The following is a 283867-nucleotide window of genomic DNA, read 5'->3' as shown; positions in this document are numbered from 1 at the left end:
CAGGTTGCTTTTCACTGGGGTGTTTCCTAAGCTGCCAAATGTGCCCTTGAGTGGAGATGGGAATCAGTGTTCTCTTCTCCAGGGATCCTGATTCTACTCCAGGCTGGCAGGAGACATTGTGGTCCTGACATGACAGCCAACCAGATAGCAATGATCTTGGCACCCCCAAAGCTTACTGGGAGTAGGACATTCCATAGTTGAAGATGAGGGGAACATCTTCAACAGCTGAAACCACACCTTGGCCTGACTGTACCTGCTCTGTCTTGAGGCCAGAATAGGAGGGAGCATGGAAAAATATGATGGGATAGATTTGTGTGCACGTGACACCAGTGAGGTGCTAGAATGGGCCAAGAGAGTCTTCAGTGAGAATATGTTGGCTCATGTTTTGAAAACCTTTGAAAATTGTCCTGTGGTAAGGGAATGAAAACAGTACCTCTCTCTTTGTGCTGTTGACGGGATGAGTTCATGTCTATCAGGTGTTTTAGAACAGTGACGCCCATAGTGCTCAGTAAGTGCTTCCTAGCTAGCAGCTCTGGCTCAGCAATTCCAGTTTGTACATGTACCTCAAGGAAATGACTAAGTATGTACAGAAGGCATTCTTTGTAACAGGGTTAGAATTGGAAACAACCTAAATTTCCAACAAAAGGCAAGATTGGCTGATTCATTCATGGGATGGAATAGTATGTGATCATTAAATAAGTCATTTTAAGACAGAAAAATTAATGATAAAATTTATTAGGTGAATAAACAAAAGTTTTAAAACAATAAAGCATGGAATTTCCCTCGTAGAGACAGAAGCTCCATATATTGCCCAGGCTGGTCTTGTGTATCACCATGTCTGGGGAAATAATGGGTCTATTTTTAAAAGAAAACCTTTTATTTTGGAGTAATTTTAGGTTTACAGAAAAGTTCTAAAGATAGTATAGAGAGTTTCTGTATATACTTCATCTACTTCCCCTAATGTTAACATTTTATGTAAGTATGATACGTTTGTCAAAACTTAAGGTTAACATTGGTATATTACTAGACTGACTATACTTGGTTTTCACTAGTTTTTCCACTAATGTCTTTTCTATGCCAGGCTCCAACCCTTTATACCACATTGCATTTAATATTTTTTTTAATTTAAAAGTTTATGTACACAGAAAAGCATCCAGGTGCATATAGATGAAAATAATAACAATGATCATAGCTCAGATTTGATGGGCTGCTTTAAGCCCAGCCCATGTGCCGCTGAGGGAGTGGCAGAACTAAGGGAAATTTTTGTTTTAAATTTTTTAGTGTGTCTTCTAATTTTTCTATGTTTAATATGTCACATAATTTTAAAACACAAAACTAACAACTCAGGCTGAATTGCTGCCCTCTGATTACCCCTTATATGGTCATACCGTGTATGTTTAGCTGAGTCCTTTCGAGACCCAGCTAAAGAGGGCAAATGAGTAAGTCTGCCTCATCCTTCTTTCCCCATTATGTAGCCCAGGGCCAGGCACGGGAGGAGGTAATGATAATATCTGGTTGAGAAGTCAGAGAAGTTTATAGCTACCAACTTTCAGAGATTAACTAGCCTTAGCATTCTTTTTCTGCTTAAGGAAACCCAGGCTTATGTTTCCCCAGTTTCGTGACCCCAGCAGGACAGGACCTGTTTTTAAAGTTTGCAGTCTCAGGGCTGAATTTTATGCCCATCACTGAATTACTTGCTGTAGCCAGGAGCATGGAATATGCCACTTGGCCTGGCTTGGGTCCACTGACCAGGCCTTTAGATGACTTCCCAAAGAAAAGTCAGGGTTCTGCTATCCAAAGGAGGTAAGATGGCTACTGAGGAAGTTAAATACATCAGAGCCACCCCCAAACACAGGCATCTTAATCCTTAGTTCTTTTTTTTTTTTTTTTTTTTTTTTTTGAGACAGAGTCTTGCTCTGTGGCCAAGCTGAAGCACAGTAGTGCAGTTTCGGCTCATTGCAACCTCAGCCTCCCAGGTTCAAACGTTTCTTCCACCTCAGCCTCCCAAAGTGCTGGGATTACAGGTGTGAGCCACTGTGCCCGACCAAATTCTTTTTGCTATACTATATGCCATGCTTGTGCTCCCTGATGAGAATAGTACCACATTAATGCTATTCATCATTAAATCCTAGCATCCAATATAGTACTTGTATGCAGCAGGGACCTAATCAACATATAAGTGAATAAATACATCTCTTGGTGACCTAAATAGAATCATTTAACTAGATGTTTAAATCCGAATGCTTTGAGTTGTAAATAACAGAAAACTGGCTTAATAAAGGACATTTGTTGACTCATGCAACTGAAAAGTCCAGTGGAGCCCAGCAGTCAGGCATGGTGTGGTCAGGACTTCACTTTTGTGCCAGTCTCCTGACTGCTCCCTTGGTATCATCCTCAGGCTTGTCTCTCTGTGGTAGCAAAATGACTCCAGTAGTTCCAGACATTACATCTGTATTCCACAACATCCAGAACAAGAGAGAATACAGAGAATCTGTATCACAGAAGTCCCAGCAAAAGTCCTAAGAGTCACTGTGAACTGAATAAGGTTACATGCTCACCTCTGAATCAGTGGGCATGTGGCAAGGGTTATTTACTACTGGTTTCTGTGACAAGAGGATGAGTCTAGGTTTAGTGGCAAGGATTGTTTACTGGCTTAGCCTAGATCATGTGCCTCACCCTTAGAAATTGGGGGGATAGGAGAGGAGGAGAGTAGAATCAGCTTTCCTGAGACTACATGAATTCCTGATAGGAATTGAGACTTTGGGGAAGGGGAAAGCAGTCCGGATCCTGAGGATGTAATCAACAGGAATCCAGCTCAATTGAATACCCTGAATTGTGTGGCATAAACAAGGACTGCAAGAGTTAGAGGGCAATGAGTGAAGGTTGAGGCAGTCAGAGTGGGAGGCTTCATGGAGGAGGATGAGAGACTGAGTCAAACCCTGAAGAGATAAAAGATTTGGTCTGGGCATTGTAATCCTAGCACTTTGGGAAGCCGAGGTGGGTGGATCACCTGAGGTCAGGAGTTCAAGACCAGCCTGGCCAACATGGTAAAACACCATTTCTACTAAAAATACAAAAATTAGCCAGGTGTGGTGGCACATACTTGTAATCCCAGCTACTCGGGAGGCTGAGGAAGGAGAATTGCTTAAACCTGGGAGGTGGAGGTTACAGTGAGCCGAGATTGCACCACTGCACCCCAGCCTATGCAACGAGAGTGAGACTCCATCTCAATCAAACAAACAAAAAAATTTGGGCAATGGGGTAGGGAGGTAGAAAGGAAGGAGCATTTCCCATGTGGCAGACATCATGCTAAATAAACCATCTGTATGCCAGGTATAGTGGCTCACGTCTGTAATCCCAACACTCTGAGAGGCTGAGGCAGATGGATCACCTGAGGTCAGGAGTTTGAGACAAGGTTGGCCAACATGGCGAAACCCCTTAACTACAAAAATATAAAAATTAGCCAGGTGTGATAGTGCAGTCCTGTAGTCCCAGCCACTCAGGAGACTGAGGCGGGGGAATTGCTTGAACCCAGGAGGCAGAGGTTGCAGTGAACCGATATTGTGCCATTGTACTCTAACCTGGGTGCTAAAGCAAAACTCCATCTCAAAAATAAAAAGAAAAGAAAAGAAAAAAACACCTCTATACATTATCTCATTTAACACTTACAATGACCTATAAGTTTGCGATCATCATTATCCCCATTTTACAGATAAGAAACTGAAACCCAGGGGTCACACAGTAAGTGTTGAGGTTGGGACTTGGACTCAGCTTGTCTGGCTGAGAAGCTTGTGCCTGGAGCTATGACACTGGTGAGTAAAGTAGACCATGGTCACCTGGGAAGTTTGCATTACTGAAGTGTGTGGACTGAACTCAGGTCATCACAGAGGTAGTGCAGAATATGAAGTTCTTCTCTCAACTGTGCTGTTTTCAGGGCAGCAGGGATCAAAACCAAAGCACAATTTCTTTGAAAATTAACCAAACTCTGACCTTAATCATGTGAGACCTTGTGCCTTCCCTTCCTACCAGATGGATTCTTCAGACCTGGCCTAGGTCCTGGTTCTGCTCCTAAGTGGCCTTGAATGTATCACTCACACTCTTTGAGCCTCAGTTTCCCCATTTGCAAAATAGACACGTAATACCTACCACATTTACTGATTCAACAGATTTACTCCTGCCTTATCTTTGCTGGACCTGGGAGACCAAGAAACAAAGATGAATGAAACAGTGCCTGCCTCCAAGGACCTCCCAGTCTAGCAGAGGAGACGGATATAAAAGCAGAGAGACTTATAGAGAGCAGTGGAAAACACAGATCAGGGAGTGATCAACTTAGCTTAAGTGGATCTGGGAAGGCCTCAAAGTAGGGGACATCTGAGCCACACCTTGAAGAGTTAGTAAGAGTTTGCCAGGCAGGCACCTGGGGCAGAGTTTTGTGAGTCATATAAGCTGTGTCAAATCAATGTGTTTTATAAATTGGGCTCCCTTTCCCTGCTAGGCTTATACCTCAGCTTGCATTGCTGCTGTGGGAAACAAAGAAATGCCCTAGAAATCCCTGCCTGGGCCAAGAGTTCCTAGATTAGGGGCCGGGGAAGAGTTTTGCCTGCAGGTCAAAGTCTAGGCTCATCATCTTGCCACACAAGGCCTGTTTGACTTCATCTTTCTCTTAATTTTACCCTCATGCAAAACAACCACCTTGAGTTCCATGAAATCGGTACCTCCCTGTTTCTCCTCCTGTGTCTCCTTCCTCTCCACACCCACCTGGCAACCTTTAATTTGTCTCCTGGAAATGTGATTGGCCCATACCCACTCTTGCAGCCTCAGCACCCTTTTATTTATAAATACATGGACTCCTCCTACTTCTCCAGAGGACTGGGGTTCCTTCGAAGACAGAGTAGGTCTCAGTCTCTGCTGTACCATGCCTAGCACCAGCTGATGAAAGCTGCATCTCTGGATGGGTGGTTAGGAGTCTCACTTCTTCCATAAACACTGAGCTTCTGCCACAGGCCTGCTGGCATTGAGTCAGGCAAAAAGGATTTAGGAAGCAAATGGTACAATCCAACTGTGGAAGCACTCACAGTCCAGAGAGAAACTCATATGTAAACAGTCCATTGTAATATTGGGTGATACATGCTGGGATGAAAGGATATCTGAAGCATGAAAGGGATACAGGAGAAATCAACTACTTGGGGCACATGGGAAATTGAGCAGGAATCTGCTGGGTGGTGACAGCAGAAAGACACTAGAGCTTGTACAAGACATGAAAGCGTGAACGGCCGGGCACGGTGGCTCAAGCCTGTAATCCCAGCACTTTGGGAGGCCGAGGCGAGTGGATCACGAGGTCAAAGATCGAGACCATCCTGGTCAACATGGTGAAACCCCGTCTCTGCTAAAGATACAAAAAATTAGCTGGGCATGGTGGCGCGTGCCTGTAATCCCAGCTACTCGGGAGGCTGAGGCAGGAGAATTGCCTGAACCCAGGAGGCGGAGGTTGCGGTGAGCCGAGATCGCGCCATTGCACTCCAGCCTGGGTAACAAGAGCGAAACTCCATCTCAAAAAAAAAAAAGAAAGCATGAACAAGTACAGCAGGCTTCAGGGTCAGTAAATATGTGTATGACTGAAGGAACATGGGAGGAATGGAAGGGTGCTGGGAGAAGCAGCTAGGGAAGCAGGCAAAGGACAAGGAAGAGCAGACCTTACCCTCATGCCAACGGTTTAGACACATTTTAGAGCCAGTTATTAAAGCCTTTCAAGCAGGGAAGGGATGATGTGGTAAGTTTGTATATTAATGTTGAACAGGGAGGCCAGGGGTGTTCTATTAGCCCAAGGCTTTTGGCCACTTAATAGTATTAACAGTCAACAGCTTACCCTGATTACCCTCTGCAGGCCCTATTCTAACTATCTTTTGCATTTTATTTTATTTTGAGGCAGAACCTCACTCTGTCACCCAGCCTGAAGTGCAGTGGCACAATCTCTGCTCACTGCAACTGCGCTTCCAAGGTTCAAGCAATTCTCATGCCTCAGCTTCCCAAGTAGCTGGGATTATAGGTGCGCACCACCACACCTGGCTAATTTTTATATTTTTAGTAAAGACGGGATTTCTCCATGTGGGCCAGGCTGGTCTCAAACTCCTGGCCTCAAGCAATCTGCCCACCTCAGTCTCCCAAAGTGTTGGGATTACAAGCTTGAGCCACTGTACCCAGCCATCTTATGCGTTTCAAATGATTTGATTTTCCTAGGGCCCTATGAGACATACATTTTAAGGTTCAAAAACTGAGGCATAAAGAAATTAAATAACTTGCATAACTTGGTAAATGGCAGGCCTGACTGCACTCTGGCTGGCACACTTGAGGGCCTGTGCTGTTACTGTGCTAGATAGGATCTCGTCGTCTTCACAGTAATGATATGCCAACGAACATTTGTTGAGCACATATTCCATACTGTGCTTTACTCTGTGGGCTTCAGATTGTTACCTTGGGTTTAACCAGGTTCTAATCAGGTTGGCAAGGACACTGTCTGCCTGGGAGACCAGCCCCAGAGTCCAATAGAGACATTTCCCGGTCTTACTGTGTCTGAGCTGCCTATAGGGAAGTGGCCTGGCCACCTCCCCAAATTGCTGATGCTGTGACCTATGGCAGGGGCAGCCAGAACCTTGTGCTGCCTTTGGCTGAGAGCCCGGCCAGAGGGGCTGAGCCAGACTGGAGTGAGCAGCTGCATGGGCTGGGCCCCTGGGGCCTCCAGACACCCTGGCTCAATGCCTGGACACTGTTGAAGGCTTCTACAGCCAGAGCTGGGGACCAAGCACCAGGACCCCTGAGTTCCAGTCCCAGCTTGGTGGCTGATGTACTGCAGGACCTTAGGCAAATCCCTACCCCTCCATTGGCCCCAGTTTCCTGGAAGGCAATTGAATAAGATTACTCCTGTCCTTGACCTTCCTCCCTAGTATCATCTATGGACATTCGGGATACCACAAAGTAGTCCCTCCTCCCTAGAACCCAGGCCCCAGGTTATTTAGGATCTCTCCTTGGTACCAAGGCCTACTGGGCACTGGGGCCACAGAGAGGAGCTGAGCTGATCCCTGCCTTCAAGTAGCTCCCAGTTGGTTGTCAGGTGGTGACAGGGTGGGGGGATGGGGGGGCAAGTGAGACAGACAGGAAACCAGCCATCAACCCAATGTGCTAAGTACTGCAGTGCATAAAGAGAAGAAAATGCTGCATTGCATAGACAGAAGGATGCCCAAGGAGCTGCAGGGCTCCATAGAGAGAGCAACTGACTCCCTGCAGTGGTCTGGAAGGCTTCCCAATTGGAAGGACATGGAGCTACTGCATCTTCCAGGTAGAGAAGGGTATGTGCTTTCCTATTGAGGGAACACCCTACACAATGATCTGGAGACAGAAAAGACCAGGTGTGTTGAGGAAAGAGTGAGCTCCATGTGGCAGATGGTGGGGAGGAGAGTGTGTGTGAGTGCAGGGAGATGGGGCTGCAGGGCAGGTGGGAGGCAGCAGGGACTGAATTGAGTGCCAAGTTCCTGAGCCACAGCTCAAGGCTGGAAGGAGCAAAGCCCACACACAGGCTTCACAGGCACTGGGAAGGGCCTCAAGCCTCGATTCCCAGCTTGGTAACACTCTTCCTCCTGCTACTTGCATTTCCCCTTGTGTCTCACATGCTTCTTCCCTTCCCTGGAGGCCAAAGGCCACCCTGTGCCTTTCTGTTCAGGGCTCTCTGCCCCCTTCCAATCTCAAGTAAAGTTCTTCACAGGGCAGGCCATGCATTCCAAATGCCTCATGCTTGGTGGACCTCATTGTCTACCTTCTGGTTTACTGTCTTTCCCAGCTTTGCCTTGAGCCAGGTCACCCCTAAATGACAGACACACATTCCCAGTTGTTTCCCAGGGACTTTCCCTAGCGAGACAGCTGAGACTAAAAGAACTTGTAGGTGGCCAGGCACAGTGGCTCAAGCCTGTAATCCCAGCACTTTGGGAGTCTGAGGTGGGTGGATCACGAGGTCAAGAGATCGAGACCATCCTGGTCAACATGGTGAAACCCCGTCTCTACTAAAAATACAAAAAAAATTAGCTGGGCATGGTGGCGCGTGCCTGTAATCCCAGCTACTCAGGAGGCTGAGGCAGGAGAATTGCCTGAACCCAGGAGGCAGAGGTTGCGGTGAGCCAAGATCATGCCATTGCACTCCAGCCTGGGTAACAAGAGCAAAATTCCGTCTCAAAAAAAAAAAAAAAAAACTTGTAGGTGATATAGAAACAGGGAGCATCTATGTAGGCCTCTGTTAGGCCAGACGTTTCTTGCTGGGAGCCCTCAGTCTGGCTGGGAAGACAGATGCTAAAGATGTGATCATGTCAATAATTACTTAAAATTGTAACAGGGAGCTGACCTCCCTGTACAGACAGGGAAGGTATCTCTGAGTTGCAGTTTGAACCTGAGATTCTAGAGGACTGGCTTCCTGAAGCAGTATGGGAAGAGTGTTACTAAATACGAGATGACTTGTTTCAGGTCATCTGGCCAGTAAGGGAGATCTGGGGCCAAAACTCTGATCTGTCTGACTCAAGGCTCACTAATTTGCAGTTCTCTTGCACTGCTATTTTTCTCCCATTAATCAAATGTCAACAGCAAATAATTTTCATATCTTCGATATTGCTGGATCCCCTGTGAGGTAGGGCCCACCCTCCCTATTCAGAGTCATACAGACCTGGGAAGTCTAAGTGATTCATCCGTGGTCACAACAAGGTCAGAACTAGGACAAGAACCACATCTGGGCTCCAGGATAACCTGGTGAGATCATGGAGGAAAATTGTTGCTCTTTCCCAGCTTTGCCTTGAACCAGGCTATCCCTGAATAACAGACACATTCCCAGTTGTTTCCCAGGGACTTTCCTGGGAAACAGCTTCCTAGAGGAATACCAGAATGGCCTGAGAGATACTGTTTGACTTGGGAACAACCCTCTCCTGAGCCTGAGGGTGCGCATGGTCCCCAGAGCTGAGGGCAGAGATTCAGAGCAAATTATGGTCTTTCTGCCCTTGAGATTGCAAACAGAACTGCTTTTGGATGAAATAGAGCATGTGCCCCATGCTGGGCAAGCAGTACAGGACCCTCAAATCTCTCTAGAGGATGCGGGTGCCACCGGAGACCTGTAAGCTAAAGGAAGCTCCAAGCCCTTGAACACTGAGCCCTCAAGCCCTGAAGTGGGAGGGAGTATCTTTGGGCCATAAGAGGGTCTTGATCCTATTCAAGAGCTTTTGAGTGGTACTGGGAGGGCCTCTAGACCCTTAGGGAAAAGACCTGGGTTCTGGTGATGAGTTTTGAGAGGACCTGGGGTAGGGATTTCTAACAATAGCAGATCACTTGTCAGTGAGATGTGAGCAGTTGAGGTGTTCGAATTAATTTTGGGCATGTATTTACCATGTTTGTAGTTTCTTCAGTCCCTTTCATTTCCAGAGCATTCACACTTTGATTATCTTATACATTCCACTTTGACCCTCAGAGCTGCCTTTTATGGAGTTAAAAACTATTCAAGATATGGAAGATTAAGAAATGAAGAGTGCAGGACGGGCACCATGGCTCACACTTGTAATCTCAGCACTTTGGGAGGCCAAGGCAGGAGGATTGCTTGAGCCCAAGAGATGGAGACCAACCTGGGCAGCATAGTGGGACCTCGTGTCTACAAAAAAGTAAAATACCAGCCAGGCATGGTGGCATATACTTGTAGTCCTAGCTACTTGAGAGACTGAGGTGGGATGATTGCTTGAGCCCTGAAGGTCAAGGTTGCAATGAGCTGATATTGTGCCACTGCACTCCAGTCTGAGTGAAAGAGCAAGACTGTCTCAAAAAAATAAGAAGTTGGGTGTGGTGGCTCACACATGTAGTCCCAGCACTTTGGGAGGCCAAGGTGGGTGGATCACTTGAGGTCAGGAATTTGAGACCAGACTGGCCAACGTGGTGAAACACCATCTCTACTAAAAATACAAAAATTACCTTGGCGTGATGATGAGTGCCTGTAATCCCAGCTACTTGGGAGACTGAGGCAGGAGAATTGCCTGATCTTGAGAAGAAATGAAGAGTAGGAAGAGTAGAAGGAAGAAGAAGAAAGAAAGGAGGAAGGAAGGGAGAAAGGGGGAGGAAAGGAAGAAGGAGGAGAAAGAGAGAAGAAAAGTACAGAAGAAATGAGTGCTGCCTCAGGCCCCACAGAGAGGTGCACATCCGAAATCAGATCTAACCCTTTCCTGCCTACTCTAGACCTGACCTTTTCCTGTGGCCTCCAACTGCTCTTGCATCCTCTGCCAACCTGCAGGCCCCAACCTCCCTAACTCCTGCTGAGCTGGAAGCCTTAGATACCAAAGAACCAACCCTTCTCCCCACTGGACATCTCCTTTCTGAAAAAGCCCTGGCCAGGAAGGTGGGATGAACCGGGGGCTTTAATCTTGTCTCTGTCTCCTTCCCTGAGTTGCAGTGAGTTTAAATGAGATCGTGGATCTTAAAGTGCTCCAGAAACTAAAAAATATTGAATGAACACAAGAAAGGGGAAACTACCACTCTGTTGTTTTCTATAGAGATGAGTGGTTTGGAGCCAGGCCTTCAAAAGGGTCACACTTAGGAGGAAGGCAGACATACAGACCCCAAGCCCTTTGTTATGTGGATAATGCAATAGCCAAAGGATGTGCCAGGCATTGCAAGGGCACAGACAACTCCTAGGGGAGTCAGGGAAAGCCTTAGCATGAGCACGCATTGGAGATGGGCCCTGAGGATGTATGAAAGTTTACCAGGTAGACAAAAGAAAATATATGTATTTCAAGGGAGGGAACAGTTTGTACAAAGGTACGGAGGCTGGAAAGGGAATGGTGTCTGGCAAAAGTGTTCCTCAGTGATGGACAAAATGAGTCTTGGCAAAGTGAGCCAGTGCAGAGCAGAGCATAGCCTTGAAACACTTGAAAAGAAAGTGTATTTCTTTTTGGTAAATAATGGGAATTCTAAAGCAGGGAAGTGGTCCTTGTGCTAGGAATTATTATTTACAATTTTTGCAGATTTCAAAACAGAGACTCAGAATAAGCAAGCAAATTGCCCAAGGCCTCTGTACCAGTCAGGAAAACAGAGCCAATAGGATCTATATATAATCACATTAGGCCAGCAAGTCCGAAGATCCGCAGAGTGAGTCTGCAAGCTGGAGACCCAGGACAGCCAACAGTATAGTTCCAGTCCAAGTCCAAAGTTATCTGGGCATCACATGGTGCAGTCGGACTGACACCACCAAATTGTCAAATGGCTAAAACTACTCATCACAGCTCAGCTAAAAAGTGGCAGAGCTGAGGTTCAAACCTAGGTCTGTCTGACTGGAAAACCCTTTGCTGCTGAAGCCACTGGGCAGAGACCTAGGCCTCTTCTCTCCTAGCCTGGACTTCAGGGCTGTGCCAGCTAAAGAGAAGCAGCCAATCACCAGCCAGGTTAGGCTATGGGCCTGTCAGATAACACAGCAGGGCTTGAGGAAAGAGTTAACCAGAGTGGGGAAGGAGGAAATACCCATTGGACAGATGGAGAAACCAAGATGCAGAGAGGTGAAAGTGAAGTGACTTGCCCAACATCACAGCTGAGAAGCAGAATCACAGGGCCCAGGACCCTTGAAGCTCACCCCCTCCTATTTTACAGAGAAAGAAGGAGAGGCCTAAAGAGGACTGTCCCAGCCAGGCAGAGTGGCTCATGCCTGTAATCTCAGCACTTTGGGAGATTACACTTCAGCCCAGGAGTTCAAGACCAGCCTGGGCAATATGGTGAAACTCCATCTATATTAAAACAAAAATTAGCCCGACATGGTGGTGCGTGCATGTGGTCCCAGCTACTTGGGAGGCACAGATTGGAGGATCACTTGAGCCCAGGAAATGGAAGCTGCAGTAAGCCGTGATCATGCCACTGTACTCCAGCCTGGATGACAGAGCGAGACTTGTCTCAAACAACAAAAAGAATGTCCCTGTTCTGCTGATGAGGAAGTGGAATCACAGAAGGTTGGATCTCCTTCAAGCTGCTCAGTGAATTTTCAAGCCCTCCAATTGTCCTGGATGTTTTCTTCATTCCTCCACAGTACTTGCCTTTCTACTGTCCAATAGCCCAGAGTTTACAAAATACTTGGCATGGCCACAATATCTTGGGTTCAAGATCATGCCACTGCCGAGCCAGATACAACTTCGCTCTCAGCCAGAACCAAGGTCCAAAGAGGGGAAAGGACATCCATGTCACCTGCAAATCAGGAGCTAACTCCAAAGGCTATTTTCCTGGCTCATCCCCTGGAGTAGTAGAATAGAGGCGTGGCTGTAGGACCAGCCTCCAGTGACCCTAGTAATTGCTTGTGGGGAGGGAGGTTCTGAGGCCCAGAAATTGTAAGTCTGAGGTTTCACATTAAAACCTGTTGCTGGCCGGGTGCGATGGCTCACACCTATAATCCCAGCACTTTGGGAGGCCGAGGCGGGTGGATCACGAGGTCAAGAAATCGAGACCATCCTGGTCAACATGGTGAAACCCCGTCTCTACTAAAAATACAAAAAATTAGCTGGGCACGGTGGCACGTGCCTGTAATCCCAGCTACTCAGGAGGCTGAGGCAGGAGAATTGCCTGAACCCAGAAGGCGGAGGTTGCAGTGAGCCGAGATGGTGCCATTGCACTCCAGCCTGGGTAACAAGAGCGAAACTCCGTCTCAAAAATAAATAAATAAACAAACAAACAAATAAATAAATAAATAAAACCTGTTGCTGCTCTAGCCCAGCAGTTGGTGAACACCAGGTACTTTCTGATGGTGATTGAGGTTGATGCAGGGCTGCATTATCTGTCCCACATCCCATCATGAAAACACACTGGGAGTAAGGGGCTTTCCACCCAGATCCCCTAGAAGTTGCTCCATCATTCTGTCTCACCACAACCATTTCCTTCTCTAAAAACTCCCTTCCCTACAAGCCCTGAGACCAGTCAGGCTCTCACCACAGAATATATGCAGATTGGCTTCTTTAGCTGTGGCCACACCAGGCTCAGGAATGTCCCAGGAGGCCCTCCCTTCTCTGCTGCTACCACAAGCTGAGGGCGTGGGGGTGCTGGCCTCAGGAAGGGTTGGGCCTGAAACTACTGCCTCTCTGAGAGTAAGAATAATGCTCCCAACCTCTGCAGAGCAGTTTACATCCAATAGCTCACTTGATCCTCACAGCTATCCTCTGGGGGTGGAAATAGTCATTATCAATGGCTGTTTTACAGGAAAGGAAACTGAAAGGAGGGAAGTAACTTAGGGTAACACAGCTTTTCAGCCTGACTCTGAGCTCTCCGCCTCTTAAGGGGCTGCCCAGTGGACTCAAAAAAGATATTTTGTATCAGATTTTGGTTTTTGTTCTGCTATCAGAAGATTTTTTGAAGGTTACCTGGGAGAGGGGTAAGACTTCTAGTGGTACCCAAGCAGGAAGAGTCAGTCCCCCAGGATGGGAAACTGAGGCGGGGTGAGGAGACATTTCTTAGCTAAGATTACACAGCAGGTGAACTGGCTGGCATTGGAGCAGGTGGAGGGAAGCACCTGCCAAGCTTGGACCTGGACTCATCAGCTAGCCAGGCTGCTACCCCTCATCCCAAAGCCTCTGTTTCTCTATTCTGTAGGCCAGGCCCTCCTGGAGGTCACACCTCAGTCATCAGTGATGGAGTCACAGAGACTGTGGGAGCCAGAGTGCAGCTGCAGTAGGAAACCAGTTTGGTTGCATCAGTACTCGGGTTCCAGCCCCGCCAAATTAGGCAGGGGCGTCCCCCTTACCTGGGCTACAAGTATCCCACCACTCCAGCCCCACCCTGCCCCCTCCTCCCTTCACCTCTGACCCAGATGGCTCTGCCCCTAGTGACACTCTCACTGTGAGGGGCAGAGCCTCTCATCCCAGCCTGGGACAGACAGGAGCCCTGCTCCCACACATGACAGGACCCACCTTAGGAGGTGGAGGATTTTCTCCCTAGGAGAAAGAGGATTCTGCTGGTGGATGGCACCTGCTATTACTGGCTCACTCATGCATTCATCCATTCACTCATTCAGTCTCTTCTAAGTTTATTCATTCCATAAACATTCTTTGTTTTTGTGTTTTTGTTTTTGTTTTTTTTGAGACAGTCTCACTCTGTTGCCTAGGCTGGAGTGCAGTGGCACAGTCTCAGCTCACTGCAGCCTCCAACCTCCCAGGTTCAAGTGATTGTCCTGCCTCAGCCTCCCAAGTGGTTGGGATTACAGGCATGCACCACCATGCCCAGCTAATTTATTTTTTTTTTTAGACTGGGTTTCGCTTTGTTGGCCAGGCTGGTCTCAAATTCCTGACCTCAGGTAATCCACCTGCCTCAGCCTCCCAAAGTGCTGGGATTACAGGCATGAGCCACAATGCCCATCCTCCATTAATAAATTCTTATCCGGCCCCTTCTAACCTGACAGCCACACTGGGTCATGCCTTCTGGACCCTGGGGACACAGAAATTAATAAGGTGGACACAGTTCTGCTCTGGAGGAGCTTAGAGGATAGAGGACCACTGTGTCATGTAACTGATGCTATAATACAAAGATGGATGTGGGACAGCAACAAGACAGATGGGGTGTGATGTGTGAGAGCAGCCAGGCAGGGAAAGATACAAAGGGGAACAGCATCTGCCCTGGAGGAAGAAGGGAGTAGTAGTTGGCCAGACAAAAAGTTAATAGTAGCAAGTCCAATACAAACTCTGCAGGCATCTTCTGTGTGCCAGAAGCTATATTCTCATTAATTTTTTTTTTTGTGTGATGAACTCTCACTCTGTTGTCCAGCCTAGAGTGCAGTGGTGCAATCTCCACTCACTGCATCCTCTGCCTCTTAAGTTCAAGTGATTCTCCTGCCTCAGCCACCTGAGTAGCTGGGATTACAGGCACACGCCACCACACCCAGCTAATTTTTGTAATTTTAGTAGAGATGGGGTGTCACCATGTTGGTCAGGCTGGTCTCGAACTGCTGACCTTGGGTCATCTGCTCATCTCAGCCTCCCCAAAGTGCTGGGATTACAGGTGTGAGCCATCGTGCCTGGCCCTCATTAATTTCCATCTTTACAGGCCGGCACAGTGGCTCACGCTTGTAATCCCAGCACTTTGGGAGGCCGAGGTGGGTGGATCACGAGGTCAGGAGTTCAGGACCAGCCTGGCCATGATGGTTAAACCTTGTCTCTACTAAAACTACAAAAATTAGCCATGCCCAGTGGCTGGGGCCTGTAATCCCAGCTACTCAGGAGTCTGAAGCAGGAAAACAGCTTGAACCTGGGCAGCAGAGGTTGCAGTGAATCAAAACCCTGCCACTGCACTCCAGCCTGGGCCACAGAGCAAGAATCCATCTCAAAAAAAAAAGAAAAAAAAATCCATCTTTACAACAAACCTGGGAAACATATTTTCAGCCTCCATTTACAGATAAGGAAACTGAGGCTCCAAGAGGTTAAATGAATTTCCAACTTACATGCGTTTATAACTTATGGTATAAATCGTAAGTACAAAAGCCAGAATTTGAACCAGGTTTGTCTATCTCCAAATTCAGTGCTAAATTGAGACCTAGAGTTAAGTTTAAAAGTACAGGATGGTAGGCTGGGCATGGCAGCTCATGCCTGTAATCCCAGCACTTTGGGAGGCCAAGGTGGGCGGATCACGAGGTCAGGAGTTCGAGATCAGCCTGGCCAACAGGGTGAAATCCTGTCTCTACTAAAAATAAAATTAGCTGGACGTGGTAGCAGACACCTGTAATCCCAGCTACTCAGGAGGCTGAGGCAGGAGAATTGTTTGAACTCAGAAGGTGGAGGTTGCAGTGAGCTGAGATTGTGCCAGTGCACTTCAGCTTGGGTGAGACAGCGAGACTCTGTCTCAGAAAAAAAAAAGTACAGGATGGTAACTGCAAAGGACTGGAGGCTACACCCAAAAGATGAGCAATGGTAGTCTCTGGGGAGATGAGTTTACATTGTTATGCATTGATGTATATTTGAATTATGAGACAAGAGCTATCCATATATGCTGGAATTCACAATGATTCCTATGGTACATTAGTTTCATTTTCTCTGATTCTTTTTTTCCCCAGAAATGGAAATTGCTTAAGTGTGGTTTTTTTTTTCTTGAATACAAAAATATGGGATCATTTTTTTGAACATCAGATGTCAATTTTAGGATGACCATTACCAGTGAGGTTTTTTTCCCCTTTGTGTTATCCTAACTTACTATATCAAGCATGTCTTTCATAATTTGAAAGTAATGTTTTGTTTTTTGAGGCAGAGTCTTGCTCTTGTTGCCCAGGCTGGAGTGCAATGGCACGATCTCAGCTCACCGCAACTTCTGCCTCCCGGGTTCAAGTGATTCCCCTGCCTCAGCCTCCCGAGTAGCTGGGATTACAGGCGCCCACCAACACGCCCGGCTAATTTTCTGTATTTTTAGTAGACATGAGGTTTCTCTGTGTTGATCAGACTAGTCTGGAACTCCTGACCTCAGGCCATCCACCCACCTCGGCCTCCCAAAGTGCTGGGATTACAGGTGTGAGCCACCACGCCCGGCCGAAAGTGATGTTATTTTTAAGAAATGAATTGCACACATCAAGGACTGGAGTAACCCAACCAACGCAAGTGTCTGCAATTCCTGAGAAAAAGGCTTGGGGGTTTTGGGTGACCTCAGACCAGAGTGAGTCAGCGGGGTGAAGTGGCTGTCAAAACACCAGACAAGCAAGTAGAAACACAGTCCTAGATTTGAGAAGGAAACCTCCCCTGCTCCTCAGGGCTGATCAGGCCTCATTTGAGGCTCAGGCATACGGGAGAGCTACCCTAAAGCTGGGGAGAGACCTAAACACAGATGAGGGACCTTGGAGAAGAGGCCTTTAGGGGAAGGTTTTTACAGTACATAGACAGTTGACATGCATGTATGAACAGGGCTTGACCAGGGGATTTATCCTTCCCAGATAGACAATGAGCTACTATTCCTGGAAGTATGCAAGGAAAGACCAGAAGACTACCTTATATTAAAAGGCAGCTGTGTGGGTGATCTATTGCATTAGCAGACAACCCAAATATTAAGACAGTATTTGTAGGACATGAGGGGGAAAAGATACGTACCCAACTCAACATCCCTGAGGGAATATGCTAGAACTATCAAGAGTAAACAATAGTGGTGACAATGAGAATGATTTGTTGAGTGCCAGTTGGGAACCAGGCACATTACGTATATATCACTGGTTTTCAAACTTGAACTACACCAAAATTCCCTGGAGGGTGTGTTGTAACAGATTGCTGGGCCGCATGCCCTGTGTTTCTGATTCAGTATGTCAGAGGTGGGGCTACTTCATAGGTGATGTTAATGCAGCTGGTCTGGCGACCACACTGATATATATCATCTTATTTATTTGTCACAGCCACCTTATAATGGAAGTTCTGTCACCTCCATTTTCCAAGTCAAAAAAACAAAACCAAACAAAAACATCATCCGAGGCTTCTCAGAGTTAAAATTACTATTTATAGCTAATAAGTGGCAGAACCAAGATCTTTGAATCCAGATTTTTTTTTTTTTTTTTTGAGACGGAGTCTTGTTTTGTCACCAGGCGCCCAGCTGGAGTGCAGTGGCACGATCTCGGCTCACTGCATCCTCCGCCTCCCGGGTTCAAGCAATTCTCCTACCTCAGCCTCCCGAGTAGCTGGGACTACAGGCAGGCGCCACCACGCCCAGCTAATTTTTGTATTTTTAGTAGAGACGGAGTTTCACCATGTTGGCCAGAATGATCTCGATCTCTTGACCTCGTGATCCGTCCACCTCGACCTCCCACAGTGCTGGGATTACAGGCGTGAGCCACCACACCCAGCCCAGATCTTTTTTTTTTTTCAAATGAGGCTTAATTCGTTTTGTTTTTTCTTGTATAAAAACTCTGGCCAGGCGCGGTGGCTCAAGTAGAGACGGGTGAAACCCCGTGTCTACTAAAAATACAAAAAAAATTAGCTGGGCATGGTGGCACGTGCCTGTAATCCCAGCTACTCAGGAGGCTGAGGCAGGAGAATTGCCTGAACCCAGGAGGCGGAGGTTGCGGTGAGCCAAGATCGCGCCATTGCACTCCAGCCTGGGTAACAAGAGCGAAACTCCGTCTCAAAAAAAAAAACAAAAAAAACTCTGTTGACCAGGCGCAGTGGCTCACACCTGTAATCCTAGCATTTTGGGAGGCTGACACCAGTGGATCACCTGAGGTCAGGAGTTCAAGACCAGCCTGTCCAACATGATGAAACCCTGTCTCTACTAAAAATACAAAAATTAGCCAGGTGTGTTGGTGGGCGCCTGCAATCCCAGCTACTCGGGAGGCTGAGGCAGGAAAATTGCTTAAACCCGGGAGGTAGAGGCTACAGTGCAGTGAGCTGAGATCACACCACTGCACACTCCAGCCTGGCCAACAGAGTGAGACTCTGTCTTCAAAAAAAAAAAAAAAAAAAGATTCAAATTGTTTAGTAACAATAACACATGCAAATTGCTGGCCGGACGTGGTGGCTCACGCTTATAATCCTAGCACTTCGGGAGGCGAGGCGGGTGGATCACGAGGTCAAGAGATCAAGACCATCCTGGTCAACAAGGTGAAACTCCGCCTCTACTAAAAGTACAAAAATTAGCTGGGCATGGTGGTGTGTGCCTGTAGTCCCAGCTACTCAGGAGGCTGACGCAGGAGAATTGCTTGAACCCAGGAGGCGGAGGTTTCGGTGAGCCGAGATTGTGCCATTGCACTCCAGTCTGGGTAACAACAGCGAAACTCCGTCTCGGAAAAAAAAAAAAAAAAAACACATGCAAACTGCTTCTTTTTTTTTTTTTTGAAGGAGTCTTGCTGTGTCTCCAGGGCTGGAGTGCAGTGGCGTGATCTCAGCTCACTGCAACTTCCGCCTCCCAGGCTCAAGCGATTCTCCTGCCTCAGCCTCCCAAGTAGGTGGGATTACAGGCACCTGCCACTATGACCAGCTAATTTTTGGTAACTTTAGTAGAGATTGGGTTTCACCATGTTGGCCAGGCTGGTCTGGAACTCCTGACCTCGTGATTCACCTGCCTGGGCCTCCCAAAGTGCTGGGAGCCACCTCACCTGGCCGTTATTTCTTCGGGATATAAAATAAGCACAAAAATGTTGATCCCTGTAAGAGATTCGAGCAGGAGTGACCAGTGTCCTGGGGAAAGAGAAATAGCAATGCCCTGAGTGTTGGGTTAGTGATTCAGTTCCCACCCGCTATGTTGGGAGGAGCTTTGAGTTATGCTATGTCCATGATTTCTCAGCTCTTACAGCTCCAGGGTACTCAGGTTGTGGACCCTCTGCTGGGGCAGTACTTTTTCTTTCTGTTATAATGCAATTCACCAAATATGATATCCTATAGTAGGCTGAATTAATGACCACCTAAAAATATCAGGTCCTAGGCAGGGCACCGTGGTTCATGCCTGTAATCCCAGCACTTTGGGAGGCTGAGGTGGTGGATCACCTGAGGTTAGGAGTTCAAGATCAGCCTGGGCAACATGGTGAAACCCCATCTCTACTAAAAATATAAAATTATCCAGGTGTGATAGCGCATGACTGTGATCCCAGCTACTCAGGAGGCGGAGGCAGGAGAATCACTTGAACCTGGGAGGCGAAGGTTATAGTTAGCCAAGATCGTGCCATTGCACTCCAGCCTGAGCAACGAGAGGAAAACTCATCTGAAAAAAAAAGGATACCAGGTCCTAATCTTGAGAACAAGTGAAGGTTACCTCAGATGATAAAAGAGATTTTGCAGATATGATTACATTAAGGATCTTAAAATGTAGCGAGATTATCCTGGATTATTATCTTAGTGGGCCTGATGTAATCACAAGGGCCCTTATAAAAGAGAAAATAATTTATGAAGACAAAACAGGGAGAGATTTAAAGATGCTGTGTTGCAGGCTTTGAAGATGGAAGAGGGGACTGCCAGCCAAGGAATGCAGCCCAAGAAGCTGGAAAAGTTATGAAAACCGATTTTCCCCTAGAGGCTCCAGAAGGAATGCAGCCCTGCTCACACCTTGGTTTTAGCCTCCATAAGACCCATTTTGGACTTCTGACTTCCAGAACTGTAAGACAATAAAAATCATCTTGTTTTAAGCCACAAATTTGTGGTAATTTGTGAAACTGATACAGATATTATTGCCAAAAATATTATAGAAAACTGACTCCAGTTTTCACGTAGCATGGAGTGAGTAAACACACAAACCCACATTCCCATTCACTCTGCCTCTGGCTTGGTGTACCTGGGGGAGCAAATGCACAGTGGTGCGTATGTGGCTTCTTGTCTTGAAGAGTGAGAGCACCTGTAGTCACCTAGACCCACACAAACCACTTCTGGTCTTATTTTCACAAGTAAGCATGTTTGATTTGTTCCTTCAATAAACATTTACTGAGTACCTGCTTTGTGCCCAGTGTGGTGCTAGGTGTGGCTACAGAGAGATGAGCCAAACAAATTATCACAGGACTTGGGTCTGTGGAAAGATGTATGTGTAGAAATTCAATACTCTTTTATATTTATAATCATAATGAAGTGTCTCTGAATGGGATTCCATTTTAAAGTCAGCAGTCAGGTGGAAATGACATACTGAAAACTACATTTAAAGCCCTTAGGGCTGGGCACAGTGGCTCACACCTGTAATCCCAGCACTTTGGGAGGCCAACGCAGGTGGATCACCTGAGGTCAGGAGTCTGAGACCGACCTGGTCAACACGGTGAAACCCTGTCTCTATTAAAAATACAAAAATTACCTGGGCTTGGTGGTGGGCACCTGTAATCTCAACTGCTCAGGAGGCTGAGGCAAGAGAATCACTTGAACCCAGGAAGCAGAGGTTACAGTGAGCCAAGATCGTGCCATTGCACTCCAGCCTGGGTGACAGAGTGAGACTCTGTCTCAAAAATATATATCAATAAATAAATAATTTAAAATAAAGCCCTTAAATTACCTGGACTGCACAATAATTCTTTTATGTGCTCAATTCATTTGTATGCTCAATGAGAGTTGGTGTTCATAACTTTTCCAGCTTCTTGGGCTGCATTCCTTGGCTGATGGTCCCCTCTTCCATCTTTAAGTTCTTTTGTATGCTAAAATAAGTAACTAAAGGAAAGGCTATCTTGAGATACCTGGACATTGAAGCCTCTCTGCCTTTAAGAGAATGACTCCATCTCAGGATACATTGAAGTTGAGAGGAGGTATTTTCTTTTTTTTTTTTTTTTTTTTGAGATGGAGTTTTACTCTTGTTACCCAGGCTGGAGTGCAATGGCACAATCTCGGCTTGCTGCAACCTCCGCCTCCTGGGTTCAAGCAATTCTCCTGCCTCAGCCTCCCAAGTAGCTGGGACTACAGGCGTGCGCCACCGTGCCCAGCTAATTTTTTGTATTTTTAGTAGAGATGGGTTTTCACCGTGTTGACCAGGATGATCTCGATCTCTTGACCTTGTGATCCACCCACCTTGGCCTCCCAAAGTGCTGGGATTACAGGCGTGAGCCACCGCGCCCAGCCCGAGAAAGGAGAATTGATTTGCCCAAGGTCCCGGGTAAATGGTGCAGGCAGGACTCCCACTCAGGGCCACAGCTTGGGGTTCTTTTGTATGCTAAAATAAGTAACTAAAGGAAAGTAAACTAAACACCCACTACAGGGCACTGCTTCCTCACAGTCCCATCAGAGAGAATCAGAGCTGGAAGGGTTCCACCTGCTCCCAACTTTACAGATGGACAAATCAAGGCCCAGAGGGAAGAAGTAACTGGCCCACGGCCATGTAACAAGTCAATGCTAGAGCAGATTCTAGGACTGCTCTCCCCAAAGGCTCACCACACCATTCCAGAAAACAAAAAGTGCCCAAGGCAGAAGCAGTGGATAAACAAGAATTCTCATTTTAAGAAATCCATAGCTTTCTTAGGAAGTCAAACAGTGCATGGGGATTACAAGACAAGGATCTTGCAGAAGTTCTTTAGGTCAGAGCAGAATCCCAGCATTCCTCTAGGCAGTAAGGGGTCTGTGGGTGTCACTCTTTTGGTCCTACAGATGAGGCTACAACTTCAGCTACTGGCAGAGGTGATACGTATGTCCATTTCTTCATCTGTACAATAGGACCTTCTTTCCCTGGATTGTATGAGGATTAGATGAGATTACAGACATAAAGCATTTGAGGCTGTGCCAGGCCCAGGAAATGGCAGCTGCTATCATATTTTGTAATGGATGTGAAACAGAAAATGTTAACTGCTGATTGCTGCGGAACACACCACTCTCAAGGTTTACCATCAATGCAATCTCTGCAAACTGTCAGAAGGTCCTCTGATGGGTGTCGAGGGAAACACCCAAAGCTGAGTAGCTTCACTTCAGTAGGAACTGAGGAAACTCCCCATGGGGAAAAGTTGGCTGAGTAGGTGGTGGCTGTGCTAATTTGCGGGTATGAAGACAATTCCTAGACTAGTTGCAAGAGTGAGCCTGGGTTGGAGTCTGGGTGGTCTGAATTAGCTCAGGGTGGGAAAGGAAATGTCCCTTGCCCCTAGCTAGTAACCAGAGTCAGGATAGCCTAGGGCAGGATGGAAGGGAGAATGAGTTTTCCCTCACCCATGACCTGCCCTGGTCCTCTGCCTGTGCCAAACTTTCACTTTACTTCCGACCATCTGTTGCCTGCTCATCTTGCCACTTCTAAGTCTGACTGCTCTCTACATAAAAGATAGGAAAGAGAGGCTCAGAGAAAGGCAGGGACTTGCCCAAGACCACACAGCAAATCAGAACCAAAATCTAGGTCTCCAGACCAGCTCAGATCCAGCTATCTCTGTCAGCAAAAGACAGCCTCCTCTATTCTGGCAAGACAGTGAGTGGCTGGTTGTTGCCTGGCAACCACAGCCACCCCAGATGTTTTTTATCTCCACATTTCCATGAAAATCAGGCCCTCCAGCAATAGTTGGGCTCGGATCTCATAGAGAAAATGTCTCTGGTCTTAGGGGCAGTAGGGAGGAGGACTCTTCATGCTGAAGCACTGACCCGGGCAAGGCACAGTCAGTTCCCCTCCAGGAACTAGAACACTCCCAGGCTGCCCGACCTATTTCTCTTTCTTGCTTAGGGACCAGATTCTCGCGATTTCCTCCCTTCTGGCTGAGCTGAGCTGTGCTCTGTCACCGCAGACAGCAAGTGCTGGAGGAGAAAATCCTGCTGGGGACTTTAATCACATTGAGAAAGCAATTCAGGAGTCACCCTGGCCTTGAACCCTGGCTCTACCAGTCGTTGGCTACATGACCTTGGTCAAGTTACTACACCTCTCTGAGCTGGTTCCTTCATCTGTAAAATGAGGCTAATATCTGTCTCTCGGGTCTGTGCAAAGAGTTAATGAAATAATGAATGTAAGGTATCAGGCATAGAAATAGGTATTCAGGGCCAGGCACGGTGGCTCACACCTGTAATCCCAGCACTTTGGGAGGCCGAGGCAGGTGGATCACCTGAGGTCAGGAGTTCGAGACTAGCCTGGCCAACATGATGAAACTCCATCTCTATAAAAACAAAAACTAGCCAGGCATGATGGCAGGTGCCTGTAATCCCAGCTACTTGGGAGGCTGAGGCAGGAGAATTGCTTGAACCCGGGAGGTGGAGATTGCAGTGAGCTGAGATCGCACCATTGCACTCCAGCTTGGGTGACAGAGCCATACTTTGTCTCAAAATAAAATAAAATAAAATAAAAAGAAATACGTATTCAGTGTTAATATCTGTATCAGTCAATTTTCTCAATTGGAAGAACAAGACTCCACTAAAGATTGTCTACCAGAAAAAGGCCAGAGGATCAGAATGGGGGGGCTCCACAGCAAGAAAAGTATCCCCAGAGCACCACTTCAGTGAAGACCCTAGGACCACCCCCAGCTGCTAACACACAGCACAGATGTGGCAGCACGCACCAGGGATGCTCTGTAGCCTCACTTCTATCATGGCAACCCTTGCCCACATCTCTGCCTTTTTGGCATCTAATATAGGAGGAAAGACGTGGAGTTGTCACTCTCATGGCTAGACTGCATAGGGAAAACATGTATAAGCACTATACCCCTGGTGCTGTTTATACTGCTTACAACCCTCTCTTAGAGAAGGATACTACTATTTTGTCAGTTGATAGGTATGGAAACTGATGCACAGAGGGGTTTTCCTAACTTGCCTGAGAATACACAACTAGTAAGCAGTGGAACCAGAACTGGAACCCATGCAATTTAACTTCACTACCTCTGTTGCTTAAGTCCTGAACTAGAACTCTCAGAGTAACCAGAGTTACCCTGAGAAATAGTATTCTACAGGACTATGGTGGCTCATGCCTGTAATCCTAGCACTTTGGGGTGGCTGAGGTGGGTGGATCACCTGAAGTCAGGAGTTCAAGACCAGCCTGGCCAATATGGTGAAAACCCTGTCTCTACTAAAAATACAAAAATGAACAGGTGTGGTGGTGCATGCCTGTAGTCCCAGCTACTCGGGAGGCTGAGGAAAGAGAATCACTTGAACTCAGGAGGTGGAGGTTGCAGTGAGCAGAGATCATGCCACCACACTCCAGCCTACGTGACAGGAGTGAGGCTTCATCTCAAAAAAAAAAAAAAGAAAAACAGATAGTATTCTACATGATGGGAAGATTCTATCATAAATGTGACTAGATGGATAGATGGATGGATGGATGACTTATTCATTAATTCAACTTTAAGTGCTTTCTATGTCCTAGGCTCTGTGGTCAACACCAAGTAAAGTTAACACGGCTCTGACTTTAAGGAGCTTAGGGCTAGTGGAGGAAACAAACAAGAAATAAGCAAATGCTCAAGTAAATTAAACTTGGAAATTACGAGAAAAGCAAGGAAGGAAGCACAGAACAAGGTATAAGAAAGAACGACTGGGCTGGGCACCATGGCTCACGTCTGTAATACCAGCACTCTAGGAGGCCGAGGTAGGCAGATTACCTGAGGTCAGGAGTTCAAGACCAGCTTGACCAATATGAAGAAACCCTGTCTCTACTAAAAATACAAAAAAATTAGCCACGTGTTGTGGCACATGCCTGTAATCCCAGCTACTCGGGAGACTGAGGCAGGAGAATCACTTGAACCTGGGAGGCGGAGGTTGCAGTGAGCCAAGTCCACGCCCTTGAGTGCACTTCAGCCTGGGCAACAAGAGCAAAACTGTCTCAAAAGACAGAAAGAAAGAAATAATGACTGGGGCAACATTGCAGGTAAGGAGGACTCTCTTCCTGGCTCACTGTTCAGTCATACTGTCCTCCTGGCTGCTCTTTGCAGTGGCACAATATTGGCACACTGCAACCTCCGCTTCCAGAGTTCAAGCAATTCTCCTGCCTCAGCCTCCCAAGTAGCTGGGACTACAGGCGTGCACCACCACGCCCAGCTAATTTTTGTATTTTTAGTAGACACAGGGTTTCACCATGTTGGCCAGGATGGTCTCAATCTCTTGACCTCATGATCCACCTGCCTCAGGCTCCCAAAGTGCTGGGATTACAGGCATGAGCCACGGTGCCAGGCCCAGGCTGCTCTTTAAAACCACCGAGCACATTTAGGGCTTTTGCTTTGGGTGTTCCTTCTGCTTAAAAGGGTTTCCCCGGTTACCTGAATGGCTAACTCCCTCACCTCCTTAAGGTTTTGTATGCATAGCACCTTCTCAGCAAGACCTTCCTTGACATGACTATCTAACAACTCATCCTGCCTCTTCCCCCAGGCTGATGCTGCATCAGCACTCCCTATCTCCTCCCTGCTCTACTGTATCTTCTCCTTACCATTTTGTAATACCGTTTATTTATACATATTTAGAATTTATTATATGTGTTATGTTTACAATTTGCTTTACTTTGTAGAATGTAAACATCATAAGAGAGCAGGGATCTTTGTTCTGTTCACTGAAATGTGGCATATTGTAAGTGCTCAAAAGTTTTACTGAATGAATGTAAATAATGTCCCTGATGTTACACAGCTGGAAAGTGGCATTTCTGTGATTTGTGTCTAGTGTTATTTGGCTCCAAAGCTATAGGGGCTATTATGGAGCTCAAATGGGTTCACGTGTCAGCCACTTAGCACGGTGCCTGGTAGGAAGGTTAATGTACTATAAACATGAAATAATAGTAAGTTGTTATTAATTATTGAGAGGGCCCCTCCCTCTTGGGCTCATTTTTCTAGTACAGGCTCTTTCGGATGAGACGTCAAGCCTGAGTTGACAGACACACTGACATGACCCTCAGGAAGGAAAAATGCAGCTGTGCCAGCCCTGGTAGCCTGGAGCTCTGCCCCAGCAGGATCCAATCCTCTATGTGGCCCAGCCTACTTTGTAACTGAGCTGAAATTGTTCAGCCACAGGGATTGCAAACAACACAGACTTCCTGTGTTTAGAGAAAGGGGAAGTCCAACCAGTGATTTACCTTGAGTCATTTGTTTCGAGAAGGAAGCCTTAGCAGTTGGCAGAAGATAGCGGAAGGAGGAAGGCTGTCTGAGGTGAGAAAGAAGACCTGGATTCTAGAAGGAATGTCACTACTCTAGCCTTAGTTTTTCATCTGGAAAATGGGGCAATGATCTTTACCTCACTGGCTTCTCTAGGCAGTGCTAATATCGATGAGTGCCTGTGTGTGAAGAGCTGGGAATACAGGAATTCGTCAGCATCTTGCAACTGGAATGGCAAAGTTCAGAGGTTAAAAATTTACAAACTGAAGTCACTCAGATCTGGATCCAAATCCTGCCTCCACCACTTTCTAGCTGTGTGTCCCTGGGCAAGGGATGGAATCTCTCCAAGTCTCGGGATCTTTGGTTTCCTTAGCTGTGAAATAATAGTTTTTCTCCTAAACCTGATTTTGAGGATTAACAGAGATACACATATCAATGGCTATGAAGGAACAGGGAACTGGGCTCAGAGGAATCCCTCAGGAATGGCAATCCTTGATGAGCTCTCACTTCTGTACCTTCTTTCTGTGTGCTGCCAGTGCCCAGGACAAACCCCTTCTGAAAATATTTCTTTCTTTTTATTTTTTGAGATGGAGTCTTGCTCTGTCACCCAAGCTGGTGACAGAGCTTAGGTGACACAGCGAGACTTGGGTGACAGTGCAATGGTGTGATCTCGGCTCATTGCAACCTCTGCCTCCTAGGTTCAGGTGATTCTCCTGCCTCAGCCTCCCGAGTAGCTGGGATTACAGGCATCTGCCACCATGCCTGGCTAATTTTTTTTTCCTACTGGAGCATTCCTGAGTTTATTTGGGGCACACCTGGGTGAGGGCCCTGTTCCTAGAAGAAGGTGTTGGGCCTCTTGGTGGTGAAATATGCCTTGTGCTGATGGCGCAGGACCCGATGGGGTAGTGGGAACTTGATCTTGGAGTTGTGGAACTGCTTGATGTCCGGCCAGCAACGCTTGCTGGCCGTGAGATCTCCTCCACCTTCCTGATCTGGATGAAGTGGGCTCTGGGCATGGTGCCAGGCACCCATGTCTCGGTAGCACTGGGTGACAGCGCCCGTGGTGGTCAGGTCTGGTATTCCCGGTACATGTTGTGGGTTCTGCTACAGGAGTCATAGCACAGCTAGATGCTGAAGTTCTTCACCTGCTAGGGGGACTTCTCAACACCTGCCCACAGCAGACAATCTCCCCTGAAGACATCATCTACTTTAATTGAGATACGAAGTGCCAGAAGCGGGACTTGGCGATGACATGATTAGTCACAAAGATTCCCATGTGGCAGAGGGGCAGTGTGTGGCATTTGGGAGAGGGCAAGCAGCAACCCATCACCTGTACTCTTGTAGTGTGCCCGAGGCCTTCATGGCTTCCTCTCTGCCTTCGCCACCACTTGAAAAAGGAAAAGGCTAATTTTTATATTTTTAGTAGAGACAGGGTTTTACCATCTTGGCCAGGCTGGTCTTGAACTCCTGACCTCAAGTGATCCTTCTGTCTTGGCTTCCCAAAGTGCTGGGATTACAGGTGTGAGCCACTGCACCCAGCCCCCTTCTGAGTATTTCTAATAGAAACGCCCCCATCTGCAGGACCACAAATAATTATTAAAATAGATAATAATTTTATGTATTTATTTTTACTTATTACAAAAGTTAATAAATTCATGGCAGAAAAAACCCTAAGCAAATAAATAAAAATAAGAAAACAAAGGTTACATATGACTTCACCACCTAGAAATAATCACTATTAACAGTTGGGTTAACTCTACTGGATTTCTTTTTAATGCATATGTAACAAGATGTTACATGCAAGTTTTTTGTCATTTTGGCTTTGGGGCAGAGGCAAGGACCACTACATCCAGGCTTGCTGAAAGATGGAGAAAACAGTTCTACCAGCATTAATCCCATCACCCTCAGGGTGTGTGTGTGTGTGAGACAGAGAGAGAGAGAGAGAGAGACAGAGTGTGTGTGTGTATGTGTGTGTGTGTGCATGCGCACGCACACATGTGTGTGACAGAGAGAGAAGACCGAAAAGAGAAGAGGGGCTAGTTGAGAGAGATCTCTTTTAAAGGCAGTTGTGTTTTTTTGCTGTGTTTTTGAGTCATGGTCTCACTCTGTCACCCAGGCTGGAGTGTGGTGGTGCAATCGCTGCTCACTGCAACCTTGAACTCCTGGGCTCAAGTGATCCTTCCACCTAGCCTCTCAATTAGCTAGGACTACAGGTGAATGCTACCATGCCCATTCGTTTTTTTTTACTTTCTTGTAGAGATGGGGGTCTTGGCATGTTGGCCAGGCTGGTCTCGAACTCCTGGCCTTAAGCAATCATCCCCACTAGGCCTCCCAAAGTGCTGGGATTACAGGCATGAGCCACGGCACCAGGCCTCTTTTGGACAGAATTGGTTGTTTTTTTTTTGAGACGGTGTTTTGCTCTTGTTACCCAGGCTGGAGTGCAATGGCGCAATCTCGGCTCACTGCAACCTCCGCCTCCTGGGTTCAAGCAATTCTTCTGCCTCAGCCTCCCGAGTAGCTGGGACTACAAGCGTGTGCCACCATGCCCAGCTAATTTTTGCATTTTTTGTAGAGACGGGGTTTCACCATGTTGACCAGGATGGTCTCGATCTCTTGACCTTGTGATCCACCGGCCTCGGCCTCCCAAAGTGCTGGGATTATAGGCATGAGCCACCGTGCCTGACCCAGAATTGGTTTTTGTGGGTTTTTTTTTTTTTTTTTTGACAGAGTTTGACTCTTGTTGCCCAGGCTGGAGTGCAATGGCACAATCTCAGCTCACCACAACCTCTGCCTCCCAGGTTCAAGTGATTCTCCTGCCTCAGCCTCCCAAGTAGTTGGGATTACAGGCATGTACCACCATACCTAGCGAATTTTGTATTTTTAGTAGAGACAGGGTTTCTTCAAGTTGGTCAGGCTGGTCTCAAACTCCCAACCTCAGGTGATCTGCCTGCTTCAGCCTCCCAAAGTGCTGGGATTATAGGCGTGAGCCCCCAAGCCTGGCCTAGGACAGAACTGTTGATTGCTATGTGTTCCCCACTGTATCACCCACCCGCCTCCACCCCCAGACAGGAGGGGTGAGCATGTGTTTTACCAGAGGGGAACTCGTGAAAGGAACCATTTGGAAAGTGTGAGCTGTGCCTTAGGGGTCTGTGGACCAAGGAGAAAAGGAAGTCTGAAAGCAGTGGGCCACTCCTCTATCACCCACACTATCCTACACCTTCTACAGGCAGCAGAAAGAGCTTATCATTCCGAATTGTAAATATCCATTGAGTTATCTACCTCCCCAACTAAACCAGAAACCAGAGTCTGGGGCTTGTATCTCTTGGCCCTGCAAAAGGCTTCTCACTTAGTTGATGCTTGATAAATGTTCTGATGAATGAAGGGAAGACTGAAAAAGCTGTGGAGTAGAAAACAGAAAGAACAAGGATTTAGAATCCATAGATCTGAGTTCAAATCCTGCCTCTGCCACTTTCTAGCTGTGTTCCCTTGGGGAAGTCATATCATCTCTCTAACCTTCTATTTCTCACTTGGAAAATGAGAATAATTTGAATATCTGTTTTGCAGAGTTTTGAATGAAATGAGATCAAGTAGGTGTTCCATTAATGAAGAATGAATAAAAATATGGGCTGGGTCTTCTGAGAATTTCCTGTCTGAGCTGATACAGTTCTGGGATTTCTAGATCCTGGTTACCTTCCCTGCTCCGTCCTCAGTCCCCATTATCCTTGTCATCTTTATAGAAGCAACAACAGCTGCCATTTGTAGGGCAATTTAAAGAAATTCCATGACCTGGTCTCATTTAAATATTGCAATAACCCTGTGAGGTCCATATTATAATCCCCATTTCACAGATAAGAGAATTGAGACCCAGAATAACTTGCCCAAGGACACAAAAATCTAAGACTCGAGGGTACCTCTATTGGCTTTTCTAAAGGGATTTATTTTACATGTACTCTGCACCCACTGGTATGCTGGGCACTTGTAATTAGCAGCTCCGGTCCCCTTATATGGTAGTGGAGAGAGCAGACATCCAAATCAAAACATCATCTATATCTCTTCATCGTAAGATGGTAAGTGCTGTCCTTGAGTGGGCAGAAATGCCAAACAAGATGGCAACTTCTGCTGAGGACAGTTGTCTGGAGAGCAGATCCAATCCACTCTTTGCTATCTCTGTGGTCTTGGATAAGTCACTTCACCTCTTCAGGCCTTAACTTCATCTGTAAAATTGGAATTATCATAATAGTACTTCCCTCATAAATCACGGTGTGGGGCTGAGCAAGGTAGCTCACACCTGTAATCCCAGCACTTTGGGAGGCCAAAGCAGGCGGATCACCTGAGGCCAGGAATTCAAGACCCACCTGGCCGACACGGTGAAACCCTGTCTCTACAAACATAAAAATTAGCCTGGTGTGATGGCAGGTGCCTGTAATCCCAGCTATTCAGGGGGCTGAGGTGGAAGAATCGCTTGAATCCAGGAGGCAGAGGTTGCAGGGAGCCGAGATCGTGCCACTGCACTCTAGCCTGGGTGACAGAGCGAGACTCCGTCTTGGGGGGAAGAAAATCACTGTGGGTATATCAGATATAATGTAACACAGCATTTAACACAGTGTTTTGCACAAGAATAACTTCTCAACTTTTTTTTTTTTGAGATGGAGTCTCTCTCTGCCACCCAGGCTGGAGTGCAGTGGCACGATCTTGGCTCACTGCAACCTCTGCCTCCCGGGAGTTCAACTGATTCTCCTGTCTCAGCCACCTGAGTAGCTGGGATTGCAGGCGCCCACCACCATGCCTGGCTAATTTTTGTATTTTCAGTAGAGACGGGGGTTTCGCCATGTTGGCCAGGCTGGTGTCGAACTCCTGAACTCAAGTGATCCACCCACCTCAGCCTCCCAAAGTGTTGGGATTACAGGCGTGAGCCACCACGCTCAGCCACATTTCTCAACTTATGTCCCGATAAACCCATCATATATTGAAAATATTGTAAGCAGCTGGGCATGGTGGCTCACGCCTGTAATCCCAGCACTTTGGGAGGCTGAGGCAGGCAGATCACAAGGTCATGAGTTCAAGACAAGCCTGACCAACATGGTAAAACCCCATCTTTATTAAAAATACAAAAAAAAAAAAAAAAATTAGCAAGGCTTGGTAGCATGTGCCTGTAGTCCCAGCTACTCAGGAGGCTGAGGCAGGAGAATTGCTTGAACCTGCGAGGTGGAGGTTGCAGTGAGCCAAGAACACGCCACTGCCCTCCAGCCTAGGTGACAGAGTGAAACTCTGTCTCAAAACAGAAAAGCAAATATTGTAAGCAGAAAATGCATTTGATACACTCAACCTACTAAACATCATAGCTTAGCCTAGCCTACCTTAAACATGCTCAGAACACTTGCACTAGCCTACAGTTAGGCAAAATTATATAACACGAAGCCTATTTTTAATTAAAGTGTTGAATATCTCGTGTATATTGAAAACTGCACTGAAAGTGAAAAACAGAATGGTTGTTTGGGTAATAAAAGTATGGTTTCCACTGAATGCATGTTGCTTTCATACATGCATTCAGTAGAAACCAAAGTCAAAAAATCGTAAGGTGGGGACCGTCTCAGTTGGTCTTTTATTACTGTAGCCTAGATGTCAGCCAGGGCCTTCTGACCCCTTGAAACCTTCGAAGGATGGGCCCTAGCACCTATTCCAAAACCCCTCTCCAAGATTACTGTAAATTTCCGGGAGGCTTTATTTCTCCTGCTCCAGTTCCTACTCTAGCCTGTGCTATCTTTGGTCAGCACTATACCAAAGCAGATATAAAAGCTGGCCCCAGGCCGGGCGCAGTGGCTCAAGCCTGTAATCCCAGCACTTTGGGAGGCCAAGGCGGGTGGATCACGAGGTCAAGAGATCGAGACCATCCTGGTCAATATGGTGAAACCCGTCTCTACTAAAAATACAAAAAATTAGCTGGGCACGGTGGCGCGTGCCTGTAATCCCAGCTACTCAGGAGGCGGAGGCAGGAGAATTGTCTGAACCCAGGAGGCGATCCTGGCTGTGAGCCGAGATCGCGCCATTGCACTCCAACCTGGGTAACAAGAGCGAAACTCCATCTCAAAATAAATAAATAAATAAAAGCTGGCCCCTTCCGCTGTTTCCACAAACACCCCAGTCAGGGCAGCCTCCATGAATATAGAAGACCTTTCTTGAATATTCCCAGGGATAGGAGGCAGAGACATTCACATCATAGCTACAAACCTCAGGGTGAACTAAAACAACTCCTGGTTTCCAAGACAGCCCCTTCTACTTTCCTCTATAGCCGCAAGCCTCAGCCTCAAGCCAGCTCTTGTCTCCTGGTAAAGGACATCTGCCTTTGGCTATTCATTCCACCCTCTCTTCCTAAGGACCTCTCAGATTTCTCTTCCAGGCATTATGCCACTGTGTGAAGCCTCAAGGTTGGAGGGTTGAGGGTGGGGGGATTGACTTTCTCTCCTATCTCCTCACCACCACCATCATCAAGTGAAAGCCCTACAAGGCTCCTCTCTCACCTTCATGTAGTCCCCACAAGGATAGGAGGAAACATTTTCTGTCATTCTGGCCCTCTCTGGCTTCCTGCTGCCCACCCCTTCCCAGAGCCCTCGGGTCTTGCCCATATCCCAAATCCAGTCCTCCAGATTCTGGTAGAATCTCTGAGCCCTCAGTAGCGTCTCAGTATATGACCTCTTGCTTAAAACATCCAGAGCCATTGGGGAACAGATCCAAATCTAAGTCTTCTCCTTTGTTGCCCCCACAACAGCTGCCTCTCAGACATTCAAGACTACACCTTTACCCTAGTTTAACAAAGTATTTTCCTAATGAAAGCCATCCTCTTTTCTAAGGGTGGAGGTCATGCACTGAGGGTTTATGACATGCATCTGGCCCACCATGGCACATGTACACATATGCAACAAACCTGCACAATCTGCACATGTACCTCAGAACTTAAAGTATAATAAAAATTTTTAAAGGGTGCACCTTATTGTCTATATATTCCACTTCAATAAATTAATTTTAAAAATCAAATCAACATTTAAAAATTGATGGATTACAAATAAAAGTCCAGATTTGTGGCTTTTCTTATAAATTTTAGAAAATCTGGCATCATAAGACTTATGTTTGTCCCAAGGAGCATATTGGCCTGAATGAAGAACGGACTCCCTGACCTTTAGAGAGGTTTTTCCTTTCTTTTTTCTTTCTAAATACCGTACTTCGTGCCGTAAGATAGGTTTTTCTTATGCCACTGATGCACCAGCCGTATTTCTCTCTCCTGCTTGACTCCTGCAGGCTTCACCTTTGTGACCTTTGCTAAGGGGCATTTTAGTGCCAGTTTCTGCCCTCTGTTGCCTTATTATAAGTAAGTTGGGTCTAGGAATTCGCTCGGCTCACAAAGGAGGAAGGGGCCGACGCACAGCAAGAGCAACCACAAGTATGCAAGTGATGGCTATCCCTGGAATGGCCAGTGGTCCAGAGGGATGAGGTCTCCGGTGCAAGGAGGCGGTGGGATTGGTGATGGTGAAGGTGAGTCTTGGTTATGAAGGATCTAAATGCTGTCTCATCGGGCGCGGGGAGCCAGCTGGGGCTTAAGGCAGGGAGACACAACACGGCCTGTGCGTACGAGAAAGGTGGCTGGGAAGCTCGCGGGGCAGAATCTATTGAAACCCTCCCATCTCCCGCTGTGCCTGCCGGAAGCTCAGTGAGAGTCAGGGGCAGTGGTCCGAGTAAGGCTGCCGCTGGAGGAGTGAAAAAGGCGGTGGGGATGGCTGGGAGGCCTGCAAGGGAAGGATTTCGAGGCAGCCTTGTCGAAGAGTGGGTATGCATGACCTTGACGGAAAATACTGCGGGAGCTGGTGTAGCAACTCGCTCGCCTCCGCTCCCCTCCAGTCCCTGTGCCGCAGCGGACTGCGGCGGAATCCCGGCCCCTCACCGAGCGCCCTCCCGCGCGGCCGCGGCACGCGAGGGGCGGGGGCGGGATGGCGTGAGTGGCGGGACGACGGGGATGCCGGTGTTCCCTGGAAGGCAGGGGAGGGAAGGAGAGGCTGGTCACATGGCACTGCCACCGTGCGCAGCCGGATTGGCGGGTTGCGCAGCCAAGCGAGCCAAGGCTGCTCGGATTTCAGGCACTAAGCGGACCCCTCCCCTCGTTGGAGCGCCAGAGGAAAGCGTTGGCCATGCCTGGGGCAAGGGAAGGCGTAAGTCGTGCTTGTTCCACAGTGTGAAACGCACAGTTAGATCCTGACCGATCGCCGCAGTCCTAGAGGCACCTTGGGAGGTCTGATTGTTGTCTCCATGAACACCTCTCGTCCCCATTCCCTTCTCTGTTTCTCTCCTGCCTTCCTCCACTGCCCCTCTTTCTACCTTACCTAACTGGAGGCCAGCTCTATTTGCAGGTTCCCATTAATTGCACTAATTTTTCAGCTTTGAGTAAATCAGCCTGCTGAAGTGGCAAAGATTAAAAGAGAAATCCCACAGATGCCTCAAATCCCACACATCCAGCCGGACCTCACTATCTCCCCAAACTGCTCTTCTCTGTTTCAAACAAAAACCCGAGAACCATCTCCATCTCGCTCTCCCCAATCAAATCTATGACCAAAACCTATTAAATTTACCTCCAAAATATTTCTTACACCTCATACGAAACATTTTTCCGTCTTAGGATTTATCTTGATTTGTAACTGTATGTTTATTTGTATGGTTGTTTTTGTAAAGGTTTTTCCCACTGGATTGTAAGCTTCATGTGAGCAGAGACCTCCTCTGTTGCTCACTGCAGTATCACCAACACTGTACCAGGCACATAGCAGGTACTCAATAAATGTTAATTGAATGAGTGAATGAATCCATGTATAACAAGTCCTGGGGAGGGGCACAGATTTCAGGATAAAACACACAGTTTTTTTCTTTCTTTCTTTTTTTAAGATGTAGTCTTGCTCTCTTCACCCAGGCTAGAGTGCAGCGGTGTGATCTCGGCTCACTGCAACCTTTGCCTCCCGGGTTCAAACGATTCTTCTGCCTCAGCCTCCTGAGTAGCTGGGATTATAGGCGCCTGCCACTACACTCAGCTAATTTTTGTACTTTTAGTAGAGACGGGGTTTTGCCATGTTGGCAAAGCTAGTCTAGAACTCCTGACCTCAGGTGATCCACCCACCTCAGTCTCCTAAAATGCTGGGATTACAGGGGTGAGCCACCATGCCTGGCAAAATGCAGTTTCTATCCCCAAGAAGTCACCCATCTGATGGGTTTGGTGTCATGAAGCTTGTAGTCCCAGCTACTTGGAAGACTGAGGCAGGAGGATTGCTTGAGCCCAGGAGTTTGAACTTGTATGATTTTGCCTGTGAATAGACACTACACTCCAGCCTGGGCAATATGGCATGACCCTGTCTCTAAACAAAACCAAAAAAGAAGTCATCTATCCAACAAACATGTCCTGAGGTCTTTGCTACACAAGGCCCTGGGCAGAGACCAGTGCATGCAATGAGTAAGATTCCATTTCTACCTTCCCTCTTTGTCTTAAGAGTTCACATGTCACTATAACTCAGACAAGACCCTGTGGTATTGGAGGGGCTAAGGGTGGAGTCAGAGTGCAGGATTTAGAATCTGATGATCTGGCTGTGTGACAAGTCTCCTCTCTCTGAGGCTCCATCTGCTCATCCTGAAAAACAGGGATAGCAATACCAAGCTCACAGGGCTGTTAAGAGTGATAAATGAGATAAATGAAAGCACCACCTGCAGGTTTTACAGAGATGATGGGTGTAGATGGTTTGCCTGGAACAGATCAATTGACACCTGTTAAACCAGAGCAAATTAATATCATTCCCTTTCATCCCCACAAAGTCCTGCTTTGGACAGTAAAGTATGTGGATACCCTAGTAATACATGTAACTCTAGAGTTATCTGCACTGTACCCTGGGGACACAAAGGATGGAGGGAGCTGGGTCTGACTGTAGAAAGGTGGATGGTAACCATGGAAATGAGCCTGTAATATGCAAAGGATTACACCAAGTAGAGAGGGATAGGAACCACAGAAGAAGCAGAGGGACCAGCATTTGCAAAAAAGCAAGGCTTAACAATCCTAGGCATATTTAGATAACTTAAAGAAGGCCAGATGGCTTGAGTCCAGAAGGCATGCAAGAAGATGAGGCTTTCTGCAGTGGCAAGTGAGTAGGGGTAGACAGGAGCCAATGGCTTCACAAAAGAGACCAATTGAGGAGCTGGAGCCAAAATTGAAGCAGAAGAGATAATGAGGCTTGAATAGGGCAGTGCCTGTGAGCCCAGGGAGAAAGGGTGAGATTCCATAAGCATTTTGGGGATAAAACAGATGGGACTTGGATGTGAGCATCAGAGGACAGGTCAAAAGCAGGAAGACTTCCAGATGGATAAAGAGGCCACTCCCTGAGGCAGGTGGAGAAAAGGACAGGCCAGGAGACCCAGAAAATAGGAGGTGACCCAGATCAGGCTGACTAGGCACAGAAGCTCATGATCCAGAGGGAAAAATGGAGATCACAACAGGTACAGGTGACTCCCAAGGCCAGAGGAAGGAGCTAGGATCCTCAATATTCATGTGACATCTAATTAAGATTAGCTTTCAAAGCAACCTTGAAGCTGGGCGCAGTGGCTCATTCCTGTAATCCCAGTACTTTGGGAGGCTGAGGCAGGTGGATCACCTGAGATCAGGAGTTTAAGACCAGCCTTGTCAACATGGTGAAACCCTGTCTCTACTAAAAATACAAAAATTATCTAGGCATGGTGGTGCGCACCTGTAGTCCCAGCTACTTGGAAGGCTGAAGCAGGAGAATAGCTTGAACCTGGGAGGCAGAGGTTGCAGTGAGCCAGATAGCACCACTGTACTCTGTCAAGAGTGGAAAAAGTGAAACTTTGTTTCAAAAAAAAAAAAAAGAGGCCGGGCATGGTGGCTCACACCTGTGATCCCAGAACTTTGGGAGGTCGAAGCGGGCAGATCACTTGAGGTCAAGAGTTTGAAACCAGCCTGGCCAACATGGTGAAACAATGTCTCTACTAAAAATACAAAAAAAAAAAAAAATCAGCTGGCCCTGATGGTGAGCACCTGCAGTTCCAGCTACTTGGGAGGCTGAGACATGAGAATCACTTGAACCCAGGAGGCAGAGGTTGCAGTGAGCCAAGATCACACCACTGCACTCCAACCTGGGTAACAGAGCGAGACTCTATCTCAACAACAACAACAACAAAAAAGCAACCTTGAAAAAGGCAAGAGAAAACTCAAAAATAGAGCCTCAAGTAAGAAAATAGCAGGTTTTGTAGTCCAACTTCATTGTATGTATGGCTCTCCTTGATTTAAACTGTCCCATAATACCTCCTAGACTAAAGGCTTAGCTCCTCAGCCTGGCACTTAAGGCTTCCTGTAGCTGGGTCTCAACCTATCTCTGATGAACATTTCATATTTTGTCTGCTCATGTTTGGCCCCTCCCTCCTTCCTTTTAAAGAATTGCTCCTCCTTTTGGTCCAGCCATATGGTTCAGGTACAGCCTATCAACCATAGCATTCCATCCCACATCACCACAGATGTGAGTATGCGGCCAAACCTCGTCAATCGGTGTTGTTCTGAAGAATTTTGAGAATCTGAAACAAAGGGAAGATAATTACTTCTCTCTGGTGAGGAAGCTAGGACACATAAGCCAGGGATTCCTACAGTTCCATCATGAGAGAAGAGTAGACTAAAAGAATAAAGTGGGGAGAAGAGGGAGTTAATGCTTAATGGCTATGGAATTGCAGGTTGGGAAAATCAAAAAGTTCTGGAAATTGATGGTGGTGATGGTCGCACAACAATATGAATTTATTTAATGTTACTGAACTGTACACTTACAATTGGTTAAAATGGTAGATTTTATGTTTTGTATATTTTAGACAATAAAAAAAGAAGAAGCTGGCATGCAGAGAAGCAAAGATGAATGATGGAGTGCAGGATCTGATGGAGTGCAAGATCTGTACTTCCTGGATGCAGTTGCTGTGTACAAAGGATTCAAAAGTTTATAAAAGCCAAAAAATCACTCCTTTGGCCTAGCCTCATTCATGTTAGGCTTCTGGTCCTTGCATCCAATGGAGCCATAATACAGAACCTGTCCATTTTCTTTTTCTTTTCTTTTTCTTTTTTCTTTTTTTTTTTGAGACGCAGTCTCATGCTGTTGCCCAGGCTTGGCATGCAGTGGGGTGATCTCGGCTCATTGCAACCTCTGCCTCCCAGGTTCAAGTGATTCTCGTCTGCCTCCCAAGTAGCTGGAACTACAGATGAGCACCACCTCACCCAACTAATTTTTGTATTTTTAGTAGTGACAGGGTTTCTGCATATTGGCCAGGCTGTTTCAAACTCCTGACCTCAAGTATCTGCCCAAAGTGCTGGCATTATGGCGTGAGCCACCATGCCTGGCCAGAACCTTTCCATTTTCACTTCTCACTCATTTCCTTTCAAACATTCTCTACTCCTGTCAACCTTGATGCTCATACTTCCTCAGACTTATCCTGTATTTATACACAGTATGTCTTTCCTCCTTGCTCCCCAAGCTTGGAATGTCCTTTCCCCGTCTTATGACTTTGTCAACATATTCATCATTTGAGATCCAGCTCAAAGGGTTCCTCCTCAGGAAAGCCATCCCTGACCACCCGAAGCAGAGCTTGCCATGCCCTCTGTTGGTCTGTGATTCCTTTTTTCTACATGTCCTCATCACCTCGTATCCCAGTGATCTACCATCTTGTCTGTAACCCCCAGTATATGATGTTTTTCATCTCCATGACCCTGGCAGCTGGCAAAGAGCCTAGCACAAAGTAAGTATAATAAATTTTTACTGAATGACTGAATAGATGAGTGAGAATCTTTTTCTTCCTCACGCCATCTCTGAGTCACTACTCAGTTTCTATCAAGAAAAGACACAGAAGGAAACGTGGGAGGAATTGCTTTAGTTCTTTTATTCAAGGGTGATAGTTTCAGGAGAGAAGAAAACCCAATCAAATTGGGGTCATTGCAAAGTCCAGTGGCATTTAAGAGAAATTATTTTCCTCCAAACCACTGATGGTGGCAGCTTTGAGCTGAGGCCAAATTTGTTTGGAAGCCAGAGCCAAGACAAGTAAACATTTGGTGGTGTTGAGCCTTCCAGCAGGCTGGGATTCTGACAGCTCTTTCTGTCAGCTGCACAACAGGGAGAAGCATCTAAAAGGCATCTGGGTCTACCTGGAATTGGGGATTCCCCATCTCTTTTAGCACAATCTGACCCAAGGAACAAAGCAGCCCTCTCTCCTAACCTCTGTTCCCACCATAAGCATATCCCTCCTCTGAGGGGGCTCTGCAATTGATCAGGACATTGGGCACGGTTCTCCGTCTAAAATAACTATAGGGAGCTGTGGCAGAAATGATACTACTGCTTACTAAGTGGCTTATGGTTTCTCCCTGTATTTCCCAGCCTCCCTTGCAGTTAAGATTGGACTCATGTGACAAGTTCTGGCCAATGGTATGTGAATGAAAGTAATGTGTGTCATTTTCAGTCTGAAATATTTAATTGTTGGTGTGCAATACTCCGGCTCGCTCTCTCTCTCTCTCTTTTTTTTTTTTTTTTTTTTTAGGCGGAGTCTCACTCTGTCTCGCAGGTAGGAGTGCAGTGGTGCAATCTCCACTCACTGCAACCTCCGTCTCCCAGGTTCAAGCGATTGTCATGCCTTCTCCTCCAGAATAGCTGGGATTACAGGCACCCCTACCACACCCGGCTAAATTTTGTATTTTTAGTAAAGACAGGGTTTCACCAGGTTGGCCAGTCTGGTCTCAAACTCCTGATAGGTGATCTGCCTGCCTCGGCCTCCCAAAGTGCTGGGGTTACAGAAGTGAGCCACCATGCCTAGCTTGGAGCTTTCTTTTTGAGGCAATACTGAGGGCTTTGCATTGAGATGGTGGAGCCCAAGAAAGAAGTAGTCTGGATCTTTGAGTTACACAGAAGAGTTGAGGAGAGCTGTCCTGGAGAGTGCCCTTAACCCATAGCAGGCTTTGCATGAGTGGAAAAGATATACTATTGTTGTGTTAAGCCGTTGAGATATTTGTCTAGCCTGTTCTGCCAGATAAATATAGACATTAATTGTTTTAGCCATCCAGCATCAAACTGCCTTCCTATTTGAAGATTAAACCCTCCCCTTCCTTTAGGACTCTTTGGTGTTGCCAAATCCAGTGGTCACCTCTCTGCTGTTAACTTGCTGTTTTTTGTTTTGTTTCATTTTGTTTTTGAGATAGAGTCTTGCTCTGTCACCCAGGCTGGAGTGCAGTGGCATGATCTCAGCCCACTGCAACCTCTGCCTCCTGGGTTCAAGCAATTCTTCTGCCTCAGCCTCCTGAGTAGCTGGGATTACAGGCGCACACCACCATGTCTGGATAATTCTCCTCAGTTTGAGGGCCGGGCGCAGTGGCTCACACCTGTAATTCCAGCACTTTGGGAGGCCGAGATGGGTGGATTACCTGAGGGCAAGAGTTTGGGACCAGCCTGGCCAGCATGGTGAAACCTCGTCTCTACTAAAAATATAAAAATTAGCCAGGTGTGGTGGTGTGTGCCTGTAATCCCAGCTACTTGGGAGGCTGAGGCATGAGAATAGCTTGAGCCCAGAAGACAGAGTTTGCAGTGAGCCAAGATCGCGCCACTGCACTCCAGCCTGGATGATAGAGTGAAACTGTCACCAAAAACAAGGAGTTTGAGACCAGGCTGGCCATCCTGGTGAAACTCTGTCCTTACTAAAAATACAAAAATTAGCCGGGCATGGTAGGGGGCACCTGTAAGAGATGTAGTTTCACCATGTTGGTCAGGCTGGTCTCAAACCCCTGACCTCATGATCTGCCCAACTTGGCCTCCCAAAGTGCTGGGATTACAGGCATGAGCCACCAATCTGGGCCCATCTTTCTTGATTTCTCGGCAGCATTGGTCACAATTTACCACTCTCCCTTCTGGGAACATATGTTGGTGTCTACGACATCATGTCTGCTTAGTTTTTCTGTTAAGTCACTGGCCCCTGCTTTTTAGTTATCTTTGTTGGCTCCCCTTGTTTTATGTCAAAAGCTTAACATTCTAGGGACCTGGTTTTAAATATCACAGCTGGTTTCCACCTTTTGAGACAGTGTCTTTTTGTGTTACCCAGGCTGGAGTGCAGTGGTATGATCATGGCTCACTGCAGTCTCGACCTCCCAGGTTTAAACATTCCTTCCACCTCAGCCTCCCAAGCTACAGGTGCACTCCATCACTCCCAGGTAATTTTTGTATTTTTTTGTAGAGATGGGGTTTTGCCATGTTGCCCAGGCTGGTCTCAAACTCCTGGGCTTCAGAGATTCACCTGTCTAGGCCTCCCAACGTGTTGGAATTAAGGTGTGAGCCACAGCACCGGGTCCATTTATCATTCCTTATTAATAACAGAGCACCCATTTTTAGCTGGGCACATTGTACACAGTTAAGAGAATATGTTTCCCAGGTTTCCTTGCAGCTGAATTTAGGGTCATGTGAGTATGTTTCAGCCAATGAGATGTAATCAGAATTGTGTGGAACTTCCAAGGCAGTCTTCGTAAAAGGAAGAAGTTGCATCTTTCTTCCCTTTTTCCTTCCCACTGTTTGGACTATGGACCATAGTGAGGTGACCTTAAGACTGAAAGCCAAATACTGAGGATGGATGAACAGGCCTGAACTGCCTACTGTTGGACTCACATTTCACAGAGACAGAAATTTCTGGCTGGGTGCAGTGGCTCATGCCTATAATCCTAGCACTTTGAGAGACCAAGGTAGGAGGATCACAGGAGCCCAGGAGTTTGAGACCAGCCTGGGCAACACAGAGGGCCCTCATCTTCATGAAAAAATAAAACTAATAGCCTGGTGACACACCTGTGCTCCCAGCCCCTTGGGAGGCTGGGGTGGGAGGATTGCTTAAGCTTGGGGGGTCGAGGCTGCAGTGAGCTGTGATCACACCACTGCACTCCAACCTGGGTGACAGAGCAAAACTGTCTCAGAAAAGAAAAAGATAAATTTCAATCGTAAGTCATTTTTTTCTTTTGTTATTTGCAACTGAATGTAATCCTAACTGATACATTCCCGTTGCGGTTGAAGCTGTTTGCCTGCCTCCCACTAGGAAGCCTAAGGGTCCAGATCCTCCCCGCCAGTCAGAGGAGTAGGGAACTAGAAAAAGGCAAAGGCACTGCCAGGCAAGAAAACGCTGGGTCTTCTTCCACAAGTCTGGTAAGTAAGCAAGACACCAGAATGGAATGGTAGGTGAGCCTAGAAATGGTTTATTAAATACAAAGACTTTATTAAATACTGAATGCTAGACTAAGAAATTTGGACTTTATTCTGTAAATCTCTTGCAATGGGGGACTTTGTTTTATCTAGTAATGCCTCGCACTTTGTAGAAGCTCAATGAATGAATATATTCTTTATTAATTAATGATGTCTGCTTAATAAACAGAAATGTTGGAAGGCAGACCAGTTGGGAGTCACCATCTGTCCACCCTTGTCTGCTTTTTATAAATAACGTAACTGATCCATAATTTACTGGAAGTGGCAATCAACCTGTGAGGAACGGCGAACCAAAAAGTCCACCTTGGGGATGACGGGAGTGGGGTGATGGAATTGGGGGCGGAGACCAGGGACAGCAGATGGGCTAAGCTCGCTCAGCCTCCACAATATGGCGGCCTTGGAACCACCTGACCAGCAGGAGGCGGAGCTCCGCCCCAGCTCTCCCGGCCCCACCCCGCTCGGCCCCACCCAGCGCACCCCTCGACCGGAGCGCTGGGGTTGTGAGGTGTCTGAGCGAAGCGCCTGCGCAGTAGGCAGCGCAGGGCGCGCGGGGCGGAGGCTTTATAACCACTTCGTTTCTGCTGCTCGGCTTCTATCTTCGGGAGGGCTGCTGAGGCTCTGGTGGCGGCGGCTGCCGGGCGCCGGCTGAGGGGCACTGAGGCGGGAGCTGTGGCGGCGCTGGGCGCCCCTGGCCCTTTGGCCTCCCCGGGCCATGGGATCCGAGAAGGACTCCGAGTCGCCGCGCTCCACATCCCTACATGCGGCCGCGCCCGACCCCAAGTGCCGCAGCGGCGGCCGGCGCCGGCGCCTCACCTTCCACAGCGTCTTCTCCGCCTCGGCCCGCGGCCGCCGCGCCCGGGCCAAGCCGCAGGCCGAACCGCCGCCCCCGGCCGCGCCGCCGCCAGCAGCCCCGGCCCCTTCCGCGGCCCAGGCCTCGCCGCCCAAGACACTGCCTGCCGAGCCGGCCGCCGAGGCCGAGACGGAGGCCGCGGCGGCGGCGGAGCCCGAGTTCGACGATGAGGAGGCGGCGGAGGGCGGCGGCTCGGGCTCGGAGGAGGTCGAGTGCCCGCTGTGCCTGATGCGGCTACCGCCGGAGCAGGCTCCGCGCCTCCTCAGCTGTCCTCACCGCTCGTGCCGGGACTGCCTCCGCCACTACCTGCGCCTGGAGATCAGCGAGAGCAGGGTGCCCATCAGCTGCCCCGAGTGCAGCGAGCGACTCAACCCGCACGACATCCGCTTGCTGCTAGCCGACCCGCCGCTCATGCACAAGTACGAGGAGTTCATGCTACGCCGCTACCTGGCCTCTGACCCGGACTGCCGCTGGTGCCCGGCCCCGGACTGCGGGTGAGCGCGGGGGCGTGGCGCGGGGGGCCGCGGGCTGCGGCGGAGGGGCGTGGCTGGGGGCTGCGGGGACCCCGGCATGGGGCTGGCCGCCGGGGGCGATTCTCTGCACTGCGTGTGTGTCCCAAGCAGGGAAACCTGCAAGGCGGCAGTTGTGGCGGGGTGGTAACCGGTAACTAACCGTCAGGCAAGCCCATACAAGTGGGGTGAAGGCACCTGAAACCCCGCCCCTGCCCCAGAGCTCGAGGTGATTGCTAAGCAGTCGGTGACGGGAAGGGAGCTGTACCTCAAGTTAGGAGACAGGGAGAGGCGGGTTTTTTTGTCGAGGGAATGCCCTCTCCAGAGGTGGGGGGAGTATCTTTTTTTACTTTTATTTTTATTTTTTGAGACTCACCCAGGCTGGAGTGCAATGGCGCGATCTCGGCTCACTGCAACCTCCGCTCCCGGGTTCAAGCGATTCTTCTGCCTCAGCTTCCCGAGTAGCTGGGATTACAGGTGCCAGCCACTATGCCCGGCTAATTTTTGTATTTTTAGTAGCGGCGGAGTTTCACCATGTTAGTCAGGCTCGTCTCGAACTCCTGACATCAGTGATTCGCTTGCCTCGGCCTCCCAAAGTGCTGGGATTACAGGCATTAGCCACCGTTTCTGGCCAACGCAGGGAGTATCTTTTAATGAAAGCGGGAAGGGATATTTGGCAAAGGAGTGAATGAGAATATTCTGAGAGGGCAGCGTCGGAGGGGTGTGTCCATTTTGCTAGGGGCAGACTTAGCAGCATTGCAGAAGAAGGCGTGTTCTTCCTGACCACCACTGGTGAAAGTTGGGATGGAGGTGACAGGCGAATAGGCTCTAGGGTACTCGGAGCACTCTGTGCTCTGTGCTTACGCTATTGGAAGGCACTCTGTCGTTCTTACCCTGCTGCCTTGGGTAGGGGGAAGGACGGACAGACATGTTCTTTGTCCAGAGACTCAATGGGGCACTGAGAAGAAGAATGCCCAGAGATTGGTATGGTAAGAGAAATTGTGTTTCCGATCCCCTTTGATTTTGATTTCTTGATGACAGTCTTTTTAATGCACCATATATGCTGAATTTTAAAGGGCAGTGAATTAAAATATGCAATATCTGCAGAGACATAATACACCAGATTTAACTATCTGAAGGATTCAGTAGAGACCCTCCTCGCCCCCTCTGCCTTTAGAAGTCTGATTGATTGTTACTGTCAGTATATCCCATGAATGGTTGCACGCAGGAAGAGGGGCTCATTTAGTAGTTGGGAGTCCAGACAGTCATTATTTGCTCTGTGACCTTGGGCAGATGATTTTATTCTTGTGTGTCATGTTTTGGCGACAAAAAGATGTTAGGGACTCCTTGCAGTGTATAAATTTAATGCTAGTAAACAGTTGTGTGATCTTTAGCTTCAAAGGAGTTAAGGACTTTTAATTGTAGCCTATATATCAGGGTTGTTTTGAGATCTCCATGGTGCTGCTGGTTGTCTCCTTTCAAAAGGAGGTATCTTGGAGTGTCTAGGAGAGTAAGAAAAGTTAACTTCTGTTTTTAATTCTGACAAACTTGTTTAGAAATGGGTGTGTTATTTAACCTCACTGAGATGGGGTTTCTAAATTACTTTGAAGTGTTGTGGTCAAAGGAGTGGTGTTTATGTTGGCTCACTTTCACTTTCAGTTAATAAGTATCAGGAAAGACCTTTTAGGTTCATGGAACTGTTTATGTCTGGTGATCTTACTGGTTCTCTGAAGTTAATTTATATGATATTAAAGTTTTACAAATACTGTTGATCTATTTTCTTAACCAAACGAATATTAAGAGAGCATGGGCCAGGTGTGGTGGTTCATGCCTGTAGTCCTAGCAGTCTGGGAGGCCAAGGCGGGCAGATTACCTAAGGTCAGGAGTTTGAGATCAGCTTGGCCAAAATTGTGAAATCCCATCTCTACTAAAAATATAAAAACTAGCCAGGCATGGTGGTGTACCCCTGTAGTCCTAGTTACCCAGGAAGCTGAGGCAGGAGAATCGCTTGAATCCGGGAGGCAGAGGTTGCAGTGAGCCAAGATCAGGCCATTGTACTCCAGCCTGGGCGACAGATCGAGATTCTGTCTCAAAAAAAAAAAAAAAGAAAAGAAAAGAAAAGAAAAAAAAGAGAGAGAACACTGAATAGTTAATTTTGGAGTAGTACATTAACTCCTTTCTGAGATGTGAGTTTCCTTGAGTTCTAAGAATGTGGCATCACTGATCATCTTTCTGGAGAAGCTCCTATTTTGTTTTTTATTTTTCTAAAGTCAGTTTCTGTCCTTGAACATATCAATAAAAATGTACTTCAAGCTTGGTGACAACTCTCAACTATTTGGAAAAGAATGATAATAATATATATATATAGTCATATGTATAAACTATGATTTTTTATATCAATCATCTATGGACTTAAGGTGGCATTTGGGGAAAGAAAACTGACCTCTCAATACCTGTGTGCCAGGCATATGTAATTTAATTTGATCCTCACAACTTTGTGAGATAGGTTTGATATAGTTTTACAAGTGAGGAAACTAATTTTTTTTATTGGGGGGGAGGGAGAGGGAGGGATGGAGGGAGGGGGCGCCGAGGAAACTAAAATTTAAAGAAATTGAAGGCCAGTCACGGTGGCTCATGCCTATAATCTCAGCACTTTGGGAGGCCAAGGCGGGTGGATCACGAGGTCAAGAGATCAAGACCATCCTGGTCAACAAGGTGAAACCCCGTCTCTACTAAAAATACAAAAATTAGCTGGGCATGGTGGTGTGCGCCTGTAGTCCCAGCTACTCGGGAGGCTGAGGCAGGAGAATTGCTTGAACCCAGGAGGCAGAGGTTGCAGTGAGCCGAGATCGTGCCAGTGCACTCTCCAGTCTGCGTAACAACAGCGAAACTCCGTCTCAAAAAAAAAAAAAAAAAAAGAAAGAAATTGAGTGACTTGTTCAGGGTCATGTAACTAGTAAGTGGTGGAACCAGGCTTAGAACAGGGGTCTTAATTCCAACCAAGGCCAATATTCTTTCCACTCAGCCTCTATTTTAAAAAGCTTTGACTTGTCAACATAGCCCCATTATTGAGGACGCTGCTGCTTGGGTGCATTTCATTAAGTGTAGCCTGAGGACAACATTGAGAAATCCAAAGATACTAGAGTCTACTTAGTTTCCTTTCTGATTCCTGTTGTTAACAGCCTCCTACCTACCTTATTTTTCTTGTCTGAAATAGGCCTAATTCTTTCCTGATTTGAGAGGTTTAATTAATGTTTACACGGTGTTTTGAAATAAATTTAGTTGAATGTGGTTACAGGGAGTAACTTTAAAATTCTATCAGTTGCCAGATAGACGTCTGAGTTCCCTCTTGGGATGTGGCTAGTGGCTTTGCACCTCTTTTTTTTGAGACAGGGTTTCACTCTGTCACCCAAGCTGGAGTGCAGCAGTGGTGCAATCACTGCTCACTGCAGCCTCAACCTCCTGGGCTCAGGCAATCCTCCTGCCTCAGCATCTCAAGTAGCTGGGACCAGAGATGCATGCCACCAAGCCCAGCTAATTGTTATTATTAATATTATTGTTATTATTTGTAGAAACAGGGTCTCCCTATGTTGCCTAGACTGGTCTCGAACTCCTGGGCTGAAGTTGTTTTCCCACCTTGGCCTCCGAAAGTGCTGTGATTATTGCTGCCTCTTTTTAATGCCAGGAAAAAAAATAGCTTCCATGTTCTTACTGGATGTCGTGGTTCCCTTGTTTTGTTTTAGAGATGAGTCTCTCTTCGCTCTGTGCCCAGGCTAGAGTGCAGTAGCATGATAGTAGCTTACTATAACCTCGAACTCCGGGGCTAAAGCAGTACTCCCATCTCAGCCTCCTGATAATGCCTGGGATTATAGGCATTATCGACTGTACGCAGCTCTTTTGTTTTATTTTTTAAACAAACTGTTGTATTCTTCTGGGGCTGGTAAAGGTCATGGATAAATACTAGAAGTCCAAGTCCCAGTTATGTCCTATTCCCATACCTGACCATCCTTACTTTACTGCCCACAGATAAAGTTCTTGCCAGCCACATTTATCAAGTCTTCCCTCTACCTTGTTTGTATGTGCATTTGGTAGGGTGAGGGGGGCATGTGAGCAGTCTTACAGGTTCTGATCATTAGTTTTACTGTAATTACTCATAATAACAAGAACACCATACATTCAGAGATTCATGATTTGTTTACAGAATATTTGCAGGATAGAGCAAAGGGTTTTGGATTTTTCTTTTCTTACACTCAAATATGATTTTATTTTATTCATAAATAAGGGAACCAATTTTAGAGGGAAAGCATTCACATGATTTATACTAAGAATAATATTGCCAATTGTTATCTTAAAACAAGCTGTCAAATGAGATAAAATTATTTCAAAATACAAATAACTGATTTTTTATAGTTTTTTTTAGTCTTCAGACTATAATGTCATTCAGACATAATTTCATTTTAGTCTCATCTAGGTAGATACTGACAAATAGATTTTATAAAGGAGAAATCAATTCAGAGAAGTGTAAATATAGCATCTAGTGTTTCATAGCTAATAACTGGTACAGTTGATCTTTTACCGTTAGAGTCTCTGTCCAAGCATGTCTTTTCAGAAACCTCCAAATCATGTAACTGTAATGTTTTCCTCTCAAGTGCCCTGTTGCCAATCTTGCCAATCTTTAAACCCTTTCAGAATCTCTAGGAGACTGAGGGGTGAGCAAAGTAGGCAACAGAAAATTTCCTGGTGTACAGGGGCAGATGTTCTATACAGATGAATAAGAAGAGATAAGGCTGTCTTGACCTGAATTCTTTGTGCAGATCCACCTCTTCAGCCTCTCATTGCTTCCCCTGTCCCCTGTAGAATCCTTCCTCCCACCTGATCCCAGGAGATAGTATCAGCTATTGGCCTTCCTAGACAACTAGACTGGACCATCCCATAAACAGGAAGCTTCTGTTCTTCCCTAGCACATTTATGAGGGAAGAGCAAGCTCTTTGAGCAAGACAAATTGCAGCCAGTGAAGGAGGATTTTTCCCTTCTGAAGCCTCCCTGGACCTTTTCTTTTGATTTGGCTCCATGCCTCCTGTTCCACAACTTTTCCCTGCATTTCCCCACTCCATACCACCCCCTCCTCTTGTGCGTGTATACCATCTTCCAGCCCAATATGTCTTTCTCAGATTTGCCAAAGTACTTGTACTAAAGGAGAACATCTGTATCACTCCCCTGCTTAAAACTGTTCATTGACTACCTAATTTATGACTTCCCATTATGTCTTTGAGAACTTATTTGATCTATTTGTATCATTTAAGCTCCTTTATAGTCTCCAACCATCTTTTGATTTTATTTTCTATTTTTCACTTACATCACTATTTCCTTAGGTATGTCATGGGCACTGCTTGAAATAAAAATGTTTTGTGAGGAAATAAGCTTGGAAAATACTGGGTTAAACAAAACAAGTTTATGAGTTTCTTAGAGTCTTTAAATATGCTAATATGCTTATATGTAGTATAAATCTTGAATATACTATAACTTCTCCAACTTAGATCACGAGGAAACGTTTTTGTTTTTTTCTGTAGCATTTTTAAGGCTTAACTCAAACTTTCCCTGAACTCCTTTAATAGTTATCATGCTAGCCTGCCTTTGGTTAGTGTCCTTATTTAACAATAAACCTTATGCTCTGAATAGATTGAGACCTCCCACCTCTAGACTAGGATATCTATATTCCAACATTTCTACAACTGTGTGTACAAAGTCTTTCAATCAGGTCCTAGAAGAGTGTGGTACATAGGTGATTTTTGATGAGAAAGATAAGAAAAATGAGAAGCATAGTTCTCAGAGGAAGAAAAGAGGTGAGAGGGGTAAGCAAGAATAGAATAGACAGGTGATCATTCCAATCAACAGACACTTTTTTTTTCTTGTCGTCCAGGCTGGAGTGCAGTGGCATGATCTCAGCTCACTGCAACCTCCGCCTCTCGGGTTCAAGTGATTCTCCTGCCTCAGCCTCCCGACTAGCTGGGATTATAGGCATGTGCCACAATGCCTGGCTAATTTTGTATTTTCAGTAGAGACAGGGTTTCACCATGTTGGCCAAGCTGGTCTTGAACTCCTGACTTCAAGTGATCCACCTGCCTCAGCCTCCCAAAGTGTTGGGATTACAGATGTGAGCCACTACACCCGGCCTTAACAGATACTTTTGGAATGATATAATGTTGAACCCTGGGTGAGTACTGGGTATTACAAAAAGAAATTAGACATGGTCTTCTTGATAGGAAGTTTTACCTGGTAGAGGAGACAGATGATTGATACATACATATCACATGACACAAAAATGTCATGTGATGAATACTAAAGAAAATATAAGTGCTCCTAGATGAACAATAGATTTTGCGTGATGGTTTCAAGAAAGATTTCACAGAGGAGCAGGCATGGTGGTGTGTACCTGTGGTCCCAGCTACTCAGGAGGCTGCGGTGGGAGGATTAGTTGAGCCCAGAAGTTTGAGACCAGCCTGGGTAACATAGCAAGACCCCATCCCTGGGAAGTGACTGGAAATCAACCTGAAAAGGTGGACTGCATTAAGGTTGATAGGCCTGTGTAAGCCATGCAAGTAAGTTTTGGATTGAAGCACTTTTTCTCTCTCTCTCTCTTTTTTTTTTTTGAAGCATTTTAAGCAAAAGAGTAACCTCATGATAGATAATCTTACAGAATGGAATTTGGGTGGAGTGGGGAATAGAGAGACAAGATAAGGAGACTCTTGGAGTTGTCTAGCCTAGAGATGGGTCTTAAATAGGGCAGGAAAAATGAAGATGGTAAGCTTGGCCCATGTCTACCATCCTGATGCCTACTAGGGGTCTATTTGGAAATGGGTAACCTAGTTATGTTACATGACTTGGGGATGGAAAGTACAGTTATAATATAGGAACACATTTCTTTAACCACCACAGTCTGTTGGAGCATAATCAAATTTATACTAATGGAAATCTTTTTTTCCAGGGCTGAAGCTAGGTAATGCTTTGGTCCAGCTTGTCACTTTATGATGTTTCTGAAAATTTAGGAAATTAATAAAATGAGTACAAATTGTATGAACATAAGCAGTGGGGTGGTCTGTATTCTCTTTCTTTTTTATTACTTTTTAACTTTTTGAGATAGGGTCTAACTCTGTAACTCTGTTGCCTGTGCTGAAGTGCAGGGGTGCAATTTCAGCTCACTGCAACCTTGACCTTCCAGGCTCAGGTGATCCTCCCACCTTAGCCTCCTAACTGGGACTACAGGCATGTGCCACCACATGCCAATGCACCCCACCACACTTAGCTAATTTTTTGTTCTTGTTGTTATTTGAAGACAGAGTCTCACTCTGTCACCCAGGCTGGAGTGCAGTGGCGCAATCTTGGCTCACAGCAACCTCTGCCTCCTGGATTCAAGTGATTCTCCTGCCTCAGCCTCCTGAATAGCTGGGAGTAGCTGAGACTACAAACGTGTGCCACCATGCTGGCTAATTTTTTTGTATTTTTAATAGAGACAGGGTTTTGTCATGTTGGCCACGCTGTTCTAGAACTCCTGACCTAAGGCGATATACCCACCTCGCCTTACAAGCTTGTAATCCCAGCACTTTGGGAGGCATTTATAGAATAATTATCTATAAATATATTTATATTTTTAGACTATAAAATTATAAAATTTAGTCTATAAAATTAGACCATGCCTGGCCTAATTTTTGTATCTTTTGTAGAGATGGGATTTCACCATGTTGCCCTGGCTGGTCTTGAACTCCTGGGTTCAAGTGATCCTCCCGGCTTTGCCTCACAAAGTGCTGGGATTATAGGCATGAGCCACTGCACCCAGCTGTGTCTGTATTCTTCACAGCATGTAATTTTCTGCACCTTTCTTTTACCTTCTAATTAGCAAGACTGAATGCTTGGTTAAGTTAATAGAGCAGGAGAGATGCATCAGCATGGGACATGGAAGAGAAGGAACAAGGTGGACAGGGCATTTGGTTCTTAAGAAGATGAGGTTGTTTTTCTCTTTTCTTTTCTTTTTTTTTTGGGGGGGACAAAGTCTGGCCCTGTCACTCAGGCTGGAGTGTACTGGCACAATCTCAGCTCACTGCAACCTCCACCTCCTGGACTGAAGCCATCCTCCCACCTCAGCCTCCTGAGTAGTTGGGACTACATGCATGCACCACCATGCCTGGCTAATTTTTGTATTTTTTTTTTTGTAGGGATGAGTTTCTGCCATGTTGCGCAGACTGATCTCTAACTCCTGAGCTTAAGTAATCCACCCACCTCAGCCTCCCAAAGTGCTGGAATTACAGGTGTGATCCACTGTGCCCAGGCGAGGTTTTTTCCAACTATTGGGGAAGAAGATTACCCTATTCAGAACTTAGGGGGTTACTGCTAAAATGGGTTTATATGAAATTTTAGGATTAGGTTACAGTACCTGGCATATAATAAGCCAATAAATAAATAGATACATTGCAAAGACTGCTTTAGAGCAGAGTGATAGCCTAGGAGAAGACCTAGAATGCCCTGGGGAAAGTCAGACAACCAAAACAAGAGAGAGTCTCTGTCCTTCATGCAATACAGATATTTTGAGCATGAACCAGTATACTAGACTGAGATTAAAAAGTGGATGATATGGCTGGGCACAGTGGCTCACGCCTGTAATCCCAACACTTTGGAAGGCGGGTGGATCACTAGGTCAGGAGCTCAAGACCAGCCTGGCCAAGATGGTGAAACCCCATCTCTACTAAAAAATAAAAATTTAAAAAATTAGCCAGGCGTGGTGGCGGACGCCTGTAATCCTAGCTACTCAGGAGGCTGAGGCAGAGGGTTGCTTAAACCTGGGAGGTGGAAGTTGCAGTGAGCTGATATCATGCCACTGCACTTCAGCCTGGGTGACAGAACGAGACTCTGTCTCAAAAAAAAAAAAAAAGTGAATGCTACGTCTCCTTAAGTCCAGTGTGGTTTGGGAGGCAAGCATGGAAACAGTTACAATATAATGTGATAAGGGTTATAAAATAATTGTGTACACCCACAACTTAGGCAACCAGCTGCCTAGAGAGGTTAAGTATATTTTACAGAGAAGATGACACTTGTGTTGGTTCTTAAATGGGTACTTGTCAGGGCATGAAGTAAGGACAAGACATTTCTAGGTAGAAGGAATAGCATATGTAAAGGCCAGGAAGGCCGGGCGCGGTGGCTCAAGCCTGTAGTCCCAGCACTTTGGGAGGCCAAGGCGGGTGGATCACGAGGTCAAGAGATCGAGACCATCCTGGTCAACATGGTGAAACCCCGTCTCTACTAAAAATACAAAAAAATTAGCTGGGCATGGTGGCATGTGCCTGTAATCCCAGCTACTAAGGAGGCTGAGGCAGGAGAATTGCCTGAACCCAGGAGGCGGAGGTTGCGGTGAGCCAAGATTGCTCCATTGCACTCCAGCCTGGGTAACAAGAGCAAAACTCTGTCTTAAAAAAAAAAAAAAAAAGGCCAGGAAGTAGGACAGACTATGCGATGTTTTTATACCATGCATCTTTCAGGAAAAGATCTCACATGCAGTTTTAGAACATGTTTAGCTACATTTTATTGTGGCAAGTACCTATACCTCCATTTGGTGGAATAGAAGCTAAGGTTTGGATATATATTTTTTTTTTTGAGACAGAGTTTGTCTCTTGTCCAGGTTGGAGTGCCATGGCACAATCTTGGCTCACTGCAACCTCTGCCTCCCCAGTTCAAGCAGTTCTCCTGCCTCAGCCTCCCGAGTAGCTGGGATTACAGGCATGCGTCACCACACCTGGCTAATTTTTGCATTTTTAGTAGAGGCAGGATTTCACCATGTTGGCCATGCTGGTCTTGAACTCCTGACCTCAGGTGATCCACCTGCCTCAGCCTCCCAAAGTGCTGGGATTACGGGCATGCGCCACCATGCCCAGCTGGTTTGGAGATTTTAATAGCTCCGTGTCATGAAGCATGAGTCAGAGGCAAGAGCTCATCAGACCAGGTACCCACAAACAGGAATGCCAAATCTTATGCCCTAAGTAGTTCTGTGCCATAGTAATTAATAGATTGCTGTGGAATCATGAGTATTTGAGGGGGTTATTTTCCTTCCTTGGGCACCAGATTACACACTCAAAATTGACATCGTCAGTCCTATCAAATACTCTTCTTTTTTAAAAATAAAAAATGGGCCAGCGGCATAGTGGCTCACACTTGTAATCCCAGCACTTTGGGAGGCGGAGGCAGGTGGATCACTTGAGGCCAGGAGTTCAAGACCAGGCTGGCCAACATGGTGAAACCCCCTCTCTACTAAAAATACAGAAAAATTAGCTGGCCGTGATGGCAGGTGCCTTTAAGCCCAGTACTTAAGAGGCTGAGGCAGGAGAATCGCCTAAATCTGGGAGGCAGAGGTTGCAGTGAGCCGAGATCGTGCCATTGCACTCCAGCCTGGGCAACAAGAGCAAAACTCCATCTCAAAAAAAAAAAAGAAGTAGTAGTAGGGTCTGGGAGGAATGTTAATAAACATCTACTTTTGCCATTTGAGGTAGGAATGGATGATGAAGTGTTCAGGGCTCCCTATTGGCTGTCCACTTAATTTGTTAACTTTAGAAGTTAACTTAATTCTTCTCTGAGGTCATCCAGTAACTTTCCAATTTAATGCAAAATAAGAAGTAAATCAGTTTCTCGAGGAGACTTGTTTATCTTTAGTAGTTATTTTGCAGCTAGGTGGGGTAAATTTGCTCAGAACTCCTACAGGATATGAATCATTTACATTCATAGGTTGACCCATTCTCACTTTGTTATTTCTAAGAAGAGTTTTAATACAGCTGCATTATATAACATAGGGGTTATGTTATCATTTATATTTTCAGCATCAGTCTCAGATCAATTTGCAGAATCTATGGTAAATGTTAGAACTTGAGTTGCCATGATTAACATCGAATATACCTTCAAATAAACAAGCAAACTGTAGAATAAATCCCAGAAATGTTATGAGTGTTTTGCACAAGTTATTTGAGATCTTTGAATATTGGGTTAGAGTGTGGAATAGAGGACAGAATGCAGATGGCAACACAGAAACCTGCAGTTACTGATCTTTTTAAAAACTGTGTGATAGACCAAGCTTGGTGGCTCACATCTGTAATCCCAGTGCTTTGGGAGGCCAAGGTGAGAGGGTTGCTTGAAGACAGGAGTTTCAGACCTGCCTGGGCAACAAAGCAAGACTGACCCCATTTCTACACAAAAAATAAAAATGAAAAAGTAGACTGGGCATGGTGGTATGCACTGCTACCTGGGAGAGTGAGGTGGGATCATTTACGTCCAGGAGTTTCAGGTTGCAGCAGTGAGCTATCATCATCACACCACTGTCCACAAGCTGAGAGACAGAGTAAGACCTTGTCTCCTTTAAAAAAAAAAAAAAAATTATGTGATGAAACTTTCATAATTTTCCATTTGTTTCCATTTATTTATTTATTTTCAGACAGGATCTTGCTCTGTCACCCAGGCTAGAGTGCAGTGGTACAAACATAGCTCACTGGAGCCTCAACCTCCTGGCCTCAAGCAATCCTTCCATCTCAGTCTCCCAAGCAGCTGTGACTGCAGGCATGTGCTGCCACCATTTTTTTTTTTTGGCAGAATTTTGCTCTAGTTGCCCAGGCTGGAGTGCAGTAGGCACCATCTCCGCTCACTGCAACCTCCACCTCCCGGGTTCAAACGATTCTCCTGCCTAAGCCTCCCAAGTAGCTGGGACTACAGGCGTGCATCAATATGTCCAGCTAATTTTTGTGTTTTTAGTAGAGACAGGGTTTCACTATGTTGGCCAAGCTGGTCTCGAACTCCTGCCCTTGTGATCCACCCGCCTCAGCCTCCCCAAAGTGCTGAGATTACAGGCGTGAGCCACTGTACCTGGACTTTTGTTTGTTTTTTTAAGAGAAAAGGTCTCGTTGCTATGTTGCCCAGGCTGGCCTCAAAATCTGGCCTGAGCGATATTCATGCCTCAGTGTCCCAAAGCGCTGAGATTATGGGCATGAGCCACCTCACCTGACTAAAATTTTATTTTATTCAAGTATTATATTGTCTTGTTAGAGTAATCTGAGCATTTAATTGACATATTTGGAATTAATCAGAAAGGCTAATAGTTACATAAATCTATTGGATTTTTTGTGTGTGTGAGACTAATTCTTGGTAAATGAACATGAACTACAAGAGATGGTTGACATTAGTGCTGATAAAGTCTGAATCTTCACATAAAGAATATGTATCACAGCTGAGCCCAGTGGCCTGTAATCCCAGCACTTTGGGAGGCTAAAGCAGGCGAATCACCAAAGGTCAGGAGTTCGAGACCAGCCTTGCCAACATGGTGAAGCCCCATCTCTACTAAAAATACAAAAAAAAAATTAGCCAGGCATGATGGCAGGCACCTATAGTCCCAACTACTCTGGAGGCTGAGGCAGGAGAATCACAAACCCGGGAGGCAGAGATTGTAGTGAGCCAAGATCACACCGCTACACTCCATCATGGGTGACAGAGCGAGACTTTGTCTCAAAAAAAAAAAAAAAAAAAAATGTGTCAGAAGAGAGGAAGGGAGATGTGGACTTAATGCTATTAATTTATAAGATAGAGGCATGGTATTCTTGTATTCTGGAGCCTATCAAGACATTTCAAAGTATAGATTTGAATAGGAAAAGCATGGAAAGATAAGATGAACTTTCAAGAGGAGATGCTGATCATAAGTCCATTTAGGGTTATTGTCTTTGTGACTACGGTCAGACGAGCTTTGCTGTGGAACTTAAGAATGAAAAAGTAGCATGGTGGCTCTCACCTGTAATTCCAGCGCTTTGGGAGGCTGAGGTAGGCTGATTGCTTGAGCCCGGGAGCTTGAGACCAGCCTGGGCAAAATGGCAAAACCCCATCTCTACACAAATTACAAAAATTAGCCAAGTGTGGTGGTGCACACCTGTAGTCCCAGCTACTCTGGAGGCTGAGGCAAGAGGATCGCTTGAGCCTGGGATTCAGAAGTTGCAGTGAGCCAAAATTGTACCACTTCATTCCAGCCTGGGTGACAGAGTGAAACCCCATCTCAAAAAAAAAAAAAAGAGAAAAAAGAAATTTGAAACTTGCTTTAGTTTTTGTGATAGCTCTTTATTTAACTAATATTCTGTTTCTTCATATAAACAAATACTAATCTCTCTACATATAGCAAACTATCAAAAGGAAATAGTTTTGCACCTTGTTATTTATGATACTTGCTATGACAAACTACTCCTAAAGCAGTTTCAGCTATGACTAAATAAATGCTAGAAATCCAGGATAAATATAATACTCCACTTCCATTTTTTTCTTCTTCATCCACTTCCATGTTTTAAAGGAAATAAATGATTTGTGTTTTTGGAATCTCACGAAACTTACGGCCGGGCATGGTGGTTTGTGCCTGTAATCCCAGCACTTTGTGAGGCTGAGGCAGGTGGATCACCTGAAGTCAGGAGTTTGAGACCAGCCTGGACAACATGGTGAAACCCGTCTCTACTAAAATACAAAAGCATTAGCAGGACGTGGTGGCTTGTGCCTGTAATCCCAGCTACTAGGGAGCCTGAGGCAGGAGAATCTCTTAAACCCAGGAGGTGGAGGTTGCAGTGACTCGAGATTGTGCCACTGCACTCCAGCCTGGGTGACAGAGCAAGACTCTGAAAAAAAGAAAAAAAATGAAATTTACTTTCTTACATGGGTTATATTTTACAGTTGGTCAAATGTGCTTATGTGTATGTGTGTGTATTCTTTCCTCTGTATCATATGTGATAGTGGGGTAGTACCAGTGTTAACAGTGATAAATACTCTGTTTTGGTTAGATCGTTCTTACCTTACTGGTATCTCTTCCTGTTTCCTTACCTAGTTATGCTGTTATTGCCTATGGCTGTGCCAGCTGCCCGAAGCTAACTTGTGAGAGGGAAGGCTGCCAGACCGAGTTCTGCTACCACTGCAAGCAGATATGGCATCCAAATCAAACATGCGATATGGCCCGTCAACAGAGGGCCCAGAGTTTACGAGTTCGGACCAAACACACTTCAGGTCTCAGTTATGGGCAAGAATCTGGACCAGGTATAAGTTGGCATTATCTAATTGTCTCTTTATTTGGTATTTCATGATGTGAGCCCAAATCTGAAAGAGATTATCTTATTGTATAACCCAAGTACTCCAAAGGATCAGAAAGCAGAAAATATCATTTGGTAATACTTTCAATATTATAATAGAGATAGAGTAGGTTATCCAACCCATATAAAATTGAAATGCAACAAAATTGAATTGTGTAGTTCCTACTTTCTTAGTAATATGTCTCAGATTGGAGAGCAATTAGTTCGTTTTGTTTTGCCAAGGGCTTTTTCAAAACTTTGATTGTGAACAGAAAGACATTTAATTAGTATTAAACCTATACTGTTTGCCTTCAAGCTGTAAGTGCATCACTGCCTTTGGAAGTAGAGTACAGATGGAATAAAAGGAAACAATATTAGTATAGATTAATGATTAACTTTGAAAGGAGGAATGTCACACGTTCGGCTCCAACCTTGACAAGTCAGAGTAAACCTATTTTAAAATGTCAGTGGATTTATTACTTTGTACTTTATTTTACTGATGTCATTTGGGAGAGGCTGGTAGGAAAGATTTTTGCCATTTACTTTTTCCTGACACAGCATAATTTCCTAAATTGTCATTTTTTTAGGATAGTTCATAGCTTGCTGTGAAGATTATCAAGTATATGCTACATAGTATACCTAGTTGTTTTTAGGTTTTGAATTTGAAAGTATTATGGGAAGGGATTGTGGGCTATGTTAACGGCAAATCACTGATACGTGTTGAATCTGAAAAATAAATTTTCCAAAATTAAGTCTTTCAAAATGTAAAGCTGGCTGTGCCCGGTGGCTCATGCCTATAATCCTAGCACTTTGGGAGGCCGAGGCAGTTGGATCACAAGGTCAGGACATCACAACCATCCTGGCTAACACAGTAAAACGGGGTCTCTACTAAAAATACAAAAAATTAGCTGACATGGTGGCACGCGCCTATAGTCCCAGCTACTCAGGAGGCTGAGGCAGAATAATCGCTTGAATCCAGGAGGTGGAGGTTGCAGTGACTCGAGATTGTGCCACTGCACTCCAGCCTGGTGACAGAGCAAGACTCAGTATCCAAAAAAAAAAAAATAGTAAAGCTAATTCTAGGCTGCAGGCTATTAGGATTCTTCTTTTAAAAATCTGCCAGCCTATTAACTGGTAGAAATTTATTTTTCTTGGAAACATCTTTCTTCCTAAGGAAGTCTCCTTGCTAGAGTTGGTTTAAGTGCTGTGTAAGATGCCAGTTGTTGGGATAGGCAGCTCAATATGAGACAGGATTCATTTTATGAAAATTCCTGAGGTCTAGACATAGCCAGTTTTCCAGTAAAGTGGGTTGTACAGTTTGGAGTGTTCAGTGAAGAGTTCTTGACTGCTGCCTCATTTCTTACATATACTCCTTGGAATAATTAAATCAAACTGGGTTTAACTGGGGATGTTTTACTACCCATTCTTCCTCCCTGGCTCATAGCAGATGACATCAAGCCATGCCCACGATGCAGTGCTTACATTATCAAGATGAATGATGGAAGCTGTAATCACATGACTTGTGCAGTGTGTGGCTGCGAATTCTGCTGGCTTTGTATGAAAGAGATCTCAGACTTGCATTACCTCAGGTAAGATGGGAAATGCATCTGTTGCTTTAGTAGTCTTATTTTCTTACTGATTTAGGGAAAAGGATTTCAAAGAGACTCAGCCATTCTCTCGTTACAGATTTTTTTTTTTGAGACGGAGTTTCGCTGTTGTTACCCAGACTGGAGTACAATGGCACGATCTTGGCTCACTGCAACCTCCGCCTCCTGGATTCAAGCAATTCTCCTGCCTCAGCTTTCCAAGTAGCTGGGACTACAGGCGCGCACCACCATGCCCAGCTAATTTTTGTATTTTTAGTAGAGACAGGGTTTCACCTTGTTGACCAGGATGGTCTCGATCTCTTGGACCTCGTGATCCACCTGCCTCGGCCTCCCAAAGTGCTGGGATTATAGGCGTGAGCCACCGCGCCCAGCCTCTCGTTACAGATTAAGGAAGCTGTGAAAAGTTCTTCTGACAGTTTTCTCTTATATTTACACCAGCTGCTATTCTAGATCTTTCTACCTTTCTTTGCTTTGCTTTTTTTTTTTATTAGTTGGAGAATCCCTCTGGTTATACCCAGGCTGGAGTGTAGTGGTGTGATCTTGGCTCACTGCTACCTCTGCCTCCCAGGTTCAAGCAATTTTCCTGCCCCAGCCTCCCAAATAGCTGGGATTACAAGCGCCCACCACCATGCCTGGCTAATTTTTGTATTTTTAGTAGAGATGGGGTTTCATGTTGGCCAGGCTGGTCTTCAACTCCTGACCTCAGGTGATCCACCCGCCTCAGCCTCCCAAAGTGCTGGAATTATAAGTGTGAGCCACCATGCTCAGCCTCTTTCTTTGCTTTTATACATGCCATATTCTAGGTAGTCTGGACTTGCTCTTCCCTTTTTGCTGTCTTGCCTCTATACGTGTTCATGTTCTTTCCTTTGCCTAGAATGCTTTCTGCCCACCTTCCAGTATCCTCCTTTTATCTCAACTTGTGCAGTTCTTATCCTTTAAGAACCACTTAAATGCCATTTCATCCATGATGCCTCTCCTTTTTCTCCCTCATTCTTTGACTTTCTTTTATCTTTTGTCATAAGTATTATCAGTACTTTATGTGTGATACCCTGCTTTTTGCCAGCTAAAACTAACTCTCCTTTTCCCTGACTAAAAGCTGTTCAGGCTTTATGTTAGCCTTTTTTAAGCTGAGCAGACTTCATCTTGGCTTCTTCATTTTTGTAACCTTCTCCCCATTAGTATATAACTATAGTAAAACAAGGTCAGACTGACTCTGGGCACCCAGAAATGCCTTTGTTGATAAGAGGCCGAGTAAAGTGGTATCAGCAGAGCCTGGATATGCAGCTGCAGTGAGTGCCTAGAGCCTGCCTTATCTATAAGTTTATGTCTTTCATGACAGCTGTACTCCTCACACCTGGCACTGTTTTCTTATATATCAGTTTTTCTTTTTAACTTTTTGCTTGCTCTGCCTTTGTGAAAACTTTGTTTCAGCTAGGTCCCCCCCTTCCTGTTAAAACTAGTATATAAAAGACCACCTAACTTTTTCTTTGGGGCTGAGAGAATTTTGGGCGTTAGCCACTCTCAGTCGCTGGCTTAATAAAGGACTCATAATTCATTCTCAGAGCGTGGCGCACTCCTTGACTCGCTCGGGTACAACATATGCTTCACGCACATGTCTTATCTTACTAAATTGTAAGTATCTTGAGGCTAGAGTTGTGACCTTTTTTTTTTTTTTTTTGAGACGGAGTTTCGCTCTTGTTACCCAGGCTGGAGTGCAATGGCGCAATCTTGGCTCACTGTAACCTCTGCCTCCTGGGTTCAGGCAATTCTTCTGCCTCAGCCTCCTGAGTAGCTGGGATTACAGGCACGCGCCACCACGCCCAGCTAATTTTTTTTGTATTTTTAGTAGAGACGGGGTTTCACCATGTTGACCAGGATGGTCTCGATCTCTTGACCTTGTGATCCACCCACCTCGGCCTCCCAAAGTGCTGGGATTACAGGCATGAGCCACCGCGCCCAGCAGAGTTGTGACCTTTTTATAGCTTTTTGCATTTAGTGAATTTTCAAGGAATTCATTGAGTGATTTTTTTTTTTTAAGACAAGAGTTTTGCTCTGTTGCCCAGGCTGGAGTGCAGTGGCTCAATCTCAGCTCACTGCAGCTATCACCTCCTGAGTTCAAGTGATTCTCCTGCCTCAGCCTCCTGAGTAGCTGAGATTACAGGTGCCCGCCACCACACTGGCTAATTTTTGTATTTTTATATTTTTAGTAGAGACAGGGTTTCACCATGTTGGCCAGGCTGGTCTCGAACTCCTAACCTCAGGTGATCCACCCACCTCGGCCTCCCAAAGGATTACAGGCATGAGCCACTGTGCCCAGACTCATTGAACAAATATTAAAATATTGTTCTGGAGGAGTTGGTATTTACAAACAAAATGTTATTATTTACAAGCGCTCATTGTGTAAATGAAACAACACCTTCATTTCCAATTTGTCAAACATTTGAGTGCTTATATGTACTAGTCATTGGGGACATAGAGGTGAATAAGATATGATCCCTATTTTCTTTTTTTTTTTTTTTTTTTTTTTGAGACAGAGTCTCACTTTGTTGTCAGGCTGGAGTGCAGTGGCATGATCTCGGTTCACTGCAACCTCTGCCATCTGGGTTGAAGCAATTCTCTTACCTCAGCCTCCCGAGTAGCTGGGACTACTTGTGGCCTACCACACCCAGCTAATTTTTATATTTTTAGAGATGGGGTTTCACATGTCGGCCAGGATGGTCTCCCTCTCTTGACCCTGTGATCCGCCCACCTCAGCCTCCCAAAGTGCTGAGATTACAGGCGTGAGCCACCACATCTGGCCATGATCCCTATTTTCAAAATTGCTTATCCCATCTAGTAGAGAAGACAGCACAAAGAGAATGGGCAAAAATGGTTGGGCTCAGAAGGACTGATTATAAAAGTAGCCAAACTCAGAATACCAAGCTGATACAAAGGGTATGATGAGATATTTTTATATCCTTTCCCAGAAACATGGTTTGCAGTATCTATTAGGTGTGGTAGGACATATGCTAAGAAAACTACACAAATCAGAAAACTACGTTAGCTGCATGGTGCAGTGTGTCTGGATGGGATGGCAAGTGCATGAGACTATACAGAATCCCAAGTATTGTCACTCATGGAAGCTAGATAAGTTTTGGTAGGTTCGGGAAGATAGAATTCAGCAGAGAAGAATAGAAAAGGAGTCTCAAGTCTGGAAGCCTGTCTTTATAACAACAACCAAAAAAGTTAAAGAGTGCAGAGCTCTAATAGTCTGGCCTTGTCCTTTGCTCTCCCTTGTGTAATATATTCATTTCTTCTAACCTATTCTGTTAATCACTCTTGTTGAAAAGAAGGCTGTTGCTGTTATCAAGCCCTCTGATAACAATAGCTGAATTTGTAATGTTGACATTAACTTCAGTCTGTTTCCCCTGCAGCCCCTCTGGCTGTACATTCTGGGGCAAAAAGCCATGGAGCCGTAAGAAGAAAATTCTTTGGCAACTGGGCACGTTGATTGGTGCTCCAGTGGGGATTTCTCTCATTGCTGGCATTGCCATTCCTGCCATGGTCATCGGCATTCCTGTTTATGTTGGAAGGAAGGTAAGAAAGACATGTTGGTTTCTGTGCTTGTTTCATAGGTTTGTTGGTAAAGGTTTGAGAGAAGTGGGAAGGAGCTACATTTCAGAGCTGCCTGAAAACCAACTGGTTCTTAGATAAAAATAACCTTAATTTCTTAAATGGATTTTCATAAACCCCCATGAGATCTGAAAGTTCTTATTAACATCCTGGGCCTGGCTTGTCTCAGGGACTTAAAGGTAGAATTCTGGGCTGGGCATGGTGGCTCACATCTGTAATATGTGGCCTAGCACTTTGGGAGGCCAAGGCGGGTAGATCAGTTGAACCCAGGAGTTTGAGACCAGCCTGGGCAACAAGGCAAAAAACCCGTCTCTACCAAAAAAAATAGAAAAATTAGCTGGGTATGGTAGTGTGTGCCTGTAGTCCCAGCTACTAGGAAGGCTGAAGTGAGAGGATTGCTTGAACCCAAGGAGACAGAGGTTGCAGTGAGCAAAGATCGCACCACTGCACTCCAGCCTGCGTGACAGACTCCAAAAAAAAAAAAAAAAAAAGAAGAAGGTAAAACGCTTATTTCATTCCCCTGAGTTATTTTGTCTCTTTTTGGATTAACTTTGTCTGTATTAGTTTATATTTTCCAGGTCTGAGTTAGGTTGTGAAAAATGCCTATTTGGGGTGGAGGATATATTTTAATATAGGTAACTTACAAGTGAATATTCACCTGTCCTTTTTTCCTCTGGCAAAAGATTGATGTCCTAACCTGCTAACCTGGATTTTCTTTTTTTATTCTTAGATTCATAGCAGGTATGAGGGAAGGAAAACCTCCAAACACAAGAGAAATTTGGCTATCACAGGAGGAGTGACTCTGTCGGTCATTGCATCCCCAGTTATTGCTGCAGTTAGTGTTGGTAAGCCACTCAGGACCACACCTCTTCTCTCTCAGCTTTCTGATGATAGCAGTTTAGCCAGATGGCCAGATGTTTCTCAAAGACGCCTGCATTTAATGCCAATCTACCTTGATAGTTAACTCCGTTAGGTACCATGATTATGATTATTTTTTAGTTTTTCAGCCACGCCAAATTATATTAGAGTGTGTGATCTTTTGTTCTTAAGTTAGTGCCTAGAACTCCATTTGGCACATAGAAAAGGCTGAATTAAAGAAACTTATTTTAAGCCCTAGTTTTCACCTTTCATCTTCCTTCTCCTCTACTTGCCATGAAATTCACAAAACAAAATTACTTTTGTAATGTAATTACAAAAGGTTTGTTTAATGCCTCACATTATTTTGGGAGGCATAAGAGTTTGTTTTAGAATAATAATAGTGTAACTGACACTTAATATGGCTCTTCATGTGCCAGGAGTGGTTCTGAGACTTTTGCATATATTTAATCCTCACAATCCTTCACAAAAGGAAGGACAATTTTAATAGAAAGGTGCAGTAATTTTCCCAAGGTCACTTAGCTGGGACATGAGTCAAGGCAATCTGCCTTCAGATCCTGTGCTCTTAACAGCTAAGCCATTCTACTTCACACAGCGATACGATGTTGGAATTAGCATCCTGTGGAGATCCTAAACTCCAGACAGTAGTCACTTATTTAATATTTGATTTCTGATTGGCTCAATTGGGTTAGCATTTCAGCAGTGATTAGAAGAGGAGAAAATGAAAGCAACATATATTTACTGTGGAAGGCCCAGTACTTACATTCTCATTTGATTATTGATAACCCTGGGAAGATAGGTCCAAGGTTGTACAGCTAGTAAATGGAGCCAAGAATCTAATCCAGACCTTTGATTTCTAGTCTGGTCATCATTCTGTTACATCAAGCAGCCTTTTTGGGATAGCCATTTTTCTGTCCGTCTGTATTTATAAAGTGATTTGTCCATGCCAAGGCTGGGAAGAATTCAGGGCACTTGCAACCTAATGGCCCACTGACATGTTTCCTTCTCTTCCCCCAGGTATTGGTGTCCCCATTATGCTGGCATATGTTTATGGGGTTGTGCCCATTTCTCTTTGTCGTGGAGGTGGCTGTGGAGTTAGCACAGCCAACGGAAAAGGAGTGAAAATTGAATTTGATGAAGATGATGGTCCAATCACAGGTAAAAAGCAGGGTGGTTATTTCCATTTGAACTTATGATACACAAGATAAAAATCAGTAAAATTCAGCACATTTTATAGGGAGATTGTCATTGGATTACTTTGGATAATGAGCTTTGTAAGGAGTAAAGTATTTTTAGCTTTTCATTTCTTTGTTCTAAAGTTATTAGGTTAATTCCCCTGGTACTTTCCTCTGTGTGGCAGGTACAAACTAGTAGGATTCCAAGTAACTCCAAGTATGCTGGTAGTAGTGGTGATTATAGTAAAGTCTTTATATCTACACAGTACTTCATTATTTCCAGAGTATTTTACACAGTTATCTCACTTGCTTTTTACAACAAACAGCTCCCTGATGAAGGAGGATGGGGCTCCTTCATCCGTATTCCCCATTTAAATGGGAATTTCTTTCTTTCTTTCTTTCTTTTTTTTTTTTGACCAGTCAAGTACAGTAGTAAAAAAAGAGGGGAAAGAGTAAAACAAGGAGTTCACTCTGTAACTGTGAACAATTTTAAATGGGAATTTCTGTAAGCTTTTGTCTCACTATCTGTTAAGAGCCTCACAGAGCTGAGGCTAAAGCAAGTCTTCTGACTTCTACTTTAATGTGGTTTCTCTTTTACCATAGTAACTAACATAGGGCACAGAGATCCCCAAAAGATTTTCTAGCTTTCTACCAGAAGCTTCCTATTTAAAATCAACACATGACTGGGTGTGGTGGTTCATGCCTATAGTCCCAGCACTTTGGGAGGCCGAGGTGGGCAGATCACCTGAGGTCAGGAGTTCGAGACCAGCCTGACCAACATGGAGAAACCCTGTCTCTACTAAAAATAGAAAATTAGCTGGGCATGTTGGCACATGCCTGTGATCTGAGCTACTCTGGAGGCTGAGACAGAAGAATTGCTTGAACCTGGGAGGCAGAGGTTGCGGTGAGCTGAGATCATGCCATTGCACTCCAGCCTGGGCAACAAGAGCGAAACTACATTTCAAAAAAAAAAAATTAGCATGTGACCTAAACATATTTTTTTAAAATCATGTTTGGTTACATGGAAGCAACAGTGTATTGGAAAGAATAGTGGACTTGGAATCAGAGGACCTTAGACAAGTCATTTAGTTTTAAATTCCAGTTTTCTCATCTAAAATTGAGGCTATTAATGCTTCAAATTTAATACTCAAATAAGTATTAATTACTTATTTGGAGGATTAAATGTGAACAGAATGTTAAAATACCTGATATGTGGTGACTGCACACGGTACCTGTTCATTAAGTGAATACATTAGTATCCTGAAGAGTCATTGCAGGAAAATGCCCTACTGACTGTTTTGATACTCTGCTGTCTTGAATTGAGATGTTTGGTTCTGTCCCCAGTGGCAGATGCCTGGCGAGCCCTCAAGAATCCCAGCATTGGGGAAAGCAGCATCGAAGGCCTGACTAGTGTATTGAGCACTAGTGGAAGCCCTACAGATGGACTGAGTGTTATGCAAGGTCCTTACAGCGAAACAGCCAGCTTTGCAGCCCTCTCAGGGGGCACACTGAGTGGCGGCATTCTCTCCAGTGGCAAGGGAAAATACAGCAGGTAAACAAATAGATAATTTCTGACAGAAATGGTTAGAATTATAAGAAGTAACACATTGAGCCATTTCTCTGTGCCAGGCTTGTGACATATATCATCTTTCTTTGATTTAATTGTTGCTGTTTTTGTTTGTTTTACTTTTACAAATAGGAAAAAAGCTTAGAAAAAAGGTTACATCAGTTATGCAAAATTCAGTGTTCTTTCCACTGCACCATCGCTGCCTCTATGTAAAGAATAATCCTGACTTCAGATTCTCCCTTGACTACCTGAGGCTGCCTGCTTCAGGAAGGGAGAGCAGGCATTTTTATAGAAATTCTAAAGCTATGTTCTCCATTAGGCTTGTCATTGGCTTTCAGTAGCATTTATACTGTACCATGGCTTATTGATGTTGGGCTTTGGGGGCGGTTTTTTGTTTTTTTTTTTTTTACTCTGTTATCCAAGCTGGAGTGCAGTGGCACAATCATGGCCACCTGCAGCCTCAACCTCCTGGGCTCAAGCAGTCCTATCACCTCAGCCTCCTGAGTAGCTGGGACTACAAGTGCACACACTACACCCAGCTAACTTTTCTAATTTTTTATAGAGATGGGGTCTTGCTCTGTTGCCCAGGCTGGTCTTGAACTCCTGGCCTCAAGCCATCCTCCCAACTCGGCCTCCCGGGGTGCTGGGATTATAGGTATGAGCAATTGCCCCTAGCTGGTTTGTTGATATTGCGATCCTTATTACCTTTCTATTTCCATTTGATAGATAAGGAAAATCAGTTCTATGTACTTGTGTTGAAAATAAGTAAAACTTTGTAACTAAAAAGATTGTGACTTGCTTGGTCATTTCACTAGTTAGGCAGACCAGAGCATATATTTTCAGAGGAGCATCCCATGTTGCCTGAGAAGCAGTTAGTTGAACGCACTGGAGAAGAAAGGCCTACCGAGAGGTAAAGGTGGAACAAAGCAGGATAGGAAAGTAAGGGAGATGGTTGCCTTCAGTTGTCTGAAGGACCATCAACTGAAAAGGATTAGACTTTTATGCCTCATACCAAGAGGTAGATTAAGATGACTTGGCAGAAGCTACAGGGAAACTAATTTTGGTTCAGTATAAAGAATATAGGGAAAAGCGGCAGGGAAGCCCAAAGAGGAAAAAGGATACCTTAGTAGATACTGAGCTGCCTATCCCTGGAAATGTTTACAGTGAGACCAGATGGCCATTTGGCTATTAGAAGGATTCAAGCAACAGATGGCAGGTGGACTGAAACTCACACCTGAGTGCCTGTCAGTCACCTGGGAGCCTCTTAAAAATAGATTTCAGGGCCCTATCCCAGAATGAATAACTTAAAATTTCCCGGAGTGGAACCTAGGGGGTGGTTTGTGTTTTGAAAAACTCGCTGGGTGATTCTAGCACAGCCATTGCATGACCCAGCATCCACCTAAGCAGGTGGCCTTTCTGAAAGACTCTTCCAACTCAGAGTGATTCTTTGGCAGACCTGAAACTAGAACTCAGGTCTCTGACACTATGCACTTTCCATTGAACTCCCTCATTTCCCTGGGCCTTGGCACATTTTTGAAGGGCACCTGAGCAAAGGCTCAGGCAGTAGGATGGAGGCTGCTTGAATGTGCAGCTGCAGGCTGCTATTGACCTGTCTGCGCATCTCATGACTCTGGTTGTGTCTTGTCAGGGGATCCCGCCCCCACATGCTGGCATATTCACTGCTGTGCTTTCTTAAAACCAACACCCCTGTAAATAAGCAGACAGACATAATTGGAGACTGACTTGCTGAAACTGCAGCTTAGCCAGTCCAGCTGTTCTAGTTCTGTGTAAGCCTTTCTTTTATAGGAAGTGAATGAGTCAGATGGGTTTGACTGTGAAACCCATTAAGAGGAAATACTTAAGTGTGCAACAAAGTGATGTTGAAGCCAAGGAAGGAAATAGTTATGAGCTCTGAGACACCATTTGGAAAGTTTCCTGCTCCAAGAGGAGGGAAGAGGTTGGCTCATTTATGTCCTTCAGTCTCATGATGCCCTGGAGGTAATTTGATTGTTAAATGTTTGATTTCCTATTAGGTGCCAGGCAGGGAAGGTAAAGTGTGAATGAGTTGTGGTCTCTTCTTTTGTGGAGTTAACAGAGGAGTGAGAGATGCATAAATTGATAAAATAAGTAGGCAGGGCCCGAGTGATGGCTCCTGCCTGTAATCCCAACCTCAGAGGCAGAGGCAGGCAGATCACCTGAGGACAGGAGTTTGAGACCAGCCTGGCCAACATGATGAAACCCTGTCTCTACTAAAAATACAAAAATTACCTGGGTGTGGTGGTGGGCACCTGTAATCCCAGCTACTTGGGAGGCTGAAGCAGGACAATCGCCTGAACCTAAGGGGCAGAGGTTGAGATTGTGCCACTGCACTCCAGCCTGGGCGAGTAAGTAGGCAGGTGCTGTGGGAGCACTTAGCAAGAAATGAATGGTTTGCTGGGATAATGAGGGGAAGTGATATTTCCTTTGTTGTTAAGGACTGAGTGTAATTTTGGTAGACAATTTCTAGAGAGACAGAATAGCATGTACAAAGTCATGGAAGTATAAAATGTATAGGTATTTAAAGAAAAAAATTCAGAGTGACTATGATTTCAGATCTATAGTGAGTGATGGAACTGGACAGAGTCTCCTGGCAGATCAGGAAAACCTTAAATGCCTGTTGGCAGTAGGGAGCCAAGAGTTAGAGAATTATTAAAGTGATTGGGTCTTTGTTCACACTGGCACTGTACTAGAGGTTGTTTGACTTGGACTTAAGGGCTACTGGAGAGGGAGCCCAATGTAGTCATTCAGGCAGGAGATGATGAGAACCTGAAGTTAAGCAGTAGCTATGGGGATAGAAAGGAGGGGATGATTTCAATAGATGTTTAAGAGAAAAAATGTCTGAGCATCTATTTGCGCTGTTTGACAATTGGAGAAGATCAGACAGATAACCGCAATTTGCAAGAGAATAATGGACGAGATGTGTGCCAGGAAGTAGACTGTCATGGAATACCCAGGTCTCATATTAACTTGAACGTCCCCTCTTTACACAGGTTAGAAGTTCAAGCCGATGTCCAAAAGGAAATTTTCCCCAAAGACACAGCCAGTCTTGGTGCAATTAGTGACAACGCAAGCACTCGTGCTATGGCCGGTTCCATAATCAGTTCCTACAACCCACAGGACAGGTATGTGAACAGTCAGATGTCCAGGAGAGGTTGCATTTTTTGGTTGGGTACTAGGTCTTCAGAAGTTGAGTGCCTCATGGTAGGGCTCTATGTACTACTTTGTGGGATATATAGTGTAACCTGTGAATTCATTTGAGCAAGTTCTTGGTACTAGAGTGTTTGACATCTCTTGATTCTTCTTGTTAGCACTTGATTTTTAGAGATGTCTTTTCTTTCTTCCTTTTAGATATTTTTTTCATTTTTTTCTCTTTTTTTTTTCTTTTAGTCTTTCTTGGCTATTACAACAGTGTATAATAGCATGGAATTTAAAGAGCTAGATTGGTGTTCATTGATGTCTGTGAGTCTAGGTTTTCTGTTTGCCCTTTGTTTGATAGGGTTCTCATAGTCTCTTTCTCTTTCATTTTGAGAAACTAGTATATCTGGGATGGTGTGATGGTGGTACTCCCACTGTAGGTATTCTGGCTTCTTCTACTTGTGGTATAGTAGTAAAACGCTTTTACTTTTATATTTTGAGTAAGCTAGTGTGGGGCTCTGACCCTTAGTTGGATTTTGGAAGCTCTTTCTATATGTTTAAAGAGATTGGCTGAGGTATATGTGTGTGTACATATGTAGTTAAATCAGCAAAAAGGATCTAATTACTCTTCTCCATCTCATTTATTTTTATTTTTATTTTTTAGAGACAGGGTGTTGCTCTGTCAACCAGGCTGGAGTGCAGTGACACAATCATAACTCACTGCAGCCTTGAACTCCTGGGCTCAAGCAGTCTTCCCATCTCAGCTTCCCGAGTAGCTGGAAGTACAGGCATGTGCATCCATGCTCAGTTAATTTTTTTATTTTAGAAACAGGATCTCACTTTGTTGCCCAGGCTGGTCTCAAACTCCTGGGCTCAAGGGATCCTCCCACCTCGACCTCCCAAAGTACTGGGGTTATAGGCATGAGCCATCGCATCCAGTCTCCATCTCATTTGAGTGTTAAATTAAAATTTTATTTTTGTAAAATGTGAGCTCAGTTCACTGTTTATCTATCTTTTTGAAATTCCTAATCCTGAACCCACAAACTGCTTTTACCAACAGGTTTAGCATGACCCATGCATGACTCAGCAAAGTGGATTTTGTCTCCACAGAGAATGCAACAATATGGAAATCCAAGTGGACATTGAAGCCAAACCAAGCCACTATCAGCTGGTGAGTGGAAGCAGCACGGAGGACTCACTCCATGTTCATGCTCAGATGGCAGAGAATGAAGAAGAAGGTACTGGTGGTGGAGGCAGTGAAGAAGATCCCCCCTGCAGACACCAAAGCTGTGAACAGAAAGACTGCCTGGCCAGCAAACCTTGGGACATCAGCCTGGCCCAGCCTGAAAGCATCCGCAGTGACCTAGAGAGCTCTGATACACAGTCAGATGATGTTCCAGACATCACCTCAGATGAGTGTGGCTCCCCCCGCTCCCATACCGCAGCCTGCCCCTCGACCCCCAGAGCCCAAGGGGTACCGAGCCCAAGTGCCCATATGAACCTCTCTGCCCTAGCTGAGGGACAGACTGTCTTGAAACCAGAAGGTACAGAAGCCAGAGTATGAAATGGAATGAATGCTCCTGTTCTGAGAAGCACACTTGCTACTGCATCTTTTTGATTTTTTTTTTTTTTTTTTTTTTTGCAAGGGGTAGGGATTTATGTATTTTATTTCAGAGATTCTCTGGTCACCGGTTTTCTCCAGGGAAATTCTGAGAAATTCACAGCTTCTTACCAGATAAAACATGAAAAGTTTGCCGTTAGTCCCCCTCTCCCCTCCCTCTTTTTAGTTTTAATTTATTGGTTAAACTGATGACGGCAATCTGTGAGGTGTGTCAAAGAGTGTACATATGTATGTGTGTATATTGAATGCTAAGCATATTACTGAAAGACACATTTTAATAAAGATTTCTGTCATAATTCAACTTACCTCATTTTCTTGGCTTGGATAGTCCTACAGAGCCAAGTGTTTGATTGAAATAGAGCACCATCTTTGACAGTCTCTAGACCTGAATTTTTCTAATCCCAGGGAAAGATTGTATTCAAATCCAACCACAGTAGTCATCTATAAACCTATGACTCCTCATGACAGGAAGCAAATCTAGGCTTGTTTTGGACTTGGTAGTCAGACTGAAGAATTATTAGCTGAGTCAGCTGAATAGGGAAGCAGTAGATTAAAACTAACCTTGTTTGCCCTCTAGCGGCAGCTGTGCAGTTTACTCTAAAAGTTTTATCTACCCTTTACTGCATTATAGTCACTATTAGTTATATGCTTCAGAGGAGGGAAGGAATGGCAGTCCCAGGTAGCTCTTAAGAGAATTCTCAGTGGCCAGGCACGGTGGCTCACCAAAATACAATCCCGGCATTTTGGGAGGCTGAGGCAGGTAGATCATTCGAGGTCAGGATGAGACCTGCCAGGCCAACACGGTGAAAGCCTGCCTCTATTAAAAGTACAAAACTTAGCCAGGTAGTGGTTACACACGTCTAATCCAAGCTACTCAGGAGGCTGCGGCAGGAGAATTGCTTGAGCCTGGGTGACAGAGACCCTGTCTCAGAAAAAAAAAAAAGTTCTCAGTGAATGTTGCATGGTTACAAGTTGGAGAATAGAATATTCTGTTATTGGAGGAAGAAATGTAGTGATCTGCGTAACCACAAAGCAATAACATAGGTGTTTGCTATGCCCTCAAGTATACCACTCTATGTTATAAAGTTCTGTTTTGCTAGTCTGGTTTAAATAAAAGGGACTAGGAATCTGAGATTTGTAATGAAAGGAGAGAGTGGGATATGACCTCAAAACCTCTGAACATATTTATCTAGTCTTACAAATTTGTCAAAATTGAGCTGACTTTGTACTACTTGGAGTTTTGACTCTGTCTAAAATAATGTCCTGGCAAGGCATGGTGGCTCACACCTGTAATCCCAGCACTTTGGGAGGCCACAGCAGGCGGATCACCTGAGGTCAGGAGTTCAAGATCAGCCTGGCCAACATGGTGAAACCCCCATCTCTGCTAACAATACAAAAGTTAGCCAGGCCTGCTGATGCGCACCTTTAATTCCAGCTACTCTGGAGGCTGAGGCAGGAGAATCGCTTGAACCCAGGAGGCAGTGGTTGCAGTGAGCTGAGATCGCTCACTATACTCCAGCTTGGGTAGCAGAGTGAAACTCCATCTCAGAAATAAAGTAAAAATAAAAAATAAAATAATGGGCCAGGCTCAGTGGCTCACCCCTGTCAATCCCAGCACTTTGGGAGGCCAAGGTGGGCAGACCACAAGGTCAGGAGATCAAGTTCATTCTGGCCAACATGGTGAAACCCAATCTCTACTAAAAATACAAAAATTAGCTAGGCATGGTGGCACACCCCTGTAGTTACAGCTACTTGGGAGGCTGAGGCAGGAGAATCACTTGAACCCAGGAGGCAAATGGGTTGAAGTGAGCCGAGATCATGCCATTGCACTCCAGCCTGGGCAACAGAGTGAGACTCTCTCTGTCTCAAAAATAAAATAAAATGTCCTAAGAAATGAAAGCTTATATACAGTATAGCAAGAAAATTAGAAAACTTATGAAACCTGATGTAAGATTCTAAATCTTGCAGTGGCTTACTTGGACTGTATGGGTCAGTTTCATGCCCCTAATTTCCACAACTTTCAGATCTTATCTATGTTTTTAGAGACAGAGTCTGGCTCTGTCCCCCAGGCTGGAGTACAGTGGCTTGATTTCGGCTCACTGCAACCTTTGCTTTCCAGGTTTAAGTGATTCTCATGTCTCAGACTTCCAAGTAGCTGGGATTACAGATGCACGCCATCACACCCAGCTAATTTTTGTATTTTTGGTAGAGACGAGGTTTTGCCATGTTGGCCAGTCTGGTCTAGAACCTGTGACCTCAAGTGATTCACTCACCTCTGCCTCCTAAAGTGCTGGAATCATAGGCATGAGCCACCTTGCCAGGTCCTAGGATTGTATTTAAAGAGCTTACAATGTCAAACTTCTATCACCTTAGCCCTGGGCCCAGAGGAAGAATTGAAATCCTCCTTTCCCTGAGGACCAGGTGGCTTTCTGTTTCCTTTCACAGATGCACTTTTGTCTTCCTGGCCAGTGTTTTACTACAATGAGGATGACAAGTCTGGATAACAGCCAGCTTGGATGATGCTTATCTCTTGGACACTGCAGCCAGACTTAGCACATTTCCCTGCACCTAGGACAGAAAATGCTGTTAGTAAACTTTGGATCTCTGGAAAAACATTCCCTGAAGAGGGGGTATACTTGTGTGAAAAATAGAGCTTGTTGGAAAAAGACACAGCCTGGAGATCTCTTGAAATGCAAATTATCGACTCAAAACTTGGAATTCTCTTGAAGCCTCAAGAGAAAAATTAACGTGGATAAAATCAAAGAAGTCTGTTGGAGGGGCAGTGGTTTATGGCCAAACCTATATTTCTTGTCTGGGTTACAGTGGTGAGATTTGGGCAGCTTTACTCTCTGATTCTGTTTTCACTTAGCCAAAACAGATGATGATCCTAGTTATGGGGTTGTGAAGACTGAGAGGGTATACCAAAAATGTTTTTGGTAAGGGCCCATGTTTTTTCCTCCTGCAAGAATAAGAAGAAGTGAGTTAAAGGAGATTTTAGATATATGAGAAAGGAAGCCTATTTATTCTCATCCTTAGCAACACATTAGCAGATGAAAAGGCCCATCATCGCCACCTAAAGGCGAACACAAGTAATGCATTAGAAAAGTTAAAATAGCTTAGAAAATTAGGAAAGTTTAATTTCGTCTTCATACAGCCTTCGTTCATTCTGAAATACCTACCGCATTTCAGGTATGAGATGTAGCAATGACTAAAATAGAAAATTCCTGTCCCCATGGAACGTAGACTCTAGTGGGGGAAGGCAATCAGATATAATCTGGATTGAGGATAACTACTCTGAAGAAAAACAGGGAAGACAGAGTGGTAGATACTGCTACTTTACATGACCAGGCTGGGCCTCCTTGATAAGGTTCCATTTTATTAGAGACCTTAATGGAGCAAGGAAGAGAACTATGTGAATATCTAGGGGAAGCACATAACAGACATGAGGAATAATACAAAGGCCCTTTCGTAGAGCATCCTTGGTCTGTTACCATAAAAGCGCAGTATAGAGGCCTATATGGCTGAAACAAAGTGACCACGGTGGGAGAGTAGTGGATTAGGTCAAAGCAGTAGCTGGGGCAAGATTGTGTAGATTAGCAAAACAACGATGAAGACAAAATTTTCTATTTTTCTGGGCCAGGAAGAGGTAATCCTCAAAGCCAGACAGATGCAGTGCTTGTGGCCAGCTTTCAAAGGGGCTGAAACTGGGAGGGGGCACATCTGATCACTAGTACTATTTGGACAGGTCAACATGAAGAAGCTCGTGGATATAGTAAATGAATACTCATCATTTATTCTGACCTAAGGTACCTTCTTATACTGCAAAGTCTGGAAAACTAAAAACTTAATGTCTTGGATTTCCCTGAAACCAAGGTTCTGAACATAACCTAAGGTTAAGTTTTGCCAATTCAATGCACAAACAAGATGTGGAAGGAGAAGTGATTCAGAGGTTATCTTCAGCTACTTTGGCTATTGCTCCTGCAAGATGGAGAGACTTTAGGTTTCTTTAATTGCATTGTAATATCCATTAGTAGCTTGTGGGTATTGAAGGGTGTCTGGATGCATAGATAGCAGTTTGTGATATTTTTTCTTGTAGTCAGCCTGTAGTGGCCTCCTAATTCTTCATCTCCCCTGTGGTGGCAGAGGTAGCAGCTTACATGGAAGTCTAATTCCAGGTCTGGGAATCCCCTGGAGGCCCAGCCTACAGCCACGTTACCCAGGCTTTGCAACACTTTTGTAAGCACCTAATTTACCTGTATTGAATCCTTGTCTACTTAAAATTGGTAGAGGGGTATTGTTTTCTGCAGTTACTGAATCCTGACGAATACAGTGTTTGGTTCCAAAAGTGGTTACTGGCAACAGGCCCTCAAAGATGGGCCACTTAGATTAGTTATGACCAAGCTACATTTGAAGGAAATACTGTAGATCTAGTTACCATTGGAAAATGATAAAATGGTAGGCTTCACTGAACTATGATCATGCCACTGCACCCCATGTTTCCCAGGCTAGGCCCCATCTAGCACCCCATCCCACTGCTAGATGGGGTCTAGTCTGGGCAGCAGAGCTAGACCTCATCTCAAAAAAGAATCAGCCGGGCATGGTGACTTAAGCCTGTAATCCTAGAACATTGGGAGGTCAAGGCAGGTGTATCACTTGAGGCCAGGAGTTTCAGAACAGCCTGGCCAATATGGTGAAGCCCTGTCTCTACTAAAAATACAAAAACTAGCCGGGCATGGTGGTGCGCACCTGCAGTCTCAGCTACTCAGGAGGCTGAGGCATGAGAATCTCTTGAACCTGGGAGGTGGAGGTTGCAGTGAGCCAAGATCAGAGCAACACTCTGTCGCAGTCAATCAGTAAAATAACGATGCTAGAAATATTGACTTGTAGATTTGTTATATGTGTGACATACTTACCTCCAAATTTTGCCCTGTGAAATTGCCAAGAGGTTATTCCTTTCAGCAAGGAATTGAAAAGTACATAAATAAGGGAAACACCTTATCTTGAAAAGTGTGTAGTGTGTACCTCCCCTAGGCTGGAAATGAAGCTAAGAGATGCTGCCATCATAAAGGGATAATGGGACCTGCAGTGCCAGGGGCCAAGGAGTAGTACTAAGACAACAGAGCTGGAGTGATGAAATATATGGGTTACCTACCAAGGTCTTACTTGGCTTGTAGAACACAAAACAAAGCTTCAGGTCTGGCAAATAGAGGCCTGTTTTGAGTCACCAAAATGGAGATATACCTAAACTCAATTCTCAGAGCTGAAGTCCTTGAAAATAGGGGTATAGGGTATCCTGGAGGAAGCACCTAGCAATACCACCGTAACTATATCATTAATCTTCTAGTTTTCCCCAAAGGGGAAAGCCTTTTAGCTATGCGCCTGTACTTAGGGAATACCCAGGCCTTTAGGGATTGTTTAGAGACTGGCCCTAAGCCAGCACAAATCCTGAGACCTAAAAAGCCTTTGTGGTCCACTAGTTAGAAGCTTTTGTGATGGTATCGGTCGAATCCTGTCCCCTCCACCAAAAATCATATGTTGAAGTCCTAGCCCCTGATACCTCAAAATGTGCCTTTATTTGGAAAATGGGGTTGCTGCAGGATCATATTGGAGTAGTGTGGCCTCCTAATCCAGTAGAGATTGTTGTATATATAAAAAGGGGAAATCTAGGCAGGGCGCGGTGGCTCATTCTGGCCTGTAATCCCAGAATTTTGGGAGGCCAAGGCGGGCAGATCACGAGGTCAGGAGATTGAGACCATTCTGGCTAACATGGTAAAACCCCATCTGTACTAAAAATACAAAAAATTAGCTGGGTGTAGTGGCACGCACCCTGTAGTCCCAGTTACTCAGGAGGCTGAGGCAGGAGAATCGTTTGAACCCAGGAGGCGGAGGTTGCAGTGAGCTGAGACACTCCACCCTGGGCGACAGAGAAAGACTTCATCTCAAAAAAAAAAGAAAAGAAAAGAAAAGAAAAAACGGAGGCAGGGGGTGAATCTGAATACAAAGACATGCACAGAGGCCAAGCATCGTGAAGATGAAGGCAGAGATTGGGGTGATGCAGTAGAAGCCAAGGGACACCAAGAATTGCCAGCAGACCACCAGAACCTGGGAGTGGCATGGAACAGATTCTTCCCTCCAGCCCACAGAAGTAACCAACTCTGCACAATATAGAACTTCTAGCTTCTTGAACTGTGAAACAAATATCTGTTTGTTAAGTCACCCAGTTTGTGGTATTTTGCTATGGGAGCCCTAGCAAACTAATATATGGGGGCCAGACGATAGAAAGGAGTTCTCGCCTGCATCAATCTCACATACTCATTCTGTTGTTATTTCCCAGTTCCTGTAGGCACAGTTATAATAGACATACTCGACGACTCGTAGAATCTGCACATTGACTGACTCATGGAGTGAAAGCTACTGTGGTAAGACAAGCAAAGGGAACCCTTGGAATTGCCCTTCCCCACCAAAATCATAAACCAAAAGCAATAGTGCATCCCTAAGGGAATGATGGATATTAATGTCCACATCAAAGACTGAGAAATTTCAGGAATGATGGTTCCTATCATATCCACATTTAATTTACTTGTTTGGCCTATACAGGACTTGATTTGTAGCTAATATTTTAGATATAATCTCTTTTTCTTTTTTTGAGATGGAGTTTCGCTCTTGTTACCCAGGCTGGAGTGCAATGGTGCGATCTCGGCTCACCACAACCTCCGCCTCCTGGGTTCAGGCAATTCTCCTGCCTCAGCCTCCCGAATGGCTGGGACTACAGGCATGCGCCACCGTGCCCAGCTAATTTTTTTTGTATTTTTAGTAGAGACGGGGTTTCACTATGTTGCCCAGGATGGTCTCAATCTCTTTACCTCGTGATCCACCCGCCTTGGCCTCCCAAAGTGGTGGCATTACAGGCGTGAGCCACCGCACCCAGCCTAGATATAATCTCTTTAAGAAGCAAATCAACACCTGTCCCTGGCACCTGCAGTCATGCAACTATGAGTACTGACCTGGAATATGCTTTTTTCTCTAGCCCGCATAGCAGAAAACATCAAAAGCAGATTACTTTCACCTTTCAGGGTCAATGGTACATTACACTGTCCTGCATCTGGGTAATATCATCCTTCCAGCTCTGTTGAAATCTAATCTGCAGGCACTTTAATCATCTCACATCTCCCAGAACGTTGTTCTACATGTTCTTGACCCTCATAAGAAAGATGTAGCAGGTATCTAAATGCCCTGGTAAAACACATGTTCTAAGGATAGGAGATAATCCCTGTGGAAATTAAGAGAATGTTTACCTCTGTGATTTGGGTCACCCCACCAGATAAAGAACTTAATCCAGTTCATATTACTGGAAGAAAGATCGTGGAATGGATAATGGAGAAAAATATATAAATATAAACAACTAACATGAAAAGCTGAGAAATGGGCACTAGATTAGCATTTCATGTTTTCTACCTTGCTCTATTGTGGTAATTTATATCTATTGTGGTAATTCATTTTCTCCTCCCATATTTTCCGTAGAATAGTAAGATGTATTATTGTTGCTAACTTGTTAATTTAGTGTTTAGATTATATACTGTTGAGGTAGAATTGTAACTGAACAAGAATGATAATCACCCAGGGTGGATCAGCAATGTGACTGATGGGATTTGGGGTCTCTCATTTTAAGGAAGGGATTTAGGTCCCTAAAAGTCCAAAAACATAGACTGGTGTAGACCTGGTGAATTGACTTTCAGCATCCATTCCAAACACTTCCTCATATTGCATAGACTGCAAAGATAAACACTCTATTCCCCAGACTCCCATGCAGCTAATATTCTACATACAAATTGGAAGCTAACCCATCAGCAGATGAAGAAATAAAGAAAATATATCTATAAACAATGGAATACTATTCAGCCTTGAAAAAGAAAGAAATTCTGTTATTTGCAACAACATGGGTGAAGCTGGGGAACATTATGCTAAGTGAAATAAGCCAGGCACCAACAAATACCACGTTATCACTTGCATGTAGACTCTAAAACAGTTGAATCCATAGAAGCAGAAAGTAGAACGGTGGTTACCAGAGGCCGAGGGCTGAGGGGAATAGGGAAAATGATGGTCAAAGGGTACAAAGCCTCAGAAGGAATATGTTTCTTTGTTTGTTTGTTTGTTTGCTCGCTTGCTTGTTTGGAGCTCTATTGCACAGCATGGTGACTATAGTTAATAACAGTTGGTAGAGTTTGGATATTTGTCCCTACCCAAATCTTAGGTTGAATTGTAATCCCCAGTGCTAGAAGATGGGACCTGGTAGGAAGTGATTGGATCATGGGGTGGATCCTACATGCATTCATGCTGTCCTCACAATAATGAGTCTGGAGATCTGGTTAATTGAAAGTGTGTGGCACCTCCCCGACCTGTCTACTGCTCCTGTTTTCACAGTATTAACAGCCTGCTCCCACTCTGCCTTCTGCTATGGATAAAAGTTTCCTGAGGCCCCCCCAGAAGTCAAGCAGATGCCAGGTACCATGCTTGCACAGCCCACAGAACCATGAGCCAATTAAACCTGTTTTCTTTATAAATTATCCAGTCTCAGGTATTCCTTTATAGCAATTCAAGAATGGCCTAATACAATAGTATATGATTGTACATTTCAAAATCACTGAGAGTAAATTTCAAATGTTCTCACCACAAAAAATAAGTAGTTGATGATATATTGATCAGCTTGATTTAGTTTTTCCACATCGTATTCCAAATCATAGCATCATTTTTTTCCATAAATATATACCACTGTAATTTGTCTATACACAATAAAAATTTTAAATAATTATTTCTTGAGATAGTGTCTCATTCTGTTGCCAGGACAGAGAGCCAGGATTGCAAACTCAGCTTACAGACTCAAGTGATCCTCCCACCTCAGCCTTCTAAGTAGCTGGGACTACAGGCACATGCCACCACACCTGGCTAATTTTTTTCTTTTTTTGTATTTTTTGTAGAGACAGGGTTTTGCCATGTTGCCTAGGTTGGTCTTGAACTCCTGAGCTCAAGCAATCTGCCTGCCTCAGCTTTCCAAAGTGCTGGGATTATAGGTGTAAGCCACTACACCTGACCTAATTAATTAATTTAATTTAACCTAAAAAAATTAAGCTTGACCAACTACATCAATGTATATAAAAATTTGGAGGAGAAAGTGAGACCAAAGACATCTCTCAGCTGTGTGGTTGTTGCTGCAGGTCTGTGACAGCCTTGGGTTACTCTTCAGCAGCAGCAGTCGAGCTATGAGTTCTAGCACCCATTGACTAGTTTCATGGAGGCTGAAAAGCAGGGCTGGCAGCAGCAGGGGTGGTTTTTCAATCCTTAGATTGCAGCCTCAATGGGGTATATGGTTCAAGTGATCCTCCTGCCTCAGCCTCTTGAGTAGCTGGGACTATAGTAGTTGCAGCAGCAGGGGTGGCTTTTGCATGTGTATTTAGCCAAACTAGTTTTTAAAATAGAGATAAGATTTGTAAACAGGCCAGATGAGGTGGTTCACACCCATAATCCCAGCACTTTGGGAGGTTGAGGTGGGAGTTCTATTACTTGAGGCCAAGAGCTTGAAACCATCCTGGGCAACATAGTGAGACCTTGTCTCTACTAAATTTTTTTAAAAATTAGCTGTGTGTGGTGGTGTGTGCCTGTAGTCCCAGCTACTCAGGAGGCTGAGGCAGGAGGATCACTTGAACCCAGTAGTTCAAGGCTACAATGAGCTGTGATAGCACCACTGCACTCTGGCTGGGGTGACAGAGCGAGACCCTGTCTCTAAAGGAAAAAAAAAAATTGTGGGAAGGGAGTAAGTTACAGGAAAGGGCTCAAAGTTTTATCTGTTTGTGGAACTAGTGCTAGACACAGTGACTCTGGATTTGTTTGTTTATTCAGAGTGAGACTGTCTCAAAAAGAAAAAATAGTACAATAGAAAATTTACCATTTTAAACTGTAAAATTTAGTAGATTTTAGTTATTCATAAAGTTGTACAACTGTCACCACTATCTAATTCCAGAACACTTCCATCACTCCAATAAGAGACCTATTAGCAATCAGTCCCAACTACTCCTTCCCCCAGCCTCAGAACTACTAATCTAATACTTTCTGTCTGAATCTCCCTATTCTAGACATTTTGTATAAATGGAATCATACCATGTGTAGCCTTTTGTGTCTGATTTCTACTTGGCAAATGCTTTTCAAAGTTCATCCATGTTGTAGCATGTATCAGTACTTCCTTTTGTGGCTGAATAATATTTTACTGTTTTCTTGGTTTTTGAGACTGAGTCTCGCGCTGTTGCCCAGCCTGGAGTGCAGTGGCGCCATCTCTACTCTCTGCAACCTCATCCTCCCCGGTTCAAGTGATGCCCCTGCCTTAGCTTCCTGAGTAGCTGGGACTACAGGTGCATGCCACCACGCCCAGCTAATATTTGTATTTTTAGTAGACACAGGGTTTCACCATGTTGGCCAGCTTTGTCTCAAACAACGACCTCAAGTGATCTACCTGCTTCAGCCTCCCAAGTGCTGGGATTATAGATGTGAGCCACTGCACCTGGCCTGAATAATATTTCACTGTATATTGCATGGATATTGTATAGATTTAGCACACTTTGTTTATCCCTCAGTTCAAGGACATTTAGGATGTTTCCACTTTTTGGCTGTTGTGCATAATGCTGCTATAAATATTGGTGTTCAAATCCTTGTTTTCAATTCTTTTGGGAATATATGCAGAAGTGGCGTTGCTGGATCCTGTGTTAATTCTATGTTTAGCTTTTTGAAGAGTTTCCACACTGTTTTCTACAGTGGCTGTACCATTTTATCTACCAGCAATATACAAGGGTTCCAATTTCTCCACATCCTTACCAATATTTTTTTTGTCTGTTTTATTATAGCCATTCCAATAGGTATGAATTGATATTTCATTGTGGAGGTTTTGATTAATGTTTCCCTAATAACATGTCGGTGCACATTTTTTCTGTGTTCATTGGCCATTATATGTCTTCTTAGAAGGAATGTCTCTTTAAATCCTTTCCCCACTTTTTAACTGGGTTATTTGTCTTTGTTGTTGAGTTGTAAGACTTCTTTATATATTCTGGATATAAGTCCCTTAACAGACATATAATTTGCAAATATTTTCTCCCATCTGTGGGCCGTCTTTTCACCGGTATGTTCTTCAGTGCAACAATTCTAGTAGTCACTTCTTGACTCATCACCTTCCCAATTGTGCCAGAGTTAGTAGCTATTCTGGGGCGTAAATTTGTCTTATTTTGGGAGTTATTTCTGGAAATATCCTAAAGCCCACTCCTCCAGCCCTTTCAACTACTCTTTTTTTTTTTTTTTTTTGAGGTGGAGTCTCTGTCACTCAGGCTGGAATGCAGTGGCATGTTCTCAGCTCACTGCAACCTCTGCCTCCAGGATTCAAGCCATTCTCCTGCCTCAGCCTCCCAAGTAGCTCAGGCAACAGGTGCACACTATCATACCAGGCTAATTTTTGTATTTGTAATAGAGACAGGGTTTCAGCATTTGGCCAGGCTGGTCTCAAGTGGCCTGCCCGCCTCGGGATCCCGAGTGCTGGAATTACAGTTGTGAACCACCACGCCCAGCCCAACTATTTTTTTTCTTGTCATCCCCGACTTTTTTCTTTTTTTTGAGATGGAGTCTCGCTCTGTTGTCCAGGATGGAGTGCAATGGCGCGATCTCAATCTCGGGTCACTGCAATCTCTGCCTTCCAGGTTCAAGCGGTTCTCCTGCCTCAGCCTCCCGAGTAGCTGGGGTTATAGGAAACTGCCATCATGCCCAGCTAATTTTTGTATTTTTGTAAAGATGGAGTTTCACCATGTTGGCCAGGCTGGTCTTGAACTCCTGACCTCAAATGATCTGCCTGCCTCAGCCTCTCAAAGTGCTGGGATTACAGGCATGAGCCATTGCACCCAGGGTTCCAATTTCTCTACATCCTCACCAATATTTTTTTTGTCTTTTTTATTATAGCCATCCTAGTAGATATGAAGTGATATTTCATTGCAGTTTTGATTCACCTCAGTGTCCCAAAGTGTTGGGATTACAGGTGTGAGCCACCCCACCCGACCCCAACTATCTTTTTTTTTTTAGATGGAGTTTTGCTCTTGTTGCCCAGGCTGGAGTGCAATGGCACAATCTCAGCCCACTGCAAACTCCACCTCCCGGGTTCAAGCAATTCTCCAGCCTCAGCCTCCCAAGTAGCTGGGACTACAGGCATGGCCACCACACCCAGCTAATTTTGTATATTTAATAGAGAGGGGGTTTCTCCATGTTGGTCAGGCTGGTCTCGAATTCCCAGCCTCAGGTGATCCGCCCACCTCGGCCTCCCAAAGTGTTGGGATTACGGGTGTGAGCCACTGTGCCTGGCCCCAACTATTTTTTTAACTATCCAGTTCCCTGTATTAAATCCCTTTCTGCTTGGTTATAGTGACTTCTGTTTCCTGTGACTGATCCCTGATGATGAACAGCACCATGTGATACAGTGTCCTCAAAGAGAGGCTATGGCACATCATTCTGCTAGAGTTGATGTGCAGCCAAACTGTAATAATAATATACTCCTAGAAAGCCAGAACTGAAAGCACATTTGAGATTGACCAGTCCAATGCCGTCATTCGACAAAGAAGGAAACGAAGGCACAAGGAGGAAGACACAGAAACCATGAGGCCAAGTGCCTACAGCTCCCTCAGCCTCCTCCTGAGGCCAGTGGACCTTAGCTGACCTTGCTTCATGAAATCACTGTGATCTAGGTCATGTAAATCCAATGGGGCCAGCCCTGCCAACCTCACTATAGCTGATTGGACACAGGATTTGGACCTGAGCCATTTGCTGCAGTGGACAAGCTGGATATGATGGAGGCCAGCGCCTGTGTGAGACTGTCTGGTATGGGAGACATCATTGCTGGGAACGTGCCCAGAGGGCATGGCACCAGAGCACAAGCCTATCCCAGTTCCTGTTCTCCAGGGACCTGCTGGGTGCTGCTGAGAGGGCTTCCCCAATAACCTCACTTCCTCTGTGTCTTTATCATAGCCCCCATTACTCAAAGGCCCCCCAAGCCTGGCTCTTCCCTGCATACCTAAAGGAGCTCAAGAACACACCCAAACATGGTCCTTGATTTTTCTGGGGATCACATAACTAGATCAAAAAAAGAAGCAGCTGGTGTGGTTGCCCATGCCTGTATTCCCAGCACTTTGGGAGGCCAAGGCAGTGCATGCCTGTAATCTCAGCAACTCGGGAGGCTGAGGCAAGAGAATCATTTGAACCCAGAAGTTGCAGTGAGCTGAGATTGAGGCACCATACTCCAGCCTGGGCGACAGAGTGAGACTCTGTCTCAAACAAACAAACAACAACAAAATGAGTTTATTTTTCAAAAAGGAATGGCCTTCACGATGAGAAGATATAAAATGCCTGTTCCAAAACAGATGGTTGATAAATATCAGTCTTCTCCTCCCCTTCCTTGCTGTGCGGTTTCAGCCCTCTGAGTCCACATGTGACGTCACTCTGAGATGTTACAAGGCTGAAGAACACAACCAAAGCAAACCTGAATTTTCTGGAATTCCAAGGGAGTAAAGGCTGCTTTTTCCCAGGGTTCCTAAGCTGAGAAGATGTAAGCATGGATCTTCCAGAGGCTACTACGTGAACAGAGATTACCTAATATTGCAACTCACAGAGGAAGGCGGAGCTGAGAAATCAAAAGAGAGAGAGAAAACACCATTTGATTATACCAGATGACATCATTTTAATACCAGGATCTAATCAGGCCTAAAGCCCTGAACTTTTCAGTAACGTAATCCAACAAATGTCTTCCCCTTATCCAAAACCCATTTCAGTTAGGATTCTGTTGTCTGTAACTTAAGAAGTGCTGACTAATACAGGAAGTGGGATAGTCCTAGTGCTCGCCCCTCACACTTGAGGTGCGTTGCAGAATGGCAAAGCTTTTCCAATCCCATGCTGGGAGGCAAGTGTACCTGGGATGCAGCTGCACAGCCAGAGAGTCCTGAAACTCAGATCATGCACCGAGCAGAGGTGGGAACTTTAGGGGACTTAATAGAAGTATGTCAGTGCACTGGCTATTTTCCCAAATCTTCAATTCAGAGTCCAGAAAGAGACAAATTTTGCAGAGAAAATAATGAATAATAAAACCTAACATTTATAAGACACTATGTACCAGGCACTACATTAAGAGCTTTACAGTCCATGTGCAGTGGCTCATGCCTGTAATCCCAGCACTTTGGGAGGTTGAGGTGGGCAGATCACGAAGTCAGAATATCGAGACCATCCTGGCCAACATGGTAAAACCCTATCTCTACTAAAAATACAGAAATTATCTGGGCATGGTGATGCGCACTTGTAATCCCAGCTACTTGGGAGGCTGAGGTAGGAGACTTACTTGAACCCAGGAGGCGGAGGTTGCAGTGAGCTGAAATCGTGCCACTGCACTCCAGCGTGGTGACAGAGTGAGACTCAGTCTCAAACAAAAAAAAAAAAAAAGAAGAAGAAAAAAAGAGCTTTACATATACTAATTCATTTCTTATTTTTATTTTTTTAAAAATAAAATGAGATGGGGTCTCCCTATGTTGGCCAGGCTGGTCTCAAACTCCTGAGCTCAAGTGATCCTCCCACTTCAGCCTCCCAAAGTGCTGGAATTACAGGTGTGAGCCACTATACCAGGCCCATTTCATCTTTAAAATAACATAAATGAATGGGTACCATTTTATTTCCCATTTTACATTTGAGGTACTGAGGCACAGAATAACTGCCCGAAGTCTTACAGCTAGTAGATGGCAGTTGAGCTACGAACTTGATCCAGGCAGCCTGGCCCCTGAGCTTGCGCTCCCACAGCTCTGCTCAGAGAGGCTGCCCATAGCCAACGATCCAAGCTGATTCAGTGTCAGATGGTCATGTGCTTTGTAGGATTGAAAATTTTCATCTCGGCAGGGCAATGTGGCTCATGCCTGTAATCTCAGCACTTTGGGAGGCTGAGGCGGGCAGACCATGAGGACAGAGGCCAGCCTGGCCAATATGGTGAAACCCAGTCTCTACTAAAACTACAAAAATTAGCCGGGCGTGATGGTGCACTCCTGTAATCTCAGCTACTTGGGAGGCTGAGGCAGGAGAATTGCTTGAACCTGGGAGGTGGAGGTTGCAGTGAGCCGAGATTGCGCCACTGTACTCCAGCCTGGGTGACAGAGCAAGACTCTGTCAAAAAAATAAAAAAAGAAAGAGAGAGAGAAAGAAAAAAAAAGCAAGAAAGGAGGGAGGGAGGGGAGGAGGGGGGAGCGGAGAGGAGAGGAAAGGAGGAAAGAAAGAAAGAGAAGGAAAGAGAAAGAAAAAGAAGGAAAGAGAAAGAAGAAAGAAATCGAGAAAGAGGAAGGAAGGAAGGAAGGAAGGAGGGAGGGAGGCAACGAAGGAGGGAAGGAAGAAAGGAAAAGAAAATGCTCATCTCTTTATGTCAAAGCTAAAGTGAGTGGGAGCAAAGGCCGGGAGACAGGAAACACACCCCTCCCAACCCCTTCTGACTTGTCCCATTAAGAGAACAATGACCCTTATGTAAATAAAGAGCCTTCCACTTAGAGCTGGCCAGCTGTTCCCCCACCCCCAGGCCTGGTGTTCACATTGCTCTGAGGCAAAGGTGAAGACAGAGGCCTTGATCTGAGTACTGGGAGGCTTCTGTTGCTAAGAGAGACATCTTCCCCTAGCAAATCAAGATCAAAGTCTAGATTCAGGGACCATAATTTACAGTTCTTCTGACTCAGTTATTAGCCTCACGTCTTATCCAAATGAAAGTAAGTCAGAAACTGTACACATCTTTTTATTTTATTATTCTTTTATTTAAAAATTTTTTTTAGAGACAGGGTCTTGCTCTGCCACCCAGGCTGGGTGCAGTGGTACAATCATGGCTCACTGCAGCATTGACTTCCTAGGTTTAAGCAATCCTCCTGCCTTGACCTCTTATCTAGGACTACAGGTGTGTGCCACCACGCCAGATAATTGTTTTACTCTTCGCAGAGACAGGGTCTCACTACATTGCCCAGGCTGGTCTTCAACTCCTGGCCTCAAGCAATCTTCCTGTGTTGGCCTCCTAAAGTGTTAGGATTACAAGTGTGATCCACTGCACCAGGCTAAACTTCTCTTAACAGAGTGGTTTTGCCAGAGAAACTCCAATCCTGACAAGTGGAAGGCTGTGACTGATCAATCTCTAAGACAATGTCTTTGCCCCAAACAGTACCCACAGGAAATCCTCAAAACCTTGCTAAGGTGTGGCCACAGAGTTACAATGGGTAGGGGAGACCCTCCACCAAGGTAGAGCAGCCAGATTGGCCCTGCTCTATTGAGGCAGGGAATCCTTGCTATTCTTCATGTAATGCACACCATGGTCCACTGAGTGTTCTCCTTCTCCCCTTTTCCAAATGGGGCTGCTTATTTATAATTATCTTGTTTTCCCTCCACTAATGCACCAAGGTATTTTAAGCTGATTAACTTCAGTATTTATCTATAGCAGTGTCTCCCAAACTTCTTGATCTCAGGACCCTATTATGCTGTTAAAAATTACTGAAGGCCAGGAGCTGTGGTTCATGCCTATAATCCTAGCATTTTGGGAGACCGAGGCGAGTGGATCACTTGAGTTGAGGAGTTTTGAGGCCAGCGTGGCCAACGTGGTGAAATCCCATCTCTACTAAAAATAGAGTGGCAGGTGCCAGTAAGCCCAGGTACTCAGGAGGCTGAGACAGGAAAATTGCTTGAACCCCAGAGGCGGAGGTTACAGTGAGCCGAGATCACACCATTGCACTCCAGCATGGGCAGTAAGAGAGAAACTCCATCTCAAGAAAAAAAAAAATTGAAGACCTAAAAGAGCTTTTGTTCATGTGAGTTATATTATTGATATTTGCCATATTATAAATTAAAATTGGCCAGGCATAGTGACTCACACCTGTAGTCCCAGCACTTTGGGAGGCTGAGGCGGGCAGATCACTTGAGCCTAGGAGTTTGAGACCAGCTTGGGCAACATGATGAAACCCTCTCTCTACAAAAAAATATAAAGATTAGCTGGGCATGGTTGTGCACTCCTATAGTCCCAGCTACTTAGGAGGCTGAGGTGGGAGGATCTCTTGAGTCCAGGAGGTCAAGGCTGCAGTGAGCCGAGATTGCACCACTGCATTCCAGTGTGGGCAACAGAGTGAGATCCTGTCTTAAAAAGAAAAAAATTAAAATTAAGAATTAAAAAAAATATTTATTTGAAAATCAAAAGACTCATTAATGTTAACATAAATAAAACATTGTTAAATTTTTAAAACTACATTTCCAAGCAAAATAATGAGAAAAATGGCATTATTTTAACATTTTGCAAATCTCTTTAATTATGGGTTAATGAAATGCAGCTAAATTTCCGTATCTGTTTCTTCATTTGATCTGTTGAAATATGGTGTTTTGGCTGAAGTGTTTGAAGAAAATTCAGTCTCACACAGATAACTGGAAAAGGTGGGCGTACAAGCAAATGTCCTTTTATTGCACTCCACTTTATTCTTTTATTTACGGACACTGCACTTCTTACAAACTGAAGGTTTGTGGCGACGCTTCATCAAGCATATCTAACGAAGCCACATTTCTAACAGCACATGCTCACTTCATGTCTCTGTGTCACATTTTGGTAATTCTTACAATATTTCAGATTTTTTCATTATTATTCTATCTGTTATGGTGATCTGTGATCACCTTGATGTCACTACTGTGCAGTTATCTGTTGCTTCACAATAGGCATACATTCTGAGAAATGCATCATTAGGCAACTTTGTTGTTGTGCCAACATCATAAGGAATACAAACCTACATGGTAGACATAGCTTTATTGCCTTATTGCTAATATGGAGAAAGGCTGAGTAGACTGGGTAGATCAAATATTCAGCCACGATATTCCCTTAAATGCCTAATCCAGAGAAAGGCCCTAACTCTCTTCAATTCTATGAAGCCTGAGAGAAGAAAAGTTTGAAGCTAGCAGAGGATGGTTCATGGGGTTTAGGGGAAAAAGCTGTCTCCACAACATAAAAATGCAAGTGGAGCAGCAAGTGTTGATATAGAAGCTGCAGCAAGTTATCTGGAAGATCTAGCTAAGATCACTGATGAATGTGGCAACACTAAACGACAGATTTTGGTGTAGACAAAACAGCCTTTTATTGGAAGGAGATGTAATCTAGAACTTTCATAGCTGGAGAGAAATCAATGCCTGGCTTCAGAACTTCAAAGGACAGGCTATCTTATTAGAGGCTAATGCAGCTGGTGATTTTACAATGAAGTTAAGCCTCGTTTACCATCCCAAAAATCCTAGGACCTTTAAGAATTATGCTAAATCTACTCCGCCTGTGCTCTATAAACAGAACGACAAAGCCTGGTGACAGCACATCTGTTTACAGCATTGTCTACCGAGTATTTTAAGTCCACTGTTGAGACCTACTGCTCAGGGGGAAAAAAAAGATTCATTTCAAACTATTACAGCTTATTGACAATGTACTTGGTCACCCGATAGTTCTGATAGAAAGGTGCAAGGAGATTAATGTTGTTTTCATGCCTACTAACACAATATCCATTCTACAGCCCATGGATCAAGGAGTAATTTCAATTTTCAAGTCTTATTATTTAAGAAATATATTTTGGCCGGGCACGGCGGCTCACGCCTATAATCCCAGCACTTTGGGAGGCCGAGGCGGGTGAATCACGAGGTCAAGAGATCAAGACCATCTTGGTCAACAAGGTGAAACCCCATCTCTACTAAAAATACAAAAATTAGCTGGGCATGGCCAGTGCGCACCTGTAGTCCCAGCTACTCGGGAGGCTGAGGCAGGAGAATTGCTTGAACCCAGAAGGCAGAGGTTGCGGTGAGCCGAGATCGTGCCATTGCACTCCAGTCTGGAGTGCAGCGAAACTCCAGAGCTGCTAACAACACTCTAACAACAGCGAAACTCTGTCTCAAAAAAAAGAAATATATTTCAAAAGGCTATAGCTGCCATAGATAGTGATTCTTCTGATGGTCTAGACAAAGTAAATTGAAAACCTTCTGGAAAGGATTCACCATTCTAGATGCCACTAAGAACATTCATGATTCATGGGAGGAGGTCAAAATATCCATATTGGCTGGGCACGGTGGCTCATGCCTGTAATCCTAGTACATTGGGAGGCCGAGGAGGGCAGATCACCTGAGATCGATAGTTCAAGACTAGCCTGATCAACATGGAGAAACCCCATCTCTACTAAAAATACAAAATTAGCAGGGCATGGTGGCACATGCCTATAATCCTAGCTACTTAGGAGGCTGAGGCAGAAGAGAATCACTTGAACCCGGGAGGTGGAGGTTGTGGTGAGCCGAGATCGCACCATTGCACTCCAGACTGGGCAACAAGAGCGAAACTCTGTCTCAAAAAAAAAAAAAAAAATCCATACTAATAGGAGTTTGGAAGAAGTTGATGCCAACTGTCATGGATGACTTTGTGGGTTCAAGACTTCAGAGAAAGGAGTCACTGCAGATGGAGTGGACATAGCAAGACAACTAGAATTCGGGCCTGGGATGTGACTGAATTGCTTCAATCTCATGATTAAAACTTGAATGGATGAGGAGCTGCTTGTCCTTACAGATGAGCAAAGAAAGCGGTTTTTTGAGATGGAATCTACTCCTGTGAAGGTGCTGTGAACATTGCTGAAATGACAACCAAGGACTTAGAATATCACATAAATTTAGTCGACAAAGCAGCAGCAGAGTTTGAGAAAATGGATTCCAATTTTGAAGGAGTACTGTGGGTTAAATGCTCTCAAACAGCACTGCATGCTACAGAGAAACGTTTCATGAAGGGAAAGGCAATCAATGAGGCAAGCGTCATTATTGTCTTATTTTAAGAAATTGCCACAGCCACCCCAATCTTCAGGAACCACCACCCTGATTAGTTAGCAGCCATCAACATCAAGGGAAGACTCTCCACCAGCCAAACGATTACAACTCACTGAAGGCTCAGATGAACGTTAGCATGTTTTTTTGGCAATAAAGTGGGGTGTTTTCAGTTTTTGGTTTTTTTTTTAGAGACAGGGTTTCACCATGCTAGCCAGGATGGTCTCAATCTCCTGACTTCCTGATCCATCTGCCTTGGCCTCCCAAAGTGCTGGGATTACAGGCATGAGCCACTGTGCCTGGCCCAATAAAGTATTTTTAAATTAAGGTACATACATTTTGTTGTTGTTGTTTGTTTTTGTTTTTTTAGTAGAGACGGGGTTTCACCATGTTGACCAGGATGGTCTCAATCTCTTGACCTCGTGATCCACCCACCTTGGCCTCCCAAAGTGCTGGGATTATAGGCGTGAGCCGCCGTGCCTGGCATGCACATTGATTTTGTAGACATATAATGTAATTGCACAATTAACAGGCTACACTAAAGTGTAAACATAACACATACTTTCAATGTGAAATCTGAAACCATATCAATAAACTTTTCTTTTTTTTTTTTGAGAAGGAAAGAAAAAAAAATAAGTAAAGGAGAGGAAGAAAGAGGAAGCGAAAGAGGGAGAGTAAATGGAAATATTGCTTTATTTTGAAAAAAATTGGGTATTATTAATGGCCAATCAATGTTTCATTTAAACTTATGGGTAGGTGTGATGTGGTATTGACAAGAATGTATATTTTGTGTATTTGAAGTGGAGAGCTCTATAAATATTTATTAAGTTTACTTGTTCTGGATCTGAGTTCGAGTCCTTGATATCCTTATTAATTTTCTGTCTCATTGAATCTAAGTCTCGTATCTGGGTGTTAGGATCGTTAGCTCTTGTTGTTGCTTTGATCCTTTTACCACTATATCTTTGTTGCTTTAAAATCTATTTTATCCGATACGAGAATTGCAACTCCTGCTTTTCATTTATTTATTATTTATTTTTGCTCTCCATTTGGTTGGTAAATCTTTCTCCATCCCTTTGTTTTGTGTCTTTGTGTATCCTTGCATGTGAAACAGGTCTGGATGTTACATGCCATTGGGTTTTGGCTGTGTCTTTTGATTGGGGGATTTAGTCAATTTAAATTTAGGGTTACTGCCATTTGATGTTGACTGGCTGTTTTATCCATTCGTTGGTGTAAATTCTTCTTTATGTTGGTGCTCTTTACTTTTTGGTATATTTTTAGAAAGGCTAATACTGGTTGTTTCTTTCTGTGTGTAATGCTTCTTTCAGAAGCTCTTGTAAAGCAGGCCTGAGTTCTTGCTTGTTCATAAAAGATTTTATTTTTCCTTCAGTTGTGAAGCTTAGTTCGGCTGGATATGAAATTCTGGGCTGAAGGTTCTGTTCTTTGAGGATGTTGAATATTTGCCCCCACTCTCTTCTTGCTTGTAGAGTTTCTGCTGAGAGATCTGCTGTAAGTCTGATAGGCTTGCCTTTGAGGGTAACATGACCTTTCTCTCTGGCTGCCCTTAGTATTTTCTCCTTCGTTTCAACCCTGGTGAATCTAACGATTATGTGCCTTGGGGTTGCTCTTCTTGAGGAATATCTTTGTGGTGTTCTCTGTATTACCTGGGGTTGAATGTTGACCTGCTTTGCTAGTTTAGGAAAATTTTCCTGAATAATATCCTGAAGAATATTTTCCAGCTTGGATTCATTCTCTCCGTCGCATTCAGGTACACCTATCAAACGTAAATTTGGTCTTTTCACATAGTCCCACATTTCTTGGAGACTTTGCTCATTCCTTTTTATCCTTTTTTCTCTAATCTTTTCTTCACGTTTTATTTCATTAAGTTGGACTTTGACCTCTGATATCCTTTCTTCTGCTTGAACAATTCGAGTGTTTAAACCTGTGCATACTTCTCGGAGTTCCTGTATTGTATTCTTCAGTTCCATTAATTCACTCATACTCCTCTCTAAGTTGTCTATTCTCAATAGGATTTCATCAAACCTTTTTTCAAAGTTCCTAGTTTCTTTACGTTGGGCTACAACATGTTCTTTTAACTCACCGAAGTTTGTTATTATCCATTCCTTGAAGAGTGATTCTGTCATCAGGATGCGCTCGTTCTCCATCAAGCCTTGTTCCATTGTTGATGTGGAACTGTGATCATCTTTAGAGGGAGAGGCGTTCTGATTTTGAGTGTTCTCAGCTTTTTTACGCTGGTTTCTTCCCGTCATTGTAAATTTATCCTCCTGCCGTCTTTGAATTTACCAACTTTCAGATTAGGTCTCTTGAGTGGGCGTCCAGGTTGTTAGTTCCCAGGGCCAGAGCAGCAGCGTTAAAACTGATGGTGCTTTTCTGCCCAGGATTCTCCTGTCTGGCTTCCTTCTTGTGTCCGTAGTAGGCGACTGTGCCTTCCCAGGGCTCTAAACCTCGGTCAGAAGGGAAACCAGTCCCGTTTACTCTGCGCCGAGTGCTGCTGCGCCGAGGTGCCGTCACAGCCGCTGAGCCAGGCTCTGTTGTCGTGCTGGGGGCCCTTGTGGGTCCTCCGAACCTGTTTACTCTGCTCCGAGAGCTGCCGCGCCGAGGTGCCCGTGGAACCGCTGCGCTGGCCACGAGAGTCGCGCTGGCCACCCGTGTGTTTCCTCCACTGGGGGATCTTCTGCTCCGTGAGCGACCAGAATTTGTCTGAAAGTGTGGCGTCCTCTAGTTCTCCTCGCCTTCCCTGAGAGCTGCAATCCCGGGATGTTAGCGATCGGCCATCTTGGATCGTTCTCCATCAATAAACTTTTCATTGCAATTTTCATTAAAATTAAAATCTGGGCCAGGTGCTGTGGCTCATGCCTATAATCCCAATACTTTGGGAGGCTGAGGTGAGTAGACCATTTGAAGCTCAAGAGTTTGAGACATAGCAAAACCCCTGTCTCTTCTAAAAACACAAAAACTAGCCAGGTGTGGTGGTGTGTGCCTCTGGTCCCAGCTACTAAGGAGGCTGTAGTGGGAGGATCACTTGAGCCTAGAAGGTCGAGGCTGCAGTGAGCTGTAATTATACCACTGCACTCCAGTCTGGGCAACAGAGCAAGACTCTGTTTCAAAAAACAAATTAAAATGTGTTGGTTTATCTTGCACTTTGAATGCATCCATTTTATCCATGCATGATTTTGTAACATCATGCACTGGTCACTTAGAAAATGTAAGTTCACTGAGTCAAGCAAATTTTAGTAGAGATGAGGTTTCACCATGTTGGCCAGGTTGGTTTTGAACTCCTGACCTCAAGTGATCTGCCCACCTCAGCCTCTCAAAGTGCTGGGATTACAGTCATGAGCCACTGCACCCAGCCCAAAAATATTTTTGAAATAATAATACTACAGCAATAAAAAAAATACCAATTTTAGGCCAGGCGTGGTGGCTCACGCCTATAATCCAAGCACTTTGGAGGCCAAGGCGGGCGGATCACCTGAGATCAGGAGTTCAAGACCAGCCTGACCAAGATGGTGAAACCCCATCTTTAAAAAAAAAAATACCAATTTTAATATACAGTATAATAAAAATTTAAATAGCATTATCTTGTAATAAGTATTACAAGTAATCTAGAGATAATTTAAAGTACATGGAAGGATGTGCATAGGTAATATGCAAATACAATACATAACATATAACTATGGCATTTCATATAAAGGACTTGAGCATCCAAAATTTTTGGCATCTGAAGGGTTCCTGGAACCAATCCCCTATGGATGCTGAAGGGCAACTGTATATAGGAATCATTGACACATTGACAGTATAAAAACCAAGGGTATGGATGAGATCGTTAAGAGGGTATAGATGAGAAAAGAAGAGGACTTTGACCAAATTTTCAAGTGTGCCATCACGAAGGGTCAAAGAATGGAGATCTCAAGAAGCCAAAGAATTGTTAGGATATTAGAGTCAGAGGTCTGGAAAGATAGAAGATGGGTTTTTGGGGTAGGGTGCTGAAATGTAAGGCCTTAGAAGTAGTATAGTTATTGATGATAATGAGGTCAAAGACTTGACCTTAGAATGGGCCATTGAGGACTGGACTTAGAGGTCCAGGAGGGAAAAATCAACTTAAAGGGACCAAGAATGAATGGTTACAAAGGCAGGAGGAAAACCTGAAGGGGTGTGGGGTCACAGAACCAAAAGAAGCATGTTTTAAGCAAGAGAGAGTGGTCATCTTGCTTGATCATTGCTGAGAGGTTAAGGTGACAACAGACTAGTGTGCCCACTGGATTTGGCAGCATGAAAGTTGTGGGCATTCTTGGTAAGAGCAGTTTCAGTGGAGTGGTGAGGTGGGGAGCCTAAAGAGAGTGTGTTGAAGAGTCATGAGATTCAAAGAAGTAGGAATGAAGGGGGAAAAATGAGTAGTATCCGGAGGGCAAGTAGAGTCAAGGGAGGTTTGTTGTTTCATGTTGTGTTAAGATGTAAATACATGGCATCTTTATGTGTTGACTGGAATGTTCCATTGTGGGGAGAGAGAGATTGTCTGGTGTTGCAGGACAAAAAGCATGTAATTGCAGAAGCAAAGCCTTGACAAGGTGAGAGTTAGCCTTGGAAAGGAGCAAGAGGACTTCATTTATGGTAAGAGGAAAGAAGGCAGAGAGTGTGGGTTCCTGTCTGATTGTGGTAATACAATTGTAAACAATACTGCTCTGAACACTTACACAAGTTTTTGTATGAATATGTCTCAGTTCTTTTGGGAATATACCTAGGAATGAAACCGCTGGGTCACATAATTCTATGTTTGTTTGTTTTTTCTTTTCTTTTCTTTTTTTTTTTTTTTAGAGACAGGTTTGCTCTTTTGCCTAGGCTGGAGTGCAGTGGTGTGATCATGGCTTATTACAGCCTTGACCTCCTGGGCTCACGAGATTCTCCCACCTCAGCCTCGCAAGTAGCTGGGACCACAGGTGCATATCATCATGTCTGGCTAATTTTTAAATTTTTTTGTAAAGTTGGTGTCTCACTATGTTGCCCAGGCTTATAGTGCTTGCATCATTTTATATCCTCATCAGTAGTACATGAGGGTTCCAATTTCTCCACATCTTCACCAACACTTGTTAGTGTCTGTCTTTCTGGTTATAGCCATGCTAGTGGATATGAAGTGGTACCCTACTGTAGTCTTTATTTGTAGTCCCCTATTGACTAACAATGTTGAGCATTTTTTCCTGTACTTATTAGCCATCTATGTTTCTTGTTTGGAGAAATGTCTGTTAAAATCCTTTGCCTCTTTTTGTTTTGTTTTGACTGTTTCAGCTATCCTGGATCTTCTGTATTTCCATATAAATTTAGGATCAGTTTTCCAATTTATGCAAAAAAAAAAGGCAGTTTGTATTTGTCCTTTTGTTGTTGAATTGTAAGACTTTTTTTAATGTATTTTGGATACTAGACTTTTATCAGATGATGATTTGCAAATAGTTTCAACGGATCATCTTTTCACTGATGATGATCTTTTCACCTAATGGTATCTTTTGAAGCACAGAAGTCTTTAATTTTGAGGATATCATGGTTACCTATTTTTCTTTGGTTGCTTTTGCTTTTAGTGTCATCATGCCTTGTCTAATCCAGGGTCACAAAGACTTATGTCTATGTTTTCTTTCCTTTTTTTTTTTTTTTTTAAACGGAGTTTCGCTGTTGTTGCCCAGACTGGAGTGCAATGGTACGATCTCGGCTCACCACAACCTCTGCCTTCTGGGTTCAAGCAGTTCTCCTGCTTCAGCCTCCCGAGTAGCTGGGACTACAGGCGTGCACCACCATGCCCAGCTAATTTTTGTATTTTTAGTAGAGATGGGGTTTCACCATGTTCACCAGGATGGTCTCAATCTCTTGACCTCGTGATCCACCCACCTCGGCCTCCCAAAGTGCTGGGATTACAGGTGTGAGCCACCGCGCCCGGCCATTTCTTAAGAGTTTTATAGTTCCAACTCTTACATTTAGGTCTTTGATTCAGTTTTAGTTAATTTTTATTTTTTTGAGATGGAGTCTTGCTCTGTTGCCAGGCTGGCGGGCAGTGGTGGGATCTTGGCTCACTGCAACCTCTGTCTCCTGGGTTCAAGTGATTCTCTTGCCTCAGCCTCCCAAATAGCTGGGATTATAGGCATGTTCCACCACAGCCAGCCTTTGAGTTAACTTTTGTACATGGTATGAGTTAGGGGTCCAGCTTCATCCTTTGCATGGGATACCCAATTGTCCCCGCCCATTGTTGAAAGACTATCATTTCTCCCTTGGATCATGTTGGCATCCTTGCCAAAACTCGGTCAACCAAGGCTGGGCATGGTGGCTCCTACCTGTAATCCCACCACTTTGAAAGGTCAGGGAAACAGGATCACTTGAAACCAGGAGTTTGAAACCAGCGTTGGCAACACAATGAGACATTGTCTCTACAAAAAATTGTTTAAATTAGCCGAGCACAGTAGTATACACCTGTAGTCTTAGGTGCTTGGGAGGCTGAGGCAGGAGGATTGCTTGAACCCAGTAATTATAGGCTACAGTGACCTATCATCAAGCTACAGCAATCCAGTCTGGGCAACAGAGCAACCCTGTTTCCAAAAAAAACAGAAAAGAAAAGAAAAAGATCAATTGAAAAATGTGTGCTGGGCGCAGTGGCTCACACCTGTAATCCCAGCACTTTGAGACGCCAAGGTGGGAGGATCACGGGGTCAGGAGTTCAAGACCAGCCTGACCAACATGGTGAAACTCTGTCTCTACTAAAAAAAAAAAAAAAAATTAGCCGGGCGTGGTGGCCATGCCTATAATCCCAGCTACTTAGGAGGCTGAGGCAGGAGAACTGCTTGAACCAGGGAGGCAAAGGTTGCAATGAGCCGAGATTGCGCCATTGCACTCCAGCCTGGTAGACAGAGTGAGACTCCTTTTCGAAAAACAAAGAAAGAAAGAAAGAAAGAAAAATGTGTATTCTTATATCTTGTTTATTTCTGGTTTCTTTATTTTTGGACTCTCAATTCCAGTCCATTGATCCATATGTCCACCCTTATGTCAGTACCACATTGTCTTGATTATTTTAACTTTACTGTAAATTCGAATTGGGAAATGTGAGTTCTCCAACTTTGCTTTTCTTTCTCAGGATTGCTTTGGCTATTCTGGAGCTTCTGTATTTCCATATAAATTTAGGATCAGTTTACCAATTTCTGCAAAAAAAAAAAAGGCAGTTTGGGATAGAGTTTCGCTCTTGTCACCCAGACTGGAGTGCAATGGTGCAATCTTGGCTCACCACAACCTCCGCCTCCTGGGTTCAAGCAATTCTCCTACCTTGGTCTCCCAAGTAGCTGGGATTACAGGTACACACCACCACATCCAGCTAATTTTGTATTTTTTTTTAGTAAAGACAGGGTTTCTCCATATTGGTCAGACTCGTCTCAAACTCCCAACCTCAGGTGATCCGCCTGCCTTGGCCTCCCTAAGTGCTGGGATTAGAGGTGTGAGCCACCTTACATGGCTGTTTGCATTTTTTAAACTATTTTATTTTAGAATCAGGGGTACATGTGCTTGTAGTTACATGGGTATATTGCATAGTGATGGGGATCAGGCTTCTATTGTATCCAGCGTACAAACTATGAACATTGTACTTGGTAGGTAATTTTTCAACTCTCACTCCTCTCTCAACCTCCCTCCAGAGCAGCTTGGATTTTTATAGGGATCATACTGAATCTGTAGATCAATTTGGCAAGAACTGCCATCTTAGTGATATTAAGTATTCCAATCTATGAACTTAGAATGTCTATTTACTTATGTCTTCTTTAATTTCTTTTCAAGAGATAAGATCTTGCTCTGTTGCTCACTGTGAACTCCCGGGCTCAAGCAGTCCTTCCATTTCAGCCTCCCAAGTAGCTAGGACCACAGGTGCCACACACCCAGCTAGTTTGCAGCAGGGGTCGGGGAGGGTAGAGATGGGGTCTCACTATGTTGCCTTCGCTGGACTTGAACTCCTGACTGCAAATGATCCTCCCACCTTGGCCTCCCACAGTGCTGGTATGAGCCAGTGTGCCTGGCCTTTCATTTCTTTCATGTTACTGGTTTTAAGCAGAAGAATATAATGATTTGATTTATACTTTAAGAAGATTATTCAGTAGTGTGGAAAAATTGGTGGACAACAGATGCTATGTGAACAAGGGCAACAGTAGCAGAGACAAAGAGGAAGTCACTCATTACAGAAATATTTATGGACATAATTTGACAGGACTCGGTGATTGACTTTATGTAGAAAGAAAGGGAAGAGTAAAAAATGACTCCCAGCTTTTGACTTGGGTACATCACAATGCCACCAACTGAGATAGGAAAATATAGTTTGGGAGGAAAGATGAAGTGATCAGTTGGTGCCTGCTGAGCTTCAGGTGGTGATAGGACCCCCAGGTGGAAAGGTAATGTAGTTGGATATCTGAGTCCAATGCTAAGAGGAGAATCTAGTCTGGGAATAGTGATTTGAGATTCATCATATAAAAGGAGAACCATGAGTGCACAAGCCAGCCGATGGGAAAAGTAAAGGAAGCAGAAAGAACGCAAGAAAATCTAGTAATTCCAAGGTTGAGCTGAAGATAAAAAGTCCACAAAGAAGACTGAGAAGGAACAACCAGAGAGGCAGGAGGAAGCTCCAGAAAGAGATGCAGAGAGTGGCTATGTAAGGACTGAAATGTGGCCGGGCGCGGTGGCTCATGCCTATAATCCCAGCATTTTGGGAGGCCCAGGCAGGTGGATCACGAGGTCAAGAGATCGAGACCATCCTGGTCAACATGGTGAAACCCCGTCTCAACTAAAAATACAAAAATTAGCTGGGCGTGGTGGTGCGTGCCTGTAATCCCAGCTACTCAGGAGGCTGAGGCAGGAGAATTGCCTGAACCCAGAAGGCGGAGGTTGCAGTGAGCCAAGATCGCGCCATTGCACTCCGGCCTAGGTAACAAGAGCGAAACTCCGTCTCATAAAAAAAAAAGGAATGAAATGCTTCCATTGGAATTAGCCAAATTAGAAGTCACTGGTGACCATGGCAAGGACTCTTCCACTGAAGCTGAAGCCACACTACTGTGAACGGAAGAGGAAGTGAAAGTTGGAAAGGTGGAGACAGCAAAGATAACTCACTCCAGAGGTTCGAGGGCAAAGGGAAAAGAAGTGAAAAGCAGTCACTAGAAACGTAAAGAGGGTCAAGGGGAGGTTGTGGTTTTTAGGACAAAAGAGACTTGCGTGAGTTTATAGCTGATGGGATGAAAGCAGATGAAGGGGGAGGTAAGGGATGGAGAGGAGTCTGTAAACTGGGAGGAGTACGGAGGGAGAGGAATGATATTTTTTTAACCCTGCTTAATTCTATACTAATTTTTATTCTATGAAAGTCTATAAAAATTCTAGACAAATTTAAAAAAATTTGTTTAAATGGGCTGGGTGCAGCAGCTTGCACCTGTAATCTCACCACTTTGGGAGGCTAATGTGGGTGGATCACCTGAGGTCAGGACCAGCCTGGCTAACATGGTGAAACCCCATCTCTACTAAAAATATGAAAATTAGCCAGGCATGGTGGTTGGCACCTGTAATACCAGCTACTCAGGAGGCTGAGGTACAAGAATCACGTGAACTTGTGAGATGGAAGTTGCAGTGAACCAAGTTGGCACCACTGCACTCCAGCCTGGGTAACAGAGTGAGACTCTACCTAAAAACATAAATAAATAAAATAAAATTTTTTTTGTATGGAGTTGAGAGGACTTAGAACAGTGGTTTTCAGACATTAATGTGCATATGAGTTACCTATCTCAAATCTGCTTCCTCTCTCCATCTTAACAGCTACCATTCTGGTCCAAGTCCAAGCCCCCTATAGGCCTTATCTCTCTCTGGGACAACTGAGCTGGCCTTCAGATGCTCAACCTTGTGGTTTAGGCTTGGTGATGAAGAGGCCAGAAGGGGCTAACTGAAAGGAAGAAAACAGAAGGGGCCGGTACGGGGGTCCGAATCCAGGCATGCTCCCAGGGAGGACTTGGTGGTGCCTGGGGTTGGGATTTCAGAGAAGGCTGTTCTAGGCGTGGCTCTGGACAGAATAGTTAGAGTCATAATGAAGGCCACTGAGGACAGCAAGGAAGGGTCCCGGAGGACATTCACACAGATGAGCAGGACATTAGGACAGAAACTCCAGTCCTGGATGAATGAAGGGAGGTGACAGGGCAGATGGAAGATGCAGTGAAGATGAAGGTGATGGGAGGCACAGCAGAGTAGAGCCAGGTAGCAGAAGTCTCAGAGGAGAAAGAAAAAAAATCACATATGCACATAGAAAAACACAAAATAAAACATAAAGCCGGGCACACAGCCTAAAATCCCAGCACTTTGGAGGCTGAGATGGGAGGATTGCTTGAGGCCAAGAGTTCGAGACCAGTCTGGGCAATATAGTAAGATCTTGTCTCTACAAAAAGTTTTACAAAATAGCCAGGCATGGTGGCATGTGCCTGTGGTCCCAGCTACTTGGGAGGCTGAAGTGGGAGGCTTGAGCCTGGGAGGTGGAGGTTGCAATGAGCCAACATTGAGCCACTGAACTCCAGCCTGGGTGAAAAAGAGAGACGCTGTCTCAAAAAAAAGGGGAGGGGGGGCGTGGTGACTCACGCCTTTAATCCCAGCACATTGGGAGGCTGAGACGGGCAGATCACCTGAAGTCAGGAGTTCGAGACCAGCCTGGCTAACATGGTGAAACCCTGGCTCTACTAAAAATACAAAAAATTAGCTGAGCGTGGTAGCATCCATCTGTAGTCCCAGCTACTTGGGAGGCTGACACAGGAGACTCACTTGAACCTGGGAGAGAGGTTGCAGTGAGCCAAGATTACACCTGCACTCTATCCTGGGTGATAGAGCAAGACTCCATCTCGAAGAAAGAAAATGGAAGGTAAGGGAAAAGAGGGGAGGGGAGGTGAGGACAGGGAGGAGGATGGGGGAGGAGGAAGGGAGAGGAGAGGGGGAGGGAAACCTACCTCCCCAGCTGAGCAGCCCCATGGGAGCCCATGCCTGGGGAGACCCAGCTCCCAGCTAAATGCACTGGGCCACACCTGGTTGTTAAATGTTCCAGGAAGGTAACTGCTACTTGTATTTCTCTGGCTAGGTTCCAATGCACTTTCATATCTCGAAAGTCATTTATGGCTCAAAAAATCTGGGAAGGCTGGAAAGAAAATCATCATCCCCATTTGACAGATAGGGAAACTGAGGCCCAGGAAATGGCAGTGAGCTGCCAGGATATCACAGTGAGTTGACGGAGGATAAGGAATTAGAGTTCAGGCCTGGAGTTGTTTCCAGAACCTCAGGCCAGTGTGCACATAGGTGGGGCAGGGGCCAAGGCTTGCCAGGTAGCTGGCACTGATGGACTTTGGCCACATGGTAATAAGGAAAAGAAGTGGCAATAACTTCAGACCACTGAGGTTGACTAATATCTGGGAAATTATGGTCTGGAGAGAAGCAGGTGGAAAGTTTCCCTCCTCAGAGGTCCCACAGGGCAGGCACACTTCTGGGGGCTGTGGCTTTCCCCACCTCTGACACACACACACTCAGAAGTCAGGAGCAGCCTCACAGTCAGACAGGTTCAGATTCAAGTCTCAGCTTTGCCACTGATATATGCTGTGGGGTCTTTAAAAAGTCCTTGGGCTGGGCGCGGTGGCTCACGCCTGTAATTCCAGCACTTTGGGAAGCCAAGATGCGTGGATCATGAGGTCAGGAGTTCAAGACCAGCCTGGCCAAGATGGTGAAACCCCGTCTCTATAAAAATACAAAAATTAGCCGGGCATGATGGCAGGTGCCTGTAATCCCAGCTACTTGGGAGGCTGAGGCAGGAGAATTGCTTGAACCCAGGAGGGAGAGATTGTAGTGAGCTGAGATCGCACCATTGCACTCCAGCCTGGGCCACAGAGCCAGACTGATAGAGAAGCCACATCCATGCACGCACACAAAGTTTGACATCAGCCTTGCAGTGACCACCTGCGCTCTCCGGGGCAACCCCTGGGAGGTGGGCTTTGGCATCACAAGCTGTTGGTGGAATGAGGGCAGGGCAGTGGTGGTGAAGCGGCCCTTCCTTTCTTTCTTTTTTTTTCTCTCTTTGTCACCCAGGCTGGAGTGCAGTGGCATGATCTCAGTTCACTGCAGCCTCCACCTCCCAGGTTCAAGTGATTCTCCTGCCTCAGCCTCCCAAGTAGCTGGGATTACAGGTGCCTGCCACCAAGCCCAGCTAATTTTTGTATTTTTAGTAGAGACGGGGTTTTGCCATGTTGGCCAGGGTGGTCTCCAACTCCTGGCCTCAAGTGATCCACCTCCCAAGATGCTGGAATGACAGGCATGAGACACTGTGCCCACTGGCCCTTCCTTCCTTTTTAACAAAACCAAGGCATAAGTGTTCACTGTAAGACTCCAACTCCAACTATACAGCCACACGTAAAACAAAGAGCAAAATCCTTCTCCTCGCTCCCTGCACCTCTCTTGGTTATTTTGGTGCCATTGTTGCTACTAGGAACAATTTGTCCACATACACCATTAAATGCATGCATATCTCTGTACCCTGGTGGGTAGGACAAAGACCTACAAATGGAATTTCTGGGCCACAGTTACAAGTGTCTGATCATTTACAATATGAATGAGTACTACCCAATTGCCCTACTAAAAGATTATCCAAGGACATCAACATTCTAGTGCCAGCCTGATGTCATCATCAACTGCCCCCATCTTCCCTTCCACCTGGCAAATCTGTCTCCCCACCCAGAATCCCCTGCACATTATCACCCTTCAGACAGCAGATGATAGGGAATCACCTCTGCTTGGGGGTTACCAGATGGGATGCCCCAGGGGGCTTCCTAGGAGAAATGGTTCCACTGCCTCCCATGGTGTTACTGTGTTCTCCAGACTCCAGAGGCTCCATATCTGACCCAACTGCACAACACACACAGCAAAGCAGGAGTCAGTACAGGTTTGCAGAAAGACACACAGTCAGTGGACAGCCCCCAGCTAGGCCCCAGTCAAGAACCCAAAGACATCAGGCCAGCCCCTGCCCTCTGGGCCACTGCCCAGTGGGGTAAGTGGGGCAAGCTGTGAACAGATGTTGCCCGGATCCCACAGTAAGTGCCTCCCATGGGCCCACTCCAAGGACCTGGAGAGCCCAGGGAGGCATCCACGGTGTGGCCACTCTACAAAACTTGGACAGAGAGACCCGGCGGATTCCAGGCTCCTGCCTACTCCACCACTTCCAGCTGGTGGTCTTGGGTGAGTGGTCTCTGAACCCAAAGGTGCAGGAATGATACCTCCCGGCATGAATGCTGAGACTAACAAGGGACCTCACTGGGGTCCATCCTGGTACATTAAAGGGCTCAGTAACCCACAGCCAGTACTAATAAAGCTCCTACTATGCGCTCCTGCTAGTTTGTTAACTTCTGGAGAGTTTCCAAAGCATGTTATTGTTTTTGTTTTGTTGTTTTGAGATGGAGTGGTACAATCTCAGCCCACTGCAACCTTTGCCTCCTAGTTTCAAGCGATTCTCTGGTCTCAGCCTCCCCATTAGCTGGGATTACAGGCGGACGTCACCACATCCAGCTAATGTTTGTATTTTTAGTAGAGACGGAGTTTCACCATATTGACCAAGCAGGTCTCGAACTCCTGACCTCAGGTGATCTGCCTGCCTAGGCCTTCCAAAGTGCTGGGATTACAGGCATAAACCACTGTGCCCGGCGGAAAGCGCTTTCTTACCTCATTTTTGTATCCTATTTTGGCTCACCACGACCTTAGGGGACAGGAATTATTATTCCTGATTTTCCAAAAAGGAAAGTGAGGCCCTCCCAACCAAGAAGGAGACGTAAAGCGCCTTTTTCGGCGTGGAAGACCAGACTCGCGGGCGGTGAAGGTAAGCCCAGAGAGGGAAAACATTGCCTGAGGTCACACAGCAGGCAGGGTCAGACCCCAGACCCCAGCAGCTCTTTCACCGCCCCCGCTGCCTCTCTCCGTCCCAGCCCTGTCCTCCGGGGGCTTTCCGCCCAGGCGCCCCCCAGGTCACGGGAACCACAGCTCCCGTGCAGCCCCCACCCAGCTCGCCCGCGGGCCCGGGCGGGGCGGCTCCTCGGAGCCTCAGTTTCCCCTTGTAGAGCTGGCCGGCCGCTGCGGGTGGGCCGAGAGGGCGGGCGGCTAGGCGCCGGGCGGGCCGGGCGGGGCGGCGCCTGACTCAGCGGGCGGGCCGCGGGCTGCTCAGCCGGTCGGACCGGCCGGGAGGCGCACGAGCCGCGGGGGCGCTGCGGGGCCGGGCGGCCCGGGGGGTGACGGGAAGGGAGGCCGGCCCGGCACCGCCCAGCCCCGGGCTCCGGGCGGGAAGTAGGCGAGCGCCGCGGTGCGGGGCGCGCGGGCGACTGGCCAGCGGGATGGGAGCGGGGTCCCCGGGCGGCCCAGAGCCTCGGGAGCCGCGCTGAAGCCGGCGGCCGGACCCGCGCGAATCCGACATGTGTCTGCGCCTCGGTGAGCGGTTGGGGGCGCGCGGGAGGCCCCGAACCACTCCAACCCTCCCGCGGGGGCGGAGCACTGTGCCGGGAGTCCGAGCCCCTGGGGTCCAGGCCGCACGCTCTGCCTCTAACTTACTGAGCGGCCTGGGGCTGATCACTTTCCTCTCTGGGCCTCAGTTTCCCCAGCAGTTAGATGGAGGGAGGAGCGCTGCGTGGGTCTTCTCATGTGGCTGTAGCGTCTCTTCCCCTAGCCCTCTCTTTCCTTTCCTGCGGAGGGGCACGACTGCCCTCGGGGACTCCCGGGTGGGCGGCAGAGGAGATGTGGAAACAGCAGCCCCCACCTTCACTCAGAAGGGACCCCCGGACCAGGCCTCAGCTTCCCCAGCCTTGCCAGGGGCTCCCACTTGCATACCCCCCACCCTCCCACTGCCAGGAGGGGAAGGGCTGTATGCAATCCCCTCTAACAGGATCAGTAGCGGGGGAGAGGGACTGATGTGCCCCCTCCCTCCAGTGCCTGGGCACAGTGATGCTGCTTGTGGGCAGCAGAAAGCCCCGGGGTGGGGGGGGGTCCCTACTGTCTGGCCAAAAGACCTTGTGAGCCTCAGTTTCCTTGCCTGTAAGAGGGGGACCCACCCCCTAGGACTACTATGAGGATGAGGGCAGCTCCCAAGAGTAAAGCGCTTAGCACCGTACTGGCAGTGCTGCTAAGAGCTCCCAGTGGTAACTTAGAAGTGAAGCCAGCTGGGCTTCATTTGGGAGGCAGCACTTTAGGAGGCCGAGGCAGGAGGATTGCTTGAGTCCAAGAGTTAGAGACTAGCCTGGCCAACATGGGGAAACCTGTCTCTACAAAAAAAGAAAAAGAAAAAGAAAAAAAAATTAGCCTGGCTACCTAGCCGGAGGCTGAGGTGGGAGGATCACCTGAGCCCAGGAGGCAGAGGTTGCATTAGCCATGATGAGGCCACTGCACTCTAGCCTGGGCTACAGAGTGAGACCCTGTCTCAATACATTAAATAAATAAAGCCAAGGACAGCTCCAGACTTAGTCCAGTGCTCCAGGCACAGCCCCATGCTGGCACTGTGCCTCCTCTTTGACCAAAGTCTTGGTCCTGGGATGCTGCTGTTATTGAGCCCAGCCCTGAACTGGGAGGTAGGCACGGAGCTCCCAGGTAGGTGAGTAGTGGGGGTGAGGTGAGTCAGGCTCCTGCGCTGAAGCTGCCGTGCCCCTTCCTGCTTGGCTGGCAGTCTGTCTTCACAATGCCATTTCAGCCTCACAGTGCCTGTCCAGCCCATCGTCTGCCCTCTTCTCCTAGACCTGGTTCAGCTTCAGAGGGTTCTGTGGGCTCCAGGGGTCTCAGAGGCTGGGTGGACCAATGCCTCCCATTTTATAGATGGGGAATTTGGGGCCCAGAGAGGGAAGGGGCTGGTGCATGGTCTTTAACTGCTCCTGATGGGAGCAGTCTTGGTCACAATGCATGCTTCTTTAACTGCTCCTGATGGGAGCAGTCTTGGTCACGGTCTTCAAGTCTCAGAGCTGGCTCTAGTGAGGGGCTGGCAGGGCCTAGGGGTCAGTATAATGTATCTCCTTGAGGGCAGAGCTAGGACTCAGGCAAATTCCAGAGAGCAGGTCAGGAGCTGGCATGTGCAGGTAGGGCTAGGTTGCCACTTTGCCACTGAGAGCATCTGAATGAGTCCCAATGTCCCATCCCCAATTTTTCGTTTTTGTTTTTTTGTTTGTTTGTTTGTGTTTTGAGATGAAGTCTTGTTCTGTTACCAGGGTGGAGTGTAGTGGCTCAATCTCGGCTCACTGCAACCTCCACCTCCTGGTTTCAAGTGATTCCCTTCCCTCAGCCTCCCAAGTAGCTAGGACTCCAGGCGTACACCACCATGCCCGGCTAATTTTTTATATTTTAGTAGAGACGGGATTTCACCATATTGGCCAGGATGGTCTCGATCTCTTGACCTCATGATCCACCCACCTCTGCCTCCCAAAGTGCTGGGATTACAGACATGAGCCACCATGCCCAGCTCAATGTCCTTTTGACCCCAGGCTTCCCCACTCACTCCATCCTGCCTAGTACCCCCTGTGCTGAGCGCTTCCTTTACACAGTACCCTCAGGGTATGCCACACTTTCCCATCCACTTCCTCATGGACTCACTGAGAGGCAAGGTTCTTCTTCCCATTTTACAGATGGGCACCTGGAGACTCAGAGTTTGAGTTACCTGCCCAGACTCACCTGGCTCTGGGCAGTTCAGTTCAGCAGCTCTGTGAGCATCTGCTGTGTACCAGACCCTATTCACCAAGCTGAGTACTGAGCTGGGCCCAATTCCTACCTAATAAACTCTGGCTCCTTGTGGCCTATGGAGCTCACTGAGGTACCCTAGGGCCTGGCACAGAGCAGGCACTCTGTGAACATGTGTAATGAAGACATGAATCAGTAAATGGGGAGCTTAGTGGAAAGATCTCCAAGTCTAGAGCTAGAGACCTGAGCTAGCACCCCCCACTCATGACCTTGAACACTAACAAGCACTACTGCTAAGAGCCACCTGTATGCTTGTCCAGACTTAGAGTCCTTGGGACTCACAAAGGCATCCCCAGCCCCTTTTATGGATGAAGAGACTGAGGCTCAGAGAAGGCAAGTTACTGGCTCCAAGTCATCCAGAAATAGATTCAGAACCCAATGTACATCACTAGGGCCACAGCATCGGCTTCCCCTTCTGCCCAGCAGGATAAGCCCCACGAACAGTCCTGACATAGCTGTCCCCCACAGGAGGCCTGAGTGTGGATGACTTCCGGAAGGTGCTGATGAAGACAGGCCTGGTGCTGGTGGTGCTGGGCCACGTGAGCTTCATCACAGCTGCCCTGCTCCATGGCACAGTGCTGCGCTACGTGGGCACCCCCCACGATGCTGTGGCTCTGCAGTACTGTGTGGTCAACATCCTGTCTGTCACTTCTGCCATTGTGGTATGGCCAGGCTGGGAGCTGGTAGGGGAGGGATGGAGGGGGCTTGAAGGGTCTTCAACAAATCTCCACCCAGAATCCGTGGTAGGCAGCAGCCTCAAGGACTAACCCTTGCTCCGCCACCAACTGCCCAAGTCACTCACTTCTTCATCTATAAAATGGGGTAACAGTGTTTACCTCCAAGGGTCTTGATGAGTACGGATGAGCTCAACCACACGAAGTGCTTAGCACAGTGTCTGGCATGTTGTTAGTGCCCGCTATTGTGAGCTAAGATTATCATTATGCTTGAGAAATATCCACAGCACCACTGGACAGAAGAAAGGAGCAGCAGGTGAGCTTGGGAGGGTCCCGGGGCATTTCAGAGTGCAGCCTCTGAGCTGGGTCTTGATGGATGAGCAGGAGTTCACAAATGGGCTGCCACGACCATAACCCAGGCATGTGGCATGTTGAGGCTAGTAGTAGGCAGGAAAGGAAGCTGGGATGGCATTCCGAGTACAGAGAATGTGAGACGGAAAGGTTGGAGGTAGAAATGGCTAAGATCTGTTCTGGAGAAGCTGAGAAAACTAATTTGGTAGGAGCGTAGCATTAGGCCTGATCTGTAGCAACTGCTCAGCGAATGGTAGCCACAGTTGTGACCGGATATCAGTACCTGTTTGACTAGCACATGAATGGACAGGTCTAGTAGTCTCAAGTTTCTAAAGTTCTTTCCTGCTGGTCAGCAGAAGTGGCCATAGCCTCTGGGGAAGATCCTTCTGCACATCAATGTCTGAATTCCATCCCTGCCTCTGCCTGGCTGAGGGACTTATTTCTCTCTCTCTAGGCCTGTTCCTCCCTTGCAAAATAAAGCTCAGACAGCCTGCTGGCCTCGAGGCTTGGGAGAATGGGGGTCATAGGTCCCAGCAAGTAGGAGAGGCTTTGTCAGTGGGTGGGGCAGAGCTGGCGGATGTGTGCAGGGTCCTTGGAGTTCCTCTGACTGATACTGTTGTGAGGAAGGCAGGGAAAGCAGTGAGCTCAGGGCGAGGAGGTCCACCAGGGATGGGCTTTGAGCTGGACCACTTTAGCCTTCCCTTCACTCAGTTAATCCTCACTGCTCCCAGCAACTGGGGGCCATTATTATCCCTCTTTCGCAAAAGAGAAACCAAGACTCGGGGATTCACCCAACCTCCTGCGGTTACACAGAAGCCAAACCAGATTGGAACCTCTTTGTGTCTGACACCAGCCAGTGTCCTTTCTGTGAGCTCATCCTGCAGAGCAGGGCTAAGCCCAGAGAGATTGAGACACTTTGTTGTGGCTTTCATGTGAATTAAAGGTCCATGGCGGGCCTGGATTCCAGGACCCCGTCATACCACCTGCCTCAGATGGATCCAGTGAGGAACATCAGGAGGAAGACTGGCTGGGTGGAGCCCAAAGATCCAGAGGATGGTTGTCGGGCTGAATTGTGGGGTGGTCCCACCCCTTGGGATCAAGGCTGGTTAGGGAAGCGTGTGCAAACCCGGGCAGGGCTTGCAGGATCCGCACAGGCAGAGGAGTAGGAAGGGTGTTCCTGGTGAGAGGGTGCGTGGGCAGCATCCTGAGCAGGCTGTGCATGGGCGTCCACATGCAGGGCAGAGAGGGAGGAGAGTAGCCCAGGTGGGGCTGAGAAGCCAACAGCGCTGGGGAGGGGTTTTAGTCACTGAAAGCCTGGAATCATTGAAAATACTCCCAGGGATTTAAAGTTCTCCTCCATAACATGTCCTGGTTGGTTTCAGTGTAACAATTTTGATTTTAGTTCGTTGCTAACTGGGTTAGTTTCTTCCAAAATCCATTCCAGAAAGGTGCCATACCCTGGCATGCCCTGGTGGCCCCAGGATACACAACCCTGACTGAGACACAGCCATAGGCAGTGGGTACTCATAGAAGGTTGTAGACAGGGAGTGACTTTTAGAAACATCACTCCAGGCTGGACTACAAGGAGGCAGGTGGAGATGTGAGGCCCAGGCTAAGCAGGGGGTGAGGGGTGAGGGAGTCTGGATGGCCATGGTTGGCACTGGTGAGGTTATTATCCCAGAGTGGCCCTGATCCCCTGTCCCTGCCCCTCCAGACAAGGAGTAAGGCCTGACTTGAGTCTTCCCTACAGGTCATCACCTCAGGCATCGCAGGCATCGTGTTGTCCCGCTACCTCCCCAGCACCCCCCTGGTACGTGGTGCCTCCTGGGATGGGACTGTGGGGGAAGGGTAGGGGCGGCAGCCACCCCCAGGGGCCTGGCCTCCTTGGAGGGGGTCAGGCTGACCCTCAGGGAGATCAGAGCTGCCCATGGGGGCCAAGCACGATGCCCATTGACCAGTGGCCTCCCGTGTCCAGCGATGGACAGTGTTTAGCTCGAGCGTGGCCTGTGCTCTTCTCTCTCTGACCTGTGCCCTTGGCCTCTTGGCCTCCATCGCCGTGACCTTCGCCACCCAGGGCAAGGCATTGCTGGCTGCCTGCACTTTTGGGAGCTCTGAACTACTGGCCCTCGCACCTGACTGTCCCTTCGACCCCACACGCATTTATGTGAGTTCCCAGGCCTGGGGTAGGAGCACCAGGCCCTCAAAGGGGTGGGAAGGGCTTTTGGAGTCCACCCTCCACCTCTGACCCCAGCCAGCCATCTCTACCCCATGCCCCGCAGAGCTCCAGCCTGTGCCTCTGGGGCATTGCCCTAGTACTCTGCGTGGCAGAGAACGTGTTTGCTGTGCGCTGTGCTCAGCTCACCCACCAGCTGCTGGAGCTGAGGCCTTGGTGGGGGAAAAGCAGCCACCACATGGTAAGTCCCCTCCACAGCCCTGACTCCCCAGATTTCCTGGGAGCCCTTGCCAGGGACCCCAAGCTGCTCTGCTCCACCCCTGTGCATGGGCCCCCTCCTTGAGAAATGGGGCAAAAGTTTTCTCTCCAGGAGTGAAGGGAGAGGCTTGGTGGCTGGGAGAGATGAGATCTCCCAGCAGATTCACACAGCTGACACCTGGCTCTCCTAGGGCCCTGGAGGAGTCTTGAGGGAGTGGCAGGGGTATCTGGGCTCACACTGGGGGCATTCCAAGGGTCTGGCCTGGCTCTTGCAGTGGGGTGGGTAGTGATGCCCCTTTGCCCCCAGAGATCCTTCTAGCCCTCCCCTCCTCCCATTTCCTGGATGTCCTGGAGGGGGAGACCCAGGCTGAGAACCAGTGGGTCTGGCAGCCTCTTGTGTCTCTGCAGATGCCGGAGAGCCCAGAACTGGTGGAGAGCCGTGACCTGCTGAGCTGCACCAGCTCGGGGCCTCTGACCCTCTGAGAGATGATGTCTTGCCCAGGGCCCACGGCCACTAGGACCCTGCAAACAACTGTGCTCTGTGACCAGGCCAGGATTCCTGGAGCTGGCCTGAGAGGGCTCAAGGGACTATCAGGGACCCAAGTGGGGCTTTCCCCCACCCCCACCACCCAGGCCACTGCACTGAAATGAGACTTTATTCTGAAATTATTAAAAAGAACAGAGATGCTCCATTTGGTTGCATGCAGGGGGACGGTTGGGGGGACAGAGGGGAGAACAGGCTCAGCTGGGGGGGGGGCGTGTCTCTTTCCCACGCAGGATGCTGTGCACAGGGCTCTGGGTGCATCTGCCCATCTGTCTGTGGGCCTGTGTGTGTGTGAGGCAAAACATGGAGAGCTACGTGGGTCTGTGCGTATCCAAGTGTTAAAAAGCAGGCAGGGCTTCCTGGGACCCACAGTTGGCAAGCTGGTATCCTGGGAGGTTTCACTTGGTAGCTTGGCCTAGGGACCAGCAAGGACTGGGGTGGGAAGGGGTGAGGCCCTCCAGGGAAGGCTGGCTCAAGGAAGCCTCTTCCTTCAACCCCACACCCCTGGAATCCTCTCCCTTACAGATAAAAAGACAGGCCCCACCCCTGGGCATGACTTCCCCTAACCCCCAAGATGAGACCTGCAAGACGGGGAGACTGCCCGGTTGGGGGAGGGGTCTGGCCTGGGGCTGGCGGGGTGGGATGTCTCAGTAAAAGGGCCTGACTGAGGGGCAGACCAAGCCAGCCTGTGCCTCTGTCGTTGCCTCTGGGATTAGGGGGTGCTAACGGCTTGATTGCTTGGGCCTGGGGGTACCACAGGGTTCCCTTTTCCGGAGGCCCCCCACAGGGCAGACCTGGGGAGGAGGGTTCCCCAGTCTGGCCCCCAGTCAGATAGACACAAAGAAGAGGAAGCTGAGAGCCGGGAGGGGGCCGGTGAAGGCGGGGAGGAGGGGGGACCTGGCTCCTCTCACTCAGAACTGGGAGGCGCTGCTGGGGTCGCACTGCAGCAGGCGCACGATGGACGGGTCGCTTTTGGCCCCGCGGATGAACTCCTCCAGGGACAGCTTGCCTGCAGGGCGAGGGGAGCGGTGATGGGGGAGGAGGCAGCAGCCAAGCGAGGGGAGGAGGGGCGGGGGCGGGAGAGGGAGGAAAGGTGGGAGGGAGAAGCGCCCGCCCCGTCCACCCCGTCCCGTCTGTGCCCCTCACCGTCGTTGTTTGTGTCCATTTGGCGGAAGATTTTCTCAGTCCTCTTTTCCGGGGTCGACTCGTCCTCCGGCATCTTCATCACAGAGGAAACCATCTTGTAAATGGCCTGGGGGCGGGAGGGGAGGCGGGGAGTGAGGGGAGCCTGCCCCGAGCCCCCATTCCCGAGATTCAGAGGCGCCCCCGGGCTCGCTGACGTTTGCTGCCCCCGCCAGAGCAAGGTGGAGTGGGGTTCACGGAGGCATGGGGAGCCCGGGGCTTCGGAAGGCATGTCCGGGAAGCCTCCCCAGAAGAAGGGGCTGTCGGGCGGGCCCTGCCCTGCTCGATTGCAGGGTTGGGTGGGAAAGGAGCAAAGGCACCGCAGGTGAAAGCGCCAAGCAGGCGCTGGGAATTTGGGGGCGCCGGGGGGCGGTCAGGAGAGATGTTGTAGGACACCGGGGCCTGACAGTGGAGGGCCTGGAGCGGCGGGCTCAGGAGCACGTGCCCGGGGTAAGTATCGAGCTGGCACGGGGGCCCAGGACGGCTCGCGCTCGGTGATCCCAAGGAGGCGCCGGTCCGAGGGGCGACACTGCGCTGCGGGGACATCTGCAGCCGGTAGGGGACGCGGCGCGGGCTGGAGGGCCAGAGGGGTGGGGAACTGTATGCAAATGAATGCAAATGAGCATCTGCAGCGGGCAGGGACCGCCAGGCTTGGCTGGGCAGAAGGCGGCAGCCGCCACGTGCAGTAGCTCCAGAGGTGAAGCGAAAGAGTTCTTGCACTTAATGTACAGAGCACCACTCAGAGCTTGGCCTGTGGTAGGCCCTGGGTCCCAGTGCCCCTGGAGCTCAAGGACGGTCTCCTCAATCTTCCATCTTTACCGCACTGACACTGCCTCCAAGAAGCCTCCCATCTTCTCCCATCCCATAAACTTCTGCCTCAGATCCAGCTTCAGCCTCCATACTGGTCTCTTCCAGTCTCTGTCCCTGAGGTCTGTCCCCCATGCTGCCTCCAAAAGCTCTTTCCAAACAACAGATCTCCACTGTTACCTCCCCAGCCCGCATACCACCCCGTCACTTCCGTCACACACAGGCCTCCCCACAGGCCCGCCTTGCATCCAGCTCCTTCTGCTGCCTCCCACTCCTCCTTGGGGCTCAGTTTACATGCTGTTTTCTTAGTGAGGTCTTCTGCAACCCAGGCTGTCAGGGTGCATATGGGCCCAGAGCCTGCCGGACTTTTCCTTTGCAGACATCTCTCCAGAAGTAATTATGTCTTTGCAGGGTTGTTCCTAGTCCCCACCATACAGAAGAAGTACAGATGAAGACCACGGGCATCTAGCTGATGCCCATATCCCCAGAACCTGGCACCAGGCAGGGACTTCCCTATTTAAAAGCCATTGGCACCTCCCACCTCCCTCTACCAAGTTCAAAGCATTCTGCCCTTGGCATTCAAGATGCTTCACAATCTTTCCACTGCCGACCCTCCACCATCAGGTTTCCCCTGGCTGGGTGATTCTGCCAACAGCCAATACCCCTGGCCCTTCAGATTCTCCAGCATTTACAGTCTCCGCCTGGAATAACAGTACTAACTACCATTTATCAGGGGCCCGCTCTGTGCCAGGTACTTTATATGCACTATTTCTAAACCTCACACCAGTCCTGAAAAACAGGTATCACGAACCCCATTTTCCAGATAAGAAACTGAGGCTCAGAAAACAAATTGATGGCAGAGACTCAATTTGTACCTGCTCCCTCTTAGCTGCTAGAGGGATGGTGATGATCAGCAGGGCCTTTAGCATTAGGCACGGTCTGTAATAACTGCTCAATGAATGGTAGCCACGGTTGTGACAGGATATTAGTACCTGTTTGACTAGCATATGAATGGAAGGGTCTGGTAGTCTCAAGTTTCTAAAGTTGGATGGACCTGGAGTGCCATCCTGGTTCCACTACTCACTAACTGTGTAGCCTTGGACAAGTACTTCACCTCTGTGAGCCTCAGTTTCTTCATCTGTAAACTCATCTGTAAGAGTACTCATCTGGGAGATCAGTTTGAGTGGGTGGTCAGTAAACAGCAGCTCATATTAGTCATTATTCATCCTCCAAGTCCTCAAGTCTTCCCTGCCACTCAGTCCCCTGGCTCCCAGATGACACCTTTACACCCCTGTCACTAGGCTGGTCAGTGGGACCTCCACGTCTGTCTCCCCCACCAGAGTGGGAGCCCCAAGAGGCACAGTCTTTTCCTTTCCAGTGTGTCCACTACCTGGCACAGGGCTGTGTCTTGAGAAGAACTGGGCCAGTGACCACTACCCTGTGACAGCCTTCTCCTGGGCCTCCTAATTGTCTGGAATTGCTACTCACTCATGGTTTCATGGGAGCTGACTTGTCATTAATCAGGCACTGGGGCTTGCAGAGCTCTGTGTGCACCAGCCATCTGGAGCCACAGGGCCACCATAAAGGAAGCCAGGGCCTGGACAGCAGAGGCCACCAGAAACGGGTCCTGAGGTTGCCCAGGCAATGGGTCTGGTTTGACTGATGCTCTGAGCATGGTGGCTCCAGCAGGACTGAGGTTTGCCAGTACACACCAATGCACCACACTAAATGGTAGAATGTGAACATCCCTCCAGATTGATCAGTGTCCAGCTGCTGCCATGCCTGGGTGATCCTCCCCCTCCCTGGCCACCCGACCCTACCATCAGGCCCCCCAAATCCCCCTACCATCAAGCAACTAAAGAGTCAAATGCCTGGCCCACAGGAGTCGGTGACAAACATTAAGGCTTTCTCCTGCCTCTAGCCATAGGTATGGGGAGGGCATCACATCTCCACATGGAGAGCAGGCCCAGACCTTAGCAAGAGGAGAAGCCAAAGTCAAGAATCCAGCAGCGGCTGGGGCAGCAGTCTGTGGAGCTGGGAGACCAGAAAGGAAAGGATTCAGAGATGTAGCAGGAAAGGGGGCAAGAGCTTGTGCAGAGCTGCATGACAGGATTAGTCAGGGCACATTTCAGAGATGCTGGAAAGGCCATTCTGGCCAGAGCAGAGGATGTGCAGAGGAGAAAATTATAACAGACAATTGCTAATGTCTACCAAGTACCAATTATATGCCAAGCCCTCCGCTCAAGTCCTTATCTCACTCTATCCCTGCAATAACCTTGTGAGAAAGGGGCTTAACACCCCCTTAACAGGTAAAGAAACCTGTAAAGGCTTAGGAAAAAGGCAGGCAAGGAAGAGGACAGGTAAAACAGAACCAGAGCCTGGTTCTGAGGGGATGGGTGCTCTGGGAGTTTTCTGAAATAAAGGTCACATGTAGCACACTTAAACTTGTACTCACAAAGGGCATTGTATCAGGTCCTTAAATCTTGTGAAGTCAGTATCACCATGTCCATTATACAGATGAGCAACCTAAGAGTGAAGGCCACTTCCAGAACTGGAAGCCAGATCTCCTGACCAGGAGTCCAGAGCCCTCTCAGTAGACAACTCTGAGTAGTGGCCAGCCAGAGCTTGTCTCACTTATGTGCTGTGTGACTTTGAGACTCTCTGAGTCTCATGGGGTTGTTGTAAGCATGCACTGAGCTCATGAGCACCTCACTCAATGCTAGGCTCTTAGTGGGCCCTCAATCAGTTAGAAGGTGGCTGGGTATCCAGATGGAATGTGGAGAGCGGTGCCAGATGGCCCACTGACAAATCCCTTTATCTCTCTGAGCATCCATTTCCTCTGGTGTAAATAAGGATCAATAAGACATAACTGGCCTGTGCTGTGCAGAAATGTCAATTCATAAACAATAAAGAAGGGATGAGGAGCTAGCCCAGATTAAAGGGGCTAAAGAGACACGAGAACTAGATGCAATGCATGACCCCAGGTCAGGGCGGAAAGTGCTACAAATAACATCATGGAGACAGTTGGCAAAATTGGAATATGGTTGGTAGATTAGATAATAGCATTGTTTCTATGTTAAATATCCTGGCTTGGGTAATCATATTATGGGGTTATGTAAGAGAATGCCCTTATTTTTAGGAAATATATCCTAATGTATCCAGGGGTAAAGGACCAATATTCAGAACAACAAGAAAACGTTACACACTCGTGTGCACACATGCACATGCACATAATGAGGAAGCAACTGTGGCAAAATGTAAATAGGTGAATCTGGGTAGAGGGTATAGGGGAGTTTTCTCAACTTTTCTTTAAGTGGGAAATATTTCCTAAGAAACAATTTTTTAAATGGGATTGCAAGAATAGCCCCTGCCTCCACTTGCCTATGAGGTTTGCTGAGAGGATAAAGGGGGTGGTGGGTGCAAGCTGCCAGACCCTTCGCCTGGCATTCTGAGGGGCCCAGGGGCCCACCTGCACGATCTCCAGCATCTCCTCCCGGCTGATGTAGCCATTGCCGTCCAGGTCATACATGCTGAAGGCCCACATGAGCTTCTGCTCCAGGCGGCCGCGTGAGGTCACGCTCAGCGCAATGATGAACTCCCGAAAGTCTATGGTGCCATCGCTGTTGGTGTCAAAAGTGCGGAAGACATGCTCGGCGAACTTGGAGGCGTCACCATAAGGAAAAAAGTTGGCATAGATCTTCTTGAACTCATCCACGTTGAGGATTCCTGTGGGGCAGTCCTTGAGGAAGCCCTTGTACCACTCCTGGAGCTCTAGCTCTGAGAACTCTGTGTTCTCCCGCAGATCCTGCAGCATCTCAGGCCGAAGCTTGCTGTTCTGCTTGCCCATGGCCACCGAGCCAAGTCCCACCTGGGTCCCCAAGGGGGTCAAGGGACAGAAAGGAGTGATCAGGTCCTCCTGGCTACTTGACACTGCTTCAGATGGGTCCCCCTGCCACCAGCCATCCCTGCCTCTTGTTTGGCCCAGTGAAAGAGAGGAAATGGCCCAAGATCACACAGCCTAGACCCAGGCATCCTGTGTCTGTGCCATGCTCCCTGCCATCTCGGTGGACAACACACTTTTCCTGGGGAGCAGACCGGAGAGGGAGGAAAGGAAGGGGTTCACATTTGCTGAGGCCCTTCTCAGTGGCAGCCACTAAGCCTTCACAAATGCACACCATCTCATCCTCACAACAGGAGGTATGGGAACTTGCCCCATTTTACAGATGGGAAGGCAGGCTTAGAGATGTGAGGTGGCCGCTTCAGGTCACACAGCCATGGCATTGCAGGGCTGACTCCTGGAGTTGCTCACAGAGGTGCAGAAAACCTGATCCTCCTCCATCCTACCCACTACCTTATTGTCTCACATGTGCCTGCTCAGCATAGAACATACCTGCAGCCCAGACACTGCCCTGTTCTCCCTTTGACAGGTGTGCCCAACAAGAGGCAGCGTAGGGAGGTGTGTTACTGTGGGTGTTACTGTGATCAAGTCAGATCACATAGGTTTGAATCGCAGCTCCTCCTCTTACCAGCTACGTGACCTTGGGCGAGTTCCTTAAACTCTCTCTGCCTCATCTTTAAAGTGGGGTAATAACAGTACTTACCTAAGAGAATTGTTGTGGGAATTAAATTAGTTAATACGTGTGAAGGACTTAGAACCATGGCTGCATAGATAAGTGCTACGTAAGTGTTAAATAAAAATGATTTACATATACTCAGGTGCCACAAAACTCATGCAAAAACTGTGCAAATGAATGTATACCGATAACTGTATGCTTCACAGCTCACGAGATCCACACGATGGATCCCATGCCACTCACGTACCGGCTCACTCCCACCCATGGGTCAGCATGCCTCCACACATGGCGACATTCCCTCTGCTCCACAACTCACACGAACTGACACATGGCACCACGCACAACTCCCATACCCTGTGCATCAAGACACACCAGCCCACGACCCCACATGTCTCACACATGCCATCACACGCCAACTCGCATGCTGACACCTCTCACATGGCCAGCTGCACGTGGGACCTTCAGGCACCCTTGCCATTTTTCTTTGTTTTCCTTCCGTTTTCCCAGGGGTGCTGTCAGGTCCCAGGAGAGGGAGCTGCAAACCTTCCCATACCTCCTGGGGGCCCCTTTTCCAAGGAGACACCCCCATGCCTATCCAAGCCTCCCCAACACTTACCTTTCATCTAGTCCTGAAAGGTCCCTTGAGTGGAGGTTAGATTGTGGAGGCTAAATAGAAGGCAATGAAGAGGAAACAGCCAGCCAGTTCTGCACAGGGGTGTAGGGGTGTGTGCAAGTGACCCCCACCCACTTGGGGCAATGAGGGGGTTCCTTGTGCGTACATGTGAATGCAGCTCTGCACACATATGAATGGGTGTGTTGTGAATGCATGTGCTTATGCATGATGTGTGCCGCTGCTTTTTGCACTGCATTCGCCTGCCGTGTCTTTCCATCTATGTCCGTCCATGTGCATCGGATGTGCATGTGATCAGGTATGCACCCGTCACAACATGAAAGAATGAGCCCGTGTGGCCATTTGGGGGACCCGTGTGTGTCCTCGGTGGTGTGTCACATGCATGTTTCTGTAAGTTGGTGCCCCTCCTTTCTAGACCAGCCTCTTATGCCCCAGGCTAAGGACCGGACGAGTGAGTGGGAAAGGACTGAGGAAATGAGAAGGGCTGGGGCATGTCCCTCACTGCCCTCCTCAAGGTCCAAGGAACTGGGTCACTGGAGCGGGGGCAGAGAGATGCGCAGAGCAGGAGAGCTCCTCCAGTGCCCCCCTCGCCCTACCACCCTCGGAGTTGCCCCTCCCAGTTGGAAGAAGATTCAGCTGTCCTCATAGACCTCAAGTCCTCCACATGGGAGGAACCCCCTTAAGCTCGACCTGAGAAGCCAGCCCCGGGGACCCGCTCCAAACCTCCCCCAGCCCTGGCCCCCAACCACCGCCTCCATTCGCTCAGCACTAGGACAGCGTTTAGCGCGTGGCCCCTCCTGGAGGGGGCGCTCCCAGGCGGCCAAACGCGGCTCTTCGGGGCCGGTCACCGGGTGGTCAGGACCCTGGAGAGCACCGCGCGCTCCCCGGGGAAGTCCCAGTCCCCTGCGCCCCCGAGCCACCACCCCGGGGCAAGGATGCCCGGGAAGCGCGGGAGCGGCGGGGTTGGGAAGCCCTGGAAGTGGGCCCCCGGCTCCAGAAACCCCCTGCCCTCATCCCCCGGCCCCGGCTGGAGGGGCCCCCACTCACCCAGCGACGCGGAGACACCGACTGCGCAGGGAAGGCGGCGCTGCTGCGGCGCGCGCGGCAGGGGCGGCCGGAGGGGCGGGCGGGACTGAGAAGGAGACGCCCCGCAGCGCTCACCCGGAGCCCCTCCCCTGGGGGTCCCCGCCAGTCCTGGGGTTGGGGGAACAGCGAGCTAGGCTCCGCCCCGCCCCCGCCCCAAGAGAGAAGGGGACGCCCTCAGTTCCCCGCCCTCCCCTTGAGGGAGCACCCTGCCTGGGGAGGAGGATCGCGGCGCCCCTCTCCTCGGCATCTCAGCTCTGGTGGCCGGAACGGAGGGGCAGGGTAATGCTAAAAGACCTCTCTCCTGAGCCGGGGGGGGATCCCTGGCCGCTCAGCCCGGCTTCCTTCCCCCTACCCACCAGGGCTCTGAATAGCCCGTCGCTCCGAGGGCAGAATCTGCACCCTGAGCACCCTCGCTGCTCCTGCGCCTCAACTCCCAATTAACAGAGCTGGGAGCTCTTCGGGGAGGGTAGAGCGCCCATTCCTCCAGCTACTGAGATCTTAGGGGTAGGTGACCAGACACGCCCCCTTTCCCACCTCCACCTTGGAGAGCCGGCCTCCATCTCAAGCCCACCACTCCCGACCTCACCCTACCCTCTCTCAGAATTAATCCTACCTCCCAACTTCGATGTCAGTTGCTCCTCCCACTCCCACCTCCAATCAAGAAAACCCCCTCCGTCCTTCCCTCCCTCCCCAGCCTCTGACTGTGCGGGCTGTGACTGGAGGACAGCACCTTTCCTGCCTGGGTATTCAGTGGCACTTAATCACTGCCTGCCGACCCACTGCACAGCTCCTCTCCAGAGCTGATGACCCCCAGCCTAGCTCCTCCTGCCCCCAGCCTCAGCGACAGTCTCTAAATGCTGGACTGAGATTTTGTCCTTTTTGCATCTCTGGGGGTTGGTCCTAATTGTCCACATGAAGAATTGGGCTCAGAAGGGTTAAATGATTTTTCCAATGTGTGTGCCCTCATCCACCTCATCCATTCATTCCACAAATGCATATAAAACCCTAGTTCTGAGGCCAGCACTGTTCTGTCTAGGTAGTGGGACTACAGGTGCAGACAATAAACAATAGACACAATATACATGTTGATATTAGACTTGTGTGTTTGTGTGTGTGTGGGTTTTTGTTTTTTTTTTTTTTTTTGAGACAAAGTTTTGCTCTTGTCACCCAAGCTGGAGTGCAATGGCATGAGCTCCACTCACTGCAACCTCCACCTCCCGGGTTCAAGCAATTCGGCTGCCTCAGCCTCCTGAGTAGCTGGGATTACAGGCACATGCCACCACACCCAGCTAATTTTTTGTATTTTTTTTTTTGAGACGGAGTTTTGCTCTTGTTACCCAGGCTGGAGTGCAATGGCTCGATCTCGGCTCACCGCAACGTCCGCCTCCTGGGTTCAGGCAATTCTCTTGCTTCAGCCTCCTGAGTAGCTGGGATTACAGGCACGCGCCACCATGCCCAGCTAATTTTTTGTATTTTTAGTAGAGACCATGTTGACCAGGATGGTCTCTATCTCTTGACCTCGTGATCCACCCACCTCGGCCTCCCAAAGTGCTGGGATTACAGGCTTGAGCCACCGCGTCCGGACCCAATTTTTTGTATTTTTAGAAGTGGGGTTTCACCATGTTAGCCAGGCTGCTCTTGAACTCCTGACCTCAAGTGATCCACCCACCTCAGCCGCCCAAAGTGCTGGGATTACAGGCGTGAGCTATCGTGTTGGCCTAGACATGTGTTTTTAAAAGTTGGGATTGGGGTGTGGCAGTCAGAATGATAGCAGATCCAGAGCCTTGGGGCCCATAAGAAGAACTTTAGGTTTTTTATTCCAGATGAGATGGGAAGTCCTGGGGGGGCTTTGAGCAGAGTGAGAGGGTGTGACCTCCATGTGGACAACTTCCTTGATCTATTATGTCAAGAATAGACTTTGAGGAGTTGGGGGCAAGGTGGGAGCCGGGAGCCATTTCAGGCTGAAAGATGGCTGGGATGGGTCTGGTTTCTGGATTTACTTGCAGGTAAAGCTGGCAGCATTTGCCATCTGCCCAGAGGACCCTTCCCAGCCCAGAGTTTCTTCAGCATCAGCAGCTCAGCCCCTCGGGGCTCCCCAGGGCTCAGATCAAAGCTCCACCCCCAGGCTCCCAGACCAAGCCTCTCAGGTCCTCAGAGTGTAGCCTTAGTCCCTCCTGCTTGGAGGCAGGGGGTAGGTCTCAGCTGGAGGAACTGAAGAGCCAGGCTGGGGTGGGGTGGGGACAGCTGGGCCTCCGGAACACCAGCTCCACTGCCTGCCTTGGCTTGGATGTTGGGACCCCCAGTGGAGGCGTGAGACGCCAGATGAGCGTGGGTGGTTCCCAGCTGCCTCCTGCGTGAGGACCTGGGGGCTGGGAGAGACTGGCTGCTCAGCCCCCACCCCAGGGCCCTCCAGTGGCAAGCTCCCTCCCCTGTCTTCACCAGGCCTGGAGGGCCAGCTGTGCCGGGGTCAGGGAGAGGGGCCTGCCCTGCCTCACCCCCTCAGCGCCCTCCCCCATCATCTCTTCCTCTCTCCACTGAGTGGTCTGGATCCTCCTCCTCATCCTTGGGGGACTCAGTTTATCCCCATCTTGGGCTGCTCAGCCCCCTCTCTGCCTCCTCCCTTTTCCCCAGCTCAGCCCCCTACAGGTTCAGTCTCCCAGGGGCTGACTTCTTCCCACCACTGCCACACCCACCACCAACCGCCTTTCTTCTTTGAGGGTGACTCTGGTGCCCTGCCTTCAGGAACCCCAGTCTGCAATCTGTCTCCCCAGTAGAAAGGGGCTTTGGAAGGCAAGGCCATGTCTCCCCCTTCCCATGAGCCCCCTTTGTCTTTCCTGCACCTAGACTGCGCAGGGCAGATCTGGAGGCAGAGGGTGGGCTCTGCTGCTACTTCTCATCAGCCACCTGCAGCCTCCAGGGGGCCTAAGAAGCACTGGAAGCTCACCCCTCAACAACAGCCAAAGAAGGTTCAGGGCTCCCCACACCGCAAGCCCCAGTGCCCTAAGATATGGCCCCAAAAAGGAGGGCCAAGGGGCAGCTGGGCAGCAGGCCTGGGTCCCCCACACTAGACGACCCAGAGCAAGTCTCAGAGAGGTCAGACAAGTGATGTAAGTGTGAATGGATGAGGCCTCCTGACCCTGGAAGCCTCTTGTATGTGGGGCGGTGCCCTTGCTGGTGATACTCAGTCCCTCCCATGTCAGACCAAGGCTCCCAGGAGGAGGGAGAAGCAGGGGTGGGGTAGAAGTGGAGGGGAGTAATTGAAAGAGCCAAGCAGTAGCAGAGTCCATGGAAGGGCGAGCAAGTTCCAAGGGAGGGGACATCCCCAACATCTGAGGAGGGAGGAGAGGGGCACAGAAATTGGGGACAAGTGACTACCCTTCTCTACCACTCACGAGGGAGGGACAGAACCACTCCTGGGATGCCAGAGAGAGAGACAGGATATCTCAAGCGCCTACAGTATGCAGAGCACTCCGCACATGTCACCTTACTGGATCCTCAGTGATCCCAAGGAATCAATAATGTTACTGCCATTTTACAGATATGAAGACTGGGGCGCAGAGGAGTAAAGTCACTGTCTGAGGTAACACAGCAAGAAAGCAACATTGTTAGAATTTGAACCCAGTTCTGGCCAGCTTCAGTGGTTCACATCTGTACCCCCAGCACTTTGAGAGGCTGAGGAGGAAGGATCGGTTGAGGCCAGGAGTTCAAGATCAGCCTGGGCAATGTAGGAAGACCCTCTCTCTATCAAAAAATGCAAAAATTAGCTGGGCATGGTGGCAGGTACCTATAGTCTGAGCTACTTGGGAGGCTGAGGTGGGAGGAGTGCTTGAGCCCAGGAATTTAAGATTACAAAGAGCTGTGATTACGCCACTGGACTCCAGCCTGGGCAACAGAGCAAGACCTTGTCTAAAAAAAGAAAAAATTGAACCCAGTGCTGTGTGACTCAGGAACCCAGGCCCTCTCTGGAAGCCTCTCAGTTGGAAGCCTCTCAATGAAGTGGGTGAAGGTGGCCCCTCCTCAGCCCCCTCAGAGGCCCAGCCACCTTACCCCGCCCCCCACCCCCCACCCCCCACCCCCCATCTTGTTGCCTCTTTGGTCCCAAACGGTTTGGAAAATCCTGACGGGAGCAGATGGTGGGACAGATGGAGGGAAAAGCATTTCGGGGCTGAATTACACAAACAAACATTGAAAAAGTGATTAAAACCCCAAGCCACCCCTTTCCAAAAGGCCCTGCCCACCCCAGCCTAGAGCACAGTGGGCTCTGAGGTAGGGCCTGGGGGTCTCCAAATACCCCACATCTCAGCCCCAGCATCCATCTTCTGCCCGGCCCCCTCTCTGCCAGGGACCACCCCCGGACCAGAGCCTAGGGTGGCAGAGCTGCCAGGAGCACAGCCCGGGAGGGGGAGGGGGTGGGCCTGGCTGTTCCAAAGGGAGCTGGGCCCTGAGGAACAGCACGCAGGGGCGGGGGGGGGGGGGCGGTGGGAAAGTCCTGGGAGCTGGAACTGCAGACCCAAAGTCAGGGATGGGGTGTGAGGTGCTGGTGGCCCTCAAGTAAAGTCCCTCACTTTATATGTGGGGCCCAGGTCACACAGCAGCCTTACCCACCCCTCAGTGGAGGAGGACAAGGCCCTTGACCTCTGGAAGCTTTGGTTGGTTCCCTGGTCTGTAAATGGAAACAATAATAATAGCACTGGATGGGCTGCTGTGAGGATTAAGAGGGAGGAAGCCTGCGAGGTGCTTGGCATTGCGCCTGTGCCCAGTCAGTGCCCAGTGAATGTTGGCTGCAGTACTCCAGGGTCCCCAAGTGGCTCTTAGGGAATCCTGGTGTTGGGAGATCAGGAAGGCTGGGGCTGCTTGAGATGGTCCTTCTCCAAACAGAAGTTTGGGCTTAAAGATCCTGCTGGCACAGGCCAGGTGCGGTGGCTCACGCCTGTAATCCCAGCACTTTGGGAGGCCAAGGCGGGTGGATCACAAGGTCAAGAGATCGAGACCATCCTGGTCAACAAGGTGAAACCCCATCTCTACTAAAAATACAAAACTTAGCTGGGCATGGTGGTGCACGCCTGTAGTCCCAGCTACTCAGGAGGCTGAGGCAGGAGAATTGCTTGAACCCAGAAGGCGGAGGTTGTGGTGAGCTGAGATCGTGCCATTGCACTCCAGTCTGGGTAACAACAGCGAAACTCTGTCTCAAAAAGAAAAAAAAAAAAAAGAGAGATCCTGCTGGCAGAGTCCCTGAGACTGCTGAGCTCTGCGAGATGGGGATGGCTCCGTCCCGAAAAAGAGCCCCGACTCCTGGGTTAAAGCACTGAGCCCCATGCCAAGACCAGTGCTGGGGACCCAAGAGATAGAGAAAGTGCTGCATCTTAGCTGGTTCCTCAATATGAGAGTACAGATTTCCTGGGGTGACAGAGCCAGGTTCAAATCCTGGGATGGCCTTTTTCCTTTTGGGGGAAAGTTGGCAGAAACAAACCCTCTGGTCCATTTTCTGTAAAACCTGCCTTTCCAGCTGCTTCCTGGACTTGCTGCTAGAAGCCTGCAGACACCCTGACAACGGTCACCCCATCACCTTCTCCCACAGCCTGTCCTGCCCTTGGGCCCCCTCCATCTACCAAAGGAGGCCAAGGTCCCACCCCATCTCGGATCCCTTCCTTCCTCCTCCTCACTATGCCTGCTTTCTTCCCACGTCCGGCCCATCGTAGCAGAAGAGGTCTCAGACCTGCCCTCCTCTCTCCAGTGCCACTCACTTCCTGGTCACATCTGCCCGGCATTACGGCTCTGGGCTTCCCAAAGCTCCCCTGCTCTGATCAGTTTCTCTAAATCTGATTACCTTCCTCCCTGCTTAATAACCTCCCAAGGCTCCCCGGCTGTCTAACAGAGGCTCTCTGAGACATGCCTGAACCCTCACCTTCCACCCCAGCTCTTCTCCCTCTACCTTCCTTTCCCCTAATAACATTCCACCAGCCCAGCATCCCCTGCCCCAGATGACCAGGCTCTTCCCCACACCAGATGAAGGAGCTCCCTGACCCTCTCCCAGCCCTAATCTTTCCGTATGAGATTTGGCCGTGGTGGGATGGGTAAAGTAATGCCAGCAGCTGGGATCACGTCCAAGCCACTCTTGCCCAGCACAATAATCGCTTTTTCCTTTGCTGGTAAAAGCAACTCTTAGCTGGAAAGGCCTCAGGAGTTGACCAGAGAGGGACAGTGACTTCCCTGAAGTCACCCAGCCAGGGCCACCCTGTTGCCCCACCCTCTCAATCAGAAGTGACTCCTTCACAGCCTCCACGATTCCATTGCTGGGGAGCTCCGTCCTGCCACTCCTCTTGGTCTATCTTGGACGAGACCATTTGAAAATCATTCCTGGGGTCATGGCAAAGGGACCAGTCACTTCTGAGAAAAGGAATGGAGGGCAGGAAACTGAGTCTTCACTTGTAACTTCTGTCTGAATGTATTAAAACCTGGACATGGAGGACATTTGAGGCTTCAGTCAAAATTAAGACTTTTTTTTTTTGAGACAGAATCTCACACTGTTGCCTGGGCTGGAGTGCAGTGGCACAATCTCGGCTCACTGCAACCTCCTCCTCCCAGGTTCAAGCAATTTTCCTGGCTCAGCCTCCCAAGTAGCTGAGATTACAGGTGCCTGCCACCATACCTGGCTGATTTTTTGTATTTTTATTAGAGATGGTGTTTCACTATGATGGCCAGGCTGGTCTCGAACACCTGACCTTGTGATCCATCCGTCTTGGCCTCCCAAAGTGCTGGGATTACAGGTGTGAGCCACTGCGCCTGGCCCAAAATTAAGGTTTTAAAATAAACTTCCTGGTGGGCATGGTGGCTCATGACTGTAATCCCAGCACCGGGGGAGGCCAAGGCAGGAGGATTGCTGGAGGCCAGAGTTTGAGACCAGCCTGGGCAACATGGTGTGACTCCATCTCTATAAAAACAAATTTTTAAAATTAGCTGGGTGTAATCAGGAGGCTGAGTCAGGAGGATCGTTGAGCCTGGGAAGAGGAGGCTTCAGTGAGCAAGACCCTGTCTCTAAATATACAAGTGAAATAAAAATTTAAAAGTGCCCCCTAAACAGGGATCTGCCTCCCAGAAGCCTTTTGGTGGCCCAGCTCTGCTGAGTTGTCCAAGCTGAACACTGCATCCAGTGCCCATAGCCCCGGGGGGTTCTCCTCCCAGCCTGCTCCTCACAACCCAGAAAAGTGGTTCAATTCCCAGCCACCTCAGTGGTGTGGCTCTGGAGGCTGAGGGACTGTGCGTGCAGCTGAGCCCTGGGACATGGAGGGCAGCAGACTCGGCCCCACCATGGGCCAGCTGAGCCCTCCCAGAGCCTCGGTTCTTTTGTGAAATGCCTCCCTTGCAAGAGCTGCTGTAAGGAACCTACAAGACCCTGTGGAGGGTAGTGCATGTGGAGGAGGCTGCTCTGTGACACTTCAGGGCTCTGGGCTACACAGTTGCACAGCCTTGCCAGCAGGATGCCCTAATGAAAAGAAAGCTCACACCCCAGTTCCCTCCATGAGACGATGCATGGGGTTAGAGACAGAGGCAGGCTAGAACCCAGCTCTGTCCCTGGGCTCTTTCCAGTGGGCCAGGCTTCCCTGAAGAGTGAGGAGACTTCTCAGAGGATCCAGGGTTACCCAGAGTTCCAGAACCCCACCCTGGAGGCCAAGGTTGCCCTATCCCAGGAGCCCTGGACTCCCAATTTGTCTCCCTCCCTGGGAAGACCAGGCCAGCTCTCATTCCTGGCACCTTAGGATCTCCCGGAGGCTGAGGATTGCCTCATTGTTTCCATAGTAACAGCGAACATTGGGGCCTCTTGAATCAGTGCAAGGAGACTGCACTGGTACCTGCAAGTATGCATTTGCCCCAGGAATCCCTGGGATGGGGCAGCCTTTGGTACATGCACACAAACATATGCACACCTTTTCACACACACACATACCCAATGCACACCCTTTCCTCCTTCCAAACACACATGTACACCCTAAAATGCAGGCATAGGCATGGTGCTCCAAGCCCTGGCCTGCTGACCCAGAAGTGGGTCAGAACGTCAGCCTGCCTGACATACCCACTCCCACAGCCACCCTGGCCCACTCAGATGCAGAGAGCATCTCAGGGAAATGAGGGACTTGTGCTTGATGGTATTACCCACTGCAACATTTATAGATACTCAGCACGTGCCAGGTCCTGCGCTTTCCTCTTCACATGTAACATCTCCTGTGTTCCCCACAACACCACTCTGGGATGGATGCCAGAAGGGGTAACAGGCTCAGAGAGGCAGAGTGATTTGCAAGAGGTCACACTGTAGTGGGCGGGGGGGGGTGGGGCTGAGCCAATGTGTGAGCCCAAACTGTTTTGCTTCAAGCCCTGGACTCTTGCCTTCCTCACCAGACCCCTTGATGCCAGACCCACAAGCACTCAGCCCAGGACCCACAAACACAGATGGGCGTGTCTGGCAGCAGGTGGGAGGAGAGCCAACTAGAATGCCAGGATTCCTATGCTTGTCACCCTGGGCCATCATATTCTCTCATCAGCCTCTAGCCGTTCCTGGGTTGGAGGTATGAGGGGAGGTTTAGACAACACAGGGATTTTTTCTTCCACTTATTTATTCCCAGTCTACAGAAAAGGAACTTTGAGCAGCAAGAACCAGACCCACTGAGAATCTCCTGCCTGGGAAGCTTCCCGGGTTCCTTTTCCTTCCAGCAAAGGCAGGAGTCCAGCTGCCGGGGTCTGGCTTCCAACCACCTCTGAGACCTCTCACGTAGACTTTGGGGAAATGAAAGGGCCTGAGGCCAGAGGCTGGGCCAGGTGGGTCACCCTGAGCAGGGAGTTGGGTGGGTCAGGTGGGGGTATGTCTTCCAGGAGGGAGTTTTCAGCAAAAGGAGGGTCTGGCAGTGTTGCCAGGAATACAGCGATGCCCCTCACTAGAGGCATCCCAGGTTGGCAGGCCCTGGATACACCCTGGTGAGGAAATTCAAGACAAGCAATGGCCGAACCCCTGAGACATTCTCGTCATCGTCTCTTAAGTACCATTGACTGGACAGCCTTTGTGTCAGGCCCTTTAAGATATGACACAGCTGCCACTGCTGCTAAGAAAACGGCAGCTGCTAGAGCTCAGTCCTTATGTAGCTGATCCTCATTGACTCCTCACAAGCCCGTGAGGCAGGCACTATTGTTAGCCCCATTTATAGATGGGGAAACTGAAGCTCAGAGAGGTTCAGAGACATGTTTACAGGCAGGGGCAGCAAGAAGCAGGCTCTACCTGGCTGCTGTGTCTGTGGTCCGCTCACCTGGGAACTGGCCTCCTGAGAGCTCAGCATCAGGCAGGGCAGCCTCTCCCAGCCGGGGTCTCCTCTCGAACCCTTCCTGCGCTGGGACAATGCAGGCTTCATGGTGGCTGAGGTGGCACCCTCTGCTGGCTGTGCCCAGACTGTGCAGAGCCATGAGGGAGGCCCTCCGTGGACCTGGGTTGTGGGAAGTGGATGGGCCCTGGAGCCTCAGGGTCAGACCTCCACTGCGCATGGCCCCCGTTCACCAGTGAGAACAGATGCCAAGGTCACTCTGGCAGTCAGGGGCTGAGCTGAGGAGTCAAGGTAAAGGCGGTCTTCACTCCTTCTATCCCTCCCTCATCTTCCCCCAGACGGCCTCCACCTCCTCCACCACCCTCCACTCTGGGCCCTCTGTTCTTGAGGGATCTGGGTGACCAGTGTGCAGCTGAGAATCTGTCTCCAGAGGCAAAGCCAGGGTCTAGGGTTTGAGGCCTGGAGCTGCCACTGACTGGCTCTGTGACACTGGGTGAGATTCTCAACCTCTCTAAGTCCTATTGGATGGGAGCCTTCCTGTGTAGACTCTGAAGAACTGAAGAGATTTGAGGAGGTTTCCTTTACCTGATTTTCTATCTGTCGTTCCTCCTCCTCCGCCTTCTCTTCCTCCTCCTCCTTCCTCTTTCTCTCTTCCTCCTCTTCTCCACCCTCAACCAGAGGAGGCATTTGAGGCTCAGAAAGCTGGCTTACCTGGCCTTCGTAACACAGACAGGGGTTTCTGGCTTCAGAATCTGGACTTTGGAGCTGACCTCTGCCCCGCTTCCTTTTCATCTCCTCCTATGTGTCTATCCATCTGCTCCTCTTACACAAATTGACTTCTCTCTCTGTCCCTGCCACCACCTGGGCCAACACCTCATCCTTCCTGGCCGTGAGACTGCAGCACCCTCCTTGCCTTCTCACAGGGCCCCTGGACCCCACTCCTGTTCTCTGCTGTCCAGCTGCACACTGGAGCAGGCAAAGTGAGCCTGTTAAAATGCAAATCACATCCCATCTCACCTCTCTCAAAGCTTTCCATTGTGAGCAGGATCAACCTCACTTCCCTTCCACGCCTGGAGGCTGTGTGCTCTCCAATCCCACCTGCTCCTCACTGCCTCCTTCTTGCTCCTAAAGCTCCAGGCTTACTGGCTTCTGTTTCCCAAACATGCCAAGCTTGTTCCTACCCCAGGTCCTTGGCACTTGCTGTCCTGGGGCCGGAGCTCCCTGTGCCGTGTGCTGCCGCCCCCTTTGCCTTCAGGTGTCAGTTCAGATGACTCCCCCTCAGCCCACACCATGGAATGTCACCCCACCCAGCCACTCTCCACCATAGTTCTTCATTTTTTTCAGGGCCACTCTTGGTCTCAGGGACCCTGTTGTCTTGTTCACGGCTGTGATGCAGCTGGCATTAGTAGGTGCTCAATAAGTGCTGGTTGAATAAATAAAGCCCCTCCTAGCCCCAGCTTCTCTTGCAAGCTCAGAACAATCTTTCCAATCTAGTTCTACGTTTCCTGCTCCCAATGTCACAGCTCAGAGCCTGTAGCAAACACCCACATAAACATTCTGCCTCTTCTGCTTCCCCTCACAGAAGCACGCTGTTTTTCCAGACCTCAGGGCTAATGATTCCTCTTTCCCTCTGCCCCTTTCCCCTCACTTGGCTAATATCCACCTGACTGTCAGTACTTATTAAGCTCAAGCAACACCTCTTCCCGGAAGCCCTTCCTGCTTTCCTCTCAAGTTAATTACCTTTTCTGTCCCTGTAGGTCCCAGGTGCCTCCTATTCCAGAAGGCAATCCCCTCTTTCAATTTTTTTTTTTTTTTTTTTTGAGATGGAGTCTCACTCTGTTGCCCAAGCTGGAGTGCAGTGCAATCTTGACTCACTGCAATCTCCGCCTCCCTGGTTCAAGCAATTCTCCTGCCTCAGCCTCCCAAGAAGCTGGGACTACAGGCACGTGCCACCACACTGAGCTAATTTTTGTATTTTTAGTAGAGACTAATATCATCATGTTGGTTAGGCTTGTCTTGAACTCCTGACCTCATGATCCGCCCGCCTCAGCCTCCCAAAGTGCTGAGATTACAGGTGTGAGCCACCACACCCGACCCCCTCTGTATTTTAAGAGCAGCTCTCTTCTCTTCCCCCACCATAAGAACTCTTTAAGGACTAAGACCAGTCTGGTTCATCGCTATGTCCTCAGCAACACCAGCACTCAGGAAACATTAAACTAGCCTGGCTTCATCACTGTCATGATGGGGATTTTGAGGATTAGGGAGGCTAGACCAGTGTCTCCCAGCTGTATGACCCATGGCAAGCCCCTTCTCTTCAAGTCTCAGTTTCCTCATCTGTAAAATGGGTATAATTCCAACTTCTCTGAGAATTCAAATAGGCTTCCCTTATGTACAGAATGTGTCAGCATGGAAGAAGTGGGAGAAGTGTTGGGTGAATGGCAGGTCCCTGGTCTTGGCCCTGGGCTTAGCAACTGTCTCTGTGAGCATCTCCCTAAGCCCTTCAGGGAAGAGACTGATGTCCTCTGGTGAGCCCTGAACCCTGGATCCTTGTCCTCAGAGGTCCTCAGAGGTGAGAAGAGGTGGTAGGCAGACTGGATCAAGCCCTCAACTTGTAGCCCCATAATTTAATTTGAGCCATGTCTCTATAGTTCACTAGCTGTGTAACACAGGGCAAGTCCCCTTACCCACTCTAATCCTCAGCTTCCTGATGTGGAATGGTAGCTAATGACACATACCAGCCTAAGATTCAAAATAACATGGATAAAGGCCAGGCGTGGTGGCTCATGCCTGTAATCCCAGCACTTTGGGAGGCCGAGGTGGATGGATTACCTGAGATCAGGAGTTCAAGATGAAATTCCTGATCTCAGTGTGGTGAACCAACATGGCAAAACCATGTTTCTCTACTAAAATAGCCAGGCATGGTGGCAGGCACCTGTAGTCCAGCTACATGGGAGGCTAAGGCAGGACAATGACTTGAACCCGGGAACCAGAGGTTTCGGTGAACTAAGATGGTGCCACTGCACTCCAGAACTGGTGACAGAGTGAGACTCTGTCTCAAAAATAAATAATAACATGGATAAAGTAGATGCTCAATTATTGTATCCCCAAACAACTCCTGACCTCCTGATTCTTCCTGTGATTTGCAGGGCAGGTGAGGGGGGTTGTCTAGGGACCACCATTGACTGGGCCATGACCATTCTAGGCTATGAAAAGGAACCTTCTATTCTACATGGGTGCCTGGGACTGGCTTGGGTACCACAGCCTGTTAAGCACTGAGATTCTGGACGGCTCTGGACACACAGGAGGATCCAAATGCTGGTGACCCCATTAGGTGTCAACATGTAAGTGACCAACCAGCCGTCGAGGGGGTGTCTGTGGAGTCCTCCAAATGAAGCTCAGTGAGTGCAGCTTGGGAGGATAGAGGCCCACCCTTAGTCCCTACCCAGGTCCTAATTTATGGGTTCATTCATTGTTTTAACTCCTGTTTTTCCAGAATATTGCACAGGGCCTGGTCTATAACAGGTGCTCAATAAATATATGATGGAAGAATGAACTTTTTCCATACAGTCGACAATCATTTAATGATTCTGCCAGCAGGAAAGAAAGAAAAAAACCCAATCATTTAATGAACACCTACTGCATCGTAAGCCTTGTGTTAAGGGATGGGGGACATAAAGTGGCTGGTTTTTTTTTTTTTGTGTGTGTGTGTGTGTGTTTTCTTTGGTTTGTTTGTTTGTTTGAGATAGAGTCCTGCCCTGTCACCCAGGCTGGAGTACAGTGGCGTGATCTCAGCTCACCGCAACCTCCGCCTCCCAGGTTCAAGCGATTGTCCTGCCTCAGCCTCCCAAGTAGCTGGGATTATGAGTGCCCGCTATTATGGCTGGTTAATGTTTGTATTATTAGTAGAGACGGGGTTTCACCATGTTGGCCAGGCAGGTCTCGAACTCCTGATCTCAGGTGATCAACCCACCTCGGCCTCACACAGTGCTACGACTACAGGCATGAGCTATCACGCCAGCCCGCAGTGGCTGCTTCTAACAGCCCTTCCAAACTCACCCAGGGCTCCTCTAAATTTGGCTCCCAGCTCTTCCCACTGCAAACCGAGCTCCTACTGGCTGCCAGGTTCCAGGCACCAGGACATTCTCCAGAATTGAGGCTCACGCACCCCATGCATCATGAAGCCTGGGAAGGCTGCACCCCCACAGCCACAACTCTCCAAATCCTCGCAGTCCTCCAAGCTCCTCCTTCAGCCGCCTTCTCTCAAACCCTCAGGCACTGCCATCTCCTCCCTCCCAATGCCCTACATCTACCTGGGTTTTACCCAAAGAGGCCAGAAGGTGGCGCCGAGGCTCCCCTTTCCCCAGCTCTGGACTGGAGGCCAAGACCCCACCAGGACCCTCCCTCCTTTCTTCCCTGCTGGGATGGGAGTAGATTCTGTGTCCTCTAACTGAACCCTCTCGTTCCTGCTGGCTCCTGCGATGGAGGCCTGAAGAGGCTCCAGTTGCTCCTGCGGGCCTCCTGGTTGTCTTCCTGTCTGATGGATGGGGGGTGGAGGGTCCCTAGGGGCCAAGCTGCAGCTGGTGGGGCGGGGCCGGGTGGGGTGGGGCAGGCAGCAGCTGCGGGGAGAGAGAAAGAGAGAGAAGATAATAAGGAGAGAGAAAAAGAAAGAGAGCAAAGAGAAAAGAGAGAGAGGTGCTCTGGCTCCGGAGCTCCTCTCCCAAACAGGTCGAGATCCCAGCTGAGGCTCTCCCAGGACAAGGTATGTGGCAGAGGAAACGATGGGTCTGGGCAGTGTCACCCTGCTGAGTGAGGCAGGCCTGGGGGCACTGAGGGAATGGGCAGGAAAATTCTGCTGTTCAACAAGAGCCCCTAAGCTCTCTCCCATCTCACCCCTTCCTTCCAAGGTGGCCAAGGAGGAGTGCAGGGGCCAGCGAAGGAGTGCTGGGTGGGCATTAGGAGAGGAGGGTTGTCTGTCGCTGCTCCTGACCCTCTGTGCCAATTTGCACCAAGCTCTTCCCATCGCTAGACCCCACTTCCTTAATATAAAACCAAAGGGGTGGAGAGGAAGACCCTGAAGACGTTCTGTGGCAGACTTTGCAAGGCGTCCCCTTTCCAAAGAAAATTAGCCCTTCCAGGGCTTCTGGAAAACCTTTAAGACCTAAAGGAATGCCCTGCGAATGGAATTTCAGCTAGTTGTGAGAGAGGGCTCCCAGGCTCTTGTTGAGGCAGAAGGCCCTGAGCCCTGGTCCCTGCCTCTCCTCCACCTTGTTTCTCTGGCTGGGATGAGGGAGGAGGCTGGAGCCACTCCCCTTCTCAGAGATGCTCTTAGATTGCTGCAGACAGTTTTCTGGCTGGGGAGGAGTTGGCCGGGCCAATTCTAGAATCTCAGGAATCTCCGATGGGTGAAGTCACTCTGGGTGGGGAGACGGTTCAATTAAGCACAGCTCTGGGAGTCAGATTAGCTTGTGCTTAAATCCTGGCTCTGCTGTGGGTCCCTGGACAAGTCAAGTAGCCCGTCCAAGCTGCAGGCTCCTCCTGTGCAAAGTGTGCACAGAACGTAAGCTTACAGGGCTGCCCTGCGAATTAAGCCACGTAATGCAAAGAAAGCTCAGCACAGTCTCTGGCCCCTGGTAGACGTTCATTACTGCCCTCACTGTGGGGATGAAAATGAAGGAAAAGGATTGGCGTGAGGTGGCAGAGCTGGACCCTCCAGTGAGTCCAAGCGGCCTCTTCCCAGCCCCACTGGAAACACAGAGCCCCAGTGTCCACTTAGCGCTCTCTGCTCACCCAGCCTGACTGCGACCTCTCCCCTCTGTCCCCGTCTGCCCCCGTCTGCCCCAGCCGCAAGGCCTCGGGTCTAGCTTGGAGTGAGGGACCCCCTAGGCCCAGGAAGGGGAGGTGCGCTGCGGGGTCGGGGCACAAACAGGCATCTCCGCGGCACTTGCCCTCCCTTGCCCCTGGGAAAGGGCAGAAAGCGGCGGCCGAGTCAGGGCTGTGCGCGGGCGACAGAGGCTGCGAGGGTGACCGCGGCGGGGACACGGAGAACACCGCTGGGCTCCCGCTCGGGGAGAGGGTGGGAGCCGCGAGTCCGCGAAGCCCCTTCCTCCCCGGTCGCGGACCGAATGGGTAGCTGGGGCAGGAGTGGGGGCGCCCTCCGGTCCTCACCCCGCCCCCGCGCCTCTCCCCGCAGCGGGGGCGCCCCGCCCCCCGGGCGCCCGACGTGGACGCTGCCGCCGCCACCGCCGCCGCGCGGGAGTCGCTGTCCGCGGAGCCGACATGCAGGCGGCGCGGGGCGGCGCGGGGCGGCCGGGCCGCGGGCCGGAGCGCGAGCGCGAGCAGCCGCCGGGCTCCGGAGCCGCGTCCCCCTGCGCCGCCCCGGGCCTGCGGGCCGGAGGAGCCACCATGCACCCTGGGCCGCCGAGCGCCTGGCCGCCCCGCGCCCGCGCCGCGCTCCGCCTGTGGCTGGGCTGCGTCTGCTTCGCGCTGGTGCAGGCGGGTAAGGGGGCCCGGGGCGGGGGGCCGACGCCGGGGCAGGCTCCTTTCGAGCCCAGCCACCTGGGAGTCCCCTGGTCCTTTCCCTGCCCCCTGGGAACCCCCTGTCTCGGCCCAAACACTGCTCCCCTAACCCAACCCCCAGCCTCTTTCCTACCTCCTTGACCCCCAGACCTGTCCTTCAGTTTCCAAACCTCCCCTGTCACCTCAGGCCGGGGATTTCTAGGGTCTTATGGTCCCCAATCCCCTAATCCCATCCCCCTAACCCTAGGTCTTTGCCTCAGCTTCCCTAGCTCCCTTCTTTGGCCCAGGGAGCAGCTGAGGACACCAGTACCCCCACCTTGGGCCTCTCTCCGTGTCCCCAAGACCTCTCAAAGCCCTGCAGGCCAACTCTGCGGGAGCAGATGGGGTCCCGCTGTGCAGGAGCAGGTGTGAAGGGGATGGGGACTGACACCTGAGGGCATAGCACAGGGCGTGGGATGGGCCCCGACACCCCTGAGCTGGTGCAGTGTCTGGCCTGCCCCATGGGGCTGGCCCGTCCTTGCCCGGCCTCTCCTACCTCTCTGTCTCTGCCCCTCCTGGCTGCCGCTGCCTGGCTCATCTCTCCCTCTACCAATCTCTCCTGCCGTGGTTCGGGGTGTGCTCTCTCGAATCTTTTTCAGATGCCCCACTTCTCTGTCCTCTGATTCTGTGTCTGCCGCCACCTGTCTGTGTCCCGTCTCTCTCCACCTTCCTCTCCATGTCTGGCTCTGTCTCCCTCAAGTCCCAGGCCCATCCCCCTGGGCCTCAGGTTCACTCTCTGTAGGGCAGGGGGGTGGGGGAGCACTGCTCAGGCCCAGCTTTGCCCCATGCTGCATCTGCCCCTTGGAAGATACAGAGGCTTGTGTGACTGCACTGCCCCTCTCCTGGACGGTGTTCCTCACTGACCCTCACTGTCCCCATCACTCTCACGCCCACTTCCCTCCTGTCTTTTCTGGAGTAATTCTGCATTCATCCTCGTCCCCCACCTTGTTCTGTCTTCTCCACTCCCCACGGAGGGGCCCTGCTCTGAGTGACCCCATCTTCCCCGGCCACCTCCCCACCTGCCTCTTGGGGCTGGAAGAGCGTGGAGAAGAGGCTCACACAGACTCCCCTAGGCTTCACTCTGCCTGGGTCACCACAATTCTGGGGGTACTTCTGTTGCTCCTCACTCCCAGGGCTCACCCCTGCCTGATACTTCTCGATTTCTGGGTCTTTCTCCGTTGCTCAAGGTCACTCATTGGACAGGGCATTATTGTCAAAAGAGCAGTGGACTGGAAGTCCTTTTGACTACTTTTCATCAGCTAACCTTCAGTTTCTGTCCACCTATGTCCCCTCCATAACTGTCTCAACTCTAACCGCCCATCTCTTAGATCAGGCCCTGGCCTAGGCCCATCACTTTGAGCCTTGGACTCCTGGTGGGGCCAGCCTGTGGCCAGCAGGGGCTTCCCTCCTAGTCATGAGGAGCCTGGTGCCTCTTGGGCCTGGCTCTTCAACTCACCGAAGACTGAGAGCCATGTCACTGGACCCCACTTGAGGCCTCAGTTTCTTCCTTCCCCTCCTGCATGGCCTTCCCCAGGTTTCCCCTTCTTATGAGACCATAGGTCTGGGCCTCACAACAGGGGATGCTCAGGCTTGAGTGCCACCCCCCCCCCCCCCCCCCGTCCTCCAGACAGTCCCTCAGCCCCAGTGAACGTCACCGTCAGGCACCTCAAGGCCAACTCTGCAGTGGTGAGCTGGGATGTTTTGGAGGATGAGGTTGTCATCGGATTTGCCATCTCCCAGCAGGTAATGCTCCACTGTCCCCAGGAGGGAAGGACACATCAAGATAGTAGTGGTGGATGGGGGTAGGAGTGTGACGATGGTGGTGATGGAGAGATAGAAAGGAAGTAGGAAGTTGGGGCAAGGGAGATGAGCAGCAATTTACACATATGTCTGAAAATTGGGGCCCCAGAAGAGAAACAGTCAGTGAGGGAACGTTTGGGAACTTTCAAATGGAACACAGAAATTAAGAGCATGGTTTTGATCTCAGAGACATCTGCGTTTAGGACCTGGCTCCAATGCTTACTAGACGTGTGGCCTTGGGAAACTTCCCTAAACTCTCTGAACCTGTTCCCTTCCCTGTAAAATGGAGATAATGATAGGGGAGGTGATGGAATGATGAAGATTGTGTATGTAGAGGCTTTGTCACCACTGGGAGGTGGGCAGGAGCAGGGCTGGTAACTGAGTGTTGACAGCAGTGGCCGGCACTTGTCTGCAGAAGAAGGATGTGCGGATGCTGCGCTTCATCCAGGAGGTGAACACTACCACCCGCTCATGTGCCCTCTGGGACCTGGAGGAGGATACGGAGTACATTGTGCACGTGCAGGCCATCTCCATTCAGGGCCAGAGCCCGGCCAGCGAGCCTGTGCTCTTCAAGACTCCGCGAGAGGCTGAGAAGATGGCCTCCAAGAACAAAGGCAGGCCCGGGGCGCTGTTAAGAGGAACAGGGTGGGGTGAGGGGTGGTCAGGACCAGACCAGTGGGTGGATTGAGGAAAGCTCCATCTCCTCCCTTGTACCCCCTGCTGGCAAGTAAAGCAGTACCTGAGAGAGAGAGGGTTCACTTCAGTCCCCTACAAGACCCTGGGCATATAAACTTTCTTTAGACTCGGTCTTATCACTGCCACCTCAAGTAGCCATTAGTGCATTCTAGAAAGTATGTTAGATGTGTGGGCACCTATAGAAATCAGCACTGTTGCCTTGGGCTTGGCTCTAGCGGAGTGGCTGAGGAAAGGAGCACTGGACCTAGTGTCTCTCTCACCACAGATGAGGTCACCATGAAAGAGATGGAGAAGAACCAACAGCTGCGGACAGGAGAGGTGCTGATCATCGTCGTGGTCCTGTTCATGTGGGCAGGTGGGTCTGGCCTCCAAGCCCTTCTACTTCCTTCAGCCTCTGGGAAATGGAGGACTCTGACCAGGTCCTTCTCTCTTTAAAACAAAGGGTAAGGGCTTTGGACATCTCTAAGGTGAAAAGTCTCCAAGTCCTGCCAACAACAGTTCTGGAAACCAGATTTGACCCCTTCTTGAACTCATTGTTCACACAAAAAAACAGCATATTGTTAGCTGCCTTATAGGATTCGATGAGGACTTGCCTTTGCCCTCCCTCAGAAGAGGTTCAACTTCTTGGGGCTGGACACTTCCACAGGCTTTTTACCTCTGGCCATGGCCACAGCCTTTTCTTCTTCTTCTGGGGTGCTGTGCCTCCAGGGGTCCAGGCCTGGGAAGCTCAGGGGAAATTACTGCCTGGACTTGGGACCTTCTCCTAACCTCATCACCCTTCTATACCCAGCTCAAAGACAGCCACCATGAAAACTCCCTCAATCCATCCATTAGAACGGCCATCCTGCCTCCACGTGCCCACTGCATACTGTTTACTCCTCTCTTTAGCCCTTATGTAAGTTAGCTGGGCTCAGTCTCTTTCCTTTACCCAGGGGCTGTGAGCTCTCTGAGAATGAAGACCAAGTTGTCGTTGCTGTTGTTGCTGTTTTGAGACAGAGTCTCACTCTGTCACTCAGGCTGTAATGCAGTGGTGCAATCACAGCTCCCTGCAGCCTTGACCTCCTGGGCTCTAGTGATCCTCGGGCCTTAGCCTCTAAGTCTGGACTACAGACATGTGCCACCATGCCTGGCTAATTTTTAATTTTTTGTAGAGATTGGATCTTGCTCATCAACTCACTGAAGACTGAGAGCCATGTCACTGGACCCCACCTAAGGCCTCAGTTTCTTCTTTCCCCTCCTGCATGGCCTTCCCCAGGTTTCCCCTTCTTACTTATGAGACAGTGGGTCTGGGCCTCACAACAGGGGATGCTCAGGCTTGAATGCCTCCCTGATCCCCAAGCTGGTAAAGGCCAAGTTTCATTCATCTTTGTACTCAGTTCTACCAGCATGTAATGAACAATCACAGTCCAAGCAGTAGTGCTACAATCATGACTAAGAAGAGCCCTGTGCTTGCAAAGAACTGTCTGGGAAAAGCCAGGCCCGAGCTATTTTTTTGTTTGTTTACTTTTTTAAAAAAAATTTTTTTTCATTTTCTTGGGCTGAATTTAACTATAATCCAATGTAATGAGTGCTATGGTAGAACCACGTAGGAGAGCGGAGGAGAGGGCATAACTGTCAGTTAGAAATCAGGAAAAACAGAGAGAGAGGAGATAAAATGGGAATTGAGCTTTGAAGGATAAATAGGAGTTCACCAGGCAGCCAAAAGAGGAAGAGTGTTCAGGGCTTGGTGTGTTCAAGAAATAAAGTAAGCTCCGTCTGGTTCAGGGCAGCTGCAATTCAAGAGAGAAGGTAAAACATCAGAGAGTAAAGGATGGTGAGGCTGTAGATGGGAGTCTTTTGAGAGATTTGAACACCATGCTGAAGCTCTGTGAGCATGGTGGTTGAGAAAGGCAGGCTATATTGTAAAGCATTTGGAAAAAAATATTCCTTAGGCATACAGAAAAACAGGCAATTGGAAAAATGAGGGAAAAACAAAGGATTGTACAGAAGAGGAGGTCTGCTTATGATTCGTTATTAGATTTGGCACAGACAGTATTTATATAATCATAACAATATAAACATAGCAAATTAACCCAAAATTGTGATGAAATTTTATTAGGATAATAGGGAGGGAGGTAGGGGGAGTTGTTATGCTTTATCTACCATAGTTGGAAGTCAACAGATTGCTAAAATAGATCAAGAAATAACATTCTAAATATAGAGGTAAAATTGGGAAAACACCTAGAAGGACTAGAGTTGGCTGCCTTAATACTGTCTGTCTTTCAAAAGCATTATGTTCATGTATTATTAGTTTGATAAAACTAAACATTTCACAGACCGCAGGTCCTGGAGTTCATGTCCTAGTTCCACCACTGTGTGACCTTGAGTTAAGTTAGTTAAACTCTCTCTGCATCAGTGTCCTTACTTGTACCCTGGGAATGATAATAATAGGTACTACCCTCATAGAGTTGTGAGGATTAAGTGAGATAGAATATGTCAGTGTAAGCACAGAGCCTGGCACAAGCTCAACAAATGCTATTATTGTTTCTATTTTCAGAAAAATGGGAGCTGTCAGAGTTGTTTTTTTTTTTTTTTTTGAGATGGAGCCTAGCTCTGTCGCCCAGGCTAGAGTACATTGGTGCGATCTCAGCTCACTGCAACCTCTGCCTCATGGGTTCAAGCGATTCTCCTGCCTCAGCTTCCCAAGTAGCTGGGACTACAGGGGTACACCACCACATCCAGCTAATGTTTATATTTTTAGTAGAGATGGTGTTTCACCATGTTGGCCAGGATGGTCTCAATTTCCTGACCTCGTGATCCGCCCACCTCGGCCTCCCAAAGTGCTTGGATTACCGCGCTTGGCTGCTGTCAGAGGTTTAAAGGAAAGGAGGGGAGGAGATATGATCAGAGGCATGTTATAGGAAGATCAGCCTAGCAGCAGTGGAAGGGATGGCTGGTGAGGGCACAGGTGAAAACAGGAGCCAGAGGGCAGAGGGAGGCTGCTGGAATAGTGCAGATGAGGCACACTCTGGAGAGACCATTGCTAAGCACTAGTGGGAATGAAGCAGGGGAGGCGAGAACCCAGGCCCTGGCCTCTGACTGCTCACTTGTTCCCCTCAGGTGTCATTGCCCTCTTCTGCCGCCAGTATGACATTATCAAGGACAACGAACCCAATAACAACAAGGAAAAAACCAAGAGTGCATCAGAAACCAGCACACCAGAGCACCAGGGCGGGGGGCTTCTTCGGAGCAAGGTGAGGGCAAGACCTGGGCCTGGGTGGGCCACCCTGTGCCTCGTGCCCTGGTAATCCCTGGACTTCAGAGGATTTTATTGCTTCATCCAGGAGGTGAACACTACCACCGGGTCAGCTTGGGGCCTGGCATAGCTACAGCTGGGCAGAGCCAGACTTGGCTGCTGCCTGTGTGACACAGGGACACTGCAAGTTGATTTTGGATCTTCTCCTTTTGCAGAGTGCCAGGGGCCAGTGGTGGTTTGGAAAAAAAAAAAAAGCAGTGAGTGGGGAGGGCGGAATTCTTGGTTGGTGCAGGACAACAGGAGTGGGGTGTTCTGGCTTATTCCTGCTCCTGCTATGCCTTGTGACCTTGGGCAGGTGCTTTACCTTTGTACCTTCATTTCCTCTTCTGTAAAACAGATATGAAAACCTTTTCAGTGCTTGCCCTGAGCAGCTAAGAAGACAGACAGTAGAGAATGTGAGAGGATCTCATGGTTCTGACGATGACTATCCAACAAACATCTGGCCCTCTCTACATCTCCTCTTCCCTCCATCTCCTTGTACCGTCTGGCTTACTGTCCTCTCTCTGGAGCACTTTCCTGAAGCCTCTTATTAACCCCCATCTCAAGAAGCATCTCAACAATGTCAGTGGCTGAGGCTGCACTCAGAGGGATGACTGCTGGGGGTAGACTGGGTGCCAGGGGCCATGGGCCCAGGACTCAGTCTTGGCCATTCAGTTGAGTGAGGCTGAAGGCTGGGTTTGAAAAGGCAGAAAGACAAGACATCCAGGCAGGGCTTTTCTTTTCTTTCCACAAGGGACAAGAGCCTGGCTTATTTAGGCTACAGCCTTGCTGCTCCTCCCTTCCTTCTTCTGTCCTCTGTTTCCAGCCTTGCAAGAAGTCTATTCAATTAGTCCTGGCTGCTTCTCTCATTTTTTTTTCCTCCTGTTTCCAAACAAGCCCTCAGTGAACATCACTGAAGTGTGACTGCCTGTCTGCAGGGAGGATTCCATTTTTCTTCTCAGCTGGTCCCCAGGCCCATGGGCACAGGGAGAAGGATGACTGCAGCAGAGGGGAGGAGGCACAGCTAGCTGTACAGTTCTCTTATCTTTGCCCTAGTCAGATGAAGGAGGCTGAACTACAAACCCAAATTCTGCAAAAAAATAAAAATAAGCCACAAAACTAAAAGGCCTGGCTCCATTCTGGAAAAGGCAAAGCTGCATGAGACACAGCCTTTTGCCTCCTCGCCTCTCCTGGACTGGCTTCCTTTTTGAGAAAATGCACAAAGCCCTGGGAGATGACAAGCGCGAGGACTGATTCAAGCTGTGTCTTTCAGACCAAGGAACTTCAGAGAAGCTGTGGGGCTGCCTGCCACGCAGGATCATGGCTGCCATCAAGCCTTTTCTGGATCCAGCCATCAAGGACATATGTGTGGTGTGAGACACACCTTTGCAAGTGTGTAAGATGCTACCTGGTTTGTCTCTTTTGGAAAACAAAAATCAGAGGGCTGCACTCTGGAGGGCAGAGAGACTCCCCCGAGGACTAAGCTGGTTGCCTGCATCCTCTATCTTCTTTGACCCTTATGACTATAAGATCATTAGTTTGGGGTCTTAGGAAGACCTGGAAGGTACTGGTCCAATTTATTTAGGAAGTATCTCTTGAAGTTTCAGAAATGCTAACTTGGACAACTGAAAAGTCACATCACATCTGGCATTCTGGGGTTTACTAAAACACCCCTTCTGGAGTGGAAGCTGCTGGAAGGCAGGCCTGAGCCATTCACCATGGACAGGCAGAGCAGCCCTGGCTATCACCACTGGTCTCTGGGGTCTTCATATCTTGTCATCTCATCCAGAGTTCTATGAAAGTTACCCAGGGTCCTCATGTCCTTCCTTAGAGCCCGAGTGGTGTGACGTGACAGGTCTCTCTCTCCACTGCCCTTTCTGGTTTAAAAAAAATGGTGCTTGATGAGGGAAGGTAGGCTCTTCCCTAAGACTGATGAGGTATGGCTGCTAGATGCCTGCATGGGCAGAGGTGGATCTCTGCATCTTCCATTGCTGGCCAAGGATGGGTTTGGGAGAACTACACCTAGCACAAGCCTGGTACTCAGTAAATATTTGTTGAAATGAATGATAAGAGCATTGGTCCCCAAGCCAGAGAGCCAGAAGCCATCACCCAATGACCGCCCCTTCCTTCTGATCTACAAGAGCTCTCAAGGCTGGGTCTGCCACTACTCTGCTTTGCCCAAGTGTGGCAGCACTGGGGAGGAGAGACCGGATAAAGGGCAGAAGTCAGCAATACTAAGGGCTTCCTCATGGAAGGGCATAAGGCTCCACTCATTGTCTTGTGACTTCCATCTCTGCTGAATGGGGCTGCAAGGCCAAGGCTCCTTAGGGGAGAGGTCCTTACCTCTGATCCACTTAGAGCAATAACCACTTTTTAAATGTAAAATAAAAAGACAAATGAAAAGGCACATCCTTGTCTTCTGGTAAATGCCCAAATGTTGCCCTCTTTTTCTGGCAATTGGCAGCAAGTCAGGATGTGTGGAGGAGGAAGTCAGTTCTCTCTCCATTTTGGCCTGCAGCTTCTTAGGGACATGCCTGCCAGCCAAGCTGGAGTTGGAAGGGAAATCTCAAACAGATGGGGGTGCACGTGTAGGAGAAGAAAATAGCTGCTCCATCATCCTATTACTGAGGCTCCCCAAACCAAGCTTGGGCTGCCTCACTGGCTAGGTATGCAGGCTCAGTTTTTTAAAACAAAGGGTTTTCCCCTCTGGATGGGGCTGGGTGCTCTTCCTGGCCAAAGGAATGCAATTCTTGTTTCTCCCCAGGGTAAGGAAAGAAGTAAAGAGAAACCGCAAAAGCTGCTTTCTGCAGCTCAGTATTCACAGCATGCTGTTCTAGGCTGTTAAAGGAACACCATTATGATCCCAAAAGTAGGCTGAAAGAGTAATGATGACATTAGCCAATAAGCAAAAACCAGTAAATGGGGCACCTCAAACATTCCTGTTCAGAGCCAGGAAGAGCTTGGAGAGAAAATGTCAGGTGAGCAGGGCTTAAAGTCGGCTGTTCTAGAAGGTTCTGAAAGCAGAGGGAAAGAAGGTCTTAGAGGCTGCACAGCAAAGTAGGAAACTGATTAGTACACTAAACTCTAAGCCAAACCTCAGAGAGGTACTTCCTAAGCCCTCCGTGCCCATCTAGTGCCAAATGATGGAGAAGCCCCCAAATCAGCACTAGGTATACTATAACTGTCATTAGAGCTCAGGGAGCTCTCCTAATGGAGGTTTCCTGTCTTCAACTTAATCTGTGCCTGTAGTACATCATAAAGGTTATGAGAGAAAAGGAGCAAACACTCTTGGCTTAGATAAAACTCCATTCCCTTTAATTACCTCCCTAAACTTGCAATTGTATAACAATTGAGCCTTCCCTGAATCCACTGTAGTTGCAAAGCCAAAACCCACACAGCTAGACTTGGGATGGGATCCCTTCACCATCACATAGATCCACAGACATTTCTCACAACTTTGGAAAGGCACAGGCAAGTCTTTGAGACCAAGAGACCTTACTTGCAGACTACAGCAGGCCTGTGGGATAAATGTTGGTCTCAGAGCCGGGCGCGGTGGCTCACGCCTATAATCCCAGCACTTTGGGAGGCCGAGTCGGGTGGATCATGAGGTCAAGAGATCGAGACCATCCTGGTCAACATGGTGAAACCCCATCTCTACTAAAAATACAAAAACTTAGCTGGGCACGGTGGCATGTGCTTGCAGTCCCAGCTACTCAGGAGGCTGAGGCAGGAGAGTTGCCTGAACCCAGGAGGCGGAGGTTTCGGTGAGCCGAGATTGCGCCATTGCACTCCAGCCTGGGTAACAAGAGCGAAACTGCGTCTCAAAAAAAGAAAAAAAAAATGTTGGTCCCAGAGGCAGAAGACCCTGTCTTGGAATCACCTAACAACTCAGGCAAGTTAATTCTCTGAGGTTAGGTCTTGCTGTCCTTATCTGCCAAAGACAGAGAATTTAGAAGATTCCCAGATTCCACCTACTTCCTACAATAGGAGCCAAGGTACATCCTCCTAGGAGCATGATGGAAACCCCAGGGTCTGAGGGGAGGACGACAGACTGGTGATTGTTTCTGTGAGGCAGAAGTCCTTTCCTCTTCTTACTCTTGTCCCCTAGTTTTTCAGAATGGGTCTTCTCAAGAATCAATTTTTAAGGGTTCTATTTAAACCCTTTACAAAAATGTGTAAAATCTCACCAACCCATTAACATGATGCTTTAGATTTATTTGACTCTCTTTGAACCTACTTGATGGTTACTGGAATTTGCTTTTATGAAGTAGCCTCAAAGAACAAAGTGCTTCTATAAATGGGATACCCTGCTCACCTCCTTCCCTTGCCCAGCTCCATAAAGCTCCATCAGTACAAAATATTTCCAAACCTTCAAATGTGACTTGAAATTAAGCTGAAGATCTTTGTATACAAATAGTTCCTGGCCAGTTGCGGTGGCTTACACCTGTAATCCCAGCACTTTGGACATATCACTTGAGACCAGTTCAAGACCAGCCCGGCCAACATGGTGAAACCATCTCTACTAAAAATAAAAAATTAGCTGGGCATGTTGGTGCACGCTTGTAATCCTAGCTACTCAGGAGTCTGAGACATGAGAATCGCTTGGACCCAGGAGGCAGTGAGCTGAGATTGCGCCACTGCACTTCAGCCTGGGCAACAGAGCAAGACCCTGTCTCAAAACAAATAGTTCCTAAGTGACACATTTCAGGACTATCACCTAAACTACTTTAAAGGTTATCCAAAATGTTATATTCCACCCCCTTCTCAATGGTGCTGGGGAGGGCCAAATTTTCTGTCTATGGCATGTCCCAGTTGTCACGGGGGAGGACAGGTGTGGAGGAAGGACAAGGCAGGAGCTTGTTCACTTAGGAATTCCACCAATGACCAGCTGATACTTCCTGTGACAAGTGGAATTTTTTTTTTCCTGACAGGTGCTCTGGCATACAAAGCAAGCATACCCTAGAATCAGCTTAGGGATAATTGTTTTCTCTTAGAAAAGCAGAACAATACTAGGAGCAGCAGCAAACTCCACTTTCTAGCTTTAAGTGATTGGTTTTTTTCTTCCTATAAAAGCTCAAAATAGGCTAATTAGAGAATGACCCCATTCCTCTTGGAAAAAGTCCATTTCTCCTTTTCCTCTTGACTTTTCCATAATGTAAAATGAACAAAAGATCCTATCTACACTGACAGGAACAAAACAGATATGCATAGGTTAAGGAGAGTACCTCAGATTGAGAGAATGTCTAGTTGCTGTGTATTTAGCAAACTTATATTGAGCCTTTTGCATGGACTCAATCTTGTATTTTGTCTAGAATATATAGAAAAAACTTAACTGCAGACCAGAGGGCATGGCTAAACATGTTGCAACTTGTTTTCTCAGCATGAGCTTAGATTTTTAAAGCACTGGCTAATATAGGTGACGAGTTATTATTGCCTTCCCTTTTTCCCTTGCTTCTGGGTTCACAAAAGGGATCTAAGGAACACTGTCTCCCACATCTACCCACACTTACCCAACCTTCACCCAGTTTCTAGGAGCAGCAGTTTCTGGAGAAATTGGGTTATGAACAACCATCAATTCTGTACCACTGATTCTGGCTTCTTAAATCCCCTTTAAAGAGAGAATGTGGGCTGGGTGCGGTGGCTCATGCCTATAATCCCACCACTTTGGGAGGCCAAGGCAGATGGATCATGAGGTCAAGAGATCGAGACCATCCTGGTCGACGAGGTGAAACCCCGTCTTTATTAAAAATACAAAAATTAGCTGGGCATGGTGGTGCGCGCCTATAGTCCCAGCTACTTGGGAGACTGAGGCAGGAGAATTGCTTGAACCCAGGAGGTGGGGTTGCAGTGAGCCGAGATCGTGCCATTGCACTCCAGCCTGGGTAACGAGCAAAACTCCATCTCAAAAATAAGTAAATAAATAAAAATAAAAAAAAAATAAAGAGAGAATGCTCTGGGACAGCATGGCTTCTTTCTTAATCAGAGCATTCTCTCTTTATCAGTGCTAGAGAAGAAGAGAAGAAGCAGAGACAGGGAGGTCAATCACACAGCCATGGGAAGGAACAAAAGGCAATGCCTGCCTGATTAGCGCTGAGCCATCTTCCCCCTCAGCAAAAACTGTGGCATAATGATATTTCAGGCTCTCCCTATGTCAGGCTCCTGACATGCACCATATGCAGCTGCAAATCCCAATCAATTTCAACATTTCTTAACTGCTAGAACACCTTTCTCAACACTGTAATTTACCTTCAAAAGAATAGGGAGCAAGCACCCTCGCCTTCCCAGTACCACATTCTACTAACTGCCGCCCCCCTCCCCACTCCACTAACCTACCTACGCAAAGGAAGAAGGCAAATAACCCTCCATCGAAGCCTACGACAGACCGCCACAGTACATAAGTCACTGACAAGAACTTTTATTTCTTTTTAATGACATTAAACACAACTGCTACAAGGGAAAAAACATGATAAAGAGGAGGCACCAAACTTCAGTTTCATAATTGAAACTGACAACGCAAGTAAATCGGGGCCTGCATTAGAAACTACAGGTTATTTCAGGCTCCTTACTTAGAAGTAAACAATGTAAACAGCATATTTTTATTCTGCTTTGTCAAGACCCATGTGTGGGAATGTCATCGATGAAGAAAGCAGTTAAATGCACATAATACTTACTTAAAAAAATACAACAAAAATTCCATCTGAAATACTAGACTTAGAGGCCAACACCAAATATAAGAGATATGAAGCTTTGAAAAGAGATTAAAACTCCAGATTCTACCCACTACCATCTTTAAGGCGAACATGCCAGATAATGAGTTTTCTTTGGCTTGGTTTTTTCTTCTTAAAGAATACCATGTTAACCACTAGAGAACAGCTCTCTCCTCCCCCAGTCCAACAGATTTAATTAAGCTGCTAAAGCTTTGGAAAAACAGAATTATTTGAGCTAAGAGGAAATGTGATTGTCACATTTTCTAGTTAACCTGTCACTCACTTGATTTGGCAAAAGCAGTGCTCCTATTACACATTCAGTCTTAAAACCACATGTACCAGGAGGGCAAGAACATGAGTCTTAGATTTTTGCCCAAGCAAAATGCCGTCCCTTCACTCCTTGGGTTTTCTGAAGGAAACTAGACAGCTGCAATGCTAGCTATTCCAACTACATTCAATTTTAACTATTTACCTCGTCCCAAAGGTAAATGTTTGCCATGTCCCATGTCTCACTCCACCAAGCTAATTTAGGGCAACCTGGAGAAGTGACCGATGTAGTAAATGCCAAGTAGGCTAATTAAAATAATAGATTTTGACTACTGTCTTTGAAGAGAACTTCTTCGCATTTAAACCAAATGTTCAAGGAAAAGCAAATCCTCGACTGGATAAAAACAGTAAACACTTAGGGACATTCACCCAAATTTATTGTTGGCTTAAATGACCAAGCTTCTTCCAAGTCAGTTTCTGAAGTGGGGTATGATGTTTTGAATGCGTTACTCACATACAAAGATGGGACTGATGAAATCACAAAACCAGAGGCTATAGCATCTATGAACAACCTTCACAGAGAACAACAGCACAAATGCCAGACTGCAAAAACTTCCCAAAATGATGTCTAGAGCTATCTATAAAGATAAAATAACCAATTCCTAAGACATCCATTAAGACAGATGCAGCTGAGTGTGGTGGCTCATGCCTGTAATCCCAGCACTTTGGGGGGCTGAGGTGGGTGGATCACCTGAGGTCAGGAGTTTGAGACCAGCCTGGCCAACATGATGAAACCCCATCTCTTCTAAAAATACAAAAACTAGCTAGGCGTGATGGCAGGTACCTGTAATCCCAGCTACTTGGGAGGCTGAGGCAGGAGAATCGCTTGAACCCAGGAAGTGGAGGTTGCAATGAGTCGAGACTGCACCATTGCACTCTAGCTGGGTGACAAGACTAAAACTCTTAAAAAAAAAAAAAGACAGATGCATATTCTGTCAACTTTGGTTAGAATACCAAACCTTAAGATCAGGTAATGCTTTTGTGCATAGGCTAAGTCACAACTATATTACATGTACTTTAACAGTTCAGGGGCTTGACCAAATGAAATGGTAACATCCAGGTTCTAAAGACACCTCTTCTTAACTGATAATGGAGACAAGAGTGCCATTCCACACTCTTGCAGAGAATGAAGGCTCCATAACTAACACTCATACTTAAAGCTGGGGTTTAGCAGATAAAACTAAATACCAACTAATACCGCAATAGCACTGGCTTACCCTAGAGTCAAGACTCTGAGTGGGCAGCTCTTCAATAAAGAGAGCAAGGAGGCCATCCTGAAGAGGTGTATCCATGTCTAACAGGATACAAGAATACTGCCACTAGAATCCTAACGAGCAGAGTGGTCACTGGGGAGTAAAAAGAAAAAGGAAAATCCTTGAAGGACAAAGGAGACAATCAGTCTCAAGACCACAAGGTATTAGTCATTAAGTCTTCTGTCAAAGATGTATAAGATTTGTAAACACTATTGTGCAAAAGAAGTTTAATAAAGAAGGAAAAAATGCCCCCCAACAATAAAAAAAAAAAAAAATCAATGCAGCTAGTACATACAGAAAGAAGAGGGTTTACTATTTTAATTTCTCCTTTCAAAAGGGACTTTTCTCCTGCTCCATCCCACTTATAATGTCCTGGATTGCCAACTTTAAAATACTGACAGGTATTCAGAGGATTCAAATAAAAAAGTAAGAGCGGTTGTTAAAAGTAACTTATATCCATTTACAAGTCAACTAATACTGGCTCACAGCCTGGTGAAGAATCTCTTCCTTATGGGAGACTGAACAATTATTTCTTTGAGGTACCAGAAGTAGACTTTGCCTCCGCAGAGAGGTGAGTCTTTTGCTTGAGCCTGGGTGTTTTGGCTTAATGCTGGCTTTCAGGAGGCAGCTACCTTCCATTTTAATTAAAAAACAAAAAAACTACGCCAACCAAACGCTTGCTTAAACACACAGACACACACACACACACAAAATCAGGAGGGACTTCATACAAAAAAATTCAAGTCAGCAATGGGCATTTCCAAAAGGCGACAAGTTTTTTAAATAAAAATCTTGTGAAAAATAAAATTCAAAATCTGCAAAGCACAAAACAGCAAAAGAACATGAAATGTTGCTCCAAGCAGGACATAGGGACCTTCATTGCTGATGGGTTGAGACAAATCAACTGTATGAGAAGTCTGGGAGACGCTGGAACCGATGGTGGCTTCGCATGTTCCTGTCAACCCACTGAGTGAGACTGTATCTTTGCAGATGTTTCTGTCGGCGGGCATAGTTTCTATCAAGAGAGGGAGAATACAAACAGGAAAGATATTTCAACTGGAATGGCTATTTGTATACAAAAAAAGGCCAGCGTAACAATTTTAAGGAAAATCTTTACTTTTGGAAATTAGATATTAATTTTATATTTCAATTCTCACAATTTTAGAAATTTTATACTATTTTATTTATTTTCTTATACTACTTTATATATACGAACACCACACCATAAGTGCTATTTCTTTCCAACTCCCAAAGCCACCTATTCCCATAGGTATTATGGTAATATGCCATATACACAGTATTTTAAGAAAAAATAATGTAGAATAATGTTTAAGTAGGAAAAAAAAATTTTCTTCCCGGAAGAATTTAGGATAGGATCTATATTTCATTGTTTGCATCAGACCTGTACCTCCAAAAGGACCTCATTGTCTGACACAGCTCAAGGTTGCTCAGGACACAGCAGTTAAAATTAGAATAAATTCCCAGAGAGGTAGGTCATGATGTGAGTATCACATTGCAAGTTTTGAGACTGAAAAATTAACAGCACAGACTCAAAGTAAAGTTTCTTAAGAGTCTCTTTTAGTCATGTGCTAGCTGGGGTTCTGAGCAAGATGCTCTGAGATAATCTGATCCCATTTTCAACTCTGAAAGTGCTCCTAATAACAATCTAGGAAGCTTTCTAAAGATATGGATTATAGAATTAAAAAAAAAAATACAGATATGGATTCTTGACCTCTACCTCTTTCCAGACTTAATGACTTAGAATGCCTGGAATCAGGACCTGAAAATCTGTATTTTTAGCTATCTCCACAGGTGATTGTGAGTAGCCAGGATTGAAAATAATTGTAACAGTACCTGACATTTATCTAGCCCTATATGCAAGTATTTGCTGAATTCTTTAAATATCTCTCCTCATTTAATACTGTGACAATCCTACCAGTATTTTCATTAACTCCTTCTATAGGTAAGGAAATTAAGCCTCAGGTTAATAACTTACCCAAGGTTATGCAGTAGAGTTAGGTAGAAGATCCTGGATTTAAACTCACATCTCACTCCAGAATTTATCTAATAACAATTATACTACACTGCCTTTCCTTCTGAGAAATGCTATAATTTTGACAACTACGGAGGGAACATAAGTGTAAAGACCCTGAAGCAAGGGAAGAGTATTAGGAGATGAAGTTGGTGAGCACAGGCCAAAGCATACAGGCCTTTGCAGGGGATTATGAGAATGGGAAGATGTGAAATGGGAAGCCATTGGAAAATATTGAGCAAATCTGACTTAAGCTTTAAAAGAATCTCCTTGGCTGCTGAGTTGTGAACAGTGCATTGGCTAGGGGAGAAGCCGGGAGGGCATTTAGGAGGCTGCAACAATCCAGGTGAAATGGTGAGAAACGGTTAGGCTTTGGATATACAGCTGACCCTCCACATCTGTGGGTTCCGCATCCATGGATTTAACCAACTATGGATTGAAAATATTCAAAGAAAAAAAAATGGATGGTTCCATCTGTACTGAACATGTCCAGACTTTCCTTGTCATTATTTCCTAAACAATATAGTATAACTATCTGCATAGCATTTATACTGTATTAGGTATCATAAGTAATCTAGAGATGATTAAAAGTATATGTAAGGATGTGCACAGGTTATGCAAATACTATGACATTTTATATACGGAACGTGGCATCTGTGGATTTTGCTATCTAAAGAGAGTCCTGGAACTAATCTCTCATGAATACCAAGGACAACTGTATATGCAGAGCCTATGGGATTGAATATGGGTGAGAGAGAAAAGAGTAAACGATGATTCCAAGGTTTTTGAGTAGTTGAATCAGAATAACTAAATAAATTGGTACAGCCACCCTGCAACAAGAATTCAGAAGACTGTAATATTAAATTTGAGTCTTAAAAAAAAAATTCTAGAAGATTTCAGAATTTTCAGTCCAAGTTTTTTTTTTTTTTTTTTTTTTGAGAGAGGGTCTTGCCCTGCCCAGGCTGGAGTGCAGGGGCACAATCACTGCTTGCCACAGCCTCAAGCTTCTAGGCTTCAAGCAATCCTCCTCTCTCAGGCACTCTCAGGGACTACAGACACACACCACCACGTCCAGCTAAGTTTTTGTATTTTTTTGTAGTGAAGGGTCTCACCATGTTGGCCAGGCTGGTCTCGAACTCTTGGGCTCAAGCAGTCCTCCCACTTTGGCCTCCCAAAGTGCTGGAACCACAGGCATGAGCTACTGTGCTCAGCCTCAGTTGCTCTTATTCCATTATGCTGTATTGCTTTTATTCTCCCCTCACCTCTTGAATTAAACAATTCCAACCCCTAATCCTCACTATATTCCTCCTGCAGCCAACTTCCACCCTTTTTTTTTAGATGGAATCTCGCTCTGCCACTCAGGCTGGAGTACAGTGGCATCATCTCGGCTCACTGCAACCTCCGCCACTGGGGTTCAAGCAATTCTCCTGCCTCAGCCTCCTGAGTAGCTAGTACTATATACCCTCGCCACCACACCCGGCTAATTTTTGAATTTTAAGTAGATATGGAGTTTTCGCCATGTTGGCCAGGCTGCTCTCAAACTCCTGACTTCAAGTGACCTACCCATCTTGGCATCCCAAAGTGCTGAGATTATAGGTGTGAGCTACCGTGCCCAGCCATTCCGTTCTTTTCCTCCTTTTTTTTTTTTTTTGAGACAAAGTTTCGTTCTTGTTGCCCAGGCTGGAGTGCAATGGCCCAATCTCTCGGCTCACAGCAACCTCCACCTCCCAGGTTCAAGCGATTCTCCTGCCTCAGCTTCCAGAGTAGCTGGGATTATTGGCATGTGCCACCATGCCTGGCTAATTTTGTATTTTTAGTAGAGACGGGGTTTCTCCATGTTGGTCAGGCTGTTCTCAAACTCCTGACCTCCAATGATCTGCCTGCCTTGGCCTCCCAAAGTGTTAGGATTACAGGCATGAGCCACCATGCCCTGCCCTCTCTCCTCCTCCTTTTATTGCACTTACCGTGTAGTGAGGTCTGAAGGATGCTGCCATTTTGAGTGTTGCATATGATGAACTTGATCCATCAAGGCATATAGCTCCCCAGAGATACCTGTGATACAGAGGGATCAGTGGTTAGGAAATAGCTAAATGAACTACTGTGTCAGCCAAGGTCAAAGTATGTGCTTTCAGTGAAAGAGAAAACAGACACTGTTCTCAACAATATATATTTATGATTATCTCAAGCAATCAGCACAAAAACTATAAACCAGAATGGGGAGATTGCTCTTGGAGGATGAAGGTGAAGCAATAATGGCAGCCACCATTCATTTATTCAACACTTAGCTCCTACAATATACGAGGAACTTCACTTGTCCCTAGGAATATGGCAGTGAACAAGACACTGCCTCAATGAAGTTTACATAGGAGACAGATGATTCCAAAGTGGTGTGATAAATGCAGTGATAGAGAAATATAGACTGCTATAGAGACTGCAGGGTGAGGGTTAGGAAATCCCTCTCCAGGGGGAGTAACTACAGCAGGGATCTAAAGGATGTATAAAAGCTAGTGAGGTAAAGAGGGGTAGGAGGTTGGATGTCCAAGAGAAAACAGTTAATGCAAGGCCCCAGAGATTAAAAAAACAGCAAATACATTCAAGAAACAAGAGGAATTTAGAACAGATGGAGGTGGGCGCTCTTTTCTAACAAGAAAAATTGCTAGAGGCAATTTCTCAAACACCTGGGATCCTGGCAATGTACTAGGCACTTTACATTATTATTTTACTTAAATCTAAAAAAAATCTTATCTGGAGATAGATGTTATATCATTTCAAAGATGGGAAACTGTGGCTCAGGGAGGTGAACTTGTCTGAAATTATTATTTTTTGAGACAGAGTCTTGCTCTGTGCCCAGACTGGAGTGCAGTGGCGCAATCTTGGCTCGGTGCAATCTCTGTTTTCCGGGTTCAAGCGAGTCTCCTGCTTCAGCCTCTGGAGTGGCTGGGACTACAGGCGCCTACCACCATGCCCGGCTAATTTTTGTATTTTTACTAGAGACGAGGTTTCACTATTTTGGCCAGACTGGTCTCGAACTCCTGACCTCAAACCATCCACCCACCTCAGCCTCCCAAAGTGCTGGGATTACATAATGAGCCACCATGCCTGGCCCTGAAATTCTTGATAACCCAGGATTCAGCTACTTCCTGTGTGACTCCATGTCCTTGCCACTACGCAAAATAATGCTAATCTTGCACTCAAGGATTTTAGACTTCGGCTAAATCTCAATAGAAGCAGAAATAAAACACAAGTTAGGAAATAATATCCCTAGACTAGTAGTTCGCAAATTGTAACATACATTATAATCAACTGGAGGTATTATAAAGCAGATTGTTGGGCCTAGACTCCAGACTTTCTGATTATACATAATCAGAAAACTACAGATCTGGGTAGGGCCTGAGAATTCGCCTTTTGAGCAAATTCCCAAGTGATGTTCATGCTGGTGGTCTAAGAAGCACATTTTTTGCCTTTTTTTTTTTTTGAGATGGAGTTTCGCTCTTGTTACCCAGGCTGGAGTGCAGTGGTGTGATCTCGGCTCACCACAACCTCAACCTCCTGGGTTCAGGCATCTCCTGCCTCAGCCTCCTGAGTAGCTGGGATTACAGGCACGCGCCACCATGCCCAGCTAATTTTTTGTATTTTTAGTAGAGATGGGGTTTCACCGTGTTGACCAGGATGGTCTCGATCTCTTGACCTCGTGATCCACCCATCTCGGCCTCCCAAAGTGCTGGGATTACAGGTGTGAGCCACCGCGCCCGGCCCATTTTTTGCTTTTTTTGTTTTGTTTTGTTTTGTTTTGTTTTGAGATGGAGTCTCACTGTTACCCAGGCTGGATGGAGTGCAGTGGTGCGATCTCAGCTCGCTACAACCTCCTCCTCCAAGGTTCAAGTGATTCTCCTGCCTCAGTCTCCTAAGTAGCTGGGATTACAAGAGCCTGCCACTATACCTGGCTAATTTTTGTATTTTTAGTAGAGACAGGGTTTTACCATGTTGACCAGGCTGGGCCTCCTCACCCAGCTGAGAACCACACTTTGAAAACCATTGCCCTCGACAGTGGTGACTTTACTTTCAGCTAGTTTACATGTTTTTCATTATTATCTACTGTGCTTTCAGGAACCAAGAGCAGTCTCACTAGGCTCATATTGTCAAGTTCTAGTAAAAGTAATATAACTTTTAGAACAAAATTTAATTTATTTGAAGCTTCAAAAATCAGAGCTTTGTAGAAAAAGTATATTACATATTTTGGAATTAGGCAGAGCTGAGTTAAAATTCCAATTCATCAATTAGCTCTTTGACCTTGGGCAAATTTTTCACTTCTTCAGGCCTCACTACTCATCTATGAAAAGCGGATAATACAATTTAGCTTGAAGTTCAGTTTGAGGAATATTATACATAAAAGACCTAGCACATTGCTGTGGCACACAGCATGTGTGCAGTGAGTGGTAGCAACTATGGTGTTAGTGCCTCAGGCCTATGTTAGCTTGCAAAGACTGCAAATCCTGTGAAATCACCTTCTAATTTATTTTAATTACATTTAAAATTTAAATTTTACTTCTAATTTGTAACGAAAAATGTTTATTAAATGGATCTACCTGCACATAAACTATGACATTTTATGGTGCTCAAATATTTTTCAAACCATAATAAGATACCACTTTTTAGGAAAAATTTATAGATTACATTAAAATAAAAATTTTCTGTTAAAAAAGCATGACCAAATGAAAGATAAATGACAAAATGAAAAATATATTTGAAATGGACAGTTTAATGGCCTTTTTCTACAAAGTCTCTTAAAAAAAAGGTCAAGAGCATGAATAGATAACTCACAAAATTATTACAAATGATCAATAAACATGATAAAAAGAATGTTCAATCTCACTAATATGGAAAGAAAAGGAATTACTGTCACTCCTTGAGAAGAAAATACAAATCAGAAATGAGTTTCCTTGTGAAGGAAGTAGCTCTTGATTAGAAAATTCCTTACCTGCTGGATTTGTTAAGCTAAAATCAAAGGTCTGAATACGCTACTTTTTGTTTTTTTTGAGATGGAGTCTCACTCTGTCACCTAGACTGGAGTGCAGTGGTGCAATCTTGGCTCACTGTAACCTCTGCTTCCCAGATTCAAGTGATTCTCCTGCCTCAGCCTCCTGAGTAACTGGGACTACAGGCACACACCATCACACCCGGCTATTTTTTTTTTTTGGAGACGGAGTCTTCCTCTGTCTCGCGGGCTAGATAGAGTGCAGTGGTGAGATCTCAGTTCACTGCAACCTCCACCTCCCAGGTTCAATTGATTCTCCTGCCTCAGCTTCCCAGTAACTAGGATTACAGGCGCCCGCCACCGTGCCTAATTTTTGTATTTTTTTAGTAGAGACTGGGTTTCACCATGTTGGCTAGGTTGGTCTTGAACTCCTGACCTCGTGATCCACGTCTTGGCCTCCCAAAGTGCTGGGATTACAGGTGTGAGCCACTGCACCCGGCCCCAGCTAATTTCTGAATTATTAGTAGAGACGGGGTTTCACCACACTGGCCAGGCTGGTCCCAAACTCCTGACCTTGTGATCCGCCTGCCTCAGCCTCCTAAAGTGCTGGAATTACAGGCGTGAGCCACCATGCCTGGCCCAATACCCCACTTTCACATAGCTAGCATTCCACTCCCTGTGGCCACCCAAAAAGGATATTTCAATGGGAGGTGGGTCAGGGGAGAATCAGCTTTACAAAACTTTTAAGGTACATTTTTCCTGCCAAAGCATAACAAAGAAGGGCTAATAATATATGGAAATTGTGTGTCCATCAAAATGAAACCACAAGATTATCTACAGAGGGCTGGGTGTGGTGGCTCATGCTTGTAATCTCAGTACTTTGGGAGGCCAAGGAGGATCGATCACCTGAGGTTAGGGGTTTGAAACCAGCCTCACCAATGTGGTGAAACCCCGTCTCTACTAAAAATACAAAAATTAGCTGGGTGTGGTGGCACATGCCTGTAATCCCAGCTACTCAGGAGGTTGAGGCAGGAGAACCGCTTGAACCCGGAGGCACAGGTTACAGTGAACCAAGATCGCGCCACTGGCACTCCAGCCTGGGCGACAGAGTGAGACTTTGTCTCAAAACAAAACAAAAAGATTATCTATAGAAGGTGTCCTTCAGCTCACTCACCTCTTTATCACTTGCATTTTAGAAAATAAGTCTGGCAATGGAGATTATAAAGATATCTATTTATGTTAAATGATGAGAAGAATAGCCCGTTAAGCCAAAAGAGCCTAATATTCAAATATTTAACCACTAGGAGTCAAATCCAGCAGCAGCAATTTAAATAACACTATATATCAAGCTTGTTTAAATAAACAAATAAAGGAACTGTCCTATGTGCTTTATATATATCAACTCATTTATTCTTTACTACAATCCTATAAGGTATTTTCCCCATTTTACACACAAAAGTATATAAAACTGTAAAGAAACTGAGGCACAGAAAAGTTAACTAATTTGCCCAAGGTCACATATCTAGTGACAATGCCACAAATCCTACAATAGAAAACTATCATAGGATAGACTTTCCTTAAACAATTTTCTGGGACCAACATTTCATAGCTGAGATTAGAAAGTAAAAATCATATAGCACTATGTCTCTTGTAAATAAGGTCTCAATAATTAGATCTCAGCTCATGTACCGAAAAATTTTAATTTTCCTTAACACTAGTAACTTATTGTTAGACTAGTCTAACCCTTATTTTTTTTTTTTTGAGACGGAGTTTCGCTGTTGTTACCCAGACTGGAGTGCAGTGGCACAATCTCGGTTCACCACAACCTCCGCCTTCTGGGTTCAAGCAATTCTCCTGCCCAAGCCTCCCGAGTAGCTGGAATTACAGGCGTGCACCACCATGCCCAGCTAATTTTTGTATTTTTAGTAGAGACGGGGTTTCACCTTGTTGACCAGGATGGTCTCGATCTCTTGACCTCGTGATCCACCAGCCTGGGCCTCCCAAAGTGTTGGGATTATAGGCGTGAGCCACCGCGCCCAGCCTAGTCTAACCCTTATTAATAATATTAAATGATCTAGAAACACTGGGAGCTAACATTTGCATGTATCTTATTTAATTCTAACAATCAAAGATGGCAAACTCTACAACCTCCATTTTATTCACAAGTAAACTGAAGCTTAGAAAGATACTCATCCCCAGCACTTCCGGGGGCCGAGGCAAGGCAGATGGCTTGAGCATAGGAGTTCAAGACCAGTTTGGGTGACATGGTGAAACCCCATCTCTACAAAAAGTACCCATGTGTGACAGTTCACACTTGTAGTCCCACCTATTCCGGGGGGTTGAGATGGGAGGATGACCTGATCCCAGGAGGTTGAGGTTGCAGTGAGCCATGATCATGCCACTGCACTCCAACCTGGGTGACAGAGCAAAATACTGTCTCAAAAAAAAAAAAAAAGAAGAAAGAAAAGATACTCATCATATAGTAAATGAGAAAAGCCAGGATTCAAACCCAGGTGGGGCTAATAATCCAATAACCTTATTTTAGCTTAGAGTTTCAACCTCATCTTCTACCAAATTTAGAGATGCTAACACGAATGGGAACATTTGAATTTTCTCTTCTCTTCATAGTCTCTAACAGATGGGCTTTCTTGGACCAACAATCAGTACCATGGATTTATTTTAAGTTGTGGCTAAAAGGTGGTAAAGATTGTCCTTTGTTTTTTGACTAAGAATGAAATTAAGAAGGGAAAAAACCCCAATATTTCAGGAATGAGGTCAACAATTCATCTAAATCTAAAAATATGAAGGTGACTGGTTTTGGGGAAACATCCAGTTTATTAACAGTAAGTAAGTTTAAAATGAATCAATTTTTATATCATAATGGAGGAGAATGGATAATGCTGAGTACCTGCTGTGCCAATCTGACAGCTTTTTTGTTGTTGTTGTTTTGTTTTGAGATGGGAGTCTCACTGTTGCCCAGGAGTGCAGTGGCGCGATCTCGGCTCACTGCAACCTCTGCCTTCGTTTCAAGTGATTCTCCTGCCTCAGCCTCCCGAGTAGCTGGGATTACAGGCACCTGCCACCACAACTGGCTAATTTTTGGATTTTTAGTAGAGACAGGGTTTCACCATATTGGCCAGGCTGACCTAGTGATTCACCCGCCTCGGCCTCCCAAAGCACTCATGACAGGCATGAGCCATGCCTGGCCAGAAGCACACGTTTCTGATGGAGCATGTGGTTCGGCTCTATGGTTGATTCTCTACACCAGGAGGCCTGGTGAAAACAGTCTCATCTAATCTTCAACTTTTGCTGTAAATCTTAAACTCAGTTACTTAAAGGCAATTATAATGTTTCTATTTCATGCAATGTAAAATACTTAATACAGGGGAGGGAATGAAGAAGGAAGAAAAGATAAAATGTACTACAAGGATGGGCTGGGCGCGGTGGCTCAAGCCTGTAATCCCAGCACTTTGAAAGGCTGAGGCAGGTGGATCACAAGGTCAAGAGATCGAGACCATCCTGGTCAACATGTTGAAACCCCATCTCTACTAAAAATACAAAAAATTAGCTGGGCATGGTGGCCCGTGCCTGTAATCCCAGCTACTCAGGAGGCTGAGGCAGGAGAATCACTTGAACCCAGGAAGCGGAGGTTGCAGTGAGCAGAGACCATGCCATTGCCCTACACCCTGGGTGACAAGAGTATCAAAATGTGTGGAATGCAGCTAGCAATGCCTTAAGGGAAGCCATGGCTTTAAATGCTTAGAGAAAATAGAAATCAGTGATCTGATCTTCCACATTAAAAAGTCAGAAAACAGGCCAGGTGCAGTGGCTTATGCACTTTGGGAGGCTGAGGCAGGCAGATCACCTGAGGCCAAGAGTTTGAGACCAACCTGACCAGCATGAAGAAACCCTATCTTGGCCTGGCGTCGTGGCTCACGCCTATAATCCCAGCACTTTGGGAGGCTGAGGCGGGTGGATCACGAGGTCAAGAGATCGAGACCATCCTGGTCAACATGGTGAAACCCCGTCTCTACTAAAAATACAAAAATTAGCTGGGCGTGGTGGTACGTGCCTGTAATCCCAGCTACTCAGGAGGTTGAGGCAGGAGAATTGCTTGAACCCAGGAGGTAGAGGTTGCGGTGAGCTGTGATCTTGCCATTGCACTCCAGTCTGGGTAACAACAGCGAAACTCCGTCTCAAAAAAAAAAAAAAAAAAAGAAACCCTATCTCTACTAAAAATACAAAATTAGCCAGGCATGGTGGTGCAACTCTGTAATCTCAGCTGTTTGGGAGGCTGAGGCAGAAGAATCGCTTGAACCTGGGAGGCAGAGGTTGTGGTGAGCCAAGATCACACCATTGCACTCCAGCCTGGGCAACAAGAGAGAAATTCTGTCTCAGAAAAAAAAAAAAAAACAGCTAGAAAACAAGGCCAGGCACAGTGACTTATGCCCAACAATCATGGCACTTTGAGAGGCCAACAGTTTGACACTAACCTGGGTAACACAGTGAGACATCATCTCTATTTCGCCTTTTTTTTTTGAGACAGGGCCTCACTCCTAGACTGGAGTGCCATGATGCGACATTGGTTCACTCAACCTCCTGGGCTCTAGGGATCCTCCCACCTCAGCCTCCCAAGTAGCTGGGACTACAAGTATGTGCCACCACAATGAAAAAAAACCATATATGTAAACATACAGAAGTCTCAAATGATCATAAGTAGCAATCATCTAAAGAAACTAGAAAAAGAGCAAATGAAACCCAAAGTGGGCAGAAAGGAAAAAAAATATATGCATATGTATTGGAATAGAAATCAGAAAACAGTCTGGGCATGGTGGCTAATGTCCATAATCCCAGTACTTTGGGAGGCCAAGGCTGGAGACTATTTTTACAAAAAATTTTAAAATTAGCTAGGCATGGTGGCACATGCCTATAGTCCCAGCCACTCTGGAGGCTGAGGTAGGAGGGAGGATTGCTTGAGCTGAGGAAGTCAAGGCTGCATTGAGCCGAGATGGCACCACTGCACTCTAGCCTGAGAGACGGAGAACAACACCCTATCTCAAAAAAATTCAGTAATAAAACAGGGTTTGCTCTGTCACCCAGGCTGGTCCCAAACTCCTGGGCACAAATGATCCTCCCACAATGGCCTCCCAAACCACTGGGATTACAGATATGAGCCACTGTGCCCCGCTCTAAATGTTTTTCAAAAATCAGTAACGGCCAGGCACAATAGTTCACACCTGTAACCCTACCACTTTGGGAGGCAGAAGTAGGCAGATCACTTGAGGCCAGAAGTTTGAGACCAGCCTGGCTAACATGGCAAAACCCCACCTCTACTAAAAATACAAAAAATTGGCCAGGCACAGTGGCTCACACCTGTAATCCCAGCACTTTGGGAGGCTGAGGAGGCCGGATCACCTGAGGTCAGGAGTTCGAGGCCAGCCTAGCCAACATGGTGAAACCTCATCTCTACCAAAAATACAAAAATTAGCCAGGCATGGTGGTTGGCAACTGTAGTCCCAGTTATTCAGGAGGCTGAAGCAGGAGAATTGCTTGAACCTGAGAGGCAGAGATTGCAATGAGTTGAGATTGAGCTATTGCACTCCAGCATGGGCAACAGAGTGAGACTCAATCTCAAAAAAAAAAAGAAAAAAATCAACAACAGAATACAGCTCATTATTTGTACTTAAATGGAGGTCCTAGACAGCACAAGAAACACAAATAAAAGGGATCCAAGTCAGAAAGAAGTAAAAATGCATTTGCTGACAATACGAAAACCTACAGAAAAAACCTGATGAAATCTATTAAAAAGTTACCAAAACTAATAAAATAATTTAGGAAGATTATAGAATATAAGATCAAGATACAAAAATCAATTAGATTTTTATATAATAGCAATAAACAGATATTGAAATTTAAAAAAATACATCATTTTACAAAAGCATCACAATTTGAAACACTCAGGGATAAATCGGATAAAAGATGTGCAGGACTGTCCAAAAGCTACAAAACATTGCTGAAGGAAATTAAAGATGATTTTGATCAAAAAACTCAGTAATAAAACATTAATTCTCAGCCCAGTCAGGTGGCTCAAGCCAGGCACAGTGGTTCACACCTGTAATCCCAGTACTTTGGGAGGCCGAGGGGGTCTGATCACTTGAGGTTACGAGTTCCAGAACAGCCTAGCCAACATGGTGAAACCCCATCTATATTAAAAATACAAAAATTAGCTGAGTGTAGTGACGGGTGCTTGTAATCCCAGCTACTTGGGAGACTAAGGCAAGAGAATAGCTTGAATCGGAGGCAGAGGTTACAGTGAGCTGAGATTGTGCCACTGCACAATAGCTTAGGCAACAAAGCGAGATTCCATCTCAAAAAAATAAATATTATTTCTCCCTCAGTTTTATTTATTTAAATAGATTCAATACAATCCCCATAAAAATCCAATCCCAATCAAAATCCTAGCAGGCCTTTTTAAAGAAATTGATATCCTAATTCTAAAATGTCTATGGAAATGCAAACAATCTACAAAAGCCAACACAACAAAAAAATAGGAACATTAGTGGAACACATTAGCCTTTTTTTTTCTGGAAAGCTGATTTTTCTAGACAACTGATTTTTGACAAAGGTACAAAGACAATTCAATGCAGAATGCAGTCTCTTCAGTAAATGGTAAAGAACCAACTGAATATCCATGTGCCAAGAAAATAAGCCTTATGTTCCTACCTTTTTTTCTTTTTGAGACAAAGTTTTACACTGTCACCCAGGTTGGAGTATAGTGGTGGGATCTCAGCTCACTGCAACCTCCCTCTCCTGGGCTCAAGTGATCCCTCCTACCTCAGCCTTCCAAGTAGCTAGGACTACAAGTGTGTGTCACCATGCCTGGCTAACTTTTTTTTTTTTTTTTTTGGTAGAGTCAGGGCTTCACCACATTGCCCAGGCTGGTCTCGAACTCTTGGGCTCAAGCAATCTTCCCACCTCAGCCTCGAAGTTCTGCAATTACAAGCTTTTTTTTTTTTTTAATCCCTTATAAAACCATTTTTTTGGTTACAATTACAAGCTTTAATTCATATCCTGCACCACATACAGAATGAATTTTAAAAGGAATGTAACCCCTAGAGCTATAAAACTTCTAGAAGCTTTGCACAGTGGCAGTATCACAGCCAATGAGATTTATCCAAGGCTCGATTATTGCTAATTGAAAACTTTTCCCAATACCCCACCATGACGACTTGAAATAGGGTTGGTGTTGGCAATTTTTGGCAGTGTCTATGGAGACAGAATTAAAAAAAAAAAACAAAAAACCTTCTAGAAGAAAATATAGGAGAAAATTTTTGTGGCCTCTCTTTTAGGAAAAGATTTCTTAGATACCATAGGAAAGCATAATCCGTAAAAATTTTAAAAACCTGATTAAACTTACTTCATCTGCTATAACCAGTGACTACCAAGAAAAATAAATAAATAAAAATAAACAAATTTACTTCATCAAAATAAGAGTATCTTTTCTTTAAAAGACACTCATGGTAATGAAAAGACAAAAAATATACTGGGAGAAAATATTTGCAAATTACTTATCTGGCAAAGAAACCTGCATTTGGAATATGTATTTAAAGAACTCTCAAAACTCAATAATAATAAAATAATCCAATTTTTTAAATGAGCAAAAAATACTTCACCAAAGAAGATATACAAATGGCAAACAAGTACATGAAAAGATGCTCAATATTATTACTCATTAGGGAAATGCAAATGAAAACTACAAGCTATCACTACACACATATTAGAATGTCTAAAATTATAAAAACTGACCACTTTACACCATTAGGATGACCCCCATTAAAAAACAGAAAATAGGCTGGGCAAGGTGACTCATGCCTGTAATCCCAGCACTTTGGGAGGCCGAGGCAGGCAGATCATGAAGTCAGGAGTTTGAGACCTGCCTGACCAATATGGTGAAACCCCATCTCTACTAAATATACAAAAATTAGCCAGGCATAGTGGCACACATCTGTAGTCCCAGCTACTTAGGAGGCTAAAGCAGAAGAATTGCTTGTACCCAGGAGATGGAGGTGGCAATGAGCCAAAATTGCACCACTGCATTCCAGCCTGGGCTACAGAACGAGACTTTGTCTCAAACAAAAAACAAAAACAAAAAAAGGCTGGGCATGGTTCAGGCCTGTAATCCCAGCACTTAGGGAGGCCGAGGTGAGTGGATCACCTGAGGTCGGGAGTTGAAGACCAGCCTGACCAACATGGAGAAACCCCCATCTCTACTGAAAATACAAAATTAGTCGGGTGTGGTGGTACATGCGTGTAATCCCAGCTACTCAGGAGGCTGAGGCAGGAGAATTGCTTGAACCCGGGGGGGTGGAGGTTACACTGAGCTGAGATAGTGCCATTGTACTCCAGCCTGGGCAATAAGAGCAAAATCCCATCTCAAAAATAAATAAATAAATAAATAAATAAATAAAAATAATAAACCAACAGAAAACAGGGGTCCAGCTGTGGTGGCATGGTAAAACACGGTCTCTACCAAAAATACAAAAAATTAGGCCAGGCATGGTGGCTCAAGTCTGTAATCCCAGTGCTTTGGGAGGCTGAGGTGGGCGGATCACTTCAGGTCAGGAGTTCAAGACCAGCCTGGCCAACATGGTGAAACCCCATCTCTACTAAAAATAAAAAAATTTGCTGGGCATGGTGGATGCACACCTATAACCCTAGCTATTCAGGAGGCTGAGACAGAAGAATCACTTAAACCCGGGAGGCAGAGGTTGCAGTGAGCTGAGATTGCACTGTTGCACTCCAGCCTGGGTGACGGAGCAAGACTCCATCTCAAAAACAAAAAAGCCCTAAAAATTAGTCAGGTGTGGTGGTAAGTCTATAGTCCCAGCTACTTGGGAGGCTGAGGTGGGAAGATTGCTTGAGCCTGGGAGGCAGAAATTGCAGTGAACCAATATCATGCCACTGTATTCCAACCTCGGTGACACAGTGAGACCCTGTCTCAAAAACAAATAAATAAGTAAAAGACAGAAAACAGTCTGGGTGCAGCTGTATGCACCTATAATTCCAGCTATTCAAGAGGCTGAGGTGGGAGGATAGTTTGAGCCCAGGAGTTCATAACCAGCCTGAGCAACACAGTCAGACTCTGTCTCTAAAAATAAAAACTAAAATCAGCCAGGCATGGTAGTGTGAACCTATAGCTCAACCTTATTCAGGAGACTCATGCCAGGAGTTTGAGGCTGTAGTGCACTATGGTTGTGCCACTGCACTCCCTGGGTGACAGAGCTAGACTCCATGTCAAAAAAAAAAAAAAAAAGTTAAAAATAGAACCACCATATGATCTATCAATTCCTCTTCTCAGTACGTAAGAATTGCAAGCATGGTCTCAAAAACATATTTGTAGATGCATACATATAGCAGCATTATTCACAACAGATAAAAGGTGGAAGCAAATCAAGTGTCCATTGATGTACAAATGGATAATCAAAATGTGGTATCCATACACTAGAATATTATTAAGTCTTAAAAAGGAAGGAGATTCTGACACATGCTACAACGTAAGTGATCCTTGAGGACCTTACGCTGAATGAAATAAGCCAGTCACAAAAAGACAAATACTACTTTGTCAGATTCCACTTATAGCTGGTACCTAGAGTAGTCAAATTCATAAACACAAAGTGGAATGGTGGTTGTCAGGGGCTCTGAGAGGGTGGAATGGGAGTTATTGTTTAACGGGTATAGAGCTTCAGATTTGTACTGGGTGTAGCAAAGCACGCCTGTAGTTTCGGACACTCGGGAGGCTGAGAAGAAGGATTGCTTAAGGCTAGGAGTTTGAGTCTAGCCTGCATAATATAGCAAGACTTCCATCTCTAAAAAAATAAAAGCTTCAGATGTGTAAGACCAAAACATTATTGAAATGGGTAGTGGTGATGGCTGTACAACAATATGAATATACTTAATACCACCAAACTGTACACTTTTAAAGCTTTTTTTTGTTTTGAGATGGAGTTTTGCTCTTGTCACCCAGGCTGGAGTACAATGGTATGATTTTGGCTCACTGCAACCTCTGCCCCCTGGGTTTAAGTGATTCTCCTGCCTCAGCCTCCTAAGTTGCTAGGATTGCAGGTACCCGCCACCACACCTGGCTAATTTTTATATTTTTAGTAAAGATGGGGTTTCACCACATTGGCCAGGTTGGTATTCAACTCCTGACCTCAGGTGATCTGCCTGCCCTGGCCTCCCAAAGTGCTGGGATTATAGGCATGAGTCGCCACGCCCAGCCAAAAATTTTTTTTCTTTCTTAAAGAAAGGTTAAAAAAAGATGGTTGTATGTATATTATATGTATTTTACAATTAAAAAGTTGGGGAAAAAATTAAAAATACTGACCATACCCAAGTGTTGGTAAGGCTGGGAGCAACCAGAATTCATACAACTGCTAATAGAAATAAAAAATGTACAACTACCTTGGAAAACAGTCTGGCAGTGTCTTAAACACACCTACCATATGACCCAGTCATTTTACTCTAGATATTTACTTAAGAAAAATAAAAGCATATCCATACAAAGATTTATACATGAATGTTCCTAACAGCTTTATCTCTAATAGCCAGAAACTGAACATAAGCCAAATGCCCATCTAAATGAATGGGTAAACAATGAATGGGATAAATCTACATAATGGAATACTACTCAGCAATAAAAAGAAATAAACTTGATACATGCAACATGAATTTCAAAATAACTATGTTGAGACAAAGAAGCCAGACTCGAAAGAGTAGATAGTATATGATTCCATCATATAAAACTTCAGAAAATGCAAACTAATCTGCAGTAGACACTAGATCAGTGGTCAGTCTTGCCTGGGGATTAGAGGAGGCAGAGAAAGGCAGAAGGGAGGAATTACAAAGGTGTACAAACAAAGGAAGTTTTTTAGTCCAATCTGCTTATTATCTTAAGAGCAATAATTTCACAAAGTGCATACATATGCCTAGACTCAACAAATTATATGCTTATTTGCAGTGTATTACATTTCAACTATCATACAAAAAAGAAAAAAATATCTTCAGAAAAGCTGAGAAGTTAATTCATAAAATATGATATGAAAAGGGGATAAAACAAAGAACTCTTGGAAATCATAAATGTAAATGTAGAAATAAAGAAGTCAATAAAAGGACAGAAAGAAAAAGTTGAGAAAATATCTCACAAAGTAGACTAGAGTGAGGCAGAACAAGGAAAGAAAAAAAAGAGACTTAGAACATCAATCCTTGAAAGTTCAATAGCTATTTATTAGGAGTTCACAAAAGAAAGAACAGGTAATACAGAGGGAAAACAATTATAAAAGGAAAAAATGCAAGATATTCCCCGGATATATAAAAGATATATGCCCAGATTAAAAAGACCACTGAGATGGTCTAGGCACAGTGGGTCATGCCTGTAATCTCAGCATTTTAGGAGGCTGAGGTGGGAGAATCACTTGAGCCCAGGAGTTTGAGACCAGCCTGAACAATACAGTGAGACCCTGTCTCTATTTAAAAAAAAAAAAAAAAAAAAAAAAAAGGCATAGAAAGGGGTAAAAAGTTCCCACATCAAAATATTTCAATAATTGGGACAAAATTTTAGAATACAACAAATAAAAAGAAGACACTAAGAACTTTAAGAACTTCCAGGCCGGGTGCAGTGGCTCACGCCTGTAATCCCAGCACTTGGGGATGTTGAGGCAGGCAGACTACTTGAGGTCAGGAATTTGAGACCAGCCTTGCCAACATGGTGAAACCCCATCTGTACTAAAAATACAAAAATTAGCTGGACATGGTGGTGTGCGCCTATAATCCTAGCTACTGGGGAGGCTGTGGCATGAGAATCGCTTGAATCCGAGAGGCAGAGGTTACAGTGAGCTCAGATCATGCCACTGCATTTCAACCTGGGCAACAGGGTGAGACTCTATCTCCAAACAAACAAACAAATGAAATTTCAGAGAGAAAAAGATCACATACAAAGAAATAAGTTAAATTGATAACAGATTTCTTAAGAGCAATGCCAATTGTCTTCAAATTTCTGAGGAAAAATGGATTTTAAATTTAGAATTCTATATCAAACTATCAATTATGAGGATAGAATAAAGGCATGTTCAGATATGTAGACCAAAAAAAAAATCTATGCACCCTTTCTTAGATATTCTCAGAGGATGTCATCTACTAAAACCAAAGATAAAAAAGAGGAAGCTATGGCATCCAAGAAACAGGTTTCAACCCAGGAGAGCAGCAAAGGAAAATCCTGGGATGACAGCTCTGTGCAGGGCTAAAGAACAAGCAGTGCAAGTTGGAGCAGCCGAAGAGAGGGCTCCAGGAAAAAGGTCTCCAGAAAAAAAAAAACATTTAATGAAACAAAGTGAAACAGTTAACAACTCTACAAAGATAAACAATTCAAGAAAGAAAATGAAGCCATAATATACTACTTGGCTTTGCAGTGAACAATGCTTACTTAATTGTAACACAAAAACAATGAATACTGATTTAACACCCATTAGGATAGTTACTGTAAAAAAAACAAAATGAAAACAAATACACAGGCCAGGTGCAGGCTCATGCCTGTAATCCCAGCACTTTGAGAGGCTGAGATGGGAGGATCACTTGAGCTCAGAAGTTTGAGACCAGCTGGGCCAACATGGCAAAACCCTATCTCTACTAAAATACAAAAGTTAGCTGGACGTGGTGGCGTGCGCCTGAAGTCCCAGCTACTTGGGAGGCTAAGGCATGAGAATCGCTTCAATCTGGGAGGCAGAGGTTCTGGTGAGCCAAGGTTGTACCTTGCACTTCAGCTTGGGCCACAGAGTGAGACGCCCAGCCTCAAAAAAAAAAAAAAACCAAACAAACAAAACACAAGAAACAAGTGCTGGCAAGGATGTGGAAAAATTAGAACTCTTGTGCACTGTTTATAGGACTGTAAAATGGTACAACTACTGTGAAAAACAGTATGAAAGTTTCTCAAAAAATTAAAAAATAGACCTACCGTATGGTCCAGCAATCCCACTTCTGTATATGTATCCAAAAGAAAAATAGGGTCTCAAAGAGATATTTGTAGACCAATGTTCAAAGTGGCACTATTCACAATAGCCAAGAGGTAGAGCAACCCAAATGTCCACTGACAGATGAATGGATTAAACAAAATGGTATGTACATACAGTGGAATATTATTCAGCTTTAAAAAGGAAGATAATTGAGTGGTGAGAAAAAAGAAAGAAATAAAAATAAAAAATTTTTAAAAGGAACAAAATCCTGTCAACATGCCACAATGGATGAACCTGGAAGACATTATGCTAAATGAAATAAGCCAGTCACAAAAAGATAAATATTGTATGATTCCACTTAGAAGAGATATCTAAAGTAGTCATAAAAAAAAAAAAAAACCCAGAAAGCAGAATGATGGTTACCAGAGACTGAGGGGAGAGAAGGATTAACTGTTGCTTGGGCATAGAGTTTTAAATTTGCAAGATGAAGAGGTTCTGGAGATAAATTTCACAACAATTTGAATATGTGTAACATTACTGAACTTGTACACTTAAAAATGGTTAAGATAGTAAATTTTATGTTAGGTGTATTTTTTGTTTTTAAACACAATTTAAAAAAAGATTAATGAGATCATGTCAATAAGAATAAGAGTCGGCTTGAAGGAGCTCCCATTTATCAAATTTGAGACAAACTGAGCATTAGAAAGAAAAAAAGAACAGTAACTATAATTGATTACAACACACTGATTCTTTTAAAAAAATCCATGAGGTTATAGTAATGCTAAAAAAATAGAAAATCTTTATAAAAGAATGCTAGTTAATAAATGTAGAAGAAATTATATGTTTAGAAAATACATTTTTCCTTTTTTTTTTTTGAGATGGAATTTTGCTCTTGTTGCCCAGGCTGGAGTACAATGGCGCAATCTTGGCTCACTACAACCTCTGTCTCCTGGTTCAAGAGATTTTCTCTCTCGGCCTCCTGAGCAGCTGGGATCACAGGTGCCTGTCACCACACCCAGCAAATTTTTGTCTTTTTAGTACAGGTTTCACCATGTTGGTCAGGTTGGTCTTGAACTCTTGACCTCAGGTGATACATCTGCCTTGGCCTCTCAAAGTGCTGGAATTACAGGCATGAGCCACTCCACCCAGTCAAAAATGAACATTTTCTGTTTTTTCTGTTGTTGTTGTTGTTGAGCCAGTGTCTCTCTGTCTTCTGGGTTGGAGTGCAGCAGTGTTCACTGCAGCATTACTAATGAAAATGGACGCAATCTAATTTACCAAGATAAAATAATTATACAATAAAATATTTTGTAATCACTGAAAATCTTAATTTCAAATATTTAACATGAAAAGGTCCTTAAAATACATTAAGTACAAAGAAAGCAGATTATAAACTATTAATATGTAATTTCTCTGTATATGTATATTCTACCTTACAGGAAAGATAATTATCAAAATGTTAATTTTGCTATTTCTAGGTGGCAAAATGGATTTATAGGTGATTTTAAGTTTTTTTCTTTGTAGGATAGAGAGTCATTATTTCTGATGTCTGAAAGAATAAAAAAATGAGCCGGGTGCTGTGTCTCACGCCCGTAATCTCAACACTTCGGGAGACCTAGGTAGGTGTATCACTTGAGGCCAGGAGTTTGAGATCAGCCTGGCCAAAATGGTGAAACTCTGTCTCTAATAAAAATACAAAAATTAGCTGGGCATGGTGGCCCATGCCTGTGGTCTCAGCTACTCAAGAGGCTGAGGCAGGACAATCACTTGAACCCAGGAGGGAGAGATGGCAGTAAGCTGAGATGGAGCACTGCACTCCAGTCTGGGCAACAGAGCAAGACTCAGTAACTCCCCGCACCCCCCCAAAAGAGAATAAAAAATGAAAGAGAGAACAAAGTTAATTTTCATGGTGCTAGAGGGCAGAACTAGGAACTACCAATAGAAATTACAGGGAAGCCACATTTGACTCAATGTAAGGAATAACTTTCTAACAACTAGAATTTTCTAAGCAATGAATGATCTGCCTTATGAGGTAATACGTTTTGCATTATTAGAACTCTAAGAGAAGGCTAAATGGTCACTTGGCAAAGATACATAGAAGAGATTTATGTGTTAGGAGATTAAAGAGAAGCTTTTAATGGTCCTTTTGTACTTTAAGTACTTATAATTTTTTTTCTTTGAGACGGAGTTTCACTCTTGTTGCCCAGGCTAGAGTACAATGGCACAATCTTGGCTCACCGCAAACTCTGCCTCCTGGGTTCAAGCAATTCTCCTGCCTCAGCCTCCCGAGTAACTGGGATTACAGGCATGTGCCACCACACCTGGCTAATTTTGTATTGTTAGTAGAGACAGGTTTTCTGCATGTTGGTCAGGCTGCACCTGAACTCTCAACCGCAGGTGATCCACCGGCCTCGACCTCCCAAAGTGCTAGGATTACAGGCGTGAACCACCACGCCCAGCCAGTACTTATAATTTCATATAAAGTTTTCCATTTGCAGGGATACCAGACAGGAAGTGGTTTGTTATTTGTTATTACAGTAAAAGCCAACGTGATACTAAAGAGATTATACTTCCATTCGAATAATGGAGTTGAAGGATGATTTACTTTGTTACATTCTACATCAATTTAATATACACACTATTGATAAAGTGAAAGCAGAAAACTAACCCAATGGACAGGATTCAAACTGAACTGGAAAGAACTACATTTGAATCTATTCTTTACTAATTTCTCTGTGTCTGAACAATTACACCTTTTCAAGGTTAAATGCAATAAACATTTCAAAGAGGAGGAGGATATGCTCCCGTTTTGCACTTCTGGCTGCACTATAATTCACATACAAATGAAGGAAAGGTGAAGAATATACCACCCACCCCCTACAATATGGTATATAAAAAATCTTAAAATTTTGGATGTAGGAATACTGGGCAATGGAAAGTGACAGAAAAACTTAACATTATACTGGGTTCCTGGAAGGCAGAAGGAAGTGTCAGAGGCCTTTGAAATTTTTTAATTTGTGATGTTGAAAATAAAAGATGCACTTAAAAAAAAACTTTTTAATTATGGAAATTTTCAAATATACACAAAAGTAGAAAATGTAATCACCACTCACCTTCATTTCTCAACATTTTTATTGTCATAACCTACCCTTTGTTAGCCTAAGTGACTCTCTTTCTGAGAGCTGTTCAGACTTCATGTTAGCTTCTTGAGCTGGACAGACTCCAAGTTAGTTTCTTCACTTGCCCTCTTTTTTCTCCCCCTTTCCCCTGAGCATGTAGCTAGGTTAAGCTGACTCCAAGCAGACCCAGGAATGCATTTACTGATAAGATACCAAGTCAAGAGGTACCAGCAGCCCTTGGGAATGCAGATGTTAAGTACCCAGAGCCCCCATATCTATAAGTTGTATGTCTTTTGTAACAGCTTAAGCCCCTGCACCTAATACTGTTTACTTCTTATGTATTAGTTTATCTTTTAACTTTTTGCTTGCTCTGCTTCTGTAAAAAATTGCTTCAGCTAGGTTCCCCCTCCCTTTTCAAACTAGGGTATAAAAAACCACCTAACTCTTTCTTCGGGGCCTAGAGAATTTTCTTTAAATGCTCCAAATGAGAGAGAAAATGTAACTGGATATCATCGGTGTCAACTGCCTAGGATATAAAAAAAAGAGTCAGCTCACACAGTGAAAAGCAATGACATGGCTAGGCCTCTTCCATAGAGCTCGATATAGACATATTTCTTTTAAATGTGCCTCTCCAATGATGCAGGGAGGGGAGGGGTAGGGAGGAGAGGTTTCTCTACTTCTACCAGAGCTAAAACAGTTCAAGCAAAGGGATCTCATAAGCACAGGGCTAAGAAGTCAGTATGAATAATATTTGGTTGCTTATGAAATACTGAATAAAAAATAAAAGGATAGGGGATAAAAAAATTCTTCTGACTGGTATCTCAGAGTTCTAAACATTTCACTCATAGTCCTACAAAACAAACAAGAAAAAAACTACTAAATGATTCAGAATTTGTCAAATAAAAGAAGAGTCTCCTCTTCTCTGCAAAAGCACCAAAAGTTCTCCTAAAACCCTCCCTAGTGATTTACAATAGATTTCAGAGTAATTAAACGAATTATCTTCTCTGTGAAGCCCACCTAGGGCATCCTCCTTCCCCATCTTCCACTTTTCCCAAACACAAGCAGAAGGGCTCCTTCCCTGCTCCTACTGTGCTTTATATTTAATTCTATTAGAGCATTAATCAATACTGCAGTGTAATTACCTTCTTCTCTGGACTATGAATTCCCAAAGAGATAAGATCCTATCTTACTCCTCTCTACATTTCCAATTCCTTATCTTTAAACCTACCACCACTGAAATGAAGTTTTCTCAATGAATAGAGATGACCGAATATGGAGTTATTTTTTTTATTTTTTTTGAGACAGTCTCACTCTGACACCCATGTGGGAGTGCAGTGGCATGATCTTGGCTCACTGCAACCTCTGACTCCTGGATTCAAGTGATTGTTGTGCTTCAGCCACCCAAGTAGCTGCATTATAGGCATATACCACCACTCCAGGCTAATTTTTTTTTCCCTGAAAGAATATGATTTGACTAATTTTTATAGTTTTAGTAGAGACAGAATTTTGCCATGCTGGCCAGGCTGGTCTTAAACTCCTGGCCCAAAATGACCTGTCTGCCTCTGCCTCCAAAAGTGCTGAGGTTACAGGCATGAGCCACCATCCTAGCCTGGAGTGATCTTTATGAGAGTATAAAACCTCTCTAATCTTTTCATCTTCAGTTCTTCCCATAAGTCTCCACTTAGGAGTTTTCCTATCAGTCAATAGTTCTGGCTGAATAACATGGACTGTAGTCTCTTGAGAGCTGGAGAAAGAATCTAGTCACTTTGGTTTGCAATATCTTCTAATGAAGTGAGGGGAATACAACTTGAAGGATCTGGAAAGTAGTTAAACCTTTCAAGAGCTTTTATTCAGAAGCCAAAATGCAGAACGGTGTTTGAAATGCCTGCTTTTATATTTAAATGCTGAAGGTAACAGGGAAAATAAAACATTTCAAATTTCAAAAACCAACAACTAGTAAGCAACACCTCGTTGTCCACTTCTACTATTTTTCAGACAAAAATTCCCTAGCAAAAATGCACAGGTCTGGGTTAAAGTACCTTTCACGTACTGTTCTAAGTATGCTTAGACTCCTCTCTAACACTGGTTAAGCAAACCACTTTGAGAATTATCTGGTTAGGCTATCCCTTAAAGTGAAAATCTTTGGGTAAGGAAGTTGTCTTTCTCAAGAATTTCAGAAAATTCTAAACAATCTCCCAGTTTAAGCTATGTTACACTGGAAAGAAAAAGTCACATCACGTCTATGGCCATACCATCTTGAACGTGCCCAATCTCAGAAGCTAAGCAGGGTCGCGCCTGGTTAGTACTTAAATGGGAGAAAAAGTCACATCACATGTTTTATATGCCTTTCTTTGGTTACCATGTTACCTTGGTTAGAGTCCTCTGGGTCTTCTATATGAGCAATGACACTCCTGAGATAAATCTCCTTCTGCTGTTCTAGATTTGACTGTGAAAACGTCGGAACATTAGTCCTTGAACAAAGCAAACCCGAAAAAAGAAAAACAGCCCATTAGAACCAGGAATGTAGAGAGAAAATTCTCTTTATGATCCAGGGTCAGAAGATAGTATTAGTCACATAATATAAAGCTAAAATGGAGTATGGAGTCAAGAGAATAAGAAAGAGAAGCTGGGTGTGGTGGCTCGACTCTGTAATCCCAGCACTTTGGCAGGACTGCTTGAGGCCAGGAATTTGAGACCAGCCAGTGCAAGAGAGCAGGACCCAAGAAATTTTTTTTTTTTCCGAGACAGAGTCTTGCTCTGTCACCCAGACTGCAGTGTAGTGCCGTCATCTCAGCTGGCTGCAACCTCTGCCTCCCGGGTTCAAGCAATTCTCCTGCCTCAGCCTCATGAGTAGCTAGTACTACAGGTGCATGCCACCACACCCAGCTAATTTTTATATTTTTAGTAGACACAGGGTTTCACCATGTTGGCCAGGATGCTCTCTATCTCTTGACCTTGTGATCTGCCCGCCTCAGCCTCCCAAAGTGCTGGGATTACAGGCGTAAGCCACCGCACCCAGCAAAATTTTTTAAAGATTAGCTAGGCCTGTAGTCCTAGCCACTCAGGAGGCTAAGGAGGGAGGATCACTTGAGTCCTCAAGTTCAAGGCTGCAGTGAGCTACAATCACACCACTACATTCCAGCTTGGGTCACAGAAGTGAGAACTTGTCTCTAAAAAAATAAAATAATCTTAAAAAATACAAAGAGAAGAAGGAAATAGATACAACCTCCTTCTAACAAGGAATAGAAAGGTGAAGATTACCTAGTCCCTAGAGAAAGAAAGCATTTGTTGAGTAATTCAAGGTTAGTCAGGAAATAGCTAATTTTATACAGTCAAATTGAAAAGTTGAATGGGGTAAGGAGGGAAAAGAATCACTAGATCTGGCAATTAGAGCAAAGGCGACCTCGGTGAGAGCAATTTCTGGCCCTTACTCATACCGATTGACTGTATTAAAGAGTCAGTGGATGAGAAAATTGAGATTACAAATTTATTACTGTCCCAAGTTGTGAGCTTCTGGTATCACTTACATTGTAAGCAATTCACAAGGTTTCCCTCAATTATGCAAACAAAACAAATAACCAGGAACTTGGATTTGGGGTGGTAGTCAAAGAAAACTTTAGCCTTATTTGTAATAATTTAAATTTTTATTTTATTTTTCATACAAGCTCTCACTGTCTCCCAGGTTGGTGTGCAGTGGCCTGTGATCTCAGCTCACTGTAACATCTGTCCCATGGGCTCAAACAATCTTCCCACCTCAGTCTTCCCTGTAGCTGGGACCATGCGCCACCATGCCTGGATTTTTTTGGTATTTTTAGTAGAGGCGGGGTCTCGCCATGTTGTCCAGATTGGTACTGAACTCCTAAGCTCTAGCAATTGGCCCACCTCGGCTTCCCAAAGTGCTGGGATTACAGGTGTGAGCCACCATGCCCAGCCTAATTAAATTTTTCAAGCAAAGTAAATATAATAAATGTATAATCAAAAGAATTTTTAAAAATCTCACTGTAAGGAAGCTAATCTGATTCAACATTTTAAAAAAACCTTTTCTAGTGCATTCAGTTTAAAAGGACCACATAGAGACACTGCCATCTCCTGGCAACAAGAGAATAAATTGAAAAGGTGACGCAAATTTGCAACCCCTACTAGAATTTTTTCCCAAGGGCAGGTGTAGGCAAGTTGGGAGATATGAAGAAATAATTTTAACAGTTTTGTTAAAATTATTCTAACTTCTTATCATATATGTGACTAGCCTGCCCCATACACAGGAGAAGAAATCTTACATTTGTAGTGCTTTCACTAATATGTCTATTTTGCTTTCAAAATAACTGTGAAGCAGCAGAGAAGGCATCTAATGACACCTTATTTTATGCATAAAAACTGAGGTAAGAGATTTGACTTGCCAAAAGTCACACAATTGGTAGTGCTAGAACTTCAAGTTTGCTTACTCCAAAAGCAGGGTTTGTTCCCTACGCTAAGAGGAAACGGGAGGGGAAGAAAGAAATTGAAGAGAACCAAAAGAAATCAGAATATGTAATTATACTTTACATTACCTGGTCTTGGTTTGTAGAACAGGAATGACTTTGCCTAGTCTTCTCTCATGGCCTTTCATCTTCCCAGAATCCTTGTCAAGAACATTCTGCTTTTTGAGGAGAGGAATGCAAAAGGAAAGGTGGTTCTTAGTTACAAGAAAACCACTGAAAACAACACTATTTATGGAAATATTTTTTAACTAAATGCAACACAAGCATATCTGTGAACATTACTGTGTGCCATGTATGACAGTAGTGCTTTAAATGATAGCAACTGTAATCTTTTTTTGTAATCTTAAAAAAAATAATAAAAGAGACCCTGGCCAGGCACAGTAGCTCACACCTGTAATTCCAGCACTTTGGGAGGCTGAGGTGAACAGATCACTTGAGGTCGGGAGTTCAAGACCAGCCAGACCATTACAGTGAAACCCCATCTCTACGAAAATACAAAAATTAGCCAGGCGTGGTGGTGCACACCTGTAATCACAGCTACTCAAGAGGCTGAGACAGGAGAATTGCTTGAACCCAGGAGGCGGAGGTTGCAGTGAACCGACTGTGCCACTGTACTTCAGCCTGGGCAACAGATTAAGACTCTGTCTCAAACAAAAAAAAGAAAAAAGAAAGAAAGAAACCCTATGTGGCAGGGATTATTACACTCATTTGGCAGATAGGGAATCAGGCTCAAAAAGATTAGGTAAATTGCCCAAGATTTTTCAGCTCTTTCATGGCTGACTCAGAGCCAGTGCTATATCTAATATAAGATAGCAATAAAGATTGAGACTTAAGCTGAAACCCAAGGACAGGAAAAATAATAGAATTATCATCTTAGTAATTATTCAATAAAGGGAAATTTAATATTATGTATTAGGTGATGTAAACACATTATTTCATGAATCCTTATTATACTATGAAGTATTATTTACTCCAATTTAGGTAAGAAATATGGGGAAACATTGAAGCTAAATAATTAGCCCAGGGTCACAGTGCTAGTCAGGATCCAAACCCCAATTTGTCTGAACACAAAGCTCTGCTAGATTATAACAAATGTACCCCTGTGCTGCAGGATGCCCACAGTAGGGGAAGTTGATATATATGGAGACAGGGGTATACATATCAACTTCCTGCTATACATCTAAATAAAAATTATTTCATTTTTCTTTTCACCTTGAACAATGTACTTACTTTGTTTGATGAGCTGGAAACAACCGGAGACCTCATTTCACAACTTGGTTTATGTGAACCACCATTTCTGCAGGATGACTCCATATTACGAGTCTCTGAATGGTCTGAGAGCCGAGAGAATACAGACGTAAGGTTCTTACTGTCAGCCATATTTTTATCAGAGACAGCTTGTTGAAAGTTATTGTTTGAAGACAGCTGGGGCCCATCCCAGGCAGAATTACTGGGGCTGATCCCTTCAGATTCAGTACAAAGTTTGCTTTCATTTGGGGTAAGACCATCTTCTCTCATCTCCTCTCCAATGGAAGAGAGTTTTTCAGTATCTTTAGATGAATCAATCTCATCCTTATCAAGCAAAGCATCACAAACTGTTGGATTAAATGGTGCAACAGTCACTTTTATAAGATTCTTTTCTAATACAGACCGTCTGTTTAATGGTTTAGTAGGAGCTGGTCCATGGCCACTTGATGTACATAGCTGAGGTAGTTCGAAGAGGTCAGGAATCTCAGCTACTGGTCCCAAGCTGTATGATGAATTCTTCTCTTGGAGAGTATCAAGTAGAATTTGACTCCCTCTTTCTCCCTTCTCAACGTGCCCAACATCTTCTTCCCCAGAAGACTGCTCATCTGATGGGTCATCTTCCTTCAAGAGTGCATCAATCTCTTCCTCTGTGTAATTTAAATCACCGTCATCTTCTTCTCCTTCAGACAGCTCCAGCAAGGAGTCATCTAATCCATCCTCATCCAAGGAACCCCAAGAAAATGGGACATTGTCTTTAGCCAAGAGAGAGGTACCAGAAGACTGTTCAGAGGGCACCAGTGAGCACATCATCTCTGGAGAAATAAGAGACAGTTTCACTGAGGAACAGAAAATAACGTTATACCAACTGTAGTCAACTATATGGGTAATGTTCTAGTATTTCAAAATCTTTGCACTGTTGACTTGTAAGATGAGAAATAATTTTAAGATATTTAACTTTACCAGAAACATGAAAATACATGTTAGAACAATGAGATACTTTTTGCCTTCCAAAATGGTAATAATTAAGATGCCATGACAATCTGGCTTGGTGAGGATATGGAGAAACAGCATTCATACACTATCAGTAAGAGTATACGTCAGTACAATGTTTTGTGCAGAGTAACCCAGCAATTTTACTTCTGAAAATCTGTCCTTCATATGTATGTTCAAAGTAGCCAAACCCTGGAGGCAACCTAAATGTCCATTACCAGGAGAACTGTTCAGTAAATCATGGTATATTTGTGCTATGGAATACTTTTCAATTATTTAAAAACACAGTGAAGTAGATCTGTAAGTACTATCGTGGAATGATATCTACAACATACAAACGAAACAAATGTATATCATGAAAAATGTTTAAATATTCAGTTTGCACTTTACCACAAAACAAATACGTATTACTTTTGAAATAAAACAAAATTCAAGAATACAAGAAGGTAAATAATTGTCTTCCATACTGTGTGGAGCTGCTGGAACAATCTCTGCCTTTGCCACGAGACCAAATGGAAAAAGGTTTAAACTCCTGCTAGCTGTTCCTTTCAGGAGACTTGTCAAAATGATTGACTCCCACCTTCCTGCAGGCAAAAAGAAAATTAAAGGATCTTCTCATCACTTTCAACTCTGCTAATTACAAAGTCAACTGTATTATGCTTTAAGGTGCTCGATGTATTAATTTTGATCTGAATTTTTTTTTTTTGGTAATACCAGAAAGTTGGATTTTCTGAGTCAAGAACACCAAAGAAAAATCTTCAAAGAAAAAAAATTATGCAACTAAGGGAACTAGTTTTGTTCCTCTCAACAATTTGTACTTTCTTAAGACTATCATCTACTTCAGTAGGACGAATACTGGCGTGGGAGTCCAAAGACCTGGGGTGTAGTTCTGGTTGTATCACTAGCCAGCTCCAATAACTTGGGTATGCCAACTGACCATCTGGACTTGTTTCCTCATTTACAAAATAGGAAAGGGATGGAAAAGGGGGACTAGGCAATGTCTGAGATTCCAACAAAATCTAAAAATTAATCATGACCACACATATAAAAATCTTTTACAATATAAATATATAAATGCAAAAAAAAACTCATTAAAACAAACACAACCCTGGGCAACAAGGCAAAGCAGTTTCTACACACACACACACACACACACACACACAATTAGCCAGGCATGGTGGCGCACGCCTGTATTCCTAGCAGCTACTCATACGGCTGAGATGAGAGGACCACTTGAAGCTGGGAGGTCGAGGCTGTAGAAAGCAGTCATCGTGCCACTGCACTGCAGCAGATGACAGAGCAAGACCCTGTCTCAGAAGAAAAAAAAAAGATACAAACAAAAATTGATAACTATTACAACTTGCAGGGACATAAGGTAGGACTTCTGTATCATTTTACTTTTCTACTTGAATGTTTACTTGTATAATTAAAACCTAGTTTTTAAATAGCTAATGACAGACCTAATCTGTATTATTTTCCAAATGGGAAAGGTGATAAAAAGCTAATATTTCACATATCTGAGAAGCTATAAGAAATGCTTATACACTGAACTCAGTAATTTGGAAAATTCCTTATAGCCTTGTAACTATAAAATTTTCCCTACTCCATGACCCTCCATACCACACCCTGAGTTTTAACGTTAGATCATACATTCTTTTAGAAAATATTTTTTGAGTTACAATCATCACACAGCACAAGCTATGTGATGTTTCTACACACACACACACACACACACACACACACACACACAAAATAAGAACTCTTTATTATTTCCAAGAATTCAAGATATAGCTCCCACCCTCATAATGTATAATCTTGCTAGAGAAACAACACTGAAAATTAAGCACCAATATGAGATAATACAAAATGGTACGGACAATAAAGTACTAGAGAAAGTTAGAAGAAATGAGAGGGATTACAGAATTTTAGAATTAGAAGGGACCTAGTTTAACTTACTCATCTTAGAAATGAAATGGGAGAAAAAGAAATATTAAGTACCTATTATAAACCAGGTGCTGTAAGACACATTTTACAACTGTAATTTAACCTTTCAACACAACTCTGTAAAATTAATCTTATCAAAGAAATCATTTTCTGGCCAGGCACACTGGCTCACACTTGTAATCCCAGCACTTTGGGAGGGCAAGGCAGGTGGATCATGAAGTCAGGAATTCAAGATCAGCCTAGCCAACATGGTGAAAACCTGTCTCTACTAAAAATACAAAAATTAAACGGGCATCGTGGCAGGCACCTGTAATCCCAGCTACTTAGGAGGATGAGGCAGAGATATGCTTGAATCCAGCAGGCAGAGGTTGCAGTGAGCTGAGGTCGCGCCACTGCATTTCAGCCTGGGCGACATTGTTTTCTGTTGTATTTAAACTTAGAGCTCCTACTACTATAGTATTTTACCAATACTATATTCTAGCAATTGTGAGAGTTCTAAGTGTTGAAGCAGATGCCTCTATGAAAAGTAATTTCTCTGCATTAATGACTGAGTTATTTTACTTAGTTTATATCTTTAGGCAGCAGTTAGAAAAACAGTTTACTTATGGAAAACGTCCTTTTTTGACTTCAGAAAGTTTATGGTTGTCAGGCACAAATATACAGGCACTGGGGTTAAACAGATACATTTCTTAGATGCCCTTTCTGGGCCATTGGCCCCCATTCCAACTCCTTACAAAAGATCTAGTTCAAGCCCTTGGTTGGACAAATGCAGAGTTAAACAGATTTTCCCTCTTGGGAAACTAAAGTTCAGAAGCATTAAGTGACTTAACTAAGTACACATAGCTAATGATGTTAGATAGAGCAAGGATCAAAACCCAAGTCTAATTCCAAAGGCAATGTTTTTTCCTACTACATCTGTGACAGACTTGCTCAGGATTGGTCAGCAAATGGCAGAGCTAGAATCCAAACTCAGGCCTTCTAAATTCAGTACAATCTCTAACAAATTGCAAGAGTAAAGACTAAAGAGAGCTTTTGGTCTCTTGGAAAAAATATTTTAAGCCAACTTAATAGGACCAATATCCTTCATAACCATTGCAATAATCAATTCCTATACAACATGACATCCAGATGCAAAAAAAAAAAATGGCTTTTCTGAGCTTCTCTTATGTTCCAATAGATCTGGGAACAAAAGTATACAAAACAATACCATATATATGGTATATAGAGAAAGAGATCATTTTAATTTGTACAAATCGTTCTCTTTCTGATGTTATTTCCTCATTTTCAAAAGTACTTATTATAAACAATGTAAAACATATACATAAGTAACTTAATAGTATAATGAACCCCCACACACCCATCATTCAACCCCGACAACTATCAACTCATAACTAATGTTGCCCTATCCACTTTCCCACTTTACTGGATTATTTTAAAGCAAATCCCAGGCATCGTATCATTTCATCTGTAAATAATAAGAATTCCTTATCATAAAATAGTTCAGGTTTCCAATTATATTATATCATAACTTTTTTTTAAGGCTAAAAAATAATCAGTATCCAAATAACGTCCATACAGTGTGACTGGCTGTTAACGTCTTATGTGTATTTTAATCTAGAGATTTCAGATCTTTTCCCCCTGCAATTATTTTATTAAAGAAACAATATGCTAGATGGCTCAAACCTATAATCCCAGTGCTTTAGGAGGCCAAGGTGGGCAGGTCACTTGAGGCCATGAGTTCAAGCAAGACCAGCCTCACCAACATGGCAGAACCCCATCTCTACTAAAAATACAAAGAAAATTTAGCTGGGTGTGGTGGTGCAGGCCTGTAGTCCCAGCTATTCAGAAGGCTGAAGCAGGAGAATTGCTGAAACCCAGGAAGCGGAGGTTGTAGTGAGCAGAAATTGCACCACTACACTCCAGCCTGGGTGACAGACTCTGTCTCAAAAAAAAAAAACAAAAAAAAAGTACCACCACATATTATGTATAGATACATATATCATACAATTATTAAAATATGCATGAATATGAGGAATATCAAATTCAGGATAGTGGTTACCTTTGGTGGTGGAGAGAAAAGAGGAATGGCAAAGGCACATGGGCAACTATACTTACATCTGCAATGTTTTATTTCTTTTTTTAAAGAGACGGGAGTCTCGCTCCATGGCCCAGGCTGGAGTACAGAGGCACGATCTCAGCTCACTGCAACCTCCCGCCTCTCAGGTTCAAGCAATTCTCTGCCTCAGCCTCCCGAGTAGCTGGGATTACAGGCATGCACCACCAGGCCTGGCTAATTTTTGTATTTTTAGTAGAGATGGGGTTTCACCATCTTGGCCAGACTGGTCTTGGAACTCCTGACCTTGTGATCCACCTGCCTCAGCCTCTCAAAGTGCTGGGATTACAGGTGTGAGCCACCATGCCCGGCCAATATTTTATTTCTTAAGAAAACAGTATCTCATCTTAGGCCACATGACCACAAATAAATAAGGAAAACAAGAAAAAGAAAAAAAATAGCATGAAGAGACCTGGAACAAATATGGCAACCTAAGATAAAGCAGGATGGTGGGCATTAAAATGTTCATTATTATTTGGTTACTTTCTATACTGTTTTAAAATTGTTACTTTTTTGAGATAGGGTCTCAGTTTTGTTGCCCAGGCAGAACACAGTGGTGTGATCATAGTTTACTGCAGCCTTGAACCCCAGGGCCCAAGCAGTTGTCCATCTCAGCTTCCTGAGTAGCTGGGACTACAGGACCATGCCACGATACCTGGCTAATTTTTTTCTTTTTTTGTAGAGACAGAGTCTCATTATGCTGCCCAGACTGGTCTTGAACTCCTGGACTCAAGCAATCCTTCTGCATTTGTTTTCCAAAGTGCTGGGATTACAGGCATTGAGCTATCACACCCAGCCACTGTATTTTTTTATATGCTTGAAATAATAAAAACATTTTAAAATTATGACGTCAATGGGAAAGACAATGTTTATACTCTATGAAGTCTCAAATATCACAGTACCTACCTGACAGGGTCGTGGCAAGAATTAATGAGATCATGAACATAAATTTAGCATACTAGAAGCACAATGTAAGAGACAAATAACTGTGGCCACAGTTATTATTTCACTCCACCATCATCAATGCCCTGACCCTTGAAGAGTCAGTCTTAGGAGAAAAAAGGAAAAAAGAGTGCCAAACTGGTAGGGAACTTCCCCTAGACCCTGCTTGAAATTATCTAGTATGCGCTAGTCTCATCTAGTTTGATCCAGCATTCAACCATATTGTCACCAAAGACCTAGACAGACATCTGAAACATCAGGCAAATTCTGCAAATTAATGTTCACTGAACTACCCTCTATAGAGGTACTGGACCTTAGCAATTCACTTAGTCTCTGAACCTCAATACAGATAATACCCATTAAATTCTGTTAACTTCAAACACAGATTATCATAAGGAAAAAGAGGATGCTCATGAAAGCAGTCTAAACCTAAAAGTTCTATACCAAAAAAACCCTTATGTTTAATGAATGTGAAAAGGGGGGGAGGGGAATCCTCAGATAAAATTGAAGTTCTTAAGTGAAATTCCAAAGACAGCCTTACTTGTCAAAAGAAGTGTTACTTACATCTCTGTCTACCATCTACCACCTTTCTTGGTACTTGCCTGGTAACCTCCACTTAAAATATGGGGACTCCTTTATATTTTTATTTTTGAGACAGGGTCTCATTCAGTCACCCAGGCTGGAGTGCAGTGGCATTATGTGGGCTCACTGCAACCTCCACCCCCCCAGGTTCAAGTGATTCTTGTGCCTCAACCTCCCAATAGCTAGGATTACAGACATCTGCAATGTTTAACTAATTTTTGTATTTTCAGTAGAGATGAGGTTTTGCCATGTTGGCCAGGCTGGTTTTGAACTCCTGGCCTCAAGCAATCCTCCAGCCTCGGCCTCCCAAAGTGCTGGGATTACAGGCGTGAGCCACCGCGCCCGGCCATACCCCTTTATTTTTAAGGGAAGAATATTTTTCCGATCTCCTAATTCTATCTCTTAGTTCCTCTACACCCCATCCTTTCTGTGACCCTATTCTGTCCTTCCACATCTCTCTTACCTGTCCACCCCCTTCTTCACACTTCAGTTTACCACCCCCTCTCTCTGTTCTCGAACCTCCTGGTTGCAACCCCAGAAACTGGTTCCCTTTCTATTTTTATCTCACCTCAGAAAACCTACTGCCTTCGAGCACAAAGCCTTATTTTACTGAGGCCACTAAAACTGCAACAATAGATGCAAACCCACATCCTCTTTCAAGCACTAAAATCAAGACCATTACCAAGCAGGATCTGACAGGTACGGCCAAGGGCACAGATTATTTCCAGTGGACAAGACCTCCCCCTGGCCTTTGATTTCCAACCTTTCCCAAATGCAGTACGTGTGAAGCACACAGTACGAAAACACACTCAGCAGGCTTCATCACTCCATAAAATATACACGACATTTACAAAAAAATCAAAATGAACTGAAATTATCTGTAACAGTTTTGCAAATTCCTTCGAGGTAACTAAAAACACTGCGGGACGGAAAAAACAACCCAGGGATGCAAATCTTTGCTTTAGGTAATATTTCACTAGATGAGGGTGCCAGGATTCTCCTCCCACATGGACACTGAGAACAGACTTGCTAAGCTGCAGCAACAGGTTTCTTTTTAAAAAGAAAATGTGCTTTAAAACATTTTAGGCAGGTCGGCTAGAGCTTGGAGTCCCTAACAAATACACAAAAAATTGGAGATCAGGTTAGGGCAGGCGGTGGGCAACTCAACCACTTCTAGGACCTCTCCAGGGCCCACCCTGAGGCAGCGAACTGCTTTCCCACTTGCCAAGGAAGTAACTGGTGACGCCGCTTCCAGCCCTTGAGTACCCGGAGGGAGAGTGGCCCAGGCCCAACTTTTGGAGGATACTGCCTTAGCTCTCCCTCACAAATGCAGCCCCGGACTGTGTCGCCCTCCAGGGAGGGCCTTTGCCCCTCCCTCCTCTGGGGACACCGCGAATTCCCGCCTCCCGGCGGAAGGCGGGAGAAGCGACGGTTCTCTCTCCCTGACCCTCCCCCAGTAGGGGCAAACTCGCCCCTCAGCAGGCCCGGGCGGTGCGCTTCTCTCCCAGGGACCACCGTCGTCACATTTCCCCAGGGGAAGCGTCGTCCTCTTTCTGCCCCCACCCACGAGACGCGGCAGAAAAGCTCGCGAGCTTCCCGCCGGCAACAGCCTCCCGCCGAGCCGGCCGGGGCAGAGGCGTCCCCAGCCACCTACACATCCACGGCCCCCACCCCCACTGGGTAGAGACTGCAGACGGCGCTCCCCGACTCTCAGACGACCAGGGAGCTTCCTTTTTCCTCAGCAGGGTGAGGGGCATCTGTCGCCCGCCGACCTGAAGGTGGGGGGCAGGGACATTCCCTCGCCGTCACCTCAGGAGCTAGAACGCGCCCTTCTCGCAGCAGGGCGTGGGCCTCTCAATCCCTCCAAGGGGCCAGCGGCGTGCGCAGCCCCTTGGAGAAGCAACAGGCGCCCCCATCCCCCTCCCGGCCGGGTAACGCCGAGCCCCTCGTCTCTCCCGCTCTTCACCTCCGGAAGCCGGGCCAAAGCCTGGGCGAACGACTGCACCTCACTCCGCCCCCTGCGCCATTTTATCGCCCCCTCCCCGACCTCCCCCACCCGGAGTCCACCCGACCCAGCCGGCGTGGGGGGGGGCAAACCAGCAGTGATTGGCAGAAAACCGCCCCGCCTCTAGGAGGGTTGTGCCCCGCGCAGGCGCCTCAGCCCCGCCCTCCGCACCACCTCCCTTGCCTGCTGGCTCCACCTTTTCCAGGCTCATCGAACTGCTCGACTCTCTACTGTTCCTCACTTTTTCCGGCTATTGCTGGGAGGGGAGGGGTTCAGGCCAAGCAAGCCGAGCGACGAGGTTAGCTGATGCAACCTGGCTGGACTCGCGTGACAGTTCCCGGCACGCGACGGCGACGGTAACCCAGGAAGGGCCTCTGGTGCCGGGCTAAGTGTGGGAAGCAGGGGTAGCAGAGCCATGGGGGACGCTCCCAGCCCTGAAGAGAAACTGCAGCTTATCACCCGGAACCTGCAGGTCAGGCCTGGGGATTGGAAATGGGCCGTTGAGGGACTAGGAGCCCGAGTTTCAGTGATTTTGAGTCCCATTACTGGGTTCTAAGTGTGTGGGGCCGGGAACTCGGCGCTGGGGCCGCTCTGAGAGAGGTTGCTGATCTCACTGATGATCGGTCAGTCAAGCAGCCCTTCCCTGGGTTTCACAGAAATCACAGCGAGCTCACCTTTTGCGTGCAGTTACCTTGTGTTGGAGCCAAGCTTTGAATCCAGGACTCCCACTCCACCCCCCGTTAAGTGCCACTATTCATAGGGGGCTTGGTTACAGAATACGTCAAGGGCCTGCCAGAGTTTGTCTGAAGGGGACCAGAAGTTAAAAATGACCCATTACAGGGTTCAAGTAAGTATTGAAAGATGCTGTATAGGGAACTTTAAAAGGAAATGAGAGAAGGGAAGGCTTCCCTGAGGAAGTGACCTCTAAATTGTGCCCTGAAAGTAATAGATCCCCCTGCCCTCAGGCCAAGTCTGTTCCGACTGTTACCAAGCACTAAAGGAGTAGGAGTTAACCAGAGGAAGAATGGAAGAATGAGAGGGAGAGCATTTCAGATGGAGGGAACAGAAATTGTGGCTAACTTAGGTGGAATGGAGTGAGCAGTTATGAGGAAGCACTGAAAAATTTATATTGTGTATTCGCTTGACTTTTCCGGGCTTCTATTGTCACTTTATCAGGGAGGCATTTCCCGACCGCTTTATTTAAATAACAAATCCTCTGGCACCAGAACTGCCCCATCCCTTGCTCTGCCTTTTTTTCCATTATTGTTCCTACATACTATTCGTTTTAATTGTTTATTTGTTTAGGAGAGGCAGGCAGGGACCAAGTCACGGGGGCCTTGTAGGTCTTATTCTGTTCAATTTTAAATTGGGCTTTCTTCTAAGAGCAGTGATACATCAGTTGGGCCACAGCCTGCTCTGTTTTCTCTTTTTTTGAGATGTAATTCACATTCTATAAATTTCACCCTTTTAAAGTATACAATTCAGTGAGTTTTAATATGTTCACAGGTTGTGCAACTATCACACTACCTAATAAAACTTGCAGACACTACCTATTACCCTCTACTCCCAGCCTTAGGGAAACACTAATCTCTCTGTCTCCAGGTATTTGCCTATTCTGGACATTTCATATAACTGGAATCATACAATATGTGTCTTGTTGCGTCTTTTTTGCACTTAGCATAATATTTTCAAAATTCATCTGTTTTTGCATCTAGCAAAACGTCATTCCTTTTTATGGTTGAATGATACTCTCTTGTATGGATATATACATTTTGTTTACCCATCATCAGTTGATGGACATTTAGGTTATTCCATTCACAACTTAATTTTAACCAAAGGTTAAATTAATGCTTCCCCTAGTTAGAGTCATAGTTTCTTATTCCCTCTCTATAAAATAGTTCTGACTGGGGACTTAAGGTACACAAAACTATTAGAATTAACTCACGGGTTTTTGGTTTTTGGGATTATTTTGAAACAGAGTTTTGCTCCGCCTCCCAGGCTCAAGTGATTCTTTTGCCTCAGCCTCCCGTGTAGCTGGAATATTACAAACATGCACCACCACACCTGGCTGATTTTTCTATTTTTAATGGAGAGAGGGTTTCACCATGTTGGTCAGGCTGGTCTCAAATTCCTTACCTCAAGTTATGTGCTGACCTTGGCCTCCCAAAGTGCTGGGATTACAGGTGTGAGCCACTGCACCTGGCCTCACTCAGGGTTTAAAGGCTAAGTAATGTGACATCTTCTTGGGTGGTGATAACCTTCCAAGTGTCCACATAGTTGGGGGTGCTCTTGAGCATGTGGGATCACCTGCCAACAGACTTGGAGCACAGGATTTTAACAAGTCATGCTAATACATGATTCAAACCAGCAATATCATGGTTTCTAACAGCCTCCCAAAACCATAACTTGAGGAGACGCTACATATACTGGCCTATTAGAATTTTTCCAATATTGTCATAGGACAAAAATAAATCATTAAAGGTCTTAAAAAGGAAAATGAGTTTTAAGAAGTTTTGGGTTTTAAGGACTGTCTCTGGCTACCTTTTAGAACATGGATTGGAGGGGCCAGGTGCAGAGTGGCTCATGCCTTTGGGAGGCCCGTGAGGGCAGATCACTTGAGGTCAGGAGTTCAAAACCAACCTGGCCAACATAGTGAAACCCCATCTCTACTAAAAATACAAAAATTTCCCAGGCCTGGTGGTGGGCACCTGTAATTCCAGCTACTTGGGAGGCTGAGGCAGGCGGATCATCTGAACAGTGAGTTAAGATTACATCACTGCACTCTAGCCTGGGTGACACAGCAAGACTCCGTCTCAGAAAAAAAAAAAAGAAAAGAAAATTGATTAGAAGGAGCAAAAGTAGACTTGGGAGACCAGTTAGGAGAATATTAGAGTAATCCTGGTGTTATCTGATGGGGCCTGGATTTGGGTGGTGATGTGTAGAGGCAGAGAGAAATAGGAGGGTTGAAGAACAGTTTTGGAGTACCTTGAACAACTCTAAATGATGGTATCATTTACTGAACAAGGAGTGAAACTATCGGTGAAAAAGATGGTTGAGGAGTGAAGTAAGAAGTCAAGAGCATGAGTTGTGTTTTGAATGATTGGGTTGACAACAAGAACACGGTTCTGTATATGGATGTGAGCAGGAGATTTGGGAGTTACTGGCTCATAGTAGTAATTGAAGCAACTGAAGGGGATCAGTTAAGGAGAATGTAGAGTAAGAAGAAAAAAAGACCAGAGCCCCAGAGATTGCTAATATTTAATGACTAGGAAAAATAAGAACAGTTGCAAAGAAATCCAAGCAGGCAGCGAAGAGGAAAACTTAGAGAATAAAATAAAGGAGACCAAAGGAGAGTACCTCTGGGAGGGAGTGAAGACTAAAAAATACTCATTGAATTTAGCAACATGAAGGTCCTCTGTGATCTTAGCAAGTGTATGTGTGATGTGATACGGAATTTAGTAGTATTGTTGTACTGGAGCGAGTCAAGGAATGCGCCACACTCTGAGATTGATTTATGAGTCCTTTATTATGCTGGCAATCGAGAGGTGGCTAACACCCAAAGTGTTTTCAGCACTAAGAAAAAGTTAGGTGGTTTTTTATACCCTGGTTTTGAAGGGGAGGGGGAACCTAGCTGAAGCAAATTTTTCACAAAAGCAGAGTAAGCAAAAAAGTTAAAAGATAAACTGGTACATGAGAAATAAAACAGTGCCAGGTGCAAGGGGTAAAGTTGTCATAAAAGACATACAACTTATAGATAATGGGGGTTCTGGGCATCCGACTGCACCTGCATTCCCAGGCTCTGCTGGTACCACTTAACTCGGTTTCTTATCAACTAATGCACTCCTGGAGGTGCCCAGTGTCAGCCTACCCCAGCTACATACTGTAGTTACATACTTGATGGTGGGAAGATAACTAATATGAAGAAGCTAAGATGGAGTCTGTCCGGCTCAAGAAGCTAACATAAAGCCTGAACAGTTTTTAGTCTGAGAAAGAGTTAGTTTTGGCTGGCAAAAAGCAGGTTATCACACTACGATGTGGCATGGAATTCAAATTGGAATGGGAGACTAGGAAATGAAGATCAAAAGAAGAGACAACTGTTTCAAGAAACTGGCAATGAAAGGAAGGAGAGTGAATTAGAGGTATGTAAAACAGAAAGTATCTGAGGCCAGATGTGGTAGCTCATGCCTACAATCCCAGCACTTTGGGAGACTGAGGCAGGTGGATTATTTGAGGTCAGGAGTTCAAGACCAGCCTGACCAACATGGTGAAACCCCATCTCTACTAAAAATACAAAAAAATAGCCAGGTGTGGTGGGGCACACCTGCAATCTCAGCTACTCTGGAGGCTGAGGCAAGAAGATCGCTTGAACCCTGGAGGTGGAGGTTGCAGTAAGCAGAGATCACAGAACTGTACTCCAGCCTGGGGGACAGAGTAAGACTCTGTCTTGGGGGAAGAAAAAAAGGTATCCGAGACAAGTCTCAATCAATTTAGAGATTTATTTTGCTAAGGTTAAAGACCATGGCAGCTGACACAGTCTCAGAAGTCCTGAGAACACGTGTTTAAGATGGTTGGGTTACAGCTTTGTTTTATATGTTTTGGGGGAGATAGAAGTTACAGGCAAAATCACAAATCAATACAATTAAGGTATACATTGGTTTGCCCAGAGAGGAGATGGGGGTTCTAGTTTCTAGGTGGATTCAAAGATTTCCTGATTGGCAAATTGGTTGAAAGTGTTAAACTCTGCCTGAAGAGTTGAAGTCAGTTTGAGTTAAGATAAGGAGGGTTAGGCTGGCTCGGTGGTTCACACCTGTAAATCCCAGCACTTTGGAAAGCCAAGGTGGGTGGATCACGAGGTCAGGAGTTCGAGACCAGCCTGGCCAACATGGTGAAACCGGGCTCTACTTAAGATACAAAAATTGGCTGGGCGTGGCGGCACGTGCCTGGGAGAATCGCTTGAGGTTGCAGTGAGCTGAGATCACACCACTGTATTCCAGCCTGGGCAACAGGGAGACTCAAAAAAAAAAAAAAAAAAAAAGATAAGGAGGGTTGTGGAAGCCAAGGTTCTTGTCTTGTAGATGAAGCCTCTAGGTAGCTGGCTTCAGAGAGAATTGATGGTGAATGTCTGTTATCTGATCTTAAAAGGTGTCAGACTCTCCAGAAAAAATTTAGTAAGGGTAGGAGATTTTTCTACAGAATGCACATTTCCCCAAGAGGCAGTTTGTAGGGCCATTTAAAAATATGTCAAAGTAATATCCTTTGGGGTAAAATACTTTGATTTCTTTCAGGGTCTGCTGTCTATCATGTGGTGCGATACCAGAATCAGGTTGGAATTTGGTATCTTACTGCTACAGAGAGTTTGTTTTGTCAATCTTACTATCTGTGTTTTAATGTTAATGCTGGTCTGTTGTATCTAAACTCCAGAGGATCACCAGGTGGGCTGGCTTATGCCTATAATCCCAGCACTTTGGGAGGCTGAGGCCGGAGGATCACTTGAGCCCAAGAGTTCAAGACCAGCCTAGGCAACATAGTGAGACTTCATCTCTACTAAACAGAAAAAACTAGCCAGGCATATCTGTGCCTGTAGCCCTAGCTTCTCAGCTGAGGTAGGAGGATTGCTTGAGCCTGGATGTTGAGGCTGCAGTGAGTTGTGTTTGCTCAAGTGGACTCTAGCCAGGGCAACAGAGCAAGACCTTGTCTCAAAAAAAAGTGCCAGGCGCAGTGGCACACGCCTGTAATCCCAGCACTTTGGGAGGCTGAGGCAGGCAGATCACGAGGTCAGGAGTTCAAGACTAGCCTGGCCAACATGGTGAAACCCCATCTCTACTAAAGATACAAAAATTAGCCAGGCGTGGTGGCAGATGCCTGTAATCCCAGCTACTTAGGAGGCTGAAGCAGGAAAATTGCTTGAACCTGGGAGGCGGAGGTTGAAGTGAGCCAAAATTGTGCCATTGCACTACAGCCTGGGCCACAGAGTAAGACTCTGTCTCAAAAAAAAAAAAAAAAAAAAAAAAAAAGAATAAATATACTCCAAAGGGAGGAGGTATAATGAGGCATGTCAGACCCTTCCTTTCTGTCTTGGCCTGAACTAGTTTTTTAGGTTTCTTTGGGATCCCATTGGCCATAATGGGGGATCCATTCAGTCAGTTGGGGGTCTTAGAATTTAGTTTTGGTTTACGAGTAGCTGAAGGCAAAGATGCAGTTAGGGACATGTCCCCACTCCCCAACATCAGGGGTGATACTAGCAGCAGTACCAACTTACATTGGCTCTCTGCACTGAGAGCATGGCTGGACCCTCTTGAAGGCTCTGAGCAAGGATCTCCAGTGACACATGCTTTTGTTTTCCTTGTCACAGGGTAGATGATGGGCAAGGTGGGGCACCGACATTAAACCAACTCTTCTGCTTCCACAACAGGAGGTTCTCGGGGAAGAGAAGCTGAAGGAGATACTGAAGGAGCGGGAACTTAAAATTTACTGGGGAACGGCAACCACTGGCAAACCACATGTGGCTTACTTTGTGCCCATGTCAAAGATTGCAGACTTCTTGAAGGCAGGATGTGAGGTAAGAACTAATGCTATAAGCCCTTGGGGACTGACCCAAGGGAGACTCAAGAGAGATTTAACAAGGACAGTGTGGGGCTGGAGGAGAGAGGTTGGAGGTACTTGGAAAAATTCACATTTTGGTGACCCCTTATCCCTTGTCCAGGTAACAATTCTGTTTGCGGACCTCCACGCATACCTGGATAACATGAAAGCCCCATGGGAACTTCTAGAACTCCGAGTTAGTTACTATGAGAATGTGATCAAAGCAATGCTGGAGAGCATTGGTGTACCCTTGGAGAAGCTCAAGTTCATCAAAGGCACTGATTACCAGCTCAGCAAGTAAGTGCTTGATCATCCCCCTTCCTTGTGGCTCTGGTGGTTCTAGCTAATTACAGGCCTGTGGAGTGCAGGCTTTCTTTACGTTTAGATTAGAAGCTGTCTGGCATGACCTATTCAGAACCATTTAAAACTTTATACTCTTTGTCCTTGTAATTAATCTATCAGAAGTGTACTGACTAGTAAATGCCTTGGTACTGTCCTGTTTGCTGGAGATATGAACGTAACCATAACAACGTCCTTGGTCTTGCAGAACTTAGAGGATATGGGAGTGTGATGGTGAATAATTCAGCCTCCCTTTCTCTTCTAGCCTTACCAAATAATAAAAGAAATACAGAAGAAAAATTTTTCTCACCATCCTAACAATAGTTATTGCTTATCTTTGTGAGTTTTGTTCATATTTGGAACAAAATGATATTGTTAGCGTAGATATTTTGTGTCCTAATGTTTCTTTCTTTTTTTTTTTTTTGAGACGGAGTTTTGCTCTTGTTACCCAGGCTGGAGTGCAATGGTGCGATCTCGGCTCACCACAACCTCCGCCTCCTGGGTTCAGGCAATTCTCCTGTCTCAGCCTCCTGAGTAGCTGGAATTACAGGCACATGCCACCGTGCCCAGCTAATTTTTTGTATTTTTAGTAGAGACGGGGTTTCACCATGTTGACTAGGATGGTCTCGATCTCTTGACCTCGTGATCCACCCGCCTTGGCCTCCCAAAGTGCTGGGATTACAGGCGTGAGCCACTGCGCCCGGCCCAACTTACTCTTTTTTAAGCAATTCCTGAATGCTGCCTCATTGTCTCCACAGTAAAAAATTTTTGAAACCTCAGATATGGATTTCTAAGTACATATCACTCTATTAGTCACTTTTGCATTTAAACCCTTAGAACAATTTTTTAAAGTAAGCCTTATTTTTTCCTATTTCACAGATAAATTAATTCAGATTTAACTTTTCCAAGTTTATATATCTAGTAAATAGGTGAGTCAGGATATGAACCCAGATCTCTTGCTTACTAGTAAATTTCTCTTTTTACTGTAGCTAATATAATTTTTTTTACCATTCCTCACTGTTGATACATTTAGGGCTTTAAAGAAGGCATGTAGGCTGGACGGGGTGGCTCACGCATGTAATCAAGCGCTTTGGGAGGCCAAGCTGGGAGAATTGCTTGAGGCCAAGAATTGAAGACCACCCTGGCCAATATAGCAAGTCCCCATCTCAAGAAAGAAAGAAAAAGAGAGATAGGGAGGGAGGGAGGGAGAGAAGGAGGGAGTCAGGGGAAGAGAAGAGAAGAGAAAGGGAAAGAAAAGAAAAGAAAAATAGGACCAGGTGTGGTGGCTCACACCTGTAATCCTAGTGCTTTGGAGGTTGGCGGATCACTAGAGGTCAGGAGTTTGAGACCAGCCTGGCCAATGTGGCCAAACCCCATCTCTACTAAAAAGACAAAAAATTAGCTGAGCATGGTGGCACACACCTGTAATCCCAGCTACTTGGGTGGCTGAGGCATGAGAATCACTTGAACCTGGGAGGTGAAGGTTGCAGTGAACCAAGATGATACCACTGCATTCCAACCTTGGCAATAGAGTAAGACTCCATCTCCAAAAAAAAAAAAAAAAAGAAAAGAAAGAAAAGAAATAAATAAAGCATATCAACATCCTTATATGAACAGATCTTTGAATCTTCAGCCTTTGAAGAGTACCTGAAATTTTATTCATTTTTATATTTAATCTACAGATCTTTATGGAGCCCCTGGTATATGATAGGCACTGTTCTGGATACTGATTATGCAAAAGTAAAGCAAATAAAAGTCCTCCCTATCCTAATGGGACTTACATTCTAGCAAGGAAATCAGACAGTAAATAATAAGTTATGTGTGTAACAGATGGCAATTGCTGAAACAATGCAGACAGGTCAGGGTAGAGAAACTTTTCAGGAAATGGGGGGTTTCAATTTGAATGAGATGGTTAGGGAAGCCCTCTCTGCTAAAATGACATTAGGCAGCAACCTGAAGATGGTAAGGGAATGAGTCTTGCAAGTATATATTGAATTCTTACTATGTGCCAGACACTAGTCTAGGCACTGGAGTTATACCTGTGAAGAACACAGGCATAGTTTTTATTCTCCAAGAACTTAGGAGAATATGGGATATGGGAAGGTGGGATAAATAAAGCTATCTTGCTTCAAAGTCACTTGATATTTTTCTATATATAAAAATGACTTTAGGGCCAGGCATGGTGGCTCACACCTATAATCCCAGCACTTTGGGAGGCTGAAGCGGGTGGATCACCTAAGGTCAAAACCCCATCTCTACTAAAAATACAAAAATTAGCCAGGCATGGTGGTACACACCTGTAATCCCATCAACTTGGGAAGCTGAGGCAGGAGAATTGTTTGAACCTGGGAAGCAGAGGTTGCAGTGAACCGAGATCATGCCACTGCACTCTAACCTGGCCAACAGAGTGAGACTCTGTCTCAAAGAAAGGAAAACAAAAAAGTGACTTTATAGGAAGATGGCTTTGTAGTGCACACTTGATATGCTCCTTCTGTTCCAAACAGAGCAATGATAGAAAAAATGTGAAAATAGGGCTAGGCGTGGTGGCTCATGCCTGTAATCCTAGCACTTTGAGAGGCTGAGGTGGGAGGATTGCATGAGACTGGCCTGGGCAACATAGTGAGACTCCCCCATCTCTAAAAAAAAATTTCTAATTAAAAAAATATGTAAAATAACCACCCAGTACTTTGAGAGGCTGAGGCAGATAGGTCACTTGAGGCCAGAAGTCTGAGACCAGCCTGGCCAACATGGTGATGTGTCTATTAAAAATACAAAAAATCAGCCAGGTGTGGTGGTGCATTCCTATAATCCCAGCTACTAGGGAGGCTGAGACACAAGAATCTCTTGAACCCGCTAGGCAGAGGTTGAAGTGAGCTGAGATCTTGCCACTGCACTGGGGGACAGAGTGAGATTCTGTTTCTAAATAAATAAAAATAATAACCAAGGGACAGAGAGGCAGAGTGAAACATGAACATATAAAATAAAAAGAATCATTTAGAAATCTTGGAAATGGAAATTTCAGTTATTAAAGGAAAAAAAAAAACCTAGTCTTGGATAAATAGGATCAACTGTAGACCGAATATACTTGAAGAGAAAATTAGAGATTTGAACAATAGTACTAAGAAATTTGCCCAAAATGTGGACCAGAAAGGTGGACAAAAAATGTAATTTTGAGATATGGATAATGACTTTTGTTTCTAGCAGTCTGGCAGACTAGGTATTGTAACCTGCTGAAAACAGCTAAAAATGCTGGATAAAATTTTTTTATACTAAATGTAGCAATGTACAGACAAGTTAATCAAGAATATTCAGTGATTGGAGTAAAAGTGGGAATACAGAGATACTGTAGTTCAGTTAATCTTAGATACTGTCAAAAATGTTAACGTATAACATCCCATTATTTATAAGACTCATCTAGATTTCAGAATGTTAAATGTTAAAAAAAAATGCATCTTAGAATCTACAAAATATAGGATATGGAACACTGAACACTACTTGCACCTTGTGGATCATTGAATTGTATGTTCTTGAACTTTGGTTTTCTGGTCTCATAGAACACAAGAACAAAAAAAGAGAGAAAAAGGTTAGAAAATTAGAATACTAGGCCAGGAGGTCTAATATTTGAATAAGTGTTTCAGAAAAGAGAGAATCAAAGTGAAGGAAATAATGAAATAATTTAAGGATGAAATAATTCATGAAAATAAGGACAATTAAAGGACATGAGTTTCAGATGGAAAGGGCCCATTAAGTGCCTAGCACAATGTATAAAAGTAAATCCACATTGAAGTATATTCTCTTGATATTTTAAAACACTGAGGACAAAAAATATTCTACAAACTCCCAAAGGGACAGAAGAAATTGGCCAGGCGTGATGGCTCACACCTGTAATCCCAGCACTTTGGGAGGCTGAGGTGGACAGATCACCTGAGGTCAGAAGTTCGAGACCAGCCTGGCTAACGTGGTGAAACCCTATCTTTACTAAAATACAAAAAATTTAGCCAGATATGGTAGCAAGCACCTGTAATCCCAGCTACTCCAAAGGCTTTAACCAGGAGGTGGAGGTTGCAGCGAGCTGAGATCACACTGTTGCACTCCAGCCTGGACGATAAGAGCAAAACTCTGTCTCAAAAAAGAAGAAGAAGAAATAACATCTAGAAATGTCAGGAATCAGAATAGCTTCACATTTCTTAAAAGGAGCACTAAGCCAGCAAGGTGGCTTAAAACTGTAATCCCAACACTTTTGGGAAGTCAAAGTGGAGGGATCACTTGAGGTTAGGAGTTCAAGACCAGACCGGCCAACATGGTGAAACCCCATCGCTACTAAAAATACAAACAATTAGCCAGATGTGGTGGCAGACACCTGTAATCTCAGCTACTCAGGAGGCTAAGGGAGGAGAATCACTTGAACCCTGGAGGTGCACTCCAGCCTGGGCAACAGAGAGAGACAAGGAAGGAAGGACAGAATGGAAGGAGGGAAGGAAGGGAACACATCTATGCACATCTATAGTCCTAGCTACTAGGGAGGCTGAGGCAGCAGGATTGCTTGAGCCCAACATTCAGAAAGAGAAGGATTTTCAACCTAAAAATCTAGGTTGAAATTACCTAGATTACCATGCAAGTATAGGTGTAAAATATCTGAAAATATCAGTAAAAAATTATTTTCATGTTTCTATTGGCCATTTGGATTTCCTCTTTTGTAAAGTGCCTGTGCAAGTGTTTTTGCCCATTTTTCTACTTTTTTAGATACCAAATTCTATGTCATTTATGTACGTGGAATTAGCCTGGGGATAGATAATTAACCAATGAAACAGAATGGAGAGTAGAGAAATAGATCCTCACAAACATGGAAACTTGACATAACAGAGCTGCCATTCATTGCAGACTAGCAGAGAAAGAATAAACATTTAAAGCAAAAATGGTGTCGAAACAATTGATTATCAATACAGAAAAAAAAATGATCCTTCCATTCTACGTGGAATAAAGATTTAATTGTAAAGACCAAACTACAAAACACCTAAAAAACAGTATATGGTACAATCTTACAATCTTAAGGTAGGAAAAACAAGACATACCAAAAGCACAAATCACAGGAAAAGATTAATGAATTCCAGTACATTAAAGTTAAGAACTTCAGTACATCAGAAGTAAAGTAGAAAGACAAGCCACAAACTGGAAGAAATGTATAACACATGTAACTAGCAAAGAATTAATATTCAGTCTTAAATTTCAGAAACTACAGAATCATTTGTTAAAAAAAAAAAAAAGTCAATCCAGTAGAAAAAGTCTGGCAGTACACAGAAGAAACCTGAAAGACCAGTGTGCATAGGGGAAGCTACTCACCTCTTTGTTTATTATTCAAAGAAATGAGATTAAAACTACAGTGAGAAAACATTTTGTGCTCACCAAATTGGCAAAAATTTAAAATAATGTCAAAATTAAGGAAAAAAATTGATAAAAGCGCAAATAGGCATCATCCCCTAAAGTTCAAGGTGCAAATCCCTGGTGATCCAGAAATTCTACTTCTAGGCATATATAGAGAAACTTGTATACCAAAATACACAAGAATATTTATAACACATTGTTTACAGTGATATAAATGTAATATACTGGAAAGAAACACAGGTGTTAAGGAGAGTGGTTACTCTGAAGGAAAAAGTGGCAGAGAATTATGGAGGACTGCTCAGGAGCTTCAGAAGTAATTCTTAGGTACTTTTTCTTTATAATTTTTTAAAATTTTATTTTTATTTGTTTATTTTAATTTTTTTTGAGACAGTTTCACTCTTGTTACCCAGGCTGGAGTGCAATGGCGCGATCTCAGCTCACCACAAGCTCTGCCTCCTGGGTTCAAGCAATTCTCCTGCCTCAGCCTCCCGAGTAGCTGGGACTACAGGCACATGCCATCATGCCCAGCTAATTTTTGTATTTTTAGTAGAGACGGGGTTTCACCATGTTGACCAGGATGGTCTTGATCTCTTGACCTCCTGAACCACCTGCCTCAGCCTCCCAAAGTGCTGGAATTACAGGCGTGAGCCACCACACCCAGCCTTAAAATTTTATTTTTTTTATTTTTTGAGGCAGGATCTCTGTCACTCAGGCTAAAGTGCAGTGGCATGGTCAGAGCTCACTACAGCCTCAAATTTATGGGCTCAAGCAATCCTCCTGCCTCAGCTTCTGGCAGCTGGGACTATAGGTGTGCTCCACTATGCCTGACTGGGTCCTTTTTTTAAAACTGGGTGATGGGCCCAGCACTTTGGGAGGCCGAGGTGGGTGGATCACGAGGTCAAGAGATCGGGACCATCCTGATCAACATGGTGAAACCCTGTCTCTACTAAAAATACAAAAAATTAGCTAGGCATGGTGGTGCGTGCCTGTAATCCCAGCTACTCAGGAGACTGAGGCAGGAGAATTGCCTGAACCCAGGAGGCAGAGGTTGCGGTGAGCCGAAATTGCACCATTGCACTCCAGCCTGGGTAACAAGAGCAAAACTCCGTCTCAAAAAAAAACTGGTGTTGGGTATTCCTTGTATTGTTCATTATTTCTCACATGTATTTGTTTATTTTTGTTTGTTTGTTTTTTGGAGACAACATCTCACTCTGTTGCCCAAGCACAATCTTGGCTCACTGCAACCTCCAGCCTAGGCAACAGAGCAAGATCCTCTCTCAAAAACAAACAAACAAACAAAAAACAGAAATAGATTGGGAAATTTTGATATCAGTTGAAAAGACATTCCAGATGAAGAGACTGAAGGAGAATGGCAGATAAGCAGTATTTCAAGAGGTAACAGCAGAACATTTTCCAGAAGTGAAGAAAAATACTGATTAAAGGCCTCTTTTAAAAGGAAAGCAAGCCAGGTACTGTAGCTCACACCTGTAACCCCAGCACTTTGACAGGCAGAGGTAGACAGATCACTTGAGCCTAGCAGTTCCAGACCATCCTGGGCAATATGGCAAAACCAAGTCTCTACAAAAAATAGAAAAATTAACCAGTTGCAGTAACGCATACCTGTAGTTCCAGTTGCTCTGGAGGCTGAAGTGGGAGGATCACCTGAGCCCAGGAGATTGAGGCTGCTATGAGCTGTGATCACGCCACTGCATGCCAGCCTAGGCGACAGAGTGAGACCTTGTCTCAAAAAAATATATATAATAATAAGATAAAAGGAAAACCATAAAAATAAAGTAATATTTTAGATGAGAGGATAGGTATGTCACATTTTAGAAGCTACCAGGCAGTGCTCTATTTGAATGGCCTGGTATAACTGGACCCAGGTTCAGCTGCCCAGCCACTTGAAAGTCAGACACAAGAGACAGGGGTTGGTAGGAAGAAAAGCAGGTTTAATCAGAGAGCCAACAAACCAAGAAGATGGCGGACCAGTGTTCTAAAGTACCATCTTAAATTCTGAACTTTACCATAATGTTTTTAAAGGGAAACTTTGTATGGGAGACATGCAGGAGTGATGCAGAATGCAGGGTCTGTGTGTCTCTGTTCTGATGGCTGTCTTGCATAATTGCCCATCTGGAGGTATGGCTGGTGTTATCTTGACTTCAGACTCATGATAACGGACTAATTGAGACTCCCTCTGAGCAGGAGGATTCTGCAATCTGGGCTCCATGCCTAGTGTGTTTCAAGGTTAGCCTCTGGAACTTCTTTTTTTTTCCAACTTTTATTTTAGATTCAAGGGGTGCATGTGCAAGTTTGTTACATGAGTAAATTACATGTCACAGGGGTTTGGTTTACAGACAATTTTGTCACCCAGGTAATCAGCATAATACCTGATAGGTAGTTTTTGAATCCTCACCCTCCTCTCTGGAATTTCTTAAGCAAGAACGTAATTAAGTAAGCATGCAATACTAGAAGAGAGGGAAAGAAGAACAAGAAAGTCAGTGATTAAAAAATATTTTTAAAACTGAGATCCTGGTTACACTAAGTGTTAGGGAAGTAAATTGATGTGCTTTTAGATTGCCCTAGGAAACTGAGGCCTAGGCCCAGGTTTACAGCTGTCCCCTCTTCCTTTCCTCTTCAGAGAGTACACACTAGATGTGTATAGACTCTCCTCCATGGTCACACAGCACGATTCCAAGAAGGCTGGAGCTGAGGTGGTAAAGCAGGTGGAGCACCCTTTGCTGAGTGGTCTCTTGTACCCCGGATTGCAGGTACTTAAAGGGGATGGAGTGACCCAATGACCTTTTCTGCTCTGGTTCGATGACAGGCATATCTCATTGTGCTTTGCTTTACTGTACTACGCAGATACTATTATTTACAAACTGAAGGTGTGTGGCAACCCTGTGTCCAGCAAGTCTACCAGCACCATTTTTCCAACAGCATGTGCTCACTTCATGTCTCTGTGCCATATTTTGGTATTATCACAACATTTCAACTTTTTCATTATTATCATATCTGTATGTATCATATTGTAGTTGTTTTGGGGCACCACACAATATGCCCATATAAGACAATGAACTTAATAAATATTGTATGTGTTCTGACTACTCTACCATCCAGCCATTTCCCCACTCTCTTCTGGCCTCCTTATTTCCTGAGACACAACAATATTGAAATTAGGCTAATAATAACCCTACAATGGCCTCTAAGTGTTGAGGTGAAAAAGAGAGTTGCCCATCTTTCACTTTAAATCCACACTAGAAATGATTAGGCTTAGTGAGGAACGCATGTCAAAAGCTGAGTGAGGCAGAAAGCTGGGCCTCTTGTACCAAACAGCCAAGTTGTGAATGCAAAAGGAAACTTCTTGAAGGAAATTCAAAGTGCTACTCCAGTGAACACCTGAAAAATAGAAAGTGCTGGCCAGGCATGGTGGCTCAAGCCTGTAATCCCAGCACTTTGGGAGGCCGAGTTGGGTAGATCACGAGGTCAAGAGATCAAGACCATCCTGGTCAACATGGTGAAACCCCGTCTCTACTAAAAATACAAAAAATTAGCTGGGCACGGTGGCGCGTGCCTGTAATCCCAGCTACTCAGGAGGCTGAGGCAGAATTGCCTGAACCCAGGAGGCGGAGTTTGCAGTGAGCCGAGATCGCGCCATTGCACTCCAGCCTGGGTAACAAGAGCGAAACTCCGTCTCAAAAGAAAAAAGAAAAATAGTGCAACAGATGTAAGTTTCATCTATATTGATGTAGAGAAAATTTTAGTGGTCTGGATAGAAGATCAAACCAGCCACAATATTACCTTCAGCTAGAGCCTAATCCAGAGAAAGGCCCCAACTGTCTTCAGTTTTATGAAGGCTGAGAGAAGTGAGGGTGATGCAGAAGAAAAGTTTGAAGCTAGCAGAGATTGATTGATGAGCCTTAAAGGGGAAAAAGCTGTCTCCATAACATAAAAGTGCAAGGTGAAGCAGCAAGCGCTGATTTAGAAGTTGTAGCAAGCTATCCAGAAGATCTAGCTAAGATCATTGATGAAGGTGGCTGCACTAAACAGTGGATTTTCAAGGTAGATGAAATAGACTTCCATTGGAAGAAAATGCCAGAGAGAAGTCAATACCTGACTTCAAATCTTCAAAGGACAGGCTGACTCTCTTGTTAGGAGCGCATGCAGCTAATGCAGTTGAAGCCAATACTCATTTACATCCCAAAAATCCTAGTGCCTTTAAGAATTATGCTAAATAGACTGGGTGCCATGGCTCACACCTGTAATCCCAGCACTTTGAGAGGCCAAGGTGGGCGAATCACGAGGCCAGGGGTTTGAGACCAGCCTGGCCAACATGGTGAAACCCCGTCTGTACTAAAAGTACAAAAATTAGCTGGATGTGGTTGTGCACATCTGTAATCTCAGCTACTTGGTAGGCTGAGGAGGAGAATCACTGGAACCAAGAAGGCAGAGACTGCAGTGAGCCAAGAGTGCACCACTGCACTCCAGCCTGGATGAGAGAGCAAAATTCCCTCTCAAAAATAACAAAACAAAACAAAACAGGAATTATGCTAAATAGGCTGGGGCTGTGGCTCATACATATTCCCAGCACTTTGGGAGACTGATGCTGGTGGATCACCTGAGGTCAGGAGTTTGAGACCAGCTTGGCAAACATGGTGAAATCTCGTCTTTACTAAAAATACAAAATTAGCTGAGCGTGGTGTCGGGTGCCTGTAATCCCAGCTACTGAGGAGGCTGAGGCAGGAGAATTGCTTGAACCCAGGAGTTGGAGGTTGCAGTGAGCCGAGATTGTGCCATTGCATTCCAGCCTGAGGACAAGAGCGAGACTTTGTCTCAAAAAAAAAAAAAAAAAAAAAAGAATTATGCTAAATAATCCAGGCATGCTGGCTCATGCCTGTAATCCCAGGACTTTGGGAGGTCGAGGCAAGCGCATCTCTTGAGGCAAGGAGTTCAAGACCAGCCTGGCCAATGTAGCAAAACCCTGTTTCTACTAAAAGTACAAAAAAAAAAAAATAGCCCCAGGCACAGTGGCTCATGCCTGTAATCCCAGCACTCTGGGAGGCCAAGGCGGGAGGATCACTTGAGGTCAGGAGTTCAAGACCAGCCTGGCCAATATAGTGAAACCCCATCTCTACTAAAAATACAAAAAATTAGCCAGGCATGGTAGTGGGTGCCTGTAGTCCCGGCTACTCAGGAGGCTGAGACAGGAGAATCATTTGAATCTGGGAGGCGGAGGTTGTAGTGAGCAGAGATCATGCCATTGCACTCCAGTCTGGGTAACAGAGCGAGACTCCATCTCAAAAAGGAATTATGCTAAATCTACTCTGCGTGTGCTCTATAAATGGAACAAGAAAGCCTGGATAATAGCACATCTGTTAACAGTATGATTTACTGAGCATTTTAAGCCTATTTTTGAGGCCTACTGTTCAGAAAGAAAGAAAGATTCTTGTCAAAATATTACTGCTCATTAACAGTACACCTGGTCGCCCAAGAGCTCTGATGGAGAGCTTCTGTAGAGCTTGATGTGTACAGGAGTTAAATGTTTTTTTCATGCCTGCTAACACAACATCCATTCCACAGCCCATGGATCAAGGCATGATTTTGACTTTCAAGTCTTACTGTTTAAGAAATACATTTCAAGGGGTCCAAAGTGGCTCCCGCCGGAGGTCATGGCGCTCGCGAAGGCGAGGTCATCAGTTCAAGGCTAACCTGAGCAACCTCATAAGCTCAAACTGATTGGCAAAAAAAAAAAGAAATACATTTCAAAAGGCTTTAGCTGCCATAGATAGTAATTCCTCTGATGGACCTGGGCAAAGTAAATTGAAAACCTCTGAAAAGTTTTTGTCATTCTAGGTGTTATTAAGAATATGCATGATTCCAAGGTCAGGAGTTCGAGACCAGCCTGGCCAATATGGTGAAACCCCATTTCTACTAAAATTACAAAAATTAGCTGGGCAAGATGGCGGGTGCCCATTATCCCAGCTACTCGGGCGACTGAGGCAAGAGAATTGCTTGAACCTCGGAGGCGGAGGTTGCAGTGAGCTAAGATTGTGCCACTGCACTCTAGCCTGACCGACAGAACAAGACTCCATTTCAAAAAAAAAAAGAATATTTGTGATTCATGGGAGGAAGTAAAAATATCCATATTAAATCCATATGAACAGGAGTTTGGAAGAAGTGGTTGCCAACTGTCATGGGTGACTTTGAGGGGTTCAGGACTTAAGTGAAGGAAGTCACTGCAGATGGGGTGACAATAACAAGAGAACTACAATTAGAAGTGGAGCCTGAAGATGGGACTGAATTGCTACAATCTCATGAATTTTGAACAGATGAGGAGTTGCTTCTTATGGATGAGCAGAGTGGTTTCTTGAAATGGAAACTACTGGTGAGGATTCTGTGAACATTGTTGAAATGGCAACAAAGGATTTTGAATATTACATAAACTTAGTTGATAAAGCAGCAGCAGAGATTGAGAGGATGGACTCCAGTACTGAAAGAAGTTTTACTGTGGACAAAATACTATCAAACAGCATTACATGCTACAGAATAATCTTTCATGAAAGGAAGAGTCAATTGATATGGCAAACTTCATTGTTGTCTTATTTTAAGGAATTGCCACAGCCACTGCAGCCTTCAGCAACCACCACCCTGATCAGTCAGCAGCCATCAGAAATGGAGGCGAGACCCTCTACCAGCAAGAACATTATGACTTCCTGAAGGCTCAGCTGACCGTTAGCATTTTTAGCTATACCTTAACCAAATTAAACTATGAACATTGTTTTTATAGACATAATGCTATTCCATACTTAATACACTACAGTATAGTGTAAGCACAACTTTTATATGCACGGAGAAACAAAAAAATCCAAGTGACTCACTTTATTGTAGTTGTCTGGAACTGACAACTACAGTATCTCTGGGGTATGCCTGTACTGTACACAAACCTCTCTCTTCTGGCACCAATTAAATATGTACATTTGCTTTTCCTTCTCCAACCTGTAGGCTTTTCTGTGTGTCTCTCTTCTTCCTCCCCCACTTCCTGGGATGCTTTTTTACTTCTTCAATTATAATTCCTTCTCTACCTGTCTGTCCTTTAAGACATTGTTCATCTCATACATCTTTATGTAAATCATAATCCTTTTAACCATAATCTTAATAAAGGAAATAAACTTCAGAGTGATGTATAAAAATAAATTTAGGCATGATCCTATTTCTGTTCAACAAAATAAAATACATGTTTTGTTTAACAGAAACATCCTTCTGTTTGCTTTGTGTGCATGTATATTTGTATGAGCAAGGAGGATAGAAAAATACAAACCAAGCTATTGATACTGGTTACCTTGTGAAGGCAGGATGAAAATATGGCTAGACTTAACTTTTTCTTTATATATCTGTACACTTTTTTAAATTAAACTTTTTGTAGAGACAGGGTCTCACTATGTTGCCTAGGCTATTCTTGAACTCCTGGCCTCAAGTGATCCTCCTGCCTTAGTCTCCCAAAGTGCTGAAATTGCAGGCATGAGCCAACACACCTAGCCCTCTACAATGTTTGATATAAGAAAATAAAGTTTTCCCTTGTCACTTCAAAGAAATATTTTCCAAGGTTAAACCTGGAGCTGGGCCCAGTGGCTGGCGCCTGTAATTCCAGCACTTCGAGAGGCCAAGACCAGCCTGACTAACATGGTGAAACCCCATCTCTACCAAAAAATAGAAAAATTAGCCAGGTGTGCTGGCGTGTACCTGTAGTCCCAGCTACTTGTGAGGCTGAGGTGGGATAATCACTTGAACCCAGGCGGTGGAGGTTGCAGTGAGCTACGATCACACCATTGCCTTCCACCTGGGTGACAGAGTGAGACCCTATCTATCTGTTTATTCATCTGTTTATCTGTCTATCTATCAATAAATCCCAGAGACATGCTAGTTCTGCACTATTGGCTGGGCACCATGGTTTATGCCTATAATCCCAGGTACTTGGGAGGCTAAGGCAGGAGGATCACTTGAGGCCAGGAGTTTAAGACCAGCCTAGGCAACATAGCAAGACTCCATCTCTTTTATTCTGTGTGTATGAAACTCCATGTCTTAAAACAAAAAAAAAAATAATAAAATAACACCAGGTCCGTACCATCTAATGTGGTCCCAGTCATATGTGGCTATAAATAAAATGGAAATGCAGTCTGAATCACTCAAAATTTTCCTAAGCCCTTCACACCTCTGTGCCTTCTCACATTCTGTTTCCTCTGCATGCTGTAAAACATCTATATGTTCTTCAAAACCAAGCCCAGCCCATCTGATTCTAGGAAACCTTCCCCACATCCATCTTATTAGAGAGAATTTTTTCTTTTATGTCAACACTGTTCCTTATATGAACATCTAGGTTAGCCCTTAGCAACTGAGTTGAAATGATCTGTTTACATGTCTCTCCCCAGCTGGATAACTGGGTTTCTTGAAGGGAGAGTCCGGGTCTGATTTATCTCAGAGCTGGCACCAGGCCTGGCATGTCATAAGTGGCAGTCACTGTTGTATTTATTTTTTGAGACAGGGCCTTGCTCTGTCTCCCAGGCTGGAGTGCAGTAGCATGATCATGGCTTACTGCAGCTATGACCTCTCTGGGCTTAGGTGATCCTCCTACCTCAGCCTTCCGAGTAGCTGGGACTATAATGCGCACTATCATGATTAATTTTTGTTTGTTGTCTTTGTTGAGACATCTCGGCTCAAGTGACCTGCCCACTTCAGCCCAAAATGTTGGGATTACAGGCATGAGCCACCGCACCTGGACAGTCACTATTTTTCCCGAGTGCTTACAGGACTTCTTTATACTACTTATATGTCATTTGTCACAGGCCACCTTATTCAATAGGATGCCTTTGGCATGACTATAGTTTCTTTCCTTCTCTCCCTCCCTGTAGCATTCTGCATATCCTGAGGGCCTCTACTCTTATTTTTTTTATCCCATGACATCCACATGGAGTAATGTTTACCTCAAGCACTCAGCAACTGTCTTTGCAGCTCTCAAGGAGGCTGACTGCTATTTATTTTCTTCCTGGCTTCACCTTTTTTTTTTTTTTTTTGGAGATGGAGTCTTGCTCTGTCGCCCAGGCTGGAGTGCAATGGCATAATCTCGGCTCACTGCAACCTCTGCCTCCTGGGTTCAAGCAATTCTCCTGCCTCAGCCTCCTGAGTAGCTAGGACTACAAGCGCCTACCACCACACCCAGCTGATTTTTCTATTTTTAGTAGAGACAGGGTTTCACCATATTGGCTAGGCTGGTCTCAAACTCCTGACCTTGTGATCTGCCTGCCTTGGCCTCCCAAAGTACTGGGATTGCAGGCGCGAGCCGCCGTGCCTGGCCCCAGGCTTTACCTTCTGGAACATCTAGTAATTTTCTAAAGTTTCTGATTTCTCGGACCTATATAGAAAAAGTAAAGTAGATGTTTAGGCTGAGCATGGTGGCTCATGCCTGTAATCCCAGCACTTCGGGAGGCCGAGGCGGGTGAATCACCTGAACTCAGAAGATCAAGACCAGCCTGGGCAACATGGCGAAACCCTGTCTCTACTTAAAACACAAAAAATTAGCCGGGCGTGGTGGTACATGCCTGTAATCCCAGCTACTTGGGAGGCTGAGGCAGGAGAATTGCTTCAACCCAGGAGGCAGAGGTAGCAGTGAGCTGAGATCATGCCATTGCACTCCAGCCTGGGTGATGGTGAGAGTGAGACTGTCTTAATAAAATAAAATAGATGTTTATCTTCACATATTTCTTTCCACAGGCTTTGGATGAAGAATATTTAAAAGTAGATGCTCAATTTGGAGGCATTGATCAGAGAAAGATTTTCACCTTTGCAGAGAAGGTGAGTATCCACTTTCCTGTCTTTTTTCTCTTGCACCTCAGAGGTATGCAACTGTAGTTTATTGAACGATGATGTGTCAGTCCCATTAGTCATGGTGTATGGTAGATATCCTCCTTGTTTTGCAGATGAGAAAGCTAGGCTAGAAGAATAAGAAAGTTGTCCAATATCACACAGTTAGTAACCGAGAAGTAATTATTAGTACCCAGATTTTTCAAACTCCAAAGCCCATGTGCCTGCTCCTACACCTGTTGGATTTGCTTCTTTCCTAGTAGCCCAGTTTCCAAGGAGAGGCATTCATTACCAGTTGGAACTACTGTCCTTTCACAGAGCATTTGGTTCACGTTTCCCTGCATCTTTTTCTTTTTCTTGTCTTTTTTTGTTGCCCAGGCCAGAGTGCAGTAGTACGGTCACAGCTCATCACAGCCTCCACAGCCTGGGCTAAAGCAATTCTCCCACCTCAGCCTCCCAAGTAGCGGGACCACAGGTGCATACCACAGCACTCAGCTAGTTTTAAAATTACTTGTAGAGATGAGGCCTCCCTATGTTGCCCAGGCAGGTCTTAAACCCCTGGGCTCAAGCAGTCCTCCTGCCTTGGCCTCCCAAAGTGCTGGGATTACAGGCACAAGCCACTGTGCCCAGCTTAGTTTTGTTTTGTTTGTTTTTGTTGTTGTTTGTTTTTTTGAGATGGAATCTTGCTCTTTCACCAGGCTGGAACAAAGTGGCACGATCTTGGCTCACGGCAACCTCCGCCTCCTGGGTTCAAGGGACTCTCCTGCCTTAGCCTCCTGACTAGCTGGGACTACAGGCATATGCCACCACGCCCAGCTAATTTTTGTATTTTTAGTAGAGATGGGGTTTCATCATGTTAGCCAGGATGGTCTCAGTCTCTTGACCTTGTGATCTGCCCACCTTAACCTCCGAAAGTGCTGGGAATACAGGCGTGAGCCACTGGACCTGGCCCAGCTTAGTGTTTTGATATATTTAATGAAAGCAGAAGTGCTTACATTATGTGTGTGTGTGTGTGTGTGTGTGTGTGTGTATGTGTATATATATATATACACATACATACACATACATATATATATATATATATTTTTTTTTTTTTTTTTTTTTTTTGAGGCAGAGTCAATGCTTTGTCGTCCAGGCTGGAGTGCAGTGGTGTGATCTCTGCTCACTGCAACCTCCACCTCCCGATTCAAGCGATTCTCCTGCCTCAGCCTCCTGAGTAGCTGGGATTACAGGCGTGTGCCACCACACCCAGCGAATTTTTTTTGTATTTTTAGTAGAGACAAGGGTTTCACCATGTTAGCCAGGGTGGTCTCAATCTCCTGATCTCATGATCCACCTGCCTCAGCCTTCCAAACTGCTGGTATTATAGGTGTGAGCCACCACGCTCAACCTCTTTTAGCACTTTTAAAGAATCATTGCATTGCCTTCTCGCTTGCACAGTTTCCACTGAAAAGTCACTTCTAAGTATTATTGTTTCTCCGTGACAGACAATATGTCTTTTCTCTGACGCTTTTAAGACTTTTTTCTTTGTCTCTGATTTCCAGCAATTTGACTATGTTGTTTTTGTTGTTGTTGGTTTCTGTGAGATAGGGTCTTGCTTGCACTGCCTAGGCTGGAGCGGTCTTGGCTCACTGCAGTTTTAACTTCCTGGGCTCAGGTGATCCTCCCACCTCAGCCTCCCAAGCAGCTGGGACTAAAGGCATGTGTCACCATGCCGCCTATCTAATTTTTTTTTTTGGAGATGGAGTTTCACCATGTCGGCCAGGCTGATCTCAAACTCCTGAGCTTAAATGATTTGCCTTCCTTGGCCTCTCAAATTGCAGGGATTACACGTGTGAACTTCTGTGCCTGACTAACTGTGATGTTTTCAGCTATAGTTTTCTTTTCTTTTCTTTTTTCTTTTTTTTTTTTGAGACAGAGTCTTATTCTGTTGCCCAGACTGGAGTGAAATGGTGCAATCTCGGCCCACTGCAACCTCCACCTCCCAGGTTCAAATGATTCTCCTATCTCAGCCTCCTGAGTAACTGGGATTACAGGTGCCCGCCACCACGCCCAGCTAATTTTTGTATTTTTAATAGAGGGTTTCATTGTTTTGGCCAGGCTGGTCTCAAACTCCTGACCTCATGATCCTCCTGCCCTGGCCTCCCAAAGTGCTGAGATTATAGGCGTGAGCCACGGTGCCTGGCCTCAGCTATAGTTTTCTTTGTATTTATTCTGCTTAGATTTCTCTGAGCTTCTTGAATCGGTGGATTTGTTTTCATCAAATTTGGGAAATTCTCAGCCATGATTTCCTCACATACTGCTTCTCTCTTGTTTCTCCTCTCAGAGTTTAGCTACACATGGGTTAAAAAACTCATGCCTCATATTCTGTTCTATGGTTTTCCTTTCTTTGTTCCCTCTGTGCTTCAGTTTGGATATTTTCTATTGACCTTTCTTCAAGTTTATTAATCCTGTCTTCTGTTAAATCCAGTCTTGGCCGGGCGCAGTGGCTCACGCCTGTAATCTCAGCACTTTGGGAGGCTGAAGCAGGCAGATCGTGAGGTCAGGAATTTGAGACCAGCCTGACCAACATGGTGAAACCCCATCTCTACTAAAAAATACAAAAATTAGCCAGGGGTGGTGGCGCATACCTGTAGTCCCAGCTACTCTGGAGGCTGAGGCAGGAGAATTGCTTGAACCCGGGAGGCAGAGGTTGCAGTGAGCCCCCAATCCCTAGCCTCCTGCAACCCTGAACTCTAATAGCTGTTTCCTCTACTTGGTCTCTTTTTCTCAGCACTTGGTTTGCCAAAAAATACCCTCAGTGAGAAAGCCAAGGCAAGTGTGTAGTCACCTTACTTCCCTTCACTCAAGATTTGCTGTCCTGTTGTTTTATGTATTTCCAGCTTTTATTGTTGTTTATGGTGACATTAAGTCCAATAGCCTCACAATGTAATACTCATAGAAAAGCAGTAGGGAAAAAAAATTCGCTTGAATTACAATCATTGTGAAAAACTACATATTCAGTATAAAAAGACTAGAAACAGGGCCAGGTGCAGTGGCTCATGCCTGTAATCCCAGCATTCTGGGAGGCTGAGATGGTGGATCACCTGAGGTGAGGAGTTCAAGACTAGCCTGGCCAACGTGGCAAAACCCTGTCTCTACTAAAAATACAAACATTAACCAGGTGTGGTGGCGGACACCTGTAATCCCGTCTACTCAGGAGGCTGTGGCAGGAGAATCGCTTGAACCTGGAGGTGGAGGTTGCAGTGAGCTGAGGTCATACCATTGCCCTCCCGCCTGGGCAACAAGGGCAAAACTCTGTCTCAAAAAAAAAAAAAAAGAAAAGAAATGGAAGCAATATATCAACTGTTCATTTGCTAGCCAATTTAGATGAGATCAGGGCACTGAGGAGGAACTTAGACTAACAGCTGCTTTTGTGTGTTTCTGTAATCTCTCAGTACCTCCCTGCACTTGGCTATTCAAAACGGGTCCATCTGATGAATCCTATGGTTCCAGGATTAACAGGCAGCAAAATGAGCTCTTCAGAAGAGGTAAGTTCCCAGCTTAGACTTGAATTTAGAAATCTTCAGCCTCAATGGAGAGATCAAGGACTGAAAAGAACAGGGACCTGGCTAACTAGAATTCTCCAATATTTGAGTTATAAGGGTCCTTACGGCATTCAGTTAGTTCAGTGGTTCTTAAGTATTGAAGGATCCAGAGCAGTTTGGATGAGATCTAATCATCATTCAATGGTTTTTACTGCTGATAAAAAATACAAGCAAAAGTAATGTCTTTGTTCATAGAACTGTGATAAAATTCAGCCTTATTAATGAGAGCACTGTGGTTGCATTTCACTAATTAGCATTTTGATTGTTAGGGTGATACTTGATATTATGATGTCTTTTAACATTTAAGAGTCCCTCTTCTTGAGCTTGTGTACTTGCGGGAAAGTTCACTTTGGTTCTGATCATTAGAGCGTGGAAATCCAAAGATATGAAAAGTTGAGTTCTGGGTTCCCAAACATGGGTTACCTTCAGAATCATCTAGGGAATTGAAAAAAAAAAAAGTATAGACACTGTCCATAGAGATTCTGATAAAGTAGTTCTGGGAGGAACTCAGGAATCTGTATTTTTTTTATACATTTTTTTTTTTTTTTTTTTCCACCGTTTCACCCAGCCTGTCACCCAGGTCCTATCTCAACTCACTGCAACCTTTGCCTCCTAGGTTCAGGTGATTTTCCTGCCTCAGCTTCCCATGTAGCTTGAATTACAGGTGTCTGCCAACACACTCAGCTTATTTTTGTATTTTTAGTAGAGACTGGGTTTCGACATGTTGGCCAGGCTGGTCTCAAACTCCTAACTTCAAGTAATCTGCCTGCTTCAGCCTCTCAAAGTGCTGGGATTACAGGCATGACCCACCATGCCTGGCTGGGAATCGGTATTTTCTTTCAAATCCTACTAGGTGATTCTGATTTAAATCACATCCACACACTCATCTAGTTCTTTAAATATGACATCTCAAACTGATCAGAGATTGGTGAATATATGCATGTATACTCTTATATTTTTTTCTTTTTGTTGTTGTTGTTGTTGTTTTCTAACTTCACCCATTACCATATTTTTAAAAACTATACTCATTCCTTTTTCTTTCACATTAAAACATTGTGTGTCTCTTATCCCTCTGACAAATATATCACTCATCCTGTTTGGTGATATTTGCTGTATCTTCACCCTGGTAATCAAGCCAGCAGTAGTTCCCAAATCAGAATCACTTGGAGAGCTTTTTAAAAATAAAAATTAAAAAAAAAAAGGCCAGGTGCAGTGACTCATGCCTGTAATCCCAGCACTTTGGGAGGCCAAGGTGGGCAGATCATGCAATCAGGAGATTGAGACCATTGTATCTAAGATGGTGAAACCCCTTCTCTACTAAAAATACAAAACAAATTGGCCGGGCGTGGTGGCATGCAACTGTAGTCCCAGTGACTTGGGAGGCTGAGGCTAGAGAATCTCTTGAACCCGGGAGGCAGAGGTTGCAGTGAGCTGAGATCACGCCACTGCACTCCAGCCTGAGAGACAAAGTGAGACTGTCTCAAAAAAAAAAAAAAAAAAGCCTGACCCAACCCCAAGAAATTTTGATTCATTAGGTTTAGGTGGAACCCAGTAAAAGGTGATTCATATACTGACACATGTGGGCCAGAATTTGGTAAACACTGAACTCAAATGGAATTCACTCCCTCCAAAATAAGAAACAAAACCTAAAAAGGAAAAACAGCTGTAGATAATGTATAATATCTTATTTGGCTGATTGCTGTGAACAGATATCCTCATACATTGTTGATGGCAGTGTTGATTAAAATATCTTTTTTCAAAAAACAATTTTGAACCTAGCAATTTTGGGCAGCTTAAGGAAATGATTCTAGAAAAGGCAAAAAAAAGAAAAAACTCTGCAAAGATGTCCAGTGTAGCATTAATATATGTAATTTGTAAAAATTAGGATAGAACCTAACAGTTTGCAATTTGTTGAATTATGTTTCCACTAATAATTGGGACTATAATTTGGCATAAAAACTATTAAAGTAGGTCACACATGGTGGCTCACACCTATAATCCTAGCACTTTCGGAAGTCAAGGTGGGCAGATAGCTTGAGTCCAGGAGTTTGAGACCAGCCTAGGCAACATGGTGAAATCCCATCTCTACAAAAAAATTTTTAAAATTAGCTAGGGTGGTAGCGTTCACCAATAGTTCTAGCTACTTGGGAGGCTGGGGTAGGAGGACTGCTTGAGCCTGGGAGGCAAAGGTTGCAGTGGGCCATGATCATGCCACTGCACTCCAGCCTGGGCAACAGAGCGAGACCCCATCAATATAGACAAAGCCTGAGAAGAACACAAAAAAATTAAAATAGTTTAATTTGTTAGATGGCAGAAATTGTGAGTGGTTTTTCACTCTGTCACCCAGGCTGCAGTTTCAACCTCCTGGGCTCAAGCGATCCTCCTGCCTCAGCCTCCCAAGTAGCTGGGACCACAGGTACATACTTCATACCCAGCTAATTGTTTATTTTCAGTAGAGATGAGGTCTTACTATGTTGCCCACGTGGGTTTTGAACTCTTGGGCTCAGGCAATCCTCCCAAAGTGGTAAGATTAAAGGCATGAGCCACTGTGCCCAGCCCAAAGTAAAATATTTTTATTTATTTATTTTTACCACCTCCACAAGAAAATAGCTCCAAGTACCTAATGTTAAAATCTTTTTAAAAAGAATTTTTTTAGCTAGGCACAGTGGCTCACGCTTTTAATCTCAGCACTTTGGGAGTCCAAGGCAGGAGAAGTGCTTGGACCCAGAAATTTGAGACCAGCCTGGGCCACATGATGAAACCCTGTCTCTACAAAAAGTAGAAAAATTAGTTGGTCTTGGTGACACATACCTGTAGTCCCAGCTATCCAGGAGTCTGAGATGGGAGAATCTCTTGAGCCCAGGAGGTTGAGGTTACAGTGAGTCATGATTGTGCCACTGCACTCCAGACTGGGCAACACAGTGAGACCCTGTCTCCAAGTTAAAAACAAAATTTAACTCGTATTAGTTGAGCATATACTCATTTTCAACCACAAGAGGTCTCTTCCCTTCCGTGACTTCTAGGAGTCCAAGATTGATCTCCTTGATCGGAAAGAGGATGTGAAGAAAAAATTGAAGAAGGCCTTCTGTGAACCAGGAAATGTGGAGAACAATGGGCTTCTGTCCTTCATCAAGCATGTCCTCTTTCCCCTGAAGTCTGGTAACACTCTCTGTTTTCTTCCTAGAGGCCAGGCTAGAATAGCAAAATTCGTGCTGTGATCATACTTGTGATTTGTCACAGACTCTTCTTCCAGGAACTGGCTGCCCTGATTCTCTGCTCTGATTTCTTATATATTAAAGTATGAATGATGTTGAGATGTCATTTAATTGTCCATATATTTGTTACCAGCCTAGGTTCTGAGGGAACACTGGGGTGGGCAGAGGTGTTAGAAGTAAGGGTGGGGACAGACATGTTGAACTAGAGGAATACAACAAAATAGACATATTTTGTTGCCTTCCCAGGAAGCAGCTGAAATGTTTGCTGGATATACAATCGTGCTACTCATCCAATTTAAGAATAATAAAATACGATACAATAAAGTTCAAAATATATGGGAAAAACTACAAATAGTCATGCTTTTGGGCTAGGAATGCCAATTCTGCCGCTGTCAGTGAATTTGTTGGCACAGATCTTTTCCTTACAGAGTTTGTGATCCTTCGAGATGAGAAATGGGGCGGAAACAAAACCTACACAGTTTACATGGACCTGGAAAAGGACTTTGCTGCTGAGGTAACACGAAAGGAAAAGGAATCCTTTCCTGAAGATCTGTATTTTCTTATTTTTCTGCTGACTGTTCAAACTTGTTTAAAACAACTTGATATGTGTAGAATTGAGCTGCCTGGTATTTTTGCTCTACTTTTGGTAATCTCACTGGTGTCCATTTTCCTTCAAAATTACAGTTTTGGTTAAAGTTTCTTGTCAGTTAACTTTTCTGAAAGAAAGAAAAAAGAAAGCTAATCCCCACTGAACTCTGCCAGACCTCTCCATCTTGGCCCATCAGGTTTGTAGTTACACCGCAGGGCTCTGCTTTTTTGTTGTTGTTGTTTGTTTGCTTTTTTTTTTTTTTTGAGATGAAGTCTCGCTCTGTTGCCCAGGCTGGAGGGCAGTGACACAATCTCAGCTCATTGCAACCTCCACCTCCCAGGTTCAAGCAATTCTTCCTCGGCCTCCCAAGTAGCTGGGATTACAGACAGCCACAACCACGTCCAGCTGATTTTTGTAATTTTTAGTAGAGATAGGGTTTCACAATGGTGGCCAGGCTGGTCTTGAACTCCTGACCTCAGGTGATCAGCCTTCCTCAGCCTCCCAAAGTGCTGAGATTGCAGGCATGAACCACAGTACCTGGCCAGGGCTCTGTCTTGATGCTCTCTGGGGCTGCATATTTTGTTAATGGCTTCAGTGAGGATTCAGGTGGTTCCCAGATTTGATGAGCAGATGGTACAAAGCTAATATACTGGTGCTTTAATCACTCTCCAAAGGACTCAGCAGGCTGGAATAAAGGACCGAACCTAGCAAAGATGAAGTATTTCAGGAACAGGTACAAAATCAGGGTTGAAAAATAAGAGACAATTACCAAAGGACACAATAGAGGCTCCTATTCATTTCAACAGACACTAACAGAAGACTTACTAGGTGCCCATGTGTTAGGCACTCTGCTAGGGACTGGTATTACATAGAGGGGGTCAGTCCTCCTAATGCTCAGTACAATAAGAGAGGCAGACTTGTAAACATTTCATTGACTGCATTTTACATATGTATGTTTTATGTGTGTATGTACATATATTTTTAACATAATATATGCATGTGTGTATGTATGTGAATATATATATGACCGGTGAATATATGTAAATGTATACTATATGGCTATATATGTGAATATATATAACAAAAAGAATATATATATATATTCCAGAAATAATATAGAAGGAAGTGGCCGGACATGGTGGCTCACGCCTGTAATCCTAGTACTTTAGGAGGCCAAGGTGAGCTGATCACTTGAGGTCAGGAGTTTGAGACCAGCCTGGCCAACATGGGTAAACCTCATATCTACTAAAAATACAAAAATTAGCTGGGTGTGGTGGTGCACACCTGTAATCCCAGCTATTCGGGAGGCTGAGGCAGGAGAATTGCTTGAACCTGGGAGGTGGAGGTTGTAGTGAGCGAAGATCACACTATTGCACTCCAGCCTGGGCCACAGAGTGAGACTCCATCTCAAAAAAAAAAAAATATATATATATGTGTGTGTGTGTGTGTGTGTGTGTGTGTAAGTGATTGACTCTCTAGAAAAGCTTGTGGAGGAAACTAAGTACTATTTTGCTTGAGGAATAGGAGTTCACAAGGAAATCTGTGAGGGAAGAAATTGTACAAAGACATGGTAGGATGAAACAGCATGACGTACGAGGAATCGCAGGTGGTTTGGTCTCACTTAAGAGTCTAAAACGTGAGGAGGGGGGATTACGGGAGAGAGAGGCAAGGCCAGGTCACAAAGGAAAGACATAATAATATAGGGAATGAAATGGGGGTATTGTGATTGACTCTGAATTCAGGTCCAACCAATTTAATGGGGCTGTTCAAAATGTTAATGTCTGACTAGACCTGGTGGCTCATGCCCTGTAATTTCAGCACTTTGGGAGGAAAATTGCTTGAGTTCAGGAGTTCAAGACCAGCCTGGGCAACATAGTGAGACTCCATCTCTACACAAAAAAAAATCAAAATATTGGCCAGCCATAATGGCACATGCCTGTAGTCCCAGCTACTTGGAAGGCCGAGGTGGGAGGATCACTTGAGCTCAGGAGATCAAAGCTGCAGTGAGCCGTGATTGCGTCACTGGACTCCAGCTGTGTGACAGAGCGAAACCATGTCCCCGAAATGAAAAAGTATTTTGTGGGAATTAGGAATAGATGAAATGCCTCAGAAAAAAGGTCTGCAGCCATGTTATCCAACAGTACTTTCTGTGGTGATGCATACGTCCTATCTGTACTCCTGACACAGAAGCCACGTAAGCTGTTGAGCACTTACAGTGTGGCATGTACAGCTGAAGAACTGAATTTTAGTTTACATTTAAATACCCACACAAGGCTAGTAGCCACCATATTTGACAGCGGCAACCCTAGAGCTTTTATTAAAATTCAATATTCCTAAGGAAATCAGAAGCAAAAATGTTGGCATTGTTGTATTGAAAGTGTTCATTCCTAAAAGATGTCCCCTCAGAATATCTACAAGATTCTTTAATACCAGATTTGAGATATAAAAAAAGGGCAGTTGGCTGGGCATGGTGGCTCACGTCTATAATCCCACCATTTTGGGAGGCCGAGGCGGGTGGATTGCCTGAGCTCAGGAGTTGGCGAGCAGCCTGGGCAACACGGTGAAACCTCATCTCTACTAAAATACAAAAAACTAGCCAGGTGTGGCAGTGTGCACCTGTAGTCCTGCTATTCAGGAGGCTGAGGCAGGAGAATTGCTTGAACCCAGGAGGTGGAGGTTGCAGTGAGCCAAAATCATGCCACTGCACTCCAGCCTAGGCGACAGAGCGAGACTCTGTCTCAAAAAAGAAGGTGGTAGGGGGGCAGTCACAGGACACAAGGAATAAAATGAAATTACTGAACTATTACCGTATACAAGCAGTGTTCTCATCATTTTCACCCACATTCAGTGTTTTAACCCTCATCCCCATCCTGTGAGATACAGCTATTGTTAGCCTCACTTTGTAAATAACAAAGCCAACTGTGGCCAGGCGCAGTGGCTCATGCCTGTAATCCCAGCACTTTGGGAGGCCAAGGCAGGCGGATCACGAGGTAAAGAAATCGAGACCATCCTGGTCAACATGGTGAAACCCTGTCTCTACTAAAAATACAAAAAATTAGCTGGGCTTGGTGGTTCATGCCCATAATCCCAGCTACTCAGGAGGCTGCGGCAGGAGAATTGCCTGAACCCAGGAGGCAGAGGTTGTGATGAGCCAAGATCACGCCATTGCACTCCAGCCTGGGTAACAAAAGCGAAACTCCATCTCAAAAAAAAAAAAAAAAAAAAAACTGCTGGGAAGGCCAGGCACGGTGGCTCACACCTATAATCCCAGCCCATTGGGAGGCCGAGGCGGGTGGATCATGAGGTCAAAAGATCGAGACCATCCCGGTCAACATGGTGAAACCCCGTCTCTACTAAAAATACAAAAATTAGCTGGGCATGGTGGTGTGTGCCTGTAATCCCAGCTGCTCGGGAGGCTGAGGTAGGAGAATTGCTTGAACCCAGGAGGCAGAGGTTGCGGTGAGCCGAGATCGTGCCATTGCACTTCAGCCTAGGTAACAAGAGCAAAACTCCGTCTCAAAAAATAAAAATAAAAAATACTGCTGGGAAAAACTATCTTGATCCTACTTACTTGGATTCAGGTGTCCTGTGCCCTGTTCTAGACCTCATCTCACTAGGTCTTGTTTGATTCTGCAGGTTGTACATCCTGGAGACCTGAAGAATTCTGTTGAAGTTGCGCTGAACAAGTTGCTAGATCCAATCCGGGAAAAGTTTAATACTCCTGCCCTGAAGAAACTGGCCAGCGCTGCCTACCCAGATCCCTCAAAGCAGAGTAAGGCCAGCTAGAGAGGGATTGACATTGTCAGGAGAGAGATCTTGTCAATGAGCCTTGGAAAAATGCCTGTCTTAAATTTGAGGGCACAAGAACCCAGGGGATCTGAAGTGCAGGAAAGTCACGTCCTACTGGCTCCTAGAATGGAACTTGAGTCATTTTTATTTGGGTTTGGTTAACACAAGGAAGTGATCACATCCTTTTGTACCAGCACTGCTGAGAGCTGCTGGTGTAAGGACTTTGGTCCTTCTAGTTTGTTTGCTAAATCTGCCTCTTCATTAAAGATAGTGATTGGGGGCCGGGCACAGTGGCTCACACCTATAATCCCAGCACTTTGGGAGGCCGAGGCGAGTGGATCATGAGGTCAGGAGATCGAGACCATCCTGGCCAACATGGTGAAACCTCATCTCTACTGAAAATACAAAAATTAGCTGTATGTGGTGGCGTGTGCCTGTAGTCCCAGCAACTCGGGAGGCTGAGGCAGGAGAATCGCTTGAACCTGGGAGGTGGAGGTTGCATTGAGCTGAGATCACAACACTGCACTCCAGCCTGGGTGACAGAGTAAGACTCTGTCTCAAAAAATAAAAAACAAAGATAGTGACTGGGGCCAGATACACTGACTCACACCTGTAATCTTAACACTTTGGAAGGCTGAAGCAGATGCATCACTTGAGCCCAAAAGTTAAGAGACCAAAACTCAGTCTCTACCCAGAAAAAAAAAATTTAGCCGGGCATAGTAGCACATGCCTGTAGTCCCAGCCACTCAGGAGGCTGAGGTCAGAGGACCACCTGAGCATGGGGAAGTTGAGGCTGCACTCCAGCTTGGACAACAGAATGAGACTGTCTCAAAAAAAAAAAAAATGATAGAGATTGGGTTAGATCTGTTATATCCATCTGGTATATAGGATATCAGTAGTCTCTTACACAGCTGCTTGGGCAGAGCCTACAGAGCTTATAGAAGCTTATCTTGCTGGGCGCAGTGACTCACACCTGTAATTCCAACACTTTGGGAGGCTGAGGCAGGAGTATCACCTGAGGTCAGGAGTTCGAGACCAGCCTGACCAGCATGGAGAAACCTTGTCTCTACTAAAAATACAAAAAATTAGCTGGGCGTGGTGGCACATGCCTGTAATCCCAGCTACTTGGGAGGCTGAGGCAGGCAGCAGAATGGCTTGGACCTGGGAGGCAGAGGTTGCAGTGAGCCGAGATCATGCCATTGCACTCCAGCCTGGCAACAAGAGTGAAACTCCATCTCAAAAAAAAAAAGAGAGAAGCTTATCTTTAGATTCTCCCCATTTCCTTCTATATGCATGGACCTTGCTCTTAGTTGGCTATCCAGATATGCATGATGCTGAGATATTGGCATTGATAGCTTCATGTGACCCTTCCAGAAAAAAACAGTAAATTATGTTTTGTTTTGTTTTGTTTGTTTTAATTTTTCAAGAACAGGGTCTTGCTCTGTTGCCCAGACTGGTCTTAAACTCCTAGGCTTAAGCAGTCCTCCCCCCTCAGCCTCCCAAAGTGCTAGAATTGTAAGTGTGAGCCACAGCCCCTGGCCAGACTCAATAAATTCTATATGAAATTCATGAATGGAAATACCTAAAGGAGGCAAAGCTACCACTGCTCCCTCCTCTCTAGTCTAATAATTGAGGGAGAGAATAGATGAAAATCAGGTATGTCATGTCTGATGGGTTGCCAATCCAGTATTAAAGAAACTGTAACTCGGCCTGGTGCAGTGGATCACACCTATAATCCCAGCACTTTGGGAGGCTGAGGCGGGTGGATCACGAGGTCAAGAGATCAAGACCATCCTGGTCAACATGGTGAAACCCTGTCTCTACTAAAAATATAAAACTTAGCTGGGCATGATGGTGCATGCCTCTAGTCCCAGCTACTTGGGAGGCTGAGGCAGGAGAATTGCTTGAACCCAGAAGGCGGAGGTTGCAGTGAGCCGAGATCATGCCATGGCACTCCAGCCTGGGTAATGAGAGCGAAACTCCATCTCAAAAAAATAAAAAATAAAATAAAGAAACTATAACTCAGTGTTTAGACTCAGGATTCTACACTAAATCTTACCTAATCTCAGTGTCTTCACATGGTGGGATCAGCAGCTGACCTGCCATGGGGAAGAATTCTACCTCATGGGGTTCTTCTCATTCCCAGAGTCAATGGCCAAAGGCCCTGCCAAGAATTCAGAACCAGAGGAGGTCATCCCATCCCGGCTGGATATCCGTGTGGGGAAAATCATCACTGTGGAGAAGGTACTCATTTTTTATCACATTGCAGAGAAGCAGATTGGGTCAGGTTTGTCTGTTTCCATCTGGAGGAAACGTGGCCTGGAGATGGGAAGTAACATCCTGAGGTCATATTGCAAGTCAGAGTGCAGGTGTCTAATTCCAGGCAGCAGGCTTTCTGTTGTGATTGTTGCCTGTGGACATTACGCAACCAAACACAGCCAGGAACTCAGCAGAGGGTGCAGATGTTTAACATGTTTGTCTGTTAAATTCGGTCTGATGGACTCACCTGGTCTCTGCCAGCCTGCCTGGTCTAGCTACAGGCCTTATCTTGAACAGGCCACTTGGCCCCCTTCAGAAAGTGGTGGAGGGAAGATTTCCTTTTTCCCAGAGACAGAAGATTTTACACCCAGTGGCCTGGACCCATTGTTCTGGGCTTCTTTTCCCTTGAGCATTGGTTTGCTTTTCACTGTATACCCCAACCACCAAAACTACCCTGAGATCAATGCTGATGCACCTGCATCAGATGGCAAGGCCAGCAGTTGTGCCCCTCCCATCTCCCAGCCCACCTAGGACCTATGTGGTACTGCATGTGCACTGTAATGGTAGCCATCTAGACAGTCTGGGCCATTTCATCTCTATTAAATATCCTTCCACCTCTTACCCAAGCTTCTAGGTCCATTTTAGTCAAATCTGGCCTCAGTTGAGAGCAGAATATACCTTCAGAGCCCGTTCTCCTGTCTGCTATCTGGGACCTGGAAAGAAAGTTAGCTCTAGAGGGTCCTTCCAGGGGCCTCTATAAAGAGTGGGACATTCCTTACTGGAATCCAAGAGTTCACCAGGCTGCTCCTCTAATTGATGATGATCCTCTTCCTCCTGACATCTCTTGTTGGCAGCACCCAGATGCAGACAGCCTGTATGTGGAGAAGATTGACGTGGGGGAAGCTGAACCACGGACTGTGGTGAGCGGCCTGGTACAGTTTGTGCCCAAGGAGGAGCTGCAGGACAGGCTGGTAGTGGTGCTGTGCAACCTGAAACCCCAGAAGATGAGAGGAGTCGAGTCCCAAGGCATGCTTCTGTGTGCTTCTATGTGAGTGAGGACTTGGGGTGGGGCACAGAACCTGGGGAGGCCAGGAAGAGTGGGGAATCATCCCATCTGATGTCCTTCCACACGCCAGGTAGAAGCTCTGAGAACACGTGCCTCTTCCTTGCTAATGCCAAAAGTTGATGCATGAAGGACTTATCGTACAAGTACTGTCAATGAAGCATTTTACCTATAGATAATTTTGTTAAAATAGAAATGGAGGACTCAAAGCAGTACATGCCCAAGTCTTACTACTAGTAAGGAGTGGCGCAGAGATTCTAATCCCAGTTCTGATGGCTATAAAGTCCTTGCTGTGCTATTTTATACTTCTTCCCGTAGAAACACAGATTTTGGTATCTCTCCTGACACAGGATTTTTGTATATCCTGGGTTACTCTAACCCTGATGATATGCAGAGATGTAGCAAGATAAGAGGACCTCCTGGGGCTCTGATACGAAGGATGCCCTAAATCCCATTAGGGCCCCGGTGTAAAGGCTGGGATTGCTTTGGCCTCCACAGTTACTGGAAGCCATCCATAGCCTCACCCTTCCCTTGTCCTGTGTGTCTTCCCAGAGAAGGGATAAACCGCCAGGTTGAACCTCTGGACCCTCCGGCAGGCTCTGCTCCTGGTGAGCGAGTGTTTGTGAAGGGCTATGAAAAGGGCCAACCAGATGAGGAGCTCAAGCCCAAGAAGAAGGTCTTTGAGAAGTTGCAGGTAAACAGCTGTAATTCCCCTTATTGGCTGGGCTGCCTGGACTGTGTCCCCAGACTGTCCTACTCCTGAAGCCATAGCTGCCCCTCTCCCAGTTGGGAGTTCCTGCATTTGAGCCCCTCTCTTCCTCCTTCTCTCCAGACCTTTCTGAATTCAAGGTTCCTGAGGAACATGGGGGTCTTAGGACTTCGCATCTCTGACAGATCATTTAAGTTCCTGTGTGAGGGACTTCAGACATTTCTTCATTTGATCTTCAGTCTGTGATAGGAGATTTTACCTGGCAAGATACCTGACAAGGCCACATAATGTCATCAGAAATTATGAGGCCACAGCCGGGCACGGTGACTAACACCCGTAATCCCAGCACTTTGGGAGGCCAAGGCAGGCAGATCACCTGAAGTCAGGAGTTCAAGACCAGCCTGGCCAACATGGTAAAATCTTGTCTCTACTAAAAATACAAAAAAAGCTGGGCATGGTGGTGGGTGCCTGCAATCAGGCAAGAGGCTGAGGCAGGAGAATCGCTTGAACCTGGGTGGTGGAGGTTGCAGTGAGCCAAGATTGCACCATTGCACTCCAGCCTGGCAACTGTGCAAAAGTCCATCTCAAAAAAGAAAGAAATGATGAGGCCAGGATCAGAACCCTCCCAGGGTCTCTCCTGCCCACCTTGAGTTTAGAGCACTCATTGTCTCCTTGCCTTCTGGACAGTGAAGATCTGACCTGCCGCAGCCATCCCTGAATTTATTCATTCATTCATTTAACAAATACCGAGTCCATAATGTAGGTGTCAGGCGCTGTTCTGGGTGCTTGGGCTACATCAGTGAATAAAGCAGCAGGAGTTGACTCTCCTTGTGGAACTAACAATCATGTGACTCTTTCTAGTTAATACCGTATTTCCTTAGTTATATGAGTGCTTCTGGAGGACATTGAGAGTAGTTTCCACTCTCTATCCTCCTGCATGAGGCCATTTGCTTTGCCCACTCCCTCCTTTCCTGGTTTTCTAGTCTCACTTTGTGAAGCTCTCTTTTTTTATATAAAATAAATTTTTATAGTAAAAAATGTCTAAAATATAGGAGAAAAATGAATAAAACAAAATATCCTAGTTCCGCCACCTAGAGATACTAAAGAATGTCATTAGTGATTATTTCCTTCTGGTCTTTTGCTATGCTAGGAGGGATAATCTGTTTATTAATTAGAAACAGTGTCTCACTCTGTCACCTGAGCTGGATTACAGTGGTACCATCATAGCTCCCTGTAACCTCAAGCCTGTAAACCTCCTGGACTCAAGTGATTCTCCCGCCTTGGCCTCACAAAGCACTGGAATTATAGGCATGAGCTACTACTGTACCTGGCCATGATTTTTTTTTTTCCAAGACAAAGTCTTGCTCTGTCGCCCAGGCTAGAGTGCATGTTGGCTAGGCTTGTCTCAAACTCCTGATCTTAGATGATCCACCCACTTTGGCCTCTCAAAGTGCTGGGAATGATTTTTAAATTTATCTTTATGCATGAAAAGTTTCCCCATCTTCTTGAAACGTTGAAGGGGGCTGCACTGTATAGTATTCTACCATAATTATCAAAATCTGAACTCTTACTAGACATTAAGGTTATTCTGAGCTTTTTTTACTATTAGAATGATGTGACAGATGTCTTGGTACATAGGCCTTTACACTTAGGATTATATTCTTAAACTTCCCTAAAATGAACTTACTTGAGTCAAAAGATATGAACGTGAAAGCTTTTGACAAGCATCTCTTAGAAAAGCTGAGCCAGCTTACCCTGCTGGTATATAAGAGTTTTCTTGTAGTCCCACCACCATCATTAAAATCTCTTTTGTTATCTTGTCCAGGCTGACTTTAAAATTTCTGAGGAGTGCATCGCACAGTGGAAGCAAACCAACTTCATGACCAAGCTGGGGTCCATTTCCTGTAAATCGCTGAAAGGGGGGAACATTAGCTAGCCAGCCCAGTGTCTTCCTCCCTTTTCCCACCACTGAGTCATCTGCTGTCTTCAGTCTGCTCCATCCATCAGTCTGCTGATCTGTGTCTTCAGTCTGCTCCATCCCTGTTTACCCATCTTTCAGGACACGGAAGCAGCAGGTTTGGACTGTTTATTAGGTGCAGAACTCAGTAAGGGGCAGCTAGCTCACCCTCCCCAGAACCCAGGATCTTCCGGTCTGGCTGCAGTGAGAGACTGACCCCTAACAAGGGCTGGGCAGCAGCAGGGAGTCCAGCCCTACCTTTTTCCCTTGACAGCTGACTTGAGGTATCTGTTTTCGATATAACTCATTTAAAAATTTATGCCACAGTCCTTGTAATTGGAAAAATATTGGTGCCCAGGTTTTCTTGGAGTTATCCCAGCAGTTGCACCTCTACCTGGGCTCTAGTACCCAGACTGGGCTAATTACAGCTTCTCTCCAGCAGGAAATTGTGGGATTTGAAAAGGAAAGGGAAGGGAAAACAGAACCTAGTGGTCTACCAAGTGGTTGGCAGCTTTCCTGATGTCTGCTTAGCCTGAGGCTTGGCACTGGGGGGGCAGGGCCTGCCCCATGGCTCCTGGAATTTCCCTTGGTCCAGCTAGGCTGGGACACTCCCTAAACCAGCTGCATGCTGGATGGCAGAGAGTGATTCTGTCTTCAGAGAGGGTAGGATACTTCTTCATAAGCCATCTCAGTCAAATCCCCATCACTGTCATAAATTCAAATAAAATGTCTGAACAAGGGTGTCTGGATGTGGCCTATGAGCTAGACCATCTCAGGAGAGAACACAAGTGTGAGGCAGCTGCTGGCCCCTCACCTAGCCTGGGGTTTCTTGACCCTGTAATAGGGGCTTGGGTGGCGCAGGATGGACGAGACACCTTGACTGTCCCTTTGGTAGTAGTAAGCAGAAGAGGCCCACACTTGGGTCCAATATGTACAGCAGGCAAAACATTTTCCCTTCTAAATGTGGGCCCAGACCACTGCCCTGTCCCTCCCCCATTAAGCAGCAGCAGCCACAGCCAAGTTTCAATCATTTAATTAACACCTTTAAAATGAAACACAGTTTTTTTTCATGTGTCTCACTCAGGCTTCAGGGCAGAGGGAATGGATTTTTTTATTTAGACATATCAAAGACTCAAAAATTTAAAGAAATATATATATGTATATATATACTTCTAACATTTTATGGAAATTAAAAATCAGAGGCTTTTGGTCTCCATTTGCTCTAGGTCAAGCTTATTTACCCCAGAGGACAAAGAAGGGTTGCCTCTTCTAGACCCTCCCTTCCCCTGTCCTCTGTCCCACCCAGCAGTGAAACAAGCTCAGAAGATCCTAACAAGATAGAGTTCCAGTAACGTTGGAGGAGGGGAGGGACGGAGACAGACATCAGGCTCCCTCCTGCCTCCAGCGGGTCCTAGTTTGCTGGCAGGGCCTGGTTTCATGCAGCTTTGACTCAGTCGTGGATCCTAGGGGGTGAGCTCTGGGCAGAACAGTGCTCACTGATTATCCTCTTTCCCCAACTCAGTGGGCAGGTGCAGCATACACCCAGCAGCACTCTCCACTGCCCACAAGCAAGGGAAGGACATTGGTTGATTAGATTAGCTACAGGGAGAAGACAGTAGTGACAAGCTGAAAAAGCCCTGGAGAGGGCCAGAGGAACCTGGGTCTCACCACATCCCCTCTGTTCCCAGCTCTTGGTGAGCGGGGGTGGGGGTCATGTCAACCTCTCTCCCTGGTGGTGAAGCTAAAAGCAGGGTTCCTTGCCAGATTCAAGCCCAAGTCACTGTTGAAGAAAGAGGATCAAGAAAGAAGGGGTCGCCCTGCGGGGCAGCTACGCTGCTGTGGAGCCACAGGGGCCAATGGGGAAGCCAGCTTGCCTAGACAGGTGGCACAGGCTGAAAACAGAAAGGTTAACATTCCTGGGGGAGGGTGTGGTAGGAGAGCCTGATACCTAGGGGACCACCACCCAGCCTGCCCTAGAGCACTGGATGCCCTTCACTGACTAGGGAAGACGAGTAAAATGCACCTGTGGCTTCCCATCCTTGTCACTCAGCGTCAGCTCCCTGCAGTGGAACCACATGTGCTGAAAGGCAGCTGCAGAAAGGACATGCACCAAAATGAGTAGAAAGGTCAGAGAATGAAGTCCAGAGGGCCAGGCCTGGGCGCACTGCCCAAGGAAGCTCTCTGCCACCAGGTGCTCCCTTCCATCCACCTTCTCGGTGCTTGCTCAGCCCAAAGGCTCCTGCCTCTGAACTGCTGGGTGCCCACCCACCCCAGCGTGCTCAAGGAGGCAAGGGGCAGGTGCTTGACACTGCCAAGTGCCCCAAGGTGACTCTACTGCTCTGCTCACCCATCTCTTTGGGCCCTGGCAGTCTCCTACTTGTCCCTGGCATGGAGCACCTGGCAGAACTGGAAGGCAGGGGGTTGGTTGGTAAGTTGAGGCACAGGAAGGCTAGTCCCCTCTGCACCTTTTGTGCTTTGGAATTCTACAGCCCCACCCCTGCCCCCAGCCTAGGGAAGCCTGTGGGAACACAATGACTTGGCCACCTCCAAGAACCAAGAGGAGTAAACTGGATTGGGGAGGGGGGCAGACTGGTCCCAAGCTATGGGCTGACTGCCGGGAATGGATTCCACTGCTATGTAAACAGGCCCTTGGAATGCAGCTTCCTGGGCCCTGGAGGATGGCCATGCAGCCACTTTCAAAAGTGCTTTGATTCTGGACTATAGTATGTGCATGGTTTGGACATGAAAAAAAAATGAAACTCAGGTAAGGTGTCCTGCTCCCAACTCTGAGACCTCAGGGCCAGCAGGGGGCGCAGCCACCCTCTCCCACCAGCTACCTCCTTCAAAATGAGGCTAAGGCCAAGACTGAAGCGGCTACTGCCGGAGGTGAACCCATTTGGGAAAAGGCATGAGCTCGGGATGATTCGGAGGACAGGAGCAACACCAGGCTTGCATAAGTATCGAAGGCCGTGGAGGTTAAGGCTGCAGGCGCCCTCTCTATTAGGTTGTGTCTGCTGTATCCTCGTCCTTGGAGCTGCTCGGGTCCCTGAGATTGTGTTTCTGGGATGGGTCAGCAGTGCCAATGAGGTGCCTGGTGGTCAGGCCAGCTCCTTCTGTGAGTCTAGGGGAGAAAAAGGGACACTTAGCAAGGGGCCTCTTGGCTTGGTTCTGGCACGAGGAGCCCAAACAAGGCATACCTTCACCCAACCTTCTTAACCCTTTGACTTACTGTGCCCGAAGCACTGGGCTGGACACCTTACAAATGTTCTGACACTATAATAGGTGTCACTGCCCCACACTTTACATTGCAGCTAGGAAGGGTAGGGAAAGGGGCAAAGTTGGAATTCTAACACAGTAGGCCTCAGGCTCACACACCATTCTCCTCTGGGGCCCAGCAAGGGTGACAGCTCACCCTTCCCACACATCCTCAGACCAGAAAAGTTAAAGATCCAAGAGCAAATCCCCCCTGGCAGGTCATCAGATTCCTACTTTCCTGCATCAGCAATGGGACCCCACCCCGGCACTGCCCACTGTACCTGAGCCTGGGAGGCCCATGTTCTCCTCTGGGCCCACCAGCTGCACGACACCTCCATTCTCCGCCAGCTCCCCCTTAGTCCTGTCCTGGGTGTGAGGGAGCCCGTTGGTGGGAGGAGCAGTAAGGGGCTCAGCTCGAGTGTAACTGGGGGACGCGGGTGGAGGGACTGCCACAGGTGGCTTGCGGGCCACAGGCGGGGGAGCCTTAGGTGACTTCTTTGGGGCCTGGGATGGCCGCTGTTCTGAGATGCTCCGGAGTTCAGCCACCAGATTCCGCTGGAGGTCAGCCTGGGTCTCGGGGGACACAGGCCGCTCCAGCTGCAGCTTCTTAGTGCCCTTGGAGAAGATGAAGCTGGCCATCAAGGCAGGGGACTGAGGAGGCCGTGGCTCTGCCTCAGGTGGTCCATTGGGCTGGGCACTTGAGAGGCCCTCGCTGGCAGCCAGGCTGGAGGCCTTGAGTCGGACGGCAGCATGGAGCCCTGAGGAGAGGGCAGGCACCGGGCTGGCCCGCCCTGACAGGGCCCTTCGTAGTGGCTTCTGGGGGGCTGAGGGCCCCAGTGCCGGGGTGGGAACCCCTGCTGGAGCACCCACGGAGCGCAGCCGCACCATCTGCAGGAGCGAGGGTGTGACCAGGGGTGTACCCGTGTCCTCCCTGGGAGGCCCGCCGCTCTTGCTGCTGCCCACTGGTTCCTTCTGAGGGAGCTTGGCCACAAGCCCTGGAGCAGAACTAGCAGGAGCTGGGGCTGGTGGAGCTGGAGGAGGGTCTGAGCTACCCGGGGGCTGACTCTTCGAAGCAGTAGCTGAGGAGGATGAAGCAGCCAGGGAGCTGACAAGCTCTGGGGAGCCTGAAGGGACTGCAGGCTCAGGGCTGGCCACAGAGAAAAAGGCCTCCTCAGGTGGAGGGAAGTCAGCCATGGACAGGTCCTGCTCCTCAGGGGTAGGGGGTGGAGGTGGGGGCCAGTTGGGATCTTGGAGGGGCTCCTCGGCAGTCTCTGGTGCAGATGGCGCCTCCACAACCACCTCTGGCTTCTTAGTGGGTGGTGGGGGTGGATGATAAGATGGGGGTGGGGATGGTGGGGGCGACTGGTCTTTGGAGACGATGGGAGACTCCTGCAGTCGGGTCAAGGATGTCTGGGGAGTGGAAGGGGACTGAGGACCTGCATCAGTGGTAGAGACAGGTGCAGTAACTACAGCAGGGGTAGCTGGAGCAGGGGCAGCTAGTTTGGGGCTCTTGAGCTTGGAGGGAGGTGGGGAGAAGGGGGCAGGCACCTTGGGGTGAGGAGGTATGACAAACCTGTCACCCAGGGGGGTCAACATCTGTGGCCCAGAGCGGTCTGAGGGGGCTGGGTCAGAGGAGGAGGAACACAGAGACGTGAGAGAAGAGGACACGGAGGCCCCAGGGGAGCGAAGCGACATGACACGCTCTGGCTTAGGGGGCTGGGCCTTGCCTGGCGAAGCAGGGGCACCTGCCAGGCCCTTGGGAGGGAGGGTGGGAGTACCACTTTGGCTAGAGTATCCACTGGAGGGTGAAAGCGTCCGTTCTGGGGAGCGTGGGGGGCGCCGGGAGCCACCCGGAGACAAGCAGGCCACCCAGCTGTTCGCTGGGTTGGATGGACAGGGTGCTGCCCCCACCCCTTCTGAGCCACCAGTGGGGGGTGGCCGAGGCAGTTGGGGCTGCTGCTTACGCTCAGGCTTTGGGGGCAACCCTAAGGGCCCGTCAGGCACTGCTAAGCCCCGCTGATGGAGGGAGTGGGTCCGGCGGGGAGGGGGTGGAGGCCGCTTCAGCTTACGTAGGGACACACTCCGGCCAGACAACTGCCCACTGCTTCGAATGCTGAGTGTGTCTGAAGCCTCAGCAGTGCTGCCCCCACTGGGGGAGCCCCTCCCACTGCCTCCCTGGGCAGGGGGTGCCATACTACTGCTGGCCACAGAGCCCTCTGGCTGGCCCTCAGAGCCACCCTTAGAAGAGAGGGTGGAACCATCAGACACAATGGTGTCAGAGGATTGAGAGTGGCTCCAGGTGTCACTGGAGGAGGAAGGATGGCGGCTGCGGGGCGGTGGGCTGGAGACCGAGGAGAAGCGCCCCAGCGAGCGGACGGAGGCCGGGCTGGCTGAGTGCAGGCTGCAGCGGCTTAGTGTGCGCAGGCTGCAGCGGCCCAGGGCCACCACATCCACTGTGGGTGGCAGCACAGCATGTGGTATCAGCTTCGACAGGTAGGTGGCCTGGGGGGAGATGGACATGGCTGGGCTCAGGGGCTCTGCAGGCCCTGCCCCTCCTGTCAGTCCAGGCACTGCTAGGGACATGGGCCGGGTCAATGGTGGGGGCCGGGCGCCTGTGGACCGGCCTACAAAGGTGTCGTCCCGGTAGACACGGTCAATGTGGCGTTGCAGCATGGCCTCTGTTTCAGCGCCAGCCTCTGCTTCTGCCTCCAGCGCCTGCAGGGACACCCGGGCCCCCCTCCCTGAGGTGCCTTGGGGGCGGCCATCCACCGTGGGGATGCGCACAGCATCCCGTGCACCAGGAGGCCGGGGCGTGCCTGGTACTTCTCGCTCATTCCGCAGGCCTGGAAGGGACGGGGAAGAGGTGGGGTCAGCAGAGAGAGGTTGACCAAGGCTCCCCACCCACCACCACTGCCCTCCTATCCCCAGGCTCACCAAGTTCCTTCTGCACATGCTGTGGGAGTCCCAGCACAGTGCTCCGCCGCTCCCGCCGCCGCCGCCCAGACTTTGCAGATTTGGGAAATGAGTCATGGGGTCGGAAGGTGGAGCCTGGGGGCCAGTCCAAGGAGAGAAAAACTGTTAGAGCAAAAGGACTCAGGGCACTTTCTGCAGGGCACTGCTTCTGTAATAAGAGCTCTGCAAGAAATGGTTTCTGCAGTCAGGTAGGTATGGGCAAGGTTAGGTTAAACAAAGATAGAGGCTTCTTTTCCCTAAGACTTTTGGAAGGCTACTAAATCAACAACGGTAATTTCCCTTTAGTGATAGCTTATTATTTAGTGAACATATTATTATGTGTTAGTTGGCATGCTAAACACTTGGCATTCATTCCAATAAGGTACTTATCCTCAATTTTATAAAACATCAGACAGAAGTTCAAAGAGGTTAAGGGTTTTCCCAAGGTCACACAACTCACAGGTCGTTATACCAGGCCCCCAACAGTTAAGATTTTCTAACTCTGAACTGCTTTATAGTCAGTGTATATCATGAACATGCAAGAGGACACAGGGTACTGTGTTTTCTGAATTCACTGAATCAAAGAGCCTGGCGAAACAGTGGATAAGGAGGAAAAAAACCGATGCTGGGACCCTATGGTGCCCACCATCCCTCTCCCCTACCCATGCCCTCTCCCCTGCCCATGAATCCACCTTTGCGCTGGATCATCTCCGAGCGGATGGAGAGTGCGTCCTCTGCTGTGGAGCTCTCAGCCAAGTAGGATGTGGTCTGGCTGCAGAAGGAGATGTTGTCTTCATCCGGCCCCGTCCGGGAGGACTATCAGGCAAGAAGAAGATCAGGCCCTGATTGGGGTGGGGTGGTTCCTCAGGGCTCCCACTGGAACATTTTGGTTTTTATTTTTGTTTTGAGATGGAGACTCACTCTGTTGCCCAGGTAGAACTGCAGTGGTGCAATCTTGGCGTACTGCAACCTCTGTCTCCCAAGTTCAAGCAATTCTCCTGCCTCAGCCTCTGAAGCAGCTGGGATTATAGGTACCTCCCACCATGGCTGGCTAATTTTTGTATCTTTGGTTCAGTGGGATTTTACCATCTTGGCCAGGCTGGTCTCAAACTCCTGACCTCAACTGATCTGTCTGCCTCAGCCTCCCAAAGTGCTGGGATCACAGGTATGAGCCACAGCGCCCAGCCTCCCACTAGAACTTTTGACTCACAGATCAGCATCACCTAGCATGAGTAACCTTGGACTAGCCCTCAGGGGTCATTTAGCATAGCCCTTTGTGATAGAGGAAGGAAACTGAGACCCGAAAGGTTCTAAGACATTCTTGCCAGAAGTCAAGCAGGGAGAGAAGAGTCAGGACTGAGCTGAAGGCAGGGCTCACCTGGATGCTCTGGGTGTCTCCATGGTCCCAGCCACCCTTATTCAGTTTCTGTTTCTCTGGAAGACACCAGAAGGGTATGTTGGGTTAGGCCCCTGACTTTGAGAACTGAGAGAGCAGCACTGGAGCGGGGCGTGGGGGAGGGGAAGGGAAGGTTACCTTGGTGTTGGAGGGAGCGGAGCCCCTCCTGGGCCTGCGTGTGCAGCTCTTCCAGGTGTGGGGGTCGTCCACTGGGGAAGAAGACATTGTCCTGGTGCTCATCCACTGTAGACCCTGGACCCTGGCTGGGCCCTACACTTAGACGTTTATCATTCTCAGCCTTGGCAGAGCCTAGTTGGAGGGAGGAGGCAGGGAAATGAGGTGAAGACATCTGGGCCCTGGGGATGCACACGTATCACGGCAAGGGCATCCATGATCCCCAGACTACACACGACCCTTGCACAAGCAATGCCCCCTTCCCCCAGTCTGGACACATAACCCACAGTTCTGGAGTATGTACTCAACACACATAGTCCCCATTATACATACACAAACTACACCCCAGTGTACATCTATCTGAGTACCCACACCACAGAAAGGGCCCCATATAAGGTACCACATGCAGGGCACACAGGTACACAGGTCTACTGCGTATGTACACAGCACCCACAGACATCGTTCACGTATATAAACAAAGAGCATCTGAATACAAACACACATAGGTACACACACTGAGCACATCCAGCCCGCACTTAAGCATACAACACCCACAGTCTCTGCTCTGTATATAAACAAACAGTAACCAAGTATATATACAACTATGTACTCCCACATCACTCAGGGTCCCACAAAAGACATCTCCAGTATACACATAGCCCATAGCAAATACATTGCTCTCACCTCCATACCCAAAACCCCACTTCACAGGAAAACAAACCACCCTTTTCATGCAACCCTTTGGCCCAGGTCTAGGAAAAAGATACCATGAAAAATTAGGAAGGAGAGGGAGCTGGCAGGAGTTACAACCAGATTCCCAGAAAATCCTAGGTGGTGGGGAAGGGGGATGCAGACCAGAGAGATGGCCTCCTGGGTCCCCTACTCACCCATGTGGCTGCACCTTAATGGAAGGATGGGCAGGGGAGGGGAGAAGAAAGACCCAGGCCCCTCCACCTGCCCAAGGGAGCTCCAGTCTCTCTTGGGGAAACAGTCCCAGGTATCCCCCACTCCTGGAGGCCCTGGCCCTGGCCCCAGTAGCAAAGGAGCCAGGGATCCATTACAAAGGATCCTGTTACAAGCCCCGCCCATGGAGGGGATGGCCATCTAATCCTGGGGATGGGGGACTGTGTCAGCACTTTGCAGCCCCAGCCCCGCTTTAAATGAAACCCACAACATAAGCAAAAGCGCTGGGAGGGTCATGTGACCTTGGTAGCACCTTATAAAGGGACAGGAACAAAACAAGCCCTTTAAAGGACCATGCCCCAGGAGCAGGGTCTTCAGTTCAGAAACCAGCCTTTCTTCCCCTCAGCCCATTTGTCAACAGCCAGAGCTCCTGCCCCAGGGACTTTGCAGGAATCCCACAGGTCAGAGCCAGGAGGCCCCCCAACAGATCCGACCAGACCAACGCACTAGATCCCCAGAGTTTACCCGTGGAGAAGGGGCTCAAAGGGGAAAGGCCTGGCCTAAGGTCACCCAGCAACAGGAGTCTGGCAGACCCTGAACTCAACTCCGGGTTCCCAGAGGGGACTCCTGGATCACACTTAGACTGGGGTCCCCCACCCTCAAAAGTCCAATAAACTCCGGCCCCTATGTCTTAATACAGGTCTGAAAGCCCAATTCCTAGGAGAAGGAAGAAGGAACAGGTCCCTCCCTCCAAAACTTCATTCTCAGGCCTCTAGGCAGGATTTCACTGAGCAGGCTCCCCAACTTCCAATGGCACTACTTTCCTCTCTTCTGGGCTCCCCACATCCTGTCCTCCCCTGCACACTAGGAAAAGCTAGTACATCTTGAATGGGAGGCTATACCCAGTAAAGTGCAGGTACCCCGGCAGGGACGCAAGCTTCGAGGGAGGGCTGCAGGCTTCAAGGTCAGAGACACCTGGATCCATCCTCCCATACCAGAAGCAGGGCCCAGACAAAGGCAGCAACAAAGCGACTGGACAAAAGCACAGCCGGAAGGGAGATTCTGGCCTCATTACCAGCCTCCTGCCCCCATCCCATTACTCTTGCCCAGCCTTGATCCCCCATTCTACATAAGGGTCTGGCAAAGGGTGGCTTCGCGCATCCCTCCCCTCCCCCCAAGCCACACCCACTCACCCTTCTTCTTAAACAGCCCTAGAAGCGCCGAGAGGTGGCGGCCCAGGAACACCACCATGACTGCAGGCGCCACTCGGGACGTTCCCTATCCCACCCAGCCTCTCCGGAGCAGAGCGCGGGGCGTGCCAGCACTGTGGGGATGCGAGCCCTTCCGCCCGGCCGCAGAGCGCCGGCTCCAGGCAGAGGAGGGGGAGGGGCTGCTCTCCAGGTTCTCCTCCCACCTTCACTACTGATCCCGCCCATCTGCTGACCCCACCCCTCAAATGGGGTGTAGGGGCACAGAAAGGACACTGAGGCCAGGAGTCTGTGGGTGATCTGCTCCAGCAGAGTATGGCTAGGGGGACCAAAGATACTCAAATCCAGTAGCGGATCACTCACCCTGCCCCCAAGTCCAGAGCTAAGGCAGGGGTCCCAGCTGCCAGATGGTAGGTGGAAGGGCCACCAGACTAGACTTGGCAGGGTGCCCACCTCCAAGCCTCCTGGATGGCCAGGGTAATTCCCTGGGGAAAGAGCTCAGAGCATGCAGCAGCCAGGCAGACAAGAACCCAGGGCTACTTGTGGGATGGCAAGGCTGTGGGCAGAGCACCCCGGAGGGGCAGGGGCCAGTCCCAGGACTGAAGCCAGGGAGATGCCCAGGGTAGAACCACAGTGGCTGGTGGTACAGCCCCTCATATATATGTTCAGCCCCACACTTTCCAAAGGACTTTCTTCCCACTGACAATGTGACATCAGAAGCCCAGAGCAGCACAGTGAACTCTCCAAGATCACATTTAATCTTGCAAAGGCTGGATGGACTTCAAAGCAGACCTCCTTCTCCCCTAGCCTGGGATTCTTCACATTGGCCCCAGTCTGTCAGTGGTTCTGTCCTGGATCACCAGGCAGAGAGAACAGAAATAGCCAGGAAACAGCCCATAGGTGAACGCAGTAAAAAAGTCAGGAGGGAAAGTGGAGAAGTACTGGGAAGGAAGTCAAGCCAGGTTCAAATCCAGCTCCATCACACAAGTCATGACCTCATATGAAAACAAGGCCAATAACTCCTCTTTATAAGATGGTTGTGGCTCACACCTGTAATCCCAGCAATTTGGGAGGCCCAAGCGGGAGTATCACCTGAGGTCAGGAGTTCAAGACCAGCCTGCCCAACATGGTGAAACCCCATCTCTACTAAAAATACAAAAATTAGCTGCGTGTGATGGCGGGCACCTGTAATCCCAGCTACTTGGGAGGCTAGACAAGAGAATCACTTGAACTGGGGAGGTGGAGGTTGCAGTGAGCCAAGATCGCACCACTGCACTCCATGGGTGACAGAGCAAGACTCTTTCCCCCTCAAAAAAAAAAAAAAAAAATAGCTGGGTGTGGTGGTGCATGGCTATAATCCCAGCTACTTTGGAGGCTGAGGCAGGAGAATCTCTTGAACCCAGGAGCCAGAGGTTGCAGTAAGCCAAGATCCCACCACTGCACACCAGTCTGGGTGACAGAACAATACTCCATCTCAAAAAAAAAAAAAAAAAGAGAGAGAGAAAAAGAAAAAAAAACCAGGATTGTTGTATCCATTCATTTATCAACAAACATTTATTAACCTAGTACTAGGGACTATCATTAATGGAGAACTTGTTTATCTTGTTCACCAGTTTATCCCCAGAGTATAAATCAGTGCCTGAAACATCTATGAGTTGAGTTCAATAAATACTTGATGAATACATGGATGAGGTAAACTAACAATGTAATTTTGGGTAGTGAAGACAGCAGAGCTGTGACAGGAAGGTTTGGTGGGGCCAGTGTGGAGAGTGGTTTAGTTAGGTTATCAAGAAAAGCCCTTTGGCCAGGCACCATGGCTCACACCTGTAATCCCAGCACTCTGGGAGGCCAAGGTGGGTGGATCACCTGAGGTCAGGAGTTCAAAACCAGCCTGGCTAACACAGTGAAACCCGTTTCTACTAAAAATACAAAAAATTAGCTGGGTGTGGTAGAGCATGCCTGTAATCCCAGCAACTTGGGAGACTGAGGAAGGAGAATTGCTTGAACCTGGCAGGTGGAGGTTGCAGTGAGCTGAGATCACACCATTGCCCTCCAGCCTGGGCAACAAGAGTGAAACTTCGTCTCATTAAAAAAAAAAAAAGAAGCTGGGCGCGGTGGCTCATGCCTATAATCCCAGCACTTTGGGAGGCCGAGGCGGGTGGATCACGAGGTCAAGAGATCACGACCATCCTGGTCAACAAGGTGAAACCCGGTCTCTACTAAAAATACAAAAATTAGCTGGGCACGGTGGCGCATGCCTGTAGTCCCAGCTACTCGGGAGGCTGAGGCAGGAGAATTGCTTGAATCCAGAAGGTGGAGATTGCAGTGAGCCGAGATCACGCCACTGCACTACAGCCTGGGCGACAATGGGAGACTCTGCCTCAAAAAACAATAATAATTTTTAAATAAACAGAAAAGGACATTGGAACCGAGACTTGAATACTGAGGAGCCAGTCAGGGTAGGTACTGTGGGGAGAGTCTTCTAGACAGGCTACAACAACTGTAAAGGCCTTGAGGCAGGAGTAGTGGGTTTCAGGGAACAGAGGGGAGGCCAATATGGCTGGAGGACTAAGCAATGGAAAGAATGGTAGAAGATGCAATCAGAGGAGAGCAGGTACCAGGTCAGGCTGGGGTGGGCCCCATAGGCCTTGAGGGTTTCAGCTGGGTAGTGACACTGTTAAAAAATATTCCAGTGTGTGCAGTGGCTCACGCCTGTAACCCAGCACTTTGGGAGGCTGAGGCAGGAAGATCATTTGAGGTCAGAAGTTCAAGACCAGCCTGATCTACATGGTGAAATTCTGTCTCTACTAAAAATACAAAAATGAGCCAGGCGTGATGGCATGTGCCTGTAGTCCCAGCTGCTAGGGAGGCAGAGGTAAGAGAATCGCTTGAACCTGGGAGGCAGAAGTTGCAGTAAGCCAAGATCACACCATTGTACTCCAGCCTGGGGGAGAGCGAGACTGTCTCAAAGAATATATATATATTCCAGCCTGGCACGGTGGCTCACACCTGTAATCCTAGCACTTTGGGAGGCTGAGGGAGGTAGATTACGTGAGGTCAAGAGTTCAAGACCAGCCTGGCCAATATGGCAGGTAGATCACGTGAGGTCAAGAGTTTGAGACCAGCCTGGCCAACATGGCGAACTCTGCTAAAAAAAACCACAAAACGGCCAGGCATGATGGCTCACCCCTGTAATCCCAGCACTTTGGGAGGCCAAGGTGGGCAGATAAAGAGGTCAGGAGTTCGAGACCAGCCTGGTCAACTTAGTGAAACCCTGTCTCTACTAAAAATACAAAATTAGTTGGGCATAGTGGTGCATGCCTGTAATCCCAGCTACTCAGAAGGCTGAGGCGGAGAACTGCTTGAACCCGGGAGGCGGAGGCTACGGTGAGCCAAGATCACAGCACTGCACTCCAGCCTGGGCAACAAAAGCAAAACTCTATCTCAAAAAAAAAAAGGATTCCCTGGGAGACTGAAGCAGGAGGATCTCTTGAGCCCAGGAGTTCAAGGTTATAGTGAGCTATAATCGTGCCACTGCACTACAGCCTGGGCAACACAGTAAGTCCCTGTCTCTAAAAAAAATTAAATAAATAAAAAATAAAGCTTTTAAAAAAAAAGGTTCCCCTAGTAACTCTAAAAAGCATAGCAGAGACTGCAAAAGAGAGTCTGTGAACTATATATATGTATCTGTGCAGGAGCCCACCAGCTGTGCCTGAGGACACCCCTGTTATAGCACCTTTCTCTCTGAGTCTGTAGGGAACTAAAACTTCACAGCAGCTCCCAAGTGGCGTGAGCCCCCTGCAGCTCCTTCCCCATTTGCTGCCACCCTAGCACTGGCCTCTCAAAGACTACTCAAGCACAAGCTGAGCCCTAGCTAGAAGCCCTTGCTGTCTAGAAAACTCTCCCCACAGTACCTACCCTGTTTATTTTACAATTATTATTATTTTTTGAGACAGAGTCTCCCATTGTCGCCCAGGCTGTAGTGCAGTGGCGCGATCTCGGCTCACTGCAATGTTTGATCTCCAGAGAACAAACATTTTTGGAGCTGAATAGTCACATCTACAAATCATTGAGATCTAAACAACAATCCTAAGAAGTAGATACTTATATTCCCATTTTATAGATGAGGAAATGGAGGCCAGAGGGACAAGCATTATAAAGCTGCCCTCCCTACCCTTCACCGTATAAATGGCAAAGCAGTATTCTGCCTCAGAACAACTTGAATTCAAAAGCCATGTTCCGTGCGCTTTGCCAGCTACAAACCTGATCTCCCCTCTGAAGAAGGGTCGTGGGACCCCATCATTCCTACAAATTGGAGCTTTCTTGACCACCTACCATCCTCACTCTTCCCCTCTTAAGCCAGACCCACCCACCCACCCACCCTTCTTATCAGTCTCACACAAACAGAAAAGACCAGTAGACCAACATTTGCAGGGTAATTCATGCCAGGCACCATGCCAGGTCCTGGTGGAAGGCAAAACATAGTCTCTGTCCTCATGGATCTTACAAAAGCTCTTCGAGGAAGGTACTGGAAGGTAATTTTCTAGTAACTGATCACGGGCCTGTGAAGCTGAGAGAGCCATGTGACTTCCCAAGCTCTGGCTGGCTCTAAAACTGGAGGCTTTCACCACACAGGACAGTCATCCTCGGCTACCCTCTAACCAGGGAAACTAAGGGCTGAGCTCCTGCCAAGATGGGGGTGGGGGAACACCAGCTCATCAAGGTCCCAGGCCCACAGCTGGCAGGCAGGGCCACAGCTGCAAATTCCCAGAGATCCAAGGGCTTACACTTGATAACATCTGGTTGCCCCAGCAACACCCCTCCTCCTACCCACCCACAGTCAGAGCCAGCAGCCTCTCGGAGCCACCCCAGGTCTATACACCTGTGGCTTGCTTAGGGAGGGGCTCAGCAACCTGAGTCCCAGGTGACAGGGAGGGGTACTTCACAAAAAAACTAAGGTCCAGAGAGTGGAAGGACCTTGCCCACAGCCACACTTAAGAGTCCTTGTTCCAGAGCTTTCTGCCCTAACAGTAGACAGGTACGGCCTAGAGCTGAGGCCATGAAGGAAGCACCCCACACTGCCTCCCCATCCCCAACCTGCCTGGGGGAGGAGGCTTCCTGGATCTGAGAAGACACCTTGTTCCTGGCCACGCCCCCAGCGTGCAGAGCACACCGGGAAGCACATTGCATGTTCCTCTACTCAGAGACAGTTTACCAGGGCAGGGATTCGGGCAGTGTCCCACTGGGGCCACCTCCACAGGTGGGCACTCTTGAAACCACACCCACAAAGCACACCTAAGCCACCCTGGTCCCTGCCTTCCTCACCCGTGACCGACTGCACAGACTCACACAGGGCCTGCCAAAGGTGTGTGTGGCCCCTACTCAGGGGCTTTCCTGAGCCTGGGGAAAGGGAGGAATGGCGGGAGCCCCTGCCCACCAAGGCCACGCGCATGCGCAGGCACTGTCTTGGCAGCATCCTCCATGGGGTGAGGCCTCAACCTGCCCCATTCCAGAGCAAGGGGCGGGGGTGGTGGCGCGCCCACAGCCAGGCAGGCCTGACTCAGGGGAGAGGAATGAGGGGGGAGGGCACAGCTGTCCAGGTGGCCTTGCTCAGGAGGCTGAACCCTCTGAAGCCAACCCAGACTCCAACTCCCTACTCCTGTCTGAACTACCTCTGGCCAGCCCATGAGCCAGAATTCTGGGTGTTCAGAGGCCCTTAGCCTCAACCCCTCACCATACAGGTGGACAAATGAAGGCCCTCCCCCCACCCCATTACACATTCTAGAAGCAGAACCCAAACCGAGTGTTTACAGATTTTATCTCCAAAGAGGCAAGACAAAGGAAAATGAGCATAACAAACTTTCAGGTGGAGGCCCTTCACAGTTCTCAAAACACTTTCTCTTCTGCTGTCTGGAAGAACACCTAACAGAAAAGCTAAAAGGCAGGAGTGGTTGGTTTCCTTTTCACAAGTGAGCACTAGGAGGCTCAAGGGAAAGTGACTAACTTGCTCAAGGTCACCCAGCCAGGGAGTGGCAGATCTCAAGATTTGAACCTGGGTCTCACTCCAACAACCTTAGTGTTCCTAAGTCTGAGAAAGTTAATGGGTAAGGAGGGTCGGTGGGGGGGGGGGGGGGGCCAGCCTCAATCTCTGCCCAAAGAAAAGCGGGGGCTCTGCACCCAACCTGTGCAGGAATCCCCCTCCTTCCTTCCCTTGGTGTCCAGCCCCACCCCAGCAGGGGCAGAGCAGACAGGCCGGTTCTAAGGTAAATAATGGGGGGCAGGGAGTGCCCAGAGCAGGGAGAGGAGGAGCCCATCCCACAGGGTGCCCTGGGGGAACAGGCAGTAGTGCAGGGAGGAATTAGCTATAATAATATTAATAAATATCCTAATGAGTTTCTGGGCCAGTATTTGCTCCCAGCAATGACATAATAATCCCTTTCGGCCAAGGTACAATTCTAACTTTCCATAGCCCTTTTCTTAGTTGCTTCAAGGTATGCTTATCCCCATCTTATGGATGCCAGAGAGGCAGCCACCAGAGTAAGGAGAAGAAAGAGCTGGGAATCAGGAGGTCTGGATTCCAGGCCTTGGATAAACGAATGGCCTCTCTGGGCCTCAGTCTCCTCATCTGTAAGGTGGGACTAATACCTACCTCACAGAGTGCCTGGGAACCTTAAAGAAAGCCACACAATCCAGCGTAAACCCTGACCCCAAGGGTCAGAAACTTTCCCTAGGTCACACTGCTAGTAATGGCAGAGGCAGGATATGAGCCCAACTCTGACTAGCTGCAAAATCATGTTCTCCCCATGTCAGCAGCAGCCTCCTCTCCACCCACTCCAGCTCTCTTCAAATCTCAAGTAGAGTTAAGGACCATTAAGATAAGGTCTGATAAGGAACACTTGACATCAGCTCCCTAGCTCTTTTTAGTGACACCCCTCTCTGGCAGCCCTAACCCCTCAGTTTGGGAGGGAAGGGAATTCCAGGCCCAGAGCAGATCTCACTGCCCTGGAGTGAGGAGTCCTAGGTTGGAGCTTTCATTTCCCCTGAATTGCAGCATGATCCTGAGCCAGGCACTGTGTTTTTCTGGGCCTCAGTTTCTTCATCTGGGATGTGGGAGGGTTGAAGAGATGATCTCCAAAGAGCCCTCACTATGGATGACTCTGTCCCTAGAAGGAACGAGGTCAGTGGTTCCGCTTTGAGTCAAGGCCTGGGTCAACAAGGAGATTCGCTATCTCAGATCCTTCAGATCAGAGACAACTGGACCAGCCTCTTATCTAGAAGTCCAGGGCTCCCACAAACAAGTCACCCAAGCAGTTGGTCACAAGTCTCCCCCCAAGAAATGGGAGGAGACATGAGGGGAATGAAGGAGAGAGCCTTCTCCAGCTGTGGACCCTGGACTCCAAAAGGTTAAACCTACAGGTCTACAGGCAGTGGGAGGGATGAAAAGAATTCCAGATGGTCTGACTCTAGCAGTCCCTTCCCTCAGTCTCCCCGTGTGCACAATGGGAAGAATAAATCCAACCAGAAGGAGGGCCATGTGTGTGAGCTTGACCATGCAAAACTAATGGGAACAGGAAAAGGACGGGTCTTCCTGGGCTCCCAATTCACATCCACCACCATTCCCCGACCTGCCCAGGACCAAGTGCCCAGCTAGCCTGGGAAGGGGAGAGTTGGGTGGATCCCTGAGTGCCAAGGCCAAACCCGGCAGGTTACAGTGTCTTTCCAGCAGTCAGGAGGCCTTATCTCGTACATCTTCACCCTTCTCTACCTTCCAAGGGCATTTGATCTGAGGGATCAATCCTTCCTTGAGTCTTGATTTCCCCTTCCCACCTGCTCCCTCTCTAAGCCCTTGGAGGCTTTAATGCTTAGTCCTCAACCCCTAATCCTCCCCACCGTGCTTCCTCCACTAGTCCTCTCTACATAGTCCAAATCCCCTGGGCTGTAGGCTTCTTTGCCCAGGGGACCTGCAAGCACCTCCATCATAAGATGACACCCCTCTATTCCTAAATGGATTAAGGGCACAGGCTTTGTAATGTGACAGGCTTGAGTTTGAATCCAGATTCAGCCATCTCCTTGCTGTGTGGCCTTGGGAGAATGACTTCACCTCTCTGAGCTCCAGCTTCCTCACCTCTAAAATGGGAGAACAGCCAGTCAAAGGAAAAATGAATTAACTCATGCAAAGAGGCAGCACAGGACCCTATTTTTATCTCTCCTGCCATCTCCCAGCCAAGCAGCCTCAAGCACAGAAGCCCACTCAGCTCCCTCTGGCCCTTACTCTCAACATCAGGTTAATCCCAGGTCCCATCAATTCTGCCACTTCCTCCAAAGTGTCTCTGCCACTTTCACTCCTCTCCACTCCCACAGCCCGGACCCTGTCCCCAGCCCTCACCTCATTACCTCTCCCCTGGATTACTGCAACAGTCTCTGAACCTCCACTCTCACCACCCCACCCACCCCTCAACCTGTCCTGCCTGCACCTGCCCCCAACCTAGAGCCATCTTCCTAACACACCACTTGTAGGCTCCTCCCATGCTCAAGCACCTTCACTGGCTCCCTATGGCCTGCAGACTCCTGTCCTCTCTGCCTGCCTTGTACTCTCTCCTTCCTCCTCTCACAGATGAATGAAACGGACAAATACTCAAGCTCCAATCCCCACCTCGGCCTGCCACAGCAGAGGCTGAGGCCGAGGATGATTTAGGATCTCAGCACAAGTAAAACCAAAGGTACTGAGGTTTACATTCGTAATGGAACCTCAGGAGAAGGACGCTCAACTACTTTTCCCTTCCACCTCCATGTTCAGTCTCAACTCCATCGCTTTTTTTTTTTTGAGACAGAGTCGTGTTCTTGTCACCCAGGCTGGAATGCAGTGGTTCAATCCTGGTTAGCTGCAACCTCTACTTCCTGGGTTCAAGCGATTCTCCTAACTCAGCCTCCGAGTAGCTGGGATTACAGGTGCCCACCACTGTGCCTGGCTAGTTTTTGTATTTTTAGTAGAGAGGGGGTTTCACCATGTTGGCCAAGGTGAAACTTCTGACCACAGGTGATCCACCCGCCTCAGCCTCTCAAAGTGCTGGGATTACAGGTATGAACCATTCACTTTTTTTGAGAAAGGGTCTCAAGCCCATTCACTGTTTTTAAGAAAGGGTCTCACTGTCACCCAGACTGGAGTGCAGTGGTATCATCGGCTCACCACAGCCTTGACCTCCCAGGCTCATGTGATCCCCTCACTTCAGCCTCCCAAGTTGCTGGGACCACAGGCACACATGCCACCATGTCCAACTAATGTTTTATTTTATGTAGAAATGCGGGGGGGGCGGGGGGGATCTTGCCATGTTGCCCCAAGCTGCTCTTGAACTCCAGGGCTAAAGTGATCCTCCTACAATGCTGGGATTACAGGTGTGAGCCATCTTGCCTGACCTCAACTCCATGCCTTTGCTCAAGACCATACCCCACAGCTGAAAGGAATCCCCAGTTCTCCTATTTAATGAACAATTTAGGACTAATTTCAATCCAGTGGTTACTTCAAAGACCAAATTAGGACCATCTCCTCAATTTTCTAAAGCTGATCCCAACCCAGAAGGCTTTTGATATATAGTCTAGAATATTCCTAGCCCCCACAGTTAATTTCTGTGTTGTCTTGCCATTAGTTTCTAATATTTTTCAGAACACATTAAAGCCTGAGTTGACTCATGAATTGCAGCAGGAGCTGAAAGCTCACAAGGGTTGCTGGAAGCCCCAGGCCACTTTCTCAAGGGCCAGTAGGCAAGAGACTATAAACACAGCCTTCTTATCTTCTCTCTCCCTCCTCACATATGGTCACAAGTCTGGGCCCACAGTTCCTAGGAAACCATCAGATCGGAGATGCCATCAGAGGACAGATGAAGAGCCCCAGCGCTGCCCCCTTAGTGCAGATTCTAGGAGAGACAGGTAGGCATAGACAGGACTTTCAGGACTGCTGCGGCAGGGAGAGTGCTGGAAGGTCCTGGAGATTCTCATTAACACTTAACCTTCTGAGAAATCATCAAAGAGCCTAACTGAACTTAGTTAACCCTTTTCTTACTGTCATTTTTTATTATATTACTACCTCAAACCACCAGAGGCAAATGACCTTGGACAAGTCCCTCTTTCCTGGACCTCAGTCTCTTTATCCATGAGATGGCTAGCTAGACGGTAAGGGTCCCAAGAAGTCACCTAAGGCTCCAGATTTCACAGACAGGCCCCCTGTAGGAGCCAGGGTGGTCCAGAGAAGCGAAAGGAACCTGCTCAAGGTCACCAGAGCTTATTCCGGAGGTTCATTGAGAAGAGAGGTCCCCCACTTCCCAGCCCAGGCTCTTTCCACCACCGACTCCATGGAGAGATGAGATCATCAAGCTCCGGTTCGGAATCTCTAGGAATGTGGGCCATCCTGGGAATACACCCGTGGATTCTCCCACCACGGCAGGGCCCCCTTCACCCCACCTCCTCTGGGATTCCCTCACTCCCCCAGACCAACAGGTACCCCTAGGGTGCCTGCCTATGTTGAAGACCCTTTATCTTGGGGAGGGGGAATGACTTCATCACCCTGCCCTTCCCCCATCTCTGGATTCACCAGTAAGAAAACGAGGCACTCTCGGTGGCCCCTCCTCCAGCACCCCGCGGGGATACCCTGAACTGTTGCACTTGCTGGGGGAAACAGGAATCCCATCTCCCCACACTGGGGTTGGAGGCCTTCCCCATTCCCTCCCCTCCCCCTTGGAGCCTGGAATGTGACCCGCGGAGGGATCCCGCAGCAGACGGCCAGGGCTGCGTTCCAGCTCGGTGGCTGCATTGAAAGGGGGGAGATGCGGCGGCGACCTCGGGGACCGCGGGGGACGGAAGGGAGAGCGGAGAGAAGCCGCGGTGGGGCGGGTGGGGGTAGAGAGGGAGCCAAGAAAACCAGTCCGACTCCCGATCGCGCCAGATGGAGGCGGTCCCGAGCCTCCAGCCCCGGGTTTCCAGCTTCTCCCTTCCACCTTTGTCTCCCCTCCCTCCTACAAACTTTCAGCCTTCAGCCTGTTGGGGGCTAAGATCTGGGGAATAAGCGTGTGTGTGTGTCGGAGTGCCTTAGGGTCTGCTGTGAGCCTGAGTGGGAGTCTGGTAGGCTATGCAGTTACGAACCTGTGTGTACATCTGTGTGCCTAAGACGCTGGGCAACTGTACCCACATGACCGATGTGTGTGAACGGCTGTGTGCCTGTGTCTGGATTTGTGCGTGGGTGTAGTCCGTGTGGCTGTGTAAACTGCATGCATAGGTATACATGTACCTGTGTCTCGGGCTCTGTCGTCCTACTGCGGTGGTGCGAGGGTGTGGGTGTGATGGTGTATATGCTCCTGTGTCTGCGTGTCCGTACATCTGAGTGGGTGTCGTGCGTGTGACCGTGTAAACTGCGAACATGTACGTATGCCCATCAGTGGGTATTACCGTGTACGTGTGTCTCCGTGTGCCTGTGAGGGGTGGGGTCTGCGCGGGTATTCCCGACCCCCCACACTCACACCCTCTAGGCCCCGGGAGGGGGCAGCAGCGGTGGCGACGGCCGCAGCAGGGACCCTCCTCCCTGCCTGCCCCGCCCCCACCCCGGCCCCTACCTGCGGGCCGCTTCGCCGACCGCCCGAACCGCCAGAAGCTGCGGACCCGGGGACCGCTGGGGGCCTTCCTCTTGTGGTGTGAGTTGCCCATGGCGGGCGCGGGAACTGGCGTGGGAACCCAAGAGCGGCCCAGCCAGCCAGGCCGCCGGGCCCGCAGCCCCGGGAGGGAGGCAGCGAGACTCGCGGGCTGGCACCGCGGGCGCCCCCAGCCCCAGCTCGACCACGCCCCCGAGCTCTGCGGCCAATGGCCAGGCCGGGGGTGGGGCCGGATGAGGGGCGGGGCCTGGCGCGCATCCCGTCGGCTCCGCCCCTCCCGGGACCTGGGAGACCTGCTGAGCCGCCCAGCCTAGAACGCTCATGGAAAGGCCTGGCCGGTCCAGGCGGGGCAGGAGCGTTGCCCGCTCTCTCAGCCCAGAGGCTACCTACAGCTCTGAGGAGTGCAAGGGAGCTGGGAGAAGACGGGTCTGAAGCCCTGCTGCCGCTAGAGCCCACCAGTCACCTCCCCATGAGTGTCACGTGCCTGCGTGTACAAATGTATCGAACTGACTGTATTTCTGTAGTTATGATGTTCAAAATAATAGTAGCACCCTTTTACTTAGTGTTTACTATGTGCCAGGGTCTGTGCTGCTTTCATGCATTACTTCATTTTGTCCACAATACAATTGTGTAAGGTAGGTACTTTTTTTGTTTGTTTTTTTTTTTTTTTTTTGGAGACAGAGGCTTGCTCTGTCGCCCAGGTTGGGGTGCAGTGGCGCAATCTCAGCTCACTGCAACCTCTGCCTCCCAGGTTCAAGCGATTCTCCTGCCTCAGCCTCATAAGTAGCTAAGATTACAGATGCACTCCACCATACCCAGCTAATTTTTGTATTTTTAGTAGAGACGGGGTTTTGCCATGTTGTCCAGGCTGGTCTCGAACTCCTGACCTCAAGTGATCCACCCACCTCAGCCTCTAAAAGTTCTGGGATTACAGATGTAATGTAAGTCACCATGCCAGGCCTAGGTAGGTACTTTTATCATACCCATTTTACAGATAGGGAAATTGAAGTTCCTTGAAGTCAACTGACTGGCCCAAAGTCAAACAGCATTAAGCTACAGAGCCAGGACTCAGACCCAGACTGTGATACCCACTGCTCCATGCTACCACCTCTCCTGCTTATCTGTGTCTCTGCCTGACCTTGAAGGCAAGCATGTAATTGAACATTTGCAATTGAGTCCTTGAGTGTGGCTGTGTAGTTGTGTATCTGTGACCCTGAACATGTGGGTTCCTCTCTTTAGAGTTCATCTCTGTATGAGCTGTATCCATATAATTGAGTCTGTTTTCATGTCTGGATGAATGCTTTTGTGTATTTCACTATGTAATTGTGACGATCACTGATTTTTGTGTATTTGAGTAATAATTGGCCTATGTGCATGGGTAAATATGTTTATCTTTTTTTTTTTTTTTTTTTCTGAGACAGAGTCTCACTCTGTTGCCCAGGCTGGAGTGCAGTAGCGCCATCTTCACTCAGTACAACCTCCACCTCCCAGGTTTAAGAGATTTTCCTGCCTCAGCCTCCCAAGTAGCTGGGATTATAGGTGCATGCCACCACACCCAGCTAATTTTTATATTTTTAGTATCATGGAGTTTCACCATCTTGGCCAAAGGTCTTGAACTCCTGATCTCAGGTGATCCACCCACCTCGGTCTCCCAAAGTGCTGGGATTATAGGCGTTAGCCACCGTGCCCAACCAAATATGTTTATCTCTAAGACTGTAATTACAGCTGGGTGCAGTGGCTCATGCCTATAGCCCCAGCACTTTGGGAGGCTGAGGTGGGAGGATCTCTTGAGTACAGCCATGCAAGACCAGCCTGGGCCGGGCACGGTGGCTCAAGCCTCTAATCTCAGCACCTTGGGAGGCCGAGGCGGGTGGATCACAAGGTCAAGAGATCGAGACCATCCTCGTCAACATGGTGAAACCCCGTCTCTACTAAAGATACAAAAAATTAGCTGGGCACGGTGGCGCATGCCTGTAATCCCAGCTACTCAGGAGGCTGAGGCAGGAGAATTGCCTGAACCCAGGAGGCGGAGGTTGCAGTGAGCTGAGATCGAGCCACTGCACTCCACCTGGGTAACAAGAGCAAAACTCTGTCTCAAAAAAAAAAAAAAGACCAGCCTGGGCAACATAGTGAAACCCCATTACCTACAAAAAAAAAAAAAAAACGAAATTAGCCAGGCTTGGTGGTTCGCGCCTGTAGTCCCAGCTGCTCTGGTGGCTGAGGTGGGAGGATTGCTTAAAGCCAGGAGGTCAAGGCTGCAGTGAGCAGAGATTGCACCACTGCACTCCCAGCCTAGACAACAGAGAGAACCTATCAAAAAAAAAAAAAGGACTGTAATTACATGTGCTTTTGTGTGCCTGTATGGCTGTGCAATTGTGTTTATTAAGTATGTGCCCATATCTACAGTTGGTTGTGTATGGGACATGCAGGCACAAAGATATGGGTATGTGAAACCAGCCACATCTGTGCCTGCCTCTGTGGAGCTGAGTGACCCTCACGCATCTCCCCTTATACTAACTTTAGTTTTTCTTTTCTTTTTCTTTCCAGTGATATTCTTTGCTATAACCTTAGTTTTTCAAAGCTCAAGCCAAGTCTTACCTCTTCTAGAAGCCTTCTAGGCTGGGCATGGTTGCTTATTCAGATAATCACAGAATTTTGGAAGGCCAAGGCAGGAAGATCACTTTAGCCCAGGAGTTCAAGACCAGCCTGGGCTACAGAGAGAGACCCTTATCTCTACAAAAAAAATTGTTAAGGGCCAGGTGCTGTGACTCATGCCTATAATCCCAACACTTTGGGAGGCCAAGGTAGGTGGATCACTTGAGGTCAAGAGTTCAAGGCCAGCCTGGCCATCACAGCAAAACCCCATCTCCACTAAAAAAATGAATAAATAATTAGCAGCTGGGCGTGGTGGTGGGTGCCTGTAGTCCCAGCTATTTGGGAAGCTGACGCAGGAGAATCCCTCGAACCTAGGAGGCAGAGGTTGCAGTGAGCTGAGATCAGGCCACTGTACTCCAGACTGGGCCACAGAATGGAAAAAAAAGAAAAGAAAGAGAAAGAGGTAAAAGCCTTCTTCTAGGCTGCCTGGGGCTCCCACCTTTGTCTTCCCCACAGGTGTCCTGTGTCAAGGGCTTAAGCCTGTAATCCCAGCACTTTGGGAGGCCGAGGCGGGTGGATCACGAGGGATCGAGACCATCCTGGTCAACATGGTGAAACCCCGTCTCTACTAAAAATACAAAAAAATTAGCTGGGCACGGTGGCGCATGCCTGTAATCCCAGCTACTCAGGAGGCTGAGGCAGAAGAATTGCCTGAACCCAGGCAATTCACGCCATTGCACTCCAGCCTGGGTAACAAGAGCAAAGCTCCGTCTCAATTAAAAATAAATAAATAAATAAATAAAAAGACATAGTTTCCTCAAGAGCAGTGATTGTGTAACTCCTCTTAGTAACCCCAGGCTCAGCACACAGTAGGTGCACCTATGTGTTTAATAGAAACTGGTGGAGGTGGAGATGGTGGGGCTTGTAGATTAGCTGTAGTAGCAACAGTGATGCTTGCATACTGATGGAGGTGGTGATGATAGTGCATAAATACTTTCACTGCAAACGCAGTGCTTGCTCCAGGATCTGGTGGGAGGAGTACTACCCACTGCCAAGAACATAGGAGAGGCTAGGCTAGGACTGGTGGGAAGAAGTAGGTGGTATGGAAGACACATGGACCAGAACTCCAGGAACCACAAGAGTGAGCTGGAATGCCTCGTGACCCTCTTAGAAAATGGTGGGGAAAGCCAAGTGCGGTGGCTCATGCCTATAATCCCAATACTTTGGGAGGCCGAGGCGGGCGGACCACCTGAGGTCAGGAGTTCAAGACCAGCCTGACTAACATGGAGAAACCCCATCTCTACTAAAAATACGAAATTAGCTGGACGTGGTGGTGCATGCCGGTAATCCCAGCTATTTGGGAGGCTGAGGCAGGAGAAATGCTTGAACCCAGGAGGCGGAGGTTGCGATGAGCCGAGATCATGCCATTGCACTCCAGCCTGGGTAACAAGAGCAAAACTCCTCCTCAGAAAAAAAAAAAAAGAAAATGGTGGGGAAGACCTCACCTAGCTAGACTTGGAAAGGGGGGTGTCCTAAGCAGACAGGAGGCCTCACTTAGTAATCTCTCTACCAGGAGCCTGCTGAGAATCACGTACTTTGCTGCACGATTCAGGGTTTAAATCCTCTGTGGGCTGAGCTGTCTCCGTCTCCCCTTCCATGCCAAGCACAGAGCTGGGCACCCTGCGAGTGGGGCTGACAGTCCTTTAACAAATCGGCCCCACAGAACAGTGGAGCACAAGGGCATAAACTACAGTGGGGTATAACTAACGCTAGGGGAGGCGGACAGAGATGTCACTCCTCCTACCCAAGGAAGCTGCAGGAACTTGGCTGCCTTCCCCAAGTCTGCAAACCGGCTGGAGGTGGCCTTGGGGTCTGCACAAGGAAGGTGTGTGGCCCTGCTCCTCCAACCCTGCTATGTTCACTGTGGCCCAAATAACATACAATGCCTCCTCTTATTCGTTTTCTTTAGCATGTGACAGGCCATGAGCAGCTGAGATAGCTTTGAGCGTCTGAAGAGAGAGGGATTTCCAAGGAGCAGGTGCTGAGGGGAGACTCTCACTCTGCCTTCTGCTGACAAGAGAATGCAGATTTTGGGGGCCACAGGGCTTGGCCACCCCAGTTCAGCCCTTGCTAGGAGTCCTGCAGGGAGGTAATAGTGGGGGGGAGAGCACACTAATTGAGAGCCCCTTTCAGGCCCAAGGGGAATTTCCAAGAGAAGGGTGAGGGAAAGACAGCTGGAAGGAGCCCCTGAAGGTGTCAAGGGGAGGGGAGGGCAGGGGAGAGTCCCTTGGCCTCACTTCCTTCTCAGCTCTTCCCACCCCTGGCAGAGGCACCTCTCTGGGATGGGATTTTCCATTTGAGGTCTGAAGAAAGGAGTGAGGAAGCTGAAGTCCTGGCATGTGTGGGCTCCTCTTCTGCCTCTGCCTCTGACACTAGATGGCCATGTGACCTTGGGCAAGTCACTTCCTCCTCTGGGCCTCAGCTGCCTGGCCTGTATGTGCCATGAGAGCTCCCTATGACATCTTGGGCCATCAGCTCCAAGAGTCTAGGATCCAGAGATGCCCATGTCTGGGGGCCCATACTGGAGCATTACCTATCACCCAAGGCCACTTAGCCAGGCCTTGTGCTGGCCAGGGCAGAGGGAAGAGTCAGTCAACCCAGTCTCTGTCCTTGTGAATACTCAAAGGAGTACAGCAATCCCTGGACCCCACAGAACCCCAGATAACCAGCTGGTCCCAAGCCCCTAGCAGGTGCCTTGCCTGCACCACAAACCCTTCAATCCCAGCTTACTTTCATACTTCCATTTTAGCTCAAGTGCCACCACCCTGGGGAAGGCATCCTTGACCTCCCCCAGAAATTGCTGTGCTTCCCCTTGTCACAGTTTTTAACCATTAACTGCTTGTTCCGTGTAGTATTTCCCCCCCCTACACACACATTCGTTGTGAGGTTCATGGCCCAGGTCTTTGTCTCTCTTATTCATCCCCAGGACAGTGCCTGGTACATAACAGTTACACAGGAAATATTTGTGAAATGAATGAGTGAGATACCCTCTCCCATCTGGACCCTAGGAAGAAAATGTCCATCCTTTCACAGGGGTTTGGGGGAGACAGAGCAGCCACCCTGCCACGCTCTTTATTTTTTACATTTCTGGGAAGCCAAAATGTCACATTCTTATTGAGAAACCCCAGATTCCAGCCGGGCTCGGTGGCTCATGCCTGTAATCCAAGCACTTTGGAGGCCAAGGCAGGCGGATCACCTGAGGTCAGGAGTTCAAGACCAGCCTAACCAACATGGTGAAACCCTGTCTTTAAAAAGGAAAAAAAAAAAAGAGAGAGAGAGAGAGAGAAACCCCAGATTCCTCTGGGGAAACCACTCCCCTATTGGATGTATCTTATAGCAGAGAGAACTCAGCCTCTATTACATTAGTCCAGGCCCCAAGTAAGGACACTGAGGTGCCCTTTACCCAAGAAGAAAGTGGCCGGAAAAGCATATTTTGTCCAACCCCAACTCTCTTAAGCATCTTGCTCTAGGGTTTGGGGGCAATAACTTCCCCTGGGAATATGACAGAGATGACACTGACATGAGGCCTTGAGGGCTGAATAGGAAGGAGTTCACTGGTAGCAAAGTGAAGGGGAGCACATCCCAGACACAAGCAGCAGCGTGGGAGCTGACACAGAAGGGGAAAACACATAGAGTGTTTACTGAAGGGCAAATAGATACCCATCCTGACCTCAGAAGGGCAAGGTGCCCAGGACCCCAGAGACTTTGGACTCTCACTTTGCTTTAGAGCTATCTAGGCCCCTTCCTCAGCAGGGAGAAATGGCATTGTTCATACTGGACTCTCCTTACCCACCTTCCTTTTGAGTTTCACTCTGTCGCCCAGGCTGGAGTTCAGTGGCATGATCTTGGCTCACTGCAGCCTCTGCCTCCTGGGTTCAAGTGATTCTCCTGCCTCAGCCTCCCAAGTAGCTGGGATTACAGGCACCTGCCACTATGCTCGGCTAAATTTTGTTTTTTTTTAGTAGAGACAGGGTTTCACCATGTTGGCCAGGCTGGTCTCAAACTCCTGACCTCAAGTGATCCATCCGCCTCAGCCTCCCAAAGTGCTGGGATTATAGGTATCAGCCACCACGCCCAGCCACCTTATCCACCTTCCTATGACATCCAGGCCACTGGGTCTCAGTGTCTTATCTGGCTAGTGGGAGGTCAGCTCTCCTTTCCTGGACAGAGCTCCCATCCCCATGCCTAGCCCCCAGCCCTTACAGGCTTGCTCCCTCAGCGCATTCTCAAACCCACAGAATCCTAGAACTAACAAGAGTCTCAGAGGCCATTAAACCCCATTTTTGTCAAGGCAGGGCATGTCTGGTCCCAAGAGGGGCTTACCCAAGATCATACAGCAGAGCAGAACTCAAACTCAGGGTTCTTTCCACAACTCCATGCCATCCAAGGACAGTCCTCCCTGAGTGGCCAGAGGGAACTTGGAGAGGCCACAGTGAACTCACTGGAGTTAGCGTGGGGCTAAGTCTCCTAGGCCTGGGAGGATGGCTCTCAAATTCTCAGTATCAGAGCCACGCCCACTCCCACCCCTTAGCCACTGCCCACTGCACAAGATAAACCCTCAGGACTACATACCCCTTTCCCTAAAACTGGTTTTGTCTAAGACTCTGGAGAGGTTACCCCCTCCAGAGTCAGAGTCAGAAACACAGACATCATCTGGATCACAAGGTCAGGAGTTCAAGACCAGCCTGTCCAATAACAGTGAAACCCATCTCTACTAAAAAAAATACAAAAAAAAAGGTAGCCAGGTGCGGTGGCCCACGCCTGTATTCCCAGCTACCTGGGAGGCTAAGGCAGGAGAATCACCTGAACCAGGGAGGCGGCGGTTGCAGTGAGCTGAGACTGTGCCACTGCAGTCCAGCCTAGATGACAGAGTGAGACTCCATCTTAAAAAAAAAAAAAAAACCCACACAGCCATCCAAAATAATTTTGATTTTTGTAGAGTGTAGCCTCTGGAGGCAGACTGAGTGGCTCCATCTTTGTGATGCTGTGAACCTCACTTCCACATAGATGGAAGGGACCTTACCTGCCTGTTCCTCCTGCATTCTTATCACCTTCAGTGCCTAACACTAAAGAATATGTCTTCTTCAAATAAATGAAGCTGAGTGACCTTGGGCTACTTACTCTCATTCCTTTTTCTTACCTACAAATGGTGATAACTGTGCACCTCCCAAGTTGCTGTAAAAACCAGGCAAGACTTTGATGAAAATGCCTGGCCAGGGTAAACATAGCATGTAGCAGCTTCCTGTTACTTCTCTTCTCATTCCGATTAGCGAGGACCCTACTCTCCTTCCATAGGCTGCTCGCCTCCTCCAGAAAGCCTCTCCTGATTATCTGCTGGGCTCCAGTCCTGGCATCTATCCCAGAAACACTTCCTACCCACACACTTGTCTAGAGTCCAGGTGGTATTTCTGGAAGATATGGATTCCTGTTTGTTTTTGTTTTTTTGACGTTTTCTTATGTCTGAGTCCTCCGGTAGGAAAAAGTGAGACTTTACCCTCTGTGAATCCCCCTCAATAATAATCATCATCATCACGAGCATCTGACGCTGTTTTCCAAACATGGATCAGGATGAACTTGGCTAATGCCCAAGTCCTCAGCAGCATAGCAGCAGCAGAACCTGCTTCCAACTGCACCTTGATCCACAGTTCACAACACGCTTGCATGTCTGTTAGCTCATTTGATCCTGAAAAGGCCCTTATAAAGCCAGGATTTATTATCCCTATTTTACAGATAAGGAAACTGAGGCTTGGAGGGGTGAATAACCTGTCAGCATCATGTAGCTTCAGAGGAGCAGACCAGGGCAGCAGAGTTGTTCTTAAGCCTCGGAGACCATTCCTTCCAGACTGGGTACTTAGAGCTCAGGTAACTAAACTTATAAACACAGTCATAGCAATCCCTTGCGTTTCTATGGCAGCTTCTCTTTAATTTTCTTTTTTTTTTTTTTTAAAGTCTCACTTGGTTGCCCAGAGTGGAGTGCAGTGGCGCAATCTCGGCTCACTGCAACCTCCGCCTCCTGGGTTCAAGCAATTCTCCTGCCTCAGCCTCCCGAGTAGCTAGGACTACAAGCACATGCCACCACACCCGGCTGATTTTTTGTATTTTAGTAGAGATGGGGTTTCACTGTGCTGCCCAGGCAGGTCTTGACCTCCTGAGTTCAAGGAATCTGCCTGCCTTGGCCTCCCAAAGTGCTGGGATTATAGGCATGAGTCATCACACCCAGCCTTATTGTGTGTGTGTGTGTGTGTGTGTGTGTGTGTGTGTGTGTATACACTCTTTTTTTTTGAGATGGAATCTTGCTTTGTTGCCCAGCCTGGAGTACAGTGGTGTGATCTTGGCTCACTGCAACCTCTGCCTCCCAGGTTCAAGCCATTCTACTGCCTCAGCCTCCCCGAGTAGCCAGAACTACAGGCGCATGCCACCATGCCCAGCTAATTTTGTACTTTGTAGACAGAGGATTTCACCATATTGGCCAGGCTGGTCTCGAACTCCTGACTTCATGATCCGCCCGCCTCGGCCTACCAAAGTGCTGGGATTACAGGCATGAACCACCATACCTGGCCAATTTTCATATGCTCTCTTGTGAGAATCTTGGTGAGACATAAAGGTCACAGCCCCATCAAGGCAATGTCCAGCCAGAGGATTCCCCCTTTCTTTTCCATAAGACGGTAGTAGAGTTCAGGGAGCCCAAAGAGAAGTTGCTTTTCCTGTGTCATGAGGCTTGCTAGCAGCTGGGCCAGGATTTAAACTCTCATTGGCCTGACTCTGATACTCTCCCCACTCTATTAAGTTTCCTCACTTCTCTCTGGGCCATTTCCTATCTGTAAAGTGAGTTGGACGAGAAGATCTTCAAGCCTTACCTGCTGCTCTATGTCCTTGGGAGAATCATGAAAACAGTCTCCATTTCTGAGGCAGGTGATTTGAGTTTAAATCCTAGTTTGGTCAAGTCAGTCACTCGCTGTCCCTGACCCTCCATTTTTTCATCTGCAAGTGAGATCTTGACACATTCAGACTAATCAATAAATGTTAGACTTCCTCTCTTCTAAGTCTGTGCAGGGTAGTGAGGTCAGCAAGGGAGTCGTGGAAGATTGGTGCTCAAAATTCCATGGCAAGCTCAGTTTTTCCATCTTACAGCAGGAGAGTCAGATTAGAGAAATCAAGACCTGCATCTCACAGGTCTTCGAGCCAGAGATTGGAATGGAGGAGATAAGGATCTCCTCAGCAAAGACCCCTGACCTCCCAAGGAACCTCCTGTGTATCCCTTCTCACCTCTCCCAATCTCCATTCTGAACATTCTCCCTGAAAGAGTTAAGACTTCTTAAGGCTTCCCCTTCCTAGCCAGCGTTGCCAGTGGAGATTAGAGGGATCAGATTCATTTCTCTTAATAAACAGAAAAGAAGTTGGGCCAGGCAGGTGACAAGGAAACAATTGCAATAATAGAAGGCTGAAGTAAAAGGGAACAGGACTTCCTCCGGTTGTACCTGGGGCCAACTCCGGACCTGGGGAAACAACAGCCAGGGGCAAGGAGGTGTTGCCCATGCTGACATGCTGCCCAGAAAGCCCAGAGCCACCTGATACCAGACACAAGGCAAGAGGGAGGCCTGGACACTGACCCAATGACCCCAAACCCAGGCTGTTGGAGCAGTGACCTACAGGCTCAGCTTTTCCAGCCCCCTGCCTCCCAGGCTGGTCTCACAGAGGAAAAGATCTATTGCCCTGGAGCAGACACTGTTGTTAGTCCACTAGCCTTCTGCCTGCGAATTCTGACAGTTTGACCACAATCCATCCTGCTGCAATGCCCTCTTGAATGAGATGGGGATGACTTCAGACTGAATCCCAGTGGGGCAGTCCTGGGGAGACTCCATGTCCTGTTAGGACTGCAGAGCCTCTGGAAACACCCCTCACCCAAATCCAATCCTCCCTCAGGGTCTGGCCCAGTCATCCCAGCCCCAGCACCCTCACTTCTATTTGTGGCTGGGCTGCAGGGAAGCAGGGCCCTTATCCAAAAGGAAGATCAGGCCGGATACAATCACACAGGAAGCTTTCCACACTCTTCCTAACCCCTAAAGTGTTCCTTCTAACTCTCCCAGAAGAGGTGGTTAAAGGACACTGGGAGGGTAAACACAGGCAGAATGGGATGGGCCCACACACCCGGCCATTTCCTCACCTCCAGCACTGCAGCAGCAGTCTAGGAAAGGTGGACTTCCGACGATGGCAAACCCATGGGAGCTCCACCCTCTGCAAAGACTCAAGCCCTCCCCACCAAAAGGAAGACAGAAACAGGGAAAATGAGGAAAGGCCCACGAAAGAAGCTGAAAGCGACCTCAGCAGGATGGGCCAGGTGGGCTTCCCCTCCTTTCAGGTTGCCCATCCAGGTCAGAGGAGGAGCCCAGGGGCTGTTGTATTTTCAGTACCCACCCCAACGCAGGTACAGCCTCTCTACTGAGCTTGGGCCTCAGTTTCTCCCATCTGTAAGCACATTTCCAACACTGGCATGTTTCTACCAGGGCTGGAAGGAGTGATGGGGTGGGGTGGGTTGGTTCACCTTGGTGAGCTCACCACCCCAGGAAGTGATATTTGTGGTCTGGCCCAGGTGAGCCTGAGGGAGGCCAGGTGGGAAAAGCCAGCACTGTTAAGAAACCAAGGCAGGACACACTGCGCTCCATCATGCTGGGTCCTTTGCAGGGCTGGAACTCTATGAGTGCGGTTGACCTTCCAGGCCCGGAGGGTCCCCACCAGAGACCCAAGGCCACCTGTCTCTCATTGGCCACAGGCCAGCGTTAAGTCTCTGACCCCCTGACTCAGCAGAGGGCAGAACCTGGGTGAGCCTGGGGGAGGAGGAATCGCCTCACCGCCCTGGAGTTGGGCTGCCAGCACTTCCTGCTCTGCCAGGGGATCCCTGCCCCGGCCGGGGGTCGCCTCCCCTCAGAGCAGGGCCTGACCGGGTCTGGAAAGTGCGGAGGGCAGCGCAGGTGGAGGTGCTCGGACTCAGCCCTGTCCTCACCCCCTCCAACACGCCGCGCGCGGACCCCCGGCAGAGCCCCCGCGTCCGCACCCTCGGCGCCGCCCCGCGCTCAGCCCAAGTGCCGATCGCCTTACCTCGGCCTTTGCCCTTGGCCCTCTTGGCCTTATCCTCCGCCTTCTTGGCCCGGGGGGCGGGCGGTTCAGTGCCCTCGGCCCCCGCCGCCTTCTTCTTGCGCCGCTTGCCCCGCAGCCAGCTGAAAGCACGGCGGAGGCCGGAGCGGGACTTCTTCCTGCGCGGGGGACCGCCCGGGTTCCCCGGCTCCTCGGCCGCAGGTGCGGCTGGGGGCGCGCGGGCCGCCATGGCGGGCGGGCAGCGGGTCAGGCCCCCTGCGGCGCGGCGCCCATGCCGGAGGCGGCCGCCGGGGACGCGCGCCCGGAGAAAAGTTTGGGCGGCGGAGGCCGAGCGGGCGCGGAGAGCGGGCGGCGGGAGCGGCGCGGGAGGGGCCGGCCGGGCGGCGGGCGGGGCGGAGGCTGGCGGGGAGGGAAGGAGCGGGGCGGGAGCGGCCGCGGGGCGGGAGCGGCGCTGCCTGATGGCCCCTCCCCGCCTCCCCCAGGCCGGGCAGAGGGCGAGGTCCGGTCCCGAGAGGAGGATCCCGGGAGCCAGGGGTCTTGCCCCCTACCGGGGCCCGAGAGGGGGCCCCGCGGGAGGTCGGCTCGGAAGAGGGTGGTATGGGATGGAGACGGGAAGGGAAGTCCTCTGGAAAGGGGGAGCCAGAGGCTGGGGTTGAACCCCAGGAGTCGGTATCAAGTTTGGGCTGGGAACAGACGGGGAATATTTTTTCCTGGAATAAGGGAATGGGGAGAATTCCTTCCAAGCCCGACAGTGTTGGCGGGGGCGGGGGGGGGGGGGCGTGCGCCAGGAACAGAGGCTTCAGACACACCCAAGACCTGTGACCCGCAGTGGGCATTTCTCTCCCATCTGCTGACCTGGTCGCCTCCTCGCTCTTTGCCACACCTTCCCCCAGCCTCCAGCCACCTTCAGTGTGCTGGGGCCCAGGCCCCCTGGGTTCCCGCTTCACCCTTTGGTGGCAGGGATGACGCTAGCCCTTCCTCCGTTTACCCCCGGGCTAGGCTTTGAGGCCTCAGGGCACTCCTGCCTGGACCCGGAGTTCCCAGTGAGATGCTCAACACTAATTAGAGTTGAACGCTGGGCAGGTGAGAGGTGTGACTGGGAGGCTGGTAGGAAAGGAAGCCTTTAAGAATCTGAAATTGCTGTGCTCATTGCCTCCAGATCTCTGGCTCTGATACAGCTGACCAAGCCCTTTTATATCATCTGATCCCACGAGGAGCTAAGAGGGAGGGGAAATGGAGGCCAGGAGGGGACAGTGATTGCCCAGGAACTCAGAGGTGGTCAGCGGCAGAGAAGCCATGATGGGCATCTGGGTCTTGTCTCTGCCTGGTTCCAGGCTTCAAACCCTAATGGCTAGAAATTGCACTGGGGGCCAGCTGTGCGTTCAGCACCCTTGAAACCCTCCCTCAGTCCCCAGCAGGGTTTTGTGATGTCCCTACCAGTGGGGTGACCAGAGTCACCCAGTCTGACTCTAGCCACACAGCTTTCTCCTCGTCCTGGTCTCCACGAGGGCAGGGGCCCATTTATCTGGGCCACCCAGCCCAGTCAGCCATGGCACACTGTAGATAGCACTCACCATAATATTGTAGGATTACTGGAGTGCAGTAGGATCTCCCTAACCTGCCTCAGCCCCCTCCATGTCCCCAGGGGCTCAGCTGTGGTGAACCTGGGCCATCACTGACACTTTCCCACCTGGGGGCCCCAGGGCAGACCACCCAGTGTCCATGCCAGGCCTCAGTTTCCTGTCTAACCACCATTCATTCAGATCCATCCCACAATCCCAGAGCACCTATTCTGGATCAGGAACCAGCCCTGTTCTCTGAGTGCTCTTGGCCCGGCCTAGCACTAATCCTAACAACCCAATCTCTTCCTCTGTTAGTTGGTGAGGGAAGGAAATGTAGGGAATGCAGTTTTCAAGGGAAAAGTGTTACAGGTGCCAGGCAGGGTGGCTCACACCTGTAATCTCAGCACTTTGGGAGGCCCAGGCAAGTGGATCACCTGAGGTCAGGAGTTCAAAACCAGCTGGACCAACACAGTGAAACCCCTTCTCTACTAAAAAAAAAAAAAAAAAAAAAAATAGCTGGATGTCATGGCAGATGCCTGTAATCCCAACTACTTTGGAGGCTGAGGCAGAAGAATTGCTTGAACCCAGTAGGCAGAGGTTTCAGTGAGCCAAAATTGTGCCATTGCACTCCAGCCTGGGAAAGACTGAAACTCTGTCTCAAAAAAAAAAAAGTTACAGCCAGCGCTGAGACTTGCAGAGAGAATGATGTGCAGGGTCTTGGCTTGTTGGATAAAGTCTGATTGTAGGGAGAAGGAAAGAAGGCAAATATACTCATGGCTTTTGGCAGGGGGTAGTCAGCAGAAACATGTCAATCTTGCCTGCTACTAAACCTTTCAGCAACTCCTTTTCCCAGTGGCCAGGACTGGCTACATAATTTGCACCTCCCGTTGCAAATGAAAATGCAGGGCCCTTTGTTCAATACTTATTAAGAATTTCAAGGCCTGCCATAATGGCTCACTTCTGTAATCCCAACACTTTGGAAGGTCCAGGTGGGAGGATTGTTTGAGCCTAGGAGTTAGAGACTAGCCTTTGGCAACATGGTGAGAGCTCATCTCTCCAAAAAAAAAAAAAAAATTGTTTTTAATTAGCCAGGTGTGGTGACAAGCACCTGTGGTTCTAGCTACTCACTCAGGAGGCTGAGGTGGGAGGATCCCTTGAGCCCAGGAGGTCAAGGCTATAGTGAGCCATGTTTGCACCACTGCCTTCCAGCCTGCAAAACAGAGTGAGACCTTGTCTTAAAAAAAAAGAAAAAAAAGGCCAGGCACAGTGGCTCACACGTGTAATCCCAGCACTTTGGGAGGCCGAGGCGGGCGGATCACAAGGTCAAGAGATCGAGACCATCCTGGTCAACATGGTGAAACCCTGTCTCTACTACAAATACAAAAAAATTAGTCGAGCGTGGTGGCACATGCCTGTAATCCCAGCTACTCGGGAGGCTGAGGCAGGAGAATTGCTGTAGCCTCCAGCTACCCAGGAGGCAGAGGTTGCAGTGAGCCAAGATCGCGCCACTGCACTCCAGCCTGGTACCTGGCAACAGAGCAAGAGTCTGACTCGAAAAAAAAAAAAAAGGATTTCAAGAGTCAATAGCAGGCCAGGCAAGATGGCTCACACCTATAATCCCAACACTTTGGGAAGCTGAGGTGGGCAGCTCATCTGCAGTCAGGAGTTCGAGATCAACCTGGCCAACATGGTGAAATCCCATCTCCATTAAAAATCCAAAAAAAAATAGGCCTGGCCTGGTGGCTCACACCTATAATCCCAGCACTTTGGGAGGCCAAGGTGGGCAGATCACCTATCACCTATCACCTGAGTTTAGGAGTTCGAGACTATCCCAGCCAACATGGCAAAACCCCACCTCTACTAAAAATATAAAAATTACCCAGGCATGGTGGCAGGTGCCTGTAATCCCAGCTACTCAGAAGGCTGAGGCAGGAGAATCGCTTGAACCTGGGAGGTAGACGTTGCAGTGAACTGAGATCATGCCATTGCAATCCAGCCTGGATGACAAGAGTGAAACTCCATCTCAAAAAATAAAAATAGGGCCAGGTGTGGTGGCTCACGCCTGTAATCCCCGCACCTTGGGAGGCCAAGGCGGGTGGATCACGAGGTCAAGAGATCGAGACCATGCTGGTCAACATGGTGAAACCCCATCTCTACTAAAAATACAAAAATTAGCTGGGCATGATGGCGGGCACTTATAATCCCAGCTACTTGGGAGGCTGAGGCAGGAAAATCACTTGAAACCAGGAGGCGGAGGATGCAGTGAGCCAAGATGACATCACTGCACTCCAGTCTGGGTGACAGAGTGAAACTTTGTCTCAAAAAAAAAAAAGAAGCGGCTGGGCGCGTGTGGCTCAAGCCTGTAATCCCAGCACTTTGGGAGGCCGAGGCGGGTGGATCACGAGGTCAAGAGATCGAGACCATCCTGGTCAACATGGTGAAACCCCGTCTCTTCTAAAAAATCAAAAAATTAGCTGGGCATGGTGGCGCGTGCCTGTAATCCCAGCTACTCAGGAGGCTGAGGCAAGAGAATTGCCTGAACCCAGGAGGCAGAGGTTGCAGTGAGCCGCGCCATTGCACTCCAGCCTGGGTAACAAGAGCGAAACTCCATCTCAAAAAAAAAAAAAAAGAAGCAACAGCATAACATTCAACCAAGCACAGGGCCTTTCTGAGCACAGGGCTATGTGTGACTACACAGTTGACATGTCTCTGAAGATGGCCCTGCCAGTGTCTCATATAATTCCTCAGGGATGTCCCCTCAAACTAGAATCTCCAGGACTCAACCCACAGATTGGCTCCTCTGTTTGGAGGTGGGAGAGGAAGAAGGGAAATGAGGATGGGTCAGGGTTGTATTCCCTTCACTGTTCCTGATTCCAGCACCCAGACATTCTCGCTTCCCACCCCAGCTCGGACCATCCTCAGACCAGCAGCCACAGTTCTCCCTCTTGGCCCCTGGCCTAATGGACAGACATGCTTCTGAGCCACCCAGGGAGGGCTAGCCTGGGAAGAGCTAGCCTGTATCTCCACGGCAGCTGAATCCTGCTGCCTAGATTAATGATTGCTCAGCTCAGCTACATGTCTTTGCTGGCCTTGCAGGCAGCTGAGGGAGCTGAGTTCCCAGCAGTCCCTGTCGATAGGGCCCAAAGTTCAACCTGAAGCCAGGCTGTCACCTGACCAGGAAGGAAACTTCCAACCCATCCCTAGGGAGGAACCAGCAAAAACCAGTCTTGGGGCAGCAGCCCAAAGGCCCTCCAGCTTTGTCCCTCTGTTTGGGAAAAGCCCGGGACCACCCTGATGTTGCCCTCACAGACACCAATCCCCCCTTCCACTTGGGAGACTTGCCTTCCACAGGAGCCAGCTTTGTACCCTGCTGGGCCTGGCCTCCTTCCACAAACAATCCTCAGTGCAGACTGGGCAGCCAGGACAAAGGTGTGGCTGAGACTCTTAAATATTACAGGTAAGACCAGGAAGAGACAGAGAACCTCAGGGTGGGAACACCTGTGGCTCCCCTCAGTTCTTAGACCAACTGCAAGGGCCAGAATTATTCCAGAGGGCAGAGCAGTCCTGCACAGTTGAAAATCAGGAGGGGGCGACGCAGGTCCCAGCCAGCATTCTTGTGTTCCCTAATCCGTGGCTCTTGGCATCTGTGGCAGCCGTCTTAACATTTCAAACAACCTCCCTGCTGAGGTCTTTGATCCTCTAGGCATCATTTAGAATCAAGCCCCAAGCCTAATTCCACCCATTTTTCCTCCCGCTGAGTTGAGAGGAGAAATGCCTTGCCCAGGGTGTTAGTGGTGTGTGGCCAGATCAAGATGGAGTCTTACTGGTCCCAGCTTTAAGTTGGTGCCAGCTGCTAAGAAAAGAGAAGAGGGGGAAGAGGTGAGGGTACAGGGAGAGGAAAGAGAGAAAGGAGAGAGCAGATAGGTAGTTATTGCCACTACCCAGTCTTTAGTGTGCAGCCAGTTGTGTTTCCCTTCGTTCTTTCCACAAATATCTCCTGAGCACTGTGTCCCCGCTCTGTGTCCCAGCTTCAAGAGATTGACCACAGATATTCAGTGATCAGATTGTCACTGTCTTAGCTGTCCACAGGGTAGAAAAGTGGTTTTTAAACTTTTTACTTTAGCAGTGGAACTTTTTTCTCTCTCAGACAATATCCACCCCAAATTCTGATAGGTAAAAGCAGTATTTTATAAGTATAAATTTTACAAATCAAAACTTACAACTTTTACTTACCATAAAGCAAATCGGTGGGGCTGGGTGCAGTGGTTCATGCCTGTAATCCGTGCACTTTGGGAGGCCAAGGCGGGTGGGGGTGAGGAGGGATCCCCTGAGGTCAGGAGTTTGAGACCAGCCTGGCAAACATGGTGAAACCCCATCTCTACTAAAAATACAAAAATTTGGCCGGGCGCGGTGGCTCACACCTATAATCGTAGCACTTTGGGAGGCCGAGGCGGGTGGATCATGAGGTCAAGAGATCGAGACCATCCTGGTCAACATGGTGAAACCCCATCTCTACTAAAAATACAAAAATTAGCCGGGCGTGGTGGTGCACGCCTGTAGTTCCAGCTACTCGAGAGGCTGAGGCAGGAGAATTGCTTGAACCCAGAAGGCGGAGGTTGCGGTGAGCGGAGATCTTGCTATTGCACTCCAGTCTGGGTAACAACAGCGAAACTCCATCTCAAAAAAAAAAAATTAGCCAGGTGTAGTGGTGTGCGCCTGTAGTTCCAGCTACTCAGGAGACTGGGGCATGAGAATTGCTTGAACCCAGGAGGTAGAGGTTGCAGTGAGCTGAGATCACAACACTGCACTCCAGCCTGGGCAACAGAGTAAAACTCTGTCTCCAAAAAATAAAAATAAAAGACCAGACGAGGTGGCTCAGGCCTGTAATCCCAGCACTTTGTGAGGCCCAGGTGGGTGGATCACCTAAGGTCAGGAGTTCAAGACCAGCCTGGCCAAAATGGTGAAAGCTCAACTCTACTAAAAATACAAAAATTAGCCAGGCATGGTGGCGTGTGCCTGTAATCGCAGCTACTTGGGAGGCTGAGGTAGGAGAATTGCTTGAACCCAGGAGGTGGAGACTGCAATGAGCCAAAATCATGCCATTGCACTCCAACCCAGGCGACAGAGTGAGACTCTGTCTAAATAAAGTAAATCAGACAGGGCACAGTGGGTCACGCCTCTAATCCCAGCACTTTGGGGGGCCAAGATGGGCAGATCACTTGAGGTCAGGAGTTCGAGACCAGCCTGACCAACATGGTGAAGCTCTGTCTCTACTAAAGATACAAAAATTAGCTGGGTGTGGTGGTCAGTGCCTGTAATTCCAGCTATTTGGGAGACTGAGGCTGGAGAATTGCTTGAACCCAAGAGGCAGAGGTTGCAGTGACCAGAGATCGAATATTGCACTCCAGCCTGGTTGACAAGAGCAAAACTCCATCTCAAAATAAAATAAAGTAAATGAGTGAGAACAGTGATGACATTTTTAATGAGCTAAAAATGTGAAGCCCTAAGTTACAGGTGTGGTGATGGTTTTATCTGAATGCTAGCATTGAGTTTACTCCTGCAGCCGTTTGTTTTAGTTAGTGGGTAGTTAGAAAATACTGTCTCATAGGTAAGCAGGAGTAAGTAGTAAGAGTTTTAACAACTTGGCAAAAATGTCAGGAGAAGCTTTATTCTGAGGTCTGCAAAGAAAGAAGTTATCTAGCCAGCCCAACTTAATGGCTTGCCAAAAGTTAGCACAGAGCTAGGCACAGTAGTGCATGCCTGTAGTTCCAGCTACTCAGGAGGCTGAGGCAAGAGGATCACTTGAGACCAGAAGTTCAAGACCAGCCTGGCCAACATAATAGGAATCCTGTTTCTTAAAAAAAAAATTGCCTGGGCGCAGTGGCTCACGCCTGTAATCCCAACACTTTGGGAGGCTGAGGCAGGTGGATCACGAGGTCAGGAGTTCAAGACCAGTGTGGCCAACACAGTGAAACACCGTCTCTACTAAAAATACAAAATATTAGCCAGACGTGGTAGTGTGCACCTGTAATCCCAGCTACTCAGGAGGCTGAGGGAGGAGAATCACATGAATCTGGGAAGCAGAGGTTGCAGTGAGCCGAGATCGTACCATTGCACTCCAGCCTGGGCAACAGTGCAAGACTCCGTCTCAAAAAAAAAAAATTGGTTTTTAAAATTAGTATAGAACCCAACTGTGTGTGTGTACCTGCTTTTCATTACTTTAAAAAATGTTTTGGCAGTGGCTCACGCCTGTAATCCCAGCACTTTGGGAGGCTGAGGTGGATGATCACATGTGGGTGGGTGTTCAAGACCAGCCTGACCAACAAGGAGAGACCCTGTCTCTACTAAAAATACAAAATTACCCAGGCTTGGTGGCACATGCCTCTAAATCCCAGCTACTTGAGAGGCTGAGGCAAGAGAATTACTTGAACCCGGGAGGCAGAGGTTGCAGTGAGCTGAGATTGCGTCATTGTACTCCAGCCTGGGCAACAAAAGTGAAACTCCATCTCAGAAAAAAAATTATAGGCCGGTCACAATGGCTGACGCCTGTAATCCCAGCACTTTGGGAGGCTGAGGCAGGCAGATCACAAAGTCAAGAGATCGAGACCATCCTGGCCAACATGGTGAAACCCAGTCTCTACTAAAAATACAAAAAAAAAAAAAAATTAGCTGGGTGTTGTGGCGTGCACCTGTAGTCCCAGCTACTCTGGAGGCTGAGGCAGGAGAATTGCTTGAACCCGGGAGGTGGAGGTTGCAGTGAGCCGAGATCGCGCCACTGCACTCCAGCCTGGCTCCTGGTGACACAGTGAGACTCTGTCTAAAAAAATAAATAAATAAAATATAAAATTATAAAGTAGATATAAAACATAATACATATCTGTTTTCTAAAATAATTATTGAATCCTAGAATGAGAAAACTACATGGGGCAAAAGGAGCCCTACAGCTAACCTTGTTCTCATTATTTTTGTCTTGCCACTAACTTGCTAAGTGTGTCCTTGGACAACAAGACACTTGCCCTCTCTGGGAACCAGTTTCCCCGTTCTGAACATCCGATTTTACCTAGGGAAGGAGTGTGTGTGGAGGTATTTGAGTATGTTGGGGTGTGGGGTGCAGTGCACATATGATATGCAGAAGGCTTATTCACTCATCCTCACCACCCACCCTGCAAAACCACTGAACTGCCCAAGTTCGAAGGTGGAGGCGGGTTGCTGTGGAGACGTGCTTTGTTTCCCCAACTGTCTGGCTGCATCTGACAAACACAAAAAGCTCAGCCAGATGGACACTGACCTAGGCTGAGAGAGCAGAGATTTCCTGACCCCAAGTTTCAGAGGGCTCACTGCTCATGTTCCAGCTGCTGGCCGGGGCCCCTCTCTAGGTGTTTGCAGACACATACTCCACCAGTCCTGGGCAGCAAGCCCTGTGCCTAAGGGCAGGGCTACGAGGGAAACACCCACACTCAGGGCCTCTGGAATAGGGGGAGGGATTGAAACATGTGGGCATAGCTCTCTGCCCAGATAGGAGAACAACCAGATGTGGACTCTTAGAGACCTCTGCCCTCACCCCTACATCTACATAGATGTAGACACAAACACACTGAGACACAGACACGGGTTGATAAACCTGCCTACACACTACTTCACATTGCACATCCAAATACGTGGGTACATCTACCCACATACAAACCCAAATGTTCACTGCCACCCCTAGATACTCATAAACACTCAGGTATGCTGAGGCAGACTGACATCTAAACACATACAGGCAGGCCACAGTGGCTCATGCATGTAATCGCAACATTTTGGGAGGCTGAATGGGAGGATTGCTTGAGCCCAGCAGTTTGAAACCAGCCTGAGCAACACACGAAGACCCCCATCTCTACAAAAATCCAAAAATTAGCTGGGCCGGGCGCGGTGGCTCACACCTTTAATCCCAGCACTTTGGGAGGCCAAGGTAAGCATGTGAGGTCAGGAGTTTGAAACAAGCCTGGCTAACATGGTGAAACCCCATTTCTACTAAAAATACAGATAATTAGCCGGGTGTGGTGGTGCATGCCTATAATCCCAGCTACTTGGGAGGCTGAGGCAGGAGAATCGCTTTAACCCAGGAGGTAAAGGTTGTAGTGAGCCGAGATCACACCACTGCACTCCAGCTTGGGCAACAAGAGCAAAACTCCTTCTCAAAAAAAAAAAAAAAAAAAAACAGCAGGGTGTGATGATGCATGCCTGTGGTCCCAGCTACTTGAGAGGCTGAGGTGGATCACTTGGGCCTTGGAGATTAAGGCTGTCACAACCGCGCCACTGCACTCCAGCCTGGTCAATAGAATGAGACCCTGTCTCAAAAATATATATGCATTAAAAAGATAATAAACACATATAAACAGACACAAACAAGCTGAGATACATAGCCACACCCCACACACATACACACACCACCAATACACCCAAACATATGCTCATTTATACAGAGACTCACAGACACACATTCACAAATACACACATTTCCAGATGCACAGACATTCACCAGTATAAAAACAGAATTCACGCAGATGCTTAGCAGCCCGTAAACCACAGACGGATACAGCCAGGCCCCTTAAACATAGATGTAAAGAGGCAAACAGTTGCAAATAGAAACACAGTTCCAGTCAAGGGGAAGAGAAGAGAAGGGAACTAATACTTGGATTTTGCAGCAGGCATCATGAGAAGAGTTTTATCTGTAGGATCTTTTAAAAATCCTTCCAATAGGGCCAGGTGCAGTGGCTTAAGCCTGTAATCCCAGCACTTTGGGAGGCCGAGGCGGGTGGATCACAAGGTCAAGAGATCGAGACCATCCTGGTCAACATGTTGAAACCCCATCTCTACTAAAAATACAAAAAATTAGCTGGGCACGGTGGTGCGTGCCTGTAATCCCAGCTACTCAGGAGGCTGAGGCGGGAGAATTGCCTGAACCCAGGAGGCGGAGGTTGCGGTGAGCCAAGATCGCGCCATTGCACTCCAGCCTGGGTAACAAGAGCGAAACTCTGTCTCAAAAAAAAAAATCCTTCCAATAATCTGTAAAGTTGGTAGGATCATGCCCGCTTCTTACAAATGCAGTAATATACATGCTTATAAAAGGCCCAGATAACACAGGAGAAAACAGGATACAATGTGAAAGTTCCCCATCACACACCCCTTCCCCACCCCACCCACCCCAACTACTATTAATGAGAAGGGTAGCATATACCCCTCTGGCCTTTTTCCTTTTTTTTTTTTTTTTAATTTTTATTTATTTATTTATTTTTCAAGATGGAGTTCGCTCTTGTTGCCCGGGCTGGAGTGCAATGAATGGCACAATCTCAGCTCACCTCAACCTCCACCTCTGGGTTCAAGTGATTCTCCTGCCTCAGCCTCCCCAGTAGCTGAGATTACAGGAATGCATCACCACGCCTGGCTAATTTTGCATTTTTAGTAGAGATGGGGTTTCTCCACGTTGGTTGGGCTGATCTTGAATTCCAGACCTCAGGTGATTCGCCTGCCTAAGCCTCCCAAAGTGCTGGGATTACAGGTGTGAGCTACCATGCCCGGCCCCCTACTGGCCTTTTTCTATGCATTTGCATACAAGCACATAAAGAAACTGCAAATTTGAACATTTTCCACAAAACTGACTCAGAGCGGATAAGAAATTGAAGCAAGGTTACACAAATAGTTAGTAATAGAACCGGGATTTGGATTTAGCTCTGGCTCACTCCAAAATGCTCTTTGTGCTGCCTCCACCCACAAACAACCACAGAGACAAATTCACAAAGGGGAGGCCCAGGGCCAGAGGGAGGGGCAGCACCTCTAGGCAGGAAGGGAAAGGAAGCCACACAGTCTCGGCCTGATTGCTCTGGGACCCAAGTCTCAGTCCGTTGGGTGGCTCCCCTAGTCAAAGGCATTGTCCCTGTAAATTCCTATTACGGAACAGGCGCACTCCTGGGATGGAAACCTTTACATCATTGACCACCGGGCAAGTGAGTAAGTGATGACACGCACAGCTGCATCCCCCAGGACCACACCTGGCCACCCAGCTTTTCTTTTATTTTTTTGAGACTGAGTCTTGCTCTGTTGCCCAGGATAGAGTACAGTGGCATGATCACGATTCACTGAAGGCTTGACCTCCCGGGCTTAGGTGACCATCCTCCCACCTCAGCCTCCCAAGTAGCTGGGACCACAGACGTATGCCATCATCACGCCTGGCTAATTTTTCTAATTATTTGTAGACACAGAGTGATCTCCTTATGTTGCCCAGGCTGGCTATCACCTTTTAGCAAACATGTTTTCCATCACTCATGCAGCTAGATGGGAGGCCCTGAAGAGAAAGGGCTGGCCTCCTTCCTCTCAGAATTTGTAGTGCCAGGAGAGGCTTGGCACAGTGGAGAGGGCTCATTCGATGGTTTCTGAGTGGGGTCAACATCCATTTGATGCTCCCCTGAGCAGCAGAGAGAGGGGATGGGAGAGAGACCTGTTGTGGGGCTCGGGTACCTGGGAAGGCCAGTGCTAGCTGCGGCTCCCTCAGGAAGTCGCTGAAGGCAAAAGCTCCTTCAGGATCTGGCTGCCACTGGCCCTGAAGCCCAGGTCGGCCTGTCTGCACAGCTGCCCCTGCTGGGGAAGCAGGTGTCCTCTGGTTCCTCCACATCTCCCTTCACTTAGGAGCTGTCAGCCCATCTGTTATTAAATATTTACTGTTTCCAACTCTGCTCAGCTTGGTGCCAGGCCCTGGAGGAGGGAATTGGAGAGCAGGGGACAGGGAACTAATGGTCTACAATTAATGATCACTTACCTCGTCCCACAGAATTCACATAAGCCCTGTTAGTTGGGTTCTTAGCTCTATGAAATGGGGTTCAGAGGGGGAAGACACTGGTCCCAGGTCACACAGCCAGTGAGCCAAGATCCATAGTCAGGTATGTGTGTACCCTTCCCCTGCATCCTGTACCCCACTCCACCCCCAAGCCCAGGAGGATGTGGATTTTGACTTGCAGGAGGCTCAGGGAGGCCATTTTTGAGGTGGGGCCACGGCTGAAACACGGCCTGCCCCGGTGGATTCTCTACAATAACAACAGCTTGCGTTTATCCAGTACTTTAGCACTTTCCCTTCCATTAGCTCATTCAGCCCTCCTCAGCATCCCCATGGTGCCTGTTATTCTCTCCATTTGACAGATGAGGGATCAAAGCTCAGTGAGTTCAAGTGATTTTCCTAAAGTTGCACAGCACTGCTTGGCAGAGCAGGAATAAACTTTCAGATCCTAAATCTTCCTCTTGGGTCTGTCTGCTGCCTCAGCTTTTCTCCCCCCCAGCATCCTCCACCGCCCCAGAGAACCTCTCTAAAACACAGATGAGCTTCCAGTCCCTGCCTTCTCATAGCCACACCTTTGTCTGTGGGTAATTTTTCTGGCTCTCCCTGACTTGTCTACCTTTCAAGCTCCTACTCAGCCTACAGGTGCCAACCCAAATGCTATCATCTCCAGGAAGTCTTCCTGGATTGATCCAGCTGCACCTCAGCACTCCTTCTAAGCACAGAAAGTCCTCCATATAAACCTCTAGTAGAATAATTATCTTATTATATTTGCTTGTCTTTCTAGCTCTCTCAGCAGACTGGGCAGACAATGATTTTTCAAGTCTGTCTCCTCTGCACATAGCTTTGGTACTTGTTTGGACAACATCCCTGAGGGCTGGGCCTGACAAAAGATGGTGGGGCATTAATAGAGCTAGGGGCAGCAAGATAAGTTGGTTTTTAGGAAGGAGAAAGAAGAGATGGCATTTTCCTTTTAGCTATTTAGAATTTGATGTGGACACCCAGAGAAACATGTCCAGTAGGTAGGAGTTGGGAGGTAGAGAGAACTGTCCAGAAAGAAAGGATATTAACTACAGGTGCCATTACCTGAACGCTTACTATGTGCTGAATTCTTTATGTGCATTATTGCATTAGATCCCCAGGAGGTAGGTAGGATCAACCCATTTAATGGAGGAGGAAGCTGAGGAGTTACTCAAGGTTACACAGCTAGTGAAAAGGAGAGCCAGGACTTGAACCCAAGTTTATGCCAAGATCCATGCACTTAATCCACTAGAAAGGACAGAACTTAGGGTGGGGCATGGTGGCTCATGCCTGTAATCCCAGCACTTTGGGAGGCCGAGGCAGGTGCATCACCTGAGGTCAGGAGGTCGAGATCAGCCTGGCCAAGATGGTGAAACTCTGTCTCTACTAAAAAATACAAAAATTAGCCAGGCATGGTGGCGCATAGTAAGCGTTCAGACCATAGTAATCCTAGCTACTCAAGAGGCTGAGGCAGGAGAATTGCTTGAACCCAGGAAGTGGAGGTTGCAGTGAGCTGAGATCATGCCATTGCACTCCAGCCTGGGCAACAAGAGCAAAACTCCATTGAAGGAAGGAAGGAAGGAAGGGAGGGAGGAAGGGAGGGAGGGAGGGAGGAAGGAAGGAAGGAAGGAAGGAAGGAAACTAGAAAACACTTCACCTTTAAGAGGGAGAGTGGGAAGAAGAGAATAGAGAAGGAATTATCCAAGAGATAGAAGAGAAACTAGCTGGGTGATATTTAGGTGAAGAAAAGGGTTCCAAGAAGATGCTGGACATGGCGAATCAGGCCTGTAATCCCAGCACTTTGGAAGGCCAAGGTGGGCAGATCAGTTGGAATCAGGAGTTTGAGACCAGCCTGGGCAACATGGTGAAACTTTCTCTCTACTAAAAATGCAAAAATTAGCCAGCTGTAGTGGTGAGCACCTGTAATCCCAGCTACTTGGGAGGCTGAAGCAGGAGAATTGCTTAAACCCAGGAGGTGGAGGTTGTAGTGAGCCCAGATCACACCATTGAACTACAGCCTGGGTGACAAAGAGAGACTCCATCTCAAAAAAAAAGCTCCAAGAAGGTCCAGAAGGACCAGGTCAACTGTGCCTACTGTCCCTGACAGATTAAGCTGAGCTGGGTTAGGGATTAGGTAATAGAAGACAACCTTCTAGAGAGCATGGGCACCGAGGAGTTAGTAACAGGGCCAGTGAGAGGGAGGTGGGGAAGTGGAGGTGGTTGGCTGGGAAGAGGAGGAGAGGAAAGGGAAGGAAGGGAGCGTCACGTGGGCATGCGGCCCAGGAGGGCAGGATGAATGGGTTTGGGCTGGCCTGGAAATACTGGGAATAGGATGTATGCAGGTGGGAGGAGGAAGGAGTGAGCAGTTGGTCATTTTAGATTGATTAGACAAGGAAACCCTCATCCTACCTCTTCCTTGACAGTCTCAGAAGTGTCCCACTTCCTCCATCCCATCTTCCTTGGCCCATCTTGCAGGCCAAGGAGCACCATTCTCATTCCTCCTTCCCTCTCCCTTCCTTCCCCTATGGCTCCCCTGAGATTGTTCAGAATCAGCCACTCCTACCCCCAGTCTGCTGTCTCACCCTCCCTGGCCCAGCCTGGTGAGACAGGCAGGGAGGAGTTTCCAGGCAGGAAAGCGCTGAGTCACTCACCAACACATCTGGTCTCAGATCTTGATACCCAGCTGGAAGAGGCAGGAAGAAAGAGGGCTCCTCCCCCAACAAGCTCTCCTGGCCATTGCCAGCTGTGTCAGGCAGGCTGTGAGAGGAGTGCCACTGTCACTGCAGCAACCAGCCTTTGCTGGACTGCCTCACCCACCCCAGCTGGGGTCCTTCACTTTTTCATTGCCTTTAATGCTCCAAACAGCCCTGGGAAGCAGGGACTATCGCCTCCAATTCACAGGTGAGAAGACTAAGTGGCTTGCACAAGGTCACACAGCTTTGGAGATCTGGTGCATTGGTGTCCCTGTCCTGTGCTCTGGGTGATGTGTAGAGACAGCGAGTGAAGGTGCCCGGGGGCTCATGCGTACCAATAGGCAAACTGGGCCCATCCTACTGCCAAAATGGCCCCTTCTCAAAGGCCCAGTGGAGAGAGGGCCGTCCTTCCTCCTCCAGTCCCTGCCCTGCCCATTTATTGCTGGCTCTGTGTGGAGTCCCCCCACCCCTCATTCTATAGCCTCTTCCATTCTCTCCTCACTCCTCCCCACTGAGAGGACTAGCAGAAGCTTTGGCAGGAGGTGTTCCCATTGTCCTGAGTGGAGAGGGGCATTCAGGTCCTGGAGAAGGCAGAGCAGATCATGCCAGGGCCTGTCACCTCCTCCCAGGCTGCAAAGCAGCCTCCTCTGGGGCCTAAGCTGGTTTTTCACGCAGCATGCAGTGTGACATTGGGTAAGTGACTTCCCTCCCCACAGAATGGGGTATTGCACATACATCATACAGGAGAGCATGCAAATCACTGTTCTTCTCTAGGCCAGACAAGCCCCAATAGAACTTGTTGTTTGTTTTTTCCAGACAGTTTCTCTCTTGTTGCCCTGGCTGGAGTGGGATCTCAGCTCACCGCAACCTCCACCTCCCAGGTTCAAGTGATTCTCCTGCCTCAGCCTCCCAAGTAGCTGGGATTATAGGCATGCGTGACCATGCCAGGCTAATTTTGTATTTTTAATAGAGATGGGTTTTCACTATGTTGGTCAGGCTGGTTTCAAACTATTGACCTCAGGTGATCCGCCTGCCTCAGCCTCCCAAAGTGCTGGAATTACAGGCATGAGCCACTACACTCAGCCTCCCAACAATAATTTTATTTATAATTCACTTATTTATTTTATAAATGGGGTCTTGCTATATTACCCAGGCTGGACTCAAACCCTTGGGCTCAAGTGATCCTTGGGTATCAAGCCTCCTGAGTAGTTGGGACTACAGGCACAGGCAACCATACCCAGCTCCTGATTTAACTTTTGACTGGTTTAAATTGTATATAATGTGGCTGATGTCACAGCTGTACTACTTGCTGTGTGATCTTGGGACAATTTTTTATTTTTTTCAAGACAGCGCCTTGCTCTGTCACCCAGGCTGGAGTGCAGTGGTGTGATCTTGACTCACTGCAACCTCCACCTCCCAGGTTCAAGCAATTCTCCTGCCTCAGCCTCCCAAGTAGCTGGGATTACAGGCATGCACTACCAAGACTGGCTAATTTTTCTTTCTTTCTTTTTTTTAAAGATGGGGTTTCACCATGTTAGTCAGGCTGGTCTTGAACTCCCGACCTCAGGTGATCTGCCCGCCTTGGCCTTCAAAGTGCTTAGATTACAGGCGTGAGCCACCGTGCCCGGCCAAGCCTGGCTAATTTTTGTATCTTTAGTAGAGATGGGGTTTCACCGTGTTGGCCAGGCTCATCTCGAACTCTTGACCTCGTGATCCACCTGCCTCAGCCTCTCAAAGTGCCGGGATTACAGGCATGAGCCACTGCTCCCAGCCTTTTTTTTTTTTTTTTTTTTTTTGAGGCAGGGTTTTGCTCTGTTACCCAGGCTAGAGTGCAGTGGCATGATCACAGCTCACTGCGGCCAACCTCTTGGGCTAAAGGATCACCCTTCCTCAGCCTTCTAAATAGCTGGGTCACAGGCATGTCAGCTAGTTTTTTATTTGTTGTAGAGATGGAGTCTCACTACATTACCCAGGCTGATCTCAAACTCCTGAGCTCAAATTGTTCTCTTGCCTCAGACTCTCAAAATGCTGGGATTACAGATGTGAGCCACCCCTCCTGGCCAGGACATATTTTTAATAATTCCCTGACTCTTGGGTTCTTCTTCTTGAAAATGGAAATAACAATAATAGCATTTCCTGTCTGGGGAAGGTGGCTCACACCTGTAATCCCAGCACTTTGGAAAGACAAGGCAAGAGAAATACTTAAGGCTAGGAGTTCGAGACCAGCCTGGGCAACATAGCAAGAACTGCCCTCCAACGCATACAAAAAAATTAATACATTAGTCAGGCATGTTGATGTGTATCTGTGGTCCTAGCTACTCGAGAGACTGAGGCAAGAGGATTACTTGGGCCCAGGAGTTCTTTTTTTTTTCCTACATAAGCAAGGATTTCAGAAATCAAGGGCCCAGGAGTTCTAAATTGCAGTGAGCTATGATCGCCATTACAGTCCAGCCTGGGCGGCAGAGTGAGACTGTCCCTAACTTGAAAAAAATAATGTCAGGAGAGGTGGCTCACGCCTGTAATCCCAGCACTTTGGGAGGCCGAGGCTGGTGGATCACAAGGTCAGGAGTTCCAGACCAGCCTGACCAACATGGTGAAACCCCGTCTCTACTAAAAATGCAAAAATTAGCCAGACCATGGTGGTGTGTGCCTGTAATCTCAGCTACTTGGGAGGCTGAGGCAGGAGAATCACTTGAACCTGGGAAGCAGAGTTTGCAGTGAGCCAAGATCACACCATTGCACTCCAGCCTGGGCAACAGAGTAAGATTCTGTCTCAAAAGTAATAATAATAATAAAATAAATAGACTGTGCGTGGTGGCTCATGCCTGTAATACCAGCAATTTGGGAGGCCAAGGCAGGCAGATCACCTGAGGTCGAGCGTTCAAGACCAGACTGACCAACATGGAGAAACCCTGTCTCTACTAAAAATAGAAAATTAGCCAGGCGTGGTGGCGCATGCCTGTAATCCCAGCTATTCGGGAGGCTGAGGCAGGAGAATCGCTTGAAACAGGGAGGCAGAGGTTGCAGTGAGCTGAGATCTCGCCATTGCACTCCAGCCTGGGCAATAAGAGCAAAATTCCGTTAAAAAAAATAATTCATTGCCGGGAGCAGTGGCTCACGCCTGCAATCCCAGCACTTTGGGAGGCCGAGGTGGGCAGATCACCTGAGGTCAGGTGTTCGAGACCAGCCTGACCAATATGGTGAAACCCCGTCTTTAAAAATAATAATTAATTAATTAATTAACTTTCTAAAAATAGGCCGGACGAAGTGGCTCATGCCTATAATCCTAACACTTTGGGAGGCAGATCACTTGAGTCCAGGAGTTTGAAACCAGCCTGGGCAACATGGCAAAAACCCCGTCTCTACCAAAAAAATACAAAAATTAGCCAGGTGTTGTGGCTCACGCCTATCGTCCCAGCTACTCAGGAAGCCAGACCCTATCTCAAAAAAAAAAAAAAAAAATAGCACCTCTCAGCTTGGTTGGCAGAGTTGACTTAGATATCTTTTTTGTTTGTTTGTTTGTTTGAGACAGAGTCTCATGCTGTCGCCCAGGCTGAAGTGCAGTGGCATGACCTCAGCTCACTACAACCTCCACCTCCTGGGTTCAAGCAATTCTCCTGCCCTCAGCCTCCCAAGTAGCTGGGACTATAGGCACTAGCTGCCACACTCAGCTATTTTATTTATTTTTATTTTTGGTGGCGTCTCCCCCTGTCACCAGGCTGAAGTGCAGTAGTGCAATCTCAGCTGGCTGCAACCTCTGCCTCCTGGTTTAAGTGATTCTTCTGCTTCAGCCTCTGAGTAGCTGGGACTACAGGCACATGCCACCACCCCCAGATAATTTTTTGTATTTTCAGTAGAGACAGCATTTCACCGTGTTAACCAGAATGGTCTTGATCTCCTGACCTCGTGATCCTCCCACCTTTGTCTCTCAAAGTGCTGGGATTACAGGCATAAACCACCACGCCCGGCCTAATTTTTTGTATTTTAGTAGAGATGGGTTTCACCATGTTGCCCAGGCTGGTCTCGAACTCCTGAGCTCAGGCAATCCACACACTCGACCTCCCAAAGTGCTGGGATTACAGGCATGAGCCACCATGCTCGGCCTTTTTACTGAGGAATTTCTGATTGCAAAATGAACTCACGCTCAAAATAATCTGGGAAATGCAGAGAAACACAAAGTTATAGATAAAAATCACCTCTAATTCCACCCAGAAGTATTTTTTGTGATATCTTTCCTTCCTTCCTTCCTTCCTTCCTTCCTTCCTTCCTTCCTTCCTTCCTTCCTTCTTTCCTTCCTTCCTTCCTTCCTTTTTTATTTGAGAGGTGTGTCTCACTCTAGGACCCAAGCTGAAGTGCAGCGGTGAGATCATAGCTCACTGCAGCCTTGAACTCCTGGCCTCAAGCAATCCTCCCACTCCCCACGCTGGGATTATGGGCATGAGCCACCATGCTGACGCAGGAGATTTTATTACACAGAGTAGAATTGCCCTTCCCCATCCTCCAAGAGAATGGCCCATATGCTTCCAGGCTGGAAAGTGGCATTGATGGTGGATGTGATCTGTATTTTTTGCATCTTCTCTGGGCATCAGTTTCCCCGTCTGGAAAGGAAGTGGTTGGACTAATGAGGGAAGACAAATAGATTGAATCAGCCGGGCGCAGTGGCTCAAGCCTGTAATCCCAGCACTTTGGGAGGCCGAGGCGGGTGGATCACGAGGTCAAGAGATCGAGACCATCCTGGTTAACATGGTGAAACCCCGTCTCTACTAAAAATACAAAAATTTAGCTGGGCATGGGGGCACGTGCCTGTAATCCCAGCTACTCAGGAGACTGAGGCAGGAGAATTGCCTGAACCCAGGAGGCGGAGGTTGCGGTGAGCAGAGATCGCGCCATTGCACTCCAGCCTGGATAACAAGAGCGAAACTCCATCTCAAAAAAAAAAAAAAAAATAGATTGAACCTCACATGCCAATTGGTGCCCCCAAAATGGTTCTGGGTGAGGGAGAGAGTGCCATGATCAGATAATCACGTGTGCTGTGAATATAGAACTGAGTAGTGGTAGCACACAGATGCTGTGGAGCTACCATGTTCTCAATGCACTTCTGGGTTCTGAACCCAAACTAGCTCCCATGTAACATTGTGCGCTGTTGTACTTTCTCTGTGGAGCCCAACCAAGGATCTCCTCAACTCAGACCCTAAACAGGGTGAACTTGGGGAGCTGGGGAGGGAAAAGGGCTTGAGTATTTTCTCACTAACAGGGAAATATACAAATAGCATGCATATGTGCAGCCATTCCTCACCAGCCCAGGCTTGGGTATTTGAATGGTAAGTGATCATATGTAAATGAATGCAAATGAACAGTGAGTTCTTTGGGCAGTAAGGCCTTAGCCCAGCCAGAATGGCTGGGACCAGTGTAGACAGCCCTCCCTGCAGGTGAGATAGGGCAGTGCCTGAACACTTCAGCTAAAAGACAGTCTTAGTTCTGGTCTAAGGGTTCTTTGAGGGGCACCTTGGGTCAGTAAGAGGACAAAGACAGAGAGAGTGGGGACTCTAGCAGAGGGTGGGCTCAATCAAAGGAAGGTGATTGGTAAAAGAGATGGGGGCTGGCTGGGTGCGGAGGCTCACTCCTGTAATCCCAGTACTTTGGGAGGCTGAGGCGGCTGGATCACTTGAGGCCAGGAGTTGAAGACCAGCCTGGCCAACATGGCGAAACCCTGTCTGTACTAAAAAAAAAAAAAAAAAAAAAAAAATTTTTAAATAAAAAAAATTTAGCCAGCGCGGTGGCTCACGCCTGTAATCCCTGCACTTTGGGAGGCCGAGGCGGGTGGATCACGAGGTCAAGAGATCGAGACCATCCTGGTCAACATCGTGAAACTCCGTCTCTACTAAAAATACAAAAAATTAGCTGGGCACGGTGGCATGTGCCTGTAATTCCAGCTACTCAGGAGGCTGAGACAGGAGAATTGCCTGAACCCAGGAGGCGGAGGTTGTGGTGAGCCGAGATCGCACCATTGCACTCCAGCCTGGGTAACAAGAGCAAAACTCCGTCTCAAAAAAAAAAAAAAAATAGTCATGTACAGTGGTGCGTGCCTGTAGTCCCAGCTACTGTGGAGGCTGAGACAGGAGAATCGCTTGAACCTGGGAGGTGGAGGTTGCAGTGAGCAAAGATCGGCCACTGCATTCCAGCCTGGGCAGCAGAGCAAGATTCTGACTCAAAAAAAGAAAAAAAGATGGGGGCTAGTGATGAGGAGGGAAGGGGCATCCTAAGAACCCAGGAGAGTGCCACCTCTGTTCCCAGGATTCCAAATGCCTTTCTGGAAGCTGCTTCCAACCTCCAGGACCTAGAGGTGAGAGGAATCTTTTGGGAAATAAGAAGTTCCTTAGGCCAGGTGCAGTGGATCACGCCTGTCATCTCAGCACTTTGGGAGGCCAAGGTGGGTGGATCATGAGGTCGGGTGGATCTTGAGGTCAGGAGTTCGAGGCCAGGCTGACCAACATGTTGAAACCCCATCTCTACTAAATATACAAAAGTTAGCCAGGCATGGCGGTGCGCACCTGTAATCCCAGCTACTCAGAAGGCTTAGGCAGGAGAATTGCTTGAACCCAGGAGGTGGAGGTTGCAGTTGAAGTGAGCAAAGATCGCGCCATTGCACTCTAGCCTGGACGATAGAGTGAGACTCTGTCTCAAAAAAAAAAAAAAAGAGGTTCTCTGCCCTCTAGGACCCAAGGCCAGGCCTCCCTCTCAAAGGCTTCAGTGGCTCCCTCCCAGCCCTGGCCCCCAGCCCTAAGGCCTCACAGTTTGCCATTCAGGACTGTTTGACATTGCCTGTCTCGGTCCCAGATACAGGTCACGATACTAAGGTGCACAGTCATGTCCCTCTTGGATCAAGCTGAATATAGATCAGGGGTAGACTCCGGGACCACAGCTGGGGTAGGAAGAGAGGATTAGGATAGTAAGTCCAGAGACTTGTCTGTTTCTTCTCTAATTCAACTCTCACTGAGCTGCAGCCCCTCACTGAGTCCCTCTCCTCACTGAACCTCTTCACTGAGCCTCCACCTCTTCACTGAGACTCCATCCCCTCACTGACCCCCATCCCCTCACTGACCCCCATCCCCTCAATGAGCCCCAACCCCTCACTGGGTCCCCATCTCCTCACTGAACCCCAATCCTCTCACTCAGCCCCAACCTCTAGTCTCCTCACCTAGCCCTGTCCCCACACTGATTCCCCATCTCCCTCATCAAGCCTCATTGGTATTCACCTCCCGTTCCCAGATGAAGCATTTTGAACTGCAGCCCTGAGCCAGTGTTGTGTTCACCAGTCTCTGGCCATAGCCACACCAGCCACATCCTTGTCATTGTCATGGCCCAGGGCAGAGGCTGAGAGAAGGAGGAGCCAGAGGTAAGGGGATCAGTAATAGCCTGGAAGGAGAGACCAGCCAAGGGCTTTCTTGGGCAGCTTCCATAGCGGCTCCAGACCCACTCCGCGGAACAGATGTGGAGATGCGCTCACCCTCTGGCCTGCCAGGACTCACGCCAGGGCTGGAACACAGAGCAGGCACTGGCCCCACCCTCATGCCCTGAACAAGAGTTGCACTGTGCACCCTCTTCCCTCCACCCACCCTGCCCCTCAGGCCAGGCCAGGATCAGGCAAGTCAGCCAGGGCCACCCATAAAGGCCAGAAACAAGGACACCCAGACAGCAAGGGAGCAAGGCAGAGAGGCTGTGAGATCCTGGGTCAGGGGTGTATAGTCAGACCTGCAGGCAGAGAGAAGCTGTGTGTTTACATCCCAGAGTCTGGTATGGCAGGAGTGGCAACAGAGAGCTTCAGTGCCCCGGCATCTCCAGGACACAGAGAGGCAGACCCATGTGAGGGACCTAAGCCCACAGGCATGGAGGCAGGAAGGTTCAGGATGATGGTGATCCTGGAAAGCCCCGGACAAGGACACTGGAGTCCCAGACCCCACTGCACAGCCCCGGCCTTCAACAGGGCCTCAGTACTCCTTAGCAAACTTCACTCCCCTGGCTGTTCATGAACACAGTCTCTGACGCTTAACTCTGCCAGCCTTGTGTTGGGCATAGGGGCAAAGATACCAAAGGATACTTTGTGGAAGTGACTG

The 283867-nt window shown here is 47.0% G+C and overlaps 7 protein-coding genes, 1 long non-coding RNA gene, 1 other non-coding gene and 1 pseudogene across 34 annotated transcripts; 5 read left to right on the top strand and 5 right to left on the bottom strand.

The window, feature by feature from the left end:
- Positions 1 to 27241: 27241 nt before the first annotated feature.
- Positions 27242 to 27769, bottom strand: LOC100405376 (large ribosomal subunit protein eL20 pseudogene; annotated as a pseudogene).
- Positions 27770 to 43277: 15508 nt separating this feature from the next.
- On the top strand, positions 43278 to 72090 carry RNF19B (ring finger protein 19B). 6 transcript variants are annotated; one of them, XM_035308630.3, is made up of 9 exons: positions 43278 to 44031; positions 57920 to 58125; positions 59605 to 59746; positions 63178 to 63340; positions 64107 to 64221; positions 65270 to 65410; positions 66772 to 66979; positions 70024 to 70155; positions 71279 to 72090. In XM_035308630.3, the coding sequence occupies exons 1-9, from the start codon at positions 43400 to 43402 to the stop codon at positions 71730 to 71732; spliced, it is 2193 nt and encodes a 730-aa protein (XP_035164521.1). In that variant the 5' UTR covers positions 43278 to 43399; the 3' UTR covers positions 71733 to 72090. The 6 variants fall into 6 exon arrangements, with proteins under 6 accessions (XP_035164521.1, XP_035164525.1, XP_035164520.1 ...); XM_035308634.3 differs by having other exon boundaries at positions 71229 to 72090; XM_035308629.3 differs by having other exon boundaries at positions 59602 to 59746.
- A 26630-nt stretch (positions 72091 to 98720) lies between these two features.
- Positions 98721 to 105546, bottom strand: LOC118155397 (uncharacterized). The gene is made up of 3 exons (XR_004745876.3): positions 105408 to 105546; positions 104480 to 104597; positions 98721 to 98857 (listed from the first exon to the last, which is right to left on the bottom strand). It is a non-coding gene; the product is annotated as an uncharacterized LOC118155397 (long non-coding RNA).
- Positions 105547 to 105996: 450 nt separating this feature from the next.
- TMEM54 (transmembrane protein 54) lies at positions 105997 to 112594 on the top strand. Of its 5 annotated transcripts, none has more exons than XM_009000847.4 (6): positions 105997 to 106163; positions 108915 to 109108; positions 111222 to 111281; positions 111546 to 111635; positions 111751 to 111885; positions 112311 to 112594. In XM_009000847.4, the coding sequence occupies exons 1-6, from the start codon at positions 106148 to 106150 to the stop codon at positions 112383 to 112385; spliced, it is 570 nt and encodes a 189-aa protein (XP_008999095.1). In that variant the 5' UTR covers positions 105997 to 106147; the 3' UTR covers positions 112386 to 112594. The 5 variants fall into 5 exon arrangements, with proteins under 5 accessions (XP_008999095.1, XP_002750633.1, XP_035164516.1 ...); XM_002750587.5 differs by having other exon boundaries at positions 111447 to 111635; XM_035308625.3 differs by having other exon boundaries at positions 108873 to 109108; positions 111447 to 111635.
- On the bottom strand, positions 112541 to 121373 carry HPCA (hippocalcin). Of its 4 annotated transcripts, none has more exons than XM_078331111.1 (4): positions 121340 to 121373; positions 117905 to 118303; positions 113593 to 113698; positions 112541 to 113455 (listed from the first exon to the last, which is right to left on the bottom strand). In XM_078331111.1, the coding sequence occupies exons 2-4, from the start codon at positions 118280 to 118282 to the stop codon at positions 113358 to 113360; spliced, it is 582 nt and encodes a 193-aa protein (XP_078187237.1). In that variant the 5' UTR covers positions 118283 to 118303; positions 121340 to 121373; the 3' UTR covers positions 112541 to 113357. The 4 variants fall into 4 exon arrangements, with proteins under 4 accessions (XP_078187237.1, XP_054115081.1, XP_002750631.1 ...); XM_054259106.2 differs by lacking the exon at positions 121340 to 121373 and adding an exon at positions 121083 to 121218; XM_002750585.6 differs by lacking the exon at positions 121340 to 121373 and adding an exon at positions 120688 to 120774.
- A 14875-nt stretch (positions 121374 to 136248) lies between these two features.
- FNDC5 (fibronectin type III domain containing 5) lies at positions 136249 to 144763 on the top strand. 5 transcript variants are annotated; one of them, XM_035308617.3, is made up of 7 exons: positions 136249 to 136527; positions 136835 to 136952; positions 138214 to 138329; positions 138802 to 139000; positions 139348 to 139437; positions 142182 to 142315; positions 143630 to 144763. In XM_035308617.3, exons 2-7 carry the CDS (start codon positions 136928 to 136930, stop codon positions 143837 to 143839), a joined length of 774 nt encoding a protein of 257 aa, XP_035164508.1. In that variant the 5' UTR covers positions 136249 to 136527; positions 136835 to 136927; the 3' UTR covers positions 143840 to 144763. The 5 variants fall into 5 exon arrangements, with proteins under 5 accessions (XP_035164508.1, XP_078187232.1, XP_035164511.1 ...); XM_078331106.1 differs by having other exon boundaries at positions 142715 to 144763; XM_035308620.3 differs by lacking the exon at positions 136835 to 136952.
- Positions 144764 to 148755: 3992 nt separating this feature from the next.
- On the bottom strand, positions 148756 to 188112 carry S100PBP (S100P binding protein). 7 transcript variants are annotated; one of them, XM_035308610.3, is made up of 7 exons: positions 187843 to 188112; positions 180957 to 181073; positions 179482 to 180311; positions 178321 to 178409; positions 176141 to 176244; positions 154640 to 154727; positions 148756 to 151658 (listed from the first exon to the last, which is right to left on the bottom strand). In XM_035308610.3, the coding sequence occupies exons 3-7, from the start codon at positions 180307 to 180309 to the stop codon at positions 151544 to 151546; spliced, it is 1224 nt and encodes a 407-aa protein (XP_035164501.1). In that variant the 5' UTR covers positions 180310 to 180311; positions 180957 to 181073; positions 187843 to 188112; the 3' UTR covers positions 148756 to 151543. The 7 variants fall into 7 exon arrangements, with proteins under 7 accessions (XP_035164501.1, XP_035164505.1, XP_008999090.1 ...); XM_035308614.3 differs by having other exon boundaries at positions 178321 to 178406; XM_009000842.5 differs by having other exon boundaries at positions 188037 to 188112.
- LOC118143287 (U4 spliceosomal RNA) lies at positions 164785 to 164927 on the top strand. The gene has a single exon (XR_004727523.2). It is a non-coding gene; the product is annotated as a U4 spliceosomal RNA (small nuclear RNA).
- A 251-nt stretch (positions 188113 to 188363) lies between the features above and the next one.
- On the top strand, positions 188364 to 228136 carry YARS1 (tyrosyl-tRNA synthetase 1). Of its 2 annotated transcripts, none has more exons than XM_002750582.7 (13): positions 188364 to 188547; positions 194488 to 194634; positions 194779 to 194954; positions 203017 to 203146; positions 210141 to 210221; positions 213668 to 213760; positions 216841 to 216976; positions 217461 to 217546; positions 221258 to 221393; positions 223557 to 223654; positions 224524 to 224717; positions 225285 to 225426; positions 227267 to 228136. In XM_002750582.7, the coding sequence occupies exons 1-13, from the start codon at positions 188491 to 188493 to the stop codon at positions 227375 to 227377; spliced, it is 1587 nt and encodes a 528-aa protein (XP_002750628.1). In that variant the 5' UTR covers positions 188364 to 188490; the 3' UTR covers positions 227378 to 228136. The 2 variants fall into 2 exon arrangements, with proteins under 2 accessions (XP_002750628.1, XP_054115077.1); XM_054259102.2 differs by having other exon boundaries at positions 225565 to 228136.
- A 279-nt stretch (positions 228137 to 228415) lies between these two features.
- On the bottom strand, positions 228416 to 260985 carry NHSL3 (NHS like 3). 3 transcript variants are annotated; one of them, XM_009000839.5, is made up of 7 exons: positions 260674 to 260985; positions 235140 to 235310; positions 234984 to 235039; positions 234298 to 234421; positions 233588 to 233701; positions 230935 to 233496; positions 228416 to 230519 (listed from the first exon to the last, which is right to left on the bottom strand). In XM_009000839.5, exons 1-7 carry the CDS (start codon positions 260897 to 260899, stop codon positions 230497 to 230499), a joined length of 3276 nt encoding a protein of 1091 aa, XP_008999087.3. In that variant the 5' UTR covers positions 260900 to 260985; the 3' UTR covers positions 228416 to 230496. The 3 variants fall into 3 exon arrangements, with proteins under 3 accessions (XP_008999087.3, XP_008999088.3, XP_008999089.3); XM_009000840.5 differs by lacking the exon at positions 260674 to 260985 and adding an exon at positions 248887 to 249068; XM_009000841.5 differs by lacking the exon at positions 260674 to 260985 and adding an exon at positions 237272 to 237452.
- Positions 260986 to 283867: the final 22882 nt, after the last annotated feature.

Source organism: Callithrix jacchus, chromosome 7 (genome assembly GCF_049354715.1).
Source record: "Callithrix jacchus isolate 240 chromosome 7, calJac240_pri, whole genome shotgun sequence".
Classification (NCBI taxonomy): Eukaryota; Metazoa; Chordata; class Mammalia; order Primates; family Cebidae; genus Callithrix; species Callithrix jacchus.
This window is presented reverse-complemented; position numbering and strand designations above follow the sequence as displayed.

Excerpts from the sequence above, each read along its gene's own strand:
- TMEM54 (XM_078331108.1), top strand. Across the intron at positions 109,109-111,221 it reads CTGTCACTTCTGCCATTGTG|GTCATCACCTCAGGCATCGC; the intron begins GTATGGCCAGGC and ends TCTTCCCTACAG. Across the intron at positions 111,886-112,310 it reads GGAAAAGCAGCCACCACATG|ATGCCGGAGAGCCCAGAACT; the intron begins GTAAGTCCCCTC and ends GTGTCTCTGCAG.
- YARS1 (XM_054259102.2), top strand. The coding sequence starts at position 188,491 with ATGGGGGACGCTCCCAGCCCTGAAGAGAAACTGCAGCTTATCACCCGG. Across the intron at positions 194,635-194,778 it reads TCTTGAAGGCAGGATGTGAG|GTAACAATTCTGTTTGCGGA; the intron begins GTAAGAACTAAT and ends TCCCTTGTCCAG. Across the intron at positions 223,655-224,523 it reads AAATCATCACTGTGGAGAAG|CACCCAGATGCAGACAGCCT; the intron begins GTACTCATTTTT and ends TCTTGTTGGCAG.
- FNDC5 (XM_035308620.3), top strand. The coding sequence starts at position 136,308 with ATGCAGGCGGCGCGGGGCGGCGCGGGGCGGCCGGGCCGCGGGCCGGAG. Across the intron at positions 138,330-138,801 it reads GATTTGCCATCTCCCAGCAG|AAGAAGGATGTGCGGATGCT; the intron begins GTAATGCTCCAC and ends ACTTGTCTGCAG. Across the intron at positions 139,001-139,347 it reads GATGGCCTCCAAGAACAAAG|ATGAGGTCACCATGAAAGAG; the intron begins GCAGGCCCGGGG and ends CTCTCACCACAG.
- NHSL3 (XM_009000839.5), bottom strand. The coding sequence starts at position 260,899 with ATGGCGGCCCGCGCGCCCCCAGCCGCACCTGCGGCCGAGGAGCCGGGG. Across the intron at positions 235,040-235,139 it reads CCGCTCCCTCCAACACCAAG|AGAAACAGAAACTGAATAAG; the intron begins GTAACCTTCCCT and ends GGTGTCTTCCAG. Across the intron at positions 230,520-230,934 it reads CATGGGCCTCCCAGGCTCAG|ACTCACAGAAGGAGCTGGCC; the intron begins GTACAGTGGGCA and ends TTTCTCCCCTAG.
- S100PBP (XM_035308610.3), bottom strand. The coding sequence starts at position 180,309 with ATGATGTGCTCACTGGTGCCCTCTGAACAGTCTTCTGGTACCTCTCTC. Across the intron at positions 154,728-176,140 it reads CCCAGAGGACTCTAACCAAG|GTATCTCTGGGGAGCTATAT; the intron begins GTAACATGGTAA and ends TCTGTATCACAG. Across the intron at positions 151,659-154,639 it reads CCTTCAGACCTCACTACACG|AAACTATGCCCGCCGACAGA; the intron begins GTAAGTGCAATA and ends CTCTCTTGATAG.
- HPCA (XM_078331111.1), bottom strand. The coding sequence starts at position 118,282 with ATGGGCAAGCAGAACAGCAAGCTTCGGCCTGAGATGCTGCAGGATCTG. Across the intron at positions 113,699-117,904 it reads AGATGCTGGAGATCGTGCAG|GCCATTTACAAGATGGTTTC; the intron begins GTGGGCCCCTGG and ends TCCCGCCCCCAG. Across the intron at positions 113,456-113,592 it reads AATGGACACAAACAACGACG|GCAAGCTGTCCCTGGAGGAG; the intron begins GTGAGGGGCACA and ends CTCGCCCTGCAG.
- RNF19B (XM_035308629.3), top strand. The coding sequence starts at position 43,400 with ATGGGATCCGAGAAGGACTCCGAGTCGCCGCGCTCCACATCCCTACAT. Across the intron at positions 59,747-63,177 it reads TCAGACTTGCATTACCTCAG|CCCCTCTGGCTGTACATTCT; the intron begins GTAAGATGGGAA and ends TTTCCCCTGCAG. Across the intron at positions 64,222-65,269 it reads TATTGCTGCAGTTAGTGTTG|GTATTGGTGTCCCCATTATG; the intron begins GTAAGCCACTCA and ends CTCTTCCCCCAG.